Raw genomic sequence first — 288,358 nt, 5'->3', positions numbered from 1 at the left:
CCAAATGTTCTTGCCCAGGCTTTGTGAGCATTATCGTCTTCCTGGTGGCCTGCACTTTATAATTGTCACATATTTGCGCCTACATCTGTCTCTATAAACCCCGTACACACACATACACATACAAAGCATCCCCTGCAGGCTTGATCAATAGGGAGAGTCACGACGAAGGAGGAACATGTTGAAACGGAGAGACTGGAATCCAGACCTCATGGTGTCCATTCTGTCACGTCAACGTAGGCACGCATTCGGCAGTGACCTGCTCCATGATATGTGTAGTCGGGATGTGGGATTTTTCCCTTTTTTCCTTTTATTTGAAAGTCTCTCTGCCCAGAAGGAATGGATTTGCAGGCCTGCTTTGATCCCCTCTTTATGATTCTTTTATTTGTTTTAGCCACATCCTTTTCAGAGCCTCGCTCAATGAAAGATGCTTTGAATTAGGAGCTAGGGAAATAGCGCACACGGCATTCCCTCTGCGCCTCAGGAGGTGACATGGTGGGCCGCAGAGCAACCAATAACTGCTTAACGTTGACAAACTGCTAAAAAGCTCTGCGCTCAGATTTCCGTGTTTGGTGCACATCAATAAAGTCCTTTCATCTGTCATATTTTATTTATATTTTAATGCCTGGTTTATTCAAGCTAAAATTAGTTCTAGATTAAAATAGACAGAGATTCCAAACAACATATTATTTAGTCCAGGATTACTTTTATAGTCAGGAAGTCAAGTAAGCATGCCTGGCTTTGTTCACGTACATTCCATAGTAACATCATGTTGGAGAAATAGAGCTGGCATGATGATGTATCTGGACACTTGCCTTTCATCAAAATCGTGGATAAACGCAAGACAGGATATAACTTAATATAAATCGAGCTGCACTTCCAAAATGGTCAGTCTTGCATTGGCGATTTCATCATAGAAAGGAAACTATTAGGACATGCTGTCTGCATTTTGCAGGAACAGCAGCTGTTGTAAACAAATGCGGAATTTAAATATTCAGCAGGACAATACATCTGAACACATCTGGCTGTAGGGACCAGATTAAGGTGGTTCTGTGCCTTGATCAGAAGCTGGCTGATGAACCAGAGAGGACAGATGTTAATATAAACTGTGGACAAGTCTGCAGTTTAAAAAAAATGACATAGCTGATTCAAATGCTAAATACATAAATAAATGAAAATCACTTGTGTTTCTAAATAATGTGGTGATGCTGACATTGAAGATAAAGAGTCGGGTTTATAATGTGCCATTAATTTCTAGATAAACTGCGTAATATGTCGGCCTTTTTGGTTTCAGTAGGAAGTGCTCTGCCATTTGTAGAGCTCTGGGATTGAGAATGTGCGTGCATGTGTTTGGTCGAGGGGGAAACTGTAAACACTCTTAATTTCTCAATGGAAGTGACCTGCTGACAGGCACTACGAGGACTAATGAAGTAAATAAACAAAGTGTGTATAAATAGGTTGGATAAATAAACCTCGTCGAGGAAGCACATTTGCCGTAACATCTGTCCTTTGTCCCGGGCTTGGCTCTTTATCCAGGCAGCTGGCTGCTGGACACCATGATGCCAAAAGCATATTTACTTCCCTATGAAGAATGAGACTGGGCCTCGTTTCGCCTTTTGTCTCTCGTTCTTCTCGATCTGAGCTATCTGAGCTCTTCAAATGAATTAGGTGAGTGAGTGGCAGCAAAGCAGGAACTCAGAGGGGTCTGAGCTTTTGGCCCAGTGCTTGTATTTATCAGAGCATGCTGTGCTCTCAGGCTTTCATTACTGTATTTTACGACACTGTCAGACTCTAAAAGGCAACACAGTGTCCGGTAGTTGCAATGAAAGAGTTTGATTTAAACTTGAATTTTAATACAGGACCCCTCTCTGTAGGTGAAGTAATGAAATGTGCAAGAAACAAGTATAAATCAAAGGCTAAGGAAGCTATTTATGTAATAGTGCAAAATCTGGGGTATAAGGTCACTGTAGTGGACAGTAAAAGCACACAGCACTGGAGCCCTGGAGAACTGTGAGGCAGTTGGGCGCATGTTTATAAAGTTCTAACAAATAGAGTTATCAGTCAAATGAGACCGTGTAAATGACTACACCACAGTACTGTTGAACTCTCGATTCTGATTGGTCAAAAAGATTAATTTTCTATAAGAGCACGGCTTGGGCACGTTCTGCTGCAAGGTTAATATTAATCCTCTCATTTTATATGTTATTGTTTCTATATTAACAACTTACAAAGAAACAAGTATGGTGGATTCATAAACCTAAATTTATTTTTAAAATAAAATGTATGTTGATATGATAAAGTCTTCTATGAGAAGATGTTTATTTAGCATTTTTGGAAGGAGTCTCCAGTGCCAGTGCTTCATAACAGTCAGAGGTAACTTTAAGTTTTCCATCATGAGAAAGTCTTTAGGACTGATGAATTTGTGGTTTCTGTTTAACATGACAAGCTGCAGTTTTTGTTGTTTTAACTTTGAGCTGGTGAGGGAACAACTGTTTATAGCTGTTATATTGAATAATTGTCTCACAGATGCTTCACAACATTAAATGTAAATTTAAAAGGATAAAAGGTACAAAATGTCAATCTTGAATAAACAAAAATTGTTAGCATTGGCAAACTGCTGTGGTATAAGAGGAATAAATCACTATATAACATGTTGTTATTGGAAGATAAGACTGGTTTAAGATATAAGATATAATAAGATATCGTGGTTTATTTCTTATTAATAAATATCATATAGCGGGAGTAGTATATATCACTTCTCTGAATGATATTGCTAATAGTTTTTATCTTCCATATCTTTCACAATGTTAAATAAAAAACAGAGCCATACGGGTCCTAATACACTTGCATACATTTAAGCAGTATATACGCATACTGCACAAAAATGCATGTTTACTGCATGTGAAGTGACTGTTCACTCCTGAGCAGGTGCATGGCAATGCCGAGGGACACAAGAAAGGCACTCCTGTACACCAGGACACACTGTTTAGGGTGGAGGAGGTGATGGAGAGAGAAAGGAAGAAAGAAAGAGAGGAAGCAGGCAAAAGAGCAGACCTGATCCCACATGTGGTACGCATTTGACACTATAAACACACACAACCTCCTTGGCAAACCTCCCACCCATCAAACGCTGAGCGAAGAATAACAGTGTGTAGCACTCGGTTGCATGCAAAGCACACCCTACCCTCCTCTGTATCCTCTTCCCCACCAAGCCCCTTTTTATCTGAGAAATATGACCACCATTACTGTAAGAAGTGTGTTGCGATAAATACGACGGCACTACAAGTTGAAATGTTTACGCAGCGCTTTAGAGAAGCGTAATTGGGCCGAGTGCACTTCGTTCCCTTCCTCACGCTCCGACAGAAGAAAATACACAAAAGCAATTACCAGCCTAGACCAGCTCTATTACACATACACATACACATAACAGTATAAACACCCACATACACACATGCCGTATGTTTCTGCCTCCTGTTTATCATGGTGGGTCTGAACCAAACTAAAACATAAGAGTGTTTATGATAGAGGGAGTGATTGCACACGATGCCTCAGGCGGTGCTGGCAGTATCACAGTCAGTGAGGGGGTCTACAATCATCAGAGGTGGGAAGTAATAAAGTACTTCCCACCTCCAGTTTTCTGCTGTTCTTGTGTTGTCTTTCAACTAATACTTGTGACTGTTACTTACTATATTTCAAATGAAAAAGCTCTACTTTCTAGGTAAGGCAAGGCAAGGCAAGGCAGGGTTTTATATATACAGCACATTTCATACACAACGGCAATTCAAAAGGCTTTACATAAATACAAGCAATGTGCATTAGCAGGAGATTAAATTAAGTGACATAAAAAAATGAAGTGACATGATAAAATTGGAAATTAGGCAGAATTAATCCAGTCAGTTATACTCGAGTCTTTTCCAGCACTCGAATGAAGCAGACTGTGTTCTACTCAATACATTTTCAAACATCGCTACATTTCTCTATAATCATATATTTCAAAGTCATCGGTGACTTTTTAGCATCAGACAGCTTCAAGGAGTTGATCTAAATTCTTAAATCTAAACTTTGACTGATGTGATGGCAATACTGAGACCTAATACCCATCACTGTAATCTACCTGTCACTGTGTACACTTTGTATTTACTGAGATTAATAGCATTCAGCTAATTTGTATGGTCAGATTTATAATCATGCTAGCCAACATTTTAGAGATTAGGAATAAAGCCTGAGCTAATGTTACTATCAGTAACTAAAATCTGTGTGTGATTTGAGGCAGACATCTTTTTCGTTTGTGAATTTTTCACAAAAATGTTTTTCATACTTTAATAAATGTAAGAGTTTGCACATTTCTACTTTTACTTGATTGAAGAATTTGAAGCAGTACTTCAACTACAAAAAGAACTCGGGTACTTTTACCATTTCTCTCTTAGAAAAACAGGTTCTCTTAGAAAAAGGCAGGGGTTCTTCAACTTCTTTTTTGCATTTCAGAGTAAAAGAATTTCCAAGAACACCCAGGACAGATTTAACTGTAAGAACAAAAGGCAAATATGCACCATCTTTCATTTATTTGAACCAACAGAGCTTTTTATTCCTGAACTTATCTCATCCAGATGTAGATTTGAAACATTTATTAAAATTGCAATTAAAGTGAACTTAACCATAGCAACCTTGATATTAATTGATAGCAATCTCCACTAGCATCTTGTGATTAAAAAAAAAAAACAATACAGTGAGGGACCCCATGGATACACAGTACCTTTCAAACCCATATAGCATGTCAGCAGACCTCTAGGCTGCATTTGTACATTACATGCAGTGATATCAAATGATAATGCTGATCATTGACATTTTCAAGCAAAAATACTTAAGGATCCAATTTTTTCCCTTTTCAACCTGCTAGCTATTTTACCCCTAATACACCTACTTACATGTGGTCCGTGGTAGCACCAGTGTAAATACTCATTACTGGATCCTATAAAGTCATGCATGACTACACAGCACTTTATATAACATTAGGAAATGTTTGGATTCTATGCGTATTTCAAACTCACTCCTGATAATCAGCTTGATTTATAGATGAATAAAAAGTCAGACGCTGGCTGGCGACATTAAGGAACAGCCACAATGCAGAAGTTAGCTTGGACCTGTGGATCGCCGCTGGGCTCAGATCCAGCTGTTTCTCTAGTTCAGCTCCATCTCCGTCCCCTCCCTATCACTGCACACTGCAATTTGCCAAGCAGACACGGCATCCCAGCAGAACACAGAGAAAATGGATAAAGAAAACAGCACCCCTAGAGCATCCTGTCTATCAAAGACCCTTTATTACATCCTGATATTATCACTTATCTCACTCAAATCTGACTCAAATAAAAGACCAGGAGAATTAGAACCTAAGATATTATGTAAAATTGGATTTAGTAAGTGTAACTGTTTATCACACTTAAAGGTTCTTTGGTTGAAGGAACACATAAAAGTTTTAAACAGCACCAAACAACACAGTGTTTCTCTATCAGAGAGGGTTTCATATAGAACCATTTAGGAAGCAAAAAGCACTTAAGTATCTAAAATTCTTTTGAGAAACCTTGAAAAGTTTTTTTCCTTTTCTTCCTAGGAGTGTATTCAAATAGGGGAAGCCTTTCTGTAGCGTTCTTTATAGAATATTTAAGGCTTCCTCCAGAGGATCAACAGAAGAACTCTTCTGAATTTTCTGAAAAGAGTATACAGTTTGAATTCACCCTGGGAAATCAAACATCATGTATGAAAATGGTTTTAGTAATTCGCTATGATTTTATCTGTTGGTAACATTTTATGAAACTTATGAAACTTCCCTACACAAAACAACCCTTAATGGTCCTTTGGAAGAACCAGCAGAAGTTTTTTGCAGATCCCTACAAGTGACTGCTTCTCTATCTGAAAGGGTTCCAAATAGAAGCTAAGTGTCCTTAACTAAGGTTTTTCTTCCTAAAATAGTGGGACTTCTGAGGGTAATTACAGTTTCTTAGCTTCCTTGAAAGGTTCTACTTGAACCCTTTCTGATAGGAAAGCACTCTATGGTTCCGCATAGAATCTTTAAATCTTTCCCCCAAAGGGACAAAAGAAGAAAGTTTTTAAGAGTACTCCAGTCCAAATTTGGCCCGGCATACCAAATATCACACTATTTTGTGGTTCTGCAAATTATTTCTTTCTAAAACTTGATACTCTGTTCTCACTATTTTTTCAATTGTTTATCCTGTGAATTAAAGTACAGGGATGTGGTACTGGAGCACCATGTTGCTGGTGTGCGGGCGAGAAAATGAGAAGCAGGATGACCTCAGTAAAGTGAGAATCCTGCCTTGATGATGAGTAAATTACAGGGAGTGTTTGTGCTAATGGGTGGATGTCCTGTGGACTGAAGGGAGGAATAAATCAGGGGTGGTTTGGAGAAAGAACGCTATTAAAAATGACTTGTTCCCAAATGTGCAGTAAAGCACAAGGTAAACAGTGTACTGACAGTTCAGGCATTGCACACAGCCTTATTACAGAAAACTTAGTACAGTAAGATAAAGGTTACAGAATATTTTCCAACCACAACACCCACAAAAACTGTTATCCTCAATGAATGGTAGAAAAATATCAAAATACAAGACTACCAGAGTGTTGCTTATATTCAGAGGACTTTCAGGATTTAATCACAATGATTTAAAAAAAAAAGAAAAAGGTTTGGTTAAGATTAATAGACTGAGAAGTTGAAACCTATGCTTTCAGTTCAAAAGCTAGTTGTAAGCTCTGTGGGACACTCACTCTTACAGTGTGTTGAAAGTTTATACACTGAAGTAAATCTAATGAATAGGCCCTTTCTTATCCACATTAAGAGCTACAATTTGCCTTGATATAGAGAAGGCTTGGAGCGCTGAGTTTATCTCAGTGGAGTGTCACTGTGAAGAATTGACATCTGAGATTATAAATCAACAGCCTGCTCAAAGACTTCAGAAACGGTTGGAAACCACAAGAGCAATATACTTCAGCATGGAATTCACTGAGGACAGGATCCTCGCTTCACTGTCACGCAACGCTGAGGCAATCCAAAGGAACGCTCCAAAGGCTTCTGGGTCTCCTGAGAACGACTCACTGCTGCAACCAATGCTCAGTATAAACACTCCTAATTCAATTAATGCAGGATATCTACACATTCATCTAATATACAAAACTGCCACTACATCTGCTCTATTTCTGTCAATTATTCCTACCACCACTCATAAGAAGAACGAATATAACCTACACATTGGTGTTCTTCTGATGTATCTGAAATGAAATATCGATAAACTCAACCCTGTGATCTGTGCAATAATGTTAGTATTCCAAGAGCAATAAAGGGAGTATCATATGCACACCTGCCTGTCGGTGTTAATGTCTGAAGAGGGGAAAAAAGCGAACCAGACAGGAAATTCATGATTTTGACAGGAAACTGAAAGAGGGGGAGAGCGGTCAGAAGTCTTTAGAAATCAGGGCTCACTAAACAAGCGTGGCTGAGTAGAGGTGCTCTAAACGAGCGTGCCTGATTTAGGCCTCCTCTCAGCTCTGTTCCGCTCAGGGAGTATCAGGTTCTGCCACATGGGCCCAGCCGTATGCGCCTTCTCTTTTCATGTGCTGACTTCTCAAATTTAGATCCCTCCGTCACAGCTGTCTGTCCATGCAAGCTCACTGCCCCCTGGACTTGGGAGTTTTCTAAATTCTGTCTGCCTAAATTCAACTTCCTTCCTGCTAAATACGCAATTCAGCGAGGACGCTTATTGACTGTCATGCTCTCGAATTTGGTGCTCGGAGGCATAACAAAATACATTTCATGAAATATGGTGAATAAATCAGAGCAAGTTGCACACATGAATTTCTTGTGTAGAGGAAACAGCGTAGCTTATTCCACACAACATGGGACTAAAGTTAATGTCCCTCAACGCAGAGGACGAAATGCGAGACGCTTTTCAGGGGCTAAACAGGGCCCCTGCCAAGAACATGGGACTTCTAAACGTCTCTTTCCAACTTTTACAGGAGATCTGTAAAGCTTGTCTGTGCCTTCTTATCATGAGAGGAAATGGTTGATTTGATGTGGCATTGGGTTGTGATCTTGGAGCTGTTCCCACCCTCTGTCAGAGGGGTCATACTTGGGGGAGGAGGAGAGAAGTATGCTGTGCTCCAAGCGGGACACCCCAATTCTTTGCTCTTCTCCAGGCTCATTTTCAAGGTTTGAAGAACCTTTTTGGAGTCTGTTAATGTATTCCATGTTGTGTAATGGAAATAAAATATATAAAAAAAGGATCAGAAAACAAAGATGCTACACTGAGATAGACCATGCTGGGTTCACTACTGGTGTCATACATTGTGGTGACTTCATCCAGCATCATGATGAATCATTGTGCCAATAGGATTCACAGGCCATTTGAGTTGGCCATGTCTCTCGAGATGCAAACCCTTCCTTTTGCTAATTTCCATGCCTCCAGGCTTAAGTGTGGAAAAGTGGGTTGCAGGAAAATACATTTTATTGCATTCCCACACTGGTTGTGGAATTAATTTCTTCCACTTTTATGTATGCTGCTGATGTTGTTGAATGGCGGTTTGTCAGCTGAGTGACAATTCCTGTCCATATTCCCTCAGACACGCTGGCTGATTGTTGCATTCGTGGGCCAAGAGCATAGCGCACAGTGCTCCTCTCAGCTGTGGAACAGCTCCCCAGAGCCAGGGCTTCACTGAAGCAATTAACCATGGGTAATTTGCCTTAATGAATACTATCCATTACAGATCCTCTGTACTTACAGAGCTGGAAAGATTCTGAGACTGTGGTATTTCAAAAGGAAGTGGAAAAAAAAACAACTTTCCAACATTTTATGGTAGTATATATCAGTTTTATAAGATATGAGTGTGGCAAAATAAAACAGTGATTAACATTAATTTACTACATTTCTAGATCATAAATAATTTAATCAGTGTAACTAGAGTTTCTACATCAGCTGCAAAACCACTGGCTCATTCGTAGTAACATTATTATACCGTTTAAGTATTCAGTTACACTACTTCACTAATATTATTGTTCAAGGCACTGCTTAAAACTCTTATATGGGCTGCTTTTAAATTACAGTGACAAGAACCAAGATTCTGAGACAGTATTTTATGATCCTGCCTTCCTGTATTTGCACAATTCACAACTACCGGTGCCTCTGGAAAACAAGTCACATTAAGTTCCATTACGCAATTTTGGTTTTCCAATTAAAACCAAGTAACGAATTTATAGGTAAATTTCCTCCATTCTATATTTCCTGTTTTAAGCCCTGTTAATGATTTCACTGTCGCCTTATCCTAATCATAAAGCCATAACACCAGCACGCACGCCATCTTCGCCTGATACAGGAAAAACTTGACACACATTGTTTAATTGATTCTGCATGTTCATGACACAAAAAACATTGAAAAATTACCAATAATTTCTGAATCACTCTCCATGGCTAACCTTTCCTGTTATAGTGATCTGAAACAGAAACATCCTGCAAAATACTGTTTTATTTGGACTCCATATTAAAAGGGTTCAACTTCTTGATAGCATTCTTCTAACAGGAGTCACAGCTTAAATACTGTGATCCAAATCACATACCATCTGCAAATAAGTAAGGAGGGGGGAAATGGTTGGCCCTGTATCCAAAACCAAGCAATGTTTAAAGCAACAGTGGAAGTTCAAAAGAAAAAAAAAATGAAATCACCCCTAGAAAAATGTGTTGTAATTAAGGCAGTGAAATTCTAGTGCAAGTGTGAATTACTTGGAGAGGCAGATTAAAATAAGTTCCAAACAACACGCAGCTGTTGCTCAATTTCTATAAAAGCGAAATACGTCGTTTAATATCCCATATGGGCGCACACACATTTTATATGGCCATATAAATACTTGATGTTGTCTGTTGCATTTCCTATTTAACCTACATCCACTGCAGAACTTCCACCTAAAAACCTTTAATTACTAGCAAACACATTTATTTGGCAAGACGTCCATTTATAGCATTCACAGTTCCTGAAATAAAAGCAGCCAACACATTCTGTAATGCAGCAGGAGAACCATTACAAGCAACAGCTACAGCTCTAGCCATGTTCTGATGCCTAAATCTCATTCTGGTTACACAGATGAAGGGTCCACTGTCTTTTATTAAAACCAACCAGTAGACCTTCAATCAGCATAGTGTAATTCATTATTAAATGCACTCGGAACCAAGGCTTAACTCAGTGATGTGGAAAACTGATCATTTATCTTGGCAGCAGTGCAGATCTATGCTTTCAGACCAGCAAAAGAGATGGTGCAATACAAGCAGTACCAAATATTTTACTGGTAATTTGCATCATATTTGTTTTTTCTTTATAACTAAATCATAATTATATCCATTATTCTTATGATTATATTGGTATATTAACGCATTCAATAACATGGACTGTGTGGAAATTAAATAGGTGATCCAACAACTGCCATTTAGTCTTTGTAACTCTTAAAAAAAAAATTTCAACAATGAATCTAAGAAAGACATACATTTAACCACTCATAAATAGGGTGAAATGGTAATTTTCTATAAAGACTGTTTTGCTGAAAAATGGCTGCATCTTAAATGAGTAACATGGTTGAAATGAACAGGGTTGAGGTTTAGCACAGAATTAGCAAATACCCAAAATATGGTTACCGAGAATCCATGCAAGTGCCATGAGGAAATTAAGTAGATTCTTCAAAGTTAATCATTTACTTTAAAACTATAATTTGGGCAACAGGATTGTACTCTCAAAATGTCTTTGTCAGGCAATATCACAATATCAATGAAAATATAGGGAAAAAAAGAAAGAGAGTACTTACTTTTCTTCTTCTCATTATCTTCAGGAAGAGTGGATTATGCAACTTCCTGTTAAACATGTGACTTGTAGAATATTCCAAATATATCATAGGAGTGTTCAGGTAACTGCTACGTGAATGTTGTGGGAGCAAAATGTATTTTTAGGCATTTTTCAAAACCTATAAAAGTGACTCATGAAAAATGCACTTCAAGCATGAAATGTTAAATGGTTTCCCGACATAAAACAAAAATAATCAGATTTCAAAGTATTTTATTTATTATATTTCAAAGTGTAGTTATAGTTGGCTGGGACAGGCAAAAATATTTTGTTTTTCTAAAATTCTGTAGATGTAGGTTTATTTATTAATAAATAATTAAAATGATTTATCTGAAACATGCAATTAGGTTGTTGTGAAGGACATTTTACCCTTTTCTAAAATATATTTTACCTTTACGTACTTATTTGCAAATGTAATATCGGTGGGGCAATGACAATGGTACTCCAATCGAGGAATCACAGAAATACAAAGATAAAACTTTAAATATCATGATTTTAACTTAGCCAGAACCACAGAAACATTTTTATTATCAACCAGGTCTTAAATTTGGTTGCTGATGGGTGAGTTAGCAAATCGACGCAAATAAGGGTATCAATTTATTAACTATATCCAAGTGCAATATTCTCAGATAAAAAGAAATGAGGGCTCACAGACACATTATTTTAGGGATAGACAAAGGTTTTATCTTCTGTTTTAGTAATTGACTCTTGTATCCTTTTCCTATATGGGTCCTTGCTATTATCTTGTTGGCTTTCTATAGCTCTGTACTGAATACTGGACCAGAAATTATGATACTGTTACCTGCTCTAATTATTACTTAAAATATAGGTTTTTACACCTACAATATTACAGTAATTCTACACACAGCTTCTTTGTACTAATTAGTATTATTTTGACACCAGTAAGTGAGCTTTTAACACACTGAAGGGTGTCTATCATCAGTGCAAATATGTCATTGCTAAAGTCTTACCTTTATCATCTTTATCTGAACAGCTGATAATGCAGTGGCTCAAACTGCAGGTTTTCCCCCTAAGTCTCTGTAACAAAGTAAATTCACAAGAAAATACAATTATTATTTTTATTTTATTTATTTATTTATTTATTTTTGCTCCTTTTCATTCATATAAAGATCTGGAAAAGCATTGAAAAAGTTTCCATTTACCACAGAAATACCTCACACACTGAATACTGAATTAACATTTGTTAGCTGTTTAGCTCACTGGGGAAAAGTGCATAGCATAACTAGCATAGCATAACCAAAATGCAGCTAGCATAACCAAAATACAAGTGTTTGCTATTAAAACTAGGTAGCATATACACAAAAGTAAGCTCTTATTAAAATCAAGTAAATAATGCCTGCTGTGAATTTTTTTTTTTTTAAATGTGTTACAATAAAAAAAAAGTTCTATAAATGTAAATGAAAACATTGTATAAACAGTCTGCTAACTAGTCGCTAATTAGTAGCTTATGTGTGATAGCTTGCTACAGCTTAGCCTGTCAGATAGGACATCTTTTTTTAAAAAAGAATCTACTTATATGTTTCAGATAACAGCTAATTTCGTGTTATGAGAAACAGTCTCTCAGTCACTAACACTACACTGTATCAATGCTTAAAAATAGCCATAGTATTGAGAAGTTTAAATTAATAGTCATTTTTCAGAGGCTTTCCTTTAAATAGGAATTGAAGAGGAATAATCATGAGCACCCACAAACTAGAATAAATAAAAGTCTTTTTAGTGGTTTATTTATTTTTCTGTTTTAAGTGGTTGAATGGGTTTGAATAATAATTTTATGTAATACTCAATGGTTTAAGACCTTTCGAAAGACTTTCTTTGCATCAAAGCCATTTAAGTGTATTAAGTCTCTCATGCTGTTCACTTAAGGTCAGTGCTTTCAACACTTCATATCTTTAGAGTTTTTCCTACTAAAATGCCCTTTTCATGTCGTGAAAAGCTAACTGTACTTGCATATCCACCATACTAAAGCACTTTTATAAAACTGAGTGATAATATTGGGAAGTCATACCATCAGCTCTTAAAACAGATGTGAGACTCAGGAAGTAAGAGAGGAGTGCTTGAATGAGAAGAGTGCCATCTTTTGGGCAGCTCTGATCTGTACAGACAATAGCATGTAAACGTGTTGTTAATAATGACCCACAAAATCTATGGCTAAACACTATAACCAGAAAACACTTGCTGGCTTGTCACACCTGTAATGAAAAACAGACCCCAAGGCATGCAGCTGGATTTTCCCATTTTCATATTAAAAACTGATGTAGCACAATTACTACAGTAGGCTGAGAATCATAATCAGACAATTACCCTGTGTAGGGGAGACTTGGCACAGGCAGATGGGTCTAAAAAAGGGAGAGAGGATTGCAGTGGGAAACGTCACTCCACGAGCGCACTCTTGGGGTTTTGGGTTTTTCTATGGCAGCGCTCCAGATCCACAACTGAGAAGCTGTCGGAAAAAGAGGATGATTCGTCTTCCGTAGGAGAGCTGAGAGCTGAGATGATGTCTCTGCTTTGATCCTTCTGCTGAAATGCCTAATAGCTGAATTAAAGAGGAATCAGACAGGGAGGACAGAGGATGATGATGATATCTTTAGATTTGAAAGCGTGCATCTGTTAGTTATTGTACAATCCCACCTTTTCCTCATCTGGCAGGAGTACCTCCACAATCTGCAGTTCTCAGTGGGACGGGGGTCCGCCAGCAATATGTTGGCAGATCCAGACATTTCCCAGGCTTGCCTTTTTCTACAGCTTGTGGTTTTTGACAATATGTGGTTTCACTCTCACAACACTGAAACTTATAGTTAAAAAAAAGCACAAAATAATTTCTACCCAGATACCCAGTGGGTATCTTAAGCAAAGCTGCTGGGAAATTGAGGAGGCTATATACTTGGAAACCTCCGAGGAATCCTACATCATATAAAGGAGCTATTTCTGTCAGCGAGACCTCAACATGATCTCTACTGAGACTCTTAGAGCTGTGAGGAATAGTCTGTGGCTGGTAAATAGGTCCTACAGGAAGTTTGGCTCTCCGCATTTCCTGCACAGGATGGTAATTAAGTTTCAAAACACGATCCATAAATCCAAAAATGTGAATCATATTCATGTGACTTGAACCTCAGTAGTATTGTAAACTATTAGAGAAATGATTTTCAAAGAAAAACAAGACACGCTAAGCACAGGCTAATGAAACATGAGAGATCACTGGCTTTCTTCACACGAGAACACAGACAGTGGGGATAATATTGTTTATTACAGGCATCTGAATTTAATTTAAGGCATAGGCAAGGTTTAACAATATGTTTAAGCATCATATAAATACCTTTCATAAAGAATCATAAATTAAGCTTTTTGACTTTTACACCACAGTGACCATAAACAAAAAAAGAAATATAAAATTTCTTATATATAAATTACCAATGCTCTTACAGACATCAGTCTAGATGATATTCAAGAGATAACATGATTATGCAGTGTATCCAGGTGAATATATTACTTTTATAGAATATGCTACTGTAAGTATATTTGTGTAAACAAAGAGATTTTACCAACATGCAACATACAGAATGATGTGCTATGAAACCGGAAGTGTTTGCTTTCTTAGGGAATGTGCTCCCACCATCTTAAGTGCAATGCAACTGCAGTAACAACAAAGCCATGATACAGGACAAAAGGCTTCTGGATCTCAAAGAACTGTAGATCATTTTCTGTCCATCAGCATTATCTCCAGCCCACAAAAACTTACCAGTGTCCCTTGTACAGTTACAGGCCATAATACAGCTTTTCGGGCCTTCGGTTTTATTCACACCTCCTTCAGGAAAGGGAACAGAAGTCTCTGTGGAGCAGAAAATTCTTGACAGAATCAGGCAAAGGAAGGCTGGAGATGTGCCTCAGCCGGTGTTTGCCCATCACCTTCCGAATGGCTATGCGACACAAATGAGTCAACCTGTTCGGACATCCTGAAAGAGAGCAGAGGTCTAAATCACCACAGGTCTTATCTTATCTTATCTTATCACAGAGTATGCTGTGAGTACAAATAAATCTAAGTGCATATCTGTCTTGTGGTCTGGGAAAACATGTCAGATGTTGTTGTGCCTGAATTCTAGAAAACTAAGATGATGAAAAATCAGGTTTTTCTGCCAATAATATATCTTGACTTTAAGGAAACATAAATAGATTTTATGCAAATAAAATAACAAAACTTACTCCTGGCCTCCTGATAGATGTTTAGGGCCTCAGGGTTGACACGCACTCTTCCCATAGCATCGGGGTCAGGTTCCTCCCATGGCACGAGTAGTGGATCAGCGCCATGCTCCAGCAGCAGTCTAACGAAGGCCGGCTCACAGCCATGCCTAAGCACAGCGTCCAGCAGGCAGGAGGCCAGGCCTCTGTTCAGCGCTTCACGGCTCACGGGGCCAGTGTAGTTGTAGTCGGGATTGGCTCCGGCCTCCAGGAGCAGCCTGAAGCAGTGTAAATGATGGTAGGCAGCGCTGATGTATAGTGGGCACACCACCAATGTTGAGAGGGTGCGGGCACTGAACAGAGGCCTCGGTCCCAGCTGGTGGTCTACATCCACATCAGCGTTGAACCTGCAGAGTTGCACAGCATGCCCTGGTTAAACTAATAATGATACTAATAATTTATGTAAGGAATAAAACACAATGGTGCCTGCATTTATAGGAAAATAATCAATGATGGAGTGTTGTGATGCGGCCTCACATGAAGCCAATAAGAGCATATCTTCACTTCCCACCTGATCAGTTCTTGTAGGATGTCCACCCTGCCCACCCGGGCTGCGTGGTATAAAGGTGTGCTGCGGTGGTGTCTGCTGCCGTTTGGGTCTGCTCCTGCCTCCAGCAAGATCCGAACACAGTCCAAGTGTCCGTTAACCACAGCCACATACAGAGCTGTCTGACCTTTGACATCCACCAGGTCCACCTCGGCCCCATGGCTGATGAGGAAGTCCACACAGTCGCCATGGCCAGCAGTAGCAGCTATGCGCAGAGGTGTACAGGGCAGCCAGCCACAGCACCACACCGACTTCTCATTGATCCGTCTGCACAGGCAGGACAATTACATTAGGAATGATATTAAGAACGCATCATGCCCAAAGGGATCACGTACAGAATAGTAAAACTGGAATGATAACAATTAAACAATGTTAAAAGGTGGAAAGGGCTCACTGTTTAAAGCTGTCTTCCTGCAACAGGCTCTTGATGGTGTCCAAGTCTCCCACGTAGGCGGCATTATGCAGACGCATGTCCTCACACTGCTCCAGAGGTTTGTCACAGAACTGCTCCTGAAGCCATTCTTTCAGATTACGGCCTGAGAGGGATATATATCGGGTAAACCCACCATATAGACGCACTTAAGTACACAATTACAATCTGTGGCTATGCACAATCTGTCAACCTCCAACCCCCTTTCTATCAATAAGAACAGGACCACCATGGGTCCACCACCGACCAGATATTAGTCAGTCAAACTCAACTTTATTACCATTATGCATACTGCACAATGAAATGAAGTATTATTTGGGTAGTGGATGATTTTCAGCACAGCAGTAACACGAAATATGTCATGTGAGTACCTGGTACGCTGTATCGAACACAAACATTGCTAGGATTTTTAAATACCTCAATGAGTGGTATCTCAACATTGAGAATATCCCACAAACAAAAACTCCCTGCTAACAATGGTCAAAAAAGTGACACTGATAAAGGGATAGAAAACAACACACACGTCGTCCACAGAAACAGATATACATTATATGTGCTATACAAATGAGTCTATAGTCTCTGCACACATACGAAATGTACTGAGGTGCATTATTCATTCATCTTCAGTAACTGCTTTATCCTAGTCAGGGTCACAGTCAATCCTGAGAACACTGGGTGGGATGCTAATACACACACACACTCACACACCTAGGGGCAATTTAGAGTCCACAATCCACCTGCCAGCATGTTTTTAGGAAGTGGAAGAACCCACAGGAAACCCGCTTGGACACTGGGAGAAACGCCACATGAGCAGTAACCAGAGCTGAGGATCTGAGGAACCGTTGACCCTGGAGCTGTGAGTACCTGCTGCCATCATGCCACCGATTAACAAACTCGAATAACGCTGCTGCACCTGATACACTCATATCAACACTAAACTCGCTATCATGTCATGAACGCAAATAACATCCTGGTCCTGCGGTGGTCCTGCGGCGGTCCCCAGTTATGGCTTCTGACAAATTGTGCATAAGAACAGCTGGGATACAGTAACTGCACACACAGAAATTGATTTTATGGTAGATGAACTCGGTGTGCCTAATACCCTATTGAAAAAGAAAAAAAATAATAATAACCATCACAGAAATTCTAATGGTTTCCACTACAAACACCATTACAAACCATCATCCATTAAAACCATTACCATTACTGGTTCTTAATGGTATCCGCTAGACATAATATGCAAACAATAGAAGGCAACAAATTGCCAGTAGAGACCCACAGGGACCATTCGAGTTTCCATTAAAACCACTACAAATCCCATTATAGCCATTAAAACCATTACAGTTTCTGAGGGTTTGTATTGGCTTTTTCAGCAGGATAAACTGGTAACTGAACACAGCCGAATCTTTTATGTGATAAGTACATACGAGAAAGACTAATTCATACAAAATCTGAAAATTAATATTTTAATAAACAATAAAAGCATCTATGATGGTAAGAAGCATACAGAGTGAGTAGCACTGGGTGCAGCAGTGGCTAAATACCTGCTGTGCTGCTGCTGGGCAGGTCAGACACAGTGATCAGGGGATAGCTCATGGTGGGCGGCTCATCATCTACTTCCCCTTCCACAACATTCCCACCGTCAGCCATCGCTTCGCAATCTGCTCTAAAGGCGATTGAAGCGTGTTTTTCTCCAAAAGCAGTGAAATTACAGCGAAAACAACTGTTTTAACGGCGCTTATTTCAGCAATGTTTTGAGCCTCGGTGGCATGACGGATGTTTTGGAGCTGCTTGTCTATGCGGTGATCTGATTGGCTGAGAGCACTTCCGGGTTTCAGACAGGCTGCAGTTAAGGTGGTACAGCAACAAGTGCCTAGAGGGAAGAGTGTGAGGTGTGCACTGTGCATTGCATTGTATTTTCGAGGTTGGTTTGTTTGTTTAAAAAAATATAAACACGCTCTTTTTGTCTTTTAGGTTTTATCCAAGCCAAACATCTCTTGAACAATGTTGCATGAAATATTTCAATATGTAAATATTACTAAGATGGACCCTCATCACTGAGTTGTAAAGAAATGACTGAAATGACTGGCACTCACTGTTCAAGAAAATAGATAAAAAGTGTTGTATAAAATATATATTTCAACACAACATTTCTGAAATGGTGCATGGAGGAGTGGTCCAAGATCCCACCACATTCATTCATCTTCAGTACCTGAAGCCTATCCCTGGAACCCTGGGCATGAGCCAGGTTGAGAGGGACTTCTATTGCAGGGCACCATGTTAATTTAGAGTAGCCAGTCCACCTACTGGTGTGTTTCTAGGACATGGGAGGAAACTGGAGAACCAATATGAAACCCACACAGACACTGGGAGAATATGTGAAATTCCACACAGACAGTAACCTGAGCTCAGGTTTGAACCAGCAACCCTGGGGCTGTTAGGGGGCAATACTACCTACTGCATCACTGTACCACCACCCCACTCAGCCATGTTAGAGAAGACACTGAGTACCGTTATTCTTTCCAGGGGAGGTGCTAGTAGCAGTGGCAGTAATTTTGAAAGCTGTGTGTTGCATTAAGGGTGGCATGGTGCTCATCTTCTGTACAAGTTGTCCACATGTCTGCATGGGTTTACTCCAGGTATTCAGGGTGTCCCTCCATCTCCCAAAAACATGGATTAGCTAAACATAAAAGATAAATTGCCCCTAGGTGTGAATGAGTGTGTGAATGTGTGTACATGGTGTCCTGCGATGAAGTGGCATCTCATCCATGGTGTATTCCTGCATCACGCCCAGCGTTCCCAGGATAGGCTCTGGATCCACTGTGACCCTGACAAGGATAAATTTTTAAAAATGTATGTGTTAATTTATGCTCATTCCCATGATCGAATAATTCTGGAGCTGACTGTAGCTGTGTGTATAAGCAAGAGATCCTTGCTTAATGAATGAGAGTATAGCTATACCAGTAATTAATTGCAGATACCTAAAAAGTGATCTATGATGAAGACATTAGAGTATACGCACGTACATTCAATAACAACTAATGAGGTGTAACCTTTGAGCACATCTAGAGAGTAGAGACTAAAGAATCATGAAATAAAATGCACAAGTCAGTCAAGTTCAAAAATATTCACTATGACTAAGAATTTCTAAATCAGAAAATAGTCTAGACCATTTCCATACAACTTCAAAAAGCCCTTCACATTGCAAACATTCAGCTGTGTGTTCTGTCGTCTCATTCAGGAACATATACTTGAGAGTTGCCCTGGGTCACTGCCCAGTCCAGTGTGTGTCCAGCGGTCAGACGGCGGTCCGGCGCTCTGCTCTCTGTTAGTCTGTGGTAGGTGATGTGAGTCTGTCATTGTTGGAAGTTTATTTCGCAAAGCCGCAGAGGCGTACCTCACCGCTGCCTGACGACAGCTGAACCATAGACACTGGGCCGTGGGCTCTAAAAATAAACAGGCAGTCGGACGGGCCCATGTGTCACTCAGAAAGGAGTGGAGCATGGAGAGCAAGAACACCCAGCTTTTTAAACATAGACTTTTCTGCAGTGAATACACACACTAGACTACTTTTCATTCCATTCATCTCTCACTAGACACGGGTTTTAAAATTTCACACCTAATTTGTGCTGCATTTACTCTCACTCTCCACCGGCTTAATGTATAGACTAACATTAACGGTACTTTCATATAAAAATATATATTATAACCACAGCGCTGTTGAATTCTCAAATCTGATTGGAGGATGATTAAGTTTCTATAACGGCAGCTGTGACAGTAATTCTGACTGTTCAAATCACATTCAAATATTAATGTGCATGTTCTAATACAGCTCATTCATAAGGACTTGTATGGCGAAGGTGCCACATTATTATTATTATTATTATTTATCAAGACTCAAACAGATTTTTTTTAAAAAAAAGCATTGTTATTTTACGAAGACATTTATTACAGAATTTAATATTAAGGAGTCTCTTGCGTCAGCACTTTTTAAGTCAGTATGTTTTCCGCCACAGGAGAGTCTTCAGCACAGACGACATTGCATTTTCTTGTTTCTTGGTAATATGACAAACTGTGTTTTATTTTGTCTTACTGACTTGAAAAGAGAGAGGAAAAAAAGGTAGTGATTGAACAACTCTTTATAACTGTTATAAGTGATAACAGGAAGTAACTGTTCTCATGGACCTTCCACAAAGTTAAATGTAGCAATAAACAGTTAAAAAAATATGTCGTTGTTTCATACGTTTAAAAAAAGAATGTAATTGTTAACAAACAGCTGTGGTATAAGAGGAATAAAACAATTTGGAAAGTGCTGTTATTGGAACATAATAAACTTTGGTGTGATAACAACCCTGGCATTTACTATTTTCCAATAACTGCACTCCCAGTCATGTTTTACTCCTGCTTAATGCATCATCGAGAAAATAATCATTTTAAACTGCTTTTAACTGCTGGATGTAGTTTGTCCACTGTAATGAAGACGTTTCTGTCCACAGGGTTAGCTGGAGACTGCTGCCCCTGTCATTGGCACACAGCAGGAGAGGAGAAAGACAAAAGGAACACATGCAGGCCAATCACTCAGTCCTAATCCTAATGTTCGTTCACTTCTCCTAGCAGCCTCTCAGCCAGGTGCCCGGGATTTCAAGAGCCTCCAAATCCGAAAATCTTACGCGAAATGGTCAGGTCTCAATTCTCAATACGAGTCTAAGGGTCCCCACATGCTTCACAGAGAGAGAGAAAGAGAAAGAGAAAGAGAAAGGTGGATGTGTGTGTGTGTGTGTGTGTGTTAGTCCTGTGCAGCTGTCTTAATGTCTGCCAGAAAAATAAAAATCAGGCCTCTGTAATACAGGCATTTAGATTATTAAGCTGTTTTTGTTAAGTGAGATTGGATCAGCCTTCAAAGGCAGGCTGTAGTGGAGCATGTGACTGTGCCATGCCAGACGCCACCAAGACTTCACATGAACTCGTCAAAAACACAATCTCCCCGCATTAATCACTTCCACAATAATGCTGTCCAAAATAATCATTAAAATTCCCCACTAATGTTTAGCTCACATCAACCAAACAGCAAACTTTCACAACTCCACTTTCACGTCTTTCACATCTCACATCTCCCACAAAACGGGGCATGTGCGAGTGTTTTACTTAAACGTAGCCATTTATTTCACTCCACTACAAAATTTATAGTCATATGTGAACTATGATACAAAGAAAATGTACATATTATACAGCAAAGACAATATGGGTGTGGAAAAAACAGTTTACAGTGTACATTTTATAGGAAATGCTTCATAATCAATCTTTAAATGTTAAACGGCTGTAATATTTTTTTTTCTCTTTTAGCAACAGTGCTATAATTCATATTTATGATATAGCTAATAATACTGATATATATTTATTGTTATTATGCAATGATTCAGGACCTAGGTTGAAAGTAATTTAGAAATGTTTCTGCTCCCACGTTTTTTTTGTTTTTTTTTTAAGTTTGGACCTCCGCACAAAAGAGTCATTTTCGAAAATGTTTGCGTATGACTGGATCAATTTTGCTCTTAAATCGTGCCATGAACCCAATATGTCCTTTTCTTATCAACCTACAGCCAGAATATGTAAGGTAGAGGTAAAAATACAGGCATCTTAACCCTTAAAACAGAACGAGAGATTATTTTTAAAAGGTCTTCGTACTGTAGCTCGACAGGTTTCTGCTCACACAGACGTATTCAGTCACAGTCTTTCTGATCAAAGTGCAGTGGTGCTTGACTAGTGCTTTTGGCATGCATAACTTTCAACTGCTAACATTATGTGCTGGTTTTCCAGACAGAGTAGGGGGATAACAAATATTAAAATGGAAATGAAAACAGGAAGCTGGGAATGGTCTGGTTTGGACTTAAAACAAGGGGTAAGATCTGTCCAGAAATTACGCTGCTATTGCTTTAGACAAGCTTTGGAAAGATAGCGTGATACAGTACACCTGAAAAGCAATAATAAGTTTTAGATATTGCCAGGAAGGTCTCTCTCATACTATAAATAAACATAAGTCTGAAAAAGACACTTATGTATCTCCAAAAAACAAGCAGTTAATGTAAATGAATTCTTTTTTTTTTTTTTTTTTGTACAGACAAATCTGAGGAAAATTGGACATTATACCACATCAATATCACTGTGACCAAACATCTATTTTTCAATCAAACCATGTGTGCAAATCTATGTGAAGGGATTAACACAGTGCAGGAGTGTTTTTTCTTTTTTTGTTTGTTTTGTTTTTCCCAGAACAGATTCAGGTATTGACAGAAGGCACCTTTAACCGTCGTGGAGATGAACAGGGTGACCCGATTTGTACCACTTTCCTCCAGTTTTCATCCAACACCCTTGCAAAGTGCTAAACACACACCCAGACCCACCATGAGAGAGCAGGTAAAACCGCTCTCCTGTGTGTACAGTGTGCAGGACGCTTTATTTTATTGCTTCGTTCACGTTTGCGAGACGTTGATGCTGGACACCATCTTGCGAATCTTTTCCTCGTTCTGGAGGATGTTGGACTTGATGGCACAGATCTTGTCCTGCTGTTCCATGATGAGCTGCTCCAGTTCAGACAGTTCAGCCTTCAGAGGCTTCACAGCGCTGTCGGTGATTCTGACACGGACACACAACACAAGGCTTATATGTTACACCCACAGTATAGCCCAGGTGATTTACAAGGAATGAAACATAATGAATGGGATACTAATAAAACTTTATGATAGACAGTACTGGATTATATATAAATTTATCATTTTATTTAAGAAAAATACATTAAAAATACAGTCTGCTCTAGTATCTATAAACACTAGATGTGTAAGGAATAAAACACTTGGGGGAGTGTTGTTATAGGAAAATAATCAGTGAAAGGTTGGTTTTGCTGTTCACCACTAAGTAGTTGAATATTTTCTTATAACAACACGTTATAAGAGTGTTTTATTCTTTTTATACCGCAGCAGTTTTCTCATGATTACTTTTTTTTATTCCATTTATAGTTATGTTTAATGTTGTTTTTTAATATTTCATTCACCAATACTGAATTCCCAGCTCGTGTGTGTGTGTGTGTGTGTGTGTGTGTGTGAGAGAGACAGAAGTAAAGGAAGAGAGACACTACCTCTGTTCCTGTAGCAGGGCCTCTGCGTGTTCTCTGTTCTCACGTCTCCAGCTCTGCAGCTCGTTCTGCATGGAGTCCATGTCCTCCTGGATGTAGTCCATGATCTTGCCTAACGGCAGAGCGCTGCGACACACACTCTGGACGGACGTTCGCAGGCGCTCGATCTCTCTGACCACAAACTCTCGCTCCTTCTTACGAGCCGCCTCCAACACCGGTGTCCGATCCTGCAACACGCCAGCACCGGGGGCTTAGAGTGAGAAATACCTCATATTCAGAAGAAATAGCTTATCTTAAAAAAAAAAAAAAAAAAAAAAAAAAGAGTTTCTGACTGCGGCAAAAAAAAAAAAAAAAAAAAAATGCATGGAAAGAGGCATACTGCTACTTTGGATGGCAGATTCATACATCACAGACTGAGTGAAAGTGGGAAAATATGTCGAGGTCACAGTAACTCTCACAACACCATCCTGAAATTTATAAGTGTATGAACATATGAGTCAAAGAAGAAAAGGCTCATGCAGCAGTGCTTCATATTAAAATAAGCAGTACTTATTAACAGCAGTAATAAGACTCAATTCTATTCAATTTCATTTGTATAGCACTTTTAACAATGGACATTATCACAAAGGAGCTTCACAGAAATATATAAAGTCCGGATATACATTTTAAATTTATACATTTATCCCTGATGAGCAAGCCAGAGGTGAGGGTGGAAAGGAAAACCTCCCTGAGATGACATGAGGAAGAAACCTTGAGAAGAACGCGAATCAAAAGTGAACCCATCCTCATCTGGGTGACACCAGATAGTGCGATTATAAATAATTTTCCTTTTATAACTGTATACTATATAGTAATAAAAGTGCAATTGTGTAACCAGGAACTTATGAGCTTATGAGCAACTTATGAATATGAGCATCAGAGTTATTTCTGAATTCACTATACTTTTAACATGAAGTTATCAACTTGATGATGATGGAGACTTGAGTGCAAAACTGTTCATAGCAATTGCAGTCCTGAAACATCTTTATGGTTCCTAAGTGGACTCAGAGCTGACTTTACAGATAAACAGTAAGAAAAGGAGCTGTGAATATAACATCAAAATATAGAGATTTCAAAAAATAGCTTATTGAAGCGTAAATAAGTCTTAGGTGTGATTTTCTCACATTACACCACAGTAAAATTTTCTGTAATAGCAGTTTTGGCAGCAGTGCCATCTGTAATTCAGATCCCAGGTTTATTAACACATGAAGGGACTTCGTATGGTGGACACTCCATAGACTTTAAGACTAATAATGCACAGATTCTTAAAAAGGTGCAGCTAATTAGCAGAGAAAAATAATTATTGTTGATATGGTGACATTTTCTCTAAGGAGATGTTTCTTTAGCATTTATGGAAGGATTGTTCAGTGTCAATGCTTTCTAACAGTCAGTAAGTCTTCAGGACAGAGGAGCAGTTTTCTTGTAACAAGGTGCATTTTGACGTCTTATTACGTAAATAGAAAGAGAAAAAGAGAGGTTGATGAGGGAACGATTGTTTATAGCTACTATAACATAAGTAATAATAGGAAGTATCTTGTTTCATGGAAGTTCTGTACCATAAATGCAACTCTAAATGACATATCATTGTTTAATTAATAAAAATGTTTCATTATTGGAAAATTGTTGTGTTATAAGAGGAATAAAACACTTTGGGGTGTGCTATTCTAAGAAAATAATCAACTAGCACTGCTTCTTGTCTGGCCGCACCACACCACCCTGTCACTGATTATTTTCCTATAAAATTTCCTATAAAAGAACGCTCCCAAGTGTTTTATTCATTACATATCCAGTGTTTCTAGCTGAAAGCAAGCTTTCCATGACTGTGAGTCGTGTAGTATCTGTGGCCCTAAATGACTAGACTATATTATTTTGATAATCCCATTTTAAATGGATTTTGTTATTATTCTTAATTAAAATGATAAAACTGCTACTACTGTCTATTATAAAATCTTTTCATCTTTAACTCATTTACATGCATTTCAGTATTAATGCTCTGGAATCTTTAAAATGTTTTGGCAGTGCTTTATCCTTCACGGTGTCATCTTGCCAGTAAACCTAATCAGAATTTCGAAAGAAAGTGCTATGGGCTATAAAAGGTGGCTAGATGTCGGCTTGCAGCGACAGACTTGCGGCAGGGAAGAACCTCACACATTTTCAGACTCACATCTCACAGGAGGGAGCACTTCAAGTCAATTACACAAACGAGGTTAGAAGAACTTGATACCCACCAGAAATGTATTAAAAAAAGAGAGAGAGAGAATGAGTTAGAAGTCTGTATTTAGCAGTTTAGGATTTCAAGGCTACAATTGTTTAGGATTTCAAGGCAGGAATTATACAAACGTAGCAATGTATATCGAGATCAAACATAAACGGCCATGGGATCTATAATATGAGTGGTTAGTGAGGGCCTGCTCTGTACGCTGTGTGGTTTAGGGGTCCTGCTCAGCCCAGTTACCCCTCCTGGCACACACACATACACACCAGCCATATATGTTTACTCAGCTGGAGGCGCAGGCTGTGTGTGGCACTAGGCCAAACAAGCCTCATTCTCACTGCCTGCCCACACACACACACACACACACACACACACCTCCACAATGGTCTGTAAGACATGGCTTAGGCCTAGTTTATTTTAGTAACAGAGTATGGCAGTGAAGTTATTTTAGAACAGTATTCAGTAACAACTACTTCACTTGTACCTCTTTTAAGTTTTAGCTCAAGGGCTAATTTCTGTCATTCTGTTCAAACTGACAACTACTTTTGTCATGATGACGCTAATTAAACGCAGGCTACGTGACAGCGCAGCTTAACTAACACATCTTCCTCAGCAGGAAACACAAGTGTCAAATCCACATCCTACAGCATGAGTGGAAAAAAGTGAAGAAAAAAAAAAAAAAAAAAACAATACCAACATTATAATCAAAGTTATTTTCATTCATAACTGGTCTCTAATCACAAATACAGGTTTAAGGTGGTAGCCTTAAAACATATTTTAATTGTGGGCAGATGCTTAAAAACTGATTATATTACTTTCCTATAAGAAGTTCATAAAATGTCTAAAAAGAATGCCTTGTTTTTTCTCCTATCTCCAATTTCCCCCTTCAGTCTGCGTGTCAGGAGTGAAATGTCTGCTGGCCATCAGCAAGGTGGGTGGCTGTGCTCACCCCTAAACACCCCCGCTAGACAAACACTGGCCATTGCGTTCAGCCCACTGTCGGTGGAGCACGGAGGCCAAGCACGATTTGGTCTGTTTGTCATACTCCTGCACCTCAACCCTCTTGCACGAAATCGCAGTTGAAGAAAGAAAGGAAAAAAAAAAAAAAAAAAAAAAAAAAAAAAAGCAGCACTTTCTGTCTCAGTGGACATAAATCAATCGTTTATAGAGGCCCTGTCGGGGTCTACAATCCCTGCGCGCTCCCTATCTCCCCCTTCTTTGCTTGGCCCAAGAAAAATATTTGTTTTGAGCGAGGAGGATGAGGGCAGGTTTTCCCATTAGCTCAGACAGTGACGGAAGCAGACAGACAGTAGCAGCGCAGTGAGACTGCTGCAGGTGACACAGCGGGTGCTGGATGCCCTCAGCCTTCCCTCCTAACCTCACAGCAGGGCAGGGAACCGGGGCTGCAACCAGACTCTCATTACTCTGCTATGTGAATTTAAGCCTTCAGTCGCAAACCTCATTTGCTTAATGTGAAAACGCACGCAAAACACACGACAGAGTGCTGATGAGGAATGAAATCAGGAGATGGGAACAGAGCTCTTCAAAGAGAACTCTGACAAGAAATATGGCTCTCTTTGCATGAAACCTCACAGGGATAATAAATGAGGATGGATAAAGTAGCACACTGAATCCAAAACCATGACATCATCTAGCATTCACGTAGCAATGCTTGAGTCTGGACAAGCGAGGGTCAACAGATTAGAAAGTCATGCACAGTTTGTCCCAGCTTATTGATTGGATAGATGTATAAAATCTTGTAAATACACCTTTCTTTCACACAGAAAGAAATACACCTTTCTTTCAAACACTATACTGCATGGGCCTTACTAACATTAGTCAGTTTTCCATTCCATAATACACTCACCAGTCATTTGAACAGTGTTCAAATGCAAAAAACATCCAGTGAGTGGCAGTTCTGTGGGCAGTTTGAGAGAGAGGTTGGAGAAGAATGACCAGACTAGTTCAGGCTGACAGGAAGGCTATGGTAACTCAAATAACCACTCTTCACAAATGAGGTGAGCAGAAAAGCATCTCAGAATGCACAAAACATTGAACCTTGAGGCAGATGGGCTACAACAGCACAATACCACATCAGGTTCCACTCCTGTCAGCCAAGAACTGAAACTACAGTGGGCACAGGCTCACCGAACCTGGAGAGCTGAAGATTGGAAAAACATCGCCTGGTCTGTTTCCAAGCCTCAGCTGTGGCTGGTGAGTGTATGCTGCCTTTAAAGCAGCTGTTTTGACGCAATACACTGCAATGTAACACAATGGGACTCATTGTGATTCAGTATTTTTCGAAGATATGTTAGTTTTGAGGAGTGAAAACTTATGCCTTCTTTGCTAGGACTGACAATGCATTTGATAACACTTCTCAATAATACTATAAAAATAATAAGCAAAAAGATCATGTCAAACTTTATGAGATTGCAGATTCAGTCACAAATGCTTTCAAAAGTCTGTCCAACACACATAGTTTTGCAAGCAATAGGAAATTATTGCATTTGGAGAATTTTTACATCCCTAGTAGTTAATAGAGGCTTATGACTGCAGACATTTGCTTATGATTTTTCAGACATTCAATTAAATGGAAACATATCTATAGAACCCCTATTAACCATCTTAAGTAGTGTCTCACACACACAGAGCCACCAGAACTTCGTTCTGCTCCTGTTGCTTACATTTCTCTTGCCGGTGTGAGGCTTCATGGTGGGCTCCTGACAAGAAAGATTAATAGAGCTCTCCTCAGGAGTTTCCTCCATAAGGGAAGCACGCGCCCTGTCCAGCTACATAATAAAAATAGCAGCATGGTAATGGGGTGAGAAGAGGACAGAGTCCTGAGCACAGGATGCAGCAGGGTCAGCTTGTCCCCATGGGGGTCACCGCTGACATCACTGCCCCGACCTCACCGAGCTCCAGGAGAATCACGCACACAGCTAGCTACTGTTCAAACGTCCCTGGAGTAGGAGCCAGTCATGCAAGACAATTCTCATAGCCGGGGGACAACGAGACAGAGTCATTACCAGCTAATGCATGTTATACAACAGCACTGTTTAATTGTGATAAATCTTCTATAACAGCAGCTCTGACAATAGTGCAGGCTGTAAGGTTTATACTAATGTACTCACTCTAATACATTATCATTTCTATAGTAACAACTTACCCAGGGACGTGATGGATGCTCCATGTAAAGGGATGTGTAATTGTTAATACGGTGATGTTTATTTAGCATATTAGGAAGAAGTCTCCAGTGTCAGTGGTTTGTAGCAGTCAGAGGTAAGAGGTAAGTTTTCCGTTACGAGAAAGGCTTCAGGACAGAGGAGTTTGTGCTTTAAGGTTTCTTGGTAACATGGCAAGCTGCATTTTTTTTTTGTCTTATTAACTTCAAGTTAAAAAAGAGAGAAAGGTGAGGGAATGACTTTTTATAGCTGTTATAACGTGATATACCACGATAACAGGAAGTAACTTGTTTTGCGGATGTTCTGCAACATAAAACGTAGCTAAAAAGGAATAAAATATATGATGTGACATTCTTTAATAAATAAAAAAATTCATCATTGGCAAATTGCCTCAGTATAAGAGGAATAAAATATGCTGTTATTAGAAAATTATGAAACTTCAGGATGACAACAGTAACTCTGCTTCACATCAGCATCAGACCACTCTGTTGTTGATTGTTTTCCTAAAGCAGCACATGCCCTAGTGTTTTATTCCTCATTTATGGACTATAGGTTGATTCCAATTCAGAATTCATTTTCAGTGATTTACAAATTCTCTACAAGTTATTGATTTCTCTCTGAGGACAGTGCACTGAGGACAGCAGTGCACTATTGTACACATTGTCACAAAAAGGCAGGTGTTTATGAAGATTAAGGCCTGAAGAGATGAAGATTTTCCCGCCTGTCCTGCAGAGACCATGCTGGCCTTTTCTCCTGTGCGGCGCTCACTCAACAGCCATCCATTTGTGTGCCATTGGGTTTATTTATACATCGCCAACCTTCATCAGAGCTAATTTGATGGCGTAAAAAAAGAGGAAAAGGAGGAGGAAAAAATGCTTATAAAAACGCAGCTGCTGCGAGGGGCCGATTCTGTCTAAATAAAAGGACGCCCCACGTCAAGTATTTTACAATAATATACATGCGCTCAGGGGGTCACTGATGAGGTCAGTTGTAAAATACACAGCACATTCTTCAGTCAAACTGGATGTGATGAGAGACAGTGTAGCTTAACTAATATCAGTTATTAACCAGTTATTCACTTTCAGTCTGTTAGACGACCACAGTAAAATTATATTCAACCCTAATGACATGAAGTATATATTAATGTAAAATAGATGATAAAATATTGAAGTATTAATGATGATAAAGTAATAAAAGAAGCCTCTGATTTATAGGTGGATGAAATATGTATGTAGGAATGACCAGATTTCTGCGTATTGTCCGTCACAATTAATAGGCAAAAATCCGAGCCGCTAGCCTGTCATTCATTTCTGTCTGGAAACACACTTTTACAGAGAACAGAGCAGGGTTTAGAAATAATATAAGCTACTGTGACAAATGCCAGAAACCTACACTCTTTTAAGAATGATTGATTTATATGGATATTTGATCATAGAAAAGCATTTGTATTAGACATCCTTGAATTTTCTGAAACAGAGACGCTATACTTGAAGAATGAGTTATAAGTGTTGTAAGTCTATACATGTCTGGAGGATATGAGGCAGTATTTACATTTTTAACCCTCGACGTTCCACCAAGATTACAGGGGAGCTGCGGCTTTATTAGGCTGAACCCTCACCCCTTTCAAGTCAGGAAGGAAGTCATTGTAGCTTGTTTTCCATGCAGCTGACTAGGCGAGGGAGGTGCGGTGTGCTAGTTAACCTGCAGCCGTGTTTAGGAGCGCGCTGTACCCTGAAAGCAAACAGTCAGCCCATGGCCAACGTTAATTGGTGCAGTCAGAGAACTGATGAAGCAGCATTAAGTGAATTAGGCGAATGCTTTGTGCGCTGCTCGGATTCCAGTCCAGAACCCAGCCCGGGAAATCTAATTTGATGATTTAGGAATGAAAGGAAATCCGGACTTATTTGGAAATGAAGAACCTAGAGAGAAGAAAAAGGGGTGCGTGGCATTCAGCACTGGATGTTGGTATAATGCGAGTTGTCTCTGGGTGCCAGCAGGAATGGATTGTGGCTGTGTGTTTACATGGCAGTGCCGAAGAGCGGAGCAGCCAGGCAGAAAGCGCTGGACAGTGAAACACACACACAGTACCGGCCCGGTTTATGAAGCACACAGCACAGACACAAGGCATGCATTTCTGCGTGTCGGCACACATGGCAAAGGTCAAGCTGAGGCTGGGGCTTTCAGCATGAGCTGCACTACTAAACAACGCATCCATCAGACCAACAGTCACACTCAGACAGATGTGAGCCCAGTGCGCACTCCAGCAAGGTGGACCACCCAAAACTGTGAACACGGTACAGATAAAAGCACCTCCCAACTGAATCAGTGTCTAAATATTGACTGTGGGATCTGGCTCAGGGAAAGCTAGTGCAGCAGAGCTTGAGGACTGGAGAGAGCTCCACCATGCACCACGTCTGAATGGAAATCATACGCCACTGCTTCTGAAAAATATATTCACTATAAAATATGGAAAGTCCAGTTTATTGTTACTACATGGTAATGGAGAAAAAGAAACTACATTTATTGTCTGCTTGCGTGTTGGCACAGGACTGGAGGACATGGCCTCGACAGAGTTGTTTTCTGTGGAACGGATTTTTATTGATCTTTGAAAATAAGAAATGCTTTTTCGGTATTATAACTCGGGTCAGCAATAAATCAAGAAAACACTGGTGACAATAACTGCTATTTACAAAAGTAAGGAATAAAACATGACAGGATGTGCTGTTATAGGAAAATAATCAACAACAGAATGGTGTGATGAAGTGAAGGGAACCAAAGTTGATTATTTTCCAAAAACTGCATGTCCCAATGTGTGTTATTACTCTTACACCATAGCAATTTGCCTTTTTGACTTTTTTTTTTTTATTTGTTAAATGACAACGTCATACTTTTTATCAGTATATAGTTACATTTAATGTTGTGGAACGTTCTCAAAACAAGTTACTTCCTGGTATCACTTATGTTATAACAGCTATAAAGCTATAAAGTCTTAAATTAATCTTAATGAGATATAACAATGATGAGTTACATGGGAGAGACAGATTAAACTGGTGGCTTTTCCCCCCTTTGGAGGCATCAAAAAGAACTAATGTTGCCCTAAATAGCAAAGTCACTGAAAATCACACTACCTAATTATACTATCTGGTCAAAACGTTATGTACTACTATATAACTTATGTATCCTATATGAATATTTATTCTCATTTATTCTTTCCCACTGAAAGCCCTTGACAACACAGAGGCCTTATGTAATAATTTAAAGTAGAGCAATAATATAAAAATAAACCTGTCCTAAAACTAAACCAATTTCACAAATAACTCATCTAACTGTGCCTACCAGATTTCAAAGTCGAGATTCGGAGATTTATATGCATTGTATCTAAATAAATGACCCGCACTTCATGTTAGTTGTCACACTGGAACACACAAAGGGGTGAAATATGTGAAAAATGTGATCTGTGGAGCCGTGAGGTTTTACGCTAGTCGCTACAGTTACGGTAAAAAACACCAGTGGGTCTGAAACCACAAATTGCCCTATTCCAGTCCATTTACAAATTTGCTTTCTTTGGTAAATTAGTGACTTTCTGGATAAGGTTTTTAGCTTAAAAGCCCATCCCTAAGGTACTGTATTTACTGAAATAAACCCTCATTCACTGGATGCATAACTTTTGAAATGCACTTACTCACAATTGTGGAATGCCATTGCGAAAAATAAGGCTTTGCTGTACTGGGAGCGTGAGACAACACTGCCCTCTAGTGGAGACAAAGGGTCAGTATTAAAAATGTTCTACCTGGTCTTTTGACTTTAGAGCTGAGGGTGATGATTCATAATCCTTCTTAGTTTCCAGGATTTTCTTCACAAGCCCACCTTTGATGAGAGAGAAATCAGTAATATGAAACACAGACGAACAACATATTACATATTTATACAGACCAAGAGATGAACAAACAGCCCACGGCTTACACATGGGTCTTACCACTCACCATGTTTCTCATCACCTTGTAATTCAATTGATGGCCCCTGTAGGACAGAATGAGAAATATAAACATCAATACTCAATACATGTTTATTTATTCAGTATATATAGTTTTGATTTGAAACGCTGAATCTACATTCATAACACATCTCAAAATACTCACCATCTCCAGCTCAGGCATGTCAAGGGGAAGTGGACCTGCCTCCTCCACCACAAACTGCCCATCTTCATCATCCTCATCCTCGGAGTGCTTTTTGCCATCCATGATGACTGCAGAGGGAGGTTTGGCACTGGCCAATCTGCGGAGGGGCAAAATAATTTTCACATGGGAAAATACCTCATTTCGCTGCTCCTGATTTAGGATAAAAGCCAGTTTATCTAAAATGCAAAAAGCTAGTAATGCACAAGTAGCGAAATAATCCTTGAAAGGCAGTGCAAGTTTAATAACCACCAGTTATAGATGGCTCCCGAAGATGAATGGAGGAAAACATCATCAGGAATAACTAGTCTTTTTGTTTAGATTGAATTTGTGGTCCATCGAACAGAAACATGAACAATCCTTCTATCAGTTTTTAATATTCAGTATTCATTTTTTAATACCACAGCACTGCTGTATTCTCAATTTTAATGTGCTGATTAATTTTCTATAACCGCAGCTCTGACAGTAGTGCTCACTGCAAGACAAATCACAGGTTTATATTAATGCACTCATTCTAATATGGGCTTGTGTGGCTCCATATAAAATGGACTTAAACAAACAAAAAAAAGTGTTTACTTGTTGATATGGTGACATTTTCTGTAAGGAGACATTTATTCAGCATTTATGGAAGAAATCTCCAGTGTCAGCACTTTGTACCAGTCATTTTTTTAAGACAGGAAAGTAATTAGGATGGGTGGTTTTATGGTTTCTTGGTAAACCTTTTTTTTTTTTTTGCAATATTGACAATTTGGAAAAAAAAAAGGGGGGGGGGGTGGGCTTGTGAGGGGATGACTGTATGTAGCTGTTATAATGGAAGGAACCAAGTTGCTTTATGGACGATCTGCAACCTTAAACCTAACTATAAACAGATAAAATGTATGATGTGTTGTTCTTTAATAAATACAGAAATGTTACTGTTGAGAAAAATGGCTGTGGTATAAAAGGAATAAAAACCCTTTTGAGATATTTTGTTAAAGGAAAATAATCAACTTCAGAGTGGTAGCAGAAACTCTGCCACTCTAAGCTAACTAAGTTCTGCCAGCAGAACACCACCCCAACCTATCAGGATTATTTGATTATTTTCCTATAGCATAATGTCATATTTATTCCTTACACCACATCTTCAGAGCTTTGTCTGTAAGTTTTAGAGACTTTCATTCATTATTGGAGCACATCTGTTCTGCTAAATACTCGCCTCTCCACTGGGCCTGCGTCGGTGTAGCTCTCCTGCCTCCTCACTCGGGGCGGGGCTGGTCTCGCACTACTGGGCCGCGCTATCCTCCTGCTGCTGCTGCTTCAAAAAGAACACTGCTATGATTACGCCTCTGCATGATGCTAAATCCACAATACAGCTAGTTCTATCACTTTTACAAAGTGAACCGAAAACAAAGTGGGTGTGGTGCTTTATACTGCTAAACTGCGGAGTGAAAATATAAGATTTGCATCAATGTTTCACAGCATCAGGCAACTGATAAAGCTATCAGTAACTTAGTAATGCTAAATGCAATACTATCTTGGACAGAAAACAGCTCATTAACTAGTTTGGCTCTTTTGTTATTACTGCGATGAAACTGTACGTAACATGCTGAATCACATGAGGTCATGAGGAGGGCAAAAAAAAAAAAAAAAGATAAGCACTACTTAAAATAACTGCTATTAAGTACTACATGATGAGAATAGCTGACCTGTGGGATGTATGCTGTGCCAAAGCATCTGATGCATCTCCATTTTCAAGATGAACCGGTTTATCCACTGTAGCGTTGTCGCCTGCTGAAATAAATGAAAACTGTTAAATATAGACGTTTTAAAAAGTCTCAAAGCCTGAACTCCCCACGGAGCCAGACATTTCTCATGGAGAATGGCAAGGCGTGCGGGTACATAACACACTCAGCAGCTACTCACCTCCATCACTATCTGATTCGTCTGCGAAAGAAAGTGAGAACGAGAAAGACAAAAAAAGAATTAGGATTGCAACATTACTAAACCACAAATAAGCAACTATCAACTTAATGACTGGCTTTTGATGTGTTGAACACGCTGGTTATTTCCATCTCAAATAAGTGGCTACTAGAGCTGTTGCAATAAATCTTTAAATAGTACTTAACTAAATGTTTAAGTACTATTTAAAAAGTACAGTATTTATGCTTTTAAAGCGTGAAATTAAGGGAATGTAGTTCTTGAGCTTTTGGGAAAGATCAGAATCACGGTTGCTGTGTAGCAAGCTCCAAATTTCTTTTTTTTTCTTATTAATCAACACCTTCTGAATAACCAGATTCGAGAATTTAACAGCACTGTGGTATAAAAACAAATCAAGTGAATGTCTTCATTCTCTTTGTGCTGGTTATTATTCAAGTATACATTTTTTTAAGTAAATAAAATCAGAATACAATTTGGACAGCTCTAATGGTTATCTGATACGTGTGAACGTGTGTTAGATTAGCGGGTTACCTGGCGCTCCTGATTTAGGCCGGCGTCTCTGTCCCTTGGCAGAAGAGGGCCTGGGTATTCTGGCAGGACTGTCCGGCTAAACACAGAGACATGAAGGGTCAGTCACTGAATCCCTTAGCCAAGAGCTTGGTCATTTCGCATGATCTATGAACCCATACTCACACCTTTCACATTACATTAATTACACGTAATATTATGTAGTGCTTTTAAATGACAAGAAGTACTCAGAGCTGCATGTGGGATGAGATGGGGAGTTAGTGCAACCTGGGACTCCTCAGAGGATAGTGGGAATATGAGCTGGTTTCAGAGCACTGAACACACACCACTGTTTGCTCTGAACTGTTGTAATTAACAGGAATGTGAACGTAGGGTAAGACTCCCAAATGCCACTTATTTGTGATCTCTCGGACCTGTAAAGCTGTTATTTCTGACAATTTGTACAGAAACTGTTTTCAGATCAGATTATGAGAGAGGTGGGAGAACGGATAAGGTTAGGTCCTATAATTTATTTGTGTTATCTGTGTAAAAATAGAACTGAAGGCCATGTTGATGTAGGGTGGTGCCTAGAGATCCTACAGCAAGACACTAAACAAAAGAGGACCAAGAACAAACCCATTAAACCTGAACATGTTAAAGCTATCCACTTCCATGGTGACAAAAACATGATTGGTTGAAGCAATGTTGCCATGGAAACAGGTTAGCTTCCACAAATATGGAGTAAAGATTTATCCAAATGATCACAACCCAAAAACATGTATTTTGTATGCAGCTTCCCCGAAACTACTGACCAGTGTTGAGCTAAAACAAAGAAACACTAATGCAATAAATAATAACTCTTTAATTAGTTAAACATGAATAAGAAAAAACGAAGGAATTGCAAATTATTGTCCCAATCTGCAAAAATTCTGTGGACAGCAAAAGTGAAGTATAAGCTCTGTCCCGGTTTGTAAGGAACTTATCTGTGTGAAAATATAATGACACCCTTACCAAATTGAGCAGAGAATCAATCCTGAAGAGGGAATGTAAGTATTCAGTCCAAATGTAAAAACACTCTAAGAAGACAGTATCAGTACAGTGTTGAAAAATATCCTTTGAGGAATAATTAGTCTCCAAACCAATCTGTTTCAAGGGAGAGGAAGCTGCAGTAATTACCTGGTGTGGAGAAGCCTCTGATGGCTATGTGAAAACAAGAGAGTTTAAGACGATTGTAGCTTAAATACAAAACATCCTTTTAATACAATTCTCACATCCATCACTGCTTCTAACAACTACAATACAATAAACAAAGAATGGAAACTAGGCAGACTTAGCGTGACCAGACCGCCATCGATTGCACAGCACAGCTCAGGAAACTCTTATTTACAGGACGGTAGAATCTGACTGGTTGTCCATATCTTCCCACTTAAAACAAGCAAGCTAACTAAGTAGTTAAGTGTAGAACAACGTTAATGGCATAACACTCGAGATAAATACAGCCAGTATGAACTCCAGTACCACCTCCATACCCTTTCAGAAATTATTACAATAATACCTCAACCAAGAAGGCACACCTGCATAGAATAACACATCTTTAGCTAAACTGTCTATACTTATAAGCAACCTGTGAACAAACCTATATTTAGACAAATCTCACTGTCTGCGATCTGATTGGCTGTTCCTGACCAACAGACGACCAACTAGATAGTGGAATAAAAGATCAGATTCTGACACCCTTTTTGGTCAATGTGTGTCTCCATTTTCTACAATCTGGCATCTTGGGTGTAACTATAGGCCAATCCCTGCCGAGGACGTGGGATTTGTCATAATACAGGTGAGTGGGAAAAAATGAAAAGGGTAGTGGAGCTCTGTAAAAAGCTCTCCCCTGAGCTTATTGATAGAACTTAAACTTTTTTTTTTTTTTTTTTTTTTTTTAAAAGACTGAGATTTTTTAAAACCTCAGTATGTAATTTCTGCATCGTTGTGCTGACCTGGCAATATGTAAATATGTTAAACAATGCAGCTTGTAAAACCACTGATGCATGTGTTGAGTGTATACCACCTGATTTTACTTATTCTGTAGATGTATGGTGTGTATGGTGATTATTGCTGTGTGTGTAGGGGGGTGTGTGCTCTGTATTGATGGTGGCTTTGGGGAGGTACAGATGTAGGGGTTTGGCTTGCTTGGGGTCAGAATTCAGGCTGTAATCACGACTGTGTACATTTTATGCATGTAGTAGTTTCATTACTAGTTAATCATTTGAGATTAATGCTTTAATGTTCATGGTTCCTGACAAATAACTGTAAACTTAAACCTCCTGCTGCACTGATGACTGATGTCAGGAAGACATAAAGCTCTCTTTGGCGGTCTGGAAAAAAAAAAAAACTGCAGTCACGTAAAGCAATCTGCTACCCAACAGAAATCCCAGCATCAGGGTGCTATGAAACTCAGAAACGGGTCACTACTCTACACAAGGGCTATTGCCGCAGAGGACTGGTGAAATACCTCATCGTCGTTAGCCTCAGGCACCTGGGAGGAAAAGCAGGACACACACACAAATATGCTTAACTGCTAATTAACTCCATTCATTAACAGACTACTCCATAAACAGCCTATAAAAAGACCACTATACATGAAGCACACTGATTTTGTCCTTCCTTTCTTCTTCTTTTTTTTCTTACTTGTCAATTCCCTCCCACCAACCAGTTCTCCCCTATCATACGACAACTACCAACCAGGGAGGGTGAAGACTTCATGTGCTTCCTCCTGGACATGTGAAGCCAATCAACTGCATGTCTTCAATCTGCTGCATCACAGGGCAGCGTAACACACTCAGAGGAAAGCGCTATCTACCCTCTTCCGCATACATGAGCTCACAGATGCCCATGACTGGCTAGTGTAGCTGTGATTGACAGGGGAGAAAGAGTATAATATATACAGCACAGCCACTTTGCTCCCCTGGCTGAACGTTTTCTGTTGTGCCACTCAGGAGCCTTGCCTTCCTGCTTTATGTTCTACTGAGAAGAGAATCTGCTTTCACATCAGCATGCAGAACCTACAAAGCTTTCCCCAACACTGCCATCTATTCCCACTTCCACTATTACAGAAATACAGGACAATTATGAAAAACACAAAGGCAAGCTGCAACTTAAATAAGACAAAGCAAATGCCAGTGTACCTCGTCTAGGTCATCCCTTTCAGTCTTGAGGAATAAAGAGACAAAAATGAGATTATAGAAATGTCAGACATTACAGTGAGTCACTGCAGCTCCATGACATGAAACACTGACCCTGAAAGAACTTCTCTATGACGTGCTCCAGCTATAACTACTGATATATTCTTCTTAAAGAAGAGAACTAATAAAACATGTTGTAGAACAGCGGCTCAATAGTTTAACAATTGGACAAAAATGCACAATGGTTAATAAACAAATATTAATAATATTTCTATAAAATTCTATATAAAACACCCTTTTATTTTAAACTGTATCTAGAAATATAAAGCTGACTTTTAAAGTAGGACTAGGCAATATGACAATATAATACTGATACCATGAAAAAATAATGTCACAATATACTTTTCTGAGATATTCTAAGTATCGTGATATATTTTTATATATATTTTTTTAATTACAAACTTTTAAGTCTTTTAACGTTTTTTTAAAAAAAAAAAAATTCCCTCCTTTTTCAGGTTTAATTAAATTGTATATGCATTAAAGCATATACAATGCAAATAACGCAACACTACCATTTTGTAGTCTGGCAGTTTGTTAGCTCACCTATAGATCATGATGTACGTATATCATTTATCATAGAAATGTTTTGTGATATAATATTTTTGTCATATCCACCCCTACGTCCAACAACATGCAAAAGAAGAACACATTGTCCTCCACAGAGGAACTCTGTATGGCAACACTGGTGTATCAGTACACTCTGGAGCGCAAATAAAAAGAAAGAGGGAAAAGATTCACCTCCCCTGACTCAGCTTTGTGATTCCTGTTCAGCTCCTCCGGGTGAGGTTTTTGCTTGTTCACTTCCTCTGCAGCTCGGGTCTGTGAAAACACAGCATGATGGAATTCAGAAATGTCTAATCCTAACCTCTTAGACATATCCGTATGATTAATATCAATGGCCTTGCCTAACAAACTCGTCTATATATTACGTTTTTGAACACACGGATTTTTTTTTATATTTTTTTATTTTTTATTTTTATTTTTTTATTTATAAACTGCAGTTTAGTCACTACTGGCACTTAAGATATCCACCATATAGCTAAATCTCTGTATTTAAGCACTTACTCACTGTCCTACTCTCAGATGCTAATAAGACTCTAAATGAGTGCTTTTTAAAAGAAATACATTCAGTATGTCTGTACTGAAACCTTGGTGATGTGTTTAGTGATTCTGGTGCTAATTAGTTGGTTGGTGTTGGTTGTATTTTTATTATTCCTCTGAAAAGTTAGCAGTTCTCTGCCTCACTGATGTCACAGGGGAACGTTGCTAGCGTAGTTACAAAGCTGTTTAATAGAAGAAAAAAACATAAGGGATAACAGCACACACACATTAATGAGATAATTTCACATTAATGAGAAATCTAACAGACGTAGTGGCGACAGCAAACACTGCACTCAAAGTCCCAGAATGCAGTGCAGCTATACCATGCAGATGCACCGAGTTACTCAGCTTGGAAGAGATTCGGCTCAGCTAGTTAGTGATCTACAAGATGACGAGCACAATGGTGTTGGCGGCAGTATTAGCATGAAAGTTGAAGTTTTGGAAGCTGATCTGTTTGAGCAGAGTGTACAGATGAGGAAGTGAGAGAGCTGGACAGACTAATGGACTAAAGCACTGCTGCATCGAAATCTGTAGCAGAAAAATAGCGCAGCAGAGCCGATATACGAATGAATAACTGGCCATAGTTCAGTGACTCTTGAACCAGCTTGGCTTCTGTAGCAGATCCTCTGTTACAGTTTATCTGATCAAATACATTTTTTTCTGCGGTTCTCCATTTCTCACTTCACTTATATCAATTTCTTATGTAGATTTTCTAATTCTATAGTATTTAACTTAACCCCATGTCTTGCAGTTTAACCAAAATGTTAATGCTGGGTGTTGAAAAGCTTTGGACTGGCAGACTGGCAACATAAATGTTGTGCATAAAGAGGTACAAAGACTGACCTTTTTCTCTGCTTTGTCCTTTTTCTTTTCTTCAGTCTCCTTCTGAAGCTCTCGCGCTCTCTCTCGTTCCCGCTCTTTGTCTCGGTCTCTTCTCTTGTCCCGCTCATGATCTCTGTCTTTGTCCCGCACTCGTTCTCTGTCTTTGTGTGAATCTCGCTCCCTGTTCTTCTCTCGTTCTCTGTCCTTGGTCCTATCCCTGTCTCTGTCCCGGGGCTTCTCTTTCTCTTGGTCCCTTTCTCTATCTCGGTCCTTCTCGTTGTCTCTATCTTGGTCTTTCTCTTTATCTCTGTCCCGATCTCTGACTTTTTCTTTATCCCTATCACGACTTTTGTCTTTATCCCGATCTCTGTCCTTTGTCCTGTCTCTCTCCCGGGCTTTCTCAGTCCTCTCGCCATCTCTGTGTCGCTCCTTCTCGCTCCTCCTCCTGCTCTCCTGGTCCTTGGGCTGGTCTGGGTCTTTCTGCTCAGTGTTCACACTGCTCTCTTTAATCTTCTCCTGCACAACACCAAAACCAAAGCCATCAGCAAACCTCACTCTACATCAGTGTATAGATGAAATATGTTCATATATAACATATGTTGCTACCGTAGATATAGGTGTGTGTTGACTAAATACTAAAGAGGAAGATGTTATAAACAGTAAGTATCATATAGAGGAACAGTAATCAAGGTGAAGTAAAACTTCCCACCTACAACCAGTAAAAGCCACCAAAAACACCCTCTCAACCTGAAATTTCAACTTGTCAATTTGGGGTAATTTTCTCAACTACCAATCTCTTCCCTGTTTACAGAATGACATCAAATCAACACGACTGTGTGCACTGTAAACGGTGTAAACTGCCCCTTCTCTACTTTTAAATTAGTTTATAACAGTATTGGCTTCAGATCAGTTTATATACAGACACAGTAATTGGTTAAATCTATAACACTGACCATACTAATCACTGTTTTGAGAAGGTAATCATTAGAGTTATGAACATTTGAAGTTCACAACAGCAGACCAGTTAAAGTAGTTTTGATAAGCTTTATGCACTTTGACAGAGCAAACAAAAGACGTTCATGATAGCTCCACGTTTTTTTTACTCACTTCACACATCGAAAGCGCTGAGGTGGGAAATGATGTTATTACAACTAGCAAATTGCCACTTACAAGGCACCACGAGCACAGCAGTAGCTTCATTATGCCAGTTACATAAGACAAGCAAATGTCTCATTATCTTATATCTTAGAGGTTACACAAGCCTGAAGATATTAGTGATCTCTGTGCTTCCATGTCTGCAAACATCAGTGGCTTACTTCTCTGTTCTCCTTGCCCTGGGACCTGGAGGTGCTGGCTTTCCCCTTTAGGTCCACTTTGTCTCCAGCCAGGACATGCCTTACAGCCTCATCACTGGACAGCTGCATCACAGACAATGTAACAGCAAAGATAATGATTTGTAGTAATTAGAATGTAGAATCTGAAATAAGTTATTATAAATTAAAAAAGAAAAAAAATGTAATTCATATTTGTGGTCAAAGCATATATCCATATGTCTATTGCTTGCATCTCACAATGTGACATCAGAGGTGCTAATATTGCTAACAAGATAATCCTGGCAGGCAGAGAGAAAAATCAGAATGTTACCATAAACACCATAGTGTATATCAGTGGATGGGATGGCTTTTTTTCCAGACAGACATACAGATAGATAGATATACAGATTGATAGATATAGATAGACAAATTGATAGATAGACAGACAGATAAATCAATAGGTAGGTAGGTATGTAGGTAGGTAGATAGAGAAATCAAAAGAAGGGCAGACTGATAAATAGACAGACATACTGATATATCAATAGACAGATAGATAGATAGATAGATAGATAGATAGATAGATAGATAGATAGATAGATAGACAGACAGATAGCTTTATTGATCCCTGAGGGAAATTGTTTAATTGATCAGATGTACACCAAGCAACAGTAAGAAAGCAGCAAGGCAAATGTCTGGTGTAAGTTAATAATTAGCTACTGAACACTAAGCAGCTCCTCCATTTTTTCCATCAGAGAGCCCACAGTCCCTCCTGTGTGTTTTCTGTTGGCTCACAAGATGGAGGCTTCTTAATATAGTTAATAATATGGCTGCTGTTTTAGCTTAAAAAGCAGAAAAGTGGACAATGAAAGCATAAATGCTACAGATAAGCTGTAAATATTGGCACCTCTGAGGCATAGACTATATGGCCAAACAGATGTTTGAGAACACCTGACAATCACAGCCAGATGTGCCCGCTGAACATCCCATTCCAGATTTAGTCCCCCTTGTGCTGTTATAATAACCTCCACTCTTCTGGGAAGGCTTTCCACTAGATTCTGGAGTGTGACTATGGGGATTTGCGCTCATTCAGCCACAAGAGCATTAGCGAGGTCGGGCACTGGTGTTGAACGAGGACGCCCGGGGTGCGGTCACCCTACAATTCATAAAGGTGTTCAGTGGGGTTGAGGTCAGGGCTCTGCACAGTTCTTGCACTTGAACCTTGGCAAACCATGTCTTCATGGAGCTCGCTTTGTGCACAGGAGCATTGTCATGCTGGAACAGGTTTGGGCCCTTTAGTTTCAGTGAAGGGAAATCTTAAAGCTACAGCATACAAAGACATTCTATACAACTGCGTGCCTCAAACTTTGTGGCGACAGTTTAAAGAAGGCCCACATATGGGTGTGATGTTCAGATGTCCACAAACATTTGACCAGATAGCATACACTACCATTCAACCCTTTCAAAATACTAAAGCAGGCATCATTACACTCTCTTGATGAGAGATTTGGTCTTGATCCAGCTTTCACTGCCTTCATAAAATCTAAGGTCACCAGATACAGTTCACAGAAATGTAAACAGGTCTTAGATATATGCGTCATTCCTTTCAACTGATTACTAAAAGCCTGTAGAGATGCTGAAATGGGTTTTATTGCAACTGAGTGGTCCTTGCAATCAGATGCCATTTCATCCTGACCTTGTTGAGGCAGCACTTGGCGATGGTCTGGAGCAGCTCGTTGGTTTTCTCGGGTTCGTGGCCGGCCACTATCCGTGCAGGCTTAGCAGCCACGGGTTCCCCGCTCACCAGCATCACAACGTCTATGGCCTTCTGGAGGAATGCTATCTTTGAGTCTTTATCCTACATGGCAAAAAGAAAACAGAACACACTTTACTGAGATAATCTATCTCTTTCTTACAATGACATATTTATATTATTAAAATGAATAGATTTGTAATGTATGTATCAATCTTGCAGTTGTCTATCCACATTAATACATATAATTATGTATGGTCTGAACTCGGTTCTCTGGAGGGTACTGTAAATGGGCCGTATATTATGATACAGTGCAATTATCCCTGTTCCCATTAGGTGTGGATTATAATTCAGCCAGCTCGTAATGAGCTTAGACACGCATCACAGACAGCAGACACTATTAATCATGAGCCATTATTACCTATTACAGGGCATAGAGTTCATAGTTCGATAATATTTGATTGGATATTTAATCATAAAAGAGTATCTAAAGAGAAGTCGTCAAATAAAATCTGCCGAGCATCACCAAAGCCCCCGCTCTGCTCTCTCAGGCTGAAGCCCTTCAGTCATGCGCGTGTGCTGGGGAGAGAGAGCATCCATTATGCATGCTGGAGCATCAAAGGATTTGGTTCCTTTCACATGTCACAGCATTTTCAAAAGAGATCAGGTGTGAACGAGTTTATCCCACATTGCCACTTCTTTATCTCTCTTTAGCTCTCCAGGTTTTTCCAGTTTCCTTCCGAGAGCAACAGAGAGCTAGGAGTCGGTTTCTAGTGGCATTCAGCTCTTTGCCTGGATTTTCACACCCCCTGTCTGATTCACTGAATCAGAATCACTTTTACTGCCAAGTACCGTGGGTTTACATGTACAACGAATCTGTCTTGGTGTACTGGTGCTTAGTAATAACAGTGAAATACAAGAAATATTAATAAGGGAAACACTGTAAGGTAAGATAAGAAAGTAAAAGAAAGAAGATAAAGTTATGAAATAAGAAGCATAAAGAAACTCAAAGCAATAAATATAAATATAATACAAAGAAACTCAGGAAAGTGCTATATAGTTCCTTCAGCAGGACACAATAATGTGAAATTATATTCTAAACTGTAAGGCACTGGATGTTATATCTTCAATATCATTTATCAAATATTTTGTCTAATATTGCTGCATCATATTGTCTAATATTGCTCATCATTTAAGCAAGTCAAGCACGAGAGAATCAGCCAAAACACTGTTAATGTGAGTTGGGGTGAGGGGGTGGGGCTTCCAGGGTGTCAGTTATTAGAGTTCGACACACCTGAGAGCAACTGTCAATCATTCCAGATTCATATGTCGATCTGTCGTTTTTATTAAGGGGGAGAAAAAGACTGCTGTTTTGGCGTATTTGTGAGTGATAACTCATAGCGTACTCCGATGTTAAAATGCAGAGCTCGTATGCAAATTATGTACAAGTTGGCAGGTCTGACTTTAGAAACTCACCTTGACATTGTCCGACTTCATCTCTGCTTCTCCGTAAAGGCCCTTCATGAAGCCTGTGGTGCGAATCACCTGACAGAGGAGAAAAGGAATTATAGATTTAGACCACAGGCACCAAATGCACAGATACTCAGTCAGTGAGAGTCTGTTGTTGCTGTTGTTGCTGTTTATTATTATTTTTTTCACAGGCAGTACAGAATTCTTATTAATCCTGGACCAAATCCAGAACCGTATCTATCTATTTCACAGTAAATAACAGTCCCAGTGAAAACAGGGAGAGTTTCGGGATGGTGTCGGGTTGTGACATCATTTTCCACATGACACAAGCAGCTTCAAGCCTCTGCTCAGCATTCTGCTTCCTGTGGATGCATGTGACCAAACAGAGCTTTCTAGCTTTTTCCACTGTACTTGATAGTAATATTATTATAAACTACTATTAGTGATGCAGCAAGTAACATTGCCTCCTCACAGCTCAGTGTCCCCGGTTTGATCCTGATCTCCGGTTACAGTCTGTGTGATGTTTCTCATGTCCTCTCTGTGTTCGTGTGGATTTCCTGGAAGTTCTCTGGTTTCCGCCCACTTCCAGTAGGTGGACTGGCTACAATAAATTACCTGGAGGTGTGAATGAATGTGTGAATGAGTATGTGAATGAGTGTGTGGGTGTATGTGTGTGTTTGTGTGATCATGATGCTCTGTGATAGACCAGCACCCCATCAGGGTGTGTTCTTGCCTCACTCCCGGTGTTCCTGGGACAGAGTCTGGATCCACCGTGGACCTGACCAGGATAAAACACATGGTTTGGTCATTTTCCTGCTCAGAGACCTCCGATTCATCTCCAAAAATAATTACCAGCTTTTGTAATTAGCAGAGTAAATCCCCAGGTGTTGCTGAACTCCAGGCCTCCAGGGCTGCAGCTGGGAGCTCACTTTCACTCAGTGGGAGTTGGAGTCATTTTTTCCCTACCTGTATTCCGACAGATGCGGCTTGTTGCGTTGTGATTGGTTTGTAGCGATTACTCGAACTCTCAAGCTGTGCGTCAATTGGGCAATAAGACATGCCAATCATATAGCACCAAATTAGCACCTACTACCCACTCGTAACGCAAAAAAGGCGGGGTTTCACCGAATACGGGTGGAAGAAACCTGTGTTTGCATAACCGTGCCCAGAGAGGTGCCTAGCAACAAAAAAGACGCTAGCTGATTAGCCAACTAGCACTTCAAGGTCCATGAATGTCAGTAAAGTCTCATTTAAAGCAGATAATAACGAGTACAATGAAAAATAAAAAGGTGAAAGAGACTTTTCATGGTGTTACCCAGTAGCTAGCTATTTCTAACTTCTACACTCGTTAGCATGTTAGCTGCTGTGTGGATGTGTGTGTTTGTGTGTGTGTTAGATGAAGATGAGCTTAGCACACACTAATCCCTATCGCCTGTTAGCCACAGGAGAGCTCGAGACAATGTTTACTACCTGCATAACTAGCTAAGCACAACACAGCGCTTTTTACAGAGCTAAACCGTGTTTAGTTTAAAGACGCTAGCTAACACTACAGCCCTCCGTGATAGCAGTAAGAGCTAATGCTGTAATGAATGTGTAGGTTAAGCAGCTGGAGTGTAAACAGTGGGAGAGGCAGGGAGGAACTCACCTCGCTCACTATGTCGTGCAGATAGCGAAAAGGTGGCTTGCTGAGCAGTTTCTCAGTCAGAGGAGGTTTCTTTATCACTTTCCCCAGAGTTTCCTGCGTCTTTTTAGCCACTGATCCGTTCATCGCTTCCTGTTCAAGCCTAATGGCCCTGTTCCGAACAGCTGAAGAAACTAAATAACGGATTTCTAATCACACCAAAGCGTCTCGTCTCGTCTCGTTGCCGTGTCAATACCCGTGCAATCCCACAATGCTCCACTGCTCCGTAGGGCGCATGCGCAAAACTGCCTGGTTGTCAAGCGCAAGGAATCTCCATGGCAACAACTAACAACTCCGCAGTCTGAGTTGAATTTGCATATTATCCGATTTAAAATACTAACTGTTAATATTTTTAAGATTTTTAATATTGAGAATCAATTTTATTATATGCCCATATGTGTTCAGGAAATAATAATAACAACAACAACAACAACAATAATAATAATAATAATAATAATAATAATAATAATAATAATAATAATAATAAAACCAAGGTTAAATAAAAAGAGTTAAATCCAGAAGTTGTAGGAGCTCTATATTATGGTTTTGAAAATTGAAAAAAAAAATATTGATATTTTTAATGAGACATTTTTAAACATTTTAATCAGATTTCTTTGGCTAGGATTTTTTTAATTTTTTATTTATTTATTTATTTTTTTACTTTTTCAAATGTATTTAAGCTCTATGTCTGGCAATAAAACTATAAAATCGCACCCTTCATTTTTACAGTAATATATAAAAGTTACAGATCTGCACTGTATTAAAATCTGATTACATTACTGTAAACAAATATTACAGCAAGACGGCTGTAAATATTAATTAGCCTACAGTAACTAGGTTACTTAAAAATAGAGGGGAAAACAGCATTTAAACAACTTTTAAAGCACAATCTGCACATTTCAAGCGAACAGAAACAGTCACACATTTCTCTTTTAAATAGTTTTTAAAAATTTTGAAAGTTAAAAAAGATTAACTCGTTAAAAATAGTTGTGTCGGAGGGGGCGTGGTCGAGAGGTGGGTGTGGGCGGAGACAAGAGGCGCGTTACCCCACTCTCGACCACGCCCGCTCTGTCACAACAGTCTTTTACATTTTCCCAAGCCCTAATACTTTGTATTTCATTTAAGCTTTTATGTCAAACTATGAATGCAATGTCATGCATGTTCTTCTGTTGGGAGAAGAAGAATAGCTGAGAGTCAGACCTGTTTGGTGGCTTTAGCAGCTATAAGAGCACCTGCATGACAGTAAACCCTGTCAGACAGGAGGGAGGGACAACTGGTCTGGATCACACTTTTCACCTACTGTAAGTTTTACTTTATGGAATATTAATATGAGTATGGTGTGTGTAGACTTTGCTTTCAGTGCTTTGTTAAAGACATGTTTCTTTCAGTAAATATTTAATCTGTCTTTCTGGTTGTTTTCTACTTCATGTGAGTCAAGAAACCTGCAAAGAAGCCAACACACCCATAAATTAACTCTAATCTAAAATCTCAATCTAATCTAAAAAAGGAGATGGAATCAGAATTTTATAAATATACCTTACTGTGCAAAAGCCTTAGGCACGCGTAAAGAAAGAATTCTACAAAGCAATTCTGACTTGAAAAATAATGAAACTAACATTTCTACATTAAAAAATCGTCTACTATAAATAGCAGTAAACAGTAATAAAATAAACAAAGTCAGTATTTGGTGTGACAGACCTTTGCTTTTAAAAAAAAAAAAATAAAAAATGCATCAGTGGTGGAAGTAGCTTCCGCAGGAAACTGGCTGGTAACTTTTTCTAAGCATCTTCGAGAATCTGCCAAAGTTCTGCCAAAGATTTTTCTTTTCAAAATTTGTTTAAAAAAAAAAAAACCTAGGGTGCCAACAATTACTCCAATCTATGTAAAGTCATGTTGGCATGAAATTGACGATAACGCGCATTGCTCTCAGTATTTTATTCAACACAAAACCTTGAACGCAAACCTTACTTAAAATGAAAAAGCAAATGATTTCTCTGACTTTGAACCAGTTTTTCATGTCTAACAGCTCCTTCGCCCATACCTGACTCTATTTTTGAGGAGCTCTTGACAGGGCTTGTTTAAATACTTCTTTGTGAAAACAATGGAACAAAGACAGAAGAAAACACAATACTAATCATACCGGTATGTGTATGGTGTGTATTGTTAGTCCACCTTTTTTACTCTGTATGCAGTAATCATGGCCCGCTGGTCCCTGTATGTGTTTCTGCTGCTGTTCTCCTGTGATCTGGCCTTGTCGAAGAAAAAGAAATCAGTCCAGACTCTCTCAAGAGGTAAGATCATTGAGTCTGATGAATATAATGCTAAATTTGGTGTGTATTGTAAACCAGTATGAATTGTAAATATAACATTTCTTTACTTACAAAAGTCGGGATAGACAGTACAATGCACATGACTGAATGGTGATGACATTTTCCTTTTCATTTTTAACCATTAGTGATTAGTTCGTAGCTATAAACAAGACAGTTTTTGGTGGTTATGTTTTGTTTCGCTTCAAGTTACCACTTTTGATGAACACCACAGACTCTGAACAGATGAGGTGTGCTTTGAACTGGAAACAGAGAATAAATGCATACCTCAGAACAGAGAAGGCAAATTAATTTTTAAAAAATCTATGAAAGTCTGTGAAAACTTTACAGAGGTGACATGGAGGTTGTTTTTCAATAAGGCATGACCATGAATTAATATACGGAGGCCACAAGTTAATATTGAGGTGAAATTAAGTGTTTCATGGCCATGAATGATTATGCCATAGTCGTGATCACGAATTGTGTAACTTGGGCTCATGACCAGTTAATTATTTGGTGGGAACGAGTGAAAAAGTCTATCACTTTGAGAATTTTATCGAATTTAATCACTACATGTCTCCCCACATGTGGGTTGATCAAGAGTGATCTCATCTGGACAAACAGTAGGTCTGGTATAGTTTATTGCTAGCATGCGTTGATGGCATTCAGGCAGACTTTTTCCTTGTTTAAGGCTGGGGTGATGACATTTCCTGGGTGCAGACATATGAGGAGGGGCTGAAAAAAATGACGGAGAGGTACGACGTTCCATTTTTGCATAGCTAAATATGAAATCAAACTCTGATTTGCTCATATTTGCAGATTACATAATGCTGCTAATATGTGTGTGTGTGTGTGTGTGTGTGTGTTTCATTTTATCACTACAGTAACAAGCCACTGATGGTCATTCATCACTTAGATGACTGCCCATATAGTCAAGGTTTGTAACTTTGATATATTTGTTCATTATCTAAAGGTTCATATGTGATTTAGATAATACATTAATAGTTTATGCTATCAGATGCAGATAATTAAGGAGTATCAGTGAAAGTACAGTATTAATCAGCGTAATATACCACATATACCTATGGGTGACAATTTAAAGGAAAAAAACAACATATAGTGTCTTAGTAAGGTGCTGGACCATCACATGCTGCTAAAACAGTTTCTGTGGAATTATAGTAGAGAGATGGAGAACTGTTCTTCCAAAAGATATTCCCTCAGTGATGATGGTGGTATAAAGCACTGTCTAACACGTCACTTCAAAATCTCCCATAGGATTTTAATTGGGTCGAGATGTGGTGACTGTGAAGGTTATAGCATTCTTATCAAACCATTCTGTGAACCCTCGTGTCACGTACATGGGGCCAGAATCAACCTGGAAGAGACCGCTCCCATCAGGATAGAAATATTTCTACAATGTCCCCATAGCATAACAAAGCCACAGATTTTTCCTTTACATTTCACCCATCTGTATATGAGGACTTCTGACCTTTAAAGTCATACTACTGTACAGTATATAGTGTAGTGTGTGTGTGTGTGTGTAGGACATTGTTGTTAACATACTTTTATCTCTTTCATTCATACACCAAGCTCTCAAAAAGGCTTTTGCAGAGCACAAATCCATCCAAAAAATGGCCAAAGAAGATTTCATCATGCTCAATTTAGTGGTAATGTTTTACATAACTGTCATACAGTCAGTGTAGTGCTCACGTTACACTTATACACGCACTGAGCTCTTAGGAACACTAGGAACACTAGTCAGAACTGCTGATCACTGGATGTTTTTTTTATTGCACCATTCTGAGTAAACTCTAGAGACTGTGTGTGAAAATCCCAGGAGATCAGCAGGTATAGAAATATTCAAACCAGCCTGTCTGGCTTTGCCATGCTCAAAATCACTGAGATCACATTGTTTCGCCATTCTGATGGTTGATATGAACATTACCCGAAGCTTGTGGCCCGTATCTGTGTGATCTTATACAGTGTACTGCTGCCACACGATTGGCTGATCAGATGATAGCGTGAATGAGTAGGTGTACAGATGTTCCTAATAAAGTGCTCAGTGAGTGTAAATTGATATAAACTCTTTGTACATCAATGACAGGACATTTCACTGATTGTCTAACCCAGCCTGAATATTACTTGCAGCACGAAACGACGGATCCCAATATGGCTCCTGACGGCTATTACGTTCCCAGAATTCTTTTTGTTGGTGAGCTTCTCCTGAAAATATTAAACTTAATGATTTGTCACTTAAGTATCAATATTAAATGCACACAAAACTGTAGATACTTTATTTTTCTTTAGAAACCAAATCCTCTCAGCTTGAGTCAATATCTCAGACTAAATGACGAGCTATCTGTTTCTTCTTTATCCCAGATCCCACGCTGACCGTGCGCACCGACATCACTGGCAAGTACACCAACCGCAAGTACACCTATGAACCTGAAGACTTGGATTTCTGTGAGTATTTAATTAACCTGACATATTGATGACTAGTACCTATATGACCTGATACACTCGGGCAGCTTGCTCCATCTATTTCTGCTCTTAACATGTTCTTCTCAAACACACCAGTTTTCTGGTTAATTAATTAAAGCTATTAATTAAAGCATTCACATGCTCATGTTGCCTTGCCCGTGTCTATCAATGAGATGAGCAATATATGCGATACATTATCTGAGCATGAAATTTGTACCAGAATACTTTTGTGCTTAGTATTTTTTTGTGTTTTTCACTTGTCAACTTGTGTTGAGGTTATGGTTAGGGGCGGAGTTAGTGTTTGTAGCTTTTCAGGCAGCTACATTTACATTAAATAAATGAAATCCAACCATATCTGAACTGTAGCACATATGCTTTACTCTAGAAGTAGTGGGGTTTGAATAGATGAAATGGACATATATATCAGGGAACAAGCTTTTCAGGGATATATGACATGATGTGTTTGGGCCAAGTGGGCGGAGCTTGAAGCCTTCATCCAAGATGCTAAGTTTCAGATAATGCAGTGTACAAAAACAATGAAATTAACACTTTTTCTGTTGTGTTTTGATATTTGATATTTACTATACCTTAAGAGAAGACATGTTATAGATGCAGTTTATCCACAAATCTGAGAAATTGCCATACAAGCATAAACACTCCCATAGGTTTACATTTAAAATGTGTACTGGTAGTTAAGAAAAAAGTGCCTAGTGTTAATGCACCCTTAATCAGTATGCAGGAATGCTATGATGTCATTTTGTAAATGACTGATTTTCACCTGATAAATCATGACATATGATGACCTCTGATTAATCACATCCTCTCCTCTGTGTTTGTGTCTAGTGGAGGAGAACATGTTAAAAGCCATGAAGTTGCATCACACGGAGCTGTAAAGAGATCAGAGCTGATCACACAGGAGAATGGCCGATGGATGAAAAGATCTGAAATGGAAACTGTTTGTTGTACTAACAGACTTTTCAAGTATCGCACAGGGAATGAGCCAAACAATTTGAGTATACACTGAATTGTGATTAAATGTGTTCATGTTTTTCGGCTCTCATTTGTATGCTAGTGTTGATCTGATTGATATGAGTTACTGAAACACTGGTAAGCTGACAAATAAAAATTACTGAACACAGTTATAAACAGTGTATAAATACAATACAATTCATCAGTCACTTAACTCAGGTCATCAACCACATACAGTGTTTATCTCATTCATGCCATGATTTCAAATAACACTTGACCATGACCTTTCCTCACTTCCTTTACCAAGTAGTGTAAAATCCAGGCTCATCTTCAGGGACGGACCTATAGCTTTCATCATGGATTTCTACCCATATAATTATCCATGTCAGCTTATATCTCCATATTTCCAGCATATCCTTGTCGCATTACTCAATCCTACTCAAGAGTAGGAGATTTAATGTAGTTTTGTAGTGTTCATTCAGTGTAAAATGGACCCAGCATATGATACTGAGTGCTTAATACTTCTCTCTCCAACCAGTAGAGGACACTACAACATGTACTATAAAGTTCAACCACCTCAGAAAAAAGTGGTTGGTTCTCAGACCTTTTCAAATAGTTGTTTATTTTAGCATAACTAACTAAACTTAATAAGCCATTGATAGTCTGAATCCCATGCCTATTGGTGGAATTTAACTAATCCATGGGCGTATGAGAGCTGTAAATGATGATCAGAGATCAAAAACCTGCTAAACTTGATGGTGTCATGGTTGTTTAAACTCTCAAAGTAATTTGAAGAAACTGGGCAAGGTGAAGATAGAAAATGCAGTGTGGGAAAAAAAAAAAAACCAATTCATCTAATGAGCCATAGTTAAAAGTTATGTTTAGGGACAGAATGAAATCTAGTCTAATCCAGCAGGGACACAACTGGCAAATCAGAGGAGAGTCCATTCACTGGAGACATTAAAGCATGGCATGGCAAAGTGTTTTTTTTTTTTTTGGTTCACTAGTGTGTCAGAAGAATAGCTGGTGAGAATATAAGAGGGAACGTCTGTGAGTTTCTGTTTCTTGACAGCACTGTTGCGTTCTGGGGTGCATTTCAGCTAGAGAGGTAGAAAATCAATGGAGTAATGAACACTGAACATTTTAAACAGAGTTTGATTCATCCTTGGGAAAATAACTGAGTGTAATACATGTTTCAGCGTAATAACGACTCCCCAAACATACTGAAAATCTAATTAAGACCTACTTGAAACAGAATTGCAGTATTAAATTGGCCACCAAGCATAAACATTACTGAGGGTGTGTGAGATCAGTTGGATGGAGAAATCTAAAAGAAGAGTTCTAGCAAATTCTTCCAGCAAAGTCTGGAGATATTTACCACTGTATTGTGGTAAACGTCCAAACAAATGTAAGTGATGGGTTCGCATGATGGAGAAGGATTGACTTTCAACTTGCTTTACTGTCTCCATGTAACAGCTCTCTCTACCCATGTCCTACATTTTGTGGGATGTGTCATGTGATTTAACTGTCCAATAAGAATACAGAAGCTAATACAAAAATGAACAAATTAGATCTTTAAGCTGTTAGGACTTTAGTGCTATTGGCATAAAGGATTTTAACATGGAAAACAATTGCACTTACACTTGCATATGTTATTATGCTATTATTATATTATTATTAAGCTTATTAAATGACTTCATATTTGGTGCATCTTACATAAACACACAGACAAAAAAAAAATCCTCACAATTTTGATCAATCATCAAAAGAGTCTGCAGCATTTCAGTTTTGACAGGTTTACATTCCACAAAGCCACCAATGAACCCCAAGCAAGTAATACAGCACGCCATGAATCCAGGCACAGCAATGCGTATGCCTGAAATACTGCTGATATAAAAAAGATCATAACTACGGTAAGTACCGTCAGAAGCTGTACACTAGGCTGAGGGTATACCTTCAGTAAATGTTAACAGAGTATGCTAGCAATGCAGCAGTAGGTACAGTTCCAACCACTACTACTGCTGAAACTGACAGAGTGATTTATCCCTCAGCTGTAGCGATGCTTGGGATACTGGTGTCAAAAGAAGATCATACTAGAGGATACTACACAATAAAATCCAAAATACAAGCCACCCTGGATGTGTGGTTGCTTGTTTTCCACCTAGCATGCTAATGTTAGTCAGTTAACTCGCTAATATCGTCCGTTTTGATCCCAAAGGTTTTGTGACTCACTAACACAATTGCCCGTTGCCCGGAGATCAGAACACAGGACAAAGTCAAGAGGAGTCTAACCACAGCATGCTAGCTAAAACGAAAGGCTTCTATCCATCAGCGCACTGCTTGTGAAGGTCTGTGGAGAGCGTTTACACGTTGTCCACAGGGTTCAGTGTCAATTCAATTGATGTGAGCTCAAAGAGAATTTACAGGAAAAGCTTTCTCTGGTTTTCTCTTCTGCAGCTCTGTGTTATATTGTACTGGAAATTTGTAGTATGATCTTTGGCTGTACTACTTTTAGATGTAGATGATATGGGATGTATCTGAGCTGGTATATGATGGTGTTTGTTAGAAACTTCCTGCCAATATGAATACAACGGCTATTACTATGAATTACAGAGTCACTATTTCAATGTCAATTCAATTCAATTTATTTGTATTGCGCTTTTAACAATGGACATTGTCACAGAGCAGCTTTACAGAAATATATAAATTCCAGATGTAAATTTTAAATGTATAAATCCCTAGTTACTCTTATAGGATTTTCCAGGGCGACACACAGCAGCACAGGAACATCATGTTAGAGTATTTTTTTATCTCCCCTGGTTCAATAATGCTTTTTTTTTTAAACCGTTGATAAAAAAATTTGAGTGAGGTCCATCCTGTCCATCACGTATTATGTACACTATGAATAAAAAATTTTCAAAAACATTACTAAATATTTTTTTGCATGTAGGTGTAATACACAAATTTTCAAAAAAACAGACCTACATAGAAAACATAAAGAAAGCACACACGGCGAGTTGCCTTATTGAATTTCCACAGGGAAGAGAGAGCATGCTAGGGATGGATATTTGGACTCTGGAGCAAACTCAGCTGCATGCAACGAGAAACACAAATCATGTTGATCAGGAAATGGCCCTAGCAGAATGTGCTCGGCAATGTTCATTTCAAATTCAATTTGAACTAGACGGCAAAGCAGAAAATTATATTGTCAAAGGAAATCTGTGAATAAAAGATGTCCATTCGTGCTTTCAGAGGAATGTATGATGGAGTGAGGCACGTCTCTATTTCTTGAGCAGTGACAGCCCGTGCTCCTTTTAACAACTAAAACACTTCTTTAGAGGAAAATGGCCTCCAGCAAACATCTTCACATCAAAAACAGAGCCAAGGCAAAAGCTATACTTTCATATTCACCTGAAGACCAATATGTTACAGGTGCACACACACACACACACACATACACAGAAACACACTCACATGCAGTGCACTCAGTCACAAACTCAAAGCCAGGGACATGGTAACATGAGCATTTTTCCCCTGAAGGGTAAATTACATTGTTTTCCAAGAGTATTAGAGACTAGTCATTTGTTCTGGTTTCACTAAGCAATTTTTGAAGTCCCCACAATTTTATATCACACAATTCCTTAAATGAATCATGTTTATTTTTCTTTTTTTCTGTGAAGATACCAGTTTTGAAGGATAGCATGAAGCTACAGGATGTCTCATAGTTTATAAAGAGCTGGACCATCACACAAAGCTGACAGGCCTGCGTTTTAATCAAGACTCAAATCATGGCACAGTGAATGTACACTTCATGTCTACATGCGTACACGGATTGATGAATTCTTTTAAAAAGGAATAAATCTTTCTTGACTGACAAATTTCCTGTGATTATGTTCAGCTCCAAGTCAACTGTGAAACCCTTCAATTACCAGTGACTTAAAGGAACTCCTGTTTATAAAGGTAGCCTGAATGTCAAAATGCCAAGCTAATGTATCTAAGTGCAACGGAAGTGTCATTTCCCCCCCCCGCAGACAAAATGGAAAAAATAACCCAAGGCACTGTTGTGCCAGCCACTCATTTAAGAGTCACAGTTTCTCTTTTAGCTCTGAGAGATCTTTGACAAGGACACGGGCCCATTAGTGGCTATTCCAAGCCCTCGCTCAGACAATTTAGATATTCAAATATCTGCCCGCTTAGCTCAAACTGTTTGCAAAGAAGAGCTGAATTGGTAATGTGTTATTAATCTTTTCCTCTCTGCAGCCTTTTCTCTTTTCACCACACCATCACCAGTGCACCAGTGCGACTTCCTCAAGCTGCGGTCCGTGTCCTGGAAGCAGAAGGGCAGACGGGCCATTGAAACAGGAAGGTCAGAATGCAAATTACTCTCCTCCTCCTCCCCACACCCCTCCACCACTCTCCCTTGTGAATAGCAACAAGGTCCCTGTTTTTAATTATTCTGTCATCCTCAAAGAATTCCCTGTCAAAAATGTTTGGCACCCAGAAAAGCCTGAGCGCTAAGATAAATGTTATTCATTTCTGTGACAGTGTTTTTTTTTTATTCCCGGCTCTCACCTCTCCATCCTCCGTCCTGCCACACTGCCTTATCTATCAGGCAATTATAGCAAATCAGTCGGCCAGTGGCTGGTGGCAGAAGCCTGCCATGCAAATCAGCACCAATTAACATATACAGGACATTAGAAAAGTCCTACAATTAGTGCCTTACTAAAGCAAGTAGACTCACCTAAGGTAAAGGTAAAGTTTCACATTTTAATGCTGTCTGATGCTGGAAGAGAGGTGGCATTATTTGGTTTTGACACTTGACAACCCCAAGAATGAAGTATAATATATATTTGGGGTCTTCTTTGACCCTCTCCTCACTGGAGTGGACAGGACTATACAATTCTTGAATGGCTATTGTTCCAGACTTATAACATTTCTATTATAGTTCTGATTGTGCTTAATAGTATATTTAACTGCTGATGTACCTTTGTGTCCATTGCTTAATTTGTACATCTGCCTTTTTTGTGTTGAAGGTTCTTTGATTTTCCTGTAGGTGGTTTTACATGTGTGCAACCTCATATTTATACCCCAGGGTAATAGTCCATGGTCAACTACATCAACAACATGGTCAAAGCATTCCTGGAGACCAAGAGCAATAAAAATAAGAATTATTTCAAGCATAATTTGTTTGCAGTGGCACAGTGAAAAAAAATATGAAAATATTTTTAATATAGTCAAATTTATATAGTGTTTCCTATTATACAATACAATATATTATACAATAAACCAAATATAAGATTATTAAGCTTATTTCTAGACATTTATATAAATTTCAAGGTCATAATTTTAATTTTGTTAATTTTAAGGTCCTGGGTTTGATCCCGAGCTCAGGTTGCTGTCTGTGTGGAGTTTCTGTGCATATTCTCCATCCAAAAACATGCAGGAAGATTGGCTACACTAAAATGTCCCTGTGTGTGAATGTGTGTACATGGTGCCCTGCGACGGACTGGCGTCTCATCTGGGGTGTATTCGCTCCCCTTGGCCCAGTGTTACTGGTATTGGGTCTGGATTCATCGTGACTCCGAACAGGATAAAGTGTTTACTGAAGATGGATGAGTAATTTGTTTGCATTTATTTTAAATATTACTCAGTGTCAATAATTTTGCCTCATAGGTTTTTAGGGGAAAATACTATTATTTAATCCTCAGTCATCTCTGCATACCTAGGTTTAATAGCCAATAAAAACATGGCCATTTCAAACAGCTATGTGGTGTTTTATATCATTTAAAAAAATTACACCTATAGGTTGATGCTGCTGAATACCAGAGTTTTGCTTGGTGTAATAAATAAAAACTGAATAAGAAAACATCTAATTTGTCAGAAGATCTTGGTCGAAAGCTGTGGGCCTAACCAAACAGTGAATAAATAAAAATACAAAACTTTTGTGATGTGCTGATTTTTATTCTAACCAAAATGACAAAACAAAAAGCACACTTTTTTATTCTGTGAACCTAAGAAAAAAATTAACAATAGTGATTCCTTAATAATATAAGGACTCATTGATATAATAATTTTTAAATTATTATGCAGTATGTATGACACGCTGTTTCATTTTGCGGGCTACATTACAGGCTTGAAATATTTATTAAGGGCTAAGAATGAGTTATTGTTGAAGGAAAAGAAAGTTTATGTCATGAAATCATTTTTGCCAATTCTTTGAAGGGTGCCAATAATTATGTAGTTAACTGTAGGGTTGATGGAGAAGTGGGGGGTGCATGTGTGCGCATATCTGTTCATCCAGCTCATTAACCCGGTTTTAGGAGACAAGTAAATCTTCTTTCCTTACTAATTTTTTATGTCTCTTGTGTTTTATAGTTATTGCTATCTTATATTAAGTAACACATTAATTAAATAAAGATGATTAGTGTACTGTATAAAGCATATTTTTTTAGTTACAGAATGCAGAAGGTGATAAATGTACAGTGTCTGACTTTCTGGGCCGTTTGGTTTTGTGATTCTTGCTTTGTAGGGACTGCCAGCAGGTGTGGCATTAACGCCGGACGCAGAGCCAAGGTCACCGGGATTCCACACTAATAAATAGTGTGGAGCGGGAGAGGGCCGCGCAGTGGGTCCGCCGTGCCATTCGCCACATACATCAACTCCACTGAGCAGAAAATTGAAATGGAAATCGGAGCCTTGAATGAGCGCGGATCCCATTGTCCCCAGGACATGGACTTTCATGATTTATGATTTCTTTTAGGGCCGCTGGAGCCCCACTCACCACTTCATTTTATCCCTGTGTTGGACAGGTGAGTTCAAGTGAAACTTTGAATGGGAGTGTGATTTGGGTTCCCTAGATAGAATATGATGACTCTTCAGCCAGACTGGATAGCTATCACTAGGCAGGGAGGGTTAATAAAGTAGAAGATATTGCAGAAAAACAATAGCAGTGAGAATGATGAGAAAAGAGATGAGCACTATAGTGAAAAATAATCATGATGAAGAAAAGCAGTGAAAAGAAAAAGATGCACACTCATACACAGTATATCTTACCACCTAATACGTTTTGTCCAGGTTACAGGGTTGAGCCTTTCTTCTAGCAAAAATAAAAGAGAACTTTAAATTAAATTTCCAAGTACTTTTGAGAATCTCTATATAATAATGTGAAATATTGGATACTGTATGCATTTGTAATGCTTTAACAGAGCAGCAATAAATAATACTGCAACATCAGCATGCACAGCAATATACGCTGCAAAAAAATCAAATTCTAATTGTGCTTCAGTACTGCCAACTTCTGTGTAACGAAGATGTGCTGTTTTTGTGCAGGTAGCAGGTTTGGGTGAGAGTTGACTGTCCACATGTGCAACCATTCTATGGTCTTTATGTTCATCAGCAGCATTTATAGCTATGTAGCTGATGGTTCATTTGTCTGTCTGTAACATAATGATTAAAGAGATCTTGTCTGCAAAAAAAAAAGTGTAATTCCATACACTCCACATTCCAGTTTGTGCAGTTGGGAAGAAACTCAGAACCCAGAGGAAACCAACGTGGACATGTGTAAACTCTGCACAGACAGTAACCCAAGCTCAGGATAGAACTCTGGAGCTCTGAGGCAGCAACACTACCTGCTGCACCACCATGCTGAAGGTGTACCTCTATTTTACAATTTATCTATGAAAAAATGAAGATATTAAAATTAATGCATGTATATCCTGCAACACTACAACAATCCAAAGCATAAGGCAAAAGAGTTATACACTATACAACAGTTAGTTCCGGTCCACTGATTTGATTCATTCTAAGAGTGCTTATATTCACTATAACCGCACTGGGAGGTTTCACTGTGTGTATCACTCCGCTTATCTGTGTTCACCATGTAAAATTCTACTTCGGAGTTCGAAACCGATTCTACAGTAATGTTAGTGACATCATCAGTGGACATGGAAAATGATAATATTCAAGAATGTAAGCTATTGTCACATGGATGCCAGTTGTACCGGAAGCACCTTTACTGGGAATGTACAAATCAATGTGAGCTAGCTAGAGCTAGCTGATGTGCTATAAAGTGAGTGTGGCTTCTTTGGGATCTAGTTCCACTAGCAGAACAAGAATAAACAGAATATTTGGCCGTATTGTGTCTAAATTGTCACTTACTCGATATTAGTTTCTTGTTTATAGAACTATGGTATGAAAGCAATATCGCACTCGCAATTGTGCGGTTATACTGAACATCAGCACGGCTGTGATTACCTACGATATTCGCCCTGCAGGTTCGTGCCTACGGTTAAATCACAGCCATGCTGATATTCAGTATAACCGCACTCTTGCTAGTGTGATATTGCTTAAATATACACAATTCTACCACTTTTATTACTTGTCATAGTGCAAGAAGCTAATACACTAAGGACTGTATACATAGTTGAGTTACACACATGTAATGAGGATTTAATACTGAAATTGCAAACATTTATCACATATTCATACCTCAAACAATAAAGTTATGTGAGAGTTACATATGAACATGGCCCATTTTTTGAGTGATATCAGCTCGTCTGAGGGTTTGATGTAACCACAATATGTCATGCTGAAGTCCATGTTTTGGCCTGTAAATACACTCAGAAAACATGGATTGTCAATATTAATTATGTAAATGTAACATTATTAATGAATTAATTATATAATTTCTTTAATGACCACAAATAGATTTTTCTGCCTGGAAGCCATTGGAGGAGACAGCATTTTAATCAGAGACATTGCTCACCTTGAGAACCAAGTTATTTATGGCTAAAATGATGAAAAACACTTCAAGTGAGCTGTAAGTATAGCAGAGTGCTCGGTCAGTTTATCCTTCAAACACTGGTCTCATTTTCTTTACAGGAGAGTACAGAGAATTAATATAAACATTGGCATTATTTTATTAATTTGACAAATCAAAATAATTGCAAAATAATAGGATAGTGGTGGATCAAGTGCTATTTTATAAGCTGAAGGTGAAAGTCATATTGTTAAACCAAACCGAATCTCCAGTGATTAATGTGATGATTACAACTAGGACTACTCATGCAGCGATATATTGGCGATATACTAGACTCCTTTTAGATGATTTTGAATGCTTTGAATGTCTTTTTTTATTTTCCATCTTTAAATTGTCTTTTGTTTTAATATTATGTTACATAATTACGTAATTAATACATTTGACAGTAAAGAAAAAAAATGCTATTTGCTTCATCAGCCGACATTTTCTATCTGATTTTTTTTTAGGGTTTTAAAGCCAAGTGCTTGCGTTTAAAGGCAGTTGTTTAGACGCTTCTACTCAAGAAAAATCTGGCAACCTTGGAGGCGTGAACTACATGCAGGTAATTTGCATGGCATACCTAGAACATTGTTAAGCAGCTGCGTAAACCATTTCTGAATAGATGTAACTTTTGGACTTACGTCACCTACTCTGATTACGGCTCTTGATGCGCTGCTATTCATTTCTTTATTAATTTAACTTTTGCACTCAACTGTACATTTGACAGCACAAATGAGAAAACCAGCATGTGGAAATTGTTGTGTCTGTTAATAGCTGTTCAATTGAGTCCAAGCCATCATTGGCTGTGGCAGAATATGTCTTTATTTTTTGGTTCTGTGCTCTTCTGTAAAGAATACACAGCCTCAAGGCAGCATTAATTCAGAGTAAGCAATGAATGAAACATCAAACCGGGTTTTCTGTCTGACCCTCTGGGCTTCTTCGGACTTGTCTGCTGACACAAACAGGATTCAGTAGCTCATCACTGGAACATACGTTCAGTGTTTAGTGCTTAGTGAGCCACGGAGGCGGCTGGAGTTCTCTCTCCTCTTCTGGGCTGTGTACAGGAGAAAGCGAGTCCCCCACAGGCGGTGGTATTTAGCGTTCCTGATTCAGCATGGCCCAGGTGCCGGACATGATGGATGATGGAAGGGACCGAAAATCCCCAGCTCCGGGGCTCAAAAGCTCCACTCAACCATTCTGTCCTGAGGGAAGGTGAGGGCAAAGTCATTCACTATACTGACGAGAAGTCAGAGCAAGAATTAAGTTAATATGCGAGACAAAGGGCTATATTTTAGATTCTGAATTTCCCATGATCCAGTTAATACAGGCATGTCCTAATTCTCTATTTAGCTTTGCAGACCCAAATAAGATGTTTATGCAGTCTATGCTCACCCTGAACTAATACATGTACTGTATGCATGGATATCATTAAGTGCAAAAGTTTGTATCCCCCATTCTTTCTGAGACGAAATCTAGGGGTAAGTCAGTACATCGTATACAATCGACACCTAGGAAAAGCTTCCTATTAGCCAAAACATCTACCAATATGTATGAGAACCCACAGAGAACCTGCTTGGGCATGTGGAGACCATGCGACCCTCCACACAGACAATAACCAGAGCTCAAGATCGAACCCAGAACCTACCTTCTGTGCCACCATGCCAGCCACAGTAGTATGTATAGTTGGTTAAAATTCAAGTGAGTGTGTGAACGTGTGTGTATAGTACCATGTGATGGACTGGTATCCCATTAAGTGTGTGTTACCACCTCACCCCCACTTTTCCTGGGATAAGCTCTGGATAGACTGTGCGCGTATACCATTAAGTATATACACAGAGCCACTGTGGCTCTGTGACCAGACTAAAGCGGTTACTGAAGAAGAATAAATAAATGAATGAAAAAAAAAACATAATAGCTGATTAAAGGTATTAGATCAAACTAGTGACAAAGCAACATGAAGCCGAATCAGTCGTCCGTCTGCAGTTAGTTCAGTGACATACACCACATATACATACACGCTATCTTGGACTTAGCAGTGAAAGAGTAAGAGCTGTGTGTGTGGCTGGAGCTGATGGAAGCGTCCTTCTCCTGTACCATCTGCTCAGGAGCGAGGTGCGTGAATCCTCCACTCCAGCTCCATTAGTCTGCTCGGTGAGGGGAAGCACTGTGCCGCTGCTCTGGAGACTACAGCATGGAACAGACTAATGACCGGCTAACTTCATTAGCATCATCAGCAGCAAAATAGGCACTTTCTTTTGAACTGCAAACCCTTTGAGGTCTTCTACAGCTCTACTTCACTTGCTGTTGGAAAAGAGGCAAAAAGCTTGGTACAATCTTGATTCTCCATTAATACACTGATTGTTCTATAAGATATTGAGTCCAGACAGTAATCATGCATGGTTTCTGAGGCCAGATGCTTGCTAATGAGTGTGTGAGAGAACGTTGTCACACGAATTTGCCTTGGGGAGACAGGGGGAGACAGGGGGAGACGGGGGGGGGGGGGGTTGCTTACCGTGGTCATGGAAGAAAGGACGAAAGAAAATGGATCCTGAGGCCAGCTGCAAGGGCTTGTAGGAAGATATCAGCATCACTGCCATGCCACCAGAACACGGTCTAGGATTAAAGAGGCAGAACATCTGATTGATGATCCCAAACTTGGCCTGAAGGTACTGGTGGATGTGTGATTGACGAGAATGCCAGTAATAATACATCTTACTAATAAGTACAAATCAAAAATGATCTTGTCCGGCAGGTTAAATTGGCGGTGGGGGTGGGGGTGGGGGTCACAGGAGAACTCTAGCAACTTTAGTTAAAGTAAACGGAATGCAGAGCTGAACTTCGTTATTGAAAATTTTATATGAAAAGTTGTTGACTTTTTTCTATGTTTATATGATGTATGATCTGTAGCTTGCCATTTTTTCCACAGTTGCGCAACCGTGTTTTCATTCCTTCCTTTTGTTTCCTAGTTTTATACTTGCTATTAGCTAATGTTGCCTGAATATTTAAATAGCCTTTGTTATTATTATTATTATTATTATTATTATTATTGTAATAGTAGCTGTTATACCCCTTTCTAAATGAATTCCAAAGCTTTCTGGCATGTAAACAGGTAGCTAGGCCACTTTGCTGTCCTTACTAAATAAAACACCTTCATAGAGTAGGTCTATTTTTAACTAGATATATTTTAGCTTTTTTTATATTTGATAAGCAATTTGTTCACATTGTATTCCATTTAAGCCTATTGTGTCTACTGTACAGTGTTTATATATTCTCCCATATTTTTATCATTTGTAATTTTTATTATTATATGTCTCGCTGTCTTATTGGTATGTGTGTTCTGGAAGCTTCATACCAATTCAAATGCCTTGTGTGTGTGTGAGCCCACTTGGCAATAAAACCTCATTCTTCTTCTTCTTTGTAATAAGTTCAAGTAATTACTTAGGACAGAAACATCAAAATTTTACATTTTATTATTCACACTTCATGACATCAGGGTGAATGCGCCATATAATGAGTAAAAAAAAAAAACATGATGGGGCATACTGTCATAAGAAAATAATTGATGCTAGGGTGGTATGATGCAAATCAGTCAATTCAATTACTGTTACTACCATTACCAAGTTGATTATTTTCCTATAACTACACATCCCAAAGTGTTTTATTTCTCTTATGCCATAGCAATTTTCACAATTACATTTTTTTTAAAATAAAGAATGACTCATTGTACTTTTTAGTTACATTAAATAGTTGCATTTAAAATTGTGGAACATCTGTCAAACAACTTGTTCTTGTTGTCATTTATATTATAGCAGCTATAAACAGTCATTACAAAGCACTGACACTGGAGACTCCTTCCGTAAATGTTAGATAAGCATCTCCAATCTTTACCATATCAACAATTATAAAATATTCTTTGTTAAATAACAGCATATTTTTAAATCTGAATAAGTAACTGTGAATTAGCTGTTACTATAGAAACTATAATATATTAGAATGAACACATTAATATAAAACTGCGATTTTCCATGCAACTGCACTATTGTCTGAGCTGCTGTTATAGAAAATAAATCAACACCTTTTGTGTCACCTTGTGTGTTAATCCAGGACGTGGCTTAATATCCACACAGAGTAGCTCAAAAAACACCTTTTCAACTTCTCTTCTGTCAGAGAGCTGTGCCTTTATAACAGGCGGCTCAACCACATGGTTACGCACATTTATCATTGTAATTCCAATATACTGTACAGTGATCATAAATTCATCTCCAACTTTTCCCTTTATCTCAAGGGATTAGAATTTATGTTTTTGATACAACACATTCACAAGGGGATGCTTTCAGTTTTTGAAATATAGCTTCATCTGTAATAGGTATGAAAACTGGACCTTGATATCACCAGCACTACTCTTCACTCTTCATTTTACCAGGCTAAAATGTCAAAAGTAAGTAAAAAGATAAAACACATACCTTTTTTTTTACTTTCCACTCTTGATATTGTGAAGGTATAATACTACATTCATGCCTGTGTATTTACGTATGAGTTGTGTTAAAACGTGTTACCAAACGGTCACTAAGTCACTAAACTGAAGTGACCTGTCAGCCAGCTGTGAGCTAGATTTATCAGCAATTTCATGAGCATAACGTTTTATCAAGATGACTTGTTTTACAGTGATTCTCAAAATGATGAAACATCGAAAATATAATAAACAAGAAACCCACACTCATGAACCACAGTCCTCAGGGTTTATTTATAATTTTTTTTTTTGTTGTATTTGTTTGTTTTTTATAGAAGGTGATAGTCACGGTCTCGTCCTGTCTAGTGTGTGTGTGGGAGACTAAATACATAAAAAACATTTGATTGTAATTTCATATCTAAGCACTTGGAAAAGTTTAAAATGAAAATTAATTATATTTGTAGCTGTCAAAGTAATACCATACTACTAGTTTATTGTGTAATCTAAATGGTGAATTTGAAGAAAGTCAATGAAATTCTGCAGAATGTAACCTAATTAGTACGAATTAACATAAAAATAATATATTTCACAAGTATTTCATTGTGTGCCTGTTAAAATTTTTTAAAAAGGTCCACATACCAGACATATAAAGAAGGAATAGAGGGTAGAGCAAAAAACGTTTTCTCTGTCGTTTGCCTAAAATCTCTCCTATCAGATGCGACCCCCTGCCTGCCCTGGAGAATGAAGTGAATAATTCCCTCTTTAGTAGTGCTGAAGCCTGTTAAATTATGGATCTCCAATACAAACATCCTCCTGAGTGCCAGCGAGACGGGCTTCCCGGGGTGCTCGAGCATGAGGTCACGCCTCAGATCTGTGTTATAATCAGCATATCCCGCACACCAGTGTCTCCAAGTGCCTCTGAAGCCTTTGTGTACTGAAGAGTATTGATTTATTATTGATGCGAGCTCTGTACGCCTGTTCATTAGACTCGGTATGAGATTTAAAGGAACTTCTAGTTTAGAAATGATGAAGTAAGGCTTCTCTTACAAGAACAGGACTTCTGGCAGGCCTCTTCCTAACAGCCCAGACCTGCCGAATGACCCAAATGCAGCACTTTCTTACCTTGCTCTCTACCAGCAAAGGCACAAGGACAGCTGATGCTGTGTGTGCTGGTGGGGGCATACAGTATATTCATAGATGTTAGCTAAAGCCAGCTCTTTTAAAGGCAATATAAAGCAAAAAATGTGTGGCAGGCTGGAAAACCCTTCACATGGTCAGATTTGGCCATTTTCTACTATATACATCCATCAGCCATAACATTAAAACCACTGACAGGTGAAGTGAATAACACTGATTATCTCGATACACTGGCACCTGTCAAGGGGTGGGATATATTAGGCAGCAAGTGAACAGTCAGTTATCAAAATTGATGTGCTGGAAGCAGGAAAATGGGCAAGCACAAGGATCTGAGTGACTTTGACAAGGGCCAATTTGTGATGGCTAGATGACTGGGTCAGAGCATCTCCATAACAGCTAGTAACTACCAAAAGTGTTCCAAGGTAGGACAACCGGTGAACCGGTGAAAGGGTCACGGTCACCAAAGGCTCATTGATGCGTATGGGGAGCGAAGGCTAGCCCGTCTGGTCCAATCCCACAGAAGAGCTACTGTAGCACAAATTGCTGAAAAACGTTAATGCTGGCTATGATAGAAAGTCTTCAGGAAAATTAATAACTGGGATACTAGGATTCTAGGATTCTTTGGATGGTTCTAATTTTTTTTAAAGAGGTTTTAGTTTGATCCTTTTCTAAAAAGGAAACCTTCTGTTGTTGGGTTTGATATAGAACCTTTAAAGAACCTTTTAGGTTCTTTAGGCACTAAACATTGCTTAATTCACAAACTGGAAAAAAAAAAAAAACACTCCACTCATATACAAAGGTAAACTAATATCTTGTTTATTTTTTTCTCCTTTATATATAGATCTATGTTTTTTCTACATACAAGTCCTTTTATAGTCATCATGCTGGGTGCAGCTTCAGTGGAGGAGCTCATGCAGGTGGCCTGTGTATGGATTTTACAGAGGACACGCAGGAGGAGGCAGTGTACAGCACCACCGTACCCCACTGTACAGTCAACTAATCACAACACTCTCAGAACAGGGCTGACCAGAACCAGAGCACTGAGTCACACGTCAGGAGTCATGACTCGACTGAAACACGGTCCAGGTCCAGAACAATTTAAAAAAAAAACAAAAAAAAACAAAAAAAAAAGGAAGTCCTGCCTTGGTTGGGACTGTATTCATGACATCATCCATTGACATCTTGGGTAGTTGACAGAGAACAGTAGAAGTGTGTGAAGTACAGGTTTGACAATCAGTACGCTACAGACGGAAGGCATGAAAGCATGATGCGTGGCTTATGATTGAAAAGATAAAAAAAAATCTGAATTAAAATATCACTCTACTCTCATCTCTGGGCTACAAAATAAGGTAAACATAGAAGTACATTAAAAAAACAAAAACAACAACAACAGCTAAAACAACCGGTTGCCAGGCCTGTGGTTCTGGTTTTACAGCAGAATTGAGATGCTTTCAGGTTTATTATTTTGTAGGAGTGTTGTAAAGAACTAACTAAGAATATGAAACAAAAATAGACTACTTACACCGTGTGAATGTGTTTATTGTGCATTAGTGAATTGCTTTACTCATTCCCATAGCTGTCAGTACTTAGGACATTATATGTAGCAATACAACACCACCCAGGACCTGGATGTTAAAAATGGCTTGAACAATATTAATTAATTCATTCAGTAAGCGCTTTATCCTGGTCAAGGTCGCGCTAGATCCAGAGCCTATCCCAGGAACACGGGGTGTGAGGTGGGAATACAGCTTGGATGATACACCAGTCCACTGCAGGGCACAATGCACACACACACATTCACACCTAGGGGCAATTTAGAGTCTCTGGTCCACCTGCAGGTATTTATTTTTGTTTGGGAGGTGGGATTAAACCAGAGACTCTGGAGGAAACTGATATGGACACTGGGAGAACTTGTGAAAATCCAGACAGACAGTAACCTGAGCTCAGGATTGAACTGGCACTATAAGGTAGCAACACTACACACTGCATCGTGTGCTGCACATAGATAATGTTGTTCATCAGTGGTAATCATGATTTTGGACTTTATTAGCAGGAAGGTCGTGTTTTGAGCTTCGGTATCAGGCTAGTTGTCACACAGACCTGGCAACTCTTGAGCTTTCCAAGGACAGAATCTCTGTCTTGTTCATTCTCTCTACATCTGTGCATGAGGTACAGGGTCAGGACAGCTGAACTAACAGAACATAAACAATGTCACTGTCAAACAAAAATCATTACAATGCCTTTAATTAAAAGAAAACAATGTTATAGAAACTACCACTTCCATACAAGTTTCTGTTTTTTTCTGCAGACGTGTGATGGAGAGATACTCGTTCAGAACTACCAGAAATATATGCAGAGTGTCCATGGCAACAACAGAGAGGTTCACAATATTTACAGTTGTAAACTAACAGGTACAGAAACACAGAGAAAGGAGCTGCTCTCATATCACTGCAAAACACAAATATAGTCAGTTAAACTAACAAAAAATATATTAGTAAATGAATATACAAAACCTTGATGACCAGTTATAAGATGCCCACTGAACGTTGCATTAATAACGGCTTTTAAAAAATAAAGTTTACACTTTTTTTCACCTTAAAACAACCAAAAGAAAAAGACATCATCTTTGGTGAAGATTCAACAGCAATCTCCAAGTCCTGTTGCCATGACATCTCGACAGAGTGCCGGTTGGGCTCAGCAGCAGGTGTAGACACACACACACACACACACACACACACACTTAAATGTAACACCATCTCTCTGTACAGTTGTGAGAGAGAATCAGAAGTCCAGTGGTGTTTGGGCTGCAGAGGTCATGTGACTATGCTGCATTCCAGAAGTGAAAAACAGCAATTTAATGTGAATTATATTCACTGATTCATTTATTTTAATATAAAGCCATGGCCTTCCTATTCACTTTCATCAAAGGGAGCTGCTGCCTTGAAAATAAAGTGAAAATCATTGTCTGTGCCTTGAGAACAGCAAGCCTCCTTTTTAACTTGGGAAAGAAACCTGCTGTTAAAAAAAAAACAGATTAGTAGAGAAATCATGCCCCTATTAATATGACTTCAGGATCATTTGAACATGCTGCTGTTTGTTGGTCATTAATCAAAGAGTGCACAAGCTTACAAACAGCAGGAAAAGAATCTTGCATAAAGAAGGCAGACCTCAGTAGCAGGGATGCAGCAGAATTCAGCAATATGGACAATTTGTGCCAAAAAAACCCACTGGCACTAAAATATTTAACCAACAAACAAACAAAAAAGCCCCAATTGAAAACCATAAGGGCTGTTTCTAAGCCACCCCTGAAAACCGTCCACTCTTTCCATGCAGAGAGACAGCTTTAGACAATAAACGTGCACGACTGAGAAACGCTGCCTTTCCCCACTCAGGAGGCAGCGTGTTATCATAATCTACCATCTGCTCTTACAATGATCAATGCAAATGAACTGACCGACATTGCAATAGCTACAAAACCTAGTTCCTTACACGCAAATGTTCTCCATGCAGTTTAAAAAAGACGAGACATCATTCTGTAAAAGTACCTAAACGCCTAAACTTCTAAAATGGTCAAAAGAAGGCAGCTTCATCATCAAGTCTTCTATATTTTGCCCGGAAAAAAGTCCGGGCACCTGTTCAGAGTGATGCGCGCCACAGCACACGATACGAACATGCAATGGAGATGTTACTGAGACCAAAAGCATAAAGATGAATGAGAACGATGAACTTTGGCTGCATTTTGGATGTTTAATTGAATGTTTGATTCCAGCATGTTAAAAAAGTTCCTGTCAGTTTTAAAGGGGAGAACACAAGTCCATTCGACTTGCAGAAAAAATGCTGTTCACTAAATTCAGACTAGTCCTAACTTCAAACTATCGTATGGGGAAAGTAACACTAAAGAAACTACCGATCCTTTAAAAACAATGAAGGTAAAAAGACACAGTCTTGATTTAGAAATAGAAACAGAATAAAAGAGAGGGATGATGGTTAAAAACAGAGGGATGCTTTTCAGCAATGGCGTCGGAATAACGAGAGACATGATTAGCATAAACCTACGTGGTCAATCCGAGGCCACCAAACATGAGCACAATGGGTTGCAAGCAATCCTAACCCATTTAACAGGAATATAGTGAGAAACATTTTATTTTCCAGTTGAAAAATATAACACTGTATCCTATTCTGCCCTCGTTGTTGATGTTACGACCCCAAACACTGCCACTTTTTTAAAAAACAACAGACTACATTACAAATGAGAATCAGGTCCATGACGGGATGAGTGATGAGAGTAAAGTGAGTGAGACTAAAGGGCTGTGGATTGGCTGGAAATCAACACAGTCAGACACACACACACACACACACACACACACAGATCAAGTGAAGTATCAACAGCTGGTTGTAGTCATGTCATTCAGATCTCTGCTCTGTCCCTCTTACGTCCCCTTCAGGAGCTCAGAGAGAACTGGTCCTGTTCTATAGGCTTTTTCACCCAGGCGCCCAGTCCTGCTTTCTGGAAGGCCTTGATGAGCGTCTGCTTGGCGGAGTGATACTCCACTGCTGCCTGCTTGGCTTCGTGGTACGAGCTCGGTTTGGCCACTTTGATCCGCAAGGTGGTCGAGAGCTGAGGAGAGAAAGTGGAACAAGTGTTACAAGGTGGTGGCGAAATTTAAACGCTTTCCATGCGTTGTTGTGAGTTAGATTACAGTGACGCTTTAACCAGGTGGAGTTAGGCTGATCTAGTGGAACTTGCTAGTCAAAAAAGTCTAAAAATAATTCCACATATCCAGAGCGGCACATAAGAAGTGTCCACACTACCATCTGAAGATTGCGAGTTCGAATCGTGATGGAATACTCTTTCTCCTCTGTCAATCACAGAAACACTAGCCAATCGCAAGCATCTGTGAGCTCATGTATGCAGAAGAACATACATAGCACTTTTCTAGGAATGGTTTTTACGCTGGCCTGTGATGGAGCGTGAGCAGCAGTTCGAAAAAACTGATTGGCTGGCTTCATGTGTCTTGGAGGAAATGTAAAAAAAAGAATTTTTCCTAATGGACAATTTTTTGTAGCATGGCTTTTATGTCATAGCTTTTTTGTCATTAGCCAATTTGCATTTTCAGTCATTCATCATTCATTCATCTTCACTGAAACTTTACCCTGACCAGGGTCACGGTGGATCCGTAGCTTATCCACGGAACAACGAGCGCAAGGCAGGAATACACCGTGGATGGGATACCAGGACACCATGGACACACACATCCACACACTCATTCATACAGTAATTTAGAGTAGCCAATCCACCTACTGTTTCTGAAACCACATGGACATGCGAGAACAAGTGAAGCTACACACAGACAGTTACCTGTGCTTAGGGTTGAACCAGGAGCTGTGAGACGGCAACACTACTTGTTGCACCATCATGCTGCCCTATCAGTGTTTCTCGCATATTTCAGCGTTTATGAAGTGCCATGTGTGACTTCAGTGTCTTATTGTCATGTTTAAATGTTCTGGTTTTGTTATAGGAGTATTTATACTCTCCTGCCCCTCTGTGTACTCACCCCCACTGCTTCCCACACCCCTCCCTGCATGCTTCTTCTTCCTGTTGCCCTTTATTTATCTCCTGTCAGCACTGTGTATGTGTATCTTGCACCTTGGGTCCAGGAGAAACGATATTTCATCTCAGTGTGCACTGTACTCTGTACTGTATATGGTTGTGATGACAATAAAGATCTACCTGACTACCTGTGAGACACAGGACGCTTGTAGCTCAGGTCAGTGGCTCACATCATGTTATAGTAAAAATCAGCTCTCATAAAGTGTAAATGGAAACGCCCAGGAGACGTGCGTTCTTATCAGCAACGCTCCACTGAGCAAACCTCAGCCTTGAATAGGGGCTATGCTAATGAGTGTTTACTAGATTATATAACATCCTCAAGGTTTTCACAGCTTCATCTTCCTCTCTGTAAGAAAGATACGAATGTGATTTCCAGACGCAGATTTTTGTAGAATTAGTGGGTTTGGGACTAAATCAGTCTTTGCTTTGAGGTGCAGTTTGTAATGTTAAATGTAGTTCTAGACCTGTAATACTCGTACCATTTCAAAGACATTCTACCAGTGTTACGATTGAATGTTTCTTCATTTCAGATTTCTGTTTACTTTTTTCCTGGCCTGAAAATTAGCTCCTCCCCCTGCCAGGACAGAGCTGCTGCTCACATGCAGAAGAGGCGCCCTAAGAACTACAAACTTCTCCTTTAAATAAAAGGAAGAAGAAGGTTTAATCTGAATCTAAAAACAATCAGGACAGCGTACCTTCGAGTGCAGTCGAACCCAGCGGCTGTAGAGAGCATGCTTGCAGAGGCGAGAAGGCCGGCCCATGTCGTCCTTACCCGTGGTGGCGTTAATGACCTCTAAACCTTGGTCACCCACTGCCCAGTTCACACTGAAGTTAGGAGCTTTTCCTGGCTGCCGTGCTTCTGCGTTACTGATTCCTGCACAGCGCACACCCACAGACACTCAATGAGACCGTGTGGATTAATAGAAAAGCATTATTTCATGACAATAACATTAATTATACTTTATTAATGCTAACAATCATCTGGATTGGTTAGGAGGTGTTGATTAATGTACTATATTATTCTATAGTATTCTGACAGTAGTCCTGAGTGCAAGGGTTAAATTAAATGAACATGTTCCAAAATGTTACTGCTTCTACAGTAACTTACACAGGGACTTATAGCACAGACACCTCACATTAAAATATTTAAAAATAACTACTGATATGCTGAAGATTTCTGTAAGGAGACATTATTTTGCAAGGAGTCTTCAGTGTCAGCGCTTTGTAACAGTCTAAAGCTGTAACTATACGTTTTCTGCCATGGGACAGTCTTTAGTATAAAGAGCTTTGTAGTTTCTTCATAACATGACGAGCTGAATTTCTTTTTTGTCTTATTAAATTCAAGAGGTAAAAAACGAGGCTGGTGAGTGAATAACTGTATACAGTATAGCTGCTATAATGTAAGTGATAACAGAAACTAACTTGACATGTGCATAATCCACAATGTTTAATGTAACTATATACAGGTAAAATGTACAGTGAGTCGTTCTCTAATAAATTAAAGAAAATTGTAACCTATGGGAAATTGGTGTGGTATAAAAGGAATAAAACAATTTTGGATATGCATTTTATATGAAAATATTTAGCTTTGTGATGGTAAAAGCATCACATCACCTTGTTGTTGATTATTTTCCTATTAGAGAACAGCCATTGTGCTTTGTTCCTTATTTAACACAATTCTTATTTGACGTGTGTTTAAATGTTAACTAAATCCACATGCATGGAATAGAGTTTATTGATTCCATGACTAAAATTAAATGCACATAAATTAGCAAAAATTAAATTACAACATGCTCCTAAATGTTGATAACGTCCTCAACTCCTGATCTCCAGGTTGAAATATTGGAACTTGCACAGCACCAGTTCTGAATTTTGCTAGTTACTAAGCACAAACATGTTCATTAACGTTTTCACTGTGGGTTAAATTTTACTCATTACATGTATGAACATTGGTTATTATTTGGAGTTTTTAGGAAATTGGTGTGTGTTAGTTACTTAACATTAATGTTATTCATGGTGTATTAATGCTAGAGTTCATGGTTTGTTCATGTTAAATAATGTGTTAATTAATAATACCAGTTAAGGGAACATTAATGTAACTTTACTAATGAATTGATGTCTTGTATATAAGGAACTACTTAATTCAAATTTCTGAAGCAAAAAGAAAATTTGCAGGCAAATAGAAAATATACAGTGCTTTAAATATCAAATAATCCTTTAGCACTGCAGAAGTCTCCAGAGCTGCAACGCTTTACAGTGCTCTGTGTTAAGTGTTGTAAATCTCAAAATCTCGACGGCAGAAAAGCTTCACTGCCGACCACATTATCTGTTTGCCTGAGATGGAAGAGGAACAGGACGGGAAGGGTTATCCAAGGTTATCATGGTTGAGCTGATGACCTATAATTAAAATAGATTGTTGAGATCTTTTATAGACGATGACAATTCTATAACTGTTAGTACTCATACCTGTCTATCTCACACTGTATTATAACTATACATTTTCCACGACCCACTGCAGGTTAATTGCTGCACACGTCCATGATGGTGGAACGAGCAAATTATTAAATAGGAAGATTGTGTTGTGCTGGTCTCCTCCTAATCCCAGTGATTTAATGCTTTTCTCATTATCTTGCTATGTGCTCTCCTTTCATATGGAAAGCCCAACTCTTGGTTATTATGCACGCAATCAAAGGACATGAATTTACATTATACATCCTTATATATATATATATATTTTTTTTTACATAACAAGCTTTAGTTCAAAGCCATGTTATATCTCTTTGAAAATCAAAAAGTATCTAGTTGTAAGAAGCTGACAGCCTGGCTTGTGTTGCTACGGACACACTGTTATGACACCAACGTTTTTAAAGGCTTCATCTAGACACCCTGAAATCACTAGACTTCGTCCTCTTGGGAAACTGATGTAACATACTGTAAGAGCGTGTGGAATAATACATGTATAATAATATGATTAAGGTGATCTAAAGGATGATGTGATCTAAAGATCTCAAGCAAATATCACTTAGAAGGAGCCTGACATTCTCAAATACCACTCTGTGTTTAAACACAGGAGACACGGTGTTTGCACACAGCCGAGAAGAGATTAAATTTCTTGCTCTAACTGGTAATAGAAGCAGGTAGAGAAATAGAGTGAGAGAGAGAGATAGAACCAGAGAAAGAAGGAAGAGGGATTAATCTAAAGTTTTCAACTTGCACTAAAGCAGCTTTGGAGGGTGATCTGGGAACTCAAGAGATTCATTAAAGGAAAATAATCCACCCTGAAAGACTTGCATATTAATCTTTATAATTAACACGTGGTCTTCAATGGCGTCCAAGATTTATTTGGTAACGAAATTCGGAGTTGCCTTTTTTTTAGTTTAAACCCCTTTCATTGACATGTTGTGATGCAGCAGCGCTTTAGTCCTTTAGTCTGTCCAGCTCTCTCACCTCCTTATCTGTACACTCTACTCAAACACATCAGCTTCCAAAGTTTCAACATGCACTATAATAATGCCATTAACGAATTTGTGCTCGTCATCTTGCAGATCACTAAGTAGCTGAGCCGAGTCTCTGCTGTAACTCAACGTTGCTGAGAAAAGTGAGAAAAGAAGCTCTTTTGTTTTCTAACCAACAGCAAAACCTGACCGTTATCACTTACTGTATGTCTGAGATTACTTTTTCCCCTATTAAAAATCATTGTAATTCTGCTACCAATGTCTCCCTGTGGCATGAGCGTGGCAGAAATCTGCAAACTTCACACAGGAATAATAAAAATACCAAGCACCAAGTGCAAAAAAAAAAGCACCAGAATTGCTACAAGCATCAAAAATATTTCAATATCAACATATTTAATGTGATACTGAGTGTGTTTCAGGATGGAGTTCACAAGGCGTTTCTGTCTACAGAACTGCTGCTCACTGGATCTTTTTTCTTTATTGCATCATTCTGAGTAAACTCTAGAGACTGTTGTGCAGGAAAATCCCAGGAGATCAGCAGTTATAGAAATATTCAAACCGGTCTGTCTGGCACCAACAATCATGCCACAGTCAAAATCACTGAAGTCTCCCCATTCTGATGGTTGATGTGAACATTACCCAAAGCTTGTGGCTCGTATCTGCGTGATCTTATACACTGCACTTCTGCCACACGATTGGCTGATTAGATAACTGCATGAGACGGTTAGAATGTATAGAAATTACCTAAAAGTCTAGAGGTCAGCAATATGATGGTTAAACATTGGTTATTGTGATAAATTACATCATGATAAAATTGTTTTGTGAATATAACCTGCATATTGTCCTCACTTCTACAACAAAGAACGTGTTTCGTAAACAGAAAGATTCAAAATTGAAAGAACCATCAGGTGTGTAACACTGTCAAATTTAACACCTGAGGTGATTTTAACCCATTGTGTTACCACGACCTTCATTAAATTTTGCTAACAGACTGTTTGACTTTGTCTCCTGTACTTTTTGCATAGCAAGGTGAAATGGAAATTCTAAAACATTTTCCTTCCAGAACGTGCCACGTTTCTAAGTGAATATTCTTAATGCGTTTGGGTGACAGCTGTCATTTGGGACATTAATGCGAAACAGTGCATTTTATTAGTTAATGGTCATTTTTTTTCCCACCCGCATGTGCATGATGTGCAGGTTAAATTTAGAGGAAGACGGAACTCATTGCATTTTGATATAGAAGGCTACAGGAATTGGAAAAACCACCATTTTGCCTTGATAAGGATGAACCAAAGACAACATGATGAGAGACATGAACTAACAGAGTAAAAAGTCAGTTTTTGTGCCACTTTTTGCAGCATTATTGTTTTGGGTGGTGTATTGTGACTCAGTCACATTTTGGCTAGAAAAAATTTCGGGAATTTCAGCAGTATGTTTTCCCACATTGCCCACCCCTACATGGAGTTATCGTAAGTGCTGTGTGCAGCATGTGAGAGGAAGCAGAGGTGAGGTGGAGGGGTGTGTTCACCGCTGAGAAGGGGCCGGTTGAGGGTGAATTGCTGGGGCAGGTGTTCGATGTCTGCAATGCGCTGGTACATGGCCCGAGAGAGATGATCAGCGTGGTACAGGCTGCCCAGGATGATGCTCGAGAAGTAGATGGGCTCAGTGAAGTAGCTCATCAGTGAGCCCTGGATCCCCACCACGTTCCACCTGTACCAACACACACACACACATCACTGAAACTGACAGAACAAACATTTCATGACTGTAGGTCTATTAAAAGATATTCCGCTTTGCCTGGAGCATTTGATCTAACACACTGATGTTTCCTCTTCCTTCTATTAAGAGCTGTATGAAAAAATAAACAGGTCAGGAACACGACATAATTATGGAAACATCACATATAATGTCTTGGAAAAACAGCAGCACTGGGATCTTCATCTTTTTTGGAACTTGTGAAATTGAAACAAGGTCTGAAGAAGGAAGAAAAAAAAATACATATGAGAGAAAACTCTCCAGCAGCAGCAGCAGCAGCCTGGGGCTTGATGCTTTTTGCTCACACGGGGTATGAGATGAACGGGTTCATTAGTGCTGTTCTTCCGTTCCCCCATCACTTTGAGCTTTCACGTCCCAAGACTACCCCAGCGGGGTCCATCCTTCTGCGGCACACAATCAAAGGGGCTAATCAAGACAGGCTTGACTCCCCCAAACAACACCTGCTGCACCGCCATGTCGGCAACACGCTCTCGAGTGATTGGAGCTCTTCTGTTCAGTACGGCCAATCAGCCGCTTCTAACGCCAGACTGACTCGCAGCCTTAACTCCAGCTATTGTTAATGTGGCGACTTCATTAACCGAGAACCAGAAGGCTTGGCTAACGCCCCTATTTCTGCTGTTTCTTGGCTATAAGGCAGACCGTTTAATCAAAAGGCAAGCAAAAATAATTACAGATGCACTTGAGATCAAGCCCTGCTAGTGAAATTATTTTATATAACTAAAAAGCAAGCAGAGATATTAATAATTCAGTGAGACGGGTGGGTGGAAGACTTCCATAGATTCACGGTTCACAGCCTTCAGATAATCCTCTGTTAGCTAAACCTGACCTTTCCTCTGTATTAGAGAAAACTAGCCTGATTCCTGTCAGAACCTGAGCAAAGCTGAGACTGTGAACAACTAGAGCACATGCTGAGCTAGCAGAAAACATATCCGTAAACAAGCTTTAAGTAGGTTAGAATGTTAACATTGCAAAAATAATGTTGCTGCAATGTTCCAAAAACATCTGCTGCAATGCTCATAGAGTGTTCCCAGCTAGAAAAAAACAACATTATGGATGTGTTAGCAAAATGTCGCAGCAGACTCATGTGAATATTTATATGGTTATGTTAAAAAAAAAAAAAAAAAAAAAAAAGAATAGGAATAAGAACATTCAGAAAACCACACAGACTAGATGTTTTTGGAGCTAAGGTTCTGCTAACCCAAGCATGTTAGCTAGGCATGTAATTCAAAACTATTATCGAAATGTTTGTCTTAACATTCCTGCAGCTAAAATTGTTGCAGAAATGTTATACCAATGTTTATTACAAAATGATAAAAATGTTTGCCAACCTAAAATTTGTTAGGTGTGTGTGTGAGCCTGAGCTGCACTGAGACACTGTAAGGTTTACATATATTAAAGTATGTAAAGAATAAAACACTTGGGGGCGTGTTGTTACAGAAAACTCATCAACGACAGGGTGATGTGATGCGGCCTGATACGACGTGGAATCAGTGTTAACACCATGAAGTTGATTATTTTCCAATAACACCAGGTCCCAAAATGTTATGTTATTCCTCTTATACCACAGCAATTTATTAATTTATTTTTTTATTTATTATTTATTATTATTATTTATTGATTTTTCCATTTATAGTTCCACTTAATGTTGTGGAATGTCTGAGAAACAAGTTAGTTCCTGTTATCATTCATGCTACAGCAGCTCTAAACAGTCATTCCCTCATCAGCCTCTCTCTTTTCTCTCTCTTCTGGGCAATGAGGAAAAAAGTTATGGCTTGTCATGTTACGAAACTACAAAACACATAGTCCTCTGTCCTGAACATTTTCTTGTGTCTGAAAAAGTTATACTTTCACCTTCGACTGTTACAAAATGCTGACACTGGAGACTCCTTGCAAGGAAACGTCTCCTCCCAGAAAACAAATGTCTAAACAAATGTCTCCTCCCAGAAAACAAATGTCTAAACAAATGTCTCCTCCCAGAAAACAAATGTCTAAACAAATGTCTCCTCCCAGAAAACAAATGTCTAAACAAATGTCTCCTCCCAGAAAACAAATGTCTAAACAAACGTCTCCTCACAGAAGACTTCACCATATCAACAACTGTGCACTTTTTTAAACAGCAGTTACGTTGAGTGTTTGCCACACAAGCCCCCGTGTGAACTTTGACTACAGAAATGACGTCGCATTAGAACGAGCACATTAATATAAACCTTGCAAAACTACTGTCAGAGCTGCTGTAGAAAATTAATCAACACCTTCTGTCCAATCAGAATTGAGAATCCAACACAGTTGTGGAATGCTGTGTGTATGTATATATAATATTTATAGTCATATAATAGATACTATATAATACGTAAGAGATATATAAAAGCATAAATATACATGCAGACTACTGCAATAAAAAGTTCCAAGCCTGCAGAGATATTGATACATAAGACACATATTCTGCTGTAGTGCTTTTAACCAGATGATGTAGTGCGACAGAGGAACGCATGCATCATAAAGCGTGGGAGATCCGGATACACAACGGATTCTACTTATGTTGATAAATAACCCTATCCAGCAGGGGATGATGGCACCTTGAGGAATGGTGCAGTACAAGTGATGAAATGCCACGCCCTGACAGCTCGCCATTCTTCAACTACTAACGGCCATCCTCCCTCAGGCATCGCTCGCATAACTGCTCCTCAGACTTCCATTGCAGAAGAAAGGCAATCATTATCAGTGCCTGTTTTTTTCTTTATGACAGTGAGCTTAATAGTCTAAATAATAGCAAAGGGAAACAGATAACTAGGAACGAGGGGCTAGCTCATCTTCAGTGACAGGGCCTGTCGTACACACACACACACACACACACACACACCTCCGACACCTCCTTATCTCCACACACACAGGTGTCAGCAGTGAGACCAACAACAAGTCTGCCACTGAGGAAAACTATACACTCGCTCCCACAACCTTATCCCCATAGATAGTGCAGGTGTTAACATTTGACCAGGGTCGAAATTCAGAAAATCTTACAGAGTGGCAATACAAGAGAGATTGTTCTCTTGGGAAGCATTTAAGACTGAATAATAAGATGAAGATTATTTATATCTAATAACGCTAGAGCACTTTGTAATTTTTTTTTATTTTGCATTAACAAACCTTCTACTTTCCCCATATGACATCCACCCAGACATTATACCTCCACGCCAGCAGAGGTCCCCATCCCCTAAATACAAGGGTGAGTCAAATGAAAACCTTAAGTGTGACCTAAATTAGAAAAAACAGTACATTCAATCTGTAGTCGCAAAAGTAAAAATGTACTGCTCTACTGCTATGACAAACCTGATGCACTTTTTTGACACCTAAATACATTAAACAATGCAAAATAAAATAAATAAATAAGGTTTTCATTTCACTCACCCTCATACTAACCCTTTCTTAATCACCATCAAGCACTTCCTGTTCACAGCCTATAAAAAGCCAGTTCAAATGTTCAGTCAGTGCGAAGTCTTATCAACTTTTACATTTGCGTAAGTTCTGAGCCTTGTATTCTGGGATCGCTATTTCCATTTATTGACCCTCGTCTTGTTGATCTTTTTTTTTTTTTTTTTTTGGGATTTGCCCTTTGTCTGATGTATTTGTCAATCTGATCACTGCCCTAGTTTTGACTCTGATTTTGGATTCTGTTTTGGATTTTGTAGATAAACCTGCATGTGGAATCAAAGCTGAGCAGACCTCTTTCAGCTGGGGAGGATTTTGTAAATGTGCATTTGAACACTTAATTTTAAAGATTGTATCAAGTTTTAATGTAGAATATAGAAATTCATAATTAAAATTTGCATGCACAGCTTTTAAATGACATTGAACTTGAAACTCTATTTTTAAATTTTTCTGTACTTTGCAAAGCAGCTGATGTACCGAATTCAAAAATGCTTTGGGCTGCCAAAATATCAATTTTGCACACCTCATTATTTTACAATTTAATCAAAGCTAGACATGCAATTTCAAAATAAAGCATGCAAATACAGATTTACAAAATATAAATACAAATCTCAGTGCCACAAATATCATTCAGTGGAGGGGGAACCAATTTCAGGGCCAGAAAAATGCAAAATGCAATTGAAAAAAAAAAAAAAAAAAAAACTACAAATAAACAGATCCACTGCATGGCAATCCCAGTTTTTTCTTAATGTATGTTTGAAATTATATAATCATTGTAGGTCAAGAGTCACTTTTAAACACTGCAAGCCACACCTTGAAACAATCTTATCAGTGCAGTTTTGTGTGTGTTACCTGGCGATCTTGTCACTGCACGACATAGTGAGGAGTCTCTCTCCCTGCAGAACTCCGTCCCATGTCTGGATGGTGTTGCTGGAGCGCACTGGGATGGTGCCCTCGCCCGACTCGATCTTAGTTCTCAGCTGACCTCGAGCTTTCCTGTTCGGGTGTCTGTCTCCCTGATCTAAGATCAGAAAAATTGGGACAGCAGTTAGCAAAGAACAACAAACAATGGACCAAACCATCAATGCCCAGTTTGTTAACTTGTACGCCTGAAAAACTTTATTGCCATTTCTGTAAATTCATGTAAGCAATTATTCTAGTAAGCACTCCTGATAAAGCTCATCAGAGCCACTGTGCATCACAGCTGCTTGAACATACAATGATTCACATGTGACGCTCACAGAGCAGAATTAATCAGACACAGGGACAAAGCTGGCTAATTAAACAGACTGTCCAAATTTGTTTTCAAAATGGAGACAGTTGAATGAAATTCTAATTAAACAACAATGATCACAGAAAAAACATCATAAGCTTAAATGGATTCAATTATTTGGCTTTGATAATTAATTTATAAAGAAGTGGTTGAATAAATCATTTTAGACAGCTGTCAGCCAGCCAAAGGGAGATGAAAGAGATCAAACATACCCATGCTGGAAGCGGTCTGTCTAATGCAGTGTGACGGGGGGTTATGGGTAACAGAGAGAACGCACCCACGCCATGGTAAATATTTAACTGAAAATTTATCTTCAGCTCCAATATTAATCATAATCCATGTAAAGTATTTTTGTTGATAGCTAGATAGCCGACTAGTAGGGGTATGACAATACACTGTCATGATTAGATTCATGATACTAACGTCACAATTTTCATTTGTTTCCCAGAATATTCTGAACATAATTTCAATGAACAAAAAATTATGAGTGGAAAGACTCCTTTTTTATTTCTGAATCATAAACAATGTAAAAAAATGTGATTTTTTTTTTTCTGTATAAAATAATAACAATAAAATAAATCCAAAATTGTTATTTAATATTGTAAACAAAATGTACTACATTACCATATCTTAAAATAAATAAATAAATTTATAAAAAATTATGTTTTTAAAGTTAAAGTTTAATTAAAGTGGCTGACCTGGGAACTACTTTGTAGCAGAAATTGAGCTCCAAAGTCGGCTAAAATGCCCGATTTCTGCAGCCTCTGGTGTTGTTTGAAGAGCGCTTTTTTTAAAAAACCAGTATGCCTGTAGGCTCTCCAAGAAAGAATGCGATCACATGACCAATGTGCACTCTATATACTTTAACTCTATGGGTTGCACAGACTGGGATTTCTGGTGTTCAAACAGTCCAACTGCATTATATGCATAATTAACAGAATGCTGATTTCTATGATGTGAATCACACACTTCCCCAATGCACATCGTCACATTTTTGCATTGTAATGCATAATGTCACAATGTTATCTTTAGACCCCTACTGACTAGTCAACACTTCCCCATATTACTTGGTGTGTTCGGTGTGTTTGTTACTATAACAAACAATGTGGATATGTGAGCAAATGCAACTACAGTTCAAACAAACAAATTACATTACCTTGATTACTTGTAATTTCCAATGTGGACAGTCTAAATTTAAGAAATAAGTCAGAATTTTCTGCTATTTATGTATGTGGTAAATTTTTATATTTTCTACAAATACAATAAATATGCTTCAACATATAAGAATTATGTTTCTCTTTTGTAAGAGAAAGATCTAGCATTTTTAATCTCAGATTTTTTTTCCGGCTTAAAGACAAATACTTGTGTTTAAAGGTGGTAGTTTAAACGTTACCTCAGTGGTGTGAACTAAATGCAGGTCGTTTACATAATCTGAATGGCGCAGAAATCTGACTTAAGCAGCTGCGTAAGCCATTTCTGAATACACATAACTTTGCCTGTGTAAATACTGAGGTAAATTTGGACTTAATTCGACGAGTGAATATGGCCGCCACTGCGTTTGTTAAACTGGCTCTTTATCCAACATGACCTTTGCAGGAAGATAGCTTAAGCAAGATTAAAAAAAGTAAATAAAAACTAAAAAACTAAAAAAGTCTGTAACTATTAACTATTTAACTGTTAGAATTCAGCCACAGCAACATCTGACAGGCCACCACACATATACATAAAGTCTTCATGACTATTTCATTTTAGTAAGAAGGGTAAATCAGCAAAGCACAAAGAGGAAGAAAATAACTGTTAATGACAGTGAGGAAAATGATACGCCCTATAATCGTTTTAAAGCCAGCTAACCTTCGACGCCCGCCTCGTGTGGGGAGAAGATGCGAGCGTCTCCACACGGCGACGTGCTGATGTACAGGTGAAACTGAACGTTGTCCTTGAGCCGGTAGCCATGTTTTTCACACCGGGTGAAAATGGACTTCTCATGCTCCTCTTTGCTGTTACTATTTAAGGATGAAAACAGATGTTAAATTCAATCCCTTTGAAATGTTATTCTAAGACAGCATTATAAACCACGTCAGAGACGTACTGGTTTGAATAAGACGCACTGAAGGCTTGACTGCAGAACAGCTGTGCTACACTTCGCCTGAAAGCAGCTCTGATGTACAGGATAAACGGAGCTGTAATTTGGTTTGATGTGATGAGTGCCTCACCTGAGGAAGTACTCCAGCTGCATGTATAGGTAGCGGAGAAGGGAGCGGCGGGCGATGATTTCAGCGTGGCAGTCGTTAAGTGCCAGGCCACGGTCGCTCATGTACTCGCCGTTTATGCACTTGGTTCCAGTGGAGACACAGATCACCTGGGCCTCCTTCACATCAGTCCCTGCAGTCAGAAGAGTGAGAAACATTACATTCAAGTATCTATCTAAAGCATCCTAGCAGAATATGTCCAAACCTTTTAGTTATTAGAATATGATAATTTTACGGATGACAACAAGCACTTACTTTAATATATAATTCAGGACAGTGATATGTTTCCAAAAAACCACTACGGATGGCCAGATTTTAAAGCCCTTAAATTCATATTTAAAAAATAGTTTGAATAGCAACAGTCCAAAATGCACAATCATTAAAAAAAACATGCAAGGGGTTACACATGCTAATATCAGGTTAATAAAGAAAAGAAAATTGAGAAAATGTTCAGAAGGTCAGTGAGGAATAGAGACAGAACCAAAATCACAAGATCACAACACCATCAAGTTTGACACTACAGTTGTGGGCCCCATCAGCAACAATGAGTCAGCGTACAGGGAGGAGATGAACCAGCTTGCAGAATGGTGTAGAGAAAACAATCTCTCTCTTAATGTTGATAAGACTAAAGAGATGATTGCTGACTTCAGGAGGACTTGTGTAGACCACTCACCACTGCATATCAATGGAACAACTGTGGAGAGAGTCAAAAGCTACAAGTTTCATCATGGTGTGCACATGATGGAGGACCTCTCCTGGACTCTCAACACCACCTGCCTAGCCAAGAAGGCCCAGCGGCACCTCCACCTCCTACGGAGGCGGAAGAGAGCCGAACTCCCCCCTCCCATCCTCACCTCCTTCTACAGAGGAACAACAGACAGCATCCTGACCAGCTGTTTCATCAAGCGGTACGGGAACTGTACAGCCTCCGACTGCAAGACCCTAGAGCAGATTGTGAGAACAGCCGAAAGCCACCAGTATTGCAGACCACCCATCTCACCCACTCATCTCACCCTTCCCATGGACTCTTCACCCTACTGCCATCTTGCAGAAGGTACAGGAGCATTTGTGCCACCACCAGTAGACCTCCGCATCAGTTTCTTCCCCGAGGCAGTCAGATTACTCAACACCCTGCTGCCTCCCAACACTCACCTGGGCTAGTCAAACACCTAACCCAGTATGACTCAAAACCATTGCACACCGCACTTTACACAGCTGCATCAGACATCAGACTTTTATTATGGAACTCGTCTTTGCTGCCAATATTGCTGCTATACTTATTGCTGCTACACTACAAAATAGTCTACAGTTTACAGCCCATGTTCTGTGTATTTTCTGTCCTGTGTATTTCTGTTCTGCGTATTTATTGTCCTGTACTCATCTCTCACTGTTGTGTATTTCACTTTATGTGGTCTTGCATACTCTTCTGTGTTGCAACATGGCTCTGGAGAATTTTGATTCATTCCAATGTATACAAGCTATATAGAGGAATGACAATAAAAACCCACTTGACTTGACAAGCCATGTCTACTTCCCCCTTGGCGTGACCTCCTAAAATAAACACTTCAAAATACAGTATTCATACTATGCTATATAGCCAAAGGTTTGCGCACCCCTGCCCATCACACAGATATGTGGGTCTTCCCCAAACTGTTACCACAAAGTTGGAAGCACACAACTGTATAGGATGACTCTGGATACTGTAGCATTTCAATTTCTCTTCACTGGAACTAAGGAGCCTAAACATGTTCCACCAAGGCAATACCCCTGTGCACAAAGCGAGGTCCATGAAGACATGATTTGCCAAGGTTGGAGTGGAAGAACTTGAGCCCTGATCTCAATCCCATTGAACACCTTTGGAATGAACTGGAACGTTGACTGCACCCCAGGCCTCCTCATCCGACATCAGTGCCTGATCTCACTAATGCTCCTGGGGCTGAATGAACACCACAGAAATGCTCCAAAAGGCATCTAGTGGAAAGCCTTCCCAGAAGAGTGGAGGTTATTAAATCTGGAATGGGATCTTCAGAAAGCACACATGGGTGTGATTGTCAGGTGTCCACAAACATTTGGCCATAGACTGTATAATGTGCAGTCTGAGCCTATAATTAAAATCTTGAATAAATTATATTTAATAATCTGTTTCTGAAACACGACAACCCCCAAATTCTTGCGCTTTTATCAATGGAACCGAACGTTCACGGATCACACAGCTCAGTAATGATGTCTGATCAAATGACAAGCAAAACCGTTTTGTAATAAGAGTTTCTCTGTAAAACATGATCTCTACCACAGCTACATATTGCAGGAGATCTTTAGTCCTATACAACAGACAATCTGCTTCACGCCAGCTTCAACTGAGAAAAACAATTTCACACTTTTGAAGTTTCATACATAGGAGTATGTAGTGTTATTGGATCTTTCTCGGATTATGAGATCATCTTTTGAGAGTGGGCCAAAATATAAATCAACAAAAAGAGGGCACAAGAGAGAGAAAGTTAAAGTTAAGTGCAAATTTGACTGAGAATGTATTGGCATTGTAACATCATTGATAATGCTGCCTACGATGTAAATAAACAGGATATTGTAACAGAGCAATGTTATTCCTTTCTTTCGGATGGATATCTAAAGATGTAAAAGAAAAAGTGCCCTTCCTGCTTCTTTATATGCATGTAAACTCAGTATACTTTATAAAAACTTTCAGCATAAACTGGCATTTAGTAACTGCAGCATTTATTTGTTATAAATAAAATAATAAAGTCTGCTATATTTAGTTACATTTATAATTTAGATGATAAGGCTATACTTGAAGTCATGAAAATACTGTCTTATTCTTGTATCTGCATTAAGAGCAGGTCTCGGGAGATGGAAACACACCCAAACTCAACCAAAGAGAAGACGGGCTCCTGTCCACAGGAAATGCCCAGACATGAAAAGTCCTACCTGTTGTCATGACAACCCCAGCCAGCACTTTCCTCCGTGCGTGAGGGGACGTGAAGTTGTCAGTGAGCTCGCTGAACTTGTCTACCACGAGACGCGAGACAGCATCTGCTAAAACCTGACAGAGCACACACAGATGGTTAAAACATATGCATTAATCAGAAAATTTTATAAAAAGCTTTTATTTTTCCCCAAAACAAGTCTGCAAACAGAGAGACATCAGAATCTCTTCTTATCAAGAAAAAAAAAAGATCTACATTCAAGCTCTATAGTGCCATATTTTTGGAAATGTAATATAAAAACTAAATTGAATTCCTAACTTTAAGGGGATCATGGCCCACAGTTTCATCTTTCACTAATGTGAATTATTCTGTCTAATGTGCATTCACCTTCTTCAGGCATTTTTTTTTCTCTCTGTGACAGTGTCTTTTGTCTCATTCTCCATTCCCCTCTGCTAATATGGTGGAAAATGATTATGCCAGAGAGAAGTCACTGGTTGAATGGGCACAAATTAGAGACATTAGTCCAACATTGCTTCCCCAGCACTTCAGAATCACTCAACAGCAGACAGCTAATGTGAGCTCGATGCGCAGGAGAGCCGCCTGACTTACTGCGCTGTGCAGGAGAATGAAACCCTTCAAAACAGAAGGAGCGTTTTCACCCTGGCAATCAAGCTCACTATTAGCAGCACTTGGATTTTCATTAATTTTCCCAGCAAGTAGCAGGGGAGGCAACATTCACTGGAAGATACATTAAATAAATGTTAACAGACTGTGAATTCACTGGACAATTATGTGCTGCCGTATCACAGCCGAAAGCAGCAGGCTGAATTAAACAAACTCGTGACAGCAGGATAAGGGAGAAACAGCTGCACAAAGAAACCGAAGGGCCAAAGATAAATAGTGCGCTTCCATTTTGATAGACTGTCATTTAGTTCATACCCCAGCTTTCCGTCTGCCTGTATCTGCACGCGCACACACGCACACACACTCACACACATGCCACAAAGCATGACTGGTGCAATGAGTAGGCCAGCGATAAATGAAAAGTCCTCCTAATGCCTTTTATCCCAGCCATCTTTTCGCCATCCACCTAAAAACAAATTTACCCATGTGCCCCAGCCCTGAACAAGGGTCTGACAGCACGTTAAATCATAGAGTCTGGGCTGAGTGATGGGAGGCATTGCTACCGGAGCTCCATGTTCTTTGCTGTGAGCCTGTCAGGCACGTGAGCAGCCCACAAGGCATCAGCGTCAGCGACTGAACACGTTCCTGACAGCCCACTCTTCAGCGGACAGGCAGCAGCCGGGGCTACGGCTAAACGCTCTTGTTTTGACACGGTTCAGAGGGAGATGTTAATTAAGATTGGGCCAGTTTCAGTCTCCGGTCTTATCTGGAAGCAGGATTAACAAAAGGTTTAGGAAAAGTGTAAATGACAGCTTTTTTTTTTTCTTCCAGAAATACATGGGACTTTGGTTCTTTTAGCAGCCTGATCCGTGTTTATCTTTCTATCATACATCTACATTTTGATTTAAGCTTGCCATAAAGTAATGCCATTGTGTTTGAGAATTAATCACAGACTTTGATAGAGAACTTATCTTTAACAACTCTCCACAGAGTTCAGCTAAATGTATCAAATACTACAGAGAGGTGAGAGATTGATTCTTCTTGAATCAGTTCGCTAATCTGAAGACATGCTATATGGTTACACTTTATCTACGAGCCTGACCAGTCAGGCAGAAAGGGATAAAATGTTATATTTAGTTAAACAAGAAGATGCTGTCTATCTTTGGGTAAAAGTTCAGTTAATCTAAAACTCAATTATATTTCCAAATTTATGCAATCAAATTCCAAAAACTGTTTTAGGGTAATTTCCTCCCAGGCCATGAAGAGCTTTTTTAAAACTAAAACTCAAATAATCAATATATGGAGATCATGCAGAGCAAATGATAGCAGGAATAAGCAGGTCATACCTGGGGCAGGTGTAGCTGTAAGCCCTCTCTGGGGATTGGCTGGCGAGATGGTGTCTGGTCCAGCTGCATGTTGAAGAGAGCAGAGAGCGCGGCCTGAGCAGCACGTGCCTTGGCCAGTTTCTTATTCCTTCCTGATCCCTCGAAGGTCTGTGAGTCCACGGTCACGGACATGACAAAGTTTTTAGCATGGCTTTCGCCACTCTCCGACACAAACTCATACTTGAGGCCCGGCCGCAGTTCGTTCAGGATCATGACGGGGTTCTTTCCGCTGGACGATGTGTTGAAGGTGGCAGGAGGAGGCAGTGGGGCCTGGGCCAGGCTGTTGGTACCAGTCACTGGGGGAACTGGGTATTCTCCCAGTGGGTTTAGGGAACCGTTGGAATTAGAGCCCAGGTAAAAAGAGTCCTCTGGCGGCGCAGGAGTCTCAAAGCCATTGAAGAGCATGTCGGGGAAGTCAGCCTGGTCTGAGGTGAAGTCCGTGTTGACGGTAAGCGTCCGGCCCATGGCCAGATGTGCCTCTGAAGCGTTGGGGAACTGTACGAAGGAGCGCAGTGCTTTCTCAGCTGCGTTCAGCTTTGCCTTTTTCTTAGTGGGGCCTGAGCCTTCAAAAAGCTGCCCATTCACCTCTACAGTCATGACAAAGACTGGCGCGTGGACTGGCCCAGTCTGAGAGAGCAGCTTGTACTGCAGGCCCGGCTTGATCTCATTCAGCTGCATGAGAGCGTTCTTGGGAAGAACTGGCCCTGGAGTTTTCTTGCGTTTCTTGGGCCTGAACTTGGGGTGTGCATGACCGTTATTGCCCTCCTCCAGGGGGCGCTTGCGCCCGCCTCCTCCACTGCCATTGGGGAGCTGCTCGGGCATGCTTGCCCCCTCCTTGGAGGAGACGTTGTCCAGGTTGCGGTTTTCCTTGACGTCGGTGCTGCAGGAACCTGCGATGCCCAGAAAGAGTAGCTTACAATGCCTTCATTGCAGGATCTTGTAAATGTAAAATTTATAGATTCCTTTAGCTCTCTTTGCAACTGAACAAGTGATGTGTGCTCCTTTTTTCATGCTGAGGGATATAATGACTTTGCTAATTAAATAATCGAATAAACTGCAGGAATTATACAGTGCTGCAGCCTCTCTTTTAACATCAGCTAAAAGTCTAATTTAAGCAATTATCCAAGATGCACAATATCCTGAATTATAACAATCATTAAACATTAACTAGACGTGTACTTATGCACTTGGAATGCAGCCAGTGGCTAATATGCAGCTACAGGGCTATTTTTCACTGCATGGAATAAGAAACTGGCAATGGAGATCGAAAAGCTGTAGCTTATAATCCATGAATGGATTTAGTTGTAGCACAAGATAAGTCACAGCTATCAATTTAATGCAAAAAAAAAAGCTACTTGTAGAGCTTGTATTCTAATGGGGAAATATTCTAATGTATTCTAATGAGGAAACTAATTCCCCTCTAGGGAGAGACATGCATAATGTTCAGTTAAACCCTTCCATATAAGTAATGTGTATCCAGACTAGAAAACATTTACATGATAATGATGGTAGTCAGAATACGTGAGCTGAACACACACATACTGGCATATAAGATAAAGAGATACAGAATACTGTAATGATGTTAAAAATATTACTTTCCACCTTTGGCTCAATCATATTTGATATGAGAAATTGTTCTACACATGATTTAGCACTGCGCTGTGTTGATTAGATAAAGGGGCTCAGCAGTGGTGCTGAATAAACCAATACACACTTGTGCAGAACACTATGTGGAACACACATCATCATGTCTTTGTTGACAAAGCTCATGGAACTTTGGCTAAATTTTCATTTATAACATCCTGCAACAAAAGCTCGATAGGTTACTCCTTTCGGTGCTCACGGGGTGGGCGAGAGAGAGAGAGAGAGAGAGAAAAAGAGAGAGAGAGAGAGAGAAAGGGAGTGCTGTAATGAAGAGGAAGAAGACGAGGACGGGTGTGGCCCTGCAGGACAATACGGGAACAAGGCAGTAGATAAAGATCACAGATTTTTAGAATAGAAACTAAATCTAAGCTAATCTCTCTCGCAAGCACATTTCATGCAGGACACATCCCAAACGAAAGCGAGATGAAGCTGTCTGTCAGATATGGCCTGAATACTGACTGAGTGCTTACTCTTAGTGTTTAATCCTAAATCATAGTGTAATCTCACAAACAACATTCTAATAAGAGCAGAGTGGACTTTTACAGCTTTTACATGGGGGGAAATCAGAGCTTCATTTATTCTCCATGTCTCTTCCTACTGCACCTTTAAAGCACTATTCAGGCCCAGCAGGGTTTCAGGGCAGATTATAAAAGATCATTTATGCTGGTAGAGTGCTAATTATCTCCACTTCTTAAGGGCTAGTCATTTCTGTCTCCTGAGAGAACAGCACTGGGTAATCTGGTTCAGGATGGATGCTGTGATTACATGCACACATCACACTCACAAACACACATGCTCTCTCTCCGCTGCGTGCGCATGCGCACACACACACACACACGCACTCATACCAAAGCCACAAACTCAGGAAGGTCTCAACTCTTTTCTGCCCTGAAACAATACTACACTACACACACCTCCAGAGTGGGACAAGATGCGCACTTTAAATCAACACGGACTGATTGTAAGTGCACAGCAATTCCACTTTTTATTAACATAATCAAATCTGCTGATCTTTAAACAAATGAAGTCCTTGTTCTTACATAATGATGCATAGAAACCTGTAAATAATGACATGATCAGCATATCAATCACACTTTTCTCATATGTCACGCAATAACAAGTGCAGACAAACTTGACTAATTAACTAACCAGCTAACTAACCAACTGACCAACGAACCAAACAACTATCTAAGTATCTTATTTACAACATGTCTAACTTATTTAAATCTAAATCCATAGCAAAATCCATACCTGACCGTCTGACTAACAAAATTATCTATCCATCTATCTATCTATCTAAGTAAATACCTAATGTACTAACTTACCTACCAAATAAACACCTTACTAGTTTTGCTAACTTATTTACAAAATAAGTCGCTAAATACATAACTCACTCACTAAACGATATACTAACATACTCATTAGCTTACTTACTAAATACATAAATTAGTAAATACTTACTAACAACCTAATCTATTTACTGCCTTTACTATTTAATTTACTAAATACCAAATTTTCTAAGCAAATAACTATCTTTGTAATTAAGTGAATTGCTTTTTAATAACTTAGGCAATATTTTAGGGAACTTATTAACTGAGCTTACTTGCTAATACACCTGAGCTCACCTGCATGTACGAGCTTCATGTGCGAGCTCACAGACGCTGGGCTGGTGTTGCGCTGACTAGCAGCTGAGCGATACTGCCAGAGCCGTTCATGCTCTATTACGCTCTCATTACGATCAGGCTTTCAGCTTCCAAACCCGAGTTACAAACTCGCACACTGTTCAACTTCTTGAGAGCGAGATTGGAAAAATCTTAAATTATATTCAAATACATTTTATCTTTTATTTACATATGTATAGTTTTTATAACCATGCTAGGGCACTAGATGGCAAGTGGAATCAGACAGAGCCCCTCCCCTGCATCATCAGCCAGGCGAGTTTGAAAAGCTTTGGAATATCATCGTGTGCTTATCCACTGAAAATCTAAATAAGAAACTGGTGCCGGTGCTTTGAGGTGCTAATAAATGACCTTGCTTTCCTTTGTGGGGTGCTTTAGGGTGAAGGCGGTAAGTGACAGGACAATAGAGAGCTTCATTTCTCCTGGGTCTTCCTGACAGCCGTCTCCTAATACACACACTTCCATTCAAAGCAGCTCTGAGCACGGCTGACGACTCAAAGGCTATGAAAGGATGTTGTCTATTCCTGATACCATTTGATCAATTGGATGAGGATGACTCAAGAGAGAACCTGACTAGTAAGTGATACCACTGTAATGGTTTGAATGTTCAATTAATCCAACAATAGTGCAAGCGCTATACCTACAGAAATCGGTACATTCTTCCACCTGCTGACGTTACAGCCAAATACGATTTCATTTTCTAGCCAAAACTGGTTAGGTCCATTGCTAAGTCCATGCTAAAAAAAAAAGTTAGGAATGGACCAATCCCATAATGAGTACTAGTGTCAGGACTGATACAAGCCTGAATCAGACCGGATTTGACACATTATTCAATTCGATCTACATATATTTACACTGCAAATGTGTGTGATGTAACCTGACGCAACAGATTTTATATTGAAAGTAGGACCAAGCTTTTCTTTAACCCTTCACCTCTGATGTTTCACATAACTTGACAGCAGCGAGTGTCATGTAATCGTCTCAGCCTAGCGTGAGGATGTCATTATCAGATCAATATCAGGTACGGACTGATCATCAGAGCTCTGATATCGATATTATATCAGAAATGGAAAACACTGGAGCGGTGCATTGTTAGAAAATGTCGCAGGTTTGAGGAAACTGAATGATGTGGTGTACAGGGTGTGTCTGAGTGCAGGATGTTACTCCATCTCGCTAAATAGTATCACTGTGGGATTGTGCAAAACATTTTACAGTAAGTGATATCATGATAAATTATGTCACAATACACTTTTCTGAGATATTGGGATTTATTTTTTTTCCATTTAAAATTTATTTACATGACTGGAAGCAGTTGATTTGATGATGAAATTTTGTACCTAATATTTCAAATGGTAAAACTGTATATATTTTATGTTCTTTAAATATGAAAAAGAAAAGATTTTTTGTAGACATAATAGAAATCATTGAACAGATTAAAAAAAAAAAGAGTTTGTTAGCAATCATATACAGTAGGTCATGATACATATCAAATCGTCGAAACGCCTTTGAGAATCCTGATATGATTGTTTTGACTATATTTCCCAGCCCTAAAGTGTGTGTTTTCGGGTTTGTATTAGACCGTGTATAAATACCTGAGTCTGTCAGTGTGTGCTTTTGGGCACGCTCTGAATGCAAATGCATTGTGGGTGAGTGAAAAAAAGTCTAAAGGAAAGAAGTTAAAAGATGTGCCATGAGCCTCTCAGTCTCCAGACTTGATATGAAGGAGACGGTGTGTTGCATGTAGCGAGTGATAACAGATACGTCAGGATGAACAGAGTCGGACATTACGGCTGAGGGGATTCAAAGGCTGTTCTGAGGATGTGAACGAGATTGTTAGCAGTTAGAGAGGGAAAGGTTGGGCATAAAACTTATTATAGAAGCTATTTTACACTACATTCTGAAAGGGAGATTTTAGGTATAAATTCAATTTCCTTAGCTCACGGCGCTGCTGATTTCTCGATTCTGATTGGTCAGTAGGTCATTTTCTCTAACATCAGCTCTGACGGCAGTGCCAGCTGGAATTCAAATCCTACTGCAGCTTTACATTAATGCGCTCGCTCTAATGCATTATCTTTTCTATAGTAATGGCTAATTCACAAGGACTTGTACGATGGACGCGCCATATTAAGTCTAATAACAATTAATTTAACAACCTGTGATTTTCTGTAAGGAGTTTTCTGTAAGGAAATATTTATTTAACATTTAAAGAAGGAGTCTCCAGTGTGAGTACTTTTGTAAAAGTCAGTAAGCTTTCTGCCATGAAAGAGTGTTCAGGACAGACAGTTTTGTGCTTTGTGGCTTCTCAGTAACATGACAAGGTCTTATTAACTTCAACAGAAAGAAAAGAGGGAAAAGAAGCTGGTGAGGGAATAACTATTTCTAGCTGTTATAACGTAAGTGATAACAGGAGCTAACTCATCTTGCAGATGTTGCACAATATAAAACGTAACTATAAGTGGTTAAAATTGTAATCCTTGGCAAACTGCTGTAGTATAAAGATGGATAAAACACTTTGTTTATAGAAAAATAAATCATCTTCAGGGTGGTAAGAGTAACCCCCTTGTTGATTATTTTCCTATAACAGAACACCAATAGTGGTTAATTCCTTACTCTTCAACTTCATTTTGTCGTAACTTCAGCACTCATCTGTAAGTGCTGTTATAGTGTGTATTAGACCATGTATTTGTCGTGTGTGTGTGTGTGTGTGTGTGTGTGTATAACTGGAGTGTACAGACACTCACTCATGTTCTCCTCCTCATCCACATCCATAGTGAAGAGCTTCTGCTGAGCCCGAGCCTGCCGCTCCCCGGCTCCACCTGAGACAGTGACAGATACAGAGGAAGAGAACGCGTTAATGATGTGAGCCACTTTCAAAATGAACTTTTCACTTAAGCCAACGCAGACTAATGCTTTAGACGACTTCGGGATGAGAGCGAGAGATCCTGAGAGCAGCGATGATGGAGTGCAAAGAGAAGAAAAGAGAAGATAAACGAATCTGCGGGGACTGGGAGGTTAAGTCTACAGTAAGTGCATAAATATTTAGCAGTGAAAACTAATCTTGTGGACAGAGAGGAGAGAGAACGCGGGCCGCAGCTGACAGCTCCTAATAGTCACAGCGGTCTATTGTGACTTTAATATCCATTCGATTAGAGCTCGTTTTCAGCTGCCTCGCGGGAAAACTACAGCTATTGACATCAACAGGCTTTTAGTCACAATCCACAACCCAGATCCTGCATCACTCAGAGTACGAGAGAAACAGTACATAGAGGACAGGAGCATTCCTGGGCCTTCGGATAAAAGCTGTTATTAATTTATTGTGTTTATTTTTCTTCCTGTGACCACCAGGGTCAGGATTTGGCTCACACACACATTTATAATCTTGCTAAAACGTTTATATATAAGTGATTTGTTACAATGATTTTTTTCAATAGTTTTACTGGTGTTGCTTTTAAAATGTGACGTTTACTCTATAGTCAATATTTAGAGTTAGTTTTTAAATAATCTAACTATTTCTTCCTCTGTTTTGAGATTTATAGTTTCATTTTAGTTTTATTTCATTATCTTACCTATTTGAATTATTTTATAATAATTTTATTTATTCTATTCCATATATATTATTTTATTCTACAGTATATTTGTGTATTGTTTCTCCTTAGGCTAATTTTTGTACTTCGATTTTCTCTTTTTTAATCTCATCTTTCATTTTATTCATATGCATTCTATTACATTACTTTTTATCTTTACTGTGTTTGAAGAGAACTTTGAGCTACCACACGTAAACAAAGGATTTAAAAAATGGAAAGAAAATGAAAGGAAAGGAAAGGAACGAAAAGGAAGAGGCGGGAAGGAAAGAGAAAGGAAGAGAGAAAGCAAAAAAAAAAAGAAACTGTACCCTTGTAAAATGTAGATAGTCTTTTTGGAGATTAGTCACCACCGACAACAAGGCTGTAAACTTACTGTTAATAAAACCTTACCATTAAGAGTCTTTGCATCTTGTAAAATGAGGTGGGATGTAAAAATTTTAATGGCTCACCAAATAAGATTTATTAATAATTATATTTATTATTAGATAATTTATTTCTGCATCATGAGATCTCACAGACCTCAGACTCTGTAGGACTAAAACAGCTCTTGCATGTTAGATTGCTCTGAAACTGTAAATCTGCATAAATTAAAAACATTCAAATGACTACGCTTTATAGAGTAAGAGCTCGAACGTAGAGCTTCGCCCCCTGCCTCACTCCTGAAGGGCGCACGTGGCTGAGGGGTACGGGCCGGCCCTGTTCCAAACAGGCCAACTAATCACCAGCACTGCTGTCCCTCACTGCCTCAGGCTGCTTTAGTCTGCATACATTTAGAGGTGTGTGTGTGTGAGAGATTAATCAACAGCACCGAAGCCTCGATACAAAACGACGAGAGCACAACCCCCTGCATGCGTTCACACGCCACTTTATCATAGTCCACCAAAGGAAGAAGGTAATTAAATGGAAAGCATAATGGCAGTAAACAACCGCCTGAATCTGTGCATGACGCGAGGCCCTCAAAGCAATCGGGCTGCAACAGCAAGTGAACATAAGGCGACATGGTGCCAAGGTGACCAAATCTGAACTATAGTGAGCCGGTATTTGATAGACCAGCATGCTCTGCTGCGATAGTGGCCGACAAACACTGGGTTTGGCAGGAGGATGTTCACAGAGGGGGGAAAATGGGCCAATGCTCCAAATGTTTACCACTTCACCACAACAGAGGACTCAAGAAAACAAGAATACAAGGTCAGGGTACTGAAGGGGGAAAAAATAGCTACGGCACAACAAAAGGAGAGGTGTCAGCCGCCCGGTACGAGGGACTGAGGGACAACAGGCTGAGACGAAGCGATCACACACAAGATAGAGCAGCTGGTGCTGATCACAGCCTTCTGCCTTCATACGCACCATTCTTCACAGCCGACACTTTCTTAAGCTAAACTAAATGGCCTAATTAATCTGGCCTAATGGTCGGAGACAACAAATATGCTAGCACAATTATTACCCTATTAAAGATTAATATTCTGCTAGAAAATTGAAAAGGGGGCTGGTGAGGAGAGAGGAGTTGAGGGAGGGAGGCCGTTTTTTTGGGTTGACCGCATGAATACTTAAACTTTAAGGTGTTATACAAAGCTAACAATGCTTTCACGTCTTTCTCTCTCTACCTCTTCGGTCTTTCATTGGTCAATGGTCTGTGGTGTAATGAGGATATAGGACACTGTGGCTCAGGCTTGTTCTGGGCCTGTCGCCTTTCATTTGGCCTCCTCTGCTATTCTCTTTCTGCCCATGAATCCATAAGCAGCACTGAGATCAGCTTTAATCTGGGAGTGCAGAAAGAATGCGCTGCTCGTGGCGCTTCGGGAGGCGCTACTTTGAGTTGTTTTTTTTTTTTCCTGTAGAATGGAGGGATGAGGGGTTTCCACACCATGAAGGTCATAGCGAACAAGGGTACTGAGGCAGAGATCACAGCGCAGAACCGGAGCTAAATGATATACACTTTGCCAGGGCTGGAGCAGTGACTGTGTAATCACGGGGCCGTGCGTTTTTGGACAGCAGGGGTCTGGCACGCGGAAGCTGGCTTGGCGCTGATCCGGGGGGTTAAGCAGAGCATTTCTGTGTTAGTACAGCTGTGTTTGGGCACAGCTTAACCGACCACTGCACACACAGGTCAAACACAAGCATGTGTGGAGATAACATGCGGGTACATCTCACTGTTTGACGCTGAAAGTGGAGTTGTGTTACAATCCTGCTGATGGAGAAAAAGATGATGATGGAGGAAGGTGGGGGTTAGGAGCTTAGAAACTGACAAAAGTATTTGAACACTAATTTCGTATATGTGATGTCACATTAAATAAGATTATATATTTTTTCTGTGGTGTATTTAATGACTGTATTACAGGTTATAGTTTTGAGAAGAAAAACATGCATAACACATAATATACATGTATTTTTAAGATTTGAATTTCTGAGATTTGTAGTTAGGATTCTGATTTTTAGATAAAATCAAAACCGTAACTCATAATTTGAAACAATATGTTTTTAAAAGCAAATCTTACTGTTAACAAAACAAAGAAAAAAAACCATAATATCAAAAATGTACATTTTCATATTAACAAAAATATTTTAGCAATTTGACGTGCATGTTCAAATACTTTTGCCAGCTACTAAGGACAAAATGAGAGGAAAGTGTAATGTTTGATGTTTTTTTTTTTTGTCTTGTGTGGTTTTGCTTTCACACCTATTAGTCCAGTCCCTGAGTCCAAATCAGAGTGAAATTGATATTTATGCCTCATTTGCTACATGGTTTAGTTTGTTTTCTCACTGCACGTAATTAAGTGATCCAAAAAGTGAAAAAGTGTTGGCTGAGGAGTGTGTAAGGCTGAATATATATACATGCTTAAAACTCCTTCATTCATTGGTAAGAAATACGACAAAAAGGTAAACAAACCCCTGCCAAGTGTGTGTAGAAATCATAAAAAAAATCACTCGGGCACAGAGAACATGGATATATAATATATAATATATAATATAATATGTATAATATATTACAATATAATTATAGAAATTACCAGTTGAAAACATTTGGTGTATCACATCCACCATTTCTTTACTTTTTGGTTCATCAGTCAAACTCTCCAGAACATACTGCATTTCTGCAGGTTTAAGATCAAATCGCTTTCTTGCTGAAATCAAACCGTGCTCGAGCTCGATTAGAACCGTACCGAGCCCACTTCACAGAGATGGTCTCGGGCCAGGTGGTTTGTTCCGCACCCGAGTCCGATGGATGTGTTCTCACCTGCAAAAACTAACCACACCAAAGAGGAAAACGCTGCAGGGATTGACTCAAACAGACTAAACACTGCATATGTGAAACACACTGCACTACACACCTGTCCTCAAATCACTCTCTAAAAAAGAATTCGCCTGGAGAGCAAAGCAAGGACAAACCAACTCAAGTACATAATGCACTAACTCCTATATTCTGGCCTATATTCCTGCCACTGACTTTTGTGTCACATGACAGTGTGGAATCAGGGGTGGGTCAAACCGTACTGAGCACTTTCTCTAGCCAGTAGAAGGTGGGTATTGTCATTTATGCGACAAACAATACTAAAAGCATACATCATCTGCTTCAGCATGTGGCCTTCCCCAAAAGCAAAAATATAGCCTAATATATAAATCAATGAAAATTAAAGAAAAAAATGAATAAAAATCAAAGCAATGTGAATGCCGTGCACAACCATAGAGCTCTATGTGCAGCAGCTTTACAACAGATTTTTAACACATCAGTCACCTTTGCAGTTTTTCTCTACATTCGATATGAAAACAGTTCAATCTGGTAGAAATTTACAACAAACCCTAATCGAGAGGGTTCTGAGTACACGCCCTGTTTTTTTCTAAGAGAGGAAAAACCTTTTTCAGGTTTTTTCATAGTTTTATAACAGTAAACCTCCCACCACTATGCACAAGATTCTGTGCCAGAGGGAAACGCAAGCAAATATAATACACAAAAATAATACACAAATTATAATACACAAATATAATACACAAAAATAATACATAATACATAAAATGTTCATTACTTGTAGAAAATGTTACACTTTGAAAAGCTAAACCTTCATTGCACTGCTCTTGCGTCGTTTGATCTCTTCAGTGAAAAACAATTCGCTGGATACTTATTTTTTTAAGAATTTAACATTGGCTATGTGTCAGAGGTGAATGTTGCTCCCTGTTGTACTGCGTCAGTGTGCTGCACACTGAAACACAATCACTGTCCAATCACAGCTCTAAGCTGTGCCTGAAGGCGTGGTTGTAACTGGAGAAGGGCAGATGGGCCAGGATATTTACTGTCCATATGAAGGAACACCATTTACTCTCTCATCGTTAGGCTTTTCAGAACTACTACCAAAACATGATAAAGGTGTTAATATGACTAAACATTCCTATGTTATCCAATTTCTTTTCAGTGTGGTACATTTTCTACATGTCACTAATGAAATGCAATACTGTTTATGTATTTTCCCCCACTGGTGTGACAGCATTTGGGTCTGGCATATTAGGATAAAGTCATTAAAATAAAATTTAAGATAATATTTTCATTGCATTTTCATAACTTCTTCTTTTAAACAACCAAAAGTTTCAGTGTTAAAGCGTTAAATATCTAGATTTAGTATTTAAGTGATGTTAAATGACTGTGCCAATGAATTTATCGAGTGAACACTCAAAAATATCTGCAAACTTTCTGTTTTAAATGGTTACATTCAGGTATTTCTCTTTATAAGCAGAAAGTGCAGAAAATTACATCATTAAGCCAGGAAATTGTAAGCAGAAGCCTGAAATGAAGAAACTAATGAGATCCACTACATGACAATATTGTGAGTTACATATTTCCTTAGGTATCTTTTAAATTCTCTGATCATTATAAGTCTAGAAACTGTTTTATATATATATATATATATATATTCGCAACAACAAACTGCATCTTCAACTAAAAGAACAAAGCCTAAAGCCAGCAGGAGGGATCAGCGCAATATTTCACAAAACCTGCCACTTTTCCAAGGTTGACATTTTTGATTAGAGAAGAAACGAGCATTCTCAGACACACAGGCAGTGTGTCGGAGATGTTAAGCCCCTCAAGCAGCTTAAAAGTGACAAGGCCTTCAGTGTGGGCTTTATTAAAATAGCACCAGGTTTGAAATGTTGTCAACCTGATGTCAAGCAGAGGGAAGAAAACAAATCATACATCCACACACAGGTGACATGAGTTACATTGAGACAAGCCGTTTCCTCTCCACGCTCAGTTCTGTTATCTCTATAATATGTAGTTAAGAGTGAGTTCCTGGAGAAAGTTCTAGTAAGGAAAGTGGTCTTCATACTAAGGCCATGTGGTATCATGTGAATGTCATGTGTTTACACATGTTTGTATTTGTGATGTGTTTAGTTGTTGCTTGGTGCTATATTTCCATTATTTTTGTGAGAAGCGTGCGGTTGTTTGCCATGCTAATGTCACAGGAGGACACTGCTAGCGCAGGTACAATGACATTTAATATGAACAAAAAGTTCATCATACAGGATAAAGGTCAGGTTTCACGGTTAGCTCATTCAATTTCACCGTTAATGATGTTCAATATCATATTAATAAGAAAATATAGCAGTGTAGCTATACGACGCAGATACACTGAGCTACTGCTTGGACTCGGCTCGGCTAGTTAGAGATTTATGAGATGACAAAGACGACGCCACTGACAGCGGTATTAACATGAGCGTTGAAGCTTTGGAAGCTGATCTGTTTGAGCAGAGTGTACAGATGAAGGAGTGAGAGAGCTGGACGGACTAAAATACTAAAGTGCTGCTGCATCACTCTCTTTAGGTGGAGATGAATCGAGGGCTGTGCCACTATCAGCAGGTAGTCGAATGGTATCGTGAGGAATGTAGGAAACAGTTGATCAAAATGAAAATAGTCCAACATGCCACTGAAAACTTAAAAAATGAAAAGAAATCTAAAAAAGTGAACTCAGCTTTTTATTACAAAAAACATTGATTAATTATGAAGGTTATTATGTAAGTCTTTCGGGGTGGGTTTTAGGCATTCAGCCAGAGAGACAGAGCAAAAAACTCTTGCTTGTTAGTGTTAGACTGAGGGATTGTCATTGGAATGGCTAAACCTAAAAAGCTAGCTAGCTTGGTAATCATCTAATTTTCTGTGATAGGAGATATTACACCAAGAGGCTATCACAGTTGTAGTTGAATATAACCTAGATACACTATAAGGCCAAAAGTTTGTGGACACCTGAACAACACACCTATATGTGGTTCTTCCCCAAACTGTTGCCATAAAGGTGGAAGCACACAGTTGTATAGGATGTCTTTATATGCTGTAGCATTACAATTTCCCTTCACTGGAACTAAGAGGCCTAAACCTGTTCAAGCATGACAATGTCCCTGTGCACAAAGTGAGGACTGTAAAGACATGGTTTGTCAAGGCTGGAGTGGACAATTTCCAGTGTCCTACACAGAGCCTTGACCTCAACCCCACTGAACACCTTCGAGATGAACTGGAACGTTGACTGCACCCCAGACCTTCTCACTCGGCACCAGTGCCCAAACTCACTAATGCTCTTGCGGCTGAATGAGCACAAATCCCCACAGCCACACTCCAAAATCTAGTGGAAAGCTTTCCCAGAAGAATGGAGGTTATTATAACAGCAAACCAAATCCGTCTTAATGCCTATGGTTTTAGAATGGGCACATATGGGTGTAATGGTCAGGTGTCCACAAACTTATGGCCATAGAATGTAGTTAGCAAGCTCTAACTACAAGAGTCCTTTTATAAGGATTTTCTATTGTGTTTCCCAAAAGCATTGCAGTATAATATAATCGGTAAATGGTAGAGTAAGCATCACATGAAACACTATCTCTCAATGTTGTCAATGATGCTTTTGAGAAGCTGGACCCTAATCATTCTGATGTACACCTATTCCATGCAGATACAAACAAATGGTTCGAACTACTCCACCACATTTATGTACACAAATTTAGGCCATATGCGAAGCCCAAGCTCAGTGTGACTGGTTTATGGGAGCATCTCTAACGCGCCAATCAAATGACTGCCCCATCTTAAAGAGTTCATTACACAAAGAAATTTCCACCTCCTATCACTGCACTTCTTCTGAATCTGCCCTGAAACACACAGAGTATTAACAGCAATTTTACCCGAACTGCTAAGAAACATCAGCTTGCATACTTTAATATGACAGGCATCATGAAGCTCACTGAAACTACTCTAACAAACTCTAGAGAAAAAGATAGGCTCTAAGAAAGTTTCTGTGGAAAAAATATGGGCTTTAAATCACTGGTTTATGGCAGCACTGATCAGAGTATATGACTGTCTGACAGGACGAACAGCGCGCCTGCCCTCAGGTCAGACTACAGCACGACTTCCTATAAATAACCAAAAATATTATGGCCAAGATGGCTTTCCACTGCCTAGAAATCATGATGATCTAAGAGCATGTCAGTGTGTGAAGTAAGGCAGCAGGTCTCTGTCAGAGCGTTATCGAGAGGCTAACTTGTGCTACAAACTGGCTCCAATGTCTACTTTAGGATAAAGCACAACAGACAGGACAGCAACGACAACAAAAAAGAAAAAATCCAGCAGGAGTAAACTAAAATGTGTAAAGGTCCAGTTATACGAAATTCCTCGCTTACAAAAGTACAGACAAGCAACTAATGTCTGAATAGTGACAATAGTTCATTTTCAATGCTTAATTATTAGTACATGGCTACAAATCAGACAATTTTTGTTTCACACTGGTGCTCCATGCTACCAATTTTAACTAGTGCTACAGACTCTGAAATAGAGCTGTGCATGCAACTTCTATCTAACATTACTGTAGCCTTTTTTAAACATTAATTAAGGAGACGGTGGTGGCTCAGTGCTTAAAGATCAATCCTACCAATTGGAAGATCATGAACTCAGAACCCAAACACCACAACCCCACATTTAACCTTCAACTTCTCAAATACTGTAAATTCTGTCTCAATTGTAAGTTGCTTTGGATATAATCATCAGCCGGATGAACAAATGCAATGTTCCCACTCCAAAAGGAAGCAGAGTTGGTTGGGTTCCCCAAAATATTCCTTAATTACAAATTAGTCATTTAAACCATTGTGACATTGACCAGGATACACCAATCACTGAAGATCCTGTACATTCTGATGTTAATGAACATGGCTTTTCTTTGTCCAGAAAGTTACAGTATCTGTAACTTTCCTGACCACCTGTACTAAAGCAAAAACTGCCCTCTCCTGCAAACACCTCTACTCTGAGACATGTTTTTTTGAACTTGAAGCAGGGGGAAGAAATGCAAACTCCTGGGTCTTTCCCAAACTGTTGCCTCAAAGTTTGAAGCATACAGTTGCCTAGAATGTCTCTGTATGCTGTAGCATTACAATTTCCCTTCACTGGAACTAAGAGGCCCAAACCTGTTCCAACATGACAATGTACCTGTGTACAAAGCGAGCTCCATGAAGACATGGTTTGCTAAGGTTGGAGTGGAAGATCTCGAGTGGCCTGCACGTCCAACACTGGTGCGCTATGGTCTCACTATGACTGAATGAGCACAATTCCCCACAGTCACACCCCAAAATCTACTGGACAGCCTTCCCAGAAGAGTGAAGGTTATTATAACAGCAAAGGGGGACTAAATCTGGAATGGGATGTTCAAAAAGCACATATGGGTGTGATGGTCATATAGTGTATCCCCGGCCCGGCATGCATCATTCAGCTAAATTACTTACAGTAAATGCACATGATTGGATAAGTCACAACAGAAGATCTGCTACACAAGTTGAACTGGATCATTTAAAAAAACAAATAAACAAAAAAAAACCCTATGGCCAGTTTTTTTTTTTTTTTTTGCATAGATTGATCGGATGCGCTACAGTATTTTTCAAGTGCTCTTTTTGGTCTTTGCCAGAGTTTAAAAAATATAGCAGAAAGCATGTCCAGGACTGGGGTGGACTTCAGCGGCCCAAGATAGACGAAGACACAAAAGAGGTTGTAGGTAGTTATATTTCCTGACATTTAGCAAAGAACCTGTGTTAATTACTAACTGCAGTTTTCAGTTAATATGCCAACATCTGCATTCTGATCACCTTTCGAGTGGATTTAAAGGTGATGAGCTAAACACTTTTAAAGTATGAAGATTTAGAAATGACACAGCTATGAGCTTTGGGAACACAACAGCAGTACATCCTTCATAAGAGTGCTCTTGCGTGTTTGTGCAGTGAGAGGAAAGGATTTAAGCCGAATGGTGAGCTTGCAGCGGCAGCAGCAGCAGCAGCCGACTTTAGAGCAGAAATGCTGAGTCCACAGTGCTGTTCTTCTGCTATCGGAAGCCGAGCTTAGCTGGAGGTTGCGGAGGTGCGAAAGTCTTTTTGTGCTGAGGAGGAGGGTTTAATATCTGACGGCTGGCTGTTCATCACCGTTCTGCAGGAGTGAAGGTCTGACCAGTGGAAAGTTAAAGTGGGCTGGATATGAATTTTTTATTTGACAGGTTTATGCCAGATTGCTTTTAGAGGAGGCTGTATGGGAGACAAGGTGGATATCCCGCAGAAGAGAAATGAGGTAAAAGATCATTTGTGTACATCTACATAGAAATCCAAAAGTATGCACTGAAATGAAGAATGACGCCGCAAAACCACACACACAAAAATATATTAACACACAGTAGTAGTAACAGTTCTGCGTCTCACACAATCGCTTATATTTTCCTCCAGGTGGAGTCATAAATCACCAGCATGCACGAATATAAGAGTCTGCTCATGGCAATAAACGACCTCAGTCTCAGAGTCCATCATTGCAAGGACGAGTGGCCAAAAAAACTGACGCCTGATAGCTCGGCCGCCTTCCCCTCTGCCTTTTACACGGCCCTCTGACATTCCTTTATTTCTCCGTCACCCCCGGCACCATTTAGGCTGAAAAATATGGCTGTTCAATGCACCGACTCTCTCCGTGCTGAGGTAAGGATTTATGCTTCATTGACTTACCAGCTTCTCGACAACAAAACTCGCAAGGAGACTCTGCTCCACTTTTATGGCTGAGCAGCACTGCTGTATTCGACGTGGGAATCATTTTCAGCCTCGTGCAAGCGTTTGATAGACCCTCAAAGACATTACACATGGCCACAAGTGTATTCTCAACAAACTTCACACATCCTACTCCTTTGATAAACGCATGCAATGGGTTCTAACTTTTGATTACATTAAGCACAGACTGCATAAATGCTAGTCTTATTAAATCTGATGCAACAAATTGCAAGTACTGCGCATAAAGGTATCTCAATGTTGTCTTTAGGGATTTTATCTCAAGACAGAAATCTCAGTATGACAGCTCTAACAGCCCAGAACAGTGCTCTTTGCTTTGTTTGAAGCCTCCCTCAGTGTAAAAGCCTACAGAAAATCTCAAAGCAGAAAAAGGATCTTTTATTTATTTATTTATTTTTTTAACAACTACAGTCAGAATGTTTCATGTTCTCTCACATGGGGGACAGTATGGGGCTGTACTGTCTCCACACCACCAATAGGATCAGATATCATTAAAATGGTGCAAGGCTATGATGTGCGATAGTATCGTTTTCAACAATAAATTTTAGTCATTTCACTGAAAGTCCATCATTTAATACAAAGGCAGATGGAAGGAGCATCTTCAGTATTCTATATCCAGAATTTGTCATCATGTGACTTGAACACTTTGAAAGAAATGAAAGGTGAATATTGCTCGTGGAGTAGGCAATATTTTTGAATATTCAAGAAAGTCTTTTTTTTTTTTTTTTTTTTTTTTTTTATAAATACTTTCTAATATAAGAACCCAAATTGTCAGAACTGAATAATCCACTCAAGGGCAATGGAAATATTTAAAGGCTGCATAGAGGGAAAAAAAAATCATATTTCCATCCAAAACAGTCTGTGGAGAGAGAAAAAAAAATTTAATAAATTACAACACAAACCTTGCTGAGTAATTGCAAAAAGCCCTTCATATTAATCTAAAAAAACTGTGCATACTAAATAATTTATTTTTTTTTTAAATTATTTAATGATTATTTAAATAATAAAACAGTAGTTTTGAATAATACATCATTTACATACCAGAAACTACAGTACTGTCATTTTAACAAGCATTTTCCATCTCAAATTTACACAATACCTAATTGATAGTTTTTATCCAGAAACAGTATGCCTGAACTTTTTCTAAAGGACTCCACATTAAATCAATTAAATTAAAATATATAGCTGTACATGGACTCATCCTTCGATATCTGTTATAACACATTTTAACTGTATTTCTTACATCACACAGATATGCCATTAACAACTTCATTACACACGGCTCAGAGAAGTGCAAGAATCCAGCCAGAGCCGTGGCTGTGTGCAACAGTGTGAGACTGCAGGTTTAGCAGGGACGCATGAGACATTCTCCCCCAGCAAAAACCGGACGAGCCTTCACTGGACATCAGAAGAAATGAGTAGTGATACAAAACCCATTTACAATTAGGCTCCCCATCAGACTCCAATTACAGCACACCCTGCGCAGGGAAAAGTCAGTTCACTTCTTATCCCATTACAGTCCGAACAGGAAGACACAAGGTGCTGTGTAAGAAGGAAATAAAAGTATTAAGAGAAGATGGAATCATTAAGGCATGGCTTTACCCTCCGTCGAGACTTTTTATGAGGTTTCAGCACATCCCAGAGCTTTCGTCAGGGTACAGCAGTGAATGAAGAAAATGAAGTTGCGTTTGGTCATTGGGTGCTGAGATGTTTAAAAGACTGTGAGGCAGACAAACATGACAAAGAAGAGTTGCATAAATACACTGAAGTTACACTCGTGTTGGTTTTCGTGTTCTCAATTCCCAATCAGGACTAACTTCAGGAGCATCTCAACCTCAGGTGTCCCATCCATGGACCATGGAATAGGTTGAAGACTGGCTCCACACTTCCATGTATATACACTTCTGTGCATCGGTTTCAAGAAGGATATGATACAACACCATGATACAGTGAGGCTTTGGAACACAATATGGAGGCTGGACTGAAAATCTTTAGAAGTTATTTATCCTTAAAAAAAAAAACCCAATATGGTTAGAAGCAGATAGTGTGAGTAAATAAGATGAGTCCCTCAGCAAGGTCTGTTGGTGGTCATCTGCTATGTCACTCAAATGGCTTCATTCTGGGAAAGCAGCAGGTTCATGGTCATGTTTACTGATGAAATACCAGACTAGAAATACTAGACAGAAGTGTGGAATGAAAGTGTTACAAACTAGCAACCACCACTGAGTGCGTTCATGCTCTCTAAAACTAGATCTTGATTGGAGATTGAACAATTAAACATTAAAGGGGTTATAAGGAAGCCATGACGACACTGATGACTCTGACTAGTCTGCTTTTACTGCATAGCTGAACCTACATGATAAGTAAAGTTGAGGAAAAACAAACAAAATGTCAGTTTTATTTTAAATTTGCAGTCCAGCATGCAAGATACGCCTCACAGACTGAGAAAAATGGCAATTTGTCTCCAAGTTTATAGCCTTGTGGCCCTGCAGGTCTGAGACAAGGTGCCCACTTGTCAACAGCAGGTGGAGGTCGGAGGGCGCCAGGCATGGAAAAGTAATCATGAGGCAGGGAGCGAGTGAGTGCGAGCAAAAAAGCGAGAGCAGACAGAGATGGATGGGTTTTGCTAACATGAGGGAATATGAGGGATGCTGAAGCCCAGTGTCCAACGCAAACTGTCAAAGCCATCCCACCAAGTCCTAACGCAGACAGATAGATCCAGTGTTCAAAACTGATTCACTCAGAAATGAGGAGCCCTTCCAAAATAGAGCAGCAAGCCTCACTCATCTTTCCAGGTAACTCCTTGAAATGATATCTCCCAGGCCATGGGGCAGCCGGGTTTCTCATATATGATACTGGGAAAAGAGATTGAGAAAACGAAATTAACATCCCACAAAATCTTTAAAACCCCATTGGGCTTTATATTTGAACGGATCAGCAGAAAGAGTTTTGCGGAAGGCAGGTCTGTAGGTGTGTTCATGATGTACAGAGATACTCGTCTGTGCTGCAATGCAGCTCCGCTCAGCTCCTCTGCAGTTCTGCACAGTGGCTGAACCCAGGTAATGATCCTTAATGGAGCACACGTGCAAGTGATGCTGGCTGACCGAGCGCTTAATGAAGAGAGGCTCCCGGAGGACAGAGCTGCCCGTCGCTCTGCCTGATTAAAACTGATGGGCCGGGTGTGTGGGGGTGACGAGCGCAGCCACCCCTCTGCCTCGCCACAAGCAGCGCAAACCGCCCAGCGCCACAAAAAACCTGCCGCTCCATTATTCAATTTCTGCACTTTAATGACCAATAACAGATTTGAATTAGTCTGCCAACACCAATTTCACCTTGCGGCAAATTGCAGGTTTTTTACACTTTGAATGCTTTTAGGACTTCACACCACAAAAGGGGCCGACAGAACGCTTTGACAAAGTGGCTCTTGATTTCTAGGACTTGATAAATGCGTTGAGGGAATGTGAGAGATGACTGCAATAACTGCACTGCCATGGATGGAAAGATATTTACTGAAACTGAAATGATGGGAACGTGTTGGAATTAGCAATTTGCCATTAGCCATTTGTGTTCTGAGAGGCAAATTACCTCTTTTCACATCAATAAAGAACGAACCTGAGACTGCTAATTCATGACCAGCGTTGACCTCAGTTTCATCTACTCTCAGCAGTTTGAGAGACTAGAGCATGTTGCTCAGTGCTAGCACAATTAGACTGGATACATACGATGCACTCAGAAGACTAAAGGTGTCCAACTTCCATACTTCAGCTTAGAAACTGTGACAGCTGTCTCACTTATAAGTCTCATTGTGTAAGAACATGACTGACTAACAAAATTCATCAGAACTTCACCATTATGTGGTTTTAATGACAGGCAATAATGAAAAAGCCTGTAAAAGCAATGCTTGTGAATAAACATGGATCTAGAGGATTGAATAGAGTAAAGCCAGGTGAATAAAGTAATATCTTTAATAATTAAAGAATAAAACACTTGTGTAGTGAGCTGCTTCATCAATGATGCGGCAAAGGGGTGTTCCTTTTACCACCCCAAAGTTGAGTATGTTCCCAGAACACCAGGTTCTGAAGTGTTTTATTTATTCCAGCTTTATATATTACAGTGATTTGTCAACAAATGCACTTTTTAATTTCTTAACAAGTGTCATGTCATAATTTAAACTTTTATAGTTATATTAAATGTTGTGGAAGGTCCAATGGAACAATTTACTTTCTATTATCACTTTGTTACAGCAGCTAGAGACAGTCACTCCTTCACTAGCCTATCTCTCTGTCTTGAAGTTAAAAAGACGAAAAAACAAAACAAGAAAAAAACAAACAAACAAACAAAAAAAAACCTCACTTGTCATGGTACTGACACCCTCCTGAAGACTGTGTCCTGTGTCCTCAGTTACATTTCAGAAAGATCAGAAAGCTTCTCTGGACATACAACCAGAAACCATGCAATAAAGCAGCTTATTAATCACAAACAAAGAGCAACATGACATGTTTACCCACTTGAGAGCAGTGATGAGATGCAGCAGCTCCACTGTCACATATTCACGAACATCATGTGTAGCAGAAAGCAGGATGCTGTCTTGGCTTACAAATTGCTACACAGTGTTATTATGAGGTACACAGATGAGTTTGCCTCTATTAAAATTAGTGACTGTGTGTGTGTTGTTTCTGTGTTGTTTGTCCTTTAGTATGTAAGACAGTTTGCTAAGCTTCAACACTATGTATCAGTGCATGTATGTGTGTGTGTGTGTGTGTGTGTGTGTGTGCAGAACTTCACTGAGTTATAAATAAATTTGAAGGTAATGCTGATGGGCAGGCAGGTGTGTGGAGAAAAGAGGAGGAGAGCAGCCATGGAGAACCACACACAGACACACACACACTCACACACACACACACACACACACACACACACACACACACACTTGCTATCTTATCCATGGATCACACAGTGGGTGTGTGAGCAAGTAAGGGAAAGAAGAAAGGAAGGAAAGAAAAAAGGAACGAAGGACAGAGTAAGAAATATACCACCACAATGAATGTTTGGATGGATGGAAAGGAGGAAAGATAGAAGGGGTAAGAAAGAAAGATACCACCACAGTGAATGTTTGGATGGATGGAAAGGAGGAAAGATAGAAGGGGTAAGAAAGAAAGGTACCACCACAGTGAATGTTTGGATGGATGGAAAGGAGGAAAGATAGAAGGGGTAAGAAAGAAAGATACCACCACAGTGAATGTTTGGATGGATGGAAAGGAGGAAAGATAGAAGGGGTAAGAAAGAAAGGTACCACCACAGTGAATGTTTGGATGGATGGAAAGGAGGAAAGATAGAAGGGGTAAGAAAGAAAGATACCACCACAGTGAATGTTTGGATGGATGGAAAGGAGGAAAGATAGAAGGGGTAAGAAAGAAAGGTACCACCACAGTGAATGTTTGGATGGATGGAAAGGAGGAAAAATAGAAGGGGTAAGAAAGAAAAGTACCACCACAGTGAATGTTTGGATGGATGGATGAATGAATGGAAGGAATGAAGGAAGCAAGAAAAGAAAAAAGAAACACCACAATGGACAGATGGATGGAAGGAGGAAAGATAGACGTAAGAGAGCACAACAGATTGATGAATGGATGGATGGATGAAGGGAAGGAAGGAAGGAAGGGAGAAAGAAAGGAAGGAAGGAGTAAGAAACAAAGATAGCACCACAGCGGATGTTTGGCTGGACGGATGGGCAGATGAATGGACAGCTGGAAGGAAGGGAAGAAAGAGCAGTATTTCCTGTGTGCAGCAGTAATGCAGGAGTAATGGAGAAGGTCAGAGAGCAGACTACAGCTCTGTTATTACTGATGGGGCAGAAAGTTTTGTTTGTGTAAGTGCATATTTACTCGTCAGACATGTTAGAGACCTCAGCATGCCTGTTTAATGAGGCCAACTGCACTGTGCGCTCCTTCTAGACTAACACAATCTCTCCCTCTCTCTCTCTCTCAGGACTGTTCCACTACAATAGTCCCCGCATGACCCAGCCTCCTTTATGCAGCGTGCTAATCAAGTCTAATTAGGCCGTGGTAATGCAGCGCTCGTGTGACCCAGCTAATTTCCTACTATAACAGAGCGCCGATGCATTGTTCAGGCCTCGCCCACAAAACAACAGCCACACAATAGCGCAGACGTCTTAATCAACAATAAGGGCTGGCATCATTTGGCCTAATGAATATGCAGACGTCTCTGTTAGCAGGCGGGTAATGCGATACAGCTCTGACGATAGCAGCTAGAGAAACATTTAACAGCAGCAGCCTTGGAGAGGATAATTACTTGTTAATTAATTAACAAGCCAAATAATTACTAATCAAGTAGGAAAGTAACATCTATTTGTGAGTGTAAATTTCACAACAAAGTTATTAAACTATTAAGTTCAGTTTGAATATGGACCATGCAATATTTCACGTAAAAAAATCTAATATATAGTAGTTATTATAAGAGAAACTTATATTTTTATATTTTATGCTTCATTTCAGAAACATAAAATGTCATTTTGCAATCTTAGCAGTTTTTTTTTAAACATTTTTGCTCGCTTGCAAACAGAAAACAAATATAATTTATCAAATTAAGAGCCCAAAATCTGTGCGCTTCTTTATAACTTCTGAAAATGATGTGTAACTGCAAAAGTTGGTGTTCTCAGCGAGAGCCATGCATCATTGTTAATATCCAGTCCATCTGAAACAGTTCATTTGCGTCATTCTGCTGGCTGTGCAGAAACTGGTCCTCCTCCTCATTTCACATGTCATCAGCGGCCCAATGGAGAGGCTTCCGGCTGAGACCTTTCTCTCCTTCTAGGAATGATAATCTGACGGAAAAATGTTTCCGCCAGGCTGTAATTGCGGGGATTTCATTTTCATACATTCGTTTTACTCTCTAATTAAGGCTTAAAAGAATCAAGTGTCCATCCAGCGCTAAGAGTCATTAACGCGACTTAGAGATGGAGAAAAATAACGCACGAGGAGAGAAAACAACGAGCTGATGATACAGCGCGCACATACTTCCATCTGGACAGGTGACTGAAAGAGTGAGGGAGAATTTTACAGGGAGTGTTCGAGTGAATCAGATTAAAGGAGACGTCCATGTTGCGCTGCCTCTCTCTTGCGTTTCTGGCACTAGCTGATATAAGAGCGAGACACACTACCATTTGTGACAATCATCTTAACTCGGCATGTGGCTTTAGCGCTGTGAAAATGCCATTTCAGCACCTCAGGATTTTGCCTTTCATTTCAGTGAGGCTGCTGCAGAGCGAGTGGGTGTTAAGGCAGACAGCTAAGGTGTGGTGTAGCGCTTTCTGAAAGCACAGCTCAGTACCTGCCGGCTCCACGGCTAATTCCGCACAGCCCCAAGCGCTCACAGAGGCCCTGCTGAGGAAAACCAAAACCCCACCTGACAGCGCCTACTGTTTTCACTCCCTGCCTCTGAATGGTGAAAAATAAAATCAAAACTTTAAAAAAAGAAATTTTTCTTTCTTATCTTTCTCCAGGTCTTTGGCCATATTGTGCAAGATGCATCACAAAACAAAAATCTTTCCATCTTCCAGTGAAATGCTGTGCCTTTTGTATGTTACGGAACTTTTTCGGGGTGTGATGTGGCACGACACAGAGTTCGAAGTGGATTATTTCGTATAACCACACAGTCTGGAGCGTGTTATTCCACTTATACTAAAGCGATTTGCCAATGATTACAATATTAAACTTATTAATGAATGCCACATCACGCATGTAAGATTTAATGTAGCGGAAAATCCAGAAGACAAGCTGTATCTCTCAACAGTATCTCTCTCTCTCTCTCTCTCTCTCTCTCAAAAATAATGCGGCTTGTCATTTTGCTAAGAAACTGGAAAGCATACGCTCCTTTGTCCTGAACACTTTCCTGTGCTGGAAAACATTGCAAAGCACTGTGACTGTTACAAAACGCTGACACCCGTGACCCCTCCCATACATGTTATACAAATGTCTTCTAACAAACAAGGTCACCAAATCAACAAATACACAGTCTTCTTTGTTTTTTTTTTTTAAATTCGTTTATTATTATTATTATTATATATATAGTCTTAGATTATGTGGTCCATCTGCTGTACAAGTCTCTGTGCTTGTGCTGTTACTACAGCAATAATAACGTACTGTATTAGAAGGAGCACCTTAATATTAACCTATCATTCATGTTACAACCGGAACTACTGTCCGAGCTGTGATGCTATCCAAAAATAATGCACACCCTCTGACCAATCAGATTCGAGAATTCAGTAGTGCCGTGGTACCGTGGTATAAACTTGTGGTATCATCTTATAATCACAGCACGGTTAAACTCTCTATTATAACTGGTGTTTAGGTTTATGTTAATGCACTTGTCCTAATACATTATAGTTATAGTAATAACTTCTACATGGACTTATGGTGAACATTAAAATGTGTGGTCATTTAACATTTTGGTAAATGTTTATTTAACATTTATAAAAGGAGGACTTTCTGGTTCTTTTGGGTCCATTCGTCGTATTAACTTCAACAGAGAGGAAAAAAAGAGATGTTCCACAACAGGAAATTATTATTGTTATTTTAACAATTTAAGTAATTTGTCATCATTGGCAAAGTGCTATGGTGTAGAAGGAAAATAATCAGTTTTGGAGGGGAAAAAGTAAAGCTGCTTTACGTCAGGCTATATCACACCACCCTCATTTGGTCATTTTCCTATAATATGTCCCATTGTATTTTATTCCTTACATAATTTCCATTTCACATTGTCTTTCACTGTGACTTATGACTTTCTACTAAAGACATTAAGAAAACGTCTGGAGGTTGGGTAGAACACCAGTCGTAAATGCTCTGGTAATGTAAAAGCTCCAACATTTAACCTCTTCTCTAGAACATAACATCAGATCATGTAACACATGGAGCTCTCAGAGAAAACACTCAATAACTGTAGTGTGAAAAGACCTTTACTTCCATACGTTACTTAAATAAATCCATAACTGGAGGGCTTTAAGACCCTGAGGCACGGATAAAAGGATCATGCCTGCTAAACCTCCCTGAGGTAAACATAGGAAACATAAACTGTTGATTATACTGCTCTGCATAAGCACCTAGTACATTCAGAAAAGATTTAAGACACAAAATGGGGGTGAATAAAACAAGCCTCCACAGCTGAACACTGATTACTCCCAAACCTGATTAAGTTCTTCAAACCCCAAGGAGGTAATGATGTACTAATGATCGACTCGCTCATCTGCTAAACAATCTCCTCAGTCAACAAGCCCACCGAGTCCGGCGAGTCTGTAGCTCTCCTCAAGTTACATTTCATACTTCTTACGACTTCTTTAAACATGTCAAGTGGAGTTTAGCACCCACAATTTGCAGTGGTGACGTACCAAATATAAAATACTTCAAATAACTCACATGCAAGGAAAATTCACGGCTGCTAACGCTCTTCTGCAGAAGTAACACCATTGAAAAAAAAATGGCAAAGCTGCTTTGTGACAATGGACAAGTGCTACACAAATAAATTGATTTTAAATAAATATAATTGAATTATACTACACTAAAACAGTTTTATGTACAATGACTGGTCATAAGTTTTAACTGGTGTGTGTATTTGCTGTTTTTTTCCCCATATCGATGTTTTTATGTGGATGCTAACACATTAGTATATCGCTAACAACAGCTGCTGCTTAGCTTCATGAAGTCTCAGCTTTTTAATAATTCTTTATTATCTTTTAATAATTCTTTATTATGATATCTTTAATCATAATATAACCTACTATGAATGATTCAGTAGTCACAGCAAAACTAATAGTAAAAGTATGTAGCTACACGAGTGAGGACTGTAAGTCTGCAGCCACCACTACATCCTTCACTAGATCCTTTTAACTATGGACATAGGCACAAAGCAGCTTTACAGAAAAATATAAATTAAGGATATAAATTTAAAATTTATATAAATTATAAATTCATAGCTTTAGTCCTACGAGTGTGTGAGTTTAAGGAGTTTTAGTCTTTAATTTGTTATTCCCGTCTCATGTGTTTCAGGGATATGCTCCGGATCCACCATAACCCTAGCCAGGACAGAGTGGCTGAACGAAAATGAATGGAATTTAGACTAATTACGACTTTCTAAGGACCCGGAGACACTATAGAATTAAAAAAAAAAAAAAAATCATAAAATACATCAAGTCAAGTGAAGTGGCTTTATTGTCATTTCTACCACATACAGCTAGTTATGTTATACAAGTTAGCTAGTTAGCGTATGATACGTACTGAATCATACACATTTTGTTGACATGCTTTGAAACACAACAAAGAGTTGGATATATTTTGCTTTCCAGGTTACAAAGTTTTAAAAAGACCCTCCACAATCATGTATTAATTCTCCCTTGGTCAGTTTGTTGAATCAAATACCGAAAAATCCTACTTGCAAATACACACACATACACACACACATATATACATATATATATATATATATATATATATATATATACATACATACAAATGTGTGTGTGTGTGCGTGTGTGTGTATTTATATATATACACACACACACGCGCGCACACACACACACACTGGATCCTATCCTCTAAAGTGTTTGGTCTAAAAAGAACTGTGTGGGTTATTAAGCGTGCAGCCTAATCGTTTCAGCAGTAGCTCAGGAACAAGTTAACGACAGCGCTGGAGATCCACCAGCGCACCTACCGACTAACACAAATCCAGCACCTCAGAGAGACAGGAGTCACCTGAATCAGAGCTGTGGGATTTTACTGCGTAGCACAACAATACACAACCTATAAACATACACATCTATACACCAAATACTTAAACAAACAAACCCTCTACGACTAAAGAGATCTAGAGTTTAGAAATCCAGGCTGAACGTTTCTTTCAGCCTGAGCCCTGGCTCTGGTGTGTGATAGTGCGAGTAGGCTGACCTTTGCGCTCAGAGCGTTTCTTGCGCCTCCTCTTGAACCTGGTCCTCATGAGGCAGTAGTAGGCACCCACGCAGGGCGGGCAGTCCAGCAGCAGCGCCATGCTAGAGTGTCACCCACTAACAGCAGCTGTCTCTACTGCTCTGTCCTGTCCTGTCCTCTTCCTGACACACACACGCTTGAGGTGTGGAGGTGTGAGTCGCCCCTCTCCCAGTGCAGGTCTAGCAAATGCATGGGAACGGGCGCACACACACACACACACACACGCGTGAGCGCGCACAAGCATACACACATGCACGTGGTCTGCTGCTCCTCCCCTCTCCTCCTCCCCGCTCAGCGCTCGGTAAGAAGAGAGTGAGAAAGAACGGGGCAGAAATGAGCAGAGCTGCTCAGCCAGACTCTCTTTTAGGTTTTTATTATAATTATTGGCACCCATCAAGAGAATACACAGAAATGAGTGCATAAAAGAAACATGGCGCACAACGTTTTCCAAGCAAAATCACTGGAAAAACCATGTACCTTCTCTCTAACAAAACAATCCATATATATCCACTTTTAAAAGCAATTTCTCTCAAAAGCATATGTGGCAAAATTAATGACCCCCAAACAAAATTGTAAAAATGCAACTGTTTTTATTATTGTTCTTTTTGACCAAATATGACGTTTCACACCAATATCATTGAGAAGAAATTGTTCTCAAGTTCACAAGTCAAGCCAAAAAAGAAAGAAAGGAAGGAAGGCAAAAAAAGACAAGGAAGAAGAGAAGGCAGGCAGTAAGGAAGGAAAGAAGGAAGGCTGGACGGAAGGTATAAAGGACAAAAGGATAAAAAGACAGAAGAAAGGAAGACAAGAAATAAAGAAGGAAGGCAGGTAGACAGGAAGGAAGGACGGAAGGAAGGAAGGAAGGCAAAAAAGCAAAGAAGGAAGGATGGAAGGAAGAACAAAGTAAAGCACAAAGGAAGGAATGCAGGAAGAAGGGAGAGAAGGAAAGAAGGAAGGCAGTCAGTCAGAAAGGAAAGAATGAAGGAAGAATGAAGCTGCTCTTCTGAGAGCAACCCACAAAATAAAGCATGTAAAATGTGCCACTTTTAACTGGAAGTTGAGCTGGAATTGTGTTGTGGTGTGAAAGGAAAGAAAGAAAAGCTCTTAAAGCCACTGTAACACACGCTGGTGCATCACTGATGCTTCGGAGCTGTTTTGTGGCTAGTGGTCCAGGGATTCTCGCCAAGTGTTATAACACTACATCCATGCAGCCAAATGAGCTTGAAATGCTGTGTATTGAGTCCAAGATCCTCTACAAGTGTCTTCATTTCCCCACTTCTTTTAGACATTACAGGAAGACGCTCAGTGCTCTTATTCTCCCCAGGGGCGCTTTTATCACGACCAGAAAAAAATACTGGTCTTATATAATGTGTTTTGCTAATTTTCTGGAACTTACTGTAAACAGAGAGAGAGGGAGAGTTATGTAAGAGAGTCAGGCCACCACATGAAGCTGTGTGTGTGTGTGTGTGTGTGTGTGTGTGTGTGTGTGTTCGATGTATGCTAGCAGGTAGGCAGAGAGCTATAGAGTCTTTCTGATGTCCTCTAAGCTTCACTGACTTCAGCTTTAGCCTCCAGCAGCACAGACAGGCAGCAAGCATTTTTCCTCAAAGAGCCACAGAAACATCATTAACTAGAACTACAGAGAATGCCATCTCTCTGCTACAAGTAAAAAGAGTCTAGTCTCTCCTAAAGCAAAAAACCCCACACTGGACCACAACGACGCCATACTGTACATCCTGTGATAAAGGTTGATGTCAGATCTCCAAACCACACAAAACTCTATAATATCAATATCTATAACTATATCATAACTCAGTATCATGACCAACTGACAACACTTTTCTGAGATATCACAGGTATGCTGAAATATTTTGACAGCAATTTTTTAATTACATTATTTACGAACTGAATGGAACTTGGTGAATCTTTAAAATTGAGATCTTTCTTCCTTTTCAGTACACATTTTTTTTAAACACCAAATGAAGGTATCACGACACACAGCTGTACACGGGGTCCTTCAAAGGCACACAGTGGCCCTTTTTTCTGCCGTGATATGATATTGAACTCCTACTCCTCACTACGCATTTGCAAAGCTCCTAATTCTGTCTCAGGTTTTTAACGTGCTTGTTTTACACTTTGTAAAACGTCCTGTGCAGTAAGAGAGCTGTTTTTTTTTTTTAAACCAGAGATTTCCTGAAGCTAGACAAAAAAGAAGCCTGTAAATGTAGCAATAAAATCGCTAATAAATTCGTTCCCACATAATCTGGTATGCTCGGCTGGTTTACTGTGGTGCTGCTTCATTACAGGAGCATCGGTGCAGTGTGGCAGACACAAAGCCACTATGGCGCCATCTTTTGGTCAACACAAGTTTTAACAGAGGTGATGGAGGATGAGTGTAAAGCAATATACAGTACTCATTCACACTGAGTGTAAAAAGAGCAGATGGAGATAAATCAGGATTGATAGATACATATTAGACCTGTGCCATGATCTGTACTACCCTGTGTCGTAATTAATCAATCAATCCATTCATTGATTATTTACTTATTTATTAATAAATAAACATTGTGTTATTAACATTGTGTTATTATTTTTTTAAAATTTTTTTTACTTGTTTGTCTCTGTTCAAGGTATGTAGTGCCTTTCTAAATCCCAAGTTCACTTTTTACGAAAGTAACACAAACAGAAAAAAAATATATATATATTTTTAAGGGGTAGAAAAATAAGATTAATATTGTATATTGAATATTAATGAAAAAAGTTTCTTCTGTATTTAGTTAGGAAGGAAGGAAGGAAGGAAAGAAGGAAGGCACACAAGAAGGAAAAGGAAGGAAGGAAGAAGACAGGGATGGAAGGAAGGCAGGACGGAAAGAGGTCAGGCAGGCAAGAAAAAAGGAAGGAAGGAAGGAAAGATGGAAGGAAGAAGGCACACAAGAAGGATGGAAGGAATGAAGGAAGGAAAAAAATTCAGGCAGGCATAAAGACAGGAAGGTAGAAAGGAAGGAAGGAAAGAAGAGAGGAGCCAAAGGAAGGCACAGAAGGGAAGGAAGGCAGGAAGGAAAGAGGTCAAGCAGGCAGGAGAAAAGGAAGGCAGGAAAGAAGAAAGGAAGGAATAAAGGGAGGAATAAATTCAGGCAGGCATAAAGACAGGAAGGTAGAAAGAAAGGAAGGAAAGAGGAGAGTGAGGTACAACAGAAAGAAGGAAGGAAAGGAAAGGAAATTCTTCTGTAGTCTTGCTCTCAGCTTTGGACTTGAACTTGCTCTGTTTGCTGCAGAGACTGAACGCAGCTCAGGTGGAGATGTGCGCCCGCAGTGGGCTCTCCCTCAGACACATGCGTGAAGCAGTAATCTGCCAGGAACAGCACTGACACTGCGCTTCACACACGTTCTGTTAAATAACACTGTGCAAACTTCTGGCTGCTTCCCACCTACCATCACCTCAACAACATTAAAGCACTCCACTCAAATTTATTTCACCAGCTGCACTGCCTTTTTCCATCCTTCTTCCAGCCATGTGCTATTTAAAAGTTAAGCCTGCAACACCTCCTAAAGGTAAAAGACGGTACTGCAGAATCACCTTAAATTACCTGGAATACTATATATACATATCTCAACATGACATTTAATTTAATATTAATGCTTATTACTGCTTTAAAATTCAGAAAAAAATAAGATGTTTAAATAAATATTGTTGTACAGATGTCATAATGTTAATAAATCAGCCCTGCTCTTAGCTGCTCGACTCCTACACACTGCTTGGTTTACAGTAAAAGTAATCAGCAGAATTGCTGCCATCCTTCTTGTTCATTCGCACATTATATAATGGACCAATTTTTCTAAATGCATTGGCAAACTCTCATGACCAACAAATGGCTCTCTCTCCTAGCTAAACAGTTCGAGTAAACAGGAAAAGAAGCCATAACTGTATTAAATTTATTCTAATCAATATGTTTTTCTTTCTGAATGCAGACGACATCAGAGCTCCTTCAGATTTTAGTCTCAGACACTACTTGGCAAAGTGTGAGTCTGAGCTCTCAGCACATTCAGGATTAGGAGTAATCTCTCAGTACAAGCTCAGCTCCTTAGCCCCTATCCCAGTGGGCGTCGTTTTTTCTCTCTCTCTCTCCTAACACGTCTCTAGAAAGCTATCAGAAGCACAGAATACCTTGTACAGGTGAAGTGAGAGCTGGAGCAAATCAAAACTGTGGAACGTCCAAGCAACTATAATCTAATTATAATAGCATTATAGTTTCAGATGATCACACTGAACAGCCAATCACACTGGATGATTACAATTTGATTGAATCGTTCATGTGTGTCATCGTCATAGTGCTTCTAGACGACCCTGACTTACACACATTTTACAAACATGAGCCATGAGATTTTGAAAGCAGGTCAGTAAACTCAGCTGCCTGTGTTAGAGCTGCCCATTAATTATTAATAAATAAATTAAAAAACATATGAATGAATGTCTTAAGGAAAGAAGGAAGAAAGGTGGGAGGGAAGGAAGGCACATGAAGGATAAAAGGAAGGCAGGAGGGAAAGATGTCAGGCCGGCAGGAAAAAAAAAAATGAAGGATGGCAGGAAAAAAGGAAGGAAGGAAGGCAAGAAGGAAGGAAGGAAGGAAGGAAGGAAGGAAAAAAAAGGCACACAAGATGGATGGAAAGCAAAACAAAATTGTTAAACATCCAAGCAACTATAATCTAATTATAACAGCATTATAATTTCAGATGATCACACTGGACAGCCAATCACACTGCATGATTAGAATCTGACTGAATCGTTCATGTGTCTCATCATCATAGTGCTTCTAGACGACCCTGATTTACACACGCTTTACAGTACACACATGAGCCATGAGATTCTGAAAGCAGGTTAGTAAACTCAGGTGACCATGTTAGAGCTGCCCATTAATTATTAATAAATGAATGAATGAATGAACTAATGAAAATAATGGCACAGAGAGAACAGATGGATATGGTCATGGATTTGCTGTTGAAAGCCAAAAAAAAATAAAATAAAGGAAATGCCCCCTGAACAACACTGTGTGTGTTCATATTGAAATATTTGTGATGTGTTTAGTGATTATGGTGCTAATTTGTTGGCTGATGCTGTATTTTCATTAATCCTGTGAGAAGTTAGAGGTTATGTGCTGTAATCAGTGCCTCTGTCAATGTACAGTACTATTTTACATAACAACAGAATAGAGTAACATCACACTACAAGTCTTTCTAGTCTTTCTCTCTCTTATCGCCTGAATGAACAGGCGATCAGCCATGCAGTTGCTTGTAAAGATGCTTGCAGTCCGCGTGCAGAATTTTGTTTGTGGGTTTTGATGCATAGCTATTGAAAGTCAGTGTCTTCCTTTTTTTTTTCATTATTGCCACTGATAAGCCTCGTGAGTGACAAACCAAAGTCTGACTCACGTCCTACCTGACTGTTACGAGGCACATATGCAAGGCAATGAATTAAGAGAAGAGGAGAAGACAGAAGTGAAACGATGAGCAGGACTTACACACTTCAGTGTCCACAGACTGCAGGTGCTAGACTCCTGCTGGATCAGCTGACCTGTTGCAGATAGAGAATGATAATAATAGTTTAGACTTTACAATCTGAAGTCTAAGACGTTTTAGAAGAGCCAGAAGATCCACTACACTCTGGCTGGTGTACTGTCAATTCTTATTAAACTCTCTCTTCTTATATTGTCTTAAATATTTTGTATGAACAGGTATTAAAAAAAAGTGTCCCATCATTAATCATGGGAATTCTTGTTTCATCATATGTTTTGAGAAGGAAAAAAAAACGGCTCTATAAATACAACAGAGATTTTTTTTTTTTTTTTTCAAGGAACTTGGATGGTGGAACAAGGCCAAAACATTAAGTTTTAAACATTAAGTCATTACGTTTCTCATCCATTACTTTAATCCAGGCTGAAAGTGAGGTTCACAGAAAGCAGGCACCATGTGGAATTCATCATTTTAAATGGAGAAGGAAATGTTATCACTGATTTGTTTAGTAGCCTTAATTTTTTGGCACTGACACTATTTTGGATCTGTAATCCTATCACACAGCAGGGTTTAAAATAAACACACCACCCACCTGCCAAATTAGGTAAAACCTCTTGGCACACCTCATTTAAAACAAAGTGTGTGTGTTGCATAACCTTTATACAATCATCGACCACTTTTTTTTTAAATATCTGCTCATTCATGCAATTATCCTATCAGTCAATCACTTGGCAGCAGGGTAATGCATAAAGTCATGCAGATACAAGTCAAGAGCTGTTCACATCAAACATCTGAATGGGGAGAAAATGTAATCTCAGTGACGCTGAGATCATGGCTGGTGATGTCAGACAGACTGGTGTGAGTATTTGAGAAACTGCTAATCTGCTGGAATCTTCACACAGAACCCAGCAGTCTCTAGAGTTTACACAGAACGGTGCAAAAAAAACCAAAAAAACATCCAGTGAGCGGCAGTTCTGCGAACAGAAACGCTTTGTTGATGCGAGGTTTCAGAGGAGAACGGCCAGACTGGTTTGGGCTGACAGGAAGTCGACGGTAAAATCACTCTTTACAACTGTGCTGAACAGAAAAGCATCACAGAACACGCAACACATCGATCCTTGAGGTGGATGCGCTACAAAAGCAGAACACAAACTTCATCTGTTCAGCTTTATTGAGCCTGTGCACACTGTAGCCTCAGTTTCCTGTTCTTGAATCCCACTGCGACTGCCGCACTACACATGCGCTTTTACTAGTCAGATTAATTAGACTGCACAGATAAGTCGTGACATTTTCAGAATCAGGAGCATGCACGTATATGGAAACACTGACAAAACCAGCAAAATAAAGTCCAATGCAAAATGTAAAGCTGTCATATACTGTAACTGCTAGCAGATCAACTGCAGTCATCTTGTGTGTGTTAGTATTAATGCACTTAACTAGCTAACTAGCTCGATATACAGTACTGTGCAAAAGTCTTAGACACCCTATTTTTTGTTGTTACAGATTGTTACAGATTTTTATTTTATGACTTCTACATTATTGATTCAGTACAAAAACATTTTAGATTCCAAACATTAGTTTTCCAGCACAAAATTAAATGTTATAGAAAATGTTTGTATGTCAGTAAAGAAAGCAGCATATTACATAAGAGACACTTTTCAGACAAAAAACATAAAAATAAGAAGCAAGTGCGACAGTCAAATTCTCCAGAAGAACTGCGGCTGCTTCTGCAAGATGCTCAGTAACACTTACAGCTCATTTCCTTATAAAACTGCACACACTGCACCTGAGACTACTATTTTTTTTAAAAGCCAAGGATCGTCACACCAGATATTGACTTTGTTTCATTTATTACTGTTTACTGCTCTTTATAGTATTTTTTTAATGTAGAAACATTTAATTTCATTATTTTTGAAGGCATCTTTGCTCTACAGCATTTCTTTGCATGTTCCTAAGACTTTTGCACAGTACTGTATTTTATTTTACTATGTTAGCTACCACTATTTAGGCTAGTTAGTTAGGTTTCCATGTAAACAAGGCATGGGACTGGGCAGCACACTGGATCTTTCATACGTCTGGTGGACTAGCTAATACAGGTCTGATTTGTTGCGGAAACAGCAACAAGAAGAATATAAAAATGAATCTTCAATAAAAATTGATAGACATGTTGTGATAGCCCTTAGGTGTAATCATAAGCACAAAGGACTGCTATAATAAAAAGTGTTGGAATTAATGACCAGACAATTAAAGTACAGCTAGCATCAGTGTGGCCTGTAATATGATGTGTCAGATTCCTATTAGGCCCTGTCTCTAAAACAGCATGTCCACTTCCTCAATGAAAAGCGTGCTTTAAATCAACTGTAAAAGTCAGACTTCACATTAAAAACAGCCCCCGGTTCAAAGCCACAGAGTCAGAGTGAAATAAAAATGAAACACGATCTGAAGCCAAAACCCCAAAAAGGAAATAGTGGTGAGGAGAGAGAACAGAAGGTTGAGGATGATGTGCGGTTAATAAAAGCTCTATTAGACATTCCTACCACGCAGCCTAAACTAACACTGACTTAAATCTCATACTAGCAGACGTGTACGTCAGCATGCTGGTCTGATTCACTGCTCAGCTTTAAACTTCATCCATCTGGAAAAAGAAGCACCTTCAAATCTTTCTTTCTGATTGTCTGTGTTAACAATAACAGAGCACAATCCACAAATCATCTAATCCTATTTATACATTTCAACAATCATGGTACATGGAGGAAACTATCTATTACTCTCTGGGGCAAGAAAAAGGCCCGAGGTTCTTTTAATACACTAACGTGCTGCAGATGACTGAAAGTTAGAAGTCACTTCATGTTAATATACAGCACCTATGGAATGAAATGGAATGGAAAAAACAGGAATTGGAAAAAAATAGTGACGTTTCTGTGTTAAAGGATGTCTGCAAGTTTATTCCAAAGACTTCAGTACTTGAAAAAAAATCTAAAGGAAAAGCTATTTTGTACTAACACATTGCTTCAGTATTTGTTTGTTAACTGGTTTGTTAATGTTTTACTCAACGGTAAATTAAAACCAGTACCATTTCATGTTTGGCCCCGCCCATTTTTCTCCACAGAGTGTATATACACTTCATACGTACAGATGAACTGATTTATACACACAGCCCAAGAAGAGTATGTAATTAACCAAAGGAACACCGGATTCCAAATATCAAGGACAGCTGTTAATTCTACGTGTAAGATAGTGCAAGCGTCAGAAATAGTCTTTATATTCCAGATGTGTGTCACTGTATTCAACACAGATATTTGCATGTGGCCTATACAGTGCTGGCGAGGTCAATGTTTCTCTACTACAATGATTAAAGATGAAATAATGGCGTAAAAAAGCAATAAATTAGCCATTCATCCCCTAAAACACTTAGATATGAAAAGACAAATGTTTAACAATTTCTTTAAAATCACTTCTTATAAATATCTCAAATAGTATTCATCACACTGACACAATGATCTGATTCTACTAAAGAGAGGAGGATATAATGTAATGAACTTGATCACCAATAAGGATCCCGCTGAGATTGAGCTTCTGTCTCTAATTATTTTGTCAAATGTCAGCAAGTCGTTTGTTCTGCTTCAGCTGTTCAGCATCACACTAAACAACACAGGAGACTAAATAATAATAAATCATAAATGAATAAATGCATTTCAATCTGTGATCATAACCCTGAGCAAAAACTACAAGGCAGTACAAATCAGCACGAAAACAAGGGGAGACGAAGATCAGTGAAAATATTTCAGTTCTAAACTACTCTTTCACAATATAAAGCAAAAGCTGAATGCAAAAGTTTCCACACCCTATGGTTTTTAAAAGGGGAGAAGAAAATTTATGATCTGCCTCAAAAAATGGAATTTCCAGATGAATCATGGGAGCATCCTTACACAAGATACATTATTAATTACATTATTAATACATTTAATTTCTAAAATAAATTAAACTAATTAACAAAAAATCTCTTCCATTTTCTCATATATCCTGGGGCCATGGGCCGAGCAGAAATTTTTTTTGAAAACGTATTATTTTTAATTTAGAAGTGAATAAAATGTTTTGGGGTAAGATATCCTTTATCCGTTTACGCACGGAAGCATCATATCACAATGAAAATATGCAAGTCGCTATAAATTACTTTAATCTGATCGAATCTGTTCAAATGGCAGCTTCACAAATGCCACCTCTGTGGTAGTTTTATTTTTACTGAGTAGATGTAATATACAATCCCAATGAAAATGTAAAATTGTAATGACACATGTTGGGAAATGTGGAATAGTGCAGAAAATAGAGATATACTGTAGATGAGTTGAGAGGAGTAATTAGCAGGAATAAAAATTTAAAAAAATATCCCTCCTGAAGGGGGCGCTGTTACTCTTTTCGTTCTCTGCTCCTCAGCTTCTAATTATACCATCCATGTCCTGCAACAAGCTTTTACCTCATTATAGAACAATTAGCTGTCTACTCATCACATTCTCATATTCCCATTTGATTACATCAGTGCAACATCAAAACCGTGGCTGATGGTGTAAATTAAAGCAGCCAGCCTGCCTACAGAAAGAGAGCCACTCAGAGGTCATGCCTCGCCTCTCGTTTAAACTGAAACGTCTCTGTGGCAGGACAATAGAGGGAATAACGTGTTCAGCTGTCTGAGAGACTATTCCAAATGCTTCATCATGGCTACATTTATCTCCCCAGGAGTAAACACTGGTGGTGGAAATGACTATGAGAGATGGAAAAATTTCCACTGTGGTGCAGACGGAAGCCAAAGATGATCCCTGGAAGCGCAGACGCCCGGAGAGTGAGTGAGTGAGTGAGTGTGTGCTGGCATCGGGGTCTGTGTTAAGCAGCATTTGAATCAAACCGGCCTGCGGCAATCAAGCAGTGAGGCAATCCCAGCAGGAAATCAAGCAGAGTAGAAACTCAAGAAGTCTGAGTTGAGTACAGTGCTGTTTCTCTGATATTGTTCTAATTCATCACCATGCCTCACTGCTTCCTCCTCCTCCTCCTCCTCCTCTTCATTTCACCATCCCGCTTCTTCTTCAGCCCACACATGTTGTCACTTGCTCAAAGCATGGAGGTGATAATAAGATTTGATCGTCCCGTGTGTGCGTTATCTTCCCTCAGCTCGAGGTTAAGTGACTCAATCAGGACTTTAGACAACACCTGCTCTGTGTCCTGCTTCGTGTGCTGTCCCGGCAGAGCCGTGTTTCTGCGGTCAGCTGTGAAAGACTATACACAGATCACTCTGAGGTATAAATACCTTGACCATATTGAGTAAGAAAAAAGTGCAAGGAAAAAAGAGGGCAGCAATTCAATAAGTGAGTCCATAAATCATACTTCATGAGAGTGCGGAGTAGAGCTGAAGGATGGAGGAAAGGAAAAGCGAGCAGTTCTGCCAGAATGACAGTCTGATTGAGGAAACGAGAGATATTCAGTTATTTAAATTTAGAAAACGTCTGTTGAAAAAGTGAAATATGCAATATATTTACACATCCAGAAGTGGCAGTACTAATTCTGACCAAATGAGGGCACCAGCATTTACAATTTACCAGTCCAGCATGCAATGCAGAGCCTTCTCTGCAAAAGATTGGCCATAAGGGGAGTCCTGAATGACATGAGGATGAATGTGTAAGGAATAAGGTGCAAAAAAGGAAGATAAACACACCAAATGTGAAGATCAAATGCCTATTTTCCAGTGACCCTTGCCACAACATTTCACATTTCACCCATTTTGCATTCACACATTCATAAATATCCATTAATAACAAAAGAATTACTTTTCTCCCTGATGACATCCAGATCCTGTTTGCTCATATACAGTAGTGCACAATATTCAAAAGCACAGTCACAGCTTTCTAAATCTCATAGCTCTGTGGTCTTCGCTGATTCCAGTAACAAACCCACAGTGGCCCTGGTCAAAGCAGGATTAAGATGGAGGTGGGTCAGTGCGATTGGATGCTAAAAATCTTCAATCTGGCTAACTATACTGTAATTAATGAAGATCCCTTCACATCATTCCCTGGTTAGTCTCTATGCTCACTCTGTATGTGTAAAGTAAGGTCTGTGCTTATACTATACATCTGTCAGTTTTGACAATAGCAATGTTTTATTAACATATTTTTTAAAGAAATTATTTCTTTTTCGAAGGACAACCTGACTGTGGACCCATGGAACATGCTAGCTAGAAGGAAAAAAATATTAATTAGACCTTGATGAAATACTAAAGAAATATAATAGTAGTACAGAAGGAATGCTGGGAATCGAAAGTTGTTAAAGCCCTTAAAAGAAATGTGACATGTTTCTCTGCACTGAGAAAGTGGCAGGCAGACACAGTTGCACAAGGTTAGTCAGAAACAAGGGAAACAGGAAATGGTCTGAACCTGGAAAACAAGGCTTGGACCTAACACTGCATGGTAAGACTTCGCAAGACACTGAAACAACAGGCTATAAGTAGACATACTAATCAGAACTAAACACAGAACAGGTGAAGAACAACAATCAGGCAACAATCCAGTGACAGGATAAAGGTGGAGACAGGACTGGAACACAACTAAAAACAAACACGATCGCATGAAACTCATCATGACATACAAGTGACATACAAGCAACAGTTAAAACTCTTTCCTGAAGGTTTCGCGGTGTGATCAGACAGAACCCAGCTTCGTAATTCTTACAATACTTACAATACAAACAAATTCATGTACAATATACATGATTCAATGTACGATACGAACAAATTCTTCCCTGTAAAAAAGTAGTTCTCTCTACACACATCTCTGACTGAAGAATTCATGAAAACATTCTCCAAAAACTGTGCTTCACTGAAACATTTACAGACTCTGCCAACAGCTGCACTCAGACTTCCATTATAAGTGAGTTTTATTTAAAAGGTTTCTGTTCTTTCCTCAGTACACGGAATGGCACGTATGATACAGATACAGTGCACAAAGATTTGGTTAAATTTGGTTGCCAGCATAACAGTGATTAATGGCCCTTTACGACAGATCACATGTGATCCTGAGGGAGCTACTAGGTTTTGCAGCTCTTATAATCATGTGCAAAAAAAGCAGCTCCACCGGTGGATTGGGCTGGAAATATTGAGCTATTAGACAGTGGAAAAGGACATGAGGGAAAATTTACTGCCGCTGCACTCAGTGTGAACATCCGACAGGAAAGTTGGGAGGATATTAGATTTATTTAAAAGATGCCTTGTGAATGTATCCCCTGTAGCCTCTGCTCTGCCTTGGGCACTCTACTCTCTCTGTGTTGCAGATTTTTAAATATTCAACACTGCAGATCTTCGTGTTCCATCTCTAGCCCCACACACACACACACACTCTCTCTAAGAGCAGGCAGTGGAATGCCACACACAGATGAGGCACATCAGAACCAGGCCTGTACAATAAAAACCCAAATCCCTAAAAGACTCCAGTTGCATGTTTACCAGCAATCCATGACAGACATGTTGTGTGCTGTGGTGAACCATAAAAATTGGAATTAGGGAAAAACATAAATAGCTTTAGGGCTGTGTGTGTGTGTGTGTGTGTGTTTGTGTGTAGAGCAGGAAGAAACACTGAATGCAGACACGCAGCACTTTTCTCCATCTCCAGGATCAGGAAGCGTCAGGCCATTAGCAAACATCATTACTACATGGGAATGTGCAAATGTGCAAACACAAAAACAGCAGAGGCACAAGCACACACAAAAACACAGCCACAAAAATACTGGGTCTGTTTTTGTTTACCAGGAGCAGATGTACGAAAGGAAATGCGGAACTGAAAAGGGGGGTAATGTGCTGCTTCTTTAAGCAGTCCAGAAGACTGGCTGTATGCACAGCCGTACTGGTTGTGTGTGTGTGTGTGTGTGTGTGTGTATGTGTGTGTGGTGCAGATCAACCGCTGAGCTGGTTTTGACTGCTTGCCACTGCGCTAGGAAAACAATGCACGGTCTGTTTCTCTGAGGAAGCAGGCTCTGGTGCCGGCTGACGACTGAGAACAGGCCCGATCACTCACCTCGGCGCCTTGGACAACAAAGCTGGCTACCAGAAGACCTTCAGTGTGGGGGGTTAAATCAGCAAGGAGAGTGCTGAGCCCTGATTTCTCAGAGTAGGACCAGGTTAAGATTATCTCAGTAACTGGAATACAAAGTAGACTCTGAGCCACGATTGAGGACAAAGGCACTCAGTTCCTGACGGACATCAGCAGAGTCCATGGCCCTGACACACCAAATCTACTTGCAAACAGGAGAAGCCATCAAGCTTTAGTGTCCGAGTGTCTCTGGTAGTTTGTGCAGCATTTTCTTCGTCTTTTGCACTGAAACAGCATTGATGAATCAGCATTGTAGGCCAGTAGGGAAAAGTTCTCGGATTAACTATTTGGCCTAACAAGCAGAAAAGGCCAGTGACACTCATTACTCAACCTCTGCCCATCTGTGCATTATTTAATAACTTCCACCTATCTGCTGAAGCTAGCTCAATTTTTCACAACAGAATGACCAAATGGAGCAAGCTGACTACTGGTATTCCACTGACCAATGGCTGACCATTTAAACAGCTTAACAGTGGTGACAAATTGGTATGCAGGCTACTTTGTTTGGCTATACTTCAATCAGCATAAGTATCACTATAGATATGGTACCAGTAGATGGTTCGGACATGTTGTTTAGAATGATAAGAAAACAAGGGCTTGAGGTTTCTATGGATAGTTAAGAGTTCTTATACCAAAGAGTTGTTGAATTCTTGATTCTGACTGCTCACATGGTTTTGATTAACTCTGCTTATCAGGCACTCCACATAATCAAAGACTAATAATAAATGACTAATAATAAATACAGTGATTTGATATAAAATCACTTAATCACTGATATGATAAAGGTGTTTGGAGGTGTTTCATTATCATTGGTGGAAAGATTCTGCAGTGTCAGTGCTTTAAGCTTTCAGTCATGGGAAGGTCTTCAGGACAGAGGACAGAGTTTGTAGCTCCTTGGTAACATGACAAGCTGTGACTTTTTTGGCTTATTAACACTAAGAGAGAGGAAAAATATTTGAGCTGCTGTAATGTAAGTGATAATAGGAACTTACTTTTTCACAGATAGTCCACAACATTAAATGTAAATATAAATGAATAAAAAAATTGTAAACATTTTCAAATTGCTTTGGTATAAGAGGAATAAACCAGAACATGCCATTATGAGAAAGTAATGCAGAAGGACTGTGTGATTGATTATTTGCCTATAGGAGCACGCCCCATGTTTCATTCCTTATATAACTTGGTGAATGGGTTCTAACTGGAATCCTCCCTGAAAAACAGAGACTTTCTCTCCACTGAATCTTTCAGGGATCCTTCAGAGAGGCAAATCGAAAACTGATGAGTAGGCAGATGGGAACATAGACATACTCTGTTTTCTGGTTTTCATTTTAAATTAGTTTAAATAAGTTAAGCTGTATTGTTTGTGGGGCGTTCAAGTGCAACTCTTCACAGAAGGTGCCTTGGTTGGCACGTGACATTGACTTGGTGTGTTTCAGATCTTATTGAAACACACCAAGTCATTGAAAATCCTCACCGAGGGCAATAGTGACATTTTGACACTAATCCGACGGAGGGGGGGAGGGAAAAAAAAAAAAAAAAAAAAAACTTTACCAAGTATCCAGTGGCATTGACTTAATAGATATTTAAACTGGCCAGGATATTTAAAACTCTTCACAGACACTTGAGAAAATAACACAAAAACCCCACTCTCTTTCCCCAAGAGTTAACAATCCCTCGTTCCCCTGTAGTCCCCCTGCACCTGACAGATTGGGGTTGTTTGTTTGCGGCGCGGTGCTGTTATCTGCTCCCTGGGGCCCAGTATCTAGGTCAGCACTCTGGAGAGTTAGGAAGGTGTTGGGTGGTGAAGTGGGGCCAGGTGGCCGGCACAGCTGGAGCTCATAAAGCCCACTGGGAGACATCTGCAGCAAAGGGACAGAGGACAGGTACCGATCCCACCACCTGGACACTGACGAGACTCTCACGGAGAAGCCACGTGAGCCGAATCCTCATTTCAGAGGAACGAAAGAGGCTGAAGTCAATAAACAGGAAGCGGACTGCCAAGACATCACTGTGTATTATACCATAGAGAGCATCTGTGATACAAGTCCTGAGAGGACCAAAAGAGTAATAATAAGCCAGCGCAGTTGTAGCCAACAGTCATCATAGGTGGGATGACAGCAGTTCCCTCTCTAACATGCCCTCACACATACACACGCACACAGACTTCACAAACACACTCTCACTAAGAGCCAGCATCATCCTGGGACTAGGTAGATTAGTTTCATCGCTCAGTACAAAATCCTTAACAAAACACATTCTCAGTTTCTGCTGGAGAACAATGCTGGTGTGCTCATTCCCACGCACAGGCCATTCACGACCACAGCTACTGTTACAGCAGCCGCTTTTAACTAGGCCAGAGAACGAGAGAGAATGAGAGAGAGAGAGAGAGAGAGAGAGAGAAAGACAGAAACTGAGAAAGATGTGAAGCAGAACTAAGATTGAACTTATTAAGAAACATCCTGACTTGCACTTCGATAACTAAATTATAGTGCTTTTAAAATTAGCTAGATGAAATCAAATGCACACTTAAATGGAACATAAGTAAGGAATAAAACATGATGGTCTGTGTTGTTAAGGGGAAGACAATCAAGCACTGGGTGATGGGTTGCAGCTCGATGCAAAGCTGAGGGCCATTACCACCCCAAAGTTCATTAGTTTCCAATAACAGCACATACTGAAGCAGTCAGGATTCCTCTTATTCCTCTTCTACCACAACAGTCTGCCAACGGTCACAAATTTTCATTTATTAATGAATGACACATCATACATTTTATTTAATGTTGTAGAATGTCAACAGAAGTTGTTCTAAGTTACGCTATAGCAGCTATAAACTGTCATTCCCACAACAGCCTCTCTGTTTCTCTCTCACTTAAAGTTAAAAAAGCAAAAAAAAGGCAGCTTGTCATGTTACCTAGAAAAAAAAAGAAAGTCTTTTGTCCTTAAGACCTTTGTAAAGATACAGCTTTACAAAGTGCTGACACTGAAAACAAAAATGCTAAATAAACAAAGAACAAGCACATTAATATGAACCATGGAGCTGTAACTACTGTCCACGCTGCCCTTACAGCAAATTAATCAACACCTTCTGACCAATCAGAGTCGAGCATTCAGCAGCACTGTGGGATAAATTCCAATTAAAGGAATACTCCAGTGTTTCAAACATCTAGTCATTCTACTGCAAATTATTACATTTTATTATTATCACAAATTAGCAAATTATTATTACAGAGAAAAAACTGACATGTGTCCCTGCACCAAGAAAAGAACAGAAAAGCAGTTCTCATAAAACTAATTGAGATGTCTAAATCAGTCTATGGGCAGCTGATAAATACCATCATGAAACATTAATGCAAAATGCATTGTTGCAAGCCTGAACTCTGAATTCTTGAGTCAAGAGTATTTCTAAATTTAGCTCTATATAATTCATCTTTTCAGATATTTCAATATTTTTAGAGAGGAAAAAACTAGTGGTCATGTGACACCAGTATAGTTTTGCTCTCAAATTGGAAAGTTGGTTGAATCTATAACAAACAGCTATTGTTAGCATGTATTATATTATACATTATATAGTCAAGGGAATTCAACAACTGCCCCCTCCAGTTACGAGTGTGTTTTGCCGTAATTGTTTTCTGTACAGGGAGATGAATAGGGCTGTGGTAATCACACTTCCAGTACAGATATGGTGAATGAAGATTAGGATGAAAAACAATGGAGTATATCTTGACCTGAATGTGTCCTGAATGACTGAAACTCTCCGAGGAAGTGCTGGAGCGAATAAGACTGGTCTTCCACCAGAGACACTTTGTGAAGCTCTAAAATCAACAGATATTCAGTATGACAGAGAGCTGTACCCCTGCTGTGCTGGTATTATGACTCAAATGTATGCTACAGCTGCTTTTGAAATGCGAAGGGAAAATATTTTTATTAGGGGTTTAAAACTGATTTTCCAGAACAAATAGAATAAACATTGACAGAGAACAAGCATAAAAAAGAACTAATACAGAAATGGTTATAACAGATACTAATCCATCATGCGAGGACAAAATCATGAATGGATAAACTAATGAGTACAAATCAAAACAATGTTATATGTGTACAAAAATAAAACTCAAGGCCAACAGCATCGATGGGTATGACTCTGCCACAAGCAAGTCCAGCACTTCTTATTACTGAACTGTATGTCTGAAATACCCTTAAAATAAACTTCAAACAGCAAAGAAGCTATTGGGGAAAAAAAAAAAAAAAAACCCTGTGACCTTGACCCTGTTTGCACCAATTCCAAAATCTAACCAGTTCATCACCTCATTGCAAATATAATACAAACGTTCAACCACTCCTTCTCAAGATAGTAAGCTAACGACAATCTCAGATGGACACGTGGACAACCTGAAAACGTAACGCCTCCACCACCTCGTGGCAGCTGCATACAAAACACGTCTGTAAGTCAGTTGTGCATTTCAGTGACAGTGATATTGATACACACACACACACACACACACACATACATATACATACATACATTATATATATATATATATATATATATATATATATATATATATATATATATATATATATATATATATATATATATATATATATATATATATATAGTCACATTTCAGTGACAGTGATATATATATATATATATATACACACACACACATATATATATATATATATATATATATATATATATATATATATATATATATATATATATATACACATATATATATATATACACATACACCTATACATATACATATACATATACATATATATATATATATATACATATACATATATATATATATATATATATATATATATATATATATATATATACATATATACATATATACACACACACACACACACACACAAAATGTTATACTTTTTTCCCTGATTTTCTCCCATCATGTGGTCAATTCCCAACCACCAGTCAGCTCTTGCCTATCATACATCAGCTACGGACTGAGGAGGGTGAAGGCTAACGTACTTCCGCCGAGTCATGTGATGCCCGCCAGCTGCAACTTTTCTCACTGCTGCTCATGTTCAGGGCAGCGTAACACACTTGGAGGAAAGCACTATCTTCCATCTTCCACAAACATGAGCTCACAGACGCCCAGGAATGACCAGTGTCACTGTGATTGAAAGGGGAGAGAGTGTATGCCGTCTCTCCCACTCTGACAGCACGGCCAATCTTCCCTTGGCTCGGGGCCCCGGATGGCTGTGGTATTGTATTGATTTGAACTCATGATCTCGCACTGACAGGGAGAATTTTTCTACTGCGCCACTCGAGAGCCCAGAATAAGTGTAACAGTGTCTAAGTCTAAAACTGTTCCAAATATCTCAATTTTGGCAAAAAAGCACAGGATGTCTGATTTTAATTCCTAGCTTGTAAGCATTGCCTTAGTACAAAAAATAACAAACAGCAAAAGTGACTGTAGTCAAACCCAGACCACAAAACTTGTCATAACACTGCAGATGCATGCTTGAATTCTTACTGAGGAACATTGCCTGCAATTCCCTACGTCTCACCCTTGTGTTTCTCCCATCTCTCCATCAGTGGGCACATTCCAACCCAAACACCGCTGCTTCCGCTGGTTAGAGCAGACGCCCGCTCTGTCTGTTGGTGGGGGCTGAGGAGCGAGCCATCGAAGCGTGGATGCATTCTCCGTCCCGTCTGCTTGAGTTTTAGTTCGCCGACTAAGCCCCAGTCTCCAGCATGGGCCAACATCAACAGTTCCCTTCTCACTTATCTCCCCGTGCAGCGCAACATCTGGCCAGCCTCTGCGCTCTCAACCACATCTGGTCAGGCTCAAATAAGCTAGGACTGTGTATCCATCTGCGTGTGGATGATTCAGGCAGGCGGTCAGTCAGAGTTCAGCCCAGCCGCTGTATATCATTACAAACCAATTACGCTCAGAGAAAACCTCATTAACCGCACCTGTAATGCAGTGACCCCAAGCCGGCAGCGAGGATAAGCTGGAGGTGGTAAATTCCTGGCTCTGATCTCAGCAGGAACCTCTGGCCTTGTGCTAAATCAGACTGCAGATATGAGTGTGGCGGCTGTCGGCTATTCTCACTGTGACCTTCATCAGTTCTGAGCATTCAGCAGTGAGCGTTTAGCACAGTCACAGCACGACCACTGTGACACAAGCAGTGTGGATGTGTTCTCACTGTACCAATATTTAGTTTGGAAATGTCTATGTGTGTGTGTGTGTGTTTGTATGTTTGTGTGTATGGCAAGGATCTCTGTGCGGTCTCTGTAAACATGCACAAAGGTAAAATATATAAACTCGCACACACACTGTGCCCTTCAATTGCGTGCCTCTGCTTCTCTATAAACATTTAAAATATTCATAAGAAAACTGAGTCTACAGGAGGCAGAATGGTTTTTTCCCCTTTCAGCATTTGTTGCTTTGCTACAACTTAAAAAAATAAAAATAGTAAAAAAAAAAAGCATAAAATACTCCTGCACAATGTTAAAGGGTCTGGATTGCATAAGAAGGCTATATTTATGTACTACATAGCTGAGGGTCTGTTATTTTGTTGCTAAAATTACATGCCATTTTAATACTTTCTGTAACAATCTGCAAGTAGGAGGCCTATGAAGTTTCAAGTCCCGCCCCCTTCCCCCCTTGAGCTCATTAATGTGAAATAATAGCTATCAATGCATGTTCGACATTAGATAAATAAGAACTTATTAGGCAAATATATAGTCAACATCAGTTGGAAATCCAGAGTAGGCATATCAAATGTGGCAATGTTTCTGTCGTTCTCTTGGTACATTCAGTTCATTTTGAATTTTCCTTTACTCACTAGAACAATGCCAAAAAGCCGGACAAAAAGCAATTCAATAAAAGCTCATTTCATCTAACAATTTGATGACCATGTGCACTAAACTGTAGCTCATCCCAATATGGCATGTTCTGAACAGAAACAACAGAAACACCTGTACGTATAGAGCACTGTTATTTATTTTGCTAATTTTTTTTTTTTTTTTTTTTTTTTTTTTAAATGGTACGTGGCAGTGGACTCAGAGTCTATCCAAGGAAAACTGGGTGTGAACCCGAAATACAACCTGGATGGGAGTGGCACATGGGGAAAACATGCCAAACTACTCCACATTTATTTATTTTTTTTTTGATAAAATCCAACTGCCCTCGAACCTTTATTTAAAAGTGAATTCTGAGCAAACAGGTTTTCTGTTCTTTTTTCAGTACAGTGGAACCTGTTGACGTTATTGCTTGTGGTAATCACACATATGTTCGATCATCAGTGTCATGCAGTCAGTGGGTTTTCAAAACAGTCATCCCTGCTTCATTGAATATAATCATTAGTATCATTGAAAATATGTACAAACCCAAAATCAACACTACCACCATTCCTTTAGAAGAGACAGACACATCCCTGTCTACACGTAAACTACTGCATACACACAGAGTCTGTGCCTCACAATTTACATGCAGACGCAGCTGACGGATAGTTTCATAGCAACTCTCTATCATCTCTCTTTAAACACATCATCACTCCTGTAAGAGGCTCTAATCAATTCAGTCTGGGCCTGTCAGGGGGTGGGATGGGGGTCCAGCCATGCAGAACAGCAGCAGCTGTGTCTGGGTAATTTGGAGCCCCAGTGACACTCTATGATGGGTCACAAGGCATTGTGGGTAGATTTTTATGTATGGGCTTCAATGACAAGGGAAGCACATGTAAAGAGGAAGCCAGTTGACAGCAAATGATCAGAGGCAATTTGCAGCTGGCACAAAATGTTCTGTGTTACATTATTAAAGCATTACACATTTCTTACACACCGTAATTTGACTCCTTACAGCATAATACTTCTATTTCCTTTTTTTTTTTTTTTTTTTTTATATTCAGCAGAACCCTGAAGTGGATCTTCAGCACATAGATAGCTATACACTGAAGAAAATCACAGTGTCTGCCATTAGATCAATCTTCACCACACTCAAAAATTCCCCTACATTACAATCTCCCTGAGGAACAATGATCTAGAAAAGGGACCAGTCACTGTCCACACTATTACACACCCATATCTGACAATCTCCCTCTGATCGGTCAGCTTGGAGTCTTCCATCATCCCCTGGGAATTACAGCAACACAGGAACACAGTCAGAAACGTTGTCTCCCACACAGCAGCTCGCGCCATCAGGACGTAAAGCCGAGCAGAGACTGCGGAAAGAGACGCTGCAACAAAGCTGCAGTGGGGTCAGCCGACTGAAAATGGCCTTTCTTTTCCATGGAGTGTATTAGAAACCTGGGCCCGGTGCTGAGTCTGCAGAACTGCCCTCAGGACATTAACACTCACTGTTTATGTACTGCTCCATTAGGAATCACAATGAGTGTATGGGAAATGGGGGGGGGGGGGGTTTAGTACAGCGTTATGTTCAACAGTAAGTGGTGCTCAAAGTAAAGAAATTCATTTCCAAACAGGGGTATGCGAATAAATTTGTAATGGTCTTGCTATATAAAAGTTCTGAATATCAACTTATATGACTTTACACATATCTTTTAACAGTTACCTTTTAATGCTTAACCATTAACATTTAGTTCATGGCTATAAATAAGACAGATTTATTTAAAATGGTTATGTTTTGTTTCACATGTTACCAAATTTGACTTGCACCATGAACAGATCAGACACCAGTTATGACTTAAACCCACCTGTTTAATTTATTGAACATGCCGTGTCGTCACTCGACTCGTCAGACCCGAGAGGATAAATGAAATAAAAATCGATCAAAGTTTGAAAATGTTTCTTTGTGGATGAGCAGTTAAATAATTTACATAAATGCAACTGAGTATCTGCTACAGAAGCTGCAATGATTTGTTTTTGTGAGTTCTCTGTTCAATCCACTGAAATACACTGCTGGGTCTGCATCTGGAAACCCCTGCTATAGACTTATCCACTACTGTGATAAATTTCTTGCTACTTGAAGTGCAACACATGGTAAGACATTCAGAATGAATGCAGTGATTCCACTTCATAGTAAGAGTCTTTAAGTATTACGCACTGACCTTTCTAATGGTTTAAGTACCTTTATTTGGTTACCAACATAATGAGATTCTACACTTAAGTAAAAGTTCCCAAATTTGTATCCCAAACACAAGGTCTAGCATTTTTGGTTATCCCCAAAAGTGGAAAGGATGAAAATTGTATTTAAAGATTTTTAAATTGCATGCTGATTGTCTAAAAGCAACTGCACTAATTAGCATTTTATTTAACATGTAATAAATGAAATATAAAAGTAATAACTACGACTATGAAAACTATGTCTATCTTTATACTGACCTTTATTCATATCCTAGAGCAGTCTTCTTGCAGACACGTTAGCTAACCTGGCTCTTTATCTACCTAACGTGACCTCTGCAAAAAATTCTAGGCAATTTTAAATAGTTAATAAAAACATTTCTACTTTGTTCTGGCAGAATTTTTTATTAAAATTTTCTTAAAGCAGGTATTTCAAAGTATTTTTTTTTGTTTTGTTATTTCTGGTTGCTTGCCAGAATTTACTCAACTGAACATCACGCCAACCTCTTTGCAATTTTTGCACATCTCCGTATTCAATTTCTGCTGCTACAAATATTTATAATATACTGTATATAATCTTTATACACTCTACCCGGCTGCTACTCCTTATGTTTACATTTACAGCAGCTTCACTGCTACTCTGCACTAATGTCATCTGATTGACTTTCTACTAGAGCTGTGTACTAGTCGGCGCTGCACTGTAACTTACTGTTCCCACTGTCTTGTTTTGGTAGTTTTGTACTGTCTTGTGCCGTTTGCACGTTTTCACTGTGCACCTTATGTAAATATATGTAGTCTCCTGTAGTTTTGTGTTCCTTTTATGTCGCACCATGGTCCTGGAGGAATGCTGTTTCATTTCATTGTGTACTAACTAGCTGTATATGGTTGAAATGACAATAAAGCCACTTGACTTGACTTGACTTGAATTCAGCCACAGCAACATCAGAAAAATATTCCCAGACAGCCTCATACATGTGAGAAGTTTTACACCAAAATATCATTTAAAAGTATAATTATGATTCTAAGGTCACAAACTTCCACCTTACAAATAACTAATTATCGACACGCAGATGTAGTAACCTTCCTGACATAAAGCCAAGTATCGTTAGTTAACTTGGAACAGTTTTCTAAAGACAAGAATTACACTCTAGTAAAGCCATTACATCATTTAGCGAATATTATAGACATAATATAAAACAAGGCTGTAGTTTCCATTATTAATGTACACCAGCAGTGTAGGCCCTCACTTCTCTCTCTCAGATGGCCATCTGCACCGCTGGCACAGCACTGCTATATTTCATTACTTTCAGTTTACTTCTTATCACACTTCTTATCTCTTAAAAGACATGGCAAACCGGATTACAAGATTGGATGCTTCAATTTATTTTCTCAGAGGGACACAAAGAGAACTGTTTTGGGTCAAATTCAGTCGGACAAAGGAGCAAGATCAGAGAGAGAAAAAAAGAAGAAGAATTAAAAATCATTACCAGTGCCTGCTTAGACACCCGGAACGAACACTTCGATATGTGAAAATGATTTCGACTTTTTCCCAGCTCCCTGCAGTATCTCAATAAGGTCTAAGCTAGATTTATTAGTTTACATATAAACGTATATAACAGAAATAATGGAATAAAAGAACAGCTCAAGTGAGAAAGTGGTACTAAAACTGTCCCAGGTGCTCATTTCAGCAAGCTCAGGTCTTTCTGCTAACAGCAAACATGCATACGTTCTTAATAAGTGTCTATAAAAACAAATTGCATGTGCTTATGAAATATTCCTTTTCTAACTCAAAAAACATGTCTTTTTTTTTTCTACCTCTCTCCCTCCTCAGCTACTCAAACGCAAATGATGCAATAAATGTGACGCCTTCGTGGTGAACATCCACGCAAACCATGAGCGAAGACAAACAAACAACGGAAAAACAACAGGAAGGTGGTTTAGCTCAGGCCATTATTTGACATGAGTAGACAGTGAGGTCATGTTCTTTTGTTTATTGGTCACCGGTGCATTTGGTCTGCTCGCCTCTCAGGAGCTCAGAGCGCCGCTAACTTTAGCTGCTAATCCTCTTAACAGGGAGCCGACATGGCCTTGTGCTTCCAGCCTCATCCACAGAAGGGCCAGAGAGAAAGTGTGTGTGGGTGTGTGGGTGTGAATGTGTGTGTACAACGCTCCATATATATGCTGATTTCATTAGGGTGCTGCATACTCAATGAGAAAAGAAAAAAAAAAAACTATCCAAAATAACAGTCACCGTGAAAAAAGAGGACCACGAGAGAAAACTCTCGGCTCCTTTGTCAAGACTCAGCATATAAACAAGAAAACCAATGCAGAAGCACATCATACACACTTGCCAAAAGACAGCAACTAGGATTTATTTATTTATTATTTTTTTTTTTTGCTCAAGCCTTCAATAAATTATTGTATTTATGCCTCCTTAAAAAGCATTTAAAAGTTGAGTGTAATGAAATAAATCACCTGTACCAGTACAATCATATTCAACCAGTCCATTAGTGATAATTTGCCTGCTGTCTCAGAGAGGCTCATCATGAGAGCTGCACAGAAACAGCACACATTAACTATGCTGCTACACATCTAGTTTGCAATATGCCTTGAAAAATATTACTGAGGGCCCTATGAATAATCTGCATTAATCTGGTCAGGATTAATGCTTTATGTAGATGTCATGGGTAATAAATCTCCCACAGAAACCTTATCGGTAAACCCTTGTGATTGGTCAGACTGCTCACTGAACACAATAAATAAATTTGCATGTATAAATGTGCACATTTGCATATTGTAGCGCTTCGTGTTATCAGTACTGAAAAGGCCAATATGGTGATAATAACGGACTAACAGCACACCATGCAGCGCTACTTTTCGCTTTCAGACAGTGCTCCAGGGTCGTAATGGTTTGAGCTGGGCAATAATCAAATTCTCTATCATGAATATAGGCTAATTTATCTACTAATTTTCATTATGGGATCACAATAAAACAAGGATTAAGATTATTGAGCCTATTACAATACATATTTCTTTCTAATTTCAATTGCCTTGACTCACCCAAACTGTGTGTGGAAAAACACTTCTGTGGGTGGAAACGCCTTGTTGATAAGACAGGTCAGAGGAAAATGGCCAGACTGGTTCGAGCTGCCAGGAAGGATATAGTAACTCATATAATCACTCTTTACAACCGTGGTGAGCAGGAAAGCATCACAGCAAGCACAAAACATCAAACTTTAAGGTGAATGGACTACAATAGCAGAAGATCACATCGGGTTCCACTCCTCACAGCCAAGAACAGGAATCTGAGGCTATCATGGGCACAGACTCACCCATACTGGACAGTCGAAGATTAGAGGAAAAAAAAAAAAAAAACATGATTTTTTTCCCCACTCTTCATCTGTCCAGTTTTAGTAAGTCCCATTGTGCCCATGATAGCCTCAGATTGTTCTTGGCTGACTCTTGGCGAAACGCAGCTAAAGAGTAGTAGTTTGGCTACACACACATTTGCAAATAATCACAGCACCAGCGTATAAGCACACAATAATGACTGAGAAATTCCAAAAATACATGAAAAGGCTTTATGTGTGAATGCTAACCTGATGTTGATAAGGTGTTATGCCTGTTAATAGCACTGAGTGCTGCCATGCTGTGAAGGAGGTGATGCTTAAAACAAAAAAAAAAAAACAGCTATTCTCAGATATATCTCAGACCTCCAGTGAAAACAGCCTGTCAGTCTGCAAATGGCTTCCTTTTTTTTTTTTTTTTTTCTTCTTTTCACTCAATTAGCGACGATCAGCCCGGGTGTGAGCGAGCAGAGACAGTACACTGCTGAGGGAAAAGATTTCACTCTTAAACAGCACGAGGAAGAGATTTCTTGAGAAAATGCATGCTATTTGGTTATGATGCAGCAGGTCAAGTGTTCAAGCTCTGCTTGGGGCTCAACTCCTGCTGCACAAGCGGATTCTCGATCTGCTTCACTCTGCTTCGCTCTACAGGCTTCTCTTGGTTCACAGAGGGCCTGAAGACGGTACCGTCTGGCCAAATAAAACAAAGTCCATTGCCTCATTGGTCAGTGTGAATCACAGCATCAGCTTGTTTAAATGAAATGTTTTGATTGTTGCAAAGGCTCCCATAATGTTGTCATTTCCTCCTCTACAGGATTTCTACCAAAGTTCCAAAACCTTCTGAGGAATTAGACAGTTCCTAAATGAGTTCCCAGTTTGTGCTTCCAATGCACTGCCAAACATGAGACCATCTAAAATACAGGGTGTTCCAAAAGTCTCCATACAGAGGGGAAATTAACAGTGTTTTAGCAAAAGATCTTCTAAACTTTTTCATACATGGTTTATATTATATTTTTTTCAGATTATGATTTAAGAATGCCTTTGACAAAAGAAGAACATATTGAAATCATTCTCATGGCTGGATCAGGAAGCTGTCACAAGGTTTACGATGGACTTTAATAGGAAACATAGCAAGCACATCACACACGACACTGCTGCCAAACTTATTAACAAATTCAAAAAGACTGGCCGTGTTGCGGACCAACTGAGAGCACAACCGACATGGTGCTGGTACACATAGTCCCCTGTGCATGGAGACTTCTGGGACACCCTCTTGAGTCAGATTTATCAAATATTTCTAATTCTGAAATTATTATTAGACAATGTCAATTCAACCTCTTTCTAGATATTTTAACAGATCTCGTGTTTGGTATTCCACTGGCAGCTTCCAAAAATTTTAAAAATACCTAAAGGAAACAATATTAATTACTAATATAAATGGAATAAAACAATTTCAATGCATTTATTCATTTCCAGTAAAAGCTTTATATTGGTCAGGGTCACAGTGAACCCAGAGCTCATCCCAGGAACACTGGGCATGAGGCGGGACTCCAGCCAATGCCCATACCGGTATGTTTTTGGGAGGTGGGAGGAAACCAGAGACCCTGGAAACAACCCACATGGACATGGAGAACATGCAAAACTAACCCATGCTGCCCGGGGAAACTCGAGATGTGAGGCAGTAACGCTACCTGCAGGCACCACCATGCTGCCCCAATTTCAATTTATATTAGCAAAATGTCTATATATTATCACTATATATTATAATATTTTCTTATCTTCATACAATAACCTCATGTTGAGGAATCTGAGATACAATCACCTACATTAATTATTTTTAAGTTATTTTAAGTTATTAAGTGAATAAATGACAGCATAGGACAAAATTACATAAACATGGAATTGGTTGAGATATTGATATTGGAAGTGGTTGAGATATTGAGATATTAAGTATTGATCTTTATTATTATACACTTATTTTTTGCTTGTTGAGAGAATAGGGTGCTAACAGTAATGAACATCTGTGCTCGTACAAAGAGCATTTCCACACCTTGACCCTATTTCGCCGTTGCTAGAACCATACAGAAAACCCTACAGTCCAGTGACGTTACTGACTTGTCACTCTCGTGGCAACAGGGAAACATTTCCCTATGCCAGTCATGCCTCAACGTCTGCCATAAAACAAGCTGTAGTAGCTGTCCGTTAGCTAAACACAGTCTTTAAAAATGCTGAGTAAGATGTTCGGTCATTCTGTAAAGCTTGCATTTTATCAATGAGTGAAGTCTGGCCTGCAGTAATAAATAAATAAATAAATAAATAAATAAATAAGTCTGGAAAAGAAACTAACAATGCTTCTGGAACTGCAGCCCAGGAGCTAAAATCCTCTCTGGTCCCTCTGTGCTTAAAATTCCTGGGTTATTGAGAAGGTTCCTGTGGTGGAAGTGTGTTCAGCCAAATGTAACAGATAGTTTAAAAGCTCCATTGTTCTCCAGTTAAAATTAGTGTAACATCACTGCTCTTGTATCAGAAGACCTCCGAGCAGAAGACTTTACACCGTCTTTACACTAGCTGGGAACACTGCTCCCTAGTGCAAGCTGATTTTAAATAGCAAACGCCTAACAGGACTGGAACAGGATGACCCCGTCTTTCAAGAGCCTGGCTCTAACTGTTTGTGATACAGTGCTTCAAAAAGCCGCAGTGTACCATATTGACGTGTGTATTGACGTTTTGTTTGGGAGTGTGTTATCACGCGCCCTGCAGGCCAGATCTATGGCTTTTATCCAGCCAGCAGCGCAGTAGGTACACTTTCTCTCTCCCATCCATTAACCCATTCACACTTCCTGTTCACACATGCTTTTCCCATTAATGCAGGACGTATGTACTCAATCATCCAGCTGGGGAAACTGATACATACTGTAATTATACATGAGTGAGTTCATCATGGTCTTTCAGTCTGGTCTTGAGTTTTTCATGTTCTTGACTGATCTGGTTTTTATCCCTGTGAAAAAGCCCAGATTATAAGAAGGTGCTTACAACGGAGATATTGTTTGGAATAATCACAGAAACAATACGTGTAATTTGCTTCCATCAGTCTGTATGGGATTAAGCCTGATGACCAGAGGGAGGAAAATATACTCTCATTAAGATGATTTGACATGCTTGGCCTTCCCGCAGCACTGATCTCCACTGTTTAATTCAGAATTTGTTTGAGTGTTACATTAAATACCCAATTATCTGAATCCTGTTCATCTCCAGTTCCAGTTCTAGTCTATAACTTGTTTTGCATTTAACACTTATCGCTTCTAGCAAAATAATGAGGGGAAAAAGTGAGACAAGACAGGTAGTCCAGTTAGCACCTAGCCTGTAAATAGAACAGCCTCGTCCCTGGAGAAGCGCTAAACAGGGCTGAGAGAAGCAGAAAAAACACAGACATCCCAGTGAGAATGAAAGGCATGACTCTGCACAAGGGTGTCAAACACTTTCCTGCCACTCTTCCCCCCCAAGCCCATGTCTGTCAGGAAGAAAAGGGGCTTTGTGGACTGCGGAGTCTGCTGGCTCTACGCGAACCCTCCCCTGCTGAACCGAGGGCCTCACTGAGTATCACTTACTCATACAGCCAGGAAGTCAGTTTCCACTCAATAGTTCTGCAGTGCAACACAAACATGGCTGTCTCACAAGAAAGTCTGCTGTAGCTTTGGGTACTGTAGTGTGCTGCTAGCGTTATGATTGTAGCTTTGGGTACCGCAGTGTGCTGATAGCGTTGTGATTGTAGCTTTGGGTACTGCAGTGTGCTGATAACGTTGTGATTGTAGCTTTGGGTACTGTAGTGTGCTGCTAGCGTTGTGATTGTAGCTTTGGGTACTGTAGTGTGCTGATAGCGTTGTGATTGTAGCTTTGGGTACTGCAGTGTGCTGCTAGAGTTGTGATTGTAGCTTTGGGTACTGTAGTGTGCTGCTAGTGTTGTGATTGTAGCTTTGGGTACTGCAGTGTTCTGCTAGCATTGTGATTGTAGCTTTGGGTACTGCTAGTGTTGTTTGTGTAGCTTTGGGTACTGCAGTGTGCTGCTAGAGTTGTTTGTAGCTTTGGGTACTGCAGTGTGCTGCTAGAGTTGTTTGTAGCTTTGGGTACTGTAGTGTGCTGCTAGCGTTGTTTGTAGCTTTGGGTACTGCAGTGTGCTGCTAGCGTTGTTTGTAGCTTTGGGTACTGCAGTGTGCTGCTAGAGTTGTGATTGTAGCTTTGGGTACTGCAGTGTTCTGCTAGTGTTGTGATTGTAGCTTTGGGTACTGCAGTGTGCTGCTAGTGTTGTGATTGTAGCTTTGGGTACTGCAGTGTTCTGCTAGCATTGTGATTGTAGCTTTGGGTACTGTAGTGTGCTGCTAGTGTTGTGATTGTAGCTTTGGGTACTGCAGTGTTCTGCTAGCATTGTGATTGTAGCTTTGGGTACTGCAGTGTGCTGCTAGAGTTGTGATTGTAGCTTTGGGTACTGCAGTGTGCTTCTAGAGTTGTGATTGTAGCTTTGGGTACTGTAGTGTGCTGATAGCGTTGTGATTGTAGCTTTGGGTACTGCAGTGTGCTGCTAGTGTTGTGATTGTAGCTTTGGGTACTGCAGTGTGCTGCTAGAGTTGTGATTGTAGCTTTGGGTACTGTAGTGTGCTGCTAGAGTTGTGATTGTAGCTTTGGGTACTGCTAGTGTTGTGATTGTAGCTTTGGGTACTGCAGTGTTCTGCTAGCATTGTGATTGTAGCTTTGGGTACTGTAGTGTGCTGCTAGAGTTGTGATTGTAGCTTTGGGTACTGCAGTGTGCTGATAACGTTGTGATTGTAGCTTTGGGTACTGCAGTGTGCTGATAGCGTTGTGATTGTAGCTTTGGGTACTGCAGTGTGCTGATAGCGTTGTGATTGTAGCTTTGGGTACTGCAGTGTGCTGCTAGAGTTGTGATTGTAGCTTTGGGTACTGTAGTGTGCTGATAGCGTTGTGATTGTAGCTTTGGGTACTGCTAACGTTGTGACTGTAGCTTTGGGTACTGCAGTGTGCTGCTAGCGTTGTTTGTGTAGCTTTGGGTACTGCTAACGTTGTGACTGTAGCTTTGGGTACTGCAGTGTGCTGCTAGCGTTGTTTGTGTAGCTTTGGGTACTGTAGTGTTCTGCTAGCATTGTGATTGTAGCTTTGGGTACTGCAGTGTGCTGCTAGAGTTGTGATTGTAGCTTTGGGTACTGTAGTGTGCTGCTAGCGTTGTGATTGTAGCTTTGGGTACTGCAGTGTTCTGCTAGCATTGTGATTGTAGCTTTGGGTACTGTAGTGTGCTGCTAGTGTTGTGATTGTAGCTTTGGGTACTGCAGTGTTCTGCTAGCGTTGTGATTGTAGCTTTGGGTACTGCAGTGTGCTGCTAGAGTTGTGATTGTAGCTTTGGGTACTGCAGTGTGCTGCTAGAGTTGTGATTGTAGCTTTGGGTACTGTAGTGTGCTGATAGCGTTGTGATTGTAGCTTTGGGTACTGCTAGTGTTGTGATTGTAGCTTTGGGTACTGCAGTGTGCTGCTAGAGTTGTGATTGTAGCTTTGGGTACTGCAGTGTGCTGCTAGAGTTGTGATTGTAGCTTTGGGTACTGTAGTGTGCTGCTAGAGTTGTGATTGTAGCTTTGGGTACTGCAGTGTTCTGCTAGCATTGTGATTGTAGCTTTGGGTACTGTAGTGTGCTGCTAGAGTTGTGATTGTAGCTTTGGGTACTGCAGTGTGCTGATAACGTTGTGATTGTAGCTTTGGGTACTGCAGTGTGCTGATAGCGTTGTGACTGTAGCTTTGGGTACTGCAGTGTGCTGCTAGAGTTGTGATTGTAGCTTTGGGTACTGTAGTGTGCTGATAGCGTTGTGATTGTAGCTTTGGGTACTGCTAACGTTGTGACTGTAGCTTTGGGTACTGCAGTGTGCTGCTAGCGTTGTTTGTGTAGCTTTGGGTACTGCTAACGTTGTGACTGTAGCTTTGGGTACTGCAGTGTGCTGCTAGCGTTGTTTGTGTAGCTTTGGGTACTGTAGTGTTCTGCTAGCATTGTGATTGTAGCTTTGGGTACTGCAGTGTGCTGCTAGAGTTGTGATTGTAGCTTTGGGTACTGTAGTGTGCTGATAGCGTTGTGATTGTAGCTTTGGGTACTGCAGTGTTCTGCTAGCATTGTGATTGTAGCTTTGGGTACTGTAGTGTGCTGCTAGTGTTGTGATTGTAGCTTTGGGTACTGCAGTGTTCTGCTAGCGTTGTGATTGTAGCTTTGGGTACTGCAGTGTGCTGCTAGAGTTGTGATTGTAGCTTTGGGTACTGCAGTGTGCTGCTAGAGTTGTGATTGTAGCTTTGGGTACTGTAGTGTGCTGATAGCGTTGTGATTGTAGCTTTGGGTACTGCTAGTGTTGTGATTGTAGCTTTGGGTACTGCAGTGTGCTGCTAGAGTTGTGATTGTAGCTTTGGGTACTGCAGTGTGCTGCTAGAGTTGTGATTGTAGCTTTGGGTACTGTAGTGTGCTGCTAGAGTTGTGATTGTAGCTTTGGGTACTGCAGTGTTCTGCTAGCATTGTGATTGTAGCTTTGGGTACTGTAGTGTGCTGCTAGAGTTGTGATTGTAGCTTTGGGTACTGCAGTGTGCTGATAACGTTGTGACTGTAGCTTTGGGTACTGCAGTGTGCTGATAGCGTTGTGATTGTAGCTTTGGGTACTGTAGTGTGCTGATAGCGTTGTGATTGTAGCTTTGGGTACTGCTAACGTTGTGACTGTAGCTTTGGGTACTGCAGTGTGCTGCTAGCGTTGTTTGTGTAGCTTTGGGTACTGTAGTGTTCTGCTAGCATTGTGATTGTAGCTTTGGGTACTGTAGTGTGCTGATAGCGTTGTGATTGTAGCTTTGGGTACTGCTAGCGTTATGATTGTAGCTTTGGGTACTGCAGTGTGCTGCTAGTGTTGTGATTGTAGCTTTGGGTACTGCAGTGTGCTGCTAGCGTTGTTTGTGTAGCTTTGGGTACTGCAGTGTGCTGCTAGAGTTGTGATTGTAGCTTTGGGTACTGCAGTGTGCTTCTAGAGTTGTGATTGTAGCTTTGGGTACTGCAGTGTGCTGCTAGAGTTGTGATTGTAGCTTTGGGTACTGCAGTGTGCTGCTAGAGTTGTGATTGTAGCTTTGGGTACTGTAGTGTGCTGCTAGAGTTGTGATTGTAGCTTTGGGTACTGTAGTGTGCTGCTAGAGTTGTGATTGTAGCTTTGGGTACTGCAGTGTGCTGCTAGAGTTGTGATTGTAGCTTTGGGTACTGCAGTGTGCTGATAGCGTTGTGATTGTAGCTTTGGGTACTGTAGTGTGCTGCTAGCGTTGTTTGTGTAGCTTTGGGTGCTGCACTGTGCTGCTAGCGTTGTTTGTGTAGCTTTGGATACTGTAGTGTGCTGCTAGCGTGGCTTGAGATGTTTAAGTTCACCTGCTGTTTCAAATAATCCCACAAGTTTTCTATGGGATTGTGATGCAGTGATTTTGGAGTCCAGTCAAAATGTCCCAGTCGAACAAGTCTCTCTCTCTCACACACACACACGAACACACACACACACACACACACACACACACACACACATACAAAAACACACACACACACACAGTTAGCTTTATGGACTCTACAGTTGTCATCCTGGAACGTAGGAATTTTAGTGTTGTGTTGTGCTTATACATGAAGCACAAAAGCCAAACCTCAGAGTCTGACCAACAACTGCCCAAGTTCCATTTGTGCTAATGTGAAACCCATTGTCTGTACACTAAAACACTGTTGTTGGTGAATGTGACTAATTTTCCATCCCGAAGGCATATTTAGTATTTCCAGTGCCCTCCAAAATTATTTGTATACTTCATAAAAATGATCAAACATGATTGTATTAAATAAAACTTTACACTATTTTAAACAATAATTCAAGTAATAGGATAAACTGTCTTTCTTTTAACAAAATATCACTCTCATTAGAAATGAAATGTCTACCTTTTTAAATAACAGCAATTGCTTTCATAAATATATGTGCCAAAACTTCTGACATCTCTAAGAAATATTTTAAATAAAAACAAAACTAATTTTTACTCTTAGATAAGAAAAATAACTATAAATACTAAAAAGTTGTCTCTGCACAAATCAGCTAATGGATATAAAGAAATACATAATTAGTTAAAAATATTATTACACACAATCAGGGCCAATATCTCATGTATGAAACAGTTTCACATGTATGAATGATTGCCAGGAGACCCAGAGGCACACTGTCTCCCCACACAGCAAGGTGGAAAAAAACGAAGAGTAGCTAATCCATGTAGTGCCGTCTTCAGGAGGTGGGAGGAAACTGGAAACCCGGAGTAAACCCACACAGACACGGGGGCAACATGCAAAACCCACAGACGGTAATCCGAGTTAAGGATCGAACCTGAGACACTGGAGCTGTTAGGCAGCAACACCAACATAAATTGAATAAATAAAGAGCATACAAGTCTGAAATAATATGAACTGAAATGCTCAGTATGCAGAACATGGATATTTTCACCTTCTCTACCTCTTTAGATGATCCAAATCAAAGCCTAGTAATTTGTCTGGATAGAAAACAAAAGGAAAGGAGTACTGGCTGTGCGCTTCGTCTGAGCCTGAAAAGCCTCCAAATGCTCCTCGCTTAATCCCCATCTGTTCTATCCTGCGTGCAGGAGTCATGCCAGGCTCCCGTGCTGCCTGCTGCACCACATACGCCACCAAAGGCAACATATCCTCTGCACAAAGCTCTGTGTGGTACACACCAGCCTGTTCTGCTCTCCACTCTGGCCTAGTCAATCAGACATCAGTTAACTGCTCGTAGCTCATGACGGGGCTGCGACTTACACGTGCTGCCTGATCAGCACCCAGGAGTACAGTGATGTTTAACCCTCAGACAACACCAGACTCAGATGATGAGGATGATGATAATGATGTTGGGGATTTCTTTGGGCTCCATTTTAATAAAACTGTCATTGTGTCATCACAGGGAATCATTTCAATCAAGCAATAATTGAAATTGAAATAAATTGTAAATAAATAATCTGCACGGTTATAGCAACATATCAATACAATATATCAATATATTTTATTTTTTATATTATTAGCTAGCATATATAATATTAGTTACAGCCGTGCCGATATTCAGTATAACTACACGATTGCGAGTGTGATATTGCTTTTATACCATAGTTCTATAAACAAGAAATTAATATTGAGTAAGTGACATGTCGAACACAATATGGCCAAATGTTATGTTTCTTTTTGCTCCGCTGGCAGAAATAGATCCTGAAGAAGCCACACTCACTTTATAGCATGTCAGCTAGCTCTAGCTAGCTCATACGGATGTGTACGCTCCCGTTAAAAGGTGCGTCCGATAAAACTGGCTTGTCTTCTTCCTTTTCATTTTCATCTGATGAAGTTTCATATAAGCCCAAAGTATTGTTTGCCATGTCCGCTTATGATGTCGCTAATTTTGAACTAGGAAGTAGATATTATGTGGAACACAGACGAGGGAGTGACACACACAGTGAAATATCCCAGTAAAGTTATAGGAAACATAAGCACCCTTGGAGCGCCGGTTGACCAATCAAATTAGTGGACCGGGACTAACTGCTATATAATATGTGATATGTATAATATGTAAGTGTACCAACAACTCACAGAAATGCAGCCACATTGACTTTGCAACAATTAGTTTTAGAGACTGACGCAGAAGGGTGGTGATGGATGTGTTTGTGATATTAGCGCTGGTGTATTGTACTCAGATAGAGCAGGTTCGGCACACTGTAACGTTTCGCTCTACCACGCTCTGCCGTCACTGTCGTAACTCAGAGAAAGCCAAAGTGCTCCCATACACCAGACTTCTATGATTGGGGGGAATTTTTCAGCTCCTGCTTCCTCATGAACTAGTTTGCTAAAACTCTAGCTGCTCGCCTAATAAAGTGCTGAGCAGAAGTGTGTTTTTCGAACTCCTGTAGCCTCTCCTGATGCGAGCTAAAATAGATGCTTTTCAGAGGAGGAAGAGTGGGCTAGATTAAATTGAACTGTTTATTACATCTCACATAATATAAGCAGTATTTTAAGATGAAAAGCCTACTTTATACAGTCTGCTGAATGTGAATCGGGAGCCTTGTGTAAACCGATACGATATGATACAGCCTATCACTATACCCCTATGAAGGTCAGAACTACACATCCATGTTAAAATTAATTTTTTTTAAAATTCAAATTAAAATAATCTGGTTGTGTGTACACCCCTGTTACTTATACATTAACACATTGTTTACATCACAAAACCCTGCAATTTAACAGGGGTGTGTAAACTTTTTATATATATACTGTATATAATATAATAACTATGTAGACTTCAATAATTCATGTTTTTTTACATTTTTATTTCTGACGTGTAAGAAATCAACAAATCAAATCAAACAACAGGAACACAATAGCTTAACACAAAGAAAGAGCAATAATGAAAGGAAATATTAAATGGTGACAGAGCACATTACATTCTGTTCTGTTATTGCTGAACGTCCTGTTTATCAACACAAAAATGGAAAATAATCACCCTTTTGTTTTCTACTGGCTCAGAAGTCTGAGGTTCACCTAGATAAAGCTGGCACAAGACGTGAAAGTTACCGCAAACGTGTCTTTAACGTCCTGTGACCTTTCCCCTTCGGTGAACCGGCTTTTCCGCAGGGCACATTATTTTATTGGTGTTTGGAATGCTTCAACTCCGAAAGCAGAAAAGCTTTCAGGTCTTCCATACTAATCATAAATACTATAGCTAAACTGTAAATGTTGGCACCTCTACAGCTGCCTGATAAACAGTTTACTTGGTTCTATATAAACACAGCTAGTGATAATGATTTATTAAAACAAAGTACGTCCGGTCAAAGGCATCATCATCACCAGATCATGTTTTGGCCTGGAGCTCTTGTCGCAGTGATGTTTAATACCACTTTAAAACAAGCTTCCTTTTCTGGAAAAGTGAACGTGGATGACTGCAAGTAGAAGAGAGATTCCAGGGAGAGCAGAGACGCAGCATGCCGGCTCGGCGACATTAACACAGCCTTTTAATATTTCCATATTTGCACTGAAGCAGAGTGAGGAAGGGCCAGTGTGCAGCTGTGTATGTGTGTGTATCCATCATTATAATTGGACAATAAAGAAGCTCAGGGTGCTGTTAATGCTGTCACTGTTTATAGAAGCAAAGAAAAGTCAAAGGGCAATTTTACCCAGCTGCTGAAGTCGTACAGAGTGCTGTGAAACTGTACAGTCTAGCATCTCCTCGCTCTAAACCATCATTTTATTCAGCTAGCTTGCTACATTAGAGACACACAACCATACAGAGCCCAGGACACTCCACATCTGAGACGACACAGGCACCACATGCACTAAATGTGTCATTTAGTCAAATGCGTAAAGTCTGTATTTAGTGAAAAAAGCACATAAAATGCATTTTTTTCTCAGATGAAAGGATAATTAAGTGTTAGCATACTGACAATGTGAAAACATCACAGGCTTCAAAGAGCATCTATACTGCTATAAAAACGTCATGAAGACCTTCACAGTAAAACTATACACATATGTGGCACATCCCTGATATACACCCACACACTCACACACACACACACACACACACACACACACTCAGCTGTGAGAGAGCAGAGAAACGTCCTACGCACAGACATTGATATAGACTCCCACATACACACTGACACACACATGCACACACACACATTCCACCATGCACACAACCCCAACCAACACGCACACATACACACGCACACACAGTTTCACAGCTATGAAGGAGCAAAAAACTGTCTCACATGCACACACACACACACACACACACAGACACAGAAACGCACACGCACTGACACAAGCACACAACTGTGAGGGAGCATGAGGGAGCTCATAAATGTCTCTCACACACAGAGAGAGAGAGAGACTCTGACACACACACACACACACACACACACACACACACACACACACACACACAGACGCTGAGAGACACACACACACACACACACACACACACACACACACACACACACAGACGCTGAGAGACAGACACACACACACACACACACACACACACACACAGCTGTGAGGAAGCAAAGAAATATCTCATACACAGACAGGCGCACCCCGACACGCGCGCCCCGACACGCGCACCCCGACACGCGCACCCCGACACGCGCACCCCGACACGCGCCACATACAGATAAAATTTGTTACATCCTGTCCACTTAAATTCCAGGCTTATTATTCAGCTTCATGGACTATATAATTAGTCTGAGCATTTAAACATGATCAGATGTTGTGAACTATTTAAAGTGGTTATGCAGTGGAAAAATCTGCTCATTATATCTACAGCTTTATAAGTTAAAACTCATACTGAATAAAAACGGTTGTGTAACAGCAAACTTTTGTAAGAGAAGGCCAAATTGCAAAATGTTTTTTTTTCCATACTAATTACTCAGCCCTGATGATTCCTTGTACAACATTTCAAATACAGCCGAGTTTCATAGATAATGAGGAGGTAAAATCTGGCACTCAGATGCAGCATGTGATCACAGTTAATGCAGAGCTGTAAACAGTAGCAGGAAAGGCATCGGGTATTGAGATTTGAAAGTCTGGCTGTGATGTGAATTAGGTTGGCAGAGGTCCCTGAGAAACAGATTGCCCCGGCGTTCATGCTGAGCAATGCATTCTGGGCAATAGGCGGGTTCCTGGCTGCATCTCGCTCTTTTTTCCACTCATGGTGAGCAGACGAGCAGGTGGAGGAACTTGCAGAATACTGACTTTTTTTTAGAATTAAATTATCTACGAGATCACTGATGACTTTATAGATGACTTTTTAAAAATATATGAATTTTATATGTACATCTAGACAGAATGAATAACTGAACGACAGAAACCATGCCAACATGGCCAGGATGTTTAAGCTGCTTAATAAACAAGAGTGTTCTTATGTAACGCTGAAGCATCAAAGTGCTACAGAAACCCAAATCCTCGTCACATCCTGAGGTACAGCAGGCAGAACACGGGCCAAGAATTCATCAATCTAAACACTGCGTCGGCTCTGAGAGGAGAGGTGGAGAGAAATTCAGCAGTGACGATTCATTCACACTACAAGTGTACATCACGGTCTCATCTACGACAGCACACATGAGAGCAGTTCCTACACCAGCAGACTTACACCAATAAGATGAGAGTCACGTGAAATGAATCTGAATTAACCTTATACCACAGCGCTGATGAAATCTGATGAAATCTCAAATCTGATTGGCCAGAAGGTGTTAATTTTCTATAACAGAAGCTCTGACCGTAGTGCCAGCTACAAGGCAAATCACGGGTTTATATTAATGCACTTGTTCTAATATGGTCGAATATGAAAACTGAACTCTTTCACAGGGACTTGTGTGGCAGATGCTACACAAACAGATTTTTTAAAAAACTCATATTTGTTGATATGGTGATCTGTAGGAAATGTTTATTTAGCATTTTTGGAAGGAGTCTCCAGCGTCTGTGCTGACGATCTATATAATCCAAGCCTAACAAAAATCACATTTATCCAAACACAACAAATTGCATTTTTTTTTTATTTTGTGTCTTTAAGATATAATGAAATAAAGAGAGGCTGGTGGGGTAATGAGTGTGTATAGCTGCTATAATGTATGATAACATGAAGAAACATCTCTTCTCGTGGTCCTGCATCTATAACAGGAAAAATGTATACGTTGCTCTTTAATAAATAAAAATGTGTATTCATTGGAAAACGGCTGTGGTATAAGAGGAAAACCCTTCAAGGCGTGTGTGGTAACAGTCGCTTTCTGCCGGGCATGACCACCGTTGTTGAGTATTTTCCTAAAACAGCTTGCCCCAAGTGATATATATCCCTGTGTCTGTTTGCTAGAATAGTGCTGTTTTTTTATTTAAAGTGTAATTATGTTTATATTTATGTATAGCATCGGTTGCTAGCATTGCACCTGTGGTCCTCTAGTCTCACGTGACTCCTAGAGGATTCACTTATTAATGAAACGCAACTCTTCTACACTCACCTGGTTACCATATTCGGCATTGGGAGAGGACATTACAAACTTACCACTGTGTTCCTGCACAGGAAAAGAACACTGCAGCACAGCAGCACACTACAGACCTGCTCTGTGACCTTTTCCTCTAGAAATAGAGAGGCGCACTGTCAGCACTCCGCTCTGTGTTACTATAATGGGGCATGAGAGAAATGAACTCAAAGTGCCTCTATATCTGTAAAAAATCTAGCCGCTTTTTGTAAAATCCTTGATGCTGAAGATGAGAAGTTGCTGTCTTGGATCAATCAAAAGTAACCAGGCCAGAACGCAATACACCAAATAATCGTTTGTGGGGCTATTCTTATTAATTACCCAGCAGAGAATCAATACTAGGTCACTGATCTCCAATACTGGGCTACTGATCTCTGGATTTCTGGTTGTGGTGTCAAAAAATAGATTGTGATGGCTCTCTTGGGTAGCTCACAGCCGAGGTTATATAATTCATCAGACTCGGTAGTGCTATGACAGAAAGGGACACGCTGAACAATATACTGGCATTTCAGCCATTTGTCACGCAGCAGAGAGCTGGGACGTGAATGGGGACGACTCCTGTGGGTGTGTGTTGAGATCTGGGCTCATAGAGCAAGCCTGTGGGTCTGCACAGTGTTTTACAGACTCCCTGCTCTGCAGCACAGATCAATGTGAGTGACGTGGGGAGGCAGCTGTGATGGAAATTATCGCCTCGGACTTGGATGGAAAATATGGATGATAAGCGCCACAGGCCCTGCAGTATCACACTACCACATCTGATCCTCACTGCAGCTCAGATGAGGAGACAAGGGTCAGGGGACACAGTGCTGGGACAAGTATGGGATGTGACAAGGGTTTGAAATTAACATTGGTGCTACCGTTGCAACACACACAGTAACGTCAGTGTCACTGCTGTGCAGCTAAGAAACATCTGGCCAGCGGTGGTCCTATGATAGAACATCTACGGTTAAGCCCAGACCTGCATTTAAGGTTTCTGACAGCATGCTACAGGGATACAGGAGACACCTGTAAACTGTGCTTCACTGCTTTCCTAGATAAATCAGCGATCACATAATATTCGCTCTGTGGAAGATCCAGATCACTGAAAGGGAAAGGACGAGGTATATGCAAAAACTCAGATTTACATCTTGACGCTTTGTGTCAGCTGTATCTAGGTGAATTCACAAGCTTCTATCTCGTGAGCCAATAGGGAACAAGAGGGCAGGTCTGTGGGCTCTGGTCAGTCAAAAGAGGCCAGAAAGTAGTAATTAGTTATGCAGTTAGCATGCATTTGTCTTGTCACAGACATAAGCTAAGGCTTTTGTGGTAAAATGCTGATTTTCTTGTCAGCAATGTTGGCACCTCTGCTATGATGATTCCATTCCACTCATGAACAATGCTAACAAATTGTGCAGAGCTACAGACGAGCTACAGGCAGTAAGTGTATACCTACAAAGTGTATATGGTAGGTTACAAAACAATAACATAACCGCACGGCGTACATTTATTATTGGTAGCATGTCCTCCTCTTCACTCAGCGCATCTCCTCTGTTTTTATCTCATAGCTAAATACGGAAACCGAGATTTCTGTTGAACCGTGAAGAAGCCTAGCTAGGACAAAATGAGACGACATGCAGTTGGCGTGAATTACTAAATTAAATAATGACATAACAGACAGCACCTGAGAAACAAAAAGAGTGCGAGGAAGAAAATGATGAGGGGGAAAACAAATAAAATAAAGATCACCACTGGACACCACTTCTCAGCCTGGACTACAGCTTGAGTCTGGTCTAAGAACCAGACCTGCCCCTTGGCTTGATTCTGTCCACTGTGCTTTGTGTTACATTCAGTATAATGGGTTCAAATTGAAACTTGATTTGAACTGTTTCTCATTTCTGTAGCCTGAGTAGCAGCCCTTTACAAGCCAGCTTATTATTCAGTTATTTATCTTCAAGCATATTACTCAGTAACTACTATACATTCCTCAGCTGTGAAAGTAAGAGGAAAAGTATGTAGTTATGAGAGTGAAGAATGTAAGTCTGAACAGGTCCTAGGAGTGTAAGGGGTGATTAGAGGTAATAGCGAAAAGGATTATTTGTAGTTGGTATACTACAGTGAAAGTGAAGAATTGCTACTAAGTACAGAAAAACAAGTAGACATTTTTTTTCAAGCGCTAAACGTTCAGAAAAAGGTTAAATCTCGGAAGTAAAGGAAGCAAAAAAGAGGCATCAGTAAAACATTATCTATTAAGAAGCTCTGTAGAAACATTTTATCTGACAGTATAGATATAATAGTGTCTTTTTTACATCTCAGAAGTAATAGTGTCTTTTTTACATACTACATTTTATTTTACCGCAAATGTTTTAGTGACCTTGTTAACATTTCTGTCTCCTATGAGAGTTTTTACAGGAGCTGTGTTCGTCACTTTACAGGATGCACATCAATGGAAACACTGAACTGTTTACTTTATAAAGTGGTGGGAAGCAGCTTGTTTCCACGAAGCTTGTTCCATATCTAGTCCAAACAAAAAGCATTTCTACCACACAATCTGTAGACGAACCTACCTTGGAAAAATGCAGCCCTGTCTCTGAGAGCCGGAAGACGAGTGCCTGAGGTACACAGCAACAACAGATTCCCTGCCAAAAAACAAAAAACACACAGAGGATGACCTTTATGAAAGTGCTCCAGTGTCTTAAATACGTGTAAATTTGCCCTTACTGTCAAATGCATTAAAAAGAAAAGTCTGAGTGACAGACGGGACTGACAGATGCTGTTCCTCCTCTGTGTGAAGTCAAACAATACTGACAGCAATCAATACTGAAGCCTTTATCAACAGTACTGGCTGATATTAACATTTTTAGCAACTTCCATTATATTAATGTTACAGTTAAACACGCAACAAAAATACTATACAAAAACAGAATCATTTAGTTCATTTAAAAAAAGCATTAAATACATTTATCAAACTTTACTAAGGGTTTACTGTTTATATTAGACCTTGCTCTGAAATTATAGTTGATATTGATAAAAATACTATCACTCAAGTACTGTATCTACCTATGTATTAATTTATAATAACTGTCACTACACAGTAAAAACATACATTCTCCAGGCACTTTAATAGGAACACCTGTACACCTGCTCATTCATACAATTATCCAATCAATCACGTGGCAGCAACGCAATGCATAAAATCATGTAGTCACAGGTACAGATACAAGATCTTCAGTTAATATTCACGTCAAACATCAGAATGGGGAAAAATGTGATCTCTGTGACTTTGACTTAAATACGTTGAATGGATGTCTTGAGTATTTCACAAACAGTTTCACACAAAACTTTTTACTTCTAAAGTAAACAACCCATCCAGTGAGTGACAGCTCCGTAGGTGGAAACGCCTTGGACGAGATAGATTCTCTGTTTTTTCCTCTTGCTGATGAGAGAGTGGAACCGGATGTGGTCTTCTGCTGTTGTAGTCCACACGCCTCTAGGTTCAGCATGTTGTACGTTTGTAAAGAGTGGTTATTTGTCTTTCCATAGCTGTCCTGTCAGCCCGAACCAGTCTGGCCACTCTCCTCTGACCTCCTTCATCCACAAGGCATTTCCACGCACAGAACTGATGCTCACTGGATGTTTTTTGTTTTTCGCACCATTCTGTGTAAACTTTAAAGACTCTTTAGTGCTCTTGACCACTATCTGCAGGATTTTTTTGCATTACACTCCTGCCACATGTTTGGCAGCCTGATGTGGCTGAATAATCACATGGTACAGGCGTTCCTATGAAAGTGGTTGGTATGTGTATATATTAGAAGTAATAAAGCAGACAAAATGTTCAACATAGTACACAAAGTTTGCAGAGAATTTCAGATTTTACTGGCTGTGTTGGGAAGAGTTGTCTGCAAGAATACCGTACATAAAAACATGCTGATCATGTGACCAGACACTTCAACAGCAAACACAGCATTAATGGTCTTCATTTGCACTGTTATAGGAGCAATAAAGTGAGGATGCTTAAAAAAATAAAAAATAAAAAAATAAAAAAATAAAAAGCTCATCTTGCTCTCAGAACTTTAGAGCCCTTTCGAATGAATGTCATGTTTTGTATTACAATATCAACCATTTTGAACATAATCTGGTTTCACGTCCTATAACCCCAGAAGTTCAGCTGATGAAGGACTTTTGTCTGAAATGTCCTACTTCTCTGGAAACTTTCTGAACCTTTAACTATACACTTTGCTACAAAATAAACTATATACACTTCAATACACTTCAAGCTCCCTTTTTCGATCGAGGTAGTTCTCCCCTATTCACACAATGGCTACCAATCTGAGATTGAGATGGTGCTTTCTGAAAGAACAAGAAGAAGAGAAGAAGTGATGTGTGGAAAAGTATAGTGAACCATACTCGGAATTTGTGCTCTGCATTTAAACCCTTTCAAGTGCACACACACACACACACCGTGAACACACACCCGGAGCAGTGGGCAGCCTTTTTTTTTGCTGTGGCACCCGGGGAGCAGTTGGGGGTTCGGTGCCTTGCTCAAGGGTCTCACCTCAGTCGTGGTATTGAGGGTGGAAGAGAGCGCTGGTCATTCACTCCCCCCACCTACAATCCCTGCCGGACCTGAGACTCGAACCCACAACCTTTGGTTTGGTTACAAGTCCAACTCTCTAACCATTAGGCCACGACTGCCCCCTCAATGCTACATCTTTTTACACACAGATGAACAAGGTCCTTGCAGAGAATCAAAACTGTGATCTTACAAAAACTAGCCAAATGCTTAACCAGTGCGCAACTCAGGAACACGCTTCACGTGTCACTTCAAGTCATCTTTCTGTCTACAGTACACTTAAAACAAGTGTTGGCCAAAGTACTGCACAATAAAGGGGCTTGAATTTTTTTTTTCTTAAAATTCAATGTAATATGCTTAATAAAATGTACAGTGAAAGGAAATAAGCATTGGTACACTTTTTGTTTTTGTTATTTAATATATTTCACGTGCACATATCCACTTCAAACTTACACACACACCATGTCTTTTGATTTTGTACTTATTTAAATCTGAACAAAAAAGTATGTATTGATAAGCATAAACAAAGATATGTTTTAAAAAAAACAAAACTAATAGAGGAAAAAGTATTTGGACATGAAATTACCAATGTTAGCACTCTGCAAAGCTGTTATTTGAATAAAGAGTTCTGATTTGTCTGACTGCTCTAAGTCGCACATCTCTGTGCTTCTTCTTTAACAGAGGAGTTTTGCTTGGGGATGGAGATGATTTGTGATGCAGTTCATTGTTTATTGTTCTCTGTGTAACTGTTGTTTCACCTGCTTTCAGGTCATCTTGCAACTCTTTTCGAGTGACTGCTAGCTTTTCTCTTAACTTTCTTATCATTAGTCTGAGAGTTTGTTGTGAATGATGATGCATGATGCATCTGTCTGGGGATGATTAGTTGTGGTTCCATGGATACAATAGTCAGAAAACAGGCGGGGAAAAAGTAAGTGCACTCTTCCTACTTCTACAATGATTAAGAGAGTAATTAGCAGCCAGGTTTTACAAATGAAGTGCAAAAGATTAGTTAATCATCAAGAATTGTGACTACCGCTGTAAAGGCAACGCAGAACCTTTGGTGCTCTGGAACACTCAAGGTGTGTGTCTACATCATGCCAAGACGAAATCAGTGATGACTTCAGAGAAGCAACTTTTGCTGCTCATCAATCTGGGAAGGGTTATAAGGCCATCTCCAAATTATATGTACAGAAGCCAGAAACATGATATGGATATTACATGCTTGATTAAAACTCTAACACAGTCTAACACACTCTAACATCAGGACGGATGCCGCAGACATTCATGGCTGGAAGTTCAAGAGACCATAACTGTTCCTGTTTCCCCTAGATGGGAAGAATGGCATTATTTCTCTTTCCTATATTAATCAGAATGACACTACCCACTTTTAGCCATCTGTGAGCACATATATATGGAAAAGAAAGCTGTTAGAGCTTGTTTTCTACCCAGCTGTGTTTGTGTATACTGTAGCAATAAATGTTGGAAATAATCCATATGAAATTATAGTCACATTTGTGTTATTTATATGACTAACTTAAAAAGACTATGGATTTTGAGTCCACTGCCCTGCACAGTTTAAAGCTTTCCCTACTACATTTTAATGTAAAAGGTGAGAACTTCAGCACTATGGCATCACTGTTGCTACTCAGGACAAATAATTGCGTTAATTAATGATGGGTGAAATAAAACTGTTTGGAATGCACTACTGTACTATTTGGAATAATGGCATTATTTCTCTTTCCCATATTGTTCAGAATGACACTACCCAATTTTAGCCATCTGTGAGCACATACAGTATACATGTCAACGAAAGCTGTTAGAGCTTTCCTCCAATGCATAAACACCCTAAATAATTTAATTTAAACAGATCTGAATATTTATTACATTCAGAAATAAGTTACATAACTGTATTAATAGCAAAAAGAAAATAAATGTAAACTAATGGCAGGCATAAATTAATCTTTTTTTAAACTTTCCATTCTTTTTTTTTTTTTATTACAATTAGTGTGGTTAGAACACTCACATTTGAAAATGAAATCTAAATGTCAGTGTGGTTTCAGCTGTTAATTGAGAAATTCTTTTTTTTACACAGAGGAACTGAACAGACACCAAATGCTCATTTGCAGTGGCAATGAATGAGCAACACCCACATAAAATGTCAAACAAAATTAGCTAAGAAATTACAACCTCAAAACAAGTAGCACTGAGTAAAGTGAACACACACATAGCCGTATACAGGCGTGACCTCTACATTTAGATTGGAGCCTACGTGATCCTGCTACAAGCAGAATTCATGCTCGCTGTTATTACACCAGCCATATTAATCAGCCAAAGCTGTAATTATGCCACCTCTAACATGTAATCTGATTGCTGAATGCGGGGATGAAATTAGCTCACCAGTGCTGCATTTAGAAAAGGTGGGGCAAGAATTCAGTTTAAAATAAACAGGTTTCTCATTAATAATAGTCGTGATGCGACAATGTCGCATGATTCTGCAAGGTCGGCAAATAGAGCTTGTCTGGAAGGAATGTGTGTGAGTGAGCAGTCAGTTTGTGGAGAGGTTAAAAAGGTGATGAAGACAGAACTGTCTCTTGCTGATACACGGCGGAGAGAACAGTAAGACCCAGAACAACTCTGTGTGGGATGAATGCACTGAATCCTACATAAAGGTCACATCAGGGCAAGAAAACAGTATAAATACTATACACACACTATATGTCCTAAGATACAGTCAGTTATAGCAATTGGAAAACTATATTAATAGTATCTTGGTTGAGAAATGCTATGCAGAAACTTAAGGGCCTGTAATGCAAAGTATGGCTGAGTTGTTCTGGATTTTCCCCCCATTTTCTCCCAAAATTAGTCACCTGCCATTTCCTACCCACCAGCCAGCTCTCTCCTTTCATAACACAGCTATCAGCTCGGGAGGGTGAAGAGTAACACATGCTTCCTCCAAGACACCAAGACACATGAAGCCAGGCAACCGCCAGCAGCGTAACACTGGGAGGAAAGCGCTATTCACCCTCTTGCTCATACATGAGCTCAGAGATGCCCATGATTGGCTAGTGTCACTGTTACTCACGGGAGAGAAAGTAGACCTCCCCACCCACCCACAGAGCATGGCCACAGATAGCCGCGTCACTGTTACTAACGGGAGAGAAAGTAGACCAGCCGCGTCATAGTCCGGATTCAACTCATGAGCTCCTGGCGATATGGCGAACACGTTTCTGCTGCGCCACTCAGGAGCCCTCCGAGTTTGAAGTTTTGCACTTACCAAATTTCTCATCAGGCAATGGAAAAACTTCAGCAGATTGAGCTACTGACACACCAGTCTTTTGACAGTTTTATAAAATAATAAAGTTCGCAGCATGCAGTCAAATATAAATGATTTAAAATGACCTGCTGAAATAGGGTTCATGGTGTACTTTGAAAAGCATGGATGTGGAAGGTAGAGGAGCTCTTTTACATTTCATACAGCATAGAAAACAGTTCGATACACACTAAGAAATATAGCTATGGAGAAAACTCCAATAGTGGATAGGTAGGACCAATGTTAATTTTATTTTTACATTTTCATGCAGAAAGGAAGATGAGAATTGCCAGGCTGTATGTCCAGGTCAGGGACAGGACAACTCGCCACTATGCATCTTCTATTATTCCTTAGACATGCAAGTAGTGCAGACATTAACCTACAGTTCGAACAAATGAACAGCTCCTTCTCCTGAACCACCAGAGCTTCTTCTTCATATAGTGTCACAATTTCATTTTTTTTTTGTAGTTAGAAATTTTGGGCTGTATTCAGAGTTGAACTAGGTGCACAGAGTGAGGATTTAAGGCTGTAATTGTGGACATGACTATAGACTATTGTGGACATGAGTTTAACATGTAGGGTTGAGTTTAAAACTGTTTAAAACTGACGCATCTTAGTTACACGTGATTCAGACCCTGAAGCCCATTTTTCTTGCATGATATTGGCATGAACAGGAACAGTATTAAGTCTAGCACCACAATAGGTCACCCTGAAATACATGTTTTAGGCTGTAAATGAGGCCAATGAGGCCAATATTTTCTCATCATGAGCCCAATATTAAATGCTTAAGTACACTATAAGGCCAAAAGTATGTGGACAACTGACCATCACACCCACATGTGGGTCTCCCCCAAACTGTTGCCACAAAGTTTCCTACCCCTGAAACTAAGAGGCCCAAACCTGTTTCAGCATGACAATGCCCCTGTTTCAGCATGACAATGCCCCTGTTTCAGCATGACAATGCCCCTGCGCACAAAGCGTGCTCCATAAAGACATAGTTTACCAAAGTTGGAGTGAAAGAACTTGAATAGCCTGTACAGAACCCCGACCTCAACCCCAGAGAACACCTTTGGGATGAACTGGAACATGGAAGGCACCCCAGGCCTCCTCGCCTGACATCAGCGCCCGATCTCACTAATGCCCTCGGGGCTGAATGAGCACAAACCCCTACAGTCACACTCCAAAATCTAGTGAAAAGTCTACCCAGAAGAGTGGAGGTTATTATAATCGCAAAGGGGGGATGCAACCTGGAATGGGATGTCCAAAAAGCACATATGGATGTGATTGGTCAGGTGTTCGTACACATTTTTTCCATATAGTGTATGATACTATTAATTAAATAAATGTATTGTGCCTTTAAAGTTCCCAAGAAGATTTTCTTACACACAGAGGACACCGGAGGAAACAGCAAATTAATCAGGAACATTAATTATTATTGTTGGCATTACATTTGACTGAAACTTCATTGTGCATTTTCAACCTTTGTATCTGCGTATGCCGTCTCTGAATACGAGTAACTTTCCCTGTGTAAATACTGACAGAATCACAGACTCCGAATGTGGTCCTCTGTTTTTGCCAAAACGTAATTCACAGCTTTTATGTATGTTCTAGCAGTTAAGCAAGTGCTGTTGCTGTTAATTTTTTTCATAACTGTAATTTTAAACTTAGAAATTGTTGGAGTGTAAAGCCACATTGTGTTCCTGTTGACATTTTCTAGAATTGACTTGAAAAATCTATGTAATATTTACTTATGCAAAAGTTACAGCATGTAGTAGAAATTACTATACAAGTATTTGTTAAGCAGTTTTACAATCCTTACACTGGGTTCCAATGTGAGCCGTGATTCATTTTAAGATTCTTCTCCTTGTTTACAAACGTTTAAATGCCACAGCTCTGTTATAATTACTTCTCACTCCTCATACAAACACTTGTACAACACAATTTACAGATTTGAAAATCACAGAAAAGACTGGCGTCACTAGACATTCACTAGATGGCACGTCACAGCCAGAACATCCCAGTCCGTCAGGTTTTCAAGCTGAGTGGTAAAATGTTTAGTGATTTTATGCACAGCAGTGTTAAACACAATGACGAGCTCTGTCTCACTTAAAACTTTCTGCCGCTGATGTGACTGTTGTCATGGGCTGTATCTCAAAGCAAAAACTCCAGTAAAAACTAGTCTAGAAAATCCAGAAGGCTGCTAAAAAACAGACCTTTCAATAGGTCATGAGAGATTTTTAAATTTCAAACACTGACTATAGTAGGAAAACTGATAGTACTCAATAACAGTCTACACTAGTATAGAAGTAAGTGATTTGAGACACACATTTGAGACAAAAGTTTGAGAACCGCTTCTGTAGAGGAATACACTAGGTGCATTCAGAAGCACTGAAGCATTTAGGGCACTAAACGAGTGCTAATAAAGGAGGACTTCTTAAAGCAATCCTGTCCTGTTTGCCAGTTTCTCCAACTACTTTCCACAGTCACAAACAAATCCAGCACTGCATCTTTCAGCAGGCCCCAAAAAGCAACAAGGTCCAACATTCCTTTCCTGCTTCACTTTTTTAACCTCTGACTAAACTCATTAGACCACACTGCTGCATTCTCAGAGCGCTTCAGCTTGACTGAAAAGACAAATTAGACTAACTCAGGAACCCCATTATCCCAATCATGCTTTCAAATTCTTGCTCACAACACTGAAGTGGATTTGGGTTGTATTCATTCAGCACAGGAAACTCTAGCACACGGTGTTTTCTCTGGCTGCCTGAGTCAGTTACACCGACTGCATGTGCGTGTGTGTGTGTATGTGAATGGACACCTTAGAAAGAGATAGTGTTCCTTGAAAACATCTGCATTAAATGGCTTTGATAAGGGAACCTTGTGCAGAGCCCATTTGCTCTGGTAGACCTCAGAAAAACAGACAGGCTTTCAGTATTTCTGTCTCAGCACACCGATGACACAATTGTTTTTACAGTCGCCAGCTACACAGACCTTTTTTTTTTCCAAAGCACACAAGGCTTTGACATGAAAGGCACTGCATTTGTAGGCCTCTGGGTTTCCGAAGATATTGTACAAATTGACCAAAAATAGAAATACAGCAAATGAAAAAAAAAAATAAAAATACCACACAAAACCACACGCTTGATTTTCAAAGGCAAGCGTCCAAAGCTGCACTGGATGAGTACTGGGTTTTAATCTGGCCTGAACCCTATGCCTAAATCACACACATCTACATAATTGGAGGTATTGACTAGCCTGCAGAGGCCAGGGCTTAGATGAGCAGTGCCAGAGAAAGCGCTCTGTCTCAGCACTGACCCAAACCTCCAGGGCATCAGCCACGCTTGGCATTATGGGAAGAGACAGGCAGGCTGCTGCACTCAGAGTCTCTACTTTCTCTGAAGACCACACGCAAGCCAGTTCAATAGCGTCTTTATTTCTATATCACTATAGAATCTTTATTTCTATATATATATACACACACTGGCTCTGCTTACTTGCACAGGTTTTTTGTCAATCTGAATGAATTTATTCTAAAATGCAAAAAACCTGTCTAGATTTTTGCTCACCGTATCATTATGTTTAATTTGATAGCGATACTAGAAGTAACACAACTATAGTACTGTGATATATAGTGAAGTATTGTATCACAATGCCCGATTAGGTTAGTGAGATCTATTACAACATGTTAGTACAGCAACAAAGTTGATATTTTTTTTTTCCCAAATTAATTCCTAAGTAAGAATTCCTCACTCATCTCTGCTCATGCGCAACTAAATAACACAAAGCCAACATGGTGTAATATTGTTTATATAAAGAGTGCTGAATGGTTCATTCTTCTTCAGGTGCCATGTTGATCTGCATGTGCCATGATGCATATTGATAGAATAAATACAGAGATTCATATTAGTAAATTATTCCAGTAGTTCACATGACGATTATTTTTCTATTTAGCAGATTGTTAATCGCAGTACCTGCCCTTTCTGCTTGACAGGATAGGAATTAGAGCTATATGATATGATGTGATGATATAATATAGATACTGTGATAAATTACAGCAAATATTTTTAAAATAAAAATCTTTAAAATTTTTTTTTTAATAATTACAAACTGAATGGAAGTAATTGATCTGATGATTTTTTTAAATAAAATTATGTTGTAGCTATTAAATAAAGCATCATCGAGCAGGTTTTTGTAATATTTGCAATAAATGCAACAATACTGTTTTGCTGGAGGTTTGTTAACCTGTATATATGTTACATACTGTGTGCTGTAGAAATGGCTTTGAGAATAGTGATATGATATTTTCATCATATCACCCATCTCTAATAGGAATAAAATTTAGAGTGGCCTCAGTCGATTTACAGTTGAGTGCAAAAGTGTGGATCTGGATGAAAGTAGAAAACATTCTCTGTTTTGCAATCTGTCTACCAAAATATATTACAAAATATATATAAGATAGAATCAACAAAAAAATCTTGAAAGAAAAATCCAAAGAGAAAGAAGTGAAAATTTTTGAACAAATTACTGAGGAATATTTATCACATTCAGAAAAACTTTTGAACTGTTCTCATTTTGGGCTTTCACATCTAATCTCTTAACATACACTCCTCGGCCATACTTTTTTTACAGCGATAATGAAGAAACTTCAGTGAAATCTAACTTCTTAAGCAAAATCGGATCTAACTAAACGTTTCTTTTCAGACTTGCTGAATTTTCCGTTAAGGCCGTCAAGCCCCTGCTATAAAGAAGAGGAAGGCACTGTGTGTTCACATCTCAAAAACTTTTACAAGACTGTTAAAAAGGCCTTGGACTCTCTTATCTCTTGCTCGTAAAGGATTCCGAGAGCATATGTGCTGGAAAACGACGCAATATTAGGTAGGGGTGAATAAAATTGTATCTTTCTCGCTCTCTTTTTCTCTCTGCTCTATGAAATGATAGATCGATAGTGTTCCCTAATAGCACACTTTCTGACATATACATAGTACAGACCTATTACTGTTCCACAACCTGCACAAAATAACATTACTGCAAATGAAGTATTATTATGTGTAATGTAGGACACCTCTGTGGAAAGATTTATCTGTTCTTAAATAAAGTACCTGCTGCTACAAAAAGAAATTTAGACAAGAAACTGGATCACAATGTGTAGTTCCATTGCTTTTGTTAAACATGGAGTAATTCATCACAGGGAGAGAACTGGAGGAACAAATGCACCGTTTCAGCCAGCTCCTGTAAAAACCTTCAGCGTTTCAGGGCAGGTCAGTCTCACATTCTCTCAGGTCAGGCGTGTAGCTTTGCTCTAAGGGATAGCGGCTGAGGAAGTCAGGAATCTGAAGCAAGATCACTGAGCTTGGTGAAAATGTCTATTCGAAAAACTTGGCTTTAAAATAATAAGGACCAAAGAGGAGGGGATAACCCCTCCACTAATCACCAGCTGTTCAGTCCATGATTAATCTATAATCTCTCAGGGATATGATGCCCAACTGTGACTAATTTCAGAAATTACAAGTGACTATGAAAAACATGACTGCATGAAAGCTGTTGTTAGGAGCTTGGTCAGGAAAAACTCCAGCAAAAGTCCATCAGAAAAACTGAATTTTGTTCTAAAGTTCAGGTCGGATTTTCTCATGCACCACAATTTTTTGATTTCTATAACCTACATTATGACGGCTTGATGGTTTTAGATACAGGTCAAGAGCTTCAGTTAATGTTCATATCAAACAGCAGAATGGTGAAAGAAATGTGATTTTTCTGTGAAAAGTGACTATGGCATTGCTGCTGGTGCCAGATTATCACACACAATAGTCAAAGAATGGTGCAAAAAGACAAACACACACACACACAAAATCCAGTGTGTGTCAGTTCTGCGAGCTAAAATGCTTTGTTGATCAGAAAGGCTGGAGAGCATGTGTGTGAGCAGGTGTACAGATGTTCCTAATAAAGTGGTCAGTGTGTGTATAGCTGTCAAATGAATTTTACTTGAATATTTACATGGTTTTCACAAAAAAAAAGAAAAGAAGTCCACATTTGAGTTCACATGCTTTACTTTTCCACATGAACAATAAGTCTATCATAATATGGCACCTAAAGTTTTTGCCTAAATGCCCCTTTTTTGCTTGATATAGAACAAATGTGTATCAACTACGGCACAGGTCATTTTCACAGACCTCTACGTTTTGCATAAAAAGTATGTCCTAAAAGTGTTATAAATCTTACATGTAATCCCAACAGGCGCTTATCCCAATCAAACTCTTCCATGGCTGAATCTCAAATGCAACCCTGTTAAGTTATATCCTGTATAGAGAGTGTAGTGAACAGGAAGCTGATTGACATTCAAGCCTTGGGTGAAGTTTTTTCTATTTTATATTTACGTTGATATCTTAGGAAATCTATAATTTAACTAAATATTAGGGAAATATCTTGATGTTAATAATTGTTGATGTTTGAATTACAACATTAAAGTTTATGATAAACGTATGAAATGCCTTGTGATTTGCTTTTACGTGCTACAGCTCGTGCTTGTTGTCAGTACAGGCTCGGTAATAATCGAATACAAAAAAAATTAAATGTAAGTGAGAATTTTGAGGGAATTTGACAGGCTTGTACTGTTAACATTGGCCAATTAAAAAAATAAAAATCATGCATAAACCTATGTAAAAGTTTTATGACATTTTACTGATGCATCGAAGAATCAATTATTTTTCTCATCCATTAGGAAAACTCCTCTTTGTCCAGATTGGTGGACTTAATGACAGTAATGAAGGTGAAGGAAAGGATGGCGAAGCTTCTGCGGTGTCACACAGGCCCTCAGCACTGTGACACTGACATCTCCTTAAGGCAATCAGCCTGTGATAATGACCATCTCTCCTCTGTGAGCAGAAAAACAGTGAAGGAGAAAGAGTGTTTCCATCAGATGGCAAGTGGCAGAAGAACTCATGGTGCTGATCAGGTGAAGGGAAGGCAAAGAGACAGTGAGTACCACAACCCTGATTCTTCCTCTCGCGCTCCATCTTTTCCCAGATCTGCAATTCCCTGCTGCTCTGCTAAGCTCTCAGTGCACCATTTTGTGAGGTTTCGCCTTCCTCAAAGAGACGACATTCAAGAGACGGATCTAGGGATTTCGGGCTTTTTGAAGCTTTCCACTTGAGAAAGATGGGAAATGGTGCTGTATCTAGATGCACCAGCATGACTGTATGCAGCCTCCACTAACAAACAGCACTAAACAGGGACAGGATGTACTTTTACAGGATCGAGGAGGAGGCATCAAGCACTGGTCCGCTTGCAAAAGTAGCTGAACCAGCTTGTCTGTACATATACCTGAAAAACTACCGGTAACAAAACCCTCGACGTGTAATTTCATCTTCGCTGATGCAATCCGTGTGGATACCTGACACAGAGACTATAGCAATAACGTCTTTGTTAAATAAATTAATGCAGACCTTTAATTCTTAAAGGACTAGTTCACGTTTCCATGAGAAATGAATGTAATTTTCCGTCTCTTGTACAAGCGTGCCACCGCAATTCCATCTGCTATGAGACAGGATCATATCTCCAAGCTGTCCCTCAATGACATTAAGCACAATGCAAATGGCTTTCATTTCAAATCTTCACTGCACCACAATTCAATTTGGGACTTTGCTTTGTGTCTGTTAAAGCCATCATCTCCTTGTCTTCCTATTTCCCAATGGCAAATTTGTATTTACAAATTTTGCATTCAGGTAATAACCAATAACCATTAGCTATAGTCTAGTGGCACGAGGGAGGTGTGTTTCGTCTAATCTTAATAGTCAAATATCCGTAAGAGTTAATAAACAGAAACTGAGTTAACACATGTTAGTTAGGAGAGAGGAGACATTAAATGTGGTGTAATCAAGCATCATTTTTCCAATGAAATTAAACATTTCTCCTGTCAGTGATGGTGAACAAGTTTACGTGCATGACAGATGTAATGTGTGAGGCAAGCTGTTATAAAGAAATAATCAAAAGATGGGATGGTGTGTGATAACATATTAGAATGAGTGTGTTAATATAAACCTATCATTTGAATTACAGATGGCAATTCTGGCAGTGCTGCTGTTATAGAAAATTAATTAACATGTTCTGACCAATCAGAATCGAGCATTCAACAGCACTGTGGTAGAGAAATAATGAACAGAAATATTAATGTACGGCAAAAGCTTCAGTGAATGTCAGCTCCATATTTCAGCCTGAAGCTCTAACAGTGCATGCCTTGGCGTCTGTGTAAATTCAGTAGTAACTGCCAGAGTTTAAGAGGGAAAATCATTAGATTAAAAAAAAAGTTATGTGATCACAGTGGTAATGCATGTTTATCTGTATCATCTGTTTATCTGTTCATTTGTCAGTACAGATATTTGCATGTTATATTCACTAAAACAGTAAATGAAACAAGTGAGTGCAGTGTTGCTAATGGTGTAAAATGGGATTCATCTGCAAATCCAATATACCTGATTTGTGTCTACTGCAGTTGAAGACTTTAAAAGAAGTTCCAATAAATGTTAATGGAAATATATTTTCTCTTTTTTTGTCCCGCATGCTTTATGTCCGTCCACAGACTCACGCCCACATGACAGTTTAAAAAAAAAAAAAAAACGCTCCTGAGATCTTTTTTCCCCCAGTGCACATGTCTAACTTATACACCAAGACAATATTGTTCTCTGCATCAAAATATTACCAGATGTGCAATGAATATTTTTCATGGATTTACTGTGGGCTCAAAATAAGCAAAAATGATAAATTAGGAGAAATTACTTAATACCGCTAACAAATCACTCGCATACATCTTTTTAAACAAAAGGGTCAGTGTGAAAATTGGCAACATCCAAATCCAAATCCAAACAGAAATGCTTACAGGAACACAAAAACTCCGTCTCCAGATTTAAACCTTATTTAAAACCTGTGGTCTGAACTAAACATGGCATCCGCAAGCACAAATGGAAGAATATAAAAGAGCCTGAACTGTTCTGCATGAAAGAGTCCAACATTGTTAGACATTACAGCAGCAGGCCCAGATTGGTCGTTAATTAGTCAGTTAATTGTTGGGTGCCAATAATTTAGAAACTAGTGTTTCCAGAAAACAGTGCACTATTTAAAAATATTTTGTTTAAAAATAAAACTATACAGCATGCTATTAAGCATCCTGTGTTGTTATAAAATTATACAGCATGTCCATATGTTCAAAATATTACAAATTTTACATGGCAAAATATTATTATTTTTCTCATATATTCATTTTTGGTCATTATATATATATATATATATATATATATATATATATATATATATATATATATATATATATATATATATATTTTTTTTTTTTTTTTTCCCCACTTCTTCTAGTAATCTAATCCCCATGATAATGCCCATAGCAAAGCAATAGAGCAGCAAGTGATCATAAGTGTATTTGATGGCTATTAAAAATAAGCTGCAAAAGAAAGAAAGAAAGAAAGAAGGAAAAAGAAAGAATTACATATAAATCAACCACTGAAGCATCTTTTCCCACACACAAAGTGGTCACTAACAGGCTGCATATGTCTCCGTATGTGTGATTTAACTCACCGTCTCTGAAGGTTCAAAGTCACAGTTGCAGGCTTGTCCCAATATTCCGTTTGGTCCTACTGACAGATCCTCTACTCCCTGCAGCCTAAACCAGAGATAGATAGAGTGTGTGTGTGTGTGTGTGTGTGTGTGTGTGTGTGAGAGTGAGAGTGAGAGTGAGAGAGAGAGAGAGAGAGAGAGAGAGAGAGTGAGGCCACACACTAAAATGACCATATTACCAAACCGTCTCACATAAACACACAGCAGAGCGGGGGCATTCACACAAACATTTCAAACAAGACTCATACAACAGTCATAGCTGGTTATTCTTATGCAGTCACTGTGGCTTGGAAAACATTTCTGTGCTCATTTAGATGATGAACAACCTGAGAATGGCAGCACAATGAGTCACCAGGCCATGAATCTGCCCAGGCTGGGAGCTCTGGTACTGGGCAACAGGTTGCTTTTCAAACAGGGCACATGGGTAACGAACGGCAACAAAGGAGACAGCTCATCAACCCAAGAACTTGGATGGAGAGCGTCAGCAAAAACATGTCAGTGGCTTTCCATCACTGCCTGCAGCGAGAGCAACCTATGGGACTGTGCTCAAGTCAAGAAGAACCAAGACCAAATTCACTAAAGCTTAGTGCACACTGTAGGACTTGAGCCCCGATTTTCTAGTCACAGACTAATTTTGGGGATCTGCAACAACTCTTCCCCGAGCCTGAGTGAGTACTCGCTGCATGCTCCTGTGCCATCCTGTCACGTAGCGGGAATGATGTCAAATTACAAAGATGTCATTTTTCAACCTCTGTGCATTAGAGCTACAAAGTTGGGAAAAAGTAACCTCCATGGTTGTCTTTATTAGCCAGCTAACTGTGATAAGTGATGGATATTTTCCTCTTCGAAACAGTGAACTGTACAATCAATGTTATAGACTTAACAAGCTAATATATCTACATGTTGATTGATCAAGGGCAAATACTTGTGTATATAAAGTATAAGGGAAGGAGTGGTACTTTGTTTACTGATAGTGCTGTGAGCAGCCATGTTGATTTGACATCACCGGCTGAACTCAGTGCTGATTAGACCAAGTTTCCGAGTTGAGTGGGAGTTTAGATCTTTGGATTTTCCTAGTTGGTCAGAAATTAGGAGTTACGACCTTTAGTCGAATGCAGAATGATTCAGCATGAATGTTTTTCTGAGAGCAATCACTGAGGCTCAGATATTTTGAAGTATGTTTGATTTTCTCTGTGATGGATCATGTAATGTGAACAGCTCTGTGACTAGGAGCAAGAACAGAGCTGAGAAACAGCCAATGAGAGTCAGAGAGGAAATGAAATTCATCTGCTGTCACATGCAGCAGATACCTGAATCCAGTTTATCATCCATCTATTTGTGTGGGAAGGTAAGGGCAAAATTTAAGCACAAAAATACTACTTCTGTAAGAAACGATCTTGCATGACATAGCCAAATTGTTGTTAGGAACAGCGACAAAAGAAATGCTACTTTTACTGCACTATACCTCCAGTTCTCTTTGCAGAACAGGCAATCCTTGCTGCCTGCATCTCCTCAACCAATGTTTCCTCCACTTTTTCTTTTGTTCCTTGTTTCTGAATAAATAGTGACAGTCACAGAATAGGGGAAATTTAGGAATCTGGTGTGCTTGGCCAAGATCAATGATCGTGTACCCTCGTCTTCGAGCGCTCAGGTAGTGTTCACACCCCTACATCCAACAAACGCCTGATCGCAAGTGATTAACGTCATGTTATTCACTTGATTCGTGTGCTAAAGAGGACTTGAAGGGGAGAAGACAGCATCTTTTTGCTCTAGATGTCCTAACAGTAGACTAACCAGAGCAGGAAAGAGAGTAAAAAAATAAAAACACATGGGGCAGGAAGGGGGCTGGTTTACCTTTTTATCCAAAACAACTTAGAAATAGGACCTGGTACATCCCAGGAACAGAGACTGAGGGTCTTGCCAAAGGGTTTAACAATGTTTCTTCTGTGATTTAAAGACACTGCTTGATTTTGGTCACTACTTCAGAACCTTAAGCACTGAACTGGTGGGCTTGGAGAGACAAAGACAGAACACAGACAAGAGCCACTGATTGAAAAGGACTGAGATAATGTAGAGGTAAATCAATCAATCCTAAAGAGGATGCTTTGAAGAGCTGAACCCTGATGCAGATTGACCAGTGCTGACCTAATTAATATACACTCATCAGCAGAACAGACCTCCTGAGTGCAAGCTGATGCAAATGCAAAGTGAAGTTGGATCACAAGGACCACCCGAGAAATAAACAATTGCCTATATATGTGTTTCGTTGTTTAGGTATTTAATTGATTAATCATAACTGGAGACGATCACAAAATAGCTCATGAATCATAAGCGCTCTAAACAGACAAGGGATCCAAGAATAGACCTTGCAAGCATCGAATGCCAAGAAATAGGGTATGTTTTGAAACTTTTTCTTAACCTGATGGAGTAACATAAATATTGATGACTCTGAGTAAGATTAGACATGGAGTCTATATGACACCACAGACCATAGAAGGCTCGTTTAAGGGAAAGAGCCCAAATGGCAATCCGCATCAGCTATGCCAGGAGCCTCTAGCTCACTTTGTCATTAGAAGCAGGGCTGCAAAAAGCAAAGGGGGAAGTGTGCCTCAGTAAATGACTTCACGCCTGCACAGAAATGGAGGTCTAAATGTAGCATGCTCTGGCACGCCACGCAACAGAGAGTGACAGTGCGGTTCAATTAAACAGCTCACATCTCAATCTCTTTCCCTTTCTCTCATTCTCTGTCTATCTTTCTCCATCACACATACACAAGAGTATTACTGGCATGCACGTGATAATAAACGTTATCACTATCCAAACCATTTATTGCAGATTGTATCAGATTTTATCACAGCGATATCTCAGCCTACTGCATTCTTTAATTAAGATTTCTCAAACCTGCTGTGTGGATGAAGCAGCTTTGATGCATAACAGTCATTAGCAAAAGCTTGCAATGGGTCGTGCCCCATACGGAGCCGAAAGGAAGAATGACGAGGAAAAAGCTGAGGGAAAAAACTCCTCATTTTCTCCCTCAGTGAAACGCTGAAAAGCTCTGCTTAACTGCTTCATGTGCTGCCTGCAGGTATATCAACAGCTGTGTGAAAGAGGATAGGAGACGAGATAAGTGAAGAGGTTTGGCAGCAAACACGGACCAGAGCTTGACCTGATGCTCCACGTGTCAAGTGGAGAAAGTGTGTGTTGTGAGCCAAGGTCAAGATGCACATCCGAAGCAGCTCAGGGCTCAAAGGCCAGAGAACTGTTACAAAACATTCAGACGGGGAACGTGGAGAAAGGAAGCCGGTGCTCATGCATGACTGAGCTTAAATCAGATTAGCACATGTGCTTCCTTTGCTACAGATATTAGTGCTAAACTAATCTCCTTTAGGTAAATTTTCACCTTTCTGTTTTTTCATCTATAATCAGTGGATACTGCTGGAAGAAACCCTAACCTTCATTATACAAATTACAATGAAACAAAAGCACACGTTTTGTCAACTAATGCAAAGTGCCATTCTTATTTAAGAATAAAAAAAATCAAAAGTTAGTTAAATTCTCAAATCAGAAGGTGTGCATTTATTTAAAGTCATATAACTGTTAATACGGTGAAGTTTTCAGTTGATGTACCATTTATGGAAGAAGTTTCATTCTGGTTTCTCAGTCACATGAAAAGATGTGTTTTTTTGTCTCATTAACTTCAAGAGAGAGAGAGAGAGAGAGAGAGAGAGAAAAAAAAGAGAGGCTGGTGAGCAAACGACTATTTATAGCTGTTATAATGTAAGTGATATGAGGAGCTAACTTGTCTCGTAGACGTTCCATAACATCAAAAATAACTACAAACCGTTAAAAAACGCAATATGTTGTTTATTAGTAAATAAAAAAGTGTATCTGCTGTGGTAGAAGCAGAATAACACACTTTGGACTGGGCTGTTATATGAAAATAATTGGATATATGAATACATGGATTGTTTTTATATAACAGCAAGGTCTGATAACGCTTAGTAGGATTTTATTCTGCGCTCATCTCTAAAACCTGGCTGATAATAATAATAATAATAATAATAAATTTTATTTATAATGCGCCTTTCTTACACTCAAGGCGCTACAACGGTATAAAACAACAATAAAAGAAACAACACAACTTCATAATAGCAATCACAATGACAATAACAACAATGACAACAACAACTGTAAGATTATAACTTAAAAGCTTCACTAAAGAGATATGTTTTGAGTAACTTCTTAAAACAATCAAAAGACGGAGCATTCCTAATAGGAAAAGGCAGAGAATTCCACAACCTGATTACTCACGTAGTTGATCTAAATATTTTTTTTTGTTAGATAAACAATTAAATCCTTGTTTAACGTGAAAATTTTAAAATGGTTTGAAGTGAAAGCGGCATAATGAAGGAAACTAATAAATAATTCTGTTTATAGATGATTGACAGCACTTTAATGTATCTATAATGTCATTTGCCAATAGAGTTTGGTTAGTGAGTGCAGCAGATCATTGGTGTTGCTCAGATGATAAAAAATGCCTACTATATTTGCACGAAATGTAATTTTGTGGTTTTATGGGCAGAAATGTTGTTCAGGTCCAGAGTCCCCGGTTCGAGTTTCTATGAATCTTCTCATTGTGTCCATGTGGGTTTCCTCTGGGTTCTCAGGTTTCTTCCCACCTCCCAAAAACATGCATGTATGTGGACTAACTAGTCTAATTTGGCCCTAATTGTGAATGTGTGTGTGTGTGTGTGTGTGTGTGTGTGCATGGTGCCCTGCGATGGATGCCTCAAACAAAGCAGTTACTGAAAATGAATGAGTGAATGTCATTTAGACTAGACACACAGTAACAAAGTAGCTAGGCAAACACTTTTATCGTTATGCTACACTGATAGCAGGTAAATTGATGACCGTATCACACACCACTTTTTTTTTGTATCCACTGTGTATGACGACGTTATAACACGACATGCCTCTGGTGACATCATGCTATACACAGGAAACTAAATGTGCCATTTTCTCTCCATGACCTAAGTTTTGAATGAAGGGCTTTTTAAAGGTGACCTAACCAGGCGTATTTTAACCTGAACCTCATTACACAAAAGAGCACCCAGTGACCTTTTCTGTGCGTGCTTACAGACCTTAAAACAAACAAAAACTACTTTCAGCTTCTCTCCAATAAAATATTGAACTCTTTTTATAATGAAAAATTCAGTGGAATAAACACAGCAGCATTTTACTGGCTCACAGTAACTTTCACACTACACAGAATTTCATGCACTTTAACGATTCTACCTACAATTTTTCCTTCAACATTCTTCCAAGCTCACAGACAATCCGACAGTGATCATAATGAGAGCCTGAGTGCTTCTCGTGCATCGCTCCATGAGCTGTCCGACAGAAGACGTGCCTGCATTTGTTCTGTTACGACTCCAATTTCACATCTACAGTAAGTCTGCCCCAAAACCACAGCATCTGCCATTTCAATCATCCACCCAGCTCTTCTTTCCTAAAACAACTGCACATTTTTATAACAAACCAGCCACAGTTCATCCACTGGACGTGACCACTGCTCGCTGTGCAAATAATAATCTGCTTAAATTGGAGTAATGGGCTATGTTTTGGTGTCAGTGATAAAGATTTGATATATATTTAATATAGGAGTATTTGATTTCAGTACAAACCATCTTTAAATGTCTTCCAACATTATTACACATGTAAAGCTCGGATGTATTTCGAGATTTGAAAGAAAAGAAAAAAAAAAAAAAAAAAAAAAAAAAAAAAGCTACAGCTCCGGCACTGTGATGCAGTGTTGTGTAGCTTAATCTCCACACAGCTTCAGGGTTCCCGGCTCAATCCTGAGCTCAGGTTACTGTCTGTGTGGAGTTTTGCATGTTCACCCTGTAATTGCATGGGTTTCATCTAGGTTCTCAGGTTTCTTCTCACCTGACGAGAACATGCTGGTAGCTCTAAACTCTAAACTCACCCCACATTGTGAATGATTGTTCCTGGGATAGTCTCTGGCTCAACCGGGATAAAGCGGTTAATGAAGGTGAGTGAATGAATACGCTAGAGCTCGGCAAGCTCGTTAAACCAACGGGAAAAACCTCGGTATCCTGGCAGTGTGATAAGGTTCAGGAGGTGAACTTCGGTACACAGGATAGAATGAAGATACTTCAGCAGATCCAGAAGTAGCACAGTCACTTGGGCACTGAAACGAAGCCCCTGCATGTTAAACACAATGGCAAAAGACATTCCCCATAACTACCAGCAGTCTGTCATCATGAAAATGAATACAATCTCTATCTTGCTTTAATTTAGGGTCGACCCTGGCAAGGTGACTAGAAAAGCGACTGCGGCAAAAGTCAAGTCAGCTCAGACCGACCTTATTAATATCACACAAACATGATTTATTATTTATCACTGCTGAATGTCTATGAGAGGTCGAAACAGCCTGATGGATATCTCAGGGACAGGAGGCCATTATTTTTGGCATGTCATATTGAATTCTACAGAAGTGCACTCAATTTCCACCAGACAGCTGTGGGCCGAGGGAAAGGGGGATGGAGTCTGGGTGGAGGGGGGGGCAGCGTGAACAGGAGCAATTTCCCCAGGATTCCACTCGGACAAAATTACATTTTAGTTCAGGCATATCGCAGTACCTCAGCACAGCACTAATGGATTGGACTCCATTTTTTCCCCCTGATGGGATGCAGAGTCCTGAGAGCGCACGTGAGAAAGGTGAGCTTGCTGACGTGGGAGTGAGCCCGGAGTAATGAGGAAGATAAAGCTTGATTGTTAAAGATGATCTACGAGCCTCAGGTTTGTCGTTCAGTCTGCCCAGGGGGCCTTCAGATGACTGTTTAATTGAGCACGGGCTTGATTAGAATTCATTTAGCTCTATGCGGGCTCATTTTCAGAACGCCGAAGCAACAGTTCAGTCCCGCAAATTGGCCTTGATGGAAAGTTCTCACCTGCAAGACAGCGGGGGAGGCAATAAGCCGGCAGTGGGAAAGACAGGCCACGGGAGAGGATCCACTCCATATTCAAATAAACATCAATCCAATTTAATGAGACTGCATCATGAAAAGGAGCTATGTGGAAAAAAAAAGGAGCTCTTTGTGAGTGAGCACTTTCGATGTGCACTTCACAAACGGGCTGCAATTCAGTCATTAGGATTCTGCTCAGATTCTCAGGCAGTGGCTTGAACAGGGGGAGGGATATAAAAGGGAAGTTGTTTATTTCTGAAAATAGGAAAGCGTCAGGGGAGGAGTCACCAGATGGAGCGTAATTAGCCGATTGGCCGTGTTGATGCACGCTACACCGCTGGCACACAGTTGTGTGAGCCTGCACCGTTCCGCAACTTCTGCTGCAATAACATCTTCCTCATAGGAGCAAGCCACATCAAGGAAGGCAATATGCCACGGAGCACTATCTCTCACACTGAAATTTTCTACCAAGCGTAAAGAGGGAGAATGGGACAGAGAAAAACAGAGACAGATAAACAGAACGAGACAGAGACTGTCCGTCATCATCTCCAGTTCAACATGATTAGCCGTCTTGATCAAAAAGAGCTCCCATTTAGCCACAGTGATCCGGTCGTCTACCAACTGTGAAATGAAACTGGCTGAAAGGAAACACTGGAGCTCGTGCTGAACTGGTGATGGATTGCCAGCTTTAACAGGAAGAACGTGACAGCAAGAGAAAGAGGTGGTTCTGCATGGTTCCTCTTGCGTGATAACGTGCAATTACCTTAAGCGGTGCACTTACAGTGAACTCTTGCAAAGAACAGTTAAATCTTAATCCATTCTCGTATGGCTGTAAATTACATACTGCTGTGGATCTGTTTCAGTAGAAAAAACATTACGAGTAAATCTACCACTTGATCCACAATTATAGCAATGCAGCGGCATTCAAAGTTCCATTAATGTGTTGACGGATGCTTTGCTCCGCCGAAGCCATGAATCCATTAACCTACAGAAACATGTGCTCAAACACCCTCATTAGTTCCATGCCATTTCCTCTGGGATTAAAAAAAAAAACAAAAAAAAAAAAAAAACACTAAGACTATAAAAGGTGCAACTTTTTCACCCCACATGAAATCAGAGTGTCAATCCATCAAATATTGGTGCTGGGCTTTAATATATTGGCTTTAAGTGCATGCCTGTTTAAAAAAGATGAGGTGAAGAGCGAGTGCTAAGCCGCAGGCTGAAATGTTCTGTCAGATTATCGCTCATATGCACTCATTAGAGCAAAAACAACAACTCTGAGCTAAAAGCTGCCTGTCTGGCATATCACTCAATAAATTTTAAATGAAGTCATCCTTTGTCTTACTGAAGTGGTTTATCTGCTCCAACACATCTTATTCGAATTATCAGGTAATTAGCAATCCCTTCATCTGCTCAATTAGATGTATTTGACAGTGAGAAATAATAAACTGCACTGGAGCTGGACCCCAGCTCTGAACCTGAGGCACAGTCCACAAATATGTGATTTTTTTTTTTTTTTTTTTTTTTAAGAAACGTATTTCTCCGCTCTGTCAACACAACAGCATTTTTTGAAAATCTCTCCATCCACACAAAAAGGCAAAAATAATATTAAAACCCTGTTATGAGCAGGTCAGGAAAATAGGTGACAACAACGAGTCAGGAAATTTGTTATGAAATGCCTGAAGAACATTACTGACCATGAAATATGGACTGCAACAGAGAGCCCCTGACCCAGACCCAGAGCATCTCTATCATGCAGCTGAGAAAAGAAATGGAGTGGTACTATGGCTAGACAAAACCATGGCAGTGTTATCTCTCTCTCTCAGAAGTCTTAGGAACATGCAAAGAAATGCTGTAGAGCAAAGATGCCTTCAAAAAAAATGAAACTAAATGTTTCTACATTTAAAAAATACTATAAAGAGCAGTAAACAGTAATAAATGAAACAAAGTCAATATCTGGTGTGACGATCCTTCGCTTTTAAAAAAAATAAATTGTAGTCTCAGGTGCAGTGTGTGCAGTTTTATAAGGAAATGAGCTGTAAGTGTTACTGAGCATCTTGCAGAAGCAGCCGCAGTTCTTCTGGAGACTTTGACTGTCGACTCGCTTCTTATTTCTGCAGCAAAACCCAGCAGCCTTCATTATGTTTTTTTGTCTGAAAAGTGTCTCTTATGTAATCTGCTGCTTTCTTTACTGACATACAAACATTTTCTGTAACATTTAATTTTGTGCTTGAAAACTAATGTTTGGAATCTAAAATGTTTTTGTACTGAATCAATAATGTAGAAGTTATAAAATAAAAATCTATAACAAAGTTTGTACTAAAAGAAAAATAGGGTGCCTAAGACTTTTGCACAGTGTATATATATATATATATATATATATATATATATATATATATATATATATATATATATATATATATATTTTAGACAGATAGTATGTACATGTTGTTGGCTGTAATTAAACTAAATATCTGAGATGACTACCTGCTTCTCCGCCTTACAAAAGTTCTGGTGCATGCACTGCACTCTCAAAACACTCAAGGTTTTTATTTTGTGAATCTTCCTACCTAAAACCTGGGGTTGTTCAAAACGAGTTCCACTGACCTAAAATGTAGAGAAAAATTCAGTATACGTGAATATGTGAATGGTGCCTGAGAACTGGACCCTCACTGCTCAGCCTGAGGTCCTTTCAAGAAATTAACTTGAGACTAATGGAGGAGTGAAGACTGGGAACTCCTTTCTCTCAGAAGACTGCTGTCCAGTTTCATTCTAGCAGCCATTCCAGCAGCTCTGTTTTCCATGTGATCATTTCCACCACGTCAGTGTAGACAGGAGGGGTCTGTGGATTTTTTTTTTTAGCTAGCTACAGCAGTGGAAGTCACAATTCACCACTATCAAAGTTATTCAATTTATTATTGAGTTCTTATAGTTATTCATCTGTTTGACTGGTCACTTGAATTGAAATCTTTAACTCCAAAACATAAATAATGTCAACTTGGACTTGTTCATTCGATGGAAAGTTCTGGAAAAGAAAGCTCTACGTCTCTAATAAATAGCCTGAATTTTATTGTGCACATTTAAATAATGAGCCTAATATTTGTACATTTTAGCACCAATTATGTTCATAAATCTGTACCAATGGGGTCCATGATTTTTTTTATTTTTTTTGAAATCTATTAAAGTGTACCTGAAACCTTTCTGCCATACATTATCTATTCCCCAGCTCCAGACCTGCAAAGCACCAAAAGGATCCTTTCCATTCTGATGAGCTATAGAGAAAGATGCATTGAGACAGAGGGAAAGAGCAAGACTACTGCAGTATAATTGCACCAATACTGAATCACTCAAGCTCCCACGATATACAAACCAACACCGTGGGCTCTGGTGCTATAAATAGACTGCGGGATGTGTCGCTGCTGTAGTCCGCCGCATTCTGATAGCCCCGAAGGCTATTTCTGCGTGTGCTTCGCTCGCAGCGCATTGCATCTTTAGAATAAGCAAAAAAAAAGCATGGGTCTAATCTGTTGCTAATCTCCTGTTCACTGTGAGCACACCGATGGAGCGGAACTCATTCATCCTGCGCGAGCAATGCGGCTGGCTGCACACGTCATGCCTGCAGGCTCTTAGATAGGGACCATGTTTCCAGAAAATAGCTATTTGGATAAAGCAGGAGAGATATCCTAACCTGCTCAGTCCACCTGCTCTGGAGGAAATTTATTTCCCGGCTGTCTCATCGCTTTTACCTACGGTTACACATTTGGTCTGAAGAAAACACATTAAATCAATTAGAACAGCATGATGTTGAATTTTTTATTTTTTTTTTGTATTCACTTGAAGCACAAAAAGTAAAAAAAAAATTACTAGAAAGAAAAAGTGACTACCTATAATACTGCAGTGCTTGTGTGACAAATTCAACTGTCACTACAATCATAACCATTTCCTGTTGGGTGCAAAGCCCAGAAATACTGTATAACACATCAAACATCAAACATAACACATTAAACCTCAAACCAAACTGATACCAGTAATGGCTGCAGAATAAAACATAAGCACAGAATAAAATATTTACAACATTTAAAGGGACGTGGCAGAGAAGCGATTCTTCACAGGGTTTTAGAGTTTTAAGTCCCTATCACAGGTACAGCCTACGTACATGTTGTGGTCATGTGACCTGCTAATGATCAAGTGCAACCTGTGCGGCCACGCGCTTATATTAAAGGTCAAAACAATCAGTTTGCATTAAGGATATGATGTATATGTATCATGTATGGAACCTTTCTGTAAGGACTACGTGTACCTCATGAAGACACTCCAATAATTACATCATCAGTATAGGATTCATAATTATTTACTGACACTTGATTTCACTATATGATACTCCATGTAAACATTCACAGCCATATACACGTTTTTTGCGCATATAACATTATGACTTGATTTTGTAACATTGTGACTTTTGGCACTGTGTCAAAGACAAATCAGAAATGATGAGTGTATAGAAAGGCAACACTGATGCACACTGGAGACGTCTTATGAGTGTGAAAGACATATAAGGTCCAAATATACATTTGTCAAACATGTATCTTGTGTTCATATACTACTAAAAAATGACGACTAAATGCTCCAGTTGTCAAGGAGATGAGAGGATGTGCAAGGATGGCAAGCCAGACAGAAATCACCTTTTCAAAACCCAGGCAGTGATGCATTTCGCGTGTGTGTCCATGTTTTTGTGTAGTTTTATTAATAATAGGGAAGCAGGAAGAATCATGTTTAGGTAAAAGTACATTCTGTACATACATTGTGACAGATAGATTTAGTTTCATTACATTCAGTCTACGAAAAGAAATTAATCATGGTTCAATCTGAAGTTGATCTAGATGAACTTAATGTATGACAAATAATGGTGTGTCCAGTGCACTTAACCCAATCCAGCACCGAACCCCACCACAGCAGCCAGCTGCTGGTGCTCAACCCCTGAAACAGCATTATACTGTATTGATCTCCATGGATAGACTGAATTAAATATTGACTGACTTCTCTCTTTCAGCATTGCTGCACAAATATAATGCTATTCCACTCAATCTTTATAAACAAGGCGAAAACACAAAAGACTTGGCCATTGCTCAAACAACTTTCAGCCATTTTTCACTTTAGATTTGTGTATAGGTTAAATAAATAGGCGGCCTGGAAAAAAATCCTGAACATGGCGAAATTTTGACATTTAACTTTTGTACTATATAGTTCTGAAAAGTGCAGGTGTTCCTGAACTACAATATGTTTCTCTTTCACTCAATAAAAAAAAAAATTGCGGCATTTTCAAGCCCCCAAAAGTGAAAAGGGAGAAAATTGCATGTAAAAAGACTCCATTCTCTGGCATTTTCACAGCCGGGATCTGATTACAAACTCAATTGATTAGGAATATATTGATCCATTTTTGCAACATGATCAATGTGTGACATTCACTGTGTGAGGAACTCACATTTAGCTAGCAAGGTTTAATACATCTGTATGCGGACTGAGTGTTTTTAACCACCTCGTTTGTTAGACTAGTTCCTTACCCAACATGATCTTTGCAGGAAGACAGCTAGCTTAAAATGTAAATTAAAAAAACATCTCCACATAATTTGGGTGAAATATACTTACGGTTTGTTGGGGTGTTAAAGCACGTATATGAGGTATGTAGACACCTGACTATCAGCACACAGTTGGATATCTTTGTATGCTGTAGAATTAAGATTTCCTTTCACTGGATTTAAGAGGATCAAACCGGTTCCTGCCTGTCCCTGTGCACAAAGCGAGCTCCATGAAGACATGATTGAAGTGGAAGAACTCTAGCGTCCTGCACAAAGCCCTGACACCAACCCCACTGAACACCTTTGGGATGAACTGGAAAGCAGACTGTGCCCCAGGACTCCTTGCCCCACGTCAGTGCACGACCTCACTAATGCTATTGTGGCTGAATGAACACATATCCCCACAGCCATGCTCTAAAATCTAGTGGAAAGTCTTCCCAGAAGAGTGGAGGTTATTATAACAGCAAAAGGGAGACTAAATCTGGAATGGGATGTTCAACAGGCACATCTGAGTGTGATGGTCAGGTGTCCACATACTTCTGGACATGGCCATACAGAGCATGTTATAGAAAAAGAAAGAAAAAAAAGAACAATTCTGGCCAAAAAAAAAAAAAAAACTTGTCTGAATTTAACCATAGTGACATCTAAAATGTTTTCCCAGACCACCACAAAAATACTTCTGAAGTTTATTTACAGCAAAAGAGTTTAAATAAAATCCATTCTGCTTTTCATTCACCTCAGAACCATGTCACTTCTCTCGAAATATGGAAAAAGTGGAAAACAGAAGACAGAGGAGAGGAAGACAGATAGCAGTAAAACGAAATATCAGGAAAATACAATTCTCCATGCAAGTCTTGCCCACTAGACATTCCTAAGGAAGCATCATCTCTCTCCCTCTCTCCCTCTCTGTGATGTGCTGCCTCTTTTTAATCTCCTTGAGCCTTCTACCTTCCATAAAGGGCTACACAGCCTAGAGGAGGAATCCATTCATCCACATGCATTCATTCATGAGAAGTAAAGAGGCCAAATTTGGTTATTAGATTACTCCTCACTGTCTGACCATACAGCACAGCCAACCGTGTTCTACAGGCCATAGCCAGCTCATCTCCACTGATCCTAATACACAGGGAACTCCTTATTCCTGCATTGTGTTTTTAAAAATATATATTTGTTTTAGGAACAAAAACAAGAGTATGAAAAAAAAAAAAACAAGATGGAAGCAATAGCTTCACGAGCATTACTGAAGTAAAAGAATGGAACTAAGATAAATCATGTCAGATCTTTCCCACCTTTAATTTAAATTTAGGGACAAAAGGAAAAATAAAAAACTTACAATAACCGACTTGCATAAGTGTGCACACCCCTAAATTAATACTTTGCTGAAGCACCTTTTGATTTTATTACACCACTCAGTCTTTTTGGCTAAGAGTCTATCAGCATGGCACATCTTGACTTCGCAATATTTTCCCACTCTTTCTGGCAAAAATATTCTAGATCCACCAACTTGTGAGGGCATCTCTTGTACACAGACATTTCAGATCACCCCATAGATCTTTAGTTGGATTCAGGTCTGGACTCTGGCTAGGCCATTCCAAAACATTGATCTTCTTTTGGTTAATCCATTCCCTTTTTGATTTGGATGAATGCTTTGGGTCATTGTCATGCGGAAAGGTGAAATTCATTTTCATCTTCAGCTTACTAGCAGACGCCTGAAGGTTTTGCAATAAAATAGACTGGTATTTGTAGCTATTCATGATTCCCTCCACCTTGATAAAAGCCCCAGCTCTGGCTGAAGAAAAGCAGCTCTAAAGCATGATGCTGCCACCACCATGTTTCACCATGGGTATGGTGATCTTTTGGTGATGTGCTTTTTTTTTTTTCTTCTTTTTTTTTGCACAAAACATATCTTCATAGGAATTATTATACCTTTTGGAATCTGTCTCATCAGACCACAAGACATTTTGCCAAATGGTTTGGGGTGATTTAGTTGAGCTTGTTTTTTGGGAGAAAGGACTTCTGTCTAGCCGCCCTACCCCATACCCCAGACATGTGAAGAATGCGAGAGATTGTTGTCGCACGCAGAGAGCTCCTTTAATGCTGCCGTAGTTCTCTTGGCAGCCTCCCTGGTAATTTTTTTGTCTTATCCTTTTGTAAATTTTGGAGGGACGTCCTGTTCTTGGTAATGTCACCATGGCAACCCATTTTCTCCACTTGTTGACGATGGCCTTTACGGTGTTCCATGGTACATCTAATGTTTTGGAAATCCTTTTATACCCCTCTCCTGATTGCTACCTTTCAACAAGTGAGATACCGTACAGGCTTTGTAAGCTCTTTACGGACCATGGCTTCAGGATTCACATGAAACCAAGGAGATGTCAAGAAAAGCCTACAGAAACAGCTGGTCTTTATTTGGGGTTAATCAGAATAGTTTCATTGATGACAGCTGTATGATAATTACTTTTGAACATGAGATTGAATGTGATTGGTTCATTCTGAACACAGCCACATCCCCAATTATAAAAGGGTGTGCACACTTAAGCAACAAGGTTACTGTAACTTTTTTGTTTTTACTATTTTTCCATAAAATGTTTGATTGTTTTTCCACATAATTTTTATATGTTGTAATTTCACATAGAGGATGGAAAAAGTTATGATTTATCTTGGTTTCATGTTTTTAACACCACAAAAACCTTTAACAGGGCCATTTTAACGGGGGTGTGTATATTTTTTAATATCCACTGTATCTGCCGCTTTACAGAAATAGCCAGAGATTTGTCTTTGGAGGCTGTATCTTGTCTGATACTGATGTTTCCCTCTCGTGCGTGCAGTGTGTTTACTTACGCTGCAGGACGGGAATCATTAACAACAGCAGATGAATTTTTGCATGTAACTCATCAAAACAGTATTATGAGAGGGCGTCACGAACCCTTCCGGCTCTTTCTGGGCCCTTCTGCTTTTCCTGTTTTCCTGTCCCTGCTTGTGGGGCTCTCTCATGATCATCGGTTTCACCTGTGTTTTGTTATGAGGTCATCTCAGTCCGTGTACTCTGTTGTGTAAATGTGCTTCACATGTGTTTATGCTCATATTTTAAACAGGATTTCAATGGCCCTGAATTCAGCATTAGATGAATGTAGAGACCGACTTTTCCGTGCGTATCCTAGTGTTTATTTAGATCATGAGGATGAATATTAGCATGTTAACCTTATCTGACTATGACTCTGACTCGACACATACATCCCGTCAGTTCCAGCTGCCATCTGTTACAGAAGGAAAAATCACCTCCCCTAGCCTTTCTCTCTATCCTCTGCTCCGTTTCTTTGTCTTTTCATTGCTTCATTCGTTTAAGATACGGGGAAGCAACACGACACAATTCTTACAGCATGCCAAACACCCATTTTTTTTTTTTTTTTTTGGATTTTTACAAACAAATAATGACCGCTGCACACATCAGCACCACGCTTCCACCTGACAGCTGACACTCAAAAGCAGGCAGGTCTTAAACTGCTGCTTGCTGAAATAAAAGTATTACAACTCATTAAGAATCCTATGTTCAGTGGAGGGGAAAAGCCTCGAGTGCAAACATAAAAAGATAATTAAAATCAGCTAATATCAATTAGATAATGTGCATAAACGTAGCCGGCAGCTAATGTGCACACTTCTAATGACAGGAAAACATGCTCGTTTCTAATTTTAAAGCTACTCAGCTCATGCTTCTATCAGCGTGAGGGGTTTACAGGCATGTACAACACACTGCTCTCGCTCGGTAAGTGCTGCAAGCATGTCGCCCCTCGTGAGAAGACGTACAGCTCAGAATCAACAACCAAAAGGAAAAGAAAAAACACAGGATGTTGTTGAAATACAAAGATGTACCCAGTGTGGCAGCACTAGTTACAGAAGCAAAATGGTGAACACACTCCAGGTAGATATTAGTGTTTGCACAGACTAGTCAGATAATGAATTTACTAATCGCTAGTAAATACTAATACCTGGTTAGTCTGAAAATATTTCAGACTAGATGAATCCAGTTCTACAGTTAACTGCATAATGTGTAAGACTATACCGGGAAAAGTCTCTTTTTTCTTTTCTTTTGCTTTAATATCACATTGAATGCACAAGACTTCCTGTGCGCTCCTGAAGGAATTCCACCTGGTTACTTCTGTTGTCCTTTAAAGCGAAATACAACTTAAATAAAACCTGTGCAGTGCGGCATAGAGAAACTGAATATCATAGTGACCAGCACTGTGCGAAAGAGCCGTTCAGTGTCACAAGTTGCACATCACTATCCAGTTCCACTCATTCATAAACCTCCCAGACACCCAAACCTCCCAGACCCAAGGAGGCGCTGTCACTGAGCTGTAAAGAGGGCTCTGCTGATGGACATGAGCTTCCATGCTGTGCGCTCTCAGTTTCAGCATTCAGCTAAGCTGCCGGTTTGTCCATATACTGCAATATGATATATAGATTTATTATTTTGCACAATTATTGCAATAATTTAGAGTGCAGCCCAAAAAGCATTGAAGCTGGTAGTTTGTACTCTGTGTACGGCTTTTCACTGAAGTGCCGTTTGATCTGTTCGGTTGTTTATCAGAACATAAGTGCACTAATAAAACAGCCTAAAAATAGAAATGGCCTGAACTAGTTTTTGCCTTAATTATGGAAAAGCTGATTAAGTCACTGCTTCTTTTTTTTTTTTTTTTAATTACTGGTAGACTAGTACAAATGAATAGTGCAACCCCTATAAGATATGGAGAATTTAAAGAAGAAGCATTTTCCATGTTTTAATGTTACCTCTGGATTAAAAATAGTGCCTTCCACACAAGCAGAAAAATCTCACATATCTCATTCAACAGCATCAAAATCAACCACTGAAATGTCACATGCTGTGATGGCAGGTGACAAATAACCATCACCAAACTATCAATCACAGCCTTCAGCAGCGGCGTGTGTGTCAAAATGACATCCACTGCACCGTCTCAGCTCACTGCCAGACTAACTGACCGATGGCATCTTCGTCTTTGACACACTGTCATTTGTAAGAGCCAGGGAGGAAGAATGAAGGAGCGATTGTCTGATGTAGGAGACACCCCCATGCCATACCACAGTGATGGCTACTGAAGTACTGAAGATTTGACTGTTCTATTAAAGATCCAGTACGTTTGAATAATTGACATCTGTCATGTAGATTCCTAGCCTGCTATGCCAATCATGAAGAACTAAACACAATGCAACCACAATAAATCCGGACTGTACAATGTGTAGGAAACTAGCACCAAAACGTAGCGTTATCACAGTAGGCCATGCTTGCTAGGTTAGCTTTCACTACCTTGCTTGCTCAAACGCTAACTCCCTTAACACACTTTTGTAAGATGCCCTTGTTACTTTCATGACTTGCAAGTGCATAACACCTACACCACTTTCCAAACAAGGTGAGAAGGGGACAATGAGGAGTGGATTTTAAACGAGGAACACACTTGCCCTTGGTAGGGAGCACAAACACTCATGAAATGATATCCTTGGTGAGTTACACACTAGTTTGAAACCTTTTTTTTTTTTTTTTTTTTTTTTTTTTAAGATCTGAGCATAGAATTGCATTAGATTTCAATCACTTCTAGACAACTTCTGCTCCTGGAGTCTACACCTCTGTTGAGTCAGTGCATCATCCATCCAAGGGGTCATCTCATAAATTTAAACACTAAAAGTAATGGAACAGTGCTTAAGATGGGATCAGGATTCCCCCTAACAGGGGGAAATGGTGAGGTCAAGTCAACCAGGGCATGTTAAAACAGAAGTAAAACAAACAAATGGTTTTAATGGATTATGTTGGAAGGACCATGAAAACCAGCCATGTGGTTGTTGTTTGATGGTTTGATGGGACTACGCAGTTTACCAGTTTACACTGAAAGGAAATAAATTCTTGTGAAGTACATGTAGACTCTGGAAATACACTCAGTCGTCATACTTTGTATTGCATATTGAAGCTCAGGTGTACTGATCAGAAAGCAATGACTGAGGTTCCCTGGAATTGAAGCAGAAAAACACTAAACTGTGGGATTCTGTAACACACTGGACCCATGTTGGTTGGAATTGTACATATATATATTTATACACAGTATAAAGCTGAGAGATTGAGGTTTGCTTCTCCTTTAGTTAATGTGGAAAAAATAAAAATATACCTCTATTTTATAGATAATCTACAAAACAGAATTCAATTGTTTTCCCACTGAAAAACTCCTAAACATGGCCTAAATAATACAGCAACGTAGTCAACATTTAGATTACGTCTATATTATATTAAGTCTAATTCAAATTAAATGCTCAAACAGGCCCTAAGTCTTAAGCTGTTTCACTGTCAAGCATTTCGCTGTGAGCAGTCAAGTCAAGAAAGAGTCTGTGGAAACAGGAAAACAGCCATCACAAAATATAAAACAGAAAGCATTGACCTTTCAGAGGTGGAGAAGGGTATAAAAAGATATCGGTGTGTTTAGAGAACCATTACCAAAAGTGAAACCTATCACTCAGAAAAGACAGAAACGACGAGTGGAAAGAAGAGAAATAAAAAATAAATAAATAAAAAAAAAGGCTGAGATGTAAAATAAACACCTGGAGGTGTGAAAAAGTCCGCAGAGGAAAGTGGAATAAATGTCCTCATTTTAATAACACTCAGAAAATTGTTTAGATTTTTTTTTACGATTAATATCTTATACACTTGTGGACTACTTTTATTACTTGTGATAATTACAAAGAAACTTTAGCCTCACAAGAAGAAGCAAGAAAACAATAAGTGGGAGGAAAAAGCTTGTTGTGCAACAGACTGGCCTTTACTACAGCAAAATCAGGCCATAATCACAATTTCAGAGTTTTGCATGTTGTACCCATGTTCACGTAGGTTTCTTCTGGGTTCTCCAGTTTCCTCCTACTGTCCGAAAACATGCCGGTAGGTGGAGTGTTGTCCATGGTGCCCTGCAGTGGACTGGCATCACATCTGGGGTGAATTCTCTCGCCTTGCACCCAATGTTCCCGGGATAGGCTCCGGATAATCCACGACCATGACCATCTTAAAGTGATGAATGAATGAATGAATCCCAGAACATTTCTTTCACTACACTGTACAAACCTGCAGTCATGCAGCCATACATAAGCTCATCCTGACATCCTGTTTACTTCCCTTAAAGTCTATAAAGACTCATTTACCTGCTGTCCTGCAATAAAAACACTCTCACTCAGGATTTTTTATTGAAATGCAGTAGATTCTGAGCATTTAGTTGTAAATGTTTAGCACTAGATTTATCCCAGACTGCAGTCATGGTCATCTTCTAGACAGCAAGTGAAACCGTGTTTACTCTGCATCAGGTTGTAGGAAAATATCAGTTTTAATCACTACTTTTTATGAGCTCGTTACAGATATATAGAGAATTAGAACTGAACTCTTTTTTTTTTTCCTTCCTCTGCTGCTGACTTTTATAGCTGCTGCAGTGTCTTCTGTTTACACCCATAATCCCTTATCCATGGAGCCAGGCCAGGGTTAACTCGGAGAGAGAAAATTTTTATGAGCTGATGAATGATTCACGTGAATAGTGGGATGAGGTCCATCCTCCATAACATGGTCCTCCTGTGAATTATGAGAAGAGAGCTGAGGTTTGCAGGAGACACACACATGCGTGTACACACACACACTCACTGCACAGCCTGGGCGAGTACAGAAAGTGAAAAGAGGCACTTATAAAAGCAATGATCATCTTGAACATCAAAAAAGCGATGACTCACAGGAGCAGGAATACTACCTTTTTGTGAGCCGCTGGGAGACCAGTTAAGAAGCTGCTGAGAACCACTGCAGCCCTTCTGCCATGTCAGGCTTACACTGCATACACACACACACGGACATGCACGGCCAGTTCAGCTGTAAATAAAAAAGTAATGGCACTGTACTTCTCTGCACTGCATTTTAAAACATTTCAGGCAGCAGAAACAAGATCTTGCTTTACTGCAGAGCTTTTCATTTGCCTTTAGACTAAAAAGCAGAAGTCAATACTGCTGTTTGTCTGTTTTGTACTGACTGCTGCTGCCACAATTTGACATGCGCCCTTCAACTGTTTTTAATTTCCAATGAGATATGGTAGGAGCCGATTTGTATACAAGCTACTGCATAACATACACCCATGATTGGCCAGAGTCACTCTAAGCCCACATTCACACTAGCAAGACACAAATCTACAAACAACTATTCATTTATATGCAGACAGAGCAAAAGCGGCAAGCAAAACAGGGACTGAGTAACAAGCAATGTTTAAATTGACGTTTTCCCTATTGGTATGATGCAGTAAAGTGACAAATCCAGTTGGATCCAGTTAATTTTCTCAGACCAATCCAATGGCACAGATTTCTGTTGCCCCTGGAATCCCTGACTCACTCATTCAGCTTGCAGTGGACCCAGAGGCCATCCTGGGAACAACGGGCACGGGGTGGGAATACACCCTGAATGGGACACCAGCCCATGGCAGTGCACCATGCAGACACACATTCATACCTAAGACAATCTACTTACATTCATGTTTTTGGGAGGTGGGATGAAACTGGAGAACCAGGAGAAAACCCATGCAGACATGTTAAACTCCACAGACAGTAAGCAACCTGTGCTCAGGATTGAACCGTGGACCCTGGAGCTGTGAGGAAGCACTTTATTACCTGCATTTAGCCCCCATTCAACTACATTTGGTCCTCACAAATGCTAGAAAAGCCATCACGTTGTACTTTCCTAGCTTTAACTACAACAAAATATACACTTTAAACAAAGGTAACACTGTGGTGCTTATAAAATTTAGCATCTCATGGTACAACTTGGGGGAAAAAAAAGGCAGTGCATGCCGATGAGCAGCAACTTGTCACGTATGACAAAATGTAAGCAACGCAAGTGACTTGATGGGCTGATTATATTATCTTGGACTCCTGGCCATGGATGGATGTGCCACCTTCAAGATTCAATCTCCTAATCTTTCAACTATAGGGTGAACAATTTTCTGTTGCACAACCTATTTTGTTCCTTTTTCTTTGGTTACATAGAGTAATTAGAAGAGAGCAGATTAACAGTATCCTAACAGAAACCAACAAGGAACTAGTGCACCAAAAAGGGCAGGCTAAATCTTGTCCTCCTCTGCTAATTGGTTCTTGTTAAATACTCTTAGAAGTTGTTAGCTAGAAACTCCTTAACCCAGTCCCACCCAACCATCCCCACTCCACACCTGGTACTCCTCCCAGGTTTACTTCAAACCTGTAGGAAACGCCAGGTCTCCCATTACTCCATCTTTGGTGAGCGTGTACACAGGGTTGGATGCAAAGATTTAGGTCATATTCACTTATGACACAAACCCATTTTATCCTTTCTTGCAGATCTTGATTATCTGGCTAATCAAGAAACAGCCTTTTCAAGTGATTAGTCAGACGAGGAGGACTGATTTCAGTGGATTTGAGTCAGTCTCAGTCACGGAACAGCCTGGAGGCAAACAGAGAAAGACTTCCACATGAGCAACAGAGCAACACACTATGAGAGCCGGAAAGCTGGAGAAGGACGCACTCTGAAGACTGCAGCAATGCAGAGATGATGACTGACCCTGCAGAGAAGAGCTGAGCCTCAGCTAACTTAAAGACATCAGGCAGTATTCAAACAGCTCACCATGCGTGAGAGAGCTTCACCACGCCTTGAGGCCTGATCATAAACCAGAGGAAATCTGGATAAGATTCATCCTGGTTCTCAAGCTGCCAAAGCTTTGGAACACAGTTCTGAGTTAGTTAGGACACGAAATAAGAACACCTAGTGGGAACTTGGCTCTCCATTAGCCAGTCTGAAGAGAGAGATAGATACAGTTTGAGGTGGACAGAGAAATGGAATGACAGATGAAAGAAGAAACCCTAAAGCCTTTTAACGGGTTCTTGTCAGTTCTGGGCAGAAGAGCTCAGACCAACAAAAGAACAGCCTGTAACAGATCACACCATTCCAGCCAAACACAGAAGATCCCCATGGCCTTTCCACTACTCAGCTTCTTCTAAAGAAAATATTCCCTTTCTTTATATGAAGACATACTTCGTCAACAGGGGGCTGAATGTCCCCCACAAGTTCAGAGCGCTGAATCTCTTTGACATTTAGCAGAGACAGAAAGACTCACATTCCTCACCAGCACAGCGAGGATTCTCCAACAGATTCAGACATTGCCATGGAAAGACTTGGAGATGCACTGGCATGGCCTGAGAACTGAAGCTCTTTGCTCTGGCCTCTGGCTTAGAAACAAAGACACAGTTGAGGGTTCACCAGTTTCCCTGTGTGCATGGGAGTTTTATCTAGGTATTCAGTTCTACAAAAGGGAATACGTGGTCGGTCAGACTTAAAAGAATATCTTATGCATAGTTTACATAAACATATATAGTTTCTCATCAAAACATGATTTCATACTTATACTAAATTGAATTTAAACACTTTTCTAATTACTAGTTTGAATTATGTAGTGAGTGTGATCAATTCACGTGGTATTAATATGATCCAATTACATAATAAAATCTCGTGAGGATATGGCTGGAAGAAATGGCTATAGTATTAAATCAATCTGATGAAATCATGTGTGGCATGATAGCGAAACGGGTAATGTCGCTACCTCACAACACCTGCGTTTGATCTTGAGCTCGTGCGAGAGAGCAGGGCTTGGAAGATACACGATCAAATCATGTTGGATGTATGAAAACAAATCGAGTTAATGTAACTCAATTCATTCACATGGAACCAATGGAATCATTTGTATTAAGTAAATTCAATGAGCTTTTTTTTTTTTCAGTGTAGGCAGAAGATCTTAAACCAACAAGAGAGGAGCATCTGGTAGATTACACCCTCCCAGCCAAACACAGCACATCACCACACACTCCCTGCAACACATCACTTTCAGTTTTTCCTAAAGCAAACACAATATATTCCTTTTCTTCAAATGAATAGACACTTTGTTCCTCCCACTACCTAAATGCATGCTGGTAGGTGGACTGGCTACTTTTGTGGTGAATGGGTACGTGTGTATGATACCCTGCAAAAGACTGGTTTCCCATCCAGGGTATATCCACTACAATTCAGACCAGGACGTTCTCAAAGATCTTAATCATCAGTAGTCACCAGATGGGTCACAAAAGACACACACACTGTGTCAAAAATAGTGCCCAGCTCCCTATTTCAGACACACAAAATGTATTAGGGGTATTCAGTAACCTATAGGTTCCAGCCCTGGTCCTGGAGTACCCCCTGCCCTCAACATTTTAGTGTTTTCCCTGTTCTAAGCAGCTAAGCAGCAAACTTCCTCTGTAGGGCCGTGGAGTTGACAATTCTTGGTTATATCATTTAGTCACCAACCCTAAGGAGGGCATTGTGGGATTTCTTGAGCAGAGATATAGATATCCTCTACTATGCTTCTGGGCATTTTTTAAAATTCTCTACAAATACAATACATAGTAAGAAGGGTGTGATTCAGACATACAGCCTTTATATACATAGATCATTTCACTGATGGTCTTATGGTAGTAGCGACAAATGATGAAAGAGCTCTCTGTGAGACAAATAGGATAAAAATAACTGCTAATTTAGAAGGATACGGTTGGTTCAACCAATATTTTCTTTTAATTAGAAACCTGTTTCTTTAGTTAATTCTTTATTTTTGTGAGAGGCATGTGGAGAGATGAGCTTAATTCAGAACAGATTGCTTAATTAAAACTATTTTTGGCTTAGGAGAGCAGTGAATCACCCGAGTGAAACTGTATGATGTGAAAATGTTCAGCACACGAGACCGGTGCGAAGACGTGTAAAAACATAGATCATGGCATGGGGGGAGAAGCTGTATTCAACACACACTGCCGACGTTCACTCCAGCGTAACGTGACGTGTTTGATTTGCAGCACTGAGTCGATTCCAATTTCACTGCTCTTTCAAAACATCACCAGCCCATTCCGGCACAGTCACTGCGATCTTTGCAGAAAGCTAATTTGTCATTGATTTGTGTGTAAGCAAAACAGCAGAGTCTACTCACTCACGCAGCAGGAGCGAGATTGCTGAGTATAGCAAATCTGAAGAGAGAAGGAGAGACAGACAAATAGAGAAAATCCCACAGCACAATGGCTTCCTGAGAGTTTAAGAGCCGTACCAATAGCTGTTAGTATTCTAAACGTCTCTTGCACTAAATGAATAGTGAATGAGGTAAACGCATGGCAGTGCATATGGAGCAGGAAGGCTGTATGGAGATCTAATGTGCCTGTAAGGATGAAGGACTGTGTATAGAACAGACGCTTTATCCGTCTGAGATTAAGACTGGAGCTCACTGTTGCTGAAGAACTAAAGACCATAGATGTCAAGAACACAACAGAAAAAGGGGCTTAGTTCTGCTAAATCCCATCATCCTGAGCTGGGCAGCGAGCCTCCAGCTGCGAAACTACAAGTGTGCTCTAATTCAGGGGGTCATTCGGCTGGCCAACGAGGCCTGAGAAAGGAAATGAAGCTCATCAAAATGCACATCATTTTTAGCAACACTGAATGGATGAACAGAATAAAAAGATCAGTTTCAAGCAATTCCATTTTTAGCTGTTGGAGAAGTCTTTGTATGAGACTGAAACTTCATCCTGTTATTCAGTCTGTCTGGAGTTTCCTGCACTCTTAACTCTCTGCTGTTATGGATGGCCCACATGAATAAACCGCAATGACAGCAATCATTTCACCAATTTCATGATTAATGATAGCAATCAAAGCTAAGCAGACTGCAAACTGTGCTCTGTGAAAATATCAAGATGAGGAACTACAGCGTCTTCCTTCAATACAAGTAATCTGAGAAAACATCTGATACATTAAACTCAGCACGCGGAGTTTATTGCAAGCAACACACAGCAGCAACCAACGCTGCAGCAAACACTGACTAGGCAAGAGAGAAAAAAAACGTTTATTTTCAATGCTAGTCAAGATGAAGGAGGGGGAAAAAAGAAAACCAGCTCTTACCCAGCATGCTGTTCTTGATGATCTACGATTACAAAACTCGCTCACCACAGTAACCCTACTCCATCCAAGGTAACTATCCAAATATAACTAGCTAATGGGCTTCATTTAAAATCAACTAGCTAACATTATAAGCCATTACAAGCCATTGCAAGCCATTACAAGCCAAGTAGCCTAATCGCATGAACATGCACATGTGCATTTTTCATTGCCACTACGTAAATTAGGGAACAATAACGAGAGCTAAATATGATATTTCATAATGCCCTTGATTTACTAATACTAACTAGGTTACTCATTTTGGGATCAGCAAAATGGTATTGATGCAGCCCTTCTTCCGAATCTGGCTGCTCTCAAAGTTTCATCCTCATGTCGCCTCTGGCTTGCTTATTAGAAATCGAAACCTACATCCGGATTTCTGTAAAGTTGCTTTGTGGTAAAGCCTATTGTTAAAAGTGTTACTAAAGGTGAATTGAAACTGAGCTGAAAACATATTTGCACATGATATCAAGAGTTATGGACCAGTGTCATTTGACAAACTTTACAGTAGTTAACTGTTAATTGTTAACTGTTACTTGTGTTAACTGACAGTTTTGGCTGAACATTAATATTTGTTTTGCTGCTATATCACATTCAGACCTAAACAATTTCAGATGCATATCTAATTTTAACCAAAAAGAAATCATCATGTGTCATCAACTTGAATACATTACAGAAACAACCAGACTGATGTTAGCTGAATAATTTAAAACCAGATATACTTTATCCGCATATAAATTTCATAAGCTGTAAGGTCATGTTACATTCTACAGAAACAAATGACTTCCAGTTAGAAAGCATTTAATTTTTCATGCAAAAGGTAACGCGTCTGCTTGTAACGCACAGTGTCAACTGCATCACTTAATGACTAACACCTGATACTGGCTCAATTAATACATTCCTCTATGTTTCATGCATTATTTACAACTCAGTATTAAGTATTTTGGTTTGTGTTAGTGAAAGTTAGTGGAATTTTGCTTGTTATCATTTTAACCACATTCAAAATTTGATAACTGATGAAATAAGCTCCTCAGACAAAAACAACTGTCACATGTTTCATTTCTTTCCGAATACATGGTTATGCCTCGCTTTGTCTTATTGCCTGTCAGCTTTATTCCACTTTTCCACCGGCTGAGTGTGCAGAGTTTGTGGTGTTTCACCTGCTGTTCCAATTAATCTCACAAGTTTTCTATGGGATTAAAGTATTTTGATATTGAAGGCCAGCCAAAGTGTCTCAGTGTTCCTTCATGCTGCTTGAAAAAGTCACACACTGATTCACACATTATGGACCCTACATTTGTCATCCTGGGATGTAGGCAAACCAGAAAGGAGGGGTGTTACAGTATAAAATTTTCATGGTATGATAACCTATTCTAGAAACATCTGGGCTTCACAGCATCACTGTATTAATCAACCATTAAAAAACACAAAGCGGTGGTCTACATTAAAGAAAATTTTTTTTAGTACATTCTGGAAACACTAAGATCAAATCCCCAATTGATATGATAGAGATCTATTTTTGACAGCAAGCTTTCTATAAATTCTCTTACACTGTCAGCATTTATCATGTTGTTATATAAGCTGAAGTTTTGGAAAAAGTCAAGTGAATTAACTAGCCAACCATACACTCTGACTAACTGTGGAACTGTGACACTGAACCATCTGGATTTATGCTATTTTTAATAATTATCCAAGTGTGCAACCTATTGACACTGTACAATAAGATGACATTACTGTTGACTGCGACTAACAGCAGTCCTAGGAAGTTATCTCTATAGTATATAAATAATGTACATGTACTATATATAAAAATCATGTACAGAATGTACGAAGTTTCACCCTCCAGTAATTTCCAGCAGGAAAAAAAAAAGCAGCAGATGCTAAAGTCAGACACTTAGCTTCCTACAAGCTTACAGAACTGAGCTAGTACTTCCCTCAGACAGTGGCAGATCTTCCTCCATCGCCTCAGGGCCCGCAGCGCCTCTGTTTCTCAGCTCCTGCCCATGCGGGATAATGTAGTGATAGCCATCTCGCTTTCACTTACTCGCTCACTCACCACTCTGGCACAAGTCTAGTGATTTATTTATCCTCATCAGTATTCAATACTTTCTGCTTAGCACATTACAAAGCAGTATTCTCATCTGGAGTAACAGTTCTGGGCCACTAGCGGGTCGCACAGAATTACGTCTCCTGAGGTTTAAGGGCACAGTAGTCTTAGGGGATGGATTGGGGAGAAGTTTGGACCACTCTCGGGAGTAGCAAAGCACTTCGTAAATTTTAACGGCAGGTCTTGGCGAGAGACCTCAGGTGCACACGAAAACCCAGAAATATTTCAGAGAACGTTATGCAAAAATGCCCCAGTCTCCACAACATGATGTAACTTTATTGCAGTTTAATAAAATAATTGGAGTATTCAGGTGAAATGTCTGTTAAAATGTAAAGACACAAATGAGCCATGTAAATCGGAATTAATTTTCATGTTTGACAGACAAAAAATAAGGATCATTAAATTTCAATTAGTGGTGGTCAGCATGATATCATATCACAGTGCTCAAGAATCACAATATTCATCATGATTATTTTGTTCTGAAGAGGTTAAATTAGAAGAGAAAAACACTAGCAGAACAACGGTGCCACGAACATGAAAAAACTATGATACTATAACTCCTTATAACCTCCTATAACTACATAAGAAGGAACAAGAAGGAGAACTTTAACATCCATCAGCTACTTGTTACCGCGAGTAAAAGTACAATATGAATTATACGTCCAAGAAAGCCTGTTGTGACCATTTATATCACTCCCCTTATTGACCAACATGAACAACACCTTAATGAACATATCTGTGGTTGTTAAGTGGCAAAATTCAGAACTGAGGCTGAAAAGTACGTTCCAATATTTACACATAGAGACCAGAGGTTCAGTCCATTATCACCATTTATGAACACGCTGTAATTTATTCATGCTAATTTATCCGGAGGTATTAGTACTCATGGATGGAATAAATGTTAGACAATGCGGGTGGATTTCATTAGCAGTGAAACAAACGTCAATTAATACATATGCTACCCTACTTTAACATTGTTCAGGGTTAATTAATGCTGAAGAGTTAGCATTTATGCTTAATACATTGTAACTCTTAAAATATATCATAAAAGATTTCTCTGGACGATCTCCAGCTTACAGCAAGACGCCAAGAATTAACTTGCATCTGGGAAAAATATCATGTGTCAGGGAACATTTGTCAAAGGATATAAAATACTTTTACATCACTTCAGATCAACCAGGCCCTTTTATCTCCTTCATTCCACACAAAGTCCCTGATCTCACATAACAAAGGTATTTCTGCAGCCTTTCAGTGCATCAATTAAAGCGTCATCACTGAGCTCATATTTCCACATAATTGACATTTCCTAACAATAAGGGAGTAACACAGGGGCATACAGTTCCTCATTTAGGCTTGCACATTGCTAATTCAGACACTTTCTGGTTAACAAGCTTTGAACAAAGCCGAATTAAGCCTTACAATAAGAGAAGTCCTGGCTCAGCTGCTGGCTGTACATCATTAGGTGAACGCCGCCGAGTGCAGCCTCTTCATTACCCAGGCAGAAGTGCAACAGCAACATGGAAGCCTATCGTTTAGGGCAGGCTACAAAGCAGACTCGCTGAGGCTTCTTTTCCAGGAGAGCGGTCAAAGCCGAGTATCAGAACCCAGACATCTAAGGCTCGGGACCAGGAGAGCGAAGCTGTAGAACTGATATATAGCTGGACAAAAAAAGATTCACAGCATACAGACTTCAAAGCGAGCCTTTGTAGGTTGTACAGAGACAAAATAGGCTGGGACATCGACTAACCCAAAATTTAAACACATTTTCACAATTTGTGCTTGCCAACGGTCTATAAAATTGCTGTGTAGCATCAAGTAGTAATGCACAGATCCCACTTTTCCTATTTTTAATACAATTGCAGTATCGCCTGATATCTAATACCGACATCTTCCCAGTAACCAAGCTGAATCTCTGCAAGTTTCTGATGCAAAAAAAATCTGAGGCCCCACAGTGGTGTGACTTAAGACAATTTGTGTCCTATGTTAACACAAAAGCTGCAATGTGTTAGTCAATATAGACATTTATGCCATAAAATATGCCAGTAGATCAAGAAGCCATCCGAAAGCATAATACAGTAGAATACAATCCAATACCAAGGCAGCATTTCATATCCAGTGTAAGCCCTGATATTGATACTCAATACTGAACTGGTACATGTCTATCAATAAGGTAAGGTAAGGTTAGGTTAAACTTTATTTCCATCGTCAGAGTACGAGTACAGAGACAACGAAATGTAGTTAGCATCCAACCAGTAGTGCAAATAGCAAATAAGTGGAATGAAATAAATAAGAATTATGGTGTAATAAGCTGAGATAATCAGTATACAGGTAAACAGCAGGACGCATGCAATATGATACAGAAGATACATACTGGACACATACATACTAACACTGGAAAGTGAGAACAAGACTGGGAGATTTAGGACACATCCACATACAGTTCAAGAGTTCACTTTTTAAGTGAGGAGACTTTTCAGATGTAATAAAATGATGGACAATCATAAATTCATTAGCTAGCCCACAGGGCAAGAGGAAGCTACAGTGTGCTTCCCAGGCCCATGTTTTAGTTGCCTGGAAACGTAAATGACTAGCCGAAAACTTAATAACTAACCTAATGTAATAATATACAGTGAGTTAGTTTTGTTGCCTAGAAACCTAAACGATGATGGTCTTTCTGCTGCTCCCGTTAGAGGTCGCCACAGAGGATCGCTGGTCGGCATATTTAATTTGGCACAGTTTTTATGCCAGATGCCCTTCCTGAATCAACCCTCCCCAATATTATCTCGGCTTGGGACTGGCACTGGAAGTGCGCCCCAGTGGCTGGGGTCGGTTCCCTGGCCGGGAATCAAACCTGGGCCATGGCGGTTAGAGCGCTGTCTAGAAACCTAAATGACTAGGTTAAAACATGATAGCTAATGTAATTATAATAATGTATAGCCAGTTAGTTAGTTTGCTAAGAGCATTAATACAAAGATAAATGAATCTGTATACGAACTTCTGTATATGTATATGAACTGTGTATGTATGGAACTTCATGTAGCACATTGTGTATGTAACCTCAGCTAAAAGCCACTAAGTTGTTGGTGAATGTTTCAGCTATGAGCTGTGGTGTTCTCTCTTCGCACCACAAGTAGACATCATAATTAATATTACTGCATGTGTTGAGCTAGCAGGAGAATATATATATATATTGCCATTACAGTGGACTTAGTTTCATCAGGTGTTTACACATTCCCGCGTGTTCCTGATTCTGAAGACATCCATGCACTCTACTTAAACTGCATAATAAAAATCTTTCTACTCTCAGCAGGCAGTGAGATTCAGAAGCATGTGCTGTAGTTACAGCATTGAGGTGTGTCACAATAGTGTGAAGTGTGTTACTTTAAACGTCCATACTCAAGGAAACGTTTTTCTTCTTTCTCCGGTTGCTGAAGCTACGTACTTGTCCACTGGGCAATCACGAATCAAAAAAAAAAACCACTAGCTGGACACAAATGTGCTTCTCCTGAGTGCCTGGGCTACAGCTGTGTCCCTCCCTCAGAAACTAAATTATGTCACCAAACTCCACTTAAATCAGTAAAGTCTTAAGGACACAAGCTCAGGCACAAGTCAGAGTGGACATGATGTGGTCTTAGTCAGCAGGGAATCAGTCGACAGCGTGGCAAGGTCAGCAGGACACTCAACTCACAGACATGATACGTCAGAGGACAAGCAGCGTCATCAGACTGAAGTTCACCACAGCGAGAGAGAGAGAGAGAGAGAGAGAGAGAGAGAGAGAGAAGAATTAGGACACATGAGAGCTTGCCAAGTCTGCACACTACTTCTCTGCTCCTCACTCCAAAACAGTAGCCACAAGCTGTACTCGACGTCTGTGTCTGTGTGTGTGTGTGTGTGTGTGTGTGTGTGTGTGTGTCCCAGACAAGTGGAGATGCCTTGTTTACATTTCCATCAGCCGGCCCCAGCCCAAATCCAGATGCTCTTAAGATAATAAACAAGTTCTCTTTGTCTTCAAAGGTTAAAAAGATAAAACCCAATCCAAGTGCAACAGAAGATAAACACACACACACACACATCTCACTGACCTTTGAAGTCCAGAGTAGCTCACTGGTGAAGGTGATCCTTTGCAGCTCTGACTAATTCAGAATCTACATCAGATAGCAAGAGCTCGGAAGTGAATGATGTGAGGAAACCTGCATGAAATCAGCGAGAGGGAGGGAAAGAAAGAGGGACACAGATGGATGTGCGTATGTGATGTACTGCTTTGGAGCTGTGATAAAGCCTCCTCTTACTCCTCTCGCTCTTCCTCTTGCTTTAGCTGTCAGTGTGCTCTGCAGAAGCAGCACTGCTGCCATCACCAGCCTCCATCATGTGTCCACGGGGACACTGAAAATCAGATAAAAGAGTCTAACTAGATAAATCTCTGTCACAGCAAACTGAAATGAAACACTTTGCTACATATTTGCCTTTGACACAAATTTACCGAGGACTCGAGACCACCCAATAGTGCAAGACAGCAAATACATAATAAATACCAGAAGCATGTAGGAGTGAGTGATCAGATGAGAAGTTATAAGCTTATGAGAAATGCTATTGCACTGAATTAGGTCACAAGACATTCCTGAGAGTATAGTGGCTATTGTCAGCACTTTTATAACACAGTCTATCTGGTATGTTACTCACAATAACAAGTACAAACTTTTTTCCTCCTGTTCCTTGTTCAACAAATCCATGAACTCAGTTTTTCATAAGCTTCTTTAAGTGAAATGTGCTGGAAGTATTTGGGTGCTGTTGGTAAAACCTCAGCAAGCACAAATTTCAGAGATCCAAATATCACGTAAAGCTCAGGACTTGAGTCAGAGACTCAGAGTGAAGTCCCACTTGGTTCACACATTGACAAACTCTTAACTCAACTTAGACTTGACTGAATTGTGATTGAAGTCAGACTTCAACTTTACTGACTTGGGACTTGGCTCAGACTCAAGATGGAAGACTCCTGAAATTTCAGCCTGGATTAAAAAAAAAAAAAAAAAAAAAAAAAAGAACAAATTTAAGTAATTAAGGACCACCAAAATGACACAGTAAAAGAATAGCACTGTTCTTTTCTGAACTTACATATGCAGTTTTTCTGTCATTTCCGTAACTGCCAGGCACAGTAATTTACTGCCATGCTAGTTGTGTGCAGCTCGCAGCACTAAATCATAACACCAGAAAAAAAGCAGTGTTTTCCTTAGAAATAATGTAGCAGTGTTTTACTGAGATGCAAGAAAACATTCAGCTTACAGTTTGAATGCATGATTAAAGACTTGAGACTCGCCTCGGCCCTTCAGCTCGGGGACCCGGGAGTCGCCTCGGCCCTTCAGCTCGGGGACCCGGGAGTCGCCTCGGCCCTGAGCTCGGGGACCCGGGACTCGCCTCGGCCCTGAGCTCGGGGACCCGGGACTCGCCTCGGCCCTGAGCTCGGGGACTTGACTCAGATTTCAGCTCAGAATATTGAGACTTGACTCAGACTTCAGGCCAGAGGCTAGAGACTTGAGACTCGACTCAGACTTGCAAAAAGTGAATTGTGAACATCTATAGGGCCTTTCACACCGCGGAAACCTTTTCATAGTACCAAATTAGCTCCTACTCCGGAGCAGGGTCTAACCAGCACAACTAGTACTATCCGTGACGTAAGTAGACGTTGATTGGCCAAAAGCGTACGAAAACGCCCTCACCAGCCATGATTTAAAACGCCGTGTAAACATACCGTTCTTTCAATCGCTTTACGTATACGTCGACATTCCATGTCCATTATTGTGAAACCCGCGAGACACAACAAAAACACAGCTCCGATCACAGCGTCCTCCATCCAACGGTTGTTTACATTGTTCTTCTTTGTTTGCCGCGCACAAATGATGTCGCTGTCGACCGGCTTACGTCACTTCCTAGTGCCCACTGTCGGTGCGAATGCAACCCTTTAAACGGTACTGGGAAATAGTTCATGCAAAATCACCCAGTACTTTAGTACTGTAAATTTAGTTCTGGAACTAAAGCGATGAAAAAGGCCCTTATGTATCACGATCATTGTGTCATCACAAACATTGTGATACAATGCTTCTGGGATATCATGTAAATTGATGCAATAGTCCTGAAATTGCTCAATCAATGACTTTATGGCCTATATGTACTTATTCCAATGCACATTTTCCACACTCAAACCCAGGACATTATCATCATCATGCATATTTTTACACAGAATGCTCTGGCATATGCGAAAGTGGTTCTAGACCACCTCAACAATGCAAACATTAATATTAATGTGAAATAATAAAAGTGTAGTAGCTAAATAAAGCAAGCGCATAAACACACATGCATTAAACACAAAGAGTATCAAAGAAGACATTATTACAGAAATGAGAGCACTAACCAGAAAAAAATTCAAGCTTTTAAAATAAACTCACCTCTTCAATTAGAAACAGCACAGCAATTTCTCTATTTTATACACACAGCTTGGATTGCCCAGCACTGCGGCAATAGTACAGATATAATGGCTAAAACCAGATGTGATGCTGCATTATTCTCTTCTTCCAATCAGATTTAAAGCTACAGTCCACAAAGGACTTTTTTTTTGAGGAGTGATTATTGAGTCACGAGTAAAATACTGTGTTTCTACTATGAGCTGGTGTACGTCACTCCTGCAATAGTAATCTAGAATCAAATCACAGTCAGAGCTGACAGTTTCAAAATGTCAGGTTCAAGTTAAAGGTACGTCATATGCCAGCTCAAAAGAAATATGTCCAAACACCCACCCACAGGTTCCCTATACACCCTGGACACATATACGCAGGCATCATAACATAATAAGAAGCCTATCCCCTTCCGGACTTATGAAATGTTCAATTAGTATCTCACTCATTTTTCTACAAGACAAGACAATATTACCAACTCTTATATATTTTAAGATGAGCTTTATCCATCACAAGCACATGTTCATTCGTGTGTACGATGACCAGCCATAACATTAAAACCACTGACAGGTGAAGTGAACAACATAGATTATCTCATTACAGTGGCACCTCTCAAGGGGTGGGATATATTAGGCAGCAAGCGAACAGTCAGTTCTTGAAGTTGATGTGTTGGAAGCAGGAAAGATGGGCAAGTGTAAGGATCTGAGCAACTCTGACAAGGGCCAAATTGGGTTGGCTAGATGACTGGGTCAGAGCATCTCCAAAACGGCAGGTCTTGTGGGGTGTTCCTTGTATGCAGTGGCTAGTACCTACCAAAAGTGGTCCAAAGAAAGACAACCGGTGATCCAGCAACAGGGTCACCGAAGGCTCACTGATGTGCATGGGGAGCGAAGGCTAGCCCGTCTGGTCCGATCCCACAGAAGAGCTACTGTAGCACAAACTGCTGAAAAGGTTAATGCTGGCTATGATAGAAAGGCGTCAGACCACGCAGTGCATCACAGCTTACTGTGTACGGGGCTGTATAGCTGCAAATCGGTCAGAGTGCCCATGCTGACCCCTGTCCAGTGCCAAAAGTGCCTGCAGTGGGCATGTGAGCATCAGAACTGGACCATGGAGCAACGGAAGAAGGTGGCCTGGACTGATGAATCACATTTTCTTTTCGTGAAAATGTGGACAGCCAGATACACGTGCGTTGCTTACCTGGGGAAGAGATGGCAGTATGGGAAGAAGGCAAGCTAGTGGAGGCAGAGTGATGCTCTGGGCAATGCTCTGCTGGGAAACCTTGGGTCCTGCCATTCATGGGGATGTTACTTTGACACCACCTATCGATGTTGCAGACCAAGTACACCCCTTCATGCCAACGGTATTCCCTAATGGCAGCGGCCTCTTTCAGCAGGATAATGCACCCTGCCACACTGCAAAAACTGTTCAGGAATGGTTTGAGGAACATGCTTCACTTAAAGAGCATGTCAAGACATATATAATAGTTCAAGGTGTTGCCTTGGCCTCCAAACTCCCCAGATCTCAATGCGATCGAGCATCTGTGGGATGTGCTGGACAAACGAGTCTGATCCATGGAGACCCCACCCCATATATATATATATGCCACACAGCTGAATGTTCCTGATTCTGAAAAGATCATCTCTCAGTAAAACATTCAGAACAGGCAGTCTGTGCTTACAGTTACAGCATCAAATTTGCGTTGCACCACCATGAAGCCTAAAGAGCCCAGACACAAAAACTATTTAAAGATGCTACAGCTTGTTTGTTTTTTCTTTCTTTGGCTGTTGAACCTACTTCTCCACCAGGCAACTACAAAACTATAAAAAATAAAGAGCCCAGACATAAAAACTACTTATCCAGAGCACCCAGGCTTCTATCAAGGCCCAAAACTTCCAGTTTAGGCTCAGGTCTCAAATAAAACAGTTAAAAAAATGTGAGAGACCCAGAGTGACAAACCATCCATCACTCAGCTATGACCAACCAGCAGGGTCTTAAGCCTGACATACCCTCAGGAGTTCACTTCATCTGCTGGTAGCCTTTAATTGTGCCCAGCATGTAGCCACTGTAGGCCGTTATTCTGAAGGTCATGGTGAAGACGTCTTGGAGTCGCTTGCCTTCCGCTTTTCTGCTGCTGCATACAGACCAGCAGGGATCAAGACCTGTGCCATTACCACCTCATTAAAAAATCATGGTAGTACTTAAGAGACCTCTGTCTCTGTGTTTAACAGGAGAGATTTAAAGCTGGCATGAGATGGCCTTCGCTTAAAGAGTATGTGAAGAATTTAAACACCAGACAGGAAACTACGCTTATATGTTTTAGGTGCAGCGAGACCGAGCGGTTCTTTGCCTAAGCATGGCTGTGCGGCTGGATTTTATTCTCCTTGCTCTCATCAGGGCTTCTACAGCAATGTAGATAAAAAAGCAAACAGTTTTAACGAGACACTTCTCTCATACTCAAGATATTCAATAGTTCTTTTTTATAGGGAAAAGCACTGCAGAAGATTACAGGCTGAAATAACCAAATAAGGATATGAACATAAATAGAGGCAGTACGTAGAGAGAATGAATAAATATTAGCCCACGTCTAGTTTTAAACCCATCAGAACCTGAGTGCCTCTAATTAAAAGCACATCACAGAAGCCCTTACAGATTAAGAGGTGCACGATCAGAGGAGAGTGATATCCACTAATGCCACCTTGCTAGGAGGCTGTGTGTGAGACACAGCTCTGAAAAATATCTAGAAGGACTGGTGGTGGTGCTAACTATGCGTGAGCTTCATCATGAGGTCTCACTGGAGGGAGCTGTCAGTCAGCTGAAGTGTTGAAAACATGTGAGACAGCAGACAAGAAGGAAGGGAGAGAGAGAGAAGGGAATGATGAGAAATAGAGAAAGGAGACGAGAGTCTTTGGTTGTGTCTGAAATGGCATATACACCAATGCATACTATATGGCACACACTAGGGGTGGGTGATGTGATAAAAATATATCACAATAGCTGAAGACATTTCTCAGATACATGCTATATATCACGTTAAACTGCTTTTTAAATACGTGTGACAAAAACTGTGAAGTTTTAATTACACTTATGGACACAGTTCCCTCAAAATGATTTCAGACTGCCATCTAATCTGTTATTATTTCTATAGTAACAACTTACACAGGGACTTGTATGATGGACGCTCCACCTAATCTAACAAAAAATTAAATTCATGTTATTTATCAATGAATAACCTGTGACGTTTTCTGTAAGGAACTGTTATTTAAGATCATTTTCAAAGGCATCTCCAATGTCTCACTTTTCACACAGTCAGAGGGAAAGCTGCTCCTTTACGTTTTCCTCCATGAGACAGAGGAGTTTGCAGTTTCTCTGTAACAAACATTTTCTCTGATTAACTTCAAGATAAAGAGAGAGAATGAAGTTTTTAATAACAGAAATGATCCGAGGAACCAACTTGCTTCACAGATTGGCCAATTGCTGTGGTATAACATGAATAAAACACTTCAGGAGATGAGATTTGAGGAAATTCTGCTTCGCAGTGGGCTGCATCACACCAACCTGTCACTGATTATTTTTCTGCACGCTCAGTCATTTTTTATTCCTAACATATTGTATTAGTAATAGTAGTAATAATAACAGTTAGTCTTGAACAATGAGTTCCACAATCAGAACAATCAGTATGGATTCTTCTATCTTTTATTCTAAAGTAAAGATTTCTACAGGTAGTGATTAAATCTGTGATCCAAATGAAACAATTTCTATAGAGCATTATCAAGAATCATGAAAATGAAGCAAATTTGCAAATTAGCAAAAGATATAAGACAGTTTGAGAAAAAAAAATCAATTTCTAGATGCATTACGATTCTTTCTTAAAAGATTCTAAATCGATGCACAAAACATCATAATCAGACTTGTATAGGCTGATACAGAAATATTGAATTATATAGAAATATTCCTGCAGTACCAAACATTTCTGAAGAAAACTAAAGACATTACACCTAGAAGTACGGAACTATGGCAAAAATATATATTTTAACTATATAATGCAGAGCATGCATCATGATTAGTCTGCTGATGTTTAAAGTGCTGGCAAAACAGGGCCAACATTATGAAGAACTACAGGTTCAAATGCTTTTCAGAAATTGCTCAAAAAGTAACCTGCGGGAAATAAAACAACTGGTTAAGAAGTTATTTTATTGTCCAATTACTCCTGCAAAGTATAGTGACATACATGACAGCTCTAACTAAGGCTTGTGCTTTTCATAAGGGAGGAAAATGATAATAATAAATGATGCATAAAAACTGATTCACAATCACGTCATGGCACCCTGAAATCAAAATCAAACTGAATTGTGAAGTCCATAAAGAATGCCATCCAAACATTCAATTTGCATAAACAATAGCTTTGTTGTCATACGCAAAATAATAGGCTAAAAAGGTAATAAAGCAACAAAGAGACCTTGTGGACTGACAGGAGCTAAATAAACACTGCGTATTCACCCTGCTGAGAGAGACAGAAAGGAAAAACAACATGCTCACAAAACCCTGAAGGCAAAAAAGTCATCTCTGCTCCATAAATAATGATGAACAATCTCCGGTGTCAGAGAGGCAGGTGAGAACAAATCAGAAACTAGCAGCTCGCTGCTCGTCTACCTCATTTTACTACACATCAGAGCCCAAACCTGAAACTATCCCATGCAGCGCAAGTGCAGGAGCGTGAAAGTGTGAGAGTGCGAGAACACCGACATCACCACCGTGCCCAAATAAATGAATGGATGGTAAGAAAGAAAAAAAATCCTCCTCTGACTGGGAGGTATATTAGAAACAGGCGTTCTCTGGTAGGTGTAGAAGAGATAGTGTCATCTGTAAGAGGATGCCAGATAAAGTAGATGCAATAATGGCGTGTGAGACATCTGTTGGGGATCCGGCTTTCAGATGTGCTACAGCATGTGACTGCAGGAAGACAGAGCGTCAGCAGGACCACAGAGATTGCACTCCTTCGGCACTGCTGTTGTGCTTAGCATAAAGTCTGTGGTTAGGGCAAAGAAACAGATGTCCTGTATTTTTATACGAACCACGACCCAGTGCAATATCTCAGCTTAATTCAATGTAATGCCAATTTAAAAATCAAGTTGTCTAACCCACCTCACTGTTTGTTGTGTTACTAAAGCATTCGGTGGAGCAAAAAACGTGGAGCATTCAGTAAAACCAGTAAGACCTGCTTTAATAAAGCAGATCAAATTCAAATGAGTGAACAAAGCACACGTGTTTGCCCTAAAAACCAGCGTGCACCTGCCAGGTCTCCGAGTTCACTCTATTTCAGCACAAGCTTTGCTTTTTTTTTTTTCTGGTCCTCATATTCCAGGTGCACCTGACTTGCACATCTTTCAGCGTCATCAATCGGCACTGTACCACACCAGAGCTCCGTTCCAGGTGGTCGGTGTAGGAATGCCAACCATCTTCCCTCTCAAGTCACGGTGCATGATCAGACAGTTACCTTATAGTTTATTGACTTTTTCAAAATATAGATTAAAATGCATTCCGACCTTTTTTTCCACCTCAGTGCTGCCTTTCCTAGCAACCACTCTCTCTTTCATCTTATAATGACAATGTGATAAGTACTGACAGTGTGATAGGTACTGACAATGCAAGAGATTTTATGGAAATGTCATTCTCAAAAAAATCTTTTGGTAAAGATTCTGTCGTATCCTGTGGGGAAAAGAGTTTTCACAATTTTTCTTCAGTTTAAAGACACTCCAAGAAACGCTCTTTTCTACTGTCTCCTGCCAAAACCAAAACTAAACCAAGTACTGGCTGAGTGTAGAATGCAGAACAATAAAACATAGATGACACATAAAAAAAAAAAAAAAAAAAGACGTGTCGAAGAAGCAATGCTTCCAAAGGTTTTAAGTAAGTCACTCAATTCCTAACACAGGCACAGCCTACATACATTACTTAACAGATGTATGTCCAGAAATCTTGCATAAAGAAGAGCAATTAGGGGATTTAATCTTTTTGTTTATATATATATGTATATCAGCCATAATATGCATAGAGACCTTTGAACAAACATTATATAACTGCTTTGTTTAATTTTTAAATGGTTGATTAATACCAAGAAACCAGTGATATTTTTAGACATATGGTGGACATTTCAAACTGTAACGATCCTACTCTGAAATTCAGTAGGAGGGAATCATGAAACATTGGGCAACCACAAGCCAAGGCATATCTGAACACAGACTGTGTCTGTAAAAAACAAAATCAATTTCAACGGTTATCAGGTCTACTGTCACCTCCTGAGTCTTGCAGCAGGAATCAAAAAAAAAAAAAAAAAAAAAAGCCTGACTCCTCCATCAAATAACAAGGAGGAGCTGAGAATAGGAACAGAGCTGAAAAGAAAAAAAAAAGACACAAATCTGAGATCTCTGCTCTTTAAACACCTAAAAAGGAAATTTATTTAAAGATAATAAAATGGGACTTTCCGTGAGAAGGCTCAAGGGAAAATAAGACATCCGTGTCCTGCATAGAACAGACATTTACTAACAATCATATAAAAGATGAATAGATGAATGCACATGTTTTCCATTTGGGCATGTTGTCTTTACTGAAGTTCATGTTCCATGTTTGTTTAGTAATTTGTGTTTTTTGAGCCCTGGCAAATATGCACAATGGTCATGACCAGGCTGAACAACCAGAACAGGTGAGGCATGTCTCTGACGTCAACAGTCATTCATCATAAAACCTGAACTGAAATGGCACAATTGTGAAAATAACTCAAAATGATCAGCTATGCTTGGCCAAAAGTGTAAAGTTAATGTAGAAAGCGATAGTAGTACTGCAAAATGGATTTTTTTTTAGAATAAATGAAGCAGTTTCTCCAGTCCCACCAAAAGAACATCTCAAACTATATAGTATATTGTCATAACAGTAGTAGATTTTATGTAGATGCAGATGTAGATTTACATGAAAAATGGTTTAGCTCTTTTAAGGGTTTGCCAATTTAGGCAATGGAAGGGCCATTATCAAGAAACGATTTTTTTTTTTTTTAATAATTTACATTATGCACATTCTATGAAAATGTAGCTGATGATTCACATTTCTCAGAAACGTAATTAAATTTAAAATTAATCCATAAATAATGATTAACAGCATGTATTCCATCAGTATTACCTGCAGTAACACAGGAAACACCCATGACTGCATGCTACAAGCAGGTCAGGACTCATGTCAACTCATCTCATTAAAAAGTTTGCATACATGTGTTTATATTCGGTCACGTTAGCTCCTATGACCACCTACCTTACCTTACCTTACCTGTAGCTGTGTGGCTTACATTATAAAGCAGGAGATATTACAGAACCAAGGTAATCAATTCAGCTTGTTTGCAGTCTATGGTCTGAGCATGACCTTTGACCTTGCTAATGTAGCCATGTAGGAGGTTGTATCGATAGCCGCATAGATGGAAAAGTGGCGAGTATGCAAAGAGCAGATGGTAGAGGATGCTCCAGCAGAACAACGGTTCCCAAGAAATCTACAATCACTGAGCGGGAGAGAGACATCCAGATGCTCAGTTTGGCCTTGGGTGCCTCTGAAGACTACTGGAGAGTGTGGGCCAGCTACACAATGTTTTCTTGTCTTAATCGGCTTGTGTTTGTATACTGGTGTGATGATAAGGAAAGAACATTTGAAATAACTGTATGATGTTACTGTATTGATGATGAAAAATCTTGTTTAAAAATTGCACAATTATATTTCTCTTGCATGTGGCCATAACATCTTACAGAGGAAATTGTATTTCTGCATTTACACTAGTGAGAAATTGATATCCCTAACTCTTAAGTGCTTTTAAAACAATATAGCAGCAACAGCCCTAAATAATTCACACCACTGCTGTGCTGTTATACAAAATTTAAATATAATGTCTTTCAAAATGTCAACATGATTAAGTACACAGCACATGAACATTTAAACTATTTGAATAGACTGGGAGTTTAACACAGTCTCTGAACTATCTATGACATTTAATATCACTGAATATTAGCAATATGGCTACTTGTCATTTTTATCACACTTTCTTAATCAGTTCAGTCAAACCCAGAACTTGTACTTTGGAGAGTGAACTACAAAATCCACAAAATGAACAACAAACTGACTGACTTAAAAAAATAAAGAATAAGGAAGCACAGAGAGCATTTTCTTTGCTAGCTATTTGCTTAAGATATTTATAATTAAGACACATGCCTGATGCTAGGTTGTATTCATGGCTGCTAGTTCGTTTCATGCTAAGTGACACAGGTAGCGGCCTTCAGACTCGGCAAACTGAAGCTCTGATTTATTTTGAAACACTATCCCACAACAATATTAGCTAGCAAGCTAGCAGCAAATCTTTATCTTTATTAACAAAATGAGATAGCTAACATTACAGAAAATCCTGAGGCAAAATTACTTAGCTAGCTGGAATATTTCCATAAACAATGCTATGCTAGCCAATTCAGGGACAAGTAACCCACTCCATTTTGTTCAGCATCACGATGCATCAAGAAGCCAATCATACTCTCATCGCAGGAAATATGGCAGAGCTGAAAGTACAATTTGGAATCTGGGTTTATTATGAAACCACAGAATGGAGCTTCTTTATCCTACTTTCTCTCACAATCTGTTTTGCTTCTGTCTGGGTAAAAGAAAAAAAAAAAGCTTTGAGATTCAATCCTGCTTATATAATGCACTCGTCTGAATCGTAATCATTCCTTTTGCTCATTAACTCCATACAGAAAATCAACCCAAAGACTGATATTTAAATATGACAGATGGAATTACCATTTTATGTGTAATCTAAGTCAGGTTTTGTAACAGACTTGGGCTGTGCTACCTATAGGGGACATTGTGGTCAGCTGTTCGAAATTTCTCAGACAGTCCATGCCATTTTCATCAGAATCCACTACAGGGAGAGTGGAACTGATAAAATATAAACACTTGTTTTCAGACCTTCTCAGATGTGCCTGTATTATTCATAGGCCTTCGCTAGATCATGTCAATTCAATTTTTTAGTACACCAGCACAAGTACATGTACACACACACGCACACACACACACGCACACACAAAACAGTGCTGTTGGGTGCTTGTCCCATTATGTTATCCAGACATATACTGGAGCGCAGTGCTGCAAGCACACAGCCTGGATGAAATGCCGAGCTGACACTGAACAAAAGCTTTTGCTAGCTGTGCTTAGATTCATACAACAGGCTCTGAGTGTGGCTGAACCAATGACAGGTACATTACCCTCAACTAAATATCCTTTCTCCCCCAAAAACGTGTATTTCATGGGTGTCTGAAAAAGCCAAAATTGCAGGTTATGAGTACCAGCGCTATAAGCTACCTGAGATTGGGTTATTGGTGAATCTCAGCCTCACACAGTGACTCAAATTCAGGAAAGAGAAAGCAAAGGAAAAATGTGCAACACCAAAAAAAAAAACAAAAAAAAAAACAAAAAAACAAGGCCCTACCTGCAAGATCATAAATCATTCTGTACAGTACAGGACCAAACAAAGCTTTATCAGTGGAACATCAGACACCTTTCACCTCTCAGAGATTGTTCCATCTGCTGGTTTATCCAGGCTCCAACCCTCGCAGGACCAGCAGTCACTCCATATTTATCACCAGTATCTGTGTCACTTAACGGCTAAGAAGCCGTCCTGTTGGTTATTTATTATATATTATAAATATGTAATATAATATAAATATAAATATATTATATTCCCCTCTTGGGAATAATAAGCAACGATATGGATGTTTAGCATTCACACAAAACTGAAGTCCTAAACCATTTCGATTTAGATCATTTGTCTGCATGTACATGGGCCTGTTACAAAAGAGCATTGTGGGATGGAGAATGTAAGCCCTGAAAGCAGTGAATGACGAAATAGTTGTCCCACTCTCAGCACTGCCTGCAGTCTCAAAGTTCTTAGAGAGTTTAAATAAAGCATCTGCAATGTGCAAGACAAGATACATGCCTGGACTAATCCCAGCTGAACCCTTACGACAATGACTTCAATAACTGAAATTCAAAGTGGTGAGTGAAAGTGTCGGAAGTTAACGAATCCCAAGAGATCATGATCCAAAGCAACACTGCAGGAACAAACATATTGTTAGCCACTTCAGGCCTTAAACTCTTCTGTTTGGGGAAAAGAAAAAAAAAAAAAAAAAAACATTTAATGGATTACAGCTCGGCAGAGTGAGCAAAATCCCCAAACTCATTACTAGCTATAAACATGATTTGTACATCATCCAATAAAAATCAAATCGTGATGCGGTTAGGGGGTATTATAGTGAGCATTTGGAGAAAAAGATCTAAGCAGACCACTGGAGAGATTAACAAAGATAAATTGTTATCTGGAGCAAATTATATTCAAGTAACAACAGTCATTTATTTCTCGGTAGCCTTAACAGAAGACATGAGGATGAAGAAGAAAAGTGAAGCTGCCTCAAGATGGCATGGCGTACATATTGTGACCTTCCACTCAGTGCAAATAAACTATGATCTCATCACCAGTGCTTGATGGATACAGACTTTGTCATGTGCGTGAGCTCATTTTTAATTCTACCGAAAGTCTGTGCTTGTTTGGGAGAGGTTATGAAACGGATTACAAAATGCACATACACAGACTTCTGGCCTGTCCCCTGTCTGAGCAGCTGGCTCATTCTCGTTGCTACAGAAGGCCTTTTACCTGTACTTACAGGCATTAAGCAATGGATATAAATACAAAGAAACGGTCTCGGCATGAGTAATAGCCATGACCTGCAGGATGCGACTCCTGCAGACAGATTTAGTAGAGGATGAGATGGGGCAGCAGGGATGTGGCCTCTGGGAGCCTCGTAGGACGTCCCTGGCATTTTCGCAGCGGTTTCATCAACAGACAGACAGAATCTCATTTTACCCTCCACACACAAACACACAAACACACACACATGGCCTAATTTATAAATCTTTTAGCAAGGTTGAATTTAAGCGTTTTCATAGGACAAACCAAACTAAAAATTACCGCCAGATTTACAAACCTGTCACTAGCACTTATCATTCCATAAAAGGCAAAGCTCACAGAAAGCTGGAATAGACAAAATGACAACTAAACGGTGAAAGAGCACCTCCTAAGCCCATATGCCAAGTCTTCTAGAAACACACCTCAGCAATTCCATCGTGTCAGCTACTATAGTCACACAATAAGTCTTCCCCCATTTCTTTTGTCCAAATTGAATACCTAGACTTATTTGTCTTAATTTATTGATTCCTTTTAGATTGCTTTCTTTCAAGTAATTAAAATGAAATGATGGAGTTTGACAAAATTTGTATTAAATTCGTAAATGTGTAATGAAAAATATAAGCGATTTAAATTTGACATGAATCATACTAAAGATCACAGCATCTCATCGCCAATGATATGTTTATCATTATACATAAATTCACACAAACTCAGGAGCTCTCGTATGATATAAATATTTTTCCCAACAAACATATTTTCATGAATACCATATTTCTTGTGTAAATACACTTGTGAATGATTTAAGAATAATTCTGTTTGGATGCAGCTTGATAAACGAGGCCCGCTGTCTCCCTGAGCCACACTGCTGCCCAATTAGTCAGTTCATGCAAACATCCAGCTCCCAGTCTCCACCAGAAAGTCACTGAGACGCAATACTTCCAGTCCAATAAATCTACTCTTAAAACTTATTTGCCACAAGTTTGAGTCACACTTTCCAAACATTAACGCAGATCACCAGCGAAACAGAGACCATGTCAAAGAAGAAGGCACAAAACAGAGTTTTACTACATGGCTTAACATAGACATTGAGAATATTACTGCCAAACCACCTGTTCAAATTAAACGACAATTCATTCAGCCAAAGTGGGTATTAACTTATTAATTACACAAAACAAGCCTAGTGACATAAAAGGACCTGTTCTTTTATTCTGAAAATATTCTCACAAAAACTTACTAAAGATGAAAACCAAAAGGCAGCGTTGTCATATTTCTTTAAAAAAATAATATTATATATTATTGTGGCATGTGTTCAGAGACTATCCATTTGTTATGTTACCCGGCAGCACTCCTTCCATCTAATAAAGCACAGAAATAAAAGTGAAAACAATCACAGAGGGCCTCTTTATCAGCATTCTTACAGGGTACATTTTATTATATTGTCCTCATCCTTAGCTTCAGCAACACATCTACGAGCTCAGTGCTTTTCCTTTCTTTGCCTCATGTTTTAACCCGTTAAATATTAAGAAGGTGATCTTTAGAGTTATAGGAAGCAAATATATGACCTTTGACACTGCTAAAATAACATACTAAAGCTCACTGGCAGCTCTGGGTTTATTATTTCTGTGCATCCTACCATATATTAACTGTATTTACCACTGCTGCTGAAAATTCAATAGTCCCTGAGGACGGAATGTAATAATATTAGTGCTGCAAGCTCTCGCTGCAGTAATTGTCAGATATTTACTCCACACTGGGAATAGGAAGCAAATTTAATTTGATGTTTGCCACAAAAAACCTCTGCTCAAGAGAACAATACATGTGAGCTAGACGCAACCTTCAACTCTGAACTCCACCTTTAACGAAACAGCCGATAATCAAAGTGGCTTTTGTGTGCCCTTGAGCTAAAGTCCTCATCAGTTACCCAAAGCAGACCGAGCACTGTTATCCCCATCAGACGGTCGAAACTGATTAACTGATGTGCACTGCATATACACACAGGGTTCCAGCCTATATACACTGTTAATGAGCTCTCTGTGATGCTGTTTGACAGGCTCAAGGCTACAAGGTCAAGCCAGGTTCCATACAACAAACAGGAGTGGACATGAGCCACAAGCGTGCATGCAGAACACTTAAAAACATTCAGGAAAATACAACACTGTAATTTTATATTTATATATATATAAATATATACAGACAGACAGACAGACAGATAGATAGATATAGATATATATAGAGAGAGAAAAGATGGCACTTCCAATATGCATTATTTATTTACTTATATATTTTATAATTATTACTATTAGTAGTAGTAGTAGTTGTAGTAGTAATTATTAACATATACTTTATTAACCTATTAAATTATTAATATTTACTAATCTAACATATTAACACAAATAAAACAAAAATTATTATGTATATTGGCTAATGAGTGCCATGATTTAGTGCCACATTTAGTCATTTCCATATTGCACCTCTCTACAAAATTTAATACATTTCATTAATACAGTGACAAACAAAAATTTACCCCACAGTGCTGCTGTTGAATACTCAAATCTGTTTAGTGAGGTGTTGATTAATTTTCTTTAACAGTAGGGCCTGCTCTAATTCAAATCACAGGTTTATATTCATGCACTCATCTTTTCTCTAGTAACAGATTACACAGGAACTTGCACGGCAGATGGATTTTTTTAAAGCATGTATAATGGTTGATATGGCGAAGTTTTCTGTGAGGAGACATTTATTTAGGGAATTTATTTCTGGAAGGAGTCTCCAGTGTCAGAGGTAAAGATGGAACTTTAAGTTTTCTGAGACAGGAAAGTCTTTCTAACATGACAAGCTGCATTGTTGTCTTATTAATTTCAAGAGAGAGAAACGCTGGTTAGGGAATAACTGTTTCTACTTGTTATAACGCAAGTGATAACAATAACAAGCGTTTTCAGACGTTCCGCAAGATTAAACATAATGTTAAATAAACAGATAAAATGCATAATATGACACTCTTTCAAAAATAAAGTAGCTTAGTGTTAGCAAACTGCTGTGGTATAAGAGGCAGAAAACACTTGATGCATACTCTTATAAAAAAATAAATAAATAAATAAACAAAAAACTTCAGGTTTGTAACATCACACCACCACATCACTGATTATTTTCAGCATAAAAGCATACCCCGAAGTGTTTTATTCCTTACATATTGTTCAGCCCTAACTTGCGATAACAATAAGCATTGCAGATGAGAGCAGGAACTGAACCAAGCGATACAAAAACAGGGCCTGGTTCAGTTCCTGCTGTTATCTATGTCTGAAACCACATCCTACCACATGCACTATTTAAGGAATATTATCCTATTCATCCTATTATCCTATTCATATCCTATAATATCCTATTTACAGATTGTGAGTGATATCCAGCACATATTAAATTCTGCTTTGCAGTGTATTAGCTTAGTGTCCAGACAACATAACCAAGGGAATGCTGAGCATCCTTAATACACTTTGCACTTTGTGGGGATTAGGGAGAATGCCATTCCCCATGTCAGACACAGGGGTAGTCTTCTTCAGAGACAAGAGAATGCAATAAGAGCGGAGCGACAGTGTGTGAGCCGTAGTGGTTAAACACACAAAACCACTCGCTCTGAAGAAAAGTCTTGCCAGAAAAAAATATTCGCAAATGTAGCCAAAATCTGACAGGAATGACAGAGAGGCAGAGCTTTTCAGGTTTACAGAAAGACCTCAGTCCAGACAGTAATTAGTCATGTTTTATAATTCTTCTACTACCATTGCATTTATTCATCGTGACAGCTCGTTAATAATGTGCACAGCAGCTTTTTATCAGGGCCTAACACGAGATTGCTTTGCTTACGGCATTCATGACCAAGTCTGCTCTGAGAGTACAATGTCCTCAGCTGTCTTCTCAGTGGCAAAGTCAGTAATGCAGCACAGCCGCTGGGTGCTCAACATGAAGAGTGTGTGGTTCTGGGCTGAGGACTCCTAGGTCTCATATCTACTACTGAATCTGGTTTAACACACAACAGAGAGAAGCAGGAATGAACGGTTATGGTGGTTGGCAGGAAGATTATGATGCTCTATTACGGTCTTGGGCACCAATGATAAGACCAATGGAAATGCTGTTTTGGATATTTTCTATCAACGTGTGCACAAATCTATCCGAAGATTTCTAACGGAAGGAGAAAAAGAGACGAGTGTTTGCAAAGTGTGTTATTTGGCTTTACGGACCACAGAAGTTAAACAGTAGTCTAAGAAACCAGTCACAATAAAGCACCAGTATGTTGAGTGTGTAGCAAATCAATCACTAGGTCCTAAGCAATGCATCATAGGGCACGTCTGGTGGGCACGTCTGGTGGGCACGTCTGGGTGGGAGTACAGAAGAGCTCCAGCACCTTTGGTTTATGTGACGACTAACCATATAATTAGATGGAAATGTAAATCATGTTCTCCATCAATCAAGGCAACTGTCCACTACTGGTTATCAATTGAAAGCATAATGTGTTCATTTTGAAAGGCTTGAAGTTGAAAGGCTTTACTGTACACTCTCAGGAAAATATAGAAGTACTTATCTGTACCTTTCCTTGGCACTGGAGTGGTATGGTTATCTTTTGCACCTTTAATATGCATCTTTCTCATGGAAAAGTGCATAACTAAAAAATATTCAAGGTACCTGTTTAGACTTTAATGCCCTTTTTTTTAGAGAAAGGCTTTAAAGGTACACTACATGCACTTTTCTAGTGAAAAGATACATATTAAAAGTCAAAAAAAAAAAAAAGGGTACAGTGACAAGGAAAGGTGCAGTTTAGTAGCTTAATGAGATTATTTTTATGCCATAAGGGCCAGCTGAAATCTCAAGCCCTGAAGTATAAAGATGTACTTCTAACCTGTTTGAATCACATTTGTATGATACTAGTGTTGAGATCTGCATATAACAACACATTGGACAGCGTTGTTTCCACATTGCAGGGCTCCCTCACCTCCTAAATCCCAACTTACTAGTCAGTTACTGTTTAGGGATACTATGTAGTGCAGTAGTGTGAGGTTTAGTATGTAGCCAATGCCAATTAGAGGTGCGTGGAACAGGTGCAGAAGTCCACTGCGCTTTATAAATGCACTTTGCACTGCAATAAGCTTTACAAAGTGTGTTTAAATACCGCAAGGTCTGCGGGTGTAAACACCAGGCCTTATGTACAAACACTGTATATTTACTGTACACACAAACACAAACACAAACGCGCGCGCGCCTGCCCGCCCGTGCACGGTAAGCTGTGGGACTCGCTCGCGCAGAGCGGAACTGCATTATGACAGACTTCCCGACGACAACAATGTGTCTCTTTCATTAGCAAACCGGGGCACAGGAGCTTTTTCAAGCAGAAACAGAAAGTTACTACTGATATTTTGAGAAGCTAATCAAAACGACAGGCGTAACCAAGCAACGCTGAATGCGTACCGAGGTGTAGGAGAGAGCGTTACATAAACACACGCGCGCAAATCAAGCCGTGTGGAGTAACAGCACGAGCACAGCCTACGCAAACGCCAAACAACACGCCGTTACTCACCGCTACTGCACTCGTCCACGCTCAGGACTCATTAAAGTGGGCGCCGTCGTGCTCCATTGAAATGAGCTTGATGAAAACGCCGCTTGTGTCTGTTCCTCGAAGCGCCGCTGCTCCCGAGCACCGAGCCGCCGCTCTGCTTACAGCACACACCGTGTTTGATCAGCAGCGGCCTAGGATCCTGTCGGGAGAGAGCAGCGTGCGGGGAGAAACCCATCCTGATTGGATGAACCGCACATAGGCACGCCCACTACCAGGAAACCAAATAGTGTCGTGCTCGGGAGGATGGACTCTGAGGGGACGAATCTGATTGGTCAGACAGATACGAGCATGGCCTACGTCCCAAACTGTGTACAAGCCAAATGGCGTCCAAAAGCCACACTGTGTCCCTCAGAGCCCCCATTCTCACTACAGCAGTCACGTGGCCATCATTGAGGGATTTACAGAGGAAAGAAAATTTACTATGAACAGTTTACTGTGATCTTTTCTCATATAATGCACAAAAAAATGAAAAAAAAAAAAAAAAGTCAGGCTCGATGAAGAAAAAATGTAGAGGTTGTTACAGGTTGTGTATAATTACAACAATGTTGCCTGGTGCTTAATAGTTTAAAAAAAATGTAATTATTCACTTCATGAAAAGAAATTCTGCAAATCACTCCAACAAATACAAATCATGTATCCATGTTTTATAGCCACCTTGTGTGGCTTAGTGACAAATTAATGATGAAACACACTTTTGAAGCTCTTTTCTCTTCGTCTGTTAGCTTTCTTTCTGTTGAACTCTCTATGTTTCTTTCTGCTGCCAAGTTCAGCTACTCCATCTTGGGAAGATGGTGAGATACCATCACTGAGAGTGCATCCATTTAGGCTTCCACAAAGAGTGCAAAGAGGAGGGGTATTCAGTGAAAGTTTGTGAAGGCGCAGTTTCATAAATTTCCTTCCTTACAAAAGTCTGGATAAACAGCTAACATGTTTGAATGGTGACAACAGTTTCATTCATAATGCATAGCTACTGATAATTAGTTCATGGCCATTAATAAGGGATAGCAATTTGAAGTGATTCACATTTCTTCTTCTTCTTCTTCTTCTTCTTCTTTTTGTGTTTGGTCTGCTAAAATACACTATCTGGCCAAAAGTTTGGAACTAAGATGCCCAAACCTGTTCCAGCATGACAATGTTCCTGTGCACAAAGCGAGGTCCATGAAGACATGGTTTGCCAAGGTTGGTGTGAAAGAACTCGAGTGGTCTGCAGAGAACCCTGACCTCAACCCCACTGAACACCTTTGTGTTGAACTGGAAAGCAGACTGCACCCCAGGCCTCCTCAGCCAGCAACACTGGCTGACCTCACTAATGCTCTTGTGGCTGAATAAACACAAATCCCCACAGCTGTGCTCCAAAATCTAGTGGAAAGCCTTCCCATAAGAGTGGAGATTATTATAACGACAAAAGAGGGACTAAATCTGGAAAAAAGTACATGTGAGTGTGATGGTCAGGTGTCCACAAAATTTTGGCAGTATAATGTACTTGCTGGGTCTGTATCTGGACCGTGGACTACCAGTTGATGGCCCTTGACATAGAGAGTGCTTCAATAATCATTTTAGATCCCAAAATGAGAAATGGGACACGGTAAGGATGGGTGAGCATTGTGTGCATAACACAAGGACTTTATGTGCACCATCTGGAACAGGGTGTATAGCCTATTTGTATGTTAAATTGTTATTATAGATGGCGTGGATGATGTTTGGTTTGGATGATAGTACATTTAATTTGCTAAAGAAATGAAAACTTCACAAGCATATCTCAAGCACTACAGCCCCTGAACAGGTTAATGTGTAGAATGTGGATGTGTAGACTGAAAAATAATAACATTATAAATTCCACATTATTGACTCATTCATGGTTTGCAAGCGTAATCACGGAACAGTGTAGCATAAAGAGTTGGTCTACTTACTAATCTTACTATAACTGTATTACTCCTGAACAATCCTTCTTTATTCCTAGAGAATTCTTTGAACAATTCAGAATCTAAAATATTAGAATAGTCAGCTGATACATATGCCAAAATCTTGACAATGTAATAAACAAAGAAGGGTTACCTGTGGGATTATTTAAATGGTGAATAAGGGAATTCCTGGCTATAATCCTCACAGTCATACAATTTAGTGGTTTGACTGCATGATGTGTTTCATAGAAGCCTACACTAATAGATCTTCACTGTTCGGAGGATGCCTACACACCGTCAGCAATGCGCTAGTGTAATACAGTTTTGTGTCCCTGCCTTATATCTTTTATACCCTTAATGGGATTTTCATAGTTCTTCCATGAAAGTGCCTAAGGGGTACTTTAATTTTAAGAGCCTTTCATTTAATTCATTTTACAGCTTTCCCAAAGCCTGATAGCTTTACCAGATGGCATATACACAGCACACTGAGTGATGTAACCTACTATATGGTGGCATTGTTCATGTGGATACATATTGTATAAATCACTAAATCACGTGTTACACAAGCTCATGTGTGTGTTTTTGTGTGTGATGAATGGAAAATGTGTATTGCTTAGAGAGAAAGCCTGCACACTGGCCACACAGTCATTAAAAATTTATTTGCAACATGTATTATTTCCAGATTGAACACTGATTCATATTTTCCAGTCAATACAAGATAAGTGAAGATGGTTTGGCCATTAAATGTTTTATCTTCTGGTGTGATATTGTTTCAGATATGTTCCAATGGCCTAGCCAGTCACTGAGAAAAAAAAAACTCCAAGGTTTTCCTTCACGACACTGTCTTTATCTCTTTTACACCATGCTAATGAATTAATGCTTCATTTTAATCTATTTACATGCAGGGCAGAAAGCATTTGGTATTGTGACTGTAACTGCAGTGCATTGAGCTGTACGCCCTGACCAAATTGGAAAGAGAAAGGAAGAAATCAATAGTGCATATGTATTTTAGGAGATCACTGTTTATTGATCACTCTGCACTGGGACATCAAGGGCAGGGATTATGTGCTTGTAATTGTCAGAGACAAGGCAAAGTTTGAAAAGTTAACTCTCACACTTCATCTCATCTTAAGGCCCGATATTCAAATCTCATTGATCTGCTAAATCTATATGTGCAATTATTTCCCTACACCAAGCTCTCATACTTTCATTCTCTCTCTCTCTCTCTCTCTCTCTCTCTCTCTCTCTCTCTCACACACACACACACACACATACACGCTTTCTGTCTCTCTCTATTTTCCTCACCCAAGATCTTATCCCAAGCTCCGTATCCCATCACGTCTCTCATTTACTGAAGAGAACTACTGTACATCATGTATAAGCTTCCTTTTTTACACTGATCAAACAGCAGCTGCTTGTATCCAAAACCGTCTGTTGTTCATCACGAGTGAAGTTGAGATACCGGCTTCAGATACGTTCCATCAAACACTGTTATAGTCATTATGTCAAGTTAAGACCCATATGGTTAACATCAACAGCTGAGAAGAGGTGTAATAATCACAAGCAAAGCATGTCATAATAAGTGCATAATCTGTGGTTTAGCCAAGTGATGGTCACGAACAGTAAACAAAAGTGTTAGACAACTGTCCAAATCATAGTCATGGAAAATTGTACTCGAACAAACAAAAACTAATAGCTAATATATCCATTGGCTATAGTATATTAGACATAACATATTGAATGTTCACACCCATCTATTAATACCACTGGAATGTTCACCCCAATCTATTAATACCACATCCATTAATACACACACACACACACACACACACTCATATATATAGGCTTTTTCATAGTTTGACAGCATGATCAATGGGCACTGGAACATAAAGTGTTGGTCTACTTACTAATCTTTAGAATATACGCATAATTTATTCCCAAATGGGACACCATAATGATGGTGAGCATTGTGGGCACAACAACACAAGGACAGTATGTGCACCATTGGGAATAGAGGGTATAGCCTATAATGGATTATATTTGGTTTTGATGATAGTATGTTTATTTTACTAAAGAAATAAAAAGCTGTTCACAAGCATCTCTCAAGCCCTACAGCAGAATAATCAACTGATACACGTATGGCAAAAACTTGACAATACAATATGCAAATATGGATTTCCAGTGGGATTATTTAAATGGTCAATATGAGGATTCTGTGAGGATTCAGGAAAAACAGCATTCAGTAAAACAACCAATAACAACTAATATATTCATCTTTAGGTACACGAGGAAAAATCTCTCCTTTCAGTGAGTGAACACTACACTACCTAAGAGTCCTTGGAACCTTCACTGAAGTGATTGCAGGATGTTGCAAGATTATCAGGGTTATACCTAAAACCTTTTAGGGTTAATCAAAACCAAACCTTGTAGAGTGTAGAGTGGTATGAAGAGAGGCAGATGAGAAACTGGGGAAAGAGGGTAGAAGACTGGTGACCTAATGACAATCATCAACATTATTATTTCTCACTGGCTAGCAAGTATAAGTGGCTACTTCTTCCTAAGTGTCAAAAATGTAATGTTGCTTCTGAACAACGGGAAGGTGGCTTTCGCAACAGCCTTCACCTCTTGAATTATAGACTTATATCCTACGTATTGGCTATTGCTAAATGTTTCACACTGAGAAATGAAACTCTAATATTTCCTTGTGCCTAAACACTGGGATTAGTCCAACTGTGTTAGCATGACGGAAGTTCTGCAGCATTCTACCAATGTACTTGTCTTTGTGTGTGCATATGTTTACACTCATTTGCGAAATAGTTCTTCTCAGCATTGTGGACATGTTTTAGTTGTTTCACTTTAATATCAAGGCTATGAATTAGATTATGGTCCTGATTTACTAAATGTTTTAAAGTGTAAAAACATGTACAGACATGATAATACCTGCAGAAAGACTGCAAGCTGATTTATTAACAAGGATTATGAAGGATTGAGTATTCACATGAGCAAAATAGCATGTGCAAAACCAGACAGGTTTTGCCTGTTTTTCAAATGAGTAAAAGCATGCATTGCCCATTTTATGAGTTTGCCTTAATGAATGCAATTTGGGAACTTTCTACCTATGCCCATGGAAACACTGGAAAACCCTGGAACAGCAAACCTCAGGGTCTGTGAATTTTGGCTCTGACTGCTCCTTGTCACTCAAGTTCTTAATTGGTCATCGCGAATGTGCACAGTGCTGTTTTTTTTTTAAATCCTGCTCGTGCAGTTATTATTTTTGTTTGCACCTGCAGTGACATTTTCTACCAATTTAGTTGGTTCTATTTCCCAAAATATAACCAAACTAGTAGCCTAATTTAAACCACCACAACCCTGACCAAACAGTTACTAAGAATACTGTGAATGAATCATGCAGTGCCACACATTTGTGTTAATGATGTGTTTGTCCTTAAAACACATCTGACCGCTCACTCGCACCTGCATCAAAGCAAAAAACCTCCTGCTCACATGCACACATCTAATCTCAACCTGATGAATAATGTGCCTCCTATTAGTATCTGTTCAATCCAAATAATGTATTCATATTTGCTTACATCAGTGTTGTGATATCCAAGAATCCTGGATTTCCAAATTCTATAAATACACTATATGGCCCAAAAGTATGTTGATACCTAACCATCACACCCATATGCCTTCCCTAAACTCTTGCCATAAATTTGGAATCTGTTATCTGACTATGGGCCCACTTTCACTTCTACACCAGTATAGGCATCTGTCCATAGTAGACCAAATGTACACTAAATGGCCAAATTATGTAGGATGTCTTTGTTTGCTGTAGCATTACAATTTCCCTTCACTGGAACTAAGAGGCCCAAACCTGTTCCAGCATGACAATGTACCTGTGCACAAAGCGAGGTCCATGAAGACATGGTTTGCCAAGGTTGGTGTGAAAGAACTCGAGTGGCCTGCAGAGAACCCTGGCTGAACACCTTTGGGTTGAACTGGAACGCAGGCTGCACCCCAGGCCTCCTCACCCAGCATCAGTGCCCAACCTCACTAATGCTCTTGTGGCTGAATGGGCACAAATGGGCACAGCAAATGGGGGACTAAATCAGGAACGGGGTGTTCCAAAAAGCACATGTGGGTGTGATGGTCCGACGTCCACAAACTTTTGGCCATTTAGTGTACATTCTACTATGGACAGATGCCTATACTGGTGTAGAAGTGAAAGTAGGCACATAGTCAGATAACAGATAGCAGTCAGATAGCATATTTGCATTATGTAGTTGCTCACCACGTCCCCTTTCCTCTGCAGGGTCCATCAGTTTCTTATGGTAGTCAAAAGATCTGTCCTTTTTCCTACACTGCTAAATCCACTCTAGGGCATAGTCACCAAGATGAAAACAATAAAAGTGACTGGGACTGACTGAAAAAAGCAGGTTCTGTCCTATGCTGAGATAAGGCAAGGAAACAATGAGGAACCTACTGCATTTTTCCCAGAGAGCCATCATAGCACTCCTGGAGGGCTAGTTTTATAACAGCGTTGACTGATGTTGGTGCTGACAGCTCTGGTAGGAAAGGAGTGGTGACAGTGATGGTTGTCTCTGTAGAGACAGAAGGAGGCTGAAATACTTGTTGTAACTGTTGCACATTATTCTCAAGGGGGCTCACACGTTGGGCCACAGTCGTATTTGTTGTTGCTTGACTGACTGGCTTTTAGAGGTGACAATTTGTCAGAGGAAAGGCCTAATCTTAGTCAGGATCAAAACCAAATAACTTGCAAAAATGGGAAGATGAAAAGACAAAACATAATGCATGAGAGAATTAAGTCTAAAATAGGCTATTGTAATGGGTGGCTTATGAGAAATACTAGTGGCTGCTGGCGTGTAGGCAGGCAACAGTGAGTGCTGATAAGCTAAACCACAGGAAGGAGTGGCTAGGAGTGGAATAACAATGTTTTTAGAGAATTAAAAAGGACAAATGAGTCTTCTTGCTTGGGTGCTTCCCAATCTTTGTTTTCTAGCCTACGTTAGCTTAGGGTAAAAATGTTGGAAATCCCACACTTTGCCCTGGATTAGCAAAGATTACTGTGTGTAAAAAATGCATATAAACTTCATAGCACCTGAAAAAAATGTGCAAACAGGGTCTACAAAGGATTCTGTCTTTCAAATGTGCAAAAGCATGCTTCGTCCATTTTGCTTTAATGAATATGCATGCTGGGGCGTTTCTACCTAAAAGTGAAAACTACAGCTATGCAAATAGATTACTTTAGCACCTGCTATGTGATTTAATAGGCCTAAAAGTCACCTGGGAATAGCGATTGTAGATGTGTGTGTGTGTGCTTCTGAAATTTGATGACAAAACAAAACCACATTTTTATCCAAGTTTCCCAAAATTATGTTTCAGCAGCTAAAAATAATGAGTTTCATGAAATCATGACTTGATATTCACTGCACCTTTGCACCTTTTATAACATTAATATTCAAAGGGAGCCTGTGAAACAGAACACGCTCTTGTGTATGCTCTTATTTTGCATTCATAATGTGTTTTGAACAGTCTTTCAACACACCGTTATACTTGACTCGTGATTATATATACGTGTGGTACGTTTCAGTTTTACTCACCCTGGAGTCTCTTTGAGATATGAAACTTTCTACAGCTATCGAGAATAATTAGCACATGCCTAAACTTATTTAAATATTATTTCCAATAAGGTAACCTATTCATTTTTCATAGCACACTAATTATTTTGCAACAAAGCATTACAATGGAACAAACCATTTAATGAGCACAATGATGATATATAGTAAATCCAATTTAAAACATCTAACCATGATAATGAAGAAGTCCCTCTGTATGAAAATTGATTATGAATTTTACACTTCAGCAGGAATGGGTTCATTATCAAAAATGATTGAATTTGATTTTTATAAAGCTGTCAAAATAACGTCAATCATCATCATGCATGATGATTGACGTTATTTTGACAGCTTTATAAAAGCTTTATCTGTTAAGAATTATCTCTAAATGTGAAAACCTTTAATCTATATGATAGGGGTGTAACACAATGTCAGTATCTATATCTGTTTATTGCTCTGAATATCCATACAGTATAAGTATCTGTATTTGGATTTATTTTTCTCACTTTCGTTCTTTTTAATTTTTTTTTAATTAAATTTGAGTCTGCCACTATGCCCCTAGATGCACTGGAAAACACTAGAAAAAAAAAAAACGGGTAGAAATGTCGGTGCTGTCGGCATGGTGTGTGAATTCTGTCTCTGACAGTTCCTCAACCTCAGCTACATCACTTGATCTTATAATTAGTCCCAACTAGATATGTGAGCGGAACTGGAGTTTTAAAATTATTTTTGTTTGTACCTGCCCACGATAATTTCAAACAAATTTAGTTGGTTCTATATCCCAAACAGACTTAAAACCATTTAATTTAAACCACTGGCACCCTGACCATTCAGTTACTATTAATGATGACCATCGTACAGCTCAAGTGTCAATCAGATGCACTGTGAATCTTTCTGGCCAGCTGAAATAATGAATAGTGCACTTTCTATTTTTGATCTGTATTTGTATGTGTTTAGAACACGTTATTTGTTTATTCTGAATGATATATTCACATTCGTATCCTTGCTGTATACAGTAAATATAAAAAAGTGTTCCATTCCATTCCAGTAATATAAAAAGGGTGACTGTGGTTACAACAATGAAGACGCAGCATCATACTTTTTCATTGATCAAATTTGCACATGCTCACACACATTTTTAAAAAGTATTCAGTAAAAAGTATTCCTCTTCTAATTAGCATATTCAGCTGCTATTTAAGGCCCACTGAAAACACAGGCGTTAAATTATATGCATTGTAGTGGTTAAAAAAAAAAAAAAAAAACACCTTTCCAAAAACATCAAATTTCTGTGCCTCTCCAGCTGCCAAGTGACTGACGTTATTGTAAAATAAAAATATCTAGGAACAAAAACTCAGCGGCACAGTGGCAGGGACCCCAGAGTGCTGAAGTGTGGAGTGTGTAAATTGTCTGGCTTCAGTTTTAAAACAATCAGTTCCAAACTGCCTCTGGAAAGATCTAAACAATACGAGTTTCCACAGCCGAGTGATGTCAGGCGTAACGCTCACTGCCACTGGACTCTAGAGCAGCAGAAACATGTCCTCTGGAGTGATGAATCACGCTTCACTGTCTGGGTTTGCCCTGATGAACACTCCCTGCCTCGGTGTGTATTACTAACTGTAAAGCATTGGATAGGGAGAAATAATAACCTGTGGCTGTTTTTTTTCATTAAAGGCTCTCTTGGTTAATTGATATCAAAACAATACAACAACATACAACGTCTGGACATTCTAAGATATTCTTTGTGAGAAAGCACCGTGGCTCTGACATCATGCTGTAAATATCCTACACATTCCAGACCAACTTATAGCATTTTTGTGCATTTTCTCCATGGCGTCTGAATAAAAATGCTTGGGTGTCTTTACTCTAACCTTAGGGTTTGTAATTATGTGTTTATAAGTTACAGCAGTAGGTTGGCATGGCAGATGCTGAGGATCATTAAAAGTCTAGAGCCCCAGAGTGAGATTGTGCATTTAAAAAAACTAAATTAAAAATAAGAAATGAATAAGAAATAATAAGAAATAGGAAATATTTGTACAGGAAAAAAATAGTGCAAATAATAGTAAAAATAATAAAGATCTAAAAAATAAAAAATAATAAAAAATAACAAATAAAGTGCAAAAAATAGTAATGTACAAAATATACAGTTATGTTACATGTAGTAACAATGCGAAGTGCAGATGAGGTGAAGATGAGGTGACTTTACTACTTGATGAAGATATTTTAACCTCCACTTTCCCTGGGTGGTACCTGTCATGTGATAGAGCAGAACTCACTAATGATTGGAACACTATCAAACCTGACAAGTTACTCATATCACTTATAGAAACTGATTGCTGTAAAGCATTAAGATTTATAAATTGACTGCTTTGAGTACAGCTACCTTATAACGATTTGAGTTTACTTAACTTATTCTTAGTTACACTTACTTAAATCCATCTAAGAACTAATGAAACCAATTTTTGAAATCCTCTATTCTTTTGTAAAGTTATGTTAAAAATAAAACAGTTCACTGACTCTTAAAAACCACTTTATCCTATGGGCAATTTAGCCTCCAATCCACATACTGGTGGAAGGACACTGTGAGGCAGCAACGCTACCCGCTTATCCAGACCTTTATATGGCAGGGATTTTACTAAACTGGACCATTACCAATTTTAACAGAATAACTCTGGTCTATATTGTTCACTTTTTATTAGCAACTCATTTGACATTAAGAACTAAGAAAGACTTAAGAAAGACATTAAGAAAGAAGATTTTTTTTGTATGAAGCATTGAGGAGAATTTTGAAAGGAAAAGGTCTGGCCTAGGTTTAACCTAATATTATTTGAATAACTAAAAATTGAATAACACGAGTGCCTACTTAAATTTCACACATACTACGGAAATAATTAAATCAGATTGAGTCATTCAAACAATGTTCAGATACTCAGTTCTCAGACCTTAATTCAGATAAGTAAATATGACATTTAAACACATAAGAGTAGTGATTACTCATTTCGTTTAGTCATTTCCATTGTGAAGTTTTTTGAAGAAAAACCAGAAAACAGAATAAAAAAAATCTTAAAAAGAAAGTGTAATCTATAGTAGCCTATAAGGGTAGAGTCAGAAAGAATATGAATATGATTCTTTTGTCACAAACTTTTACCACATAAACATAATAGTACTTCAGAAGCAGACAAAAGCAAGTAAAATGATGCTCAAATTTCACTGTACTGTACTACAACCAGTGCAGATAATCCGATGGAAAGTTCTGTTATGTTGCTTAGTGTTTCACTCTGATGCATTGCAGCTTGGGTATTCGTATAACAGTTCCCATGTTTACAAAGTGAGATTCTTACAAAAATGGTTGAGAGCAGAACAGAAGAATGTGGCTGTTCTGGAAAGAGTCCTGACCTCAACCCCAATGAACATTTTTGCGATTAATTATATTGCAGGAAAGGAAAAATGACCCATTAAAAAATTTTTTGTCATGAATTCTTCCTCCTGCTTCACTACAAATGGACTTAGAGGAAATTGGCTCTTTTGTTAAATGTGAAATCGCAGGCAATGGCCATCTGTACAGCTATCAGTTACATCTGCATGTCATTCGAAGAGGACACTTAGTTAGAGGCAGTGATCATCACATCATCAAAATGATCAACCCAGAAGGAGTGGAATTCCAGCACACATTACATGAAAAGAGTCTAAAATATGTTTGGCGTATTTACATTTACAGTATGTAACAGGTGCTGTTATTCAGAATGACACACAGAAGTGCTTTATAATCTACATATGTATACATTTGATATACAGTCAGGTCCATAAATATTGGGACATCGACACAATTCTAACATTTTTGGCTCTATACACCACCACAATGGATTTCAAATGAAACGAACAAGATGTGCGTTAACTGCAGACTGTCAGCTTTAATTTGAGGGTATTTACATCCAAATCAGGTGAACGGTGTAGGAATTACAACAGTTTGCATATGTGCCTCCCACTTGTTAAGGGACCAAAAGTAATGGGACAGAATAATAATCATAAATCAAACTTTCACTTTTTAATACTTGGTTGCAAATCCTTTGCAGTCAATTACAGCCCGAAGTCTGGAATGCATAGACATCACCAGACGCTGGGTTTCATCCCTGGTGATGCTCTGCCAGGCCTCTACTGCAACTGTCTTCAGTTCCTGCTTGTTCTTGGGGCATTTTCCCTTCAGTTTTGTCTTCAGCAAGTGAAATGCATGCTCAATCGGATTCAGGTCAGGTGATTAACTTGGCCATTGCATAACGGTCCACTTCTTTCCCTTCAAAAACTCTTTGGCTGCTTTTGCAGTATGCTTTGGGTCATTGTCCATCTGCACTGTGAAGCGCCGTCCAATGAGTTCTGAAGCATTTGGCTGAATATGAGCAGATAATATTGCCCGAAACACTTCAGAATTCATCCTGCTGCTTTTGTCAGCAGTCACATCATCAATAAATACAAGAGAACCAGTTCCATTGGCAGCCATACATGCCCACGCCATGACACTACCACCACCATGCTTCACTGATGAGGTGGTATGCTTAGGATCATAAGCAGTTCCGTTCCTTCTCCATACTCTTCTCTTCCCATCACTCTGGTACAAGTTGATCTTGGTCTCATCTGTCCATAGGATGTTGTTCCAGAACTGTGCAGGCTTTTTTAGATGTCGTTTGGCAAACTCTAATCTGGCCTTCCTGTTTTTGAGGCTCACCAATGGTTTACATCTTGTGGTGAACCCTCTGTATTCACTCTGGTGAAGGCTTCTCTTGATTGTTGACTTTGACACACATACACCTACCTCCTGGAGAGTGTTCTTGATCTGGCCAACTGTTGTGAAGGGTGTTTTCTTCACCAGGGAAAGAATTCTTCGGTCATCCACCACAGTTGTTTTCCGTGGTCTTCCGGGTCTTTTGGTGTTGCTGAGCTCACCGGTGCGTTCCTTCTTTTTAAGAATGTTCCAAACAGTTGTTTTGGCCACGCCTAATGTTTTTGCTATCTCTCTGATGGGTTTGTTTTGTTTTTTCAGCCTAATGATGGCTTGCTTCACTGATAGTGACAGCTCTTTGGATCTCATCTTGAGAATTGACAGCAACAGATTCCAAATGCAAATAGCACACTTGAAATGAACTCTGGACCTTTTATCTGCTCATTGTAATTGGGATAATGAGGGAATAATACACACACCTGGCCATGGAACAGCTGAGAAGCCAATTGTCCCATTACTTTTGGTCGCTTAACAAGTGGGAGGCACATATGCAAACTGTTGTAATTCCTACACCGTTCACCTGATTTGGATGTAAATACCCTCAAATTAAAGCTGACAGTCTGCAGTTAAAGCACATCTTGTTCGTTTCATTTGAAATCCATTGTGGTGGTGTATAGAGCCAAAAATGTTAGAATTGTGTCGATGTCCCAATATTTATGGACCTGACTGTACATATATACGTACATATGATAAACTGTAAACTAAAGCCATATGGCATTGTCACAATCATCATCGTCATGTCATGTAGATCATGGCATGTAATACAAATAACAACCGCAAAGTAATTTCAGACTATTGCATATCCACAGTAATGCACTTTGGAGGCTATTCTAAGCGCTTGCAGGCTGAGCCAGGTACAGAAATCGGGCATGTTAGATCTCTTCAATCAGTGCATCCACCCATAAGACTTTAAACTGGGAAGTCACCTTTAACTTTTGGATGTTAACACTGATACTGTAACACTGTCATTCATATGTCTGCCTGACTGTCAAAGATCTCCCTGGCTGGATTCAATTTTCTCACAACAAACCACATAAATATTGATAGACAGTCAGGTAGGTGTTCTGATATAATATTTATTGGAATTCTGAACTGAACATGACTTCACAGCCCCAAGAACAGAGCTGTGGGAATGTTTCTAAGGATTGTGTGTCTATTTGTATGCATTGGATGACTCATTCTTCAGGACCATAGGAATATGATAATAATGAAGACCTGGCAGCTAGCAGCAACTCATATTTAGCAAACAGGACCACCAGAGGGGTGCCAGAAGTGGCGAGAATGCCTAACAACAAAAGGCATGGCTGCCCTTCAATTTCATTTGCTTCCCTGAGTACAAACTGTCACAGAGCTGGCAGAGAATAGTAATTTACTGTGTCATAAACATCACATTTAACAGAGTAAATGAACTGCATGGATTACATTTGAGTAACAATTCAAATGCATCTTTCCTTGGCAAAGGCGTTCACGCTCTATCAGACATCGTGTCAGTGAAAATGTGAGAACGGAAGGAAGCAGTGCCTAACCCGCTGAGAGAGTCACTCCAAGGAGACAGATGGACGATGAGGCATTTGGAGCACAGCCCTCTGAATCCATGTCCAGAATGGCAACAGAGAACTCCAGGCTGCTTCGGTCAAAGGAACCTGTCCAGACTCCTCATACTATAACTGTCACCCTTTCAGTCTAATACTCTTTCAACTCAAATATGCTAGAGACTGGTACAAAAATGTAGCACTTCATTTTATGGACATAATCTAGATTAGCATCATATTTGGTAGCTACCTTAAATACTGAATGTTCAAGTATGCACGTATTAACATACTAACAAACAGCTAGTATGTATGTACATATGTATGCATGTATGTATGTGTGTACAGTAGGGTCCAAAATCAGGGATTTTTTTTATTTTTTTTTCATTCAAAATTAGAACTATACAGGTTTTAGAATTTTGAAATATTTCAAACAAAGAAAGTATTATATTTAATATTCAAGGTTCTGCACTATTGCTAGGTCCCTATTTAAATGTAAGCAAAGTTGTGAAATTGACCATTGTAACGCTTTGCAAATCTGCATGAAAGGTCAGATTTTCCTCATGCCTAATCTCTTCTACTGAAGCATATGTCCATACAACACTCCGATGGATTGGATCTAAAATGGATCATAAGGTTTCGCAAAAACTTGTGAAGCTCGAGTGCACGCTGTCATTAAAGCAAAAAAGGGGACGTATCAAATACTAAGAAATGCTGAAATTCATGTCTCTCGGGGAGTTTTTCCTTGCCACCGTCGCCTCTGGCTTGCTCATTAGGGATAAATTCACATATTTACAATATATTTTTTGTGAATCCATTTATTTCTGTAAAGCTGCTTTGTGACAATGTCCATTGTTAAAAGCGCTATACAAATAAATTGAATTGAACTGAATTGAATGTCAACATTTCAAAGATTCTAATTTTTACTCAGTAATATAATTTGCAACAAAGCTTGTTGTATTAAATTAGAAAAGAACGCAAATCAGAAGCAGTGCTCTCAGACTTTTGGACCACACTCTCCATATGTATGCACAGCTGTATGTACAGCTTTATGCCACAGTGCAATAACTGCACAGACCATAAGGGGTCTAAATAATACTTGCTGTAATTTTGAAAGTTGGAAATGTAAATATATAAATATATAATGTGTATAATATACTGTACACACATTATAGTAAGTTTAAATATATAATAAATAAAATACCAAAATACCAGGTAAATAAAATATCAGGCAATAAGCAGTACTTGGTGTAAGATGGCATTAACAATAGCAATTTACTTTTGAGTGAATATAAAATATTATTGCACATTTTTACCTGTACTTATCAGCTTTTCAATCATATATGTATGTATTTACTGAAATGGGTTGCTAGTATGTTTTTATATATTACACACGCCTAAAGTATTACTTGTAAAGACTATATTATTACCTATCCATTTCATGGCAGTGCTGCATTACAAACCTGCCAGCGCTCACATCAGTTACTTCAAACGGCTTATTGCAACAGATGTCAGCTGTCATCAAAATTGCCTTTGTTAGTTTGATGTCAATTTGACATTTTTTTGTTGTAGAAGTGTTGTGTTATGACATTTTCTGGGTTGAAGTCCTATACATACTATACTGTTTTCATACACTGGTGTATTTTTGCCCTGTGCCACATTTGGCATTTTTTTTGTACCTTACATTTGTTTGTTAATTGGTCAACATGTCAGACAACAAAGAAAAAAAAACTTAAGCTGTTTTTCCAGCGTCATGGCATTAGTATTCCTAAGAATCTTAGAAATAGTAATCTTAGAAATAGTGAAAAATGGACTCATGTAAGGTCCAAAATGCAAATAGCATTGCAGTCATTACGATGTCATGGATTACCTTAGATTTTCATAAGAATCAAACACATACAATGTCATAACATTACATTTGTCATTGTCAATTATACTATCAATTCTGCATTTTTTTAATTCAACTCAAGGACAGAAAAGATATACATACTTTCTTTATGACAGTGTCAATATCTCTGAGAAGTGTCATAGATCGTTATAGATATTAAAAAAAGATAAAAATTAGAAAAAAAATCCAACATGCTTTTTTATGGGTCAGAGAAAATATATGTAACTCTATATTTACAGAAAAAAAATTTTAATCATTAAACAATAATTGATGGACATCTTCTTGTGCTCCTGTACATGCATGCTGAGACCTTTCATGAAAGTCACAAAGTGACATATGATGTGGAATAAAATGTTGCTGCCACACAGCCATCTTCCCCTTTCTTCATCTTGCCTCAATCACATATAGAGCTAGACACTTGGCAGCATGTGATGGCAGTTGGATTTACAGGTTTCCTGTCCACCAAAGCTGGGGATATGCTCTCCTCATCTCATCTCTTCTGCTTCGGTGAATGTATTTTTTATACATTACAGGTGCCCGTTTTTCATAGAGTGCTAGAGAGCTCCATGTTAGTTTCATGTCATATTTGCCTCATTGGTATTGCTAACCTTATTAGCTATCACTCTCTGGGCTGTTTGCTAATGAGTCTGTGGTTATGTTCCACTAGTGTGTTTGAGTCGCTTTCCCTTGCTATAGCATGCACTGCTTTTTTTTGCAAACAAACAGGCCACTGTGCAAGGTCACGCTTTGGACCTGCAACCAAAGATGCCCTGGACAGGAGAGTGCAGGTTTCAGTATTGTGACGTTAGTATGGCCATGTTGCACTTTTATGTCACCACCACCCAGTTCTGTGTTCCATGCATGGGAGACAAGACGGTATCCAGGGTGTTCTCTTCTCAGGTGGTTACATAGAGTAAATTCACAGTTGCGTACATACATAACTAGCCATTCATGTCAATGTTACCAAGTTCCAAGTTCAAGAGACATTAGAGAGCCTCTTTTTGAAGTCTCAGCTTTGTGAATTTTTCCATTTTACACTCACTTGGCGTGCTCATATACACATTATCACCTTGATGTGACTCATGTACAGTCAGTTGACGTTCTAACGTAAGTTAGCCTGGAATATGTCATAATACAACCTTTTTTCAATAAAAACTGTTTTGGAGACTTGACATCAAAACTGACCAAAGCAGTCTTTATGACAGCTCACATCTTTTGAAATAAGCCTTTATAAATGCTTATATAAGTTTATGTCAGTTGTCATGAAGAACTTATGTACTGAAAGTGTCATGAAGCCCAATGAACACAACCCTTATATTATTACAGGTCATAGCTCAAAACAGTGACAATGCCAAGGAATATTATTGTTGCTTTAGGAGTTTTAACAATAGCAAGAGCTAACTCCAACTCATGTAGGGTTATTAAAATGAATGAAGGTGGCATTTAATTGAATTGAAGTGATCTTCAAATTGGTTCTTTACACAAACGAAATGATTTGTTATGTTGAAGAAAACATTCAATTACTCTGTTGCAAATATGTTAATCTCTATCCGCATAAACTGTTCTTTATATGAGAACAGCATGAAAACCTCGGGTGTTTTTCAGTGGATGCAAATGTAAACCAGTTGTGCACATCATTATTAAAGCCTCAACCCACAAACACAATTGTGCCTGATCTGCTTTCTATCAAATTTATTTGACCAGGATGTTGTGGTTAATCCTCAGCCAGATCAAGTGTGAGTATGTAACTATTTCCTACAGTTGAAGCCTTCGCTTCACAATTATTTCCCTTGTGGAAGGTTTGTGAGGAAATCCTACTGGAATGTACTGGCAGCCAAGAAAACAGATACTCAATGCTGTATAATCTCCATATAATCACTCAATGATGACAAGGCCAAACTGTCCTTGATGTTGCAAGATGGATCCACCTATTCCAGTTTAAAACTCAGGAACAAGAAAAGAGCATGTGCATTGTTCAGTGCATAGTGATAATGAATACCATGCCCCTGCAGCAGCATAAAGGCATGGCATTGAGGAAAGTTGAGTGATTTTATCAAAAGCATTCCACTGTGTACCACTGTCTTGGCCTCGAACATCTTTAGACACTCCTTCCCTGGTCTGAGAGCTTACAGATGTTGTTTGCCTGGATGAATATGTGTTAACTCTTATGGTTACGTTCGTGTCACTCTAAAACCTGGCATAAATAAAGCATATGATGTTACACAGGTAATCCAGGTTTCTTACTATATTTTAGTATGGTAAATGAATAAACCAGAAGTCATAAACATGACTAGCCTTGCTCATGATTAGCACTGCCTCTTGTTTTGGTTTGTCATAGCCATTAGTTCTCAGTCTACCCATGTTTAAACAGACAGAAGTGTGCAGTAAACTCCAACTCATCCAATAAAATAGCTGTTCTTGTTTTATTGGAGAAAATGGGAACACTGGGTGTGTGTACTTATGTCAGGCAAAGTGCCAATCAAACTAGAATAGCTATGTTTATTGTAAAACTGACAGCAAGAACTATGTTACGTTCAAGTGCAGGCATGTAGCTACTAAGACAGACAAAAAAAATCAGTGTCAGTGCTGTCAAAGAGACTCACTGTTTTAAATAGATTCCTTTTCGTAAAAGGAAAATCATGTGCTATATCATAACGTGACAAATGTATCTGTGCCTTGACTCTTAAAAGGGTTTCTTTTAAAGTATAGAGTTGAGTGTAGTATTTTCCACACCTTTACAACAAAATGAAATAGACAAAGAAATGTATTTTAACAAACAAGACATTTAGTGGGTTGGGTTTTATGGATGTTCCTTTTGTTATTGCAAGTAAAAAAAGTGACCAAATTCATCTTCAGTAACCTCTTTATCCTTGTCAGGGCTGCAGGAATACACCCTGGATGAGAAACCCATCCATCTCAGGTCACCTTGTACACACACATTCACAGTCTTTTACACACAATAGAGGATTCTGGCATGTTCCTGGCCAGTGGAATGAAACCAGATAACTCAGAATAAACCCACATCCTTTCTAAATAAATTAATACTGAAAAATATAAATGCTCTTAGTTCAAAAGTTTGTATATCCATTTCTGAACGTGACAAATATTCTGAATTAATTTGTACGCCGACCCTTTGCCTTTATAACTGCCTCAAACATTTTTGCATATCCACTGACAGTTATTGGATCCTCACAGTCGTATTATTAACCCTTCTGACATGTCTGTCTCCCCAATTGCTTGGCCAATTTTCCTAGACATATCTGTTTTAACTCTTCCAGATGTCACTTCTTATTCAAATCAAGTCTGGAGACAAAGAGAGTCATGGTAAAACCTCCTTTCTGTTCTTTCTGTGTGTGTGTGTGTTTTGAATTCTTGTCTTGTTGCACGATACACCCACATTTAATTTTTAACCTCATGGCACATTTTCCCTCTTTTCCTCAGAAACCACAAGAAGTGCAAACTTTTGCATTCAACTCTAATTAGGTTCTGCTACAGGATAAATGAATACACTGTGCATAAATATTAATCTGTGCTCCTGGTACACAGTGTGCTCATCCATGTGTGCTTATATGGTCTCTCCAGTGTTCATTATGTTACACAAGGCATCAGCATGGAAGAAGCCCAACATCAGAAGTGCAGTAAGAAACACTCTGCTCACCTCAGTTCACCCTTATCATAGCACTCCAGGCTTATTTCCAAAGAACAAAGATCCTTCTATTAAACTGTTATTAATTATCATCTAAACAGCAATAGACACATCTAAGAAAACAGACAGAGCAATTTTATGGTTCATTGAAAGTGTGCTCATACATTCTCCGATTTGTTTATTGCGTGCCTGTGTTTTGGCTACGTGCTAAACAGCGAAAGTGGGAAATAAATCAACTTCAGTGTGGATGAAATCAGTTCAGTGATGCTCTGCTCTAAAAATCCTCTGTAGTCAGTCTGATTCTCCATCAGTGTCTCCCGCAGGTTCTCTGCTCATAGGCAAAGAGAGAGAAAGGACAAGCATGTCATCTGTCAGTCATCCATCCCCTGTAAACCCAGTGTATTCAAACCCTTTCTGGAAAAGCCACTGTGAAAATGCAGCCGTGTCACAAGTCAGGCATGAGTGTGTGCTGGTCCTCATCAATGTCTATCATTAAAAGATATAGCTCAACATGAACACTCATGCCTGCAAATTTTACAGGCTGTTTCCACACCCATTTCTCACACACACACACACACACACACACACACACACACAAAGAAGGCTCCCATGTTCAGAACCAATATACAGACTTGGCACGCATTTCCCCCAGCCCGGAAAGTAAGCCTGCATGAAAGGTTAACCTCAGGAATGAGAAACATCTCCAAATGAAGCCATAACACTCTTTTGTCAGGCACTCTGTTCTCTGTTAGGGGGGACTAATTACAAAGGAAATTCTCTATTGAAATTTCGACAGAAAAAAAAAGAATAAATCTAAAAGATCTCCAAACCCCAGTCCGTTAGCACTCCCAGCATGTAGCTGGAGGTTACTAAGTTTAAATGACAAGGATAACAAATGGTTTTAATAAGGTGATCACCTCATGGCCTTTTACTGAAAAATGCAAAAAAAAACCAAAAAAAAGCCTTTGATTCTCCCAACAGATGTGTAGCTTTTCAAAAGGACAATAAAAAGTACATCAGATTGAACAGGGTACCTGTATTAATGTATGTTATGGGGTTGCTATGGTGGTTCCCAGGAAACAGACACTAATATATTTAAATGCCATACCTGTATGATCCACCTATTACTGCTGCTCAGGTGCAGGTGTGTGTATGTGTATGTGTATGTGTGTTTCAGGTGGTCAAGTGAGGTGATATGTGGGTGATATGTAAGGAATAAAACCTGACAGGATGTGTTGTTGTAGGAAAATAATCAGTAATGGAGTGGTGTGATTGTTGGCCTGAAATGTTTTATTCCTCTTGCACCACAAAAATTAGCCATGCATTACATTCTTATTAATGAATGAATTACATTCTTATTAATGCATCAGATCTGATATTGTTAGCTTTAATGTTGTGGGATGTCCACAAAACAAGCTATAATCATTTACATTATGGCAGCTTTTCATTTTCCTCTCTTAAAAAAGTTAATAAAAAAGTTAATAAAACAAAAAATGCAGTCTATCATTTTACAAAGAAACTGAAAAGTCAAATATCTTCTATTCCAAAGACTTTCTAGTGGTGGAAAACTTAAAATTACAGCATTTCTTCTGACTGTTACAAAGCCCTAACACTGGAGACTCCTTCCAACAATGATAGATAAACGTCTCCTCACGGAAAACTTCACCATATCAACAATTATGTTTTACTTTGTTAAATAACATGTTTATTACTAGTCTTAGATTATGTAGCACATCCATCACGTGAATCCCATCCCATTTGTATGAACTGTGACTATAGAAACAAAAACATATTAGAACAAGTGCATTAATATAAACCTGTTATTTGAAATACAGCTGGCACTATGGTCAAAGCTGCTGTCATGGAAAATGAGTCCCCACCTTCTGACCAATCAGATTTGAGAATTCGACAGCACTGTAGTCCATGTTACATTTAAATGTAACTCAAACTTAGAGACAGCTTACGAAATCTACCCTAGTAATAGTTCTTTACTAGTTAGTTCTGTTATTAATCTCTTTCTTAAATGCAATTCCTATTAGACTCTGTTAGACCTAACCCCATTAACATGAAAAAAGTAAAAATGCTGTGAGCACGGCACACTAGTTTTGCTGAAGTATGATGACACTGAGGGGAGTCCTGAATGTTATGCTGACTGGGGCTCCTTTTTTGGTAAAATGCTGTCCAAAATGATAGATGAAGTTAAACATACAGTATATACAGTCACTGTTAAGGTGCAATAAATAAGCATAATTATTATTATTATTATTATTATTATTATTATTATTATTATATTGTGGCAATCCTAAAGAACTGAAAGACAGAAATGGACTGTATTAGTGTGTCCTGTAAGAGTTCAAACCACATAAGCTGTTACTCAGACCACACACACCACACCAAATAAACATGAGGTCCAGCACATAAGCAACGCGTGACTGAGACGTATTGCAGAAGCTGCAAGAACTGGGAGCTTTATGGCTTTTTTAGGAAAGTGAGAAACTTGCACACGGTGGAGATTTACATTAGCTAGAAAGCATTTGTTTTCACGCCATGTGTTTCCCTGGAGAAGAGAGCAATGTCACTTTATCAATGTCAACCACCATGGCTCCAGAGCAGGACAAGAGCAGAATGAACATCTATAACAGCCAAAACAAATCTGCCAACAGCAGTTTATAGCAGCAGAGTTCAGTGAAACCATACTAGACTCTAGATTTGAATCCGAGATTAGGCAATCTGTTATGACCCCCTAGTATATAGAATTGAGGAATTTATGTAAAAATTAAGCCAGGGTCAAAATTCCAGGTTGTCTGATTCTCCAATTGACTAGGATATGACTTCTCCGGGAAAATTATGAACAGAAGCAATACATCACTCAGGAGATTTATCCTCTGATGTGATGACACCATTTGATGCAGCTGATTTAAAACATTAGCACTGTAAAGTGACAACAGGAGTGAAAGCCTAAAGTCAAGGAAGAAGAACAACAGGATAAATGTCTGGAAGTGCTGATGGCAAATTTGTTCCTCAGATGAATGGCGCAGTCTGTAAAGTGTCATTCATGAACAAATTACAAGGAGAAAATGTGGCATAAGTAGAGTGTATACAAATACAAGTGTTTAAAAACATAAATTGTACCAAACTGATTGCATGTTGACCATAAGTTGAGATCTGAATCATAGTGTAATGAAACAGTTAATTTAATATCCCAGTTTTTGAGTGCAAAACTACTATTATTAAGCCTACTCCCAGGTTAAATTTCTGTAATATAAATTTCTGAAATTTAAGTGCAGTCTGAGATCTGAATAATAGTTTCATTTGAATTATAAAAATGAACCCTAAGGGGTTGAGCTAAATATTAGACTGAAGCAAGTACCACTATTATATATACCAATTACACCTATTTGACTGTTATACCCTATTTCTTGTTGCACTGTCTCTGTTGTGGTGCTGTTTCAGCAGATTATAAATTGGGTCTTTAGTGTTTCACTTGTAGTATTGGCCAAAAAAGGCTGGACTCCCAGAGGAGATTTGAGAAGCTCTGGGCCAGAATGAGTCACGAGTCCACAGCGGCTCTCTCAATACAGCTTCTAGTCTCTCGCTCAGTACACAGACAGCTACAAATACACACTCACAAACATGCTGTATGCACATTAACCATTTTTTTTTTTAACTAAATGATCTCAGCAGAATGACCTTGAGGCGGGTTTGTTTAGGTGTAATGCTCATGTAACGCATGCAAAAATATGCATACATAGTGATTCAGTAAATCCAGTGAGCCAAGAGCCAAGAAAAATTTCTCCTTCTATTGCAGGCTTATATGATTCCACAGCCAAGTGAATTCTCTCTCATATTACAAAGCCACTACTACATAAGGAATAAACTATAATTGGGTGCGCTGTTATAGAAAAATAATCAATGATGGGGTGGTGTAATGCTGCCCAGTGTTAAGCAGAGTTACTGTTACCACCCAGAAGTTGATTTTCCTATAACACCATATCTGGAAGTGTTTTATTTCTCATATACCACATCCATTTGCCCACAATTGCATCATAGTTTTTATCTGTTTATAGTTACGTTTAATGTAATTTTATGGAAAGTCCGCAAAACAAGTTAGCACCCTTTATCAGTTATGCTATAGCAGTTATAAACAGCCTATCATTTTTCTGTCTCTTGAAATGAAAAAGACAAATGTTGCATCATATCGTGGTACCAAGAAACTGGAAAGCACAAATTCCTCCATCCTGAAGAATTTCCTATGTTGGAAAACTTAAAGTTACAGCTTTACCTTTATTAATACAAAGCACTGACACTGAACACTCCTTCCACAATGCTAAACACACACACACACACACACACAATCTCACAGAGACCTTCACCGTATAAGCAATGATACGTTTTTTAAAATCAGTTTAATTGGAGCATCCATCATATAATCTCTATGTAAGTGGTATTAGAATGAGTGCAGTGCTTTACCTTGGAACCTGCACTATTGTCAGAGCTGTTGTTATAGAAAAGGAATCAACACCTTGAATTATCAGATTTGAAAATACAACAGCTCTGTGGTACAACACTGCAATAACCACCTGCTTTGTGCAAAACAGCACAGAAAATTTGGCCAGTCCATTAATTGTAATAGTAATTTCTTTCCAACATGCATCTGGGCATGCTGATGCTTGAATTGTGACTCAAAGGTGAAACCAAGGATAATCTACTGCCAGTGTAAACCTACATCAGCAGTAGAAAGTAGCTGTCTCAGGGGTCTAGATGAAACATTGCAATGTCAATTGTCACTATCAGGGTGATGGCTTGTCACTATTAGGAAGCTATCACAGATTTGATAGTGCAGCCCAGCGACACAGAAATCCACCATACAGTTCCGATTTCACTTTTGAGGCTCTCTTCTGCCATGAGCCCATGAGCCAACAGAGTGAGTCAGGAGTCAGGAGTCAGGATCGATTCTGGGCTTGTTTGAAGAAGGGCAGCATCATCTCAGATTTGTTTTCACACAGATGAATTCCTTTCGAATCACGGATCAATAGTGTAATATTTATATCTTCTTCCCACACAGAGAATTGCTGCTATTTTTGCAGAAGGGGAAACACTAGGCATATCCAGTTATTGTTTTTATGAATCAGTATTTAATGAATAAATGGGGTGATGTAGCATGGAGTGTTGCCTCACAGCTCCAGGCTTCAGGGTTTGGTCATGAACTAAGGTTACTGACTGTGTTTTTCATGTTCTCCAAATGTCATCATGGGTTCCTTCCATCTTCCAAAAACATGTCAGTAGTTGGATTCTCAATTCTTAATCTCTATGAGAATGTGTGTAACAATGGCACTGTGGTTGACTGATGTCCCATCAAGGATATATCTCTGCCTTGCATCCAGTGTTCCCAGGATACGCTCTGGATCCAGCATGAGCATGGCCAAGATAATGCAGATCAATGAATGAATGAATGAATGAATGAATGAATGACGTTTTATGCACTGTTTATATTTAATTAGTATTCCTTTATTTTTACTTGACATTGCTCACCAGTTAAGCCCGCCCCATTCGAAACAAAAATAATTCAGTGTTTTTGAGTTGAAGTCACTTGTGTCTGAAAGGCTTTGCTCCATCCATCTGCTTGTTGAACTTTCTCCATCAGTGTGAAAGTTGAAACAGGACGTGATGTTACAAATTCCACCAACCACGTTATCTGGGAGTGGAAAGCTTTCACACGTGGTACAGTCTTCCCACAAGATCCCTTGAAGCAAATTACCGGATCACCATTGACCAGATCACTCAGTTTGACCAGAGATTTTTTTTTTTCTGGATTACAAACTCACACTCAAGCAAACGTATCAAACTCTTGCCGCAGGAAAAGACCTCAAGTATGAAAATGCCCCTCGACATAATTGACCACAATCTTGTTAGAATGATTGGCGTGAACCTTCCATTATTTTCTTTTAGGTATATGATGTAACCCATGGTCTGGTCTGTATAATTTTGCTTTACCGTCAAGCACTACAGTCTAGAGGCCAATGAATAAAACATTGTTTTAAAAAAGAGAAACGAACAATAAATCCTTTCTTTTCCATATTACACAGAATACAATAATTCCTTTCTGTTCTATATTGTGTAGTAGTGTGTGACCTCCAAAAAAAAAGCTCCTTATCCATTCTTTCAAGGCAAGTTAACAATAAGCTTTGTATTTCGTTCAGAACAGAGTAAGCACTGAAATTCTCTCAGCAGACAGAAGTAATGGAGGTAAAGAACACACAACTAACTACCAAATTCTGTTAAATTAAAGTGATATGGAAGCTCAGAGGGTTTCAGGGGGAAACCAGAAACCAGCCTTGTGAGAGCAGGGGGATTTTGAAACATGTAAGACCATTACTGATTAAACTTGCTGTTCGGAGGCCCTGTGGCTACTGTCTGAACCTAGCTATCAGCGCCGGAGTTGCAGAGGTTCTGCGGCTGCCTGGGGGAGCTGGGCCTTTGAAATTGAGGCCAGGGTAAGTCATACTAATCTCCGCCCAGCACAGCGGACCCCTCCAGCACCACAACAAGCATGCGGTTTTCACTCTCGTTCCATGCATTCATGCCCAGGCATCCATACACACTCAATCTCACCACAATGCACACACATACACACTGCATTTGGAATTTTCCAATGGCAATCATGATTGTGCATTGCTGAAAAGGGATTACTGAGAGGCCCCGTGAAATGAAAAAAGGAAGCTGAAGTGGATGATGACAGTAATCATAAAGCACAGCAGAAATAAGAGGTAAACATCCCGCTCCTAACGACCGCCATTACTTGTGTTTTCCTTATTGTGCAAAATGAATGAGGACAATGAATTATTCTCCTGTGCAATTTCTTGCTGTTACTGCATTTGCTGTGAGCTACGAACTGAAACGCTGAGCCTGTGCGAGTAAGTCAGACCAAGCAAAGCGCTCATTATAATTGTACAGGCAGGAACAGTAAGCAATTACAGTTCTCATGTAGTACATCATAAAATGCACACATGACAAGTTTAGATGATCTCACATGAAAGTGCAAAAACAATATATACTCACTTTAGTAGTACACCTGCTCATCCATTCAGTTATCAAATCAATCAATCATGTATGAATAAAATCATGCAGATACAGATCAAAAGCTTCAGTTAATGTTCACACCAAACATCAGAATGAGAAAAAGTGCAATCTCATTGACTTCTGTTGGGGCCAGATGGAAGTTCGTACACAACAGTGTCTAGAGTTTACAGAGAATGGTGCAGGAAACAAAAAACATCCCCTGAGTGGCAGTTCTGAGGGCAGAAATGCATTGTTGATGAGAGAGGTCAAAGGAGAATGGCCAGACTAGTCTGAGCTGACAGGAAGTCTTTAGTAACTCAAAGAACCACTCTTTACAACCATGTTGAGCAGAAAAGTATCCCAGAACGCACAACACATCACATGTTGAGGTGAATGGGCTACAGCAGCAAAAGACTATATTGGGTTACACTCTTGTCAGCCAAGAACCACAATCTGTTGCTACGGTGTGCACATGCTCACCTAACCTGAACAGTTGAACACTGGAAAAAGACTAGTTATTTTACTTTTGCTCATTTTTTAAAAATATGAGCACACAAACAGGAAAAGCTATCACATAATCTACCACACACCTTTGGCACCTCTGTTCTCTCCTACCAGAAAAATACCCATCGCCCAAAATCTATTTTATTCAGCTCCCGTCTACTACATCATGCACACACACATTTCTACCTCTCGTGCATTGTGTGAGTCAGACAGAAGTGCAGGCACAATGTGCTGAGGAGAAACAGCCAAGCGTGCACCTGTCTCTGCCCCAGATAGCTCCAACAATTCTCCATGTGCAAGGGGCCGCAACACGGCTCGCTCAAGCAGGAACGATAAATTCAGTCCTGACACAAAGGGGGGAGGCCGTTTTCACAATTTACCAGCACCACAGCCACACATACTGTATATTCACACAAACACAACATCCTTTGACAGCCTCAGTCCTGTATGGCTGTGTTCTTTCGGTTAATATGAGCTGACCTGCTATGCAGAAGCTTACTGTAGTTACGTTTTTCCAATATCTGTGTTCAATCCATGACTAATGTAAACCACTGACAAAGAAGTGTTAGATAACAATATATATATATATATATATATATATATATATATATATATATATATATACTGTATTTGTGTGTGCATATATAAATATATGTATACAAACATACTGTGAGTGTATTAATACCACGACACGCAGTCAGGTCCATAAGTATTTGGACAGTGACCCAATAAATTTACATTACAGTACATTTATTATTAATTAAAGATAATCTATACTTTCACTATGTAGTTACATTTAATGTTGAGGAATGTCTGTGAGACAAGTTCCTGTCATCACTTACGTTTTTAATAGCTATAAGCTATTATCACTACAAAGCACTGACACTGGAGACTCCTTCCTATTGCTCCCCGGGCGCCGCAGCAAAAAAAAGGCTGGCCACTGCTCCGGGTGTGTGTTCACGGTGTGTGTGTGTGTGTTCACTACTGTGTGTGTGCACTTGGATGGGTTAAATGCAGAGCACAAATTCCGAGTATTGGTCACTATACTTGGCCACAAGTCACTTCACTGAATTCACTAAATTCACTATTAGAAGGAGTGCAATAATATAAACCTGTAATTTGAATTACAGCTGACACTAATGTTAGAGCTGCTGTTATAGAAAATTAATCAACACCTTCTGACCTTCTGCGATGTGATGCCAGTTACGTCGCCCCAAATGGCTTATTTTTTCCCTCTTAACCTGTTGTAACAATACATCGGAAATCAGAACAAGATTTTTTTTGTATTACAGCATTTCTTTAAAAATGTATGAATATATGAAATCAGGTAATATTTCGTTAAAGTAAATCACTAACATTTACATATCACTTGAATCAACTTCATGACAAATAGATGTTATTTCTTAAAACATTCTAATTTCATGGAATTATTTAATGATAAGTTCATTTTTCATAGTCAGGTCTTTTTTCTTTTTTCATAGTCAACTACTTATTAGGTATTAGGAAAACTTTAGGAGTTAGGAACCCAGTGGGTGTGTGACAGTTTGTGGATTATATCGTCCAGTGGAATGTATATACACTGACTACCCAATACTGTATTTATTCAGTATGGAGAAATTTAAATAAATTCAGTATGGAGAAATTTAAATCCCTGATTAACATCTAGATGAAAAATACCACCAAATGCAAGTGCTGTTTACTTGAAGTTAATAGAGTTGGGTTACAAGGCTGCATATAAAGTATTTATGGGGTGGCATGGTGGCACAGTTTCTGCGCATGCCAATCCTGAGCTCGGGTTACTGTCTATGTGGAGTTTCTGTGCATGTTCTCCACATATCCATGTGGGTTTCTTCTGGGTTCTCCGGTTTCCTTCCACCTCCCAAAAACATGGCGGTAAGTGTTGTTCATTTCCAAAGTTATTCATGGAAAGTATCCAAAAGTCTGAAAATCTGCAGTGCCTAGCCATAATGAAGTCAATTATAATAAAATCATATTAGAGTCTAATTGCACCTCAAGATCCTTCAAGGTTTTTTTCAGCATTAATGTATACTGACATCAAATCATAAATAAGTCATCATTGTAAACAGGTGTATTTGACTTCCATTGTATATTCAAGACACTTCCATTAAAAGCCTCATGAACCCACAGCCTAGCCTCCATTTTGTACATTATGCAATGCATATACTGTATTATTCATGACATGTAATGGGCTGAAACAGATTTGGTTTCCTTCATAGCCATCACTTCAATTCTGTTTCCTCAAAAATAAATAGCGTGGTCTGCGGATAGGTTTGTAGCAAGTTGTCAAAAAACGAAGGTGTAAACACACACACGTGCACACACTCGTTGCAGGTTCCTGCTGAAGGTCTCCTCCCTCAGGTCACTCTCAATGGCTGAAATGTCATTAAAGCTGGACCTGCACTAATTAAGTGCATTGTATAAACAGCACAGGCACTCTCACAGTGGTTTTCCCTTCCTTCAGCTGTCAGCACAGCACAACTTTACTCTTCACACCTCCTGAGAAACAGAGCCTGTGCTTTAAAATATCTGTCAAAGGTTCTATCAAATTAGTGAACACAAAATAAATTTAATGGTACCTGTTTTCACTGCTAGTTTCTCTTGCCATCTCACACAGCAGTAACACCAACCTGAGAAAGGCAGAGCTTGGTGTGTATCCTTCATGCTACTGAAACTCTCACAAGACACACTAACCAGACTGCTGGGAAATTTATTATACAGTAACAGATAATAACAACTCAAATGAATGCTTTTAAAATAAAAATTTGAAGTTAGGACTGATTTCTAGTTTTGAATGATCACATCTAGTAACTCCATGAAGAAAAGACTATAACATGTCATCCAGTCCTTCCCCTTTCGAGTACTTGTTTCCAAGACCATGCACATGGAACTGCTTAAATTTGATCCAAACCTTAAATGTGTGCTTTTACTAGACAGTGTTTTGCCAGTATGTTACTAAGGAACAAGATGGCACAGTAGTTTTGTATAGATTTTAGACAAACACACACACACACACACATATATATTTATATATATATATATATATATATATATATATATATATATATATATATATATATATATATATATATATATAATACAAATAATTATATAATATTACAGATAATCTTCTTGAGTTTCTACAGTTTCAAATGAACTGTAATTAGAAATTGTGTCAAACTGTGTGTGTGTGTGTGTGTTTTGTAACTCATTACAGCCATCACTCAGTTCAAGTGTTCTCTCTTCAGGAGATTTGCAATAATTAATTGCATTAGGCTATTATGAGAAAATATTACTTTTGTCAATGGGCACCCAATGAACATTTTAATGCCTAATGTTCCTTTCTTCTTCTGTTCTTCAATTTATCCAACTTGTCTCAGATTGTAATGTTAATTTGGCACTGGTAATGACACCAGTTCATGCATAATACCAATGATATCACAAATAGTATTTTCCGTTTATTACATAGTTTCCATGATGCCTGTTCACACAGGCAGCTATGAGATGCCACAAAGCAGGCAGAAGTCAATCATTTTCAATGAGAGCTGGCCAAATAACATGGTGCTGGTGTTGTTGCCGCATATAGATGGCAGTCACAGTGAAGAGTAAATGTTGTTTTTGGCTCATTCTGTCACTAGTAGACAGTGATGTACTTCATGGATGACATATTTATGATATGTTGGAGAATCTGCTTGATGCTTTGCAAGGATTTTTTTTTATAGCCTGATGATTATTCACAAAATGTTCTATGGATTTTTCACTTAAAATAGTTGCCAGATGTATTTTATAGATGCCAAAACATCACAGAAGCAAAAAAAAAAAAAAAAAAGAAAAAAAGAAACAATAGGAGATTATTAATGTACTGGCTTAATTTTCAGACAAGATAAAAACATACTCCATCAAAGAATCCATATATCTGACGGACATTTAAATTGCTCCAGCATTGTGGATGAAGCTAGGTGCTGTCTAAAGAGTCTTTCTAACTGAAAAAAGGCCTTTTTATTGTTAAAACATATTGCTTAACACACCATTATATGGACATGTTTTCATATCTGATGGGAATTTTATTTCATAGATTACTGAAAGCCATTAACATCCAACAATTCAACTAATGCATTCATTTGATCTTTCTAAATTACTTTGTAAAGAAAATATGGAAAAATTAAACCAATGCTTCTGCGCACAAATGGAAAAGTTAAGGCCAGGCCAAGAGCAGAATAAGAGTAATAATTATTATTATTTTAATGATGATTTCTTGATATTTTCCATAAATAACTGTGGACTTTCTGTAATATGTGAAAAAGAATCAGCAATTCATTATATAAATGTGCTATTCTGATTCTTTACTCCAAGCCACATTAAAAAGGCCTAGCACAAATTTGGAGATGCTTTTCATTTTTCAGGTAAAATCTCTGCATGCTGAATCGTCTATCATTGGATAGTTTATTTCCTAAAGCGTAATGTAATGTAGTCCCTGTATTGACCTTTCCGTGGATGAAATAATGATTAATGATGAAAGATAAATAGGCTGTTGTCTTGAAATGCAGTCATTTTTCTTAGCCTTTAAAGGAGCCACATCCACTTCAGTTTACACACTGATTCATAGGTCTTAAGTAATCGTGAATGAAATGATATTAGGTGAAGTGGTTATGTGAAAGTCTGATCAATTGTGTGTTTTGTTGCAAATAAACAACAAAAGTAATTATCTACACTATTTCCTTATGATAATACATTCTGAAACAATACAACATTCTTGGATTGCTAAGTACTTTTGAACTGATATGACTAAGGAAAAAATAAGGCTTTAATGATGTGGCACATTTAATATCTGTAATTAATAGAAGAAAGGCAGTTGTCTGCATACTGAAGAATATATTTATATATACATCTATATAATTAATTACACATACACATATACACATACTATATTTATTTATACATATATTTACAGTTTGATCTCTCCGCCTCTCCTGTTTTGTTGAGGTGAGTTGTTTCCTCTGCTCCTGCTGGGCTGTGTTTCCATCACGTGCACACTCCTCCACACACAAGGTGAGCAGAGTGTGTTACACAGCATAAGGGTCTGCTTAAGCCTACATGATTTGCCTGCTAATAAAGCCGTCTTATCTCTGAGGAAGTGAACTCAATTCACAGCAGAAGGTGTCAGTGTCAAAAGTCCTCACACTCTGTGTGGTTTTTTTCATCTCATTGAAAATAACGATGAAGACAGTCGAAGAGATCCCACCTTGAGATATTTGGTAAGCATGAGTCAGTCCACTACTCAGCTTGGTCATCACTCTATATCGTTGTAATGTGCAATGTTCAATACCATTGGCATTATCGTTTTTCTGCTATTCTACCATTTGAATGTGCAATACCATGTGCAATATAAAGTGCAATATCGTGTGTAATGTCACTTTCTACTTTTCACTCTACTTTTCTACTTCTCCACTTATATTTTGTGTACTTACTTATTTTTTACTAAAGTATCTCACTTTTTTTGCTATTCTATTACTCACTGTGGTTATTTTTACTACTTCATTTATTACTATATTGTCTTTTATTCCTACATTGTTGTAATATATCTGTTTGAGCAACCTCTGGCACAAGAATTTCCCTCGGGATGAATAAAGTTCTATCTTATCTAATCTTATCTTATCTTTCTTTTTGTTGAAAACAAAAAACAAGAAGGTCTAAGTAGGGGAAGAGATTTATTTGTGTTCACCAGCATGGGTGGGAGGCTCCAAAACCAAAGCACGGGGATAGATGGGTGTTGTCCAAAATTTCTCTATTCCTTTTCTAATGGGTAAGATTCAGACCAGGCCAGTTCAGCAATAAACAACAGCAGAACAGCCTCTGCTAAATAACTCTCTCAGAGACGAAAAATCTCCATCTCCATGCCAGGGATACATCTGTAAACATGCAGAGGTACAGAGCCAACAGTTAATCCACAGAAAACAGCCCTGCTTGTGACAACGGCTAATAAGCAAAAGTCCTGAGAAACACAAATTCTATTATAAATGGTCATTATCAAGTCGACAAAGAAAAAGAGTGTGTGTTTAACCACATATCATTAGTCCATCTCATTATTCAGTTATTCACCTAAAAGCATGTTATTCAGTAGCAGTCAGTTTAGGAATTACAGTGAAATTATTTGGAAAGGTATGTGGTTTTGAGAAAGGAATGTAAGTCTAAGCCCGCCAACGATTCCTGGGATTTTAATGTTTTGAATAATCATTAGGAAATATTTTGATAAAAAAGAAAGGCCCATGCCTTATCTGGGCTTTAATGCCTCTTAATTCTTGTAACACATGCCATTTCCTCTTAATTCTACTGTAGTTACTGAATAATTCAATTTAATTAATTATACTATAATTTAATAGTAATTATTGCAACAAAGCAGCTTTATAGAACTCCGGATGTAGATTTAGACAGAGGAGACAGTGGCAACAGGAAAACTCCCTGAGACAAATCCTTAAGAGGAACCAGAGTCAAAAGGAAACCCATCCTCTTCTGTATAACACACCGGATATCCAGATTATAAATCATTACACTGTACAGTTGTAGAAGGGTAAACCAAACAGTACTAAGTATGTTGAAAGGAAGTTTGTTATAAGCATGTTATGAATAAGAGGACATTCTTTATGATTGCAGCAGCAGTTCTTAGGGGTGAACGTCTAGACTTGTTTTGTGGAAGTGCAAATCTTTAGGGCATCCATGTGAGACCATCCACAACAGCAGAAAGTGAGTCATGAGTGCAGAAAGCTCCAAATGAAAAATCAAGAGGAACAGGATAAAACAGGCAGTCAAAGTTCTTCTCATATTTTGGCAGCTTTAATAAAATATCTGCTCAGAAGTAAAACTGCCTGCACCAGGCTTTGAGAAAGGGAGAAAAAAAAGCAATGATATGGACCACCAACATCCAATAAATCAGGCCAAATGTGTGTCGGGACAATTCCCGTCAATCATGCAGCCTGTCAGTTTATACAACTGCAGGTTTTATTTGCTGTATTTGGTTGAATTGCACATTTCAAAACAGCTAGCTTCAGCTAACTTCCACTAAAATTGCTGACTATACCTTTAAAATGTGTAAACACAATAATGGACCTACCATTACAATATAGTGAATAATGGAGAATATAGAGAAACTTCCTGCACATTGAAACACGTGTTTCACTGAACAGAATAGAATTCCACAGTCTCAATGCCACAGTTCTACAAAATAATGGTATCCATGTGCTTACATTTATCAGAGAGTCAACCAGAGTCATACACACAGTAGCTTGAACCAAATACCGCATATAATGTTGTTACAGATTCAGTGTTCTGAAATTAGAATAGACATAATTGCATAAACTTTTCTCAATGTAGGTTTGATTCTCACACTGGGAATATGATATGCACAGTGCTGTGATCCATCCTGACTGAAAATGCCCAGCAGGGAGCAGGATAAAAGATAAAAGATGGGACTCGGTAACAATAACCCTCTGACTGTGTGATAAGGATCTCAGGAATCTTTTTTTTTTATTCAATCACATTCATGTCTTTGCCCAGGTTATTGGAAGCCCTTGAGAGAGAGAGAGTTGTTCTCTAACTGCATAATGATGGAAGGACGGAGGCTGTCGGTACAGATAATCTTCCATAATCAGTTCTTGGAGTTCAGCTAAAAGAGTTTTATGTCTCACAGCCTTCTGATCTGTATCATTTTTGGATTTGTACCATGTACCATCTGAGCACATCTATCCAAACAAGTGTCAAAAATGAACTCAATCTACTGCAGCCTTGGCTGAGGACTTAACAATTTCGAGGGAAGAGAAGAAGATCTGGAGAATCTAGAAAATGCACAAAACAAACTCTACAAAATGGAAATTTGGACCAAAGTTTGTATGTAACAAAGTGCTTTTTGTGAACAAATTTATATTCATGAAAACAGTGCAATAAAAAGTCTCATTTCTCCTGGAGCAAGGAAAGCCTCTACCTCTGTCTCCACAAAGAGATTGTAATATAATTGTATTTGCATTTGACTTCATGATGCAGTCTGTTCTAAGTTTTATTGTATGAGCATTTTTCAGTGGAGATTGATCAAATTAGGCTGCATTTGTTATATAACACTGCAGTATAATCCACAAGTCTGAAAATATTTCAGCTCTCTGTATGCTTTACTGGTGAAAGTCGGATGGAGCCAGAGGGTAAATTGTCATAGCATGAAAATATTTGGGAACAGTCTTGTATTTATAAATGATTCAAGCTACTGTGACTGAACGAAATCCAATAAGAAAAGCAATGTGAAATTCTAAACCTCATTGGAAACAGATGCAGTCCTTGCAGATTACAATGGGGTGGCATGGTGGAGCAGCAGGTAGGTGTTGCTGTCTCACAGTTCGATCCTGAACTCTCTGCGTGGAGTTTCGCATGTTCTCCCGTGTCCACTTGGGTTTCCTCTGGATTCTGCGGTTGCCTCCAACCTCCCAAAAACATGCCAGGAAGTGAATTTATGACTGAATTGCTCTCAGGTGTGAATGAATGTGCATGGCTCCCTGCAACAAAATAGCTGTACTCCCACCACACACTCAGTGTTCCTGGCATAGGCTCCTCAGTGATCTTGAATAAGACAAAGTGGTTATTAAAGATGAATAAATAAAAAAAAACTATTTAGAACATTCATTCCCTGTAACTCCTTTATCCTGGTCAGGGTCGCAGTACAATTTCGAATATGCTAATATATTACATGGTTTAATCACTTAGTAATTTTGCCCAAATCAACATTCAAATGAAGTAATAATTCCACATGTTGATCCAATTTTAGCTTTTAGAAGAATTATGCAAATAATGATTGGTAATGTTACTTAATAATTCATATATTCAGTGATATCATGGTAAATAATGTCAAAAGGTCTAATTGACTAACAGTAACTGTTTCTAAACTGGCTTTTTAAAAGCAGTAAATAGAAGGTTAAACTTTTAGGTCAGGACAAATTGGTTACTGAAGATGAAAGAATGAATGCATTAAAGGCATTTTATTTGGGGTATTGAAATATTACAGTTGAGGCGTAGCAAAGAAAACAAATGTATCAAAAAATTCAGACTTACATAAGATAAAAGGCTATATTTTGCTGTTCACAGGTTTTTGCAGGTCATATACTTTTGCAGGTCACTACACATTCAGCACAGCTACTGCAGAATGAAATCATTTTTCTCAGAATTCATAAAGTTTCATATATTTTCCTTCATGAAAACTGACACAAACCTACATAAAGATTTTTGTGGACATAATGTTGCACTGTGAGTCAGTTTTTATGATTAAACAAGCAACACAAAACACAAAAGAACTTATGTTAACAAAAATCAAGGACACTTGATGGTGCTATGTTGATTTGGCATCAGAACCAACAATCTATGGAACCTGATGTCGCTTGGAATAAGGCTTTTTAAGTGTTCATGCAGGTTTATGTCAAGGGCTGATGGAGGTGTCATGTAGCTTTATGAATCCTTATGTTATGTCAGCTTGACATCATAATTGCTAGAGGCAATCTTTGTCAGCTGATGCTTATTGGAATAAGTCTTTATAAATGTTTATATATGTTTATAGCATTTCATAAAGGATGTATGGAGATACGATGAGCACCTCCTCTAAGTAAGGAATTCTTCACTTTTCATGTTTTTATATATATTGGTGAATTCCATTTATTTTATGAAGATAACTATGGCTAGTTGGTCAATTAGGCCACTGAGAGTTTTGTAAAGAGTTTGATATGTTTTTGTTTGTACACTGTGCACTTCGTAATGGGTTTCATAAAATAGTTTAACTTCTTTTAGTGTCATGTGCACCACATTTGTAGAATTTTCTCACATGCACAATAATACAAGAACAGGTCTCAAGGGCCAAGGCTGTCTGTCCTCTTACTGTGACATATCAGTAAATGTTCATACACCCATCCTGAATATCTTGCACTGTTTTGTCCCCACTTTACGTAAAGGCTTTACTGTGATAAGACAGGAAGAATAGCAAGTCTTTGAGAGGTTATTCATCTGGATCAGAGCCCAAATTAAAGGAGAAAGAGAGTATATTTGTGGTCATATTCTATGACAGTGTTCTGGTTTTGCTGTTTTCCAGGGCTTGTAGATGGACAGATGATAGGACATGTCTGGGACAGCAAGGAGAAGTAGCTGGGCTCTGTCAGATTTCACACTCATCTGCCTTCCATGACAAATAGATTTTTCTAGACATCACCTTATGATAGAGCTTGGACTTCTAGGACATCCATCAAATACTAGGAACAGGTATAGCAATGGCAACCTGAAAGGATAACAGCTTTTATAGGTTGACTAAAAGCATTTTACTTGGATGAAAACAATAGCCATTGCTGAACAACAATGTCCCTCAGTGATCCCAATTAATTTTGCAGCTTAAACCTTACACTGTAAGGACAGCACAGTTATTGAGCCCTATATCTTTCAGTAAGAAATTCAATTGTGCATCATTGGTGTGATGAATCCATCTTTTTCTCACACCTGACATGCTGTGTCTGAGCACAATATATAAAGCATATGTTGTGATTGCTATCTTCTGTTTCCCCACCTTCTTTATCAGGCCTCCCAGGCACACTGCAGCAGCTATTTCTGCATGCCATCTGTTTGTTCTTTTGCCATTGAGTGTAGGTGCCTGACAATACTTTTCCTTTCCACTGACACTATGTTCTTCTGTTGGATTTAATTAGACTCAGAGTAGTCTAAAATGTGGTAGAGGAGATGCATTGCAATGATGCTGTTTTTTTTTTCTGTGAAAGGAATATATCAGTAAACGTCTTCTCCCATCATTTTTTCCACATCTCATTTGTTGTCTCATTTCTGACTTTTTTTTTCTCTTTTTGATAATTTGACAACACAAATCAAGATGAAAGACTATAAGATTATCTGTCTGTGTGTGCAAAGCCAGCTTGATGATGTAAGAGGTAGCAAACACCACCGGGAAGATACGCGCCCTGAAACTGCCATAATGCATGCTCACTTGATGGATTGCTGCTTCTGTGTAGCCTCTCAGTGATCCAATCATGAGCCATGCTTAGAAAAGAAGAACAGACCAGCCGAAAGATTTTTTATCACCCCACAGAACACGAAATATAGAAGAAAGAAGGGGTCAGGTCTGCTGGTGAAATGGTTAAATGGCTTATTCTGTGGTATGTATCACCACGGATAAGTGAGGTATGCATAAGCATTTAGGAATTCAATTAAGAGCCTTTCAGCAGTTTGATCTGAGGCTAATTACCTGTGAATAGAGGTGTAAAGCTTCCATGCATAGCACCTTGGCGAACGGTTTTACGCTGTCTTAATATAGAGAGTCAGCAGACAAAGAACGTTTTCACATCAAAGCATCCAAGCCTATAAATGCACTGTGAGATCATCACACTCATATAAATAAATACACTCTGTGAAGGACATGCTAAGAGAGCATAGCAAATTGAGCAAGGATCAGCAGAAATCAAAGAAGGAAGTCAAACGAGAAATCCGGCTACTGCAGAGCATGTCACTGTTCACTGCTGTGATTGATGTTGGCTAGAGAGAGGCTAGCTGGCTTCAGTAATGACATGGTTTTACAGGGATATGCTGTATTTGGTTTGAAAAAGATTCACTGGTGTGGACCTTAATGAGCTCTATTTCCGTGCAGGCATAAGAGTAATTTATTGATATGTGCTATTAATGTGACTGGACATAAGCCAAATTTTTCTTCTTTTCACTCAGTTACTATTTTCATGGTCAGAAATGTAAAAGTAAAAGTGTTAAATGTCCAGTTGAACATATGTTCTTTCATGGCCTAATGATAATGTCCGAATATAAATGCCCCTTCATTTGAATTCACGGACTACTAAAAGTTACCAGTTTCATTAGGTGTCATTTGCACCAAAGCCTTAAGTTATGACTTAAGTTTTCACCCTATTGAAGGTAGATCCCAAGTTTGAATCCCAGCAATGTCACAGCCATCCATGGCCAGGAGCCCTGGGAGCAGTACTGGTCATGCTCCCTGGGTGGGAGGGATGGCATACTCTCTCCCCTGGCAATCACAGCAACACTAGCCAAACATGGCCATTTGTGAGCTCAAGCATGTATGCGGAAGAAGGTAGATGGCGCTTTTCGCCGAATGTGTTATGCTGCCCTGTGATACAGGATGAGCAACAGTTCCAAAAGCTGCTGTGTGCTGCCTTCTTGTGTCTTGCAGGAAGCACAAATTAACCTTCAACTTTCCCGGTTGGTACTTGTCGAATGATAGGGGAGACCTGGCTGGTGGGTGAGAATTGGCAGGTGACGAAATTAATAAGAAATTAATGAGAAAAATGGGGGGAAAACCTTATCCACTTGTAGGTGCAAAGTTTTCAGTAAATAAATCTACTCAGAAATTCTGTTCGAAGTGAACAATGTGCAGAGTAAAAAGAACATTTTGTTGTCTTTGTTAGGAGGATTTCTTCATGTAGGCAGTCATGGTATATGATCATTAGATGTAGACATCTCACAGAAATACAGCTTGTATAATGGGAATTATATAAACTACAAATCAGCGTATAATTAGTCAAATTTCATCAAACTGAAATATTGACAAGAAAGTATTCCCCACAATTTTTTTAAAATAATAATTATAATATTATAATGTTATTTAGTATATTTAAATGCAGATTATGTAAGTGTGAGTTAATTTTGTTACTAAAATGGAAACTTCACTCCACTAAGCCACTGGTGCACATTTTGGTTTTAAAGGGAACGAGAAGAGCTGATTTGATTGGACATGGCAGCAACATGCCGAATCATACCTCTTGATAATGTACTCATTATCCCCAACTTCTTTTTAAAATTAGGCCACTCTTTAATGAAATGTTTGTCATGCCAGTGCTGTGATCCTGTGCCTCATTTTTGTGCTTGTGTTAGGGCTGAATATTTAACATTGTTCAAAGAATTGTTCAAATATTTAACATTTTATTTCCACAGACCTGGTTCAGCTCAGATCAGAGGTGGTAAATTTGACTAAATTCTTTACTAAAAAAAGTGCAATTACACATCTAAATAAATACCCTGCTAAAAGTTGAAACACTGCTTCAAATACTTCACTCCCGTTCAAGTAGAAAAGTTTAAACTCTTACATTTAATTAAAGTATGGAAGTAAAAGTACAGAAAAGATTTACAAAAGAAAAAGACATCTGCCTCAGATCTCACACTGATTTGGATGGTGAATTAGTGCCCCTTCCACTAAGGATTTAAGGATCACGAAAAAACGATAGCTACGGTTAATTAACAACAACGAAAGACTCTGAAGATAGAAACTAGGTGAATGCAAGTAGCTAGCTATCACAATACAAACTGCCATTACAAATGCAAACTGTACATAGGTATAGGCATAGGTCTCATTCTCGCTGTCACATGCATGTTTCGATTTGTTAGAAATTTAGTCAACTGCCAAATGCTAAAAATCACCTTATGTCTTTACTAATACAGTGGATATTAAAACTCTACACACTCCTGTTAAAATTGCAGGTTTTTGTGATGTTAAAAAAAGAAACCAATATAAATCATGTCAGATCTTTTTCTACCTTTAATGTGATAAAGCGACCAACAAAATTCAAGTGAAAAACAAATAGAAATGTTATAAGGAAAAGAAATAACCTACAATATCCTGCTTGCACAAGTGTGCGCACCCCTTAACTAATACTACCAAAGTCTACCAACTTTGATTTGGCAATTTTATTCCACTCTTCCTTGCAAAAATGCTCCAGATTTATCAAATTGTGAGGGGCTGTCCTGTGCTCAGACCTCTTCATGTCATTGTATAGGTTTCCGATCGGATTTAGATCTGAGCTCTGACTGGGCCATTGTAAAATGTAGATCTTCTTCTTCTGAAGCCATTCCATTGCTGACTAGGATTTGTGTTTTGGGTCATCATTTGGCAGCCCCATAGCATGATGCTGCCACCACCATGCTTCACCGTGGATATGGTGTTGTTTGGGTGACAAGCTGCCTTGTTTTTGCTACCAAGCATATCTTTAAAGTTATAAAGTAGACTTTTTATATCCACTGTATAGAAAAATGAAAATGATTATAGAAAAATGTCACGAGTTGAAAGTAGCAATTTATAAATGTAGGAATTAAAAATCAAAAGCATTAGTTGAAAGGAAATCTCAAGTAAAGTACAGATACCTAAGAAGGAGACTCTTTGTATTTGTAATTTGTTACTTCCCACCTCTGTTGCAGATACACATTATTTTCAGTAATTCCAGGCCAGGTCTATTGTCAGGTGCAGGTTGAGAAAACAGATCGTTCTGGGTGAGTGTGGGGAATGGGGATATGGTGTGGTGGAGTAGCGGAGCACTGCAGCCTGAGGTCCACAGTGATTTACTGTACTGCATACTGCATCACCACAGCCAGCATGTAGTCTCTATTTTATAGCCTTCCTCCCTTTCTCTCTCCCACTTTCTTTCCCACCCTCCTCTTGTCATCACTCATGTGCTTGGCTGTGTTGCTTTATTATCTCCTGTGCCTGCTCTGGCATTATCATCTGAATCCTGCATTTTATTCAACAGCACGAGTGCTTTGCAGATCTCCTAATTTACAGTGCAAAGAATGGAGTGTGTTGTAGTTCTATTTGCTAGCAGGGTCTCCTTCCCCACTCACTATCTTACCCTTCACTCATCTCTTATTTATCCTAGCTAAAATATAAACAGACTCTTTCCCTAGACCCGGGCCTAATGAATAAAGATATGCCTAAGGTCTACTGTTTAAGGCATACTCATACACACATACATGGCTGTAAGACATTAAACAGACCACGATGAAACACACCCTGTCATTGAGCTGCAAAAATAGACCCATATGTAAACTATTAACAAGAAGACAAATTACATCTGCTAAATTAGAATCCTGAAGAGTTGGAATTGTGTTAAGTAAGTAATAGTTCAACAAAATTTCTTGCTGACAAGAAAGACGATAAAATGTAGTTTAATCATTAGTGCTATGCAAAAAAAAAGCACTGAAAGTTCCTCAGCTTGTTCCATTAGATCTCTTGGAAAGAGGAAATTTTTATTCTTAGTACTAAAATCTCTCTCAATCCTCAATAAGAATGTTTACATCATTTTTTTTTCTAATCAATACAATGGCCTAAGGTTTTTGGACACCTGACCATCACACCCACATGTGGGTCCACAGTTGTATAGGATGTCATTGTTTTCTGGAGAATTACAGTTTCCCTTCACTGGAACTAAACGGCCCGAATCGGTTCCAGCATGACAATGCCCCTGTGCACAACGTACAGTCAATGAAGACATGGTTCTCCAAGATTGAAGTAGAAGAACTTGAGTGTCCTGACCAGAGCCCTGACCTCAACCCCACTGAACACCTTTGGGATGAACTGGAATTCTGACTGCACCCCAGGCCTCCTCTCCCGACATCAGTGCCTGACCTCACTAATGCTCTTGTGGATGAATGAGCACAAATCCTCCACACTCTAAAATCTAGTGGAAAGCCAGAAGCGTGGACGTTATTATAACAGCAAAGCAGGGACTAAATCTGGAATGGGATGTTCAGAAAGCACATACGGGTGTGACTGGTCTGGTGTCCACTATATGGTCAAACTTTTGGCCATATAGTGTACTTACCAGAATCAGGTGGGAATACTTAATGACATGATGCTGTGAATGTTTTTCAAACCAGTGACTACATTTTGCTCCCAAAAACTCAAGATATTACAGGATTAAAAATGTTGTTTTCTATACAGGAGTATGAATACATGGAAGTGCAAATAGCCAGCTTAAAAATCACCACATAGCATGACACTGATCTGAAGTCAAGCATGACATAGGTATAAGTCAATAATTTAAACAGGCTCAGAGATGCAATTTCAGCGATGCCATTTCAACAATAGAGGCAAGTGCGACAAGCAACATTTGAATGAAGATTTTCTCTATGTAAATTGGGTATGATGAATTAAAGCAACAAATCCCAGAGATTTTTTTCAAATGTTTTCTCAAAGCCAGCCTATGGCGCATGTGGTCCGATGTTTCTTCAGGTCTCCACTCACAGCTTTAGTTCCTATCTGTAATTAGATCCTATTCACTGCTTGACACTCAGAAATGGAAGAAAATCTTACAAATGTGGTTTCATCTTATCCTGTCATATATGACCTCTCCTTAAATGTGTATATAGATATTACAAAGAAAAGTAAAGCATAGAAACAAGTAGCAGAGATCACTGGTGCATCTGATGAGTGTACTTAGTTAGTACACTCAACAAAAGACAAAGTAAGATCAACATGAGTGACTTGTCATATGCTAGTGTGAATGTAGAGTAAGGCAATTATATTATAGCCTCCCAGAGGAAGAGGTCAGTAAACGCAGGTCTAATATTGTTTTTAAAATGGGAGTACTGGTCTGGCCCAAACATTATTTGCTGCTTAAGAATTTGCCCCAGTGTCAAATCTAACTGATGACGCTGGATTTACAGCAAATGAGGAAACACAACAGATCCCAGTTCATCAGAGATAAATCTCCCACACATTTGGCAGTTTGATTATTATACAGGGTTATCTGTTCATCTGTGTGGACTGCAGCATTTTCCTGTCTAGACAAGAAATCAGCTCAGATATCTGTGGCTTTGTTATTCAATGTGTTTAAACAAGTTGGGTCACTGCCTGCATGGTAATTACCATGTAGTCCAACAGATTGTCTTGTTCGGGCATTTCTAAAAGTCCTGAGCTCATTCAGTGGCTAACTTCTGTGCAAACTAGTAAAATTTAAAATTCTTCTCCTTACCTACATCATGCTGAAACACACTTACAGTTGCTAGAGGCAATGTGCTCCAGAAAGAAAATGTAATTCCACCGAGTGTTCTACCAACTAGGAGGACACATACACACTGAGAGGATGCCTGCTGATTTGAAACGTGTACCCTGCTGTTTAAGCCAGAGTGAAAGGTTTATGGAATAATTCTTAAAAGCTCAAAAAGGCCCTTAGGAAAACAGAGGGAATGCTAACAGTGTGCATGAGCCAAGCATAAATACGGGTCCTAATTGAGGGCCAAGAATCTTAGCAGTCCTCACATTTTTCTGTTGTGGCTGTTTTTCGACTGTTGGCTCTGCTTAGCTAAAGAAAAATATATTATGTAAGGAGAGTTTTTTTTTTCCTAATTAATAACTGTTCCATTAATATTTGTCTGTAATACATTGTGGTACTGCTGAGGACTCAGGAGAGCTTTGCAAATCCATACGCAGAGCTGCATTAAGGGTGCTTGGGGAAAATTATTAATATCCATAGCAATGGTCAAAATACAGCCAGACAGAGTGACCACTGGCAAATCTATCATCATAAGCTAAGAAAAGGACAGGCTAGGGACAAAACAAGTACAGAAAGAAAATAAGGAACAAGACTATGGAACATTATGGCGTAAAATTGCTGAAAGCACAACAATCATGACTTTGCAGAGAGCAGTGGGAAAGCAAAGAGCTCAAATAGGAAACCTAGAAACAAATAACAGCTAGAACCAATCCCGAGAAAGTGAGAGAAAATGTGTGTGTGTGTGTGTTTGTGTGTGTAAGATAGACATGGAACTGGAAAAATGTTTTGGTTTGGTATTCAAGTGGGCAGAACTTGTAATTATGTGCAATGCCAACACTGTGACAAACCATGTAGTAAGTCATGTGACCATTTTGATTAGTTAATCAACAGTAAGTGACTAGTAACCACACCCCAAACACAGAGTGAATATTTCATATCACTTTACTGTAAGGTCCACAAATAAGCAATACATTAATACTTAACTAATGCTAATCCTTAGTGCATCAGGAAATAATGAAGCATATACATTAACCTTGACCCTCAACACCATTCTGAAAGCTTCAAGCCTATCAAAAATGAATGAGACAAATAACTAGACATTTTCATGCCTTTTTGTGGATTGACAAATGTCTCATTAAGTCCTGAGTTATGCATATACGTATTTCCTGGTTTAACCCTAGCCTGTTTTTCAGCTCATGATCATGTGTTATCCTTATTTGTTTTTGCTTGCCTTTACTCTGACTATGGATTTCTGATCACTGGATTTGCCCTTATAAACAACACTCTGAGTTTACACACTTGCGTCCTGCCTCTACTAACCGCACATTACAATAAGAACATGAAGACATAACTGGAGGATTGAGATTTTACAAGCCTTCAGAGTGATAGGAATTTAAAAGGTTTATTATAGGTGTCATGTTTAATACTAAGTCGCCAAGATGAAAAACATTGAAATTATAAATACATGTCATTCTTTCACACATGCAGCTGTGCTGCTTTCAGCACTTTCAGCACTTCCTGCTTTCAGGATGCCATCTAGAGCCAAGGCGTGCTAAAATGTTTGACTTTACACTGAATTTCCTTCAACAAATGCATACATCTTTTCTTGGACCGCATAAGCAGTTTCTTTTGGCTCAGAATATTAGTATATCACCCTTCCAATGTTCATTTCCACAAAGATGTAGTCAGCATGTACAGTATATAATGCATATTTCAGCAGAGCAGAGTCAAGAGGGTGTGTGGGGAAAACTAAGATTAGTCAGAGAGTAATTTAAAAAAAGGTCTGATGACTTATTTTCCATCAGTAATGCCCATACTTTTTTTAACAGAACATAGCAACAAGCATGAAAACAGTACATTCTTAATTTGTAGATCATATATTTCAGAGTACACATAATTTAAAGTGATACAGGGGTTTCAGTGGAATCTGAGGCTTGGGTAAGATGAGAGGAAAACACATCGTACAAATGTCACGCTGAATCCAGGAGCCAGCCAAAAAAGAAATAGGAATGCACTGTTTGTAAGAAAAAACGTCTGCCTGAAAAATATTCTTGAAGGAAAAATAGGAGGTCTGTGGCTCTTTAGCAATATGTTGACAGAGTAAGTGTATAAATCAGCTGGCAGCACTGCTTATTCTGACAAGACAGCCATGCTAAGTGCTGCTCCAAAACCCTAACATGATCCAGCCAGCAGGACTTCAGACACTGCTATAGTAAATAACTGGATGTGCTATCACCATGGTCTTTAAATTCTGCTTGTAAATGCTGTTAGCATTTGAAATGTCCACAACTTTCACAAAAAAAGAATGTATACTGGTTGAGCCAGAGAGGGATTGCTTGTAAATGATGGCTACGGTCAAAAATACAAAGTGATTCAGGATATTTATGCAAGATCACAGGTACGGCCACTGTGTACACTCCAGAAAGAAGTCTAAAAGAGGAAAGCCTGGCTGTGTGTTTCAAAGCCAGAAAGACTTCATCATATCTTTCTGAACAAGTGAAATTTTTTCCCAAAACAGAGCTGTGATCAATTTCACACCAACCCACACAGAAAAATAACACCAATTGTTTTCAAGCCATATGCTTTGAGGCATTTTGTGTGGCAGTCAAATCAAATCTCATCATTCAGAGACCTTATGACAACAATATAACATCCTTTAAGACATGTTCCAAGGCTTTGGTTAATTTTCTATAACAGCAGCTTGTTACATTAATATTTTTATATAAATGTATCCATTCTAATACTTTATCATTTCTACAGTAACAGCATACACAGAGACTGGTATGGTGGATGGTCCATAATCTAAGACTAGTAATTTAAGAGCATGCTGTTATTTAACAAAGAAAAATGTATATACAGAGAACAGAGGAATTTTTGCATTTTCCAGTTTCTCAGTAACATGACAAGCTGAGTTTTTTGTCTAATTAACTTCAAGAGAGAGAAAAAAGAGAGGATGGTGAGGGAACCACTATTTATAGCTGTTAAAACATAAGTGATAACAGGAACTAACTTGCCCCACTGACATTCCAGAATGTTTAATATAACAATAAACTGATAAAAATTATGATGTGTAAGTCTTTCATAATCATTTGCAAAATACTGTTGAATAAGAGGAATTAAACACTGTGGAATGTGCTGGTATAGAAAAATAATAAACTTCAGGCTGGCACTGGTCCTCTGCTTGGCATCACACCACCTTATCATTGATTCTTTTCCTATAACAGCACACCAGGTTGTGTTTATATCATAATATATTAAAAGTTATGCTACTAAAATCTTAAATTCTCAGTGTACTAGTTCTATATTTGTTTTGGACTAAATTAAATTATAGTATAATTAAAGTAATTAAAGTATAAAGACAAAAAATACTTGGAAGTGAACTGGATTCGATCTAAAATGGATCCTAAATTTTTGCACAAACTTGTGGAGTCCGTGCCAGCTCGAGTACACACTGTCATTAAAACAAAAAGGGGACATACGAAATACTAAGAAACCCTGAAATTCATGTAAATATTTCAAAGATTCTACTTTCGCACAAGTTGCTGTCAATAATATAATTTGCAATGAAAATTGTTGTATTAAATTAGAAACAAATGCAAATTAGAAGCATTTTCGCTAATGCTCTCAGACTTTAGGACCCCACTGTCTATTCTAAGCATACTGTACTGGAATAAAACTACTTCCAGTTAAAGCCTAATAAATAATTAAATGTGGACTTGGGGTACAAAATCTTCACTGTTACCATGGAAGTCTGAGTTATGACCTTAGTAAATAAAACAGTCCTGAGCAAACTGTAGACAAACTCAAAGAATATTCATTATAAGTCAGAACAGCTCAATTCATTAGAAAAACATACCCAGGAAATTGGGCATGAATATGTAGTAGTAGTAGTAGTAGTAGTAGTAGTATACTTTATTGTCCTCGAGAGGAAAATTGTTGTGGACTACATGTTGCTGCAGACATACAATAAACAGATAATAATAACAATAAAAACAATGGTAAAAAGATAAACTCAAAATAAGATCGAGATAAACTCTTGTTAAACAAACACACCGATACAGGTGCAAAGGAATTCTTATATCGATTGAACTTACACATTAGGATTCTATATCTTCTACCAGAGGGAAGCAGTTCATACTGTAAATACAAGAAATAAATCTGATCACCAAGAATCCTCTCTACTTGATTGAGAATGCGTTCATCATGTTAAAGGTTGAAGGTTAAAATGTTCGTCATGCCCGACAATTCTCCATGCTGTCAATAAGAGGTGCATCGACTTAGATTTAAACTGTGCTGACAGGTTACCAAACCATACGGTGATACCAAACCTAACAATACTTTCTAAAACAGCTTTCTAAAACAGCAACATAAGATTCTTGTTTACTCCATAGAGACGTAACCTACGTAAGAAATACAATCTCTGTTGCAGATGAGTGCAAACCCATTCAGTGTGTGTTTTCCATGTAAGTGAACTATCTGTGTAAATGCCCAAATACTTATAGGTCTGTGACTGGATAATATGATGGTCATGTATAACCACTTGACGATGTAATGTTACTGAAACCTAATTCAGTGGTGAAATCTGCAGAGACTAAGGTCTGCTGTGTGAAATGTGCTTTGTTTATACAGAAAGACAGATGGGATCAATACTTGAGTGTTTCTATGACTTTGTAAAACTGAAGTGTCAGGACTCCAGTGGCCTATCCTTAAAGCTGCGATGCTATTGCTTTTGTAATTAGCGAGTCCTTGACTGCTGGGCTTTCAGGGTGAGCAGAGCCCCGCTGCTTGAAGGACGATGCTATTACCTCGCCACTGTGCGATAATATTGCTCTTCTTTCTCCCAAACGGTGCTCATCCTTCAGCAGCAAACAGCAGCCCATCGCTTGTTTGGATAATCAGAGACCCCCATCTTTCAGAAGGTCACAGTAATGTTCTCTGGCTGAGTGAATGGTGGGTATTGTCCCGGATGATGCAGAAGCTCAGCGTGTGCAGGAGTGAATGACAGAGACAGGCCTTTCTCACCGCATGTTCAGAGGTGCTGCTCCGCTTCTCCATTACCTTGATTGATGGCATCCGAACAGACACCCCCCCCCCTCGGTTGAGTGCTAAAGAGATTAGAAACAATAAATTAGTGACTGTTCTCTCCAAGGTCAGGACTTATTTTTCTTTTCCTATCCAGTGATACATTCATCAGCCAAGATGCCGCATACAGTGGGGTCCAAAGGTCTGAGACCACATTGAAAATCTGAGATCTTATTTCTCATTTTAAAATAGAAATGAACAGAAAGTTTTAGAAAACTTTTAAACAAAGAAGGGAAATGTTCGATGTCTTGAATATTCAATATTCAAATTCTGCACTATTTATGGGTCACAATTCAAATTTAAGCAAATTTGTGATATTAACTGATGTTGACTCCTTTGTACAAAAGTTTAGATTTTCCTTGAGTCTTATACCTTCCACTGAAGCACATGTTCAGACAACACTCTGATGGATTTGATCTAACAAGGATCATCGACTTTCATACAAACTTGTGGAGTCCATGACAGGCTGAGTACTCGCTGTCATTAAAGCAAAAAGGGCACACACCAAATACTAAGAAATTTTGAAATTCATGTAACTTTTTCTAAGATTCTACTTTTCGCTCAAGTTGTTGCTGAAGTGTATTTGAAATTAAAATAGAAAAGAATTCAAACAAGCATTTTCATTTTGTTCCCCAGTGTATGTCAGTGATATAAACACCATCTAAGTAATTGTTCACAATTAACTCTTTAGCTCCAAAATAATTCACGTGTTGTTATATTTATATTTTTTAATTTAAATTTAAACAGCTTCTTCAAGGGAACTTTAGGATTCATTCAGCAGTGAATTGTTAATTGCTTAAACCAACGAAAGGCTCAGTGAGTGTGTTTTATTTTATGCCTCTAGAGGTACAAACAAGCTGGCAGTGAAATTACCAGTGTTAAATTACAGCTTTTTCCATTTCATTGAACAAGACTCAAGTTTCCAACATGCTAAATATAAAATCTTAAACTGCAGGCTGGTTTACCACATAAAATCTAATTAACAGCAAAAAGCTGTCTGAATAAAGTATACTTTCCAGAACCTTTCATTGCCTTCCTAAATTCTGTTTTGTCCAACAAATGACAGGCACATGAAAAGGTACAGTTAATATAATTTATTGCTTTTTCTGCATAATAGTTTGCTATACATAGGCCTTTAAATAATCAATTATAGTGTCAGGTGATTAGCTGTGCACAAGCTGTAAGTCTTGGCTCAGGGAAATATCGTGTTGGAGCATAGGTAATGTGAGCATATGAAATTTTATAGACAAATAGAACATACATTGGAAATGTAACAAACCCATAAACTATGTGTTCAAAGTTTGAGTCTTATTTTAAAATTGCTTTTTAACTGTTTTGACAGATACAGAATAGTTAAACAGCTTAAAAATCTATCTCTTATGCAGTTCAGTTCAGAGTACACTTTCACTCATGCACTCTAATTTGCACTTGTATTTAAAAGATTTATTGTGAAGTTACCAGTAAAGGGTATGTATCTGATTTGAGTTTTATGGCATTCTTAATGTGTCTGAAATACTCCTGTTATATATTGAGAATCATATGTTAAACACCAGCACCAAGTTTCAATGGTGAACACAAGGGTCTGTATTATTATTTGCTAACAGAAATATGAAAAAAAAAAACATTGAGGTAAAAAGTCCAAATATTCTTTACTGTTACTGTTCCAACCCTCAAAACCGAAGCTGAATTTTGGTACTCTAGAAAGTGAGACATCTTTCTACCTTTCCAACACAAGTGAGATTTTTAAAACAATTAAAATATGAATGGTTATGACCTGCATATGACCTGTCAGAGAAATAAACTGATATTCAAGCAGCCAGAAATTGTACCTGCATGTTGCTTTTGACCAGATGTCAACACAAAACAGAGACAAAACAGCATGTTTGAATAAACTATAATCAGCCGAGCTCTTCAGAGCATTGTGTTTAGTTTATGTTGCATCATGGATGGCATTAAAACCTAAAGATTAAAATGTATATTTTATATTTCAATAGGAAAATGAAAAGCCAAAAGATACATTACATCACATGTCAGGCATATCTGATGTAAGTAAATTACTAAATAATTTTATATCCTATCATCATGTCAAATATCTGACCTGGGACAAACTGATGGAGCTGTATGATGTACTGAACAACATATACATTACTTCCCCTAGATTACATTTTGCAGATACTGTGTTATGCATCCTTGTTCTATCTGTTTAGGACTGTGATTACCACGAAGAGGATCTTCCTGGCATCTCTGACTAGTATCTTGTTTCTGATAGTTGCTGTGTTTCTGACTGACCTGATGTGCTGCACCTGTGTGCTTGTGCTTATAAACTGCTCTTTCAGAAGACCTGGAAACTTTGAATGAATAGGCAAAAAAATGGTTGTAATAACATGTGGCAATCTGGGTAGCAGGTTAGTTGCCTTAAAACAGACTGAGAATGAATAAGTATATCAGTTCTTGGAGAGGGAACGAATGTGTAGCCATACTTGTTATCATCTCTTGTTTAAGTTTGTACTGTAGCCCATTGTGTCTGTGAAAACAAAAAAGTTACACAAAGTTGTGCTTTGGAGTTTTCTCATTGCTTAAAAAAATAAAAAATTCTGGACAGCATGTGTGTCTGGCTGTTGTCTTTATTTTCTCTCGTCATGTTAACTCTGCAGTGGCTGTTACTTTGCTCAGTTTTGTCAGTGTTTCCACATACCTGCATGTTTCTGATTCTGAAAAGATCCCACTAATTTATTCCAGCTAGTAAAAAAAAAACGTTCTGCTGCTAGCCAGGTGGTGAAATTTGGAAGAACACACTAGAGTTACAGCATCGAGGAGAAGTGTATGAACATAACATGCATTATGTTTGAACATATACACCAAATGAAAACTTTTGTGTTGCAGGTATCAATGGGAAGGGTTTCTTTTCTTTTCCTGGTTGTTAAACCTGCTTGTCTGCTCGACAAATACAATCCCTACCCCCCCATCCCCAAAGGCTGGGCATGGGCTAGCAAAGAAGGAAAGGAAAGTTATCCAGAACACATTTATTTTTTATTATTTTAGGCTACATATGTGACACCGACTTGGCCTTTTTAGCCTTGTGCATTGTGTAGAAATATCTAAATCATCTGCCCTAAACTTTTTCCTCCTGTCTTGATAGATAAAGAGACAGAGAGTGACAGACAAATCTGCTTTTGTTCAAATTCCTCTCCTGTCTCTGATGATTGAGAAATGAAACGTTACACCCTCCCTACAGCTCCACACACACACTGAGCAGGGATCATCACAGCTATTACTGATACACCTTTAAGCCCCAAGTTTTATAGCCTTTTCTCGACATGATACTACTGATTAAACTGGCTTAGATCAAATCTGTCTCACACTGAGAGCATTTTATGAGGTGTTTTATTGAAGGATCTCCTCACTGCCCTGTTGATGCTTATGTCTCTAACTGAGTAAGTGTACTTTATGGTGGAAAATATGCTCTGGAATGGTGTTGTGGTTAGCATATGAACTTGATCAAGTTACTCATAAAACAGTTGCATCTACTTGCAGTATGATGTGATTTTCAGCCCCAGGACAAATCACGCCATGGGACAATAAGGATGTTTGCAATCAAATGCAGACTAGGAATAAAAGAGAATATAAAGAGAATTACTGGCCCATTACAGTATTAACAACCACCACAATCACCAGCACTTTGCAGCTGTTCTATGTGCAAATGTTCATAGACAAAACCAATTTCTTTTTCATTTATGCTAATCAGGATTATTGGCTAACAAATACAAATCATTTAATAATGTATTCCGTGGCAGTAGAACAGCTTAAAAAAGTGGAACAAATCTGATGATAACAATGCTACCAAACAAACTGTTATAAATAAAATTTAACAAACAGGTTGTGCACATATAAAATGTTTAAAAACTTCACTAAGGTCATTCTTTTTGACTATATATTGCTAATTCTAGTTCCCTTCACATATCTAAAGCACCTGGCTTGCAATCTGGGTCCATCAAAGGTTAGTAATTTGCCTGCTCAAGCACCCTAGATTACTGACCTCATTAATTATAATAACTCATTGGTGCTGAGTTACCTAAAAGCATCTCAAATAGCATAGTGATGAGTGGATCTACTGGGTTATTATTGATTATCACACCTCACACCACAAAATAATCTGGGAAGAATACAACTTTAGACTAGCCTGAAACTGGAACCCTTGTGATTGTCTGGAGGGGCACAATCATCACAATTATACTCTAGTGCAGGTCAGGATTACAGTGAACACTCTACAAGTTATTTAACATTGCAACGCTTTTTTGGAAACTGGGCACAGATCAATATAAGGTTTAGTAGGTGTATTTGAGAAGGGAAATCAAAAAATCTTGTAGGACTCAGACCCTCCGGGGCCAGAGCAGGGCTTCCCAGGCATATGTGTAGCAGTCAGGGAAAACCCATTGCATGGCCGTGTGGTGGAAATTTCACAAATAGACCTAAGAAATGAAAACTCAGGTCAAAATTTGGCCAAAATTGTGATTTTCTGTCTATAACATTCTGTGACACCTCAACTTTCATTCATCCATCTTCAGTAACCGCTTTATCCTGGTCAGGGTCGTGGAGGATCCGGAGCCTATCCTGGGAACACTGTGTGCAAGGCACGAGAACCAGTGGAGGGCACCACGCACTCATTCGCACACATTCACACAATCAGACAGTAACCTGAGCTCAGGATCGAGCCATTTGCTTTTTAATCCTGCCTTAGCTATCCTTCTGCAAAGGTAAAAACCTTCATTCTGCATAAAGATGTCTCAAACCTTGCCGGCTAAGTGGAATTTCCCCAGACAGTGATTTCCTCAGACAGTGCCGTGCTTTGATTAAGTTCTTGGACAGTTTCAGAGTAAAATCTTTAAATGGGATTTAAGTTTTCAGACTTATTATAACTTAATTTCATGCAAATGAGAAACAGATTTCTGGACAGGAAATCCTGTAGGCTTCTGAAGTATACTATACAGTAAAAAAAAAAAAAAAAAAAAAAGTCAAAATTTCATGACATGAAGGGTTTTCCCAGGCTGTCACATATACAGTATATGATACTTAGAATCTAAGAATTTCAGTAAAATAACAAAGCTAATTGAAGACTCAATATTGAAGACTGAAGATCTATTTTGTTGGGTGAAAAAAATTCCTGAACCTGCATAGACTATCCATTAGGAAGAGAATGACTGGGAAGGTACATGTAATGTCTATCATGTACCTTGTTTATACACTATTTTAGTAAATGAATAGCAAATTTAACTAATTTGAATTTGTAAAATGAATGCCCTTTAACTATATGCAAACAAATTTATACCACGAATACCAATTTTCCATGTACTTCTCTACCTCAGAGAAAGAAAAGTAAATGGAAAGGGTCATTTTCACAATTTCAGAGAGAGACAGGGACATACAGTGCAAATGGACCCAGAGAAAAGTCTATGTAAGAGTGCAGTAGATCCTTGTTTTTGTTATTACCATCATAGGTACAAGCCAAAAACAGCAGGGATGCAATGGTATTTCGGTGTGGTTTAGATATTTTAACCACATCTCTACAAGAGGCATAGAATCGTATAGTTAACGTGGGTGATAAACATCAATCACAAATACTGACATCCACCCACAGCAAAATTTTAAACAACTTGATAGCCTATTGCAGATTAAGTTTATTGACCTCTCCTAATTACCAGTCATATATTTTATGAAAACCTTTCAGAATATGGCATGACTAAGGAGAGCTGCTGGTCATTAGCCTAAACTGCTATCAAATGTTGTAGCCAAGAATAATCTTCTTATGCATTTTGGACCAAATTCATGGAAATCTGCTGTTTATTTGGGGTTTTGGCTTCAGCTTGTACTCTCTTTTAAAAGCATATCATTATCGTCAGGCAGAACGGGGCAATTCCTATTCCAATCCTTCCCTTTAGGCAGAACTGGAAAGCACCAAGCCTCTGGATAATGGCAAGGCTTTTAATCACTGTATATTGGTAGACCACTGTGTTGAGGCAAAGCCACACTCTTGATGAACACTGTTTTCATCTAGAGTGTGGTATCAGTTTATGGTATTTATGGTATTTATGGTATTTATTTATGGTATCAGTTGTCATGACCAGATAATATTCTTCTCTGTTTTTTGGTAATGCTAGAAAAAAACATTTTAAAATATCTATTTAAAAGAAATGTGCACATTATTCAAACAAATACATGTATTACAGTAATACCTTCCTGCAATACAGCTCTAAAATATGGTAATAGATTTCGGTTCTCTTTGCTTCTGATGCTTCTGCGGTGTTTCCATAGCAAACTCTACTGTCTGCTTCCAACCGACACTTTTTCCACGGCATCTGCAATGGATGCAAATGGTCACAATGAAGATCTAATTTCAGCAGCAACTCTGCTGCCAGATAATGAGCAGTCAGACAGCGGTCTGTTTTTAGAGACATTAAATGTGCTGCACCATCACCTTATCTAAGTTATATAACAGAATGTCAGTTTTTACAGAAATAGCCTGCTTTTGCCCACGCTTCCCTCCCACAAAGTGCTAAGGAGGATGAAAGCCTTTTTCATTCCAGGCCTGACACAACTCTGAATCGCAAGTCAGTGGCTGTGCAAAATGATGAACTGTGGTCATTAAATACCCTTAGCCTGTGAGGTTTACCTTGAGATCATGGGAAACTAATTACATACACTGCCGTGACTTTTCCCATAACCTCTAGATTTAGGCATTTGTTCTTACATACATCAACCAATCAGTCTTACAGGACCATGTGGAGGAAGTTGTGTTTCCTCAAGGTGTGTTTTCCCAGCTTTTGCTTTCTCAGTGCAGACTGAAGGATGGGTGTGAAGTTTAGAAACACAGCACACCATACTAGGAGTTACACGACTATTAATTTTTACTAGCTGACCAGTAATTCAAAAAAAGTATTCGTCTAGACATCTTTTCCTAGTTAAAGCGAAAAGTGATTCAGGACATCACTATTTTTATTCTATTTTATTAGTGTAGTTAAATGCTAATAAACAACAACAAAGAACATGTCAAACCACACTTCAATTAACAGCCATGCACAGGCTACAAATGACATTTCCAGCTTCAGTGTTTTTTTAGGCTATACTCTTAAGGAAAATAAATAGATTCAATAAATGTGCAGAATAATAAAAATATGTATCATATCACATTATTTAAGGATGTACCAGTTCGTATGGATAACATTGTGGCTGAGCTTAAACTGTTGATTCTGCAGTGCGGAAGCTCATGTCCATCAGCAGAGCCATCCTTATAGCTCAATGAGTGGCCTTCCCTTGGATGGGGAATGTTATGTCTACGCCAGTGTCTGGGAAGTTTTTCAAGGCTGATAATGAGCTATGAGCTGAGCTGATTAAGGCATCTTCAGCCTCAGTAGCATCTCGAAATGAGTCTGGATCAGCCTTTCTAAACTAGCTGAGCGGAATTGGATAGTGGCGTGCAACCCACAGCATAGAATGCCCTGTTTCGCATTGGTGATGACGGAATTCAATATGCCACAATTCAAGCATTTTATTATTACATTTCATTTAAATTTATAAGGAAAACAGCTTTGGGAGGAATTGGGAACTGGAACTTCTCTACACTTCAAAATAAAATCAAAGTGATACAGTTCCATTAAAACAAAAGAAAAATATATTTTAAAAAAATATTCAACTGACCGTAGATATGTGACCCCGGTTTTTCCACCACCTGACTAGTTGAAACCCCCACAGCAGCAACTAGTGAATGTATTAGTTGACTTATCTATGCGCCTCCTACACTATAGTGGAATAAAGACTCCTGCTTCAGCTGTGCTTTGGTTTGTTTATTACAAAGAAGAGAGAAGTATTACTTTTCCCTTTATGAACATTTAATAGATATATTTTACAGGTCTTTAAAAGAGGAAAAAGTGGAACTTGTCTTTATATTGGAAACTTCGCTTTGAGTGAAGCCAGCTTCTTTCTCGCACTTTATGTTGGGAAGTGTCACTGAGAGAAGAACTAAGGTAGGACACCAGCTGACCCTGCCATCTGTCTCCCTAGCACATGACACAGGCAGGGCAGGTGCCACCAATGAGTTGGACAAAACCCAACTGCAACAAACTGGCATGAAGCACAAACAAGCAGGCCTGAGGGAACAGTGGCTTTGTGGCTTTGGTGGAGCTCTAAAACAAGGATGGGACAAGATTATAGACACCAGATCACGCTGCAGAGAAATAATTACAGATGTGAAGATCCTGTGGTCATATAAAAGGGTGGAATGAGAACATGGCATGCAATCATAAGTGGAAGATAGTCGACATGGGTCTGTGGCAATGAGTTTGGGTAATACCAGGCCTCATTCATCATGCTGGATATGGATGAATTTATTCTTAAATCATTTACAGGAGCATTTACACAAAACATATGATATTCATGAAAATCCAGTTAGTTTATCAACATTCAAATCCTATAAGAGCTCCTGAGTTTTTGTATATATTTGTGTATATATAGACTAACTAATGTAAACCACAGCTGATAGACTTCAAATTGTATAACTGCCATGAGTTACTGCAAATTTATATGCAGGTTTATGCTATCAAGTTTAAATCACTTATTTATTTCTAATACACACATTTAATGAATTTAATGGATATTTTATGCAAATCAGTCAATTCCTATCAATTACTTGAAAGAACATGATCCAACACAAATGCATAAATTAAGACAAATGAGACTGGCCATTGTATTGGACAAAAGAAATGACACTTAGGCTAGTGTGTGACTATGACAGCTTATGTGCTGCAGTGAATGAGCTTCCATTACTGGAAGATTTGGCTCACACTGCACTTAGGAGGCGGTGTTTCACTGTTTAGTAGTCTTTTTGGCGTTTTCAACTCTCTGTGAGCTTTGCCTTTTATGGAGTTGTGTAGGCATCACAAAATGTAAATTAGCTGTGCCAGGAGCATACTTGGAAATTTACAGGTAGTTGTCATTTATAAACTTACTTTTGTAAATTTAGAGGGAATTTTTAGTGCAGTTTGACCTATGAAACATTTATACACTTTACAAACTTTTCATAAATGTTGCCCATTGTCAGTATGTGAGTGTTCAGGGAGATGATCTTGTAAATTCTCCAAAAATGCTTGCACATACCAGGTGCATGTCTCAAACCAATCACACAGGTCTTGTCAGATGGTGGGCAAACCATCAGAGCACCGCAGAAGTGATACCATCCGTTGCCAGCTCTCATTCCAGCCATAGATGAAAAAGCCCCGCAATTAGAGTGGCAAATGCTTTCCAATTCATTCCTCATTTTTAATTACAGTCTCTGCTGCCTCCTGAGGGAGTCCAAAGTGTTCTAAATATCCCACACAGCTCGTCTTTTCTTCTCAGTGCTTTATTTTATCAAGCACCCTATCTCCATTTTCGTCACTGCACTTTTTTTAATTGCCTCAGGCCATTGTGTCATAAGCCCAGGTGCTTTGATTTATGAAGTGGACTATGATAGTGCCCGAGGTCCAGGGAACACAGCTGTGTAGGGGAAGGTGAGGTGGCAGGCACCGGGCAGCATTACAAGGGCGCAGAGCCGGTGTAGTGCTGTCGTCATGACATCAGTAGCCTGGAAATGAGAATCCCAAAGGATGGATGTGTTAAAGTTAGATTCACAGCTTAGACAAACAGCTCCCTCAGCACACATACACCCTATGCCAGACTTGCTATAACAAGCTCTAAATATACATGCAGCTTACAGTATATGACACTGCAGTCAGGAGCGTTAATGCAGGTTCCATTAAATGGTGTGAATTGTATGTTAACAGCTATTGCACAGTGATTCTACACTGAATTCAATAAATTATTTCCACTGATTATACGCTGGTTGTGGCATACTGCAGGGCCTGTTTGTGGCAAACTACCTGCCTCTAATAAAGTATATCCATAAGCATTGTAAAAAAAAATCCGAAATCAAGCTCTGGCCCAGTTAAAGCTGAGCACTATTTTGATTTACTAAACTCAGGACTGCTTGAGGTGAAACCCCCATAGCACATAATTACAGAGCCAAATGAATGTTGGCTATAATTATCACAATTAACAGCCTTGGCCTAGCTCTGTGAGCTGGTGATTAACATCGGCTCAGCCCTGAGCAAACAGAGCTGCAGATGCTATACACAAACCAGTAGGACATGTCTGAAGGCTAAGGATAGCACAAGGGCACTGTGAGGATAGATCAGATCTGAAAGATCTGATGCTGAGTTTCAGATAGCAAATCACAGAATGACTGGAACGTGGACATGGACATCAGTGGATATCAATATATCAGAATGTATATAATGCCTTATGGAAAACTTTCAAGGCATTCCAATTGGAATCTATGGGGTATTAATGAACAACGTGGTGTGTTAATCGTAAATCATGAAAATTTATGGGTTTTTTTTCACTTAGCCTGCCACTGAAGACTGGTAAAGACCTACATGTAGGAAGGGCTCACATGAAGCATACATAAAATTCCCATCAAATTTCAAAAATAACTAACTAAAACCTGAACTTAGGTGACATTTTGATATATATGACTCAAATTGCATGCTCTGTATAAGTAAAATATAAAGTATATTTCACCTGAAAATTGAATTAATTTCAGAATCTAATCAGTTCATCTTCTGGTTACAATGATAATCCATATAAATCCTACAAACATTCAACCAATTGTTCTTGAGATATCAAGACTAGAGCTATAGGGAAATCTTGGATGGACAGATGAATGGCAAAAAGCTTAGATAGCAAGAAAATGAATCTTGAGTTCATGTACATGAATGTGTATGTAGCATCTCTGTATGACGAACAGGAAGGAAGCTATTGAGGAAAAACTTTTCAGACAGCTGATCTTGTTGTCACCTTGACCATACCTGAATCAATTCCAAAACTGACTCAGTTCATCTGCTGGTTTCAGTCATAATTCCAATTCCAATAATATTTAACCAATCGATATCAGACTAATGAGAATTTCAAGCAGTCGGACATATGGACAGATGGACTGACAACCCAAGAACATAATGCCTCCACCATGTAGTGGCAGAGTCATAAAATTTATTTTGAAATGTCTAAGCAGTCCGAAAAATAGAGAAAAAAATGAAGAAATAATCTATTTTCTTCTAGAGAAGAAAATAATGTGCGGTATATGGTTCATGCCCATCTATGTGAAAGAGCTGGAACATGCAGTTCCTGATCTGAATATAGCTCAGAAAAAGGGCAACACTAGCCAAAAAAACAGACATGTATCATATAAGCCTCATTTGAAAAGGTCAGCTGAGATATATGCAATACTGTATAATTTAATTATGCAAAGAATAAACTGGGTTACTGATAGTCCAGCGGTATGGCTGATGGGTTATAGAGATGGTTTATATAGATGGGTTATATAGATGGGCTTGATGCCTGCTGATGGGATTCCTCTGTTGAACAAATCACTCAATCCTGTTACTGTCTGTGTGGAGTTTCACATGTCCAAGTGGGTTTCCTCATTGTTCTTCATGTAGCGGAACGGATATTGTAGTGGCATGGATATGGGACATTGCACTGATCTTTTTTTTCCCCCCAATTATTGTATCACACCCTGAGTGCATGGGTGTCCAATCATCACTTCCGGGGAAGTGTATAAAATGAGGCTTCTGGGTATCACCTGGTGTGCGTCATTGCCGGAGGACTGCCTCATCTTTCTCCTGAGTCCCCCCCATGCTTGCTACAAATCTAGCGTAGTTAGTAGGCTTTATATACATATTTATACATACAGTGGATATAAAAAGTCCACACACCCCTGTTAAAATGCCAGGTTTCTGGTGATGTAAAAAAATGAGACCTAGATAACTCATCTGAAAAACAAACTGAGGTGAAAAACAAAAAGTTCAACCTTGGTTTCATCAGACCATAACACATTTTCCCACATGCTTTTGGGAGACTTCAAATGCGTTTTCATCAATTAAAAATGGTGGTTGCATAAGTGTGCACACCCTCTTATAACTGGGGATGTGGCTGTGTTCAGAATTAAGCAATCACATTTAAACTCATGTAAAATAGGAGTCAGTACACACCTACCATCATTTAAAGTGCCTCTGATTTACCCCAAATAAAGTTCAGTTGTTCTAGTAGGCTTTTCCTGACATTTTCTTAGTCGCATCTTACAGCAAAGGCCATGGTCCACAGAGAGCTTCCACAGCATCAGAGGGATCTGATTATTAAAAGGCATCAGTCAGGAGAAGGGTACAAAAGAATTTCCAAGGCATTAGATATCCCATGGAACACAGTGAAGACCATCATCATCAAGTGGAGAAAATGTGGCGCAACAGCGACATTACCAAGAACTGGACATCCCTCCAAAATTGATGAAAAGACGAGAAGAAAACTGGTCAAGGAGGCTGCCAAGAGGCCTACAGCAACATTAAAGGAGCTGCAGGAATTTCTGGCAAGTACTGGCTGTGTAGTATTCTTCATATGTCTGGGCTATGGGGTAGGGTGGCAAGATGGAAGCCTTTTCTTACAAAGAAAAACATCCAAGCCCGGCTAAATTTTGCAAAAAACACATTTGAAGTCTCCCAAAAGCATGTGGGAAAAATTGTTATGGTCTGATGAAACCAAGGTTGAACTTTTCGGCCATGATTCCAAAAAGTATGTTTGGCGCAAAAAGAACACTGCACATCACCAGAAGAACACCATGCCCACAGTGAAGCATGGTGGTCTCATTTTTTTTTACATCACAGCAGCCTGGCATTTTAACAGGGCGTGTAGACTTTTTATATTCACTGTACATTCTAGTGATCAACACCCTCCTACCCTCAGTTTTCTCCCAGGTCTGAAAAACATGCTGGTAGGCAGATTGGCTACTCTAAATTGCCCTTATATGAAAACGCGTGTGTGTGTGTGTGTGTGTGTGTGTGTGTGTGTGTGTGTGTGTGTGTGTGTATGTGTCTGGGTGCATGTCCCATCCAGGGTGTATTTCACCTCATAGCCAGTGTTCCTGGGATAATCTCCAGCTCTGACCCTGAAGATGAATGAATTTTTATTGGAGGTTGTGAGGAAGAGTTAAGAACAAGAAGGGCCTTGTCATTCCCATGCTTTTGAAAGCATCAGCTACAGAATATAACAATAAAATACAATTGTACAGTAACTACACAGCCATATAGTGCAGTCCATACTGTACATAAATCCTCTATCTCACAGCTTTTTTCATTGAACTTGTGGATTTGTGGTAAAAACCTTAATAAATGAGACAGTCTGATTTCCGTCTTACTCGTTTGCCCTTTCCATTCTCTGTCTAGACAAAAGGCAGAGAGTTTGCCTGAGAGATCTCAGCAAGCCTCTCTCTAGTTGCCACTTCCAGTGCTTGGGAATTAAAGCCTCGGATCGAATGTGGACCCTTTGCTCTGACTCCCCCTTCTCAGCAGCAGTAATTACTGATTCTGACAGACACAGTATTGGTCCAGTTGAAGCAGCATGGCTCAGCTATGGCTTAGATCTGAGCGCTTCTTCTCCAGATCCCAAAACATCAAAGGGCTCTTTCATTTCACTAATTAAGAGGATGTAAATTAGGGATGTGATACAAACAGTCTGAATCCTAACTTTGCATTAACCAGAGAAAACATCACCAGGACTACTGATTTGATTTACTGTGTGGTGTATGTGTGTGTGGTGCCCTGCAGTGGACTGGCATCACATCCGGAGTGTAACCCTATCCTGTGCTCAGCGTTCCTGTGATGGGATCCAGATTTACCACAACCCTATACATGATAAAGCATTCACTAAAGAATGAAAGAATGAATGAATGACCCACATGGAGAGTACTTGTCTTTCAGTATTTTGAAATAAAACTGTTTCAAAGTAAGAAAATCTGGATGTGATGAGAGCAGGTTATTTGCATA

General features: G+C 39.2%; 4 protein-coding genes across 17 annotated transcripts; 1 reads left to right on the top strand and 3 right to left on the bottom strand.

Moving 5' to 3' along the window:
* Positions 1–13,475: 13,475 nt before the first annotated feature.
* asb1 (ankyrin repeat and SOCS box containing 1) lies at positions 13,476–21,394 on the bottom strand. Of its 2 annotated transcripts, none has more exons than XM_053234359.1 (5): positions 19,364–21,394; positions 16,077–16,218; positions 15,647–15,949; positions 15,100–15,482; positions 13,476–14,852 (listed from the first exon to the last, which is right to left on the bottom strand). In XM_053234359.1, the coding sequence occupies exons 1-5, from the start codon at positions 19,614–19,616 to the stop codon at positions 14,707–14,709; spliced, it is 1,227 nt and encodes a 408-aa protein (XP_053090334.1). In that variant the 5' UTR covers positions 19,617–21,394; the 3' UTR covers positions 13,476–14,706. The 2 variants fall into 2 exon arrangements, with proteins under 2 accessions (XP_053090334.1, XP_026768531.2); XM_026912730.3 differs by lacking the exon at positions 19,364–21,394 and adding an exon at positions 17,657–17,942 and having other exon boundaries at positions 13,748–14,852.
* A 140-nt stretch (positions 21,395–21,534) lies between these two features.
* traf3ip1 (TNF receptor-associated factor 3 interacting protein 1) lies at positions 21,535–46,880 on the bottom strand. Of its 7 annotated transcripts, none has more exons than XM_053234352.1 (18): positions 46,611–46,880; positions 44,972–45,040; positions 43,439–43,600; positions 41,749–41,850; positions 40,454–40,948; positions 39,248–39,328; positions 38,453–38,476; positions 37,780–37,803; positions 36,450–36,473; positions 35,298–35,373; positions 34,752–34,772; positions 34,535–34,619; positions 34,045–34,143; positions 32,814–32,949; positions 32,658–32,694; positions 32,465–32,541; positions 23,242–23,465; positions 21,535–22,742 (listed from the first exon to the last, which is right to left on the bottom strand). In XM_053234352.1, exons 1-18 carry the CDS (start codon positions 46,731–46,733, stop codon positions 22,580–22,582), a joined length of 2,022 nt encoding a protein of 673 aa, XP_053090327.1. In that variant the 5' UTR covers positions 46,734–46,880; the 3' UTR covers positions 21,535–22,579. The 7 variants fall into 7 exon arrangements, with proteins under 7 accessions (XP_053090327.1, XP_053090329.1, XP_053090328.1 ...); XM_053234354.1 differs by having other exon boundaries at positions 34,045–34,140; XM_053234353.1 differs by having other exon boundaries at positions 34,535–34,616.
* A 907-nt stretch (positions 46,881–47,787) lies between these two features.
* On the top strand, positions 47,788–52,579 carry agr1 (anterior gradient 1). Its single transcript, XM_026912705.3, has 8 exons — positions 47,788–47,947; positions 48,839–48,937; positions 49,644–49,707; positions 49,837–49,889; positions 50,543–50,619; positions 51,101–51,164; positions 51,332–51,415; positions 52,277–52,579. The coding sequence occupies exons 2-8, from the start codon at positions 48,844–48,846 to the stop codon at positions 52,324–52,326; spliced, it is 486 nt and encodes a 161-aa protein (XP_026768506.2). The 5' UTR covers positions 47,788–47,947; positions 48,839–48,843; the 3' UTR covers positions 52,327–52,579.
* A 14,999-nt stretch (positions 52,580–67,578) lies between these two features.
* adarb1b (adenosine deaminase RNA specific B1b) lies at positions 67,579–225,786 on the bottom strand. Of its 7 annotated transcripts, none has more exons than XM_053234364.1 (13): positions 225,583–225,786; positions 175,062–175,146; positions 160,167–160,238; positions 122,992–123,044; positions 95,592–95,666; positions 89,489–90,417; positions 87,520–87,634; positions 84,541–84,709; positions 84,179–84,330; positions 81,907–82,075; positions 77,381–77,562; positions 73,093–73,271; positions 67,579–71,404 (listed from the first exon to the last, which is right to left on the bottom strand). In XM_053234364.1, the coding sequence occupies exons 5-13, from the start codon at positions 95,617–95,619 to the stop codon at positions 71,228–71,230; spliced, it is 2,100 nt and encodes a 699-aa protein (XP_053090339.1). In that variant the 5' UTR covers positions 95,620–95,666; positions 122,992–123,044; positions 160,167–160,238; positions 175,062–175,146; positions 225,583–225,786; the 3' UTR covers positions 67,579–71,227. The 7 variants fall into 7 exon arrangements, with proteins under 7 accessions (XP_053090339.1, XP_053090342.1, XP_053090340.1 ...); XM_053234367.1 differs by having other exon boundaries at positions 89,489–90,465; positions 95,593–95,666; XM_053234365.1 differs by lacking the exon at positions 122,992–123,044.
* Positions 225,787–288,358: the final 62,572 nt, after the last annotated feature.

The sequence above is a fragment of the Pangasianodon hypophthalmus genome, chromosome 5 (genome assembly GCF_027358585.1).
Source record: "Pangasianodon hypophthalmus isolate fPanHyp1 chromosome 5, fPanHyp1.pri, whole genome shotgun sequence".
NCBI classification, from domain to species: Eukaryota; Metazoa; Chordata; class Actinopteri; order Siluriformes; family Pangasiidae; genus Pangasianodon; species Pangasianodon hypophthalmus.
This window is presented reverse-complemented; position numbering and strand designations above follow the sequence as displayed.

What these genes read in the sequence shown, in the direction of transcription:
- asb1 (XM_053234359.1), bottom strand. Translation starts at nt 19,616, where the DNA reads ATGCTCCACTCCTTTCTGAGTGACACATGGGCCCGTCCGACTGCCTGT. An exon ending in TGACCCAGGGCAACTCTCAA is followed by an intron (nt 16,219 to 19,363) that starts GTATATGTTCCT and finishes TATCCCTCTCAG; the next exon opens with GCCGTAATCTGAAAGAATGG. An exon ending in CATCTATCAGGAGGCCAGGA is followed by an intron (nt 14,853 to 15,099) that starts GTAAGTTTTGTT and finishes GCTCTCTTTCAG; the next exon opens with GATGTCCGAACAGGTTGACT.
- traf3ip1 (XM_053234352.1), bottom strand. Translation starts at nt 46,733, where the DNA reads ATGAACGGATCAGTGGCTAAAAAGACGCAGGAAACTCTGGGGAAAGTG. An exon ending in ACAAAGCTGAGTCAGGGGAG is followed by an intron (nt 38,477 to 39,247) that starts GTGAATCTTTTC and finishes TTATTCCTCAAG; the next exon opens with ACTGAAAGGGATGACCTAGA. An exon ending in CTGAGGCTAACGACGATGAG is followed by an intron (nt 36,474 to 37,779) that starts GTATTTCACCAG and finishes GTTTTCACATAG; the next exon opens with CCATCAGAGGCTTCTCCACA.
- agr1 (XM_026912705.3), top strand. Translation starts at nt 48,844, where the DNA reads ATGGCCCGCTGGTCCCTGTATGTGTTTCTGCTGCTGTTCTCCTGTGAT. An exon ending in AGTCCAGACTCTCTCAAGAG is followed by an intron (nt 48,938 to 49,643) that starts GTAAGATCATTG and finishes TCCTTGTTTAAG; the next exon opens with GCTGGGGTGATGACATTTCC. An exon ending in TCATCATGCTCAATTTAGTG is followed by an intron (nt 50,620 to 51,100) that starts GTAATGTTTTAC and finishes TATTACTTGCAG; the next exon opens with CACGAAACGACGGATCCCAA.
- adarb1b (XM_053234362.1), bottom strand. Translation starts at nt 136,852, where the DNA reads ATGTTGGCCCATGCTGGAGACTGGGGCTTAGTCGGCGAACTAAAACTC. An exon ending in TACAGCTACACCTGCCCCAG is followed by an intron (nt 87,635 to 89,488) that starts GTATGACCTGCT and finishes GTGCTCTGTCAG; the next exon opens with GTTTTAGCAGATGCTGTCTC. An exon ending in CAGCTGGAGTACTTCCTCAG is followed by an intron (nt 84,331 to 84,540) that starts GTGAGGCACTCA and finishes ATCCTTAAATAG; the next exon opens with TAACAGCAAAGAGGAGCATG.